Source organism: Lathamus discolor, chromosome 6, assembly GCF_037157495.1.
Source record: "Lathamus discolor isolate bLatDis1 chromosome 6, bLatDis1.hap1, whole genome shotgun sequence".
NCBI classification, from domain to species: Eukaryota; Metazoa; Chordata; class Aves; order Psittaciformes; family Psittacidae; genus Lathamus; species Lathamus discolor.
In genome coordinates, this window is record NC_088889.1 from 20,255,649 (window position 1) to 20,474,832 (window position 219,184).

The window sequence follows — 219,184 nt, forward strand, 5'->3', positions numbered from 1 at the left end:
GTTTGGATCTTGATCTTTGAAACTATTCCAGCTTTTGGTTCCTATGGAAGGTAAGGGATTGTCAAACTTCTCAAAATTGTCAAACAAGTGTTTCTGTTTGCAATGTAAAGTAATTTTTATGCTGTCCTCTTGAAGAAGTACAGCTAGCCCACATTTATAGCCCAATCTACTATACAACACATTTAGCTTGTATTACTTGGTTTGGGATGTAGAAATCTAAAAGCACGCATCCTTCCTTCCCCTTCTTCCCTTGTCCCAGGTATAAACATAATAATAGTACTGCAGCAATTGTGGGTGCTGCCTCACAGTTGTGGCTCCATACAGTATGTTACTGAAGAGCTCTGCAGAAAACTTCCTGGTGTATATACAGGCACTGAGACTTTGGGGTCTTTTAGCTTCTCCTAAAGCAAGAAGGAGCTGAGCTACTGAGGAGAGGTAAATTTGTCTCAGACAGTTGTTGAGATTAAATACATCGCTGCATCATCCTTGAAGGTTTTTGGGAAGGTTCCTCATCCTCCTCCTCCTCCCCTCATTCACTGAAGAAGTCCTCACAGAATGATCCACCATGGCTCCTTCTAGTGCTAGCCAAGAATGAGGGTCAAGGCAAAAAGAGTGATAGCTGATAACACACAATAAATAATAAATGAGATACCCGGAGTGGTTTTAGACAGTCCTTGAGTGCAAGGATTGAGTTTCTGCGGTCTTCAGTTGACTTCCACCAAATGAAGACTGCAGCTGGTCTATTGGTATTGATTTTGACAACCTTGCCAAGAAAAAACTTGTTACCTGGGTGAGACTGTATAATCTCCAAGCAAAACATTTCATAACTGAGAGAAAGTACCTAATATTTATAGCCACAGGGCTGGCTATTTTCTGTGATAAATGCCAGTGCTGAAAGGCAAACAAGAGCAGAATCTATACTGTTCTTCAAAATTTTGGATAATAGAGGTTCCAAACTATTTGAATTTGGAACCACCCAAATGCTAAAAAGACATGAAAAATGATATAAAATATTATATAAATATAGTTCAATGCAACTCATTCATATTGCTTTGATTAAAGTAAGAACAAATCTCTTGTGACATTTTAGAAACAAAATGGGACAATCTCAGGAAGTCATTTACTTTTTTCTATCTAATAATAATTTGAAAACACTATCCAGAGAAGCCTCAATGAAGCACTTCCAAAGAAACTGCAAGGAAAATCTCTCCTGGCTAAAATATTTCAGCCAGCTCTGGAACTGAAAATGCACTGGGTTAACATTTATTTTACAAACAGATCTATTTTACAGCAAGACCACCTGGCTGGTGAATACCAAGGGATAAAACAAACATATACAATTCTCAGGATAAAAGTTTCTGTCACAAATAAATCAATGTCCCAGCAGTACATAAATGGAAAGTGGGAGAGGAGAGACTGTAAGGCTGTGACAATATGAATTTATTAGAATTCAGGTCATGCTGATGCATGAAAAATGCTGTCAGGGAACAATAATTCACTTTACTTTGGACTGGATAGGTTAGGAAGTATGGCATCTTGCCTTAGTTTTCAGAGCTGGTATTTCATTTGCATGGGAAATGTGGAATTCACTGTCAGTAAGGAATGACATAGTAAGGGAGGGAAAACCTGAGGCTTAGCCAAAGCTTTCGAAGTGACTAGTGACACTGGATTGCTAATGGAATCTTACTTTTTGGAAGGGTAATCTAGAAACATCTGTATCTCTTTGATGTCTCTTCAAAACTGGGCACCCAAAAGTGAGGAACACATCCTAACTTAGTAAGTCTTACCCTAAGCGATTAATTCTAGACTCCTTCTGGAACAGAAAGCAGGTACCAATACTTCTCTGTACAACAGAGATTTTGTAGTTATAAGTAATTTAGCACTTGTCAACTCTGGTTTACAAGAACCGTAGACAAATCCATAACAAACATATATTACCTTCTTATAGTACTTTTATAGCATCTTGCTTTCTCATTTTCAGACACCTTATTCCAAGAACCTTTGTTTATTGCCCAGAAGTGGGCTTCATCAAGTTTATTAGCATGGTGTCAAGTGACATCAAGTGGTCATTTGAAGAAATCGTTCGTGTCTTTCCTTCAGAAGAGTGGCCTTGTATTGCTCTGCAGACCCCTAAAGGGTGAGATGCACAGAACCGTAGTAAGAGCTCAACACTGATCAATGCTACTGTATTAAAAACAAACATTCATAAATGTGTCCACTCTATGTAGGTACTTTGTGCAATCCATGAAGGACTACAGTCTTCCCATGATTCCCAAAGCCAAATATTTGGCAAACAAATTCTTGAAATTACCCAAGATTTCTCAACTTCATCAATCAGTTATAGCTTTCGGTATAAGCCAATATATTCCTAAATATATTGAAACAGAAGTTGTTTCATTAAACTTCATATTTTAACCTTAACAAATCCATGGTGCTGATAGTCAATGTTCATTTCACAAGCATCTGAGAACTTTTGTAACACACGTGGGCCATCTTCTAGGTAAAACAAAAGCCTTGTTGAATGACCAGGCTTGAGCAACCTGCTCGAGGAGACCCTGCTTGAGCATGAGTGTGGGATTAGATGATCTCCAGGGATCTCTTCCAGCCTCATCCATTCTTTGAACCTGTTTGATCACAACGATATTGAAATACGTGTTTTGAAAACACTCGTGACGCTTTGATGTTGTTTTTTTTCTTTTTCCCTTAGAATGTCCCTGCCTTCACAATATGGTTCCAGTCTGCTAAAATGTAATGTTGTAGTGTAAAAACACTTTCACAAAACTTTCAACTGCTGTAGTTCTCAGAGTTCCTGTGTGAAAAACTTCCAAATCCATAAAAATCTGCCCAGCTCTAGAAACAGATACTCCAGTCCTTATAACCTTGCTGCCTAGACCAGTTCTAGATTCCTACAGGTCTAAGGTATTGCTGACTATGTTCTGTGCATGTATTTCAGGAAGGCTGAAGACAGCATAAATGTTGTAAATTCAGCTCAGTTCTTCTTTATGCAGGTTGTTGCTGTCTCAAAGTCTCAGAGTTCTGGTGACAATTAATTGCATCAGTTTTAAAATTTACATCTCTACTTTTAACAAGTACTTTAGATTTAATAACTAGATTAATGTAATCTCATCCATTTCTCTGGCATCCCTTGCGATGCTCTGGTGGGATTATGCAGCTTCAATCTTTTTTCCGCTGTTACAGTTGTATTGATAAATATGCAATCGCACAGAAGTGAACAGCATTCTGAAAGTGCTATATTCTAAGAATTACTGCCCTTGGTTTCTAGATGCTTAGCCTGTCTTTGGAAGGACTGAGAAGTCCATTATTGGCCAGAGCTGGAGTTGGCCAGAAAAAGAAATGTCAGGAGATATCTGGAAGAGGTTGACAGCTCCGGGTTGCTGTTGAGCAGAACTTTTCTGACTTGTAAACTTGAACTTTGGGTCAATTTTGGATTTGTTTCCTTCTTTGTTCACCCTCTCTCATAGCAATGAAGCAACTTTAAGTGCTACTGGAAAATTAGAAAACTCACTTAAGAAAAGGGTCTCTTTTATACCATGCAAATTCAGACTGGGGAGCTTTGGGTCAGATGTTTTTCAGATATCAGTAATTTTATTGCAACTTATCCCACTTCAACCTTGGTAACAAGCTACTGCATCCAAACTTCACAAAGGTCCAGCAATGCTTCCTGTCACAGCATACTCACATCCACGTAAAATTATATTTGTATCAGTCATTGATGTGACTCAAAATCTCACTTTACCATTTTTACAGTAACCCTTCTGTGTACTTTTCCTTCCCGAATTTCTTCCAGATGTTTCAATCTCTTTAAAACCTTTTTTTTTCACAGGCGCAGTAGTGCTTTTCCCAACAGGTAAAACTATTTTCATTCCAGGTATTAGCTGAGCAGTTAATAACTATGTCCTATAAATCAAATGACCTAACGCTTTCTGAAAAGCAATGGAAACTTTTCTATCGGTGGGAATGTGGCAGTAGCTTAATTAAATGCAAAATAATAATTATTGCATCTAACAATGCAAGTAGAAAGCTTACGTTTTATCCAAACAAATGAGCAAACAGTCCAAATCCCAAGAGCAACAGAATGAAAAGAGTTAAGCTGCAATGTTTTCCCCCCTAAAATAATCATTCCTGGCCACTGCATCACAGGTGCTTCAGTTTTTCAATTTGCTTCTTAATTATATTTTCCTTTCGGAATTTTTTCTCTGACTTCAAGTGCCATAATTCATCTATTTCTACTCCTTCCTTCCTAAAAGTTACCTTAGTCTCAGACAGAAATGGAAATGGGAGAACAAGCTGGAGAACTGATTGAAATGGAAATTGGCATCACTCTATTAAGGTACAAAATAACACATGCAAAACTTTCCAAAAGGTAAAAAATAATTAAAAAAAAATAATCAGCCATGTGTACAAACTGTTGGCAAATTACCCTTTGGTTGAGTCAATTTTGTCCTGTACATTAAACCACTTCCACAGAAGAGTCACCAAAAGGGCTGGCATGTGCAGGGGCTCTAACATGCTTGCAAAGCTCAATGGGACACATGACAAAGCACTGCTGTGCAGGAATGATGAGGTGCCCAACAAAGGGGACCGAGGCTCAGATTCAGTGTGTGGACACCTATGGAATGCTGCAGACAGTGGAGTTCTCATCTACATGTGGAGTCTTGTAGCTGTTCTATAGTATGCCACCATGCTGGTGTAGGCTTTGTTCTTCAGCATCATAGGGTTGCTCTGTGTGTTTAGAGTAGGCCAGCCACACAGCAATATTTTAGCCTTTGCTGGGCTTCTAGGGAATATCTATGCTGCTAAATGAAAGACAGGGTGCCAACTTAAACACTGGACCTCTGTCCACCAGATTGCTTAGCAGATAGCTCAGTATCTAGCTCTGTTGTGGACCTCTTCAATTCATTTCTATACAAATTCAGAACAGAAAAACTAAGTTCTAAACAACGTAGATGTGAGCCAGCTGGCTTAAGCAGCTTTCTGGAGGAATTGCCCGGTTGGTATTGTATCCCAAAATAATACTTGCAGTTCTTCAGGGTGGAAAGTTACTGGTGGGGCCCTGAGTCTGAGATCTCTTTTCATTCACAGGCTTCACAAAGGGGCATGTGGAGTAGCATTTAGTATCAGAAAGGCCTGAACTCTTTGAAGTGAATGGGAGAATTTCTCCTGACTCCATTGTTGCAGAACAACTTGAGGGACTGCTGTGGTGACTAGAGGTGATCTGGCTGTGCATGGGCTTCTAGAAAAGTTCCCATAGAGATTCTCTACATCAGCAATAGCCTTCTGCACATTGCCTGGCTCTGTTCTGGACAGTTAGAGGAAAGCAGAGTTTTTGAGCAGTCCGTCATAATGTGTTAGTGCTTTTTCTGTCCTGTTCGTATCCCATAGGCACTGTGGTGTACTGAGATGTACTTTTGCTAACAAAATCTGAAAGCCTATTAGGAGTGACTTTTGTGTCTTTATCAGCAAAAATGCAGATTTAATCTGATACGAAAACTGCTAATCTGCTAGGACCTGGACATTTCATTAGCATGGAGAGAAGTTTTTATTGCCTGCTCAAACTCATAAACTTGTCTCCAACTGGAAGGAAATGGTATGTAGTTTGAAATCCTGGAGCTGGGTAGTACATGTGCTCAGGTCCCACATCAATCTCATTTGCCCCAGGGACTGCTTGTAGCACTGTACTAAGCCTGTGCTTAAAGGTCGCATGAGGAGAGACTGCTACTTGTCATGCTGCTCTGCAGGCAGCAGCTTTGCCTCTGCAGTCACTGTGCTGGGAGCTGAAACATTGCTTGGGAAAGTGCTTCTTGAGTAAGGAATAGATGAGAAGCTACTAGCCAGCTAAGCTGTCCCTGTGAGCATCTGACATCAAGGAAACAAAGAAATGAAAATATTTATTGAGAGTCTTAGTTAAGGACTTGGCTGGGCTTTCCACCCAACAGCATCAGTTCCTGCCTTAAAAGAACAAAATAGCAAGTGACTCATTGGAGGAAGTCTTGCGTCCTTTCTTCCCACTATCACTCTGTGCTGTCCCACCCATGCTTTGATCACAGTCCCTTTGGCTCTATATCACCCTAACCAGTGCTTTTCCTTCTTATCTTCTCCTTCTATATGGTTCAGTCAGGCTTGTCCTTCTCCCCTTTTCCAGCCTTAGGAAAGGTTTTTCTAGATCAGCTATTCTTCATGAACTGCAAAGGTCATAGATTTGAGCCTTGAATGAGGGCACTTCTTCAAAGTGCTCCTGGAGAGGACAGTGAGGTTTAGGGCTGGCTTTACTCCTGGAAATAAAAGTTGAGTCTACTGTTTTCCCCCTGTGAATCTTAAACTTTATCCAGTGTTAGAAAAGAGTATTCATAGGCAATTATTACTGTGACAAACATGGAATAGATTTGTTGCAGGAAGGTTTATGCACAATAGTAGTTGAAAACGGAGAGAGCTGGTACCTATTGTGTCTTTGGCCACTACTACTTGTGTGATGGAGCTGCATTTACAGGATTTCAGGGGAATTCTGACGAACACTGGTAAAATTCCCATCAAAATCTAACTACTGATGCTCTATTCTACCCCAAGGTTAGAATAAGTGGGGGACTTCTGCTGTCCTCAGCTTCCCAACTCCTTGCCTTTCAAGTTGTCCCTTTAATTTATCTCCTGGTCAATCTGATAGCAGAAGTGCATCAGTGTAGTAAAAAACAGTATCCTGATATGGCAAAAAATGGTCCTGACCCACAAATACATGATCTGTCAGCAGAAAGACAAAATCCTCAGTGTATTTATCTGACCACTTCAGCTGTTACACAATAGTTATTTGCAAAGCCAGGGTTATGTCTCGCAGCTGGCACAGCATGGCTTAGATAAATATAAAACTTGCTGTAAGGGAATAGCTCGTAATTGGGTTATGCACAGTGTTTTAATTAGATTTACGTAAATGCATACAATGCGTTGCAGAAATCAATAGCTGGGAGAGCTTATTTGGTTTTATTGTTTAATTCAGCAACATCAAGTGAGCTGAATTTAGCAGAATGCTTACATTCACTCCAACCCTCCAACAATGGCACTTTGAACATGACTGATTGTACGTTTGAAATGTGCTGTGGTTCATAGTGTGCTCTGCTCAGCAGGTCCATTGCACAATGCCCTCTTTTCATTAGTCTGGCCACTTGCAGTTTGGGTACTTGCAGACAATACCTGTCCAGTACAAAGGATGAAGGTAGGAAGTAAGTATTTTAATTCCAGGAAGAGTTTAAGGATTACACAAAAGCTTTATCATCCAACACAGTACAAGTAAGTAGTAATTCATAGAATCATGGAATCATAGAATAGTTAGGGATGGAAATGACCTTAAGATCATCCAGTTCCACCCCCCCTGCCATGTCCAGGGACACCTCCTACTAAACCATGTCACCCAAGGCTCTGTCCAACCTGGCCTTGAACAGCGCCAGGGATGGAGCATTCACAGCTTCTCTGGGAAACCCATTCCAGTGCCTCATCACCTTCGCAGTAAAGAACTTCTTCCTTATATCCAATCTAAACTTCCCCTGTCCCAACACTGATCCCTGAGGGACACCACTCGTTACTCATCTCCAGCTGGACATTGAACCATTGACCACAACTATTTGTGTGCGGCCATCCAGCCAGTTCTTTATCCACTGAGCGGTCCATCCATCAAATTGATGTCTCTCCAATTTAGAGACAAGGAGGTTGTGTGGGACAGTGTCGAACACTTTGCACAAGTCCAGGTAGATGACGTCAACTGCTCTACCCCTGTCCATCAGTTCCGTAGCCCCATCATAGAAGGCCGCCAGATTGGTCAGGCAGGATTTCCCCTTAGTGAAGCCATGCTGGCTGTCACCAAGCACCTTGTTGTTTTTCATGTGCCTTAGCATGCCTTCCAGGAGAATGTGCTCCAAGATTTTGCCAGGCATAGAGGTGAGACTGAGCGGTCTGTAGCTCCTGGGTCATCCATTTTCCCCTTCTTGAAAATGGGGTTTATATTTCCCTTTTTCTAGTCATCAGGGACTTCACCTGACTGCCATGATTTTTCAAATATGATGGACATCAGCTTAGCAACTTCATTTGCTACCGAGTGGTCCACCTATCAAATTGATGTCTCTCCAATTTAGAGACAAGGATGTTGTGTGGGACATCTGACTTGGTAGGTTGACCTGAGCTTATCAGTTACAAGAGTTACCACCTCTGCACATGGTAGCTGTGGTAGAGAATCAAGAAAGGTCTTTCTGTTATGACTAAAGGTAAAAACCTATGAGCTACATGTACCATGTTTCAGAAACAAGGTGGCTGATTTTCTGCAGAGATGGTAAAGAAAAAGTAATTGTATTATTATTTATTTCAACTGAGAAATTCAGATTTTTAAAAGTAATTACTTTATTTACTAATAAAGAATTCTTGGCTATATCCATCAACTGAGAGAAAAAAGGTAGAAAGAAAATTTTATTATCACCTATTTCTTAAAGGAGACAAGGTCCAGTACAGTGTGAGATGGATTTCAAATACTCTGAGGGTCCTTGCCCATGGCAGGGGGTTTGGAACTAGATGATCTTCAGGTCCTTTCCATCCCTAACCATGTTATGATTCCCTTTTAGCCTTGTTTTGATCCTCTAAATTTTGCTCTTAACTGGTTTCCCCCCACCCCCCCCCCCCCAAAAAAAAAAAAAAAAAAAGAGAATAAAAACTCATAATAACCAAAACCAAAGCAAAAAGGCTTAAGCTGCTTTATATGAATTCTCAGAGTGGAAAAACTTAGTGATAGTATGGAAAGCTATAGCAACACAAAACAGAATCTCTTAAAGGAAGTATTGCATTTATCAGGCCTTGCATGCATGAACACACAACCCCTGAAATGGCTCAGAAACCAGTTTGTTTTCAGTAAGTGGTGTTTACCTTCATTAAACAACAGAATCATAGAATCATAGATTAAACAACATATATTTGTGCTAATGAATGCATACTGTTAATTTAATTCAAAAAAGAAAAGCATGGGTATCCTCAACAATGTTCAGTGCTATCACTGATTTATCCCATCATAAAGATTAAATTTAAACCTGATGAAAGAATAGAAATTGTCGTTGTTGAGGGCTATAATGTTGAGGGCTTTCATTCTGTCTGGAGCACCACTAGAATTAGAAGTAGTGGTACATTTGTACTTGCACTGGCTAAGAAATGGGACCTCTGAGGACTGTGAAAATAAGCACTCAGATATAAAATCTTTGGACCAGCTAATCTGTGAGTCTCATGTTTGCCACTTAGTTCAGTTAATTTTTCCTTTTCTTACCTTCTTTACCTCTTGTCCTTCAGCTTGTGCTATTCACAGCAACACTATAGTTCCAAAAAAATTGGGTAATCTGGTAAGATCTGTGTTCATGAAAATCTTCTGCTAAGTGGCCCAACACCACAGACAAAAGTATTCAAGTAAACACTGTTTTCAATAAAAAAAAAAAAAAAAAAAAAAACCAGCCAATGCTAAAAATAACTAACACAGTTCTGTGCTTCAGCACCTTCATCAGACAGATCCTGAAAATTATCTTGGTTGTCTCGATGTATTGAGAACTGGTTACCAAAAGGTGGTTTTCATGAAGTAAGACCTAATGTGCAACTTGTATCAGTGCACACTCTTGTGCTAACCAAGAAAACTGAGAGGCCCTAGAGCTGTGCAGACCAGACTTCAAATGTATCATCTCACTGAGTCTTTAATCAGGAGTTGCATAACTAAAATACAAGGAATCCCTTCAGCTCTATAAGGAGGAATCAGATCATAACCTGTCCATAGATGCAAAATTTGCATATAGCAAGAAATCTGCAAATATGCCAATAAAACATTTCAAATGAAAGCAACCATTGTAATCAAATAAAAATTAAAAAAAAAAAAAATCTTTCTGTTCAGTCTTTGAAAAAGTATGAAAAAAAATTCCTTTGTAGAAATTTTAAAGTATGACCGGGGAAGATATATCATAGAATCATATATGAAAAGAAATCTGAATTTGAGGTGGGAACATGTATCTGTCTGATAAACGTGGTGGAGTTTGGGGTTTTTTTTGTAAAATAAGACTTTTTTGATGAATTTTCTAAGACTCAGTTTGTGTAGAAAAATGTTAATGTTGTTGTGTAAAGCAAGCTGTTGGGCCAACTCAAATCAAGTTTGGACTGTATCCTATAAAGTCTGTCTGGTTTATGCTTACAGGAATAAACATATGCATTTTCGGTGCTTGGATTTGAACAGTAGTCTCCAAAATCATTTGGTTCAATATTTGGCAGACAGGGAACTAGGAGGAAAAGCTGCATCTTCAATAAAATTGTCACTTGTATTCATGAGAGTAATATAGACCAGAGTAAGGTACATTGAAAGTGTGCAAGAAAACAATCAGGAAGATGGAGTAAGAGACAGTCAAAACCACAAGAAAAGATAAATAAGAGTCAATGTTGTGGTGGATTTGACAGATCCCCTGAATGGAAAAAGGAAATCAGTTCCACATGGCAGCTAGGAGCCAATAGCGAGTGAATGATAAGGGCAGGGGACAGCAGAAGAAAGACTGTCTTCGGCTAAGAACCTGAGGAAATGGCAAAAGGAAATGGACACAGGACAGTATTGTTTACCTATAGTTTTCTTTCCTTGCAGTAGATGGGGATCATATGTAGTGTATCCTGCCATCCTTAAAAATAAATTGGCTGGTGCCCTGGTACATCACTCTTTTTGCAATTAGTTTCATGGTGAGAAGAGTAACTATTGATAGTGTCTGTGAGGATACACTAGCCACTTCCTTTGAGCCCTCGCTGATGGATACACATGAAGTGTTCCTTCAGCTGATTAGTCCAGGAGAAGAGGGTAAAGTATTCCTCCATCAGCTGGCCAGAGTGCTGAGCTGTGGTGGCCCTAAACTGTAGTGGTGCTTAACAGACTGAGCACTCCAGAACTTTCAAAACCTACTATTATTGCTTTTATATTTCATCATTCTGCCCTGTCTCCTTCCAGCTGAAACTGTTCTGACTGCAGTAGGGCTAGATTTTTCCATTACATATTTTATGGAAATCCATAAAGCAGAATTTTCAGAAACAATGTTATTGGTTTTCAAATTGGACTGCTGAGACTGTAAATTAATGCAATGGCAATACTTTTCTTGTGAAATGTTGTGGAGAAAGGAGACCACATTTCACTGAATTCTCATTTTCTACTTTAAGAACTTATATAGAAGGAGTCAGGCTTTCTGCAGTGATCCACTTCTGATGGCTGTTCCTGACACTGGTCACATAACCTTGGAATGCTCTCAGAAGAGGACTTCTTCCAGGTCCTCGCAACACAATGAGAATAGAAACTGTTGGTATTGCTGTGGCTAGTGGCACTTCCCAGGAGATGGGTCTGGATTGTGCCTGGTCAGTGACTGCTAAGAATAAGAAGATCAAAAAAATTGTAGTTAAGGCATAAGATTAACGCACCCTTGGCCAGAAAGAGTCACCCGGATCAGCCAGTCTCACACCTTGCACAATGAAACCAGACTCAGGCAGCAATTTATGTATGAAGCTCATAGTTCTTCTTTGAGTTGCTTTAAATTCTTTTAAATGAGGTTCTGTCTGTTCTTAAATACACCAAGTGATGGGGAACCCATCACTTGCCAGCCATAAGTTTGGGAAGCCAGTGCTTGTCAGGGCAGCAGTGGTGCTCTCTCTTCCCTAATGTGAACTGGTCCATTGACCTGCATACTGGCTTTTTAACGTCTTTCACAAGCAATAAAGTCATCAGTGATTAACTGGGACATTTTCCCCACCGTGATCTTGACCATGGTCTTTACAACCTTCTCTTGGTTTTGCTGAATAGATGGCACCAACATCTCCCTGGTTATATTCATATCATGCAAATGCATGGGTTGCACATCAGAACCAACAATTATTGTTGATATGCAGGGGCAGAGTCCAAACAGGGCCATCTTCCCTCTCCTTATGCTGCCCTGATTGTTGTACTCACCCCCATGAATACTTACCTTAGCGGGATACTTGGTAGGCTGAAAGGGTAGCAAAAGACTGTAGATGTACAAATATCAAAGGCCCTTCTTTTATCTTGTCTAAAATAATTTGAAGGTCTCCCTGGACAGCAGAAGCAAACCAACCATGAGCTGGGTCACTGCATGTGCTGGCTCAAAAGCAATTCATAGACTGGTTTGGGTTGGAAGTAACCTTAAAGATCATCCAGTTCCAACCACCCTTCCATGGGCAAGAACACCTTCCACTAGACCAGGTTGTTCATAGCCCCATCTAACCTGCCCTTGAACACTGTCAGTGATGGGGCAGCCACAGCTTCTCTGGGCAATCTGTTCCAGTGTCTCACCACCCTCACAATAAAGAATTTCTTCCCAATATGAAATCTAAATCTCTGTCATCTTGAAGGCATTCCCCCTTGTCCTATCACTACATGCCCTTGTAAGAAGACCCTCACCAGCTTTATTGTAAGTCCCTTTAGGTACAGGAAGGCTGCTCTAAGGTCTCCAAGGAATTCTCTCCAGGCTGAACAACCCCAGCACTCTCAGTCTGTCTCCACAGCAGAGGTTATCCAGCCCTCTGATCACCTTTGTGGCCTCCTCTGTGCTCACTCCTGCAGATCCATGTCACTCATGTGTTGGGGGCTTCAGAGCTGAACACAGTACTACAGTTGGGGTCTCATAAGAGTGGAGTAGAGAGAGAGAATCACCTGCCTTGAGCTGCTGGTCACACTCCACTTTATGCAGCCCAGGATGGAGTTGGTGCACATTCCGAGGTCATGTTGAGATTCTCATCAGCCAACACCCCTAAGTCTTTCTTCTCAGGACTTTTCTCAATCCGTTCTCTGCCCACCTGTATTTGTGTTTAGGATTGCCCTGATCCAGGTGTAGGACCTTGCATTTGGTCTTGAACTCCATGAGGTTTGCACTGGCCCACCACTCAAGCTATGTGAGTTGGACATAAAGCCATTGACCAGCTTTCGTTAATTTCTCCTTTATATACCATGTAACCTTTTAAAGCAAGAATGGAATGTTTTACTTCCAAAATTCTTAAAATAGTGTGGTGTGACATTTTCTGCTTTTTCTTCACTTCTATTTCACGTCAAAGGTAAAATATTAGCATAATCATCATGATTTGTATTTCTGTTGAGCTATGACAAGTTGCCTGTGGTGTTTGCTATAGTTAGTTACATTCAGGCAGTCTTTCAGCTAAACTCAGACTTGCCTGGATTCATTCATGGACAAGGCTAACCGTACATTAGGGGATGGCAGATCCACTTAGTAAGGAAAGGAATCTGCTACCCTTTCTTCCAAGGTTTCTTGTTATACATTTCAGTTATTGCCAGTTATTTCAGTGAAAATGGCTGTGCAGTAAGGTACTTCTGAATGTTCAGAAAAGTGAAAGAATCCAGCTCTATCTCATTACCACGGCTATAGTGAAATGGTAAAGGCGGAATAAATTGCCTGGTATAATTATGTATATGCCAGATGTTCTTAATCATTCCACTTCAAGCCTCCTTTGCTAACTGCAATTTTGAGCTTCTTCCAAATCTAAAGGAATTGGTAAACATAAGTAATTAAAAAGAAATTAAATGGATTTTAGGAGTGAATTACTGTAGTTCCTGCAACACTATATAATATAATTAGCACCTCTACAATCAATCTGGGCTAGAGGATGTGCTTTATGTGCACAAAAGATGTTTCATTTGTGGTTTGCACTAAAAACAGTCGTTGTGTTAGTGTGGTTAAACATCTCAACAGAACTATACCAGGCAAGTAAGGAGAAATTTATTCTTATAGCTGATTTATAAAAATAGAAACAGAAAGCCATATCTCAGCTGGTGTACATCACAATATTTGCACTGACTGTTACATGCTGAACTTGCACCAGCTGAGCCTGTGCCCCATCTTCCGTTTGGATTCGTGTAAGCAAAGGTCTATTGGTAGCCCTATTCATAGTAAATGATTTCTGGCTCTGTAGCTAGAACTATTCTTTCAAATGAGATAAAGTTCCTGTAGCTGGAAGCAGAAGATCACCTACTAATAGTTAATTTATATTTTTTTATTGTATTGATATTTGGAATCTTCCTTTTCTTTGCTTTCAAATACTTTGAGGATATGAAAGAAAATGCAAAACTGCAATACAGATTGTCCCAAATAAAGCAGATTTCCAAACAAAGTTTTTCTTAGGGTACAAAGAGACCCGTGTTTTGTTGCAACTCTGTGACGTACCATAAAAACTCTATTCATCTGGGAGAATGTAGGTGTTGCCAACAGAGGAATGGGGATAAGCATGGGATATCTGTTACAGAAATCCCAGACATAGCAGTGTTGGTTGAAAAGGACCTCTGGAGGTCAATTGTTCAATTTACTGGTCTATGATTTTGCCTAGCAGTGTCTTAAAATCCTCCAACGATGGACATTATAGCACCTCCCTGTGCAGCTTCCGCCAGCACTGAAGCACCCTCCTGATGAAAAAAATTCTCCTGAACCCTGAAAATGGCAATTTAAGGGTGTTTTTCCTTCTTACATGTTCTACCCCTACTGGGTCTGCCTTTGTTATCTTTGTAATTACCTATCATATAGTTGAATTACCCTCCAAGGCACCGAATCATGCCTTAGCCTCCTCTCTGCTGGATTAAACAAGCCTAGCTCCCTCCCCATCTCACTGTAGGTCACATGAACTCTTAATTTATATTGAACCTGGCGTTCATCAAAATCCCCTGCTCTTCTTCAGCAGGTCTGCTGCTCTTTGAGGCAGTTCCCAGCCTGCATGAGGGAATGTGTTTAATTCCAGGTGCAGAACCTTGCACATCTCTTTGTTGAACAACATGAAGTTTCTGCTGTCCCAGTCAAGTTTCTCAAGATCCCTCTGGACTGAAAAGAAACGCTAAAAGAGAGAATTCTTTTTCTGTACTTTTTATGCTTGGCACCCCCTCGATTTGATCCTAGTAAACTCTTTACTTGCACCTAAATATCTGAACCCAAATGACAGTGTTTCCTACAGACTCAGAAGGAATTAACATTATTTGTGTTCTTATTTCTAGAGATTTATCATAAGTTATGGTGCACAGCTAATTTGCAAAGCCACTTAGATGCATATATACTCAGAGCACCTACTGTGTCTGCTGCCTGCCTCTTGACTGTCACTGTCAACAAATCGGTACTTTTCTCTTTTCAAACGCTTGCAAGTTGAAAAGCGGGAAGTTGCTTCAGCTATCTCTATGCTAAAGTATGTAGATAATGCAAAAGACAGCCTCTTGCATCAGAGCGATGAGATGCTCATCTGCTTCTTTTCAAACACAGTGGACCAGATCTTCTGCTGCTGCTAAATTGGCTTTCGCTACATTGAAGATAGGGAATTATGCCAACTGACAGCAGGGCCAGAGCAACAGCACTTTAATGGTTTTTGCCTTATTTAACTATTACGATTTGTTACAGGGTGGTTCATTAGATGCAGCATAAAGTACAAGTATTTTTCCTAGTTTTTCAGCTTTCCTGTTAGAGAAAGTTCCACTTGCAAATGAGTATTAGAAGTACATTAAAATCTTAGCTTTCCCTAATCTTCATGGTTTCATTTGAGTTCATAATACATCTTTTGGTTTATCCTGTGAGCTGGGGGCTATCTATTTGAGGGACTTAGTCCAAAGATACCGTATAAGCAGATAGTTTAGTTAAGCTGATTTTTGCAGTTTAAGTGGGTCTAAAGCACATCATACCCGCGATTATCCTTATACATGTGGTTAAATTTGACAGAATTTGGGCATTCTTTGTGTACTGCGGTGTATGGTTTGGAAAGTAAAAGGCAGCTAGGTTAGTGGTTTATATGTAAAGGAGTGTTTGAAGGAGCATGTAGATGATTTAAATTTTTATTCCTTTGTACATCATTCAGGGAGAAAGTAAATATTTTGGCAGCTTAGATCATGTGATAGCAAAACAAGAGACCTCATTAATTCAGATATTTCAGATTCAGTAACAACAGAAAGGAGGGATTATGACTGCCTATTTTGATCCAATTGGAAAAAAACCTAAATCTAGACCAAGGTCATATACATCACAAACGAAGGAACAATATAAAATACATTTAATTTCCTGAAAGCTGTGATAAAATTTAGATAGGAGCCCTGGGAAGAAAGTCTAATATACCACTCAGCCCTATCAAGTCTCACATATTTACTAGGTGTGTCATCGCTGATTTGAAAGGATAATCCCTAAAATAAAACCTGCAGAATTTTCTATTTTTATTCTTTAAAGAGTTCTTGTCTTTCTGAATAGGGCCATTCCTAGAGTCAAATGATACCAAGTTGTGCAATATTACTTAGTGAAAGCATTTGTGCTCTTTGTCAGTAACTAGGGACAAAACTACACTTTCATTTTTTTACCACACATTCATTTCTTCAGCCCAGAACTCTGTGATAAATTGTGTCTTCCCTGGGATTGCAAATCATAGCACTGCAATGGGCTGTGCCATCTTAGATTTAACATTTGCCCTTCACAGCATTGCCTTGCTCATAATAGAATAGACCCTTCCTCTCAAACAAAGCAGAAGCAGGACCCTGGAGGAGTCCTGTATTACTGCTGTTGTGAAGCATTTCTTTGAGCTTAATTCCTTTTGCAGAGGCCAGAAAAGAGGGAGCAGCAGTAGCTAGGGGAAGAAACAGAGGCAGTGGAAACACAACTGTTTTAAACTGCCATCTCCTTGCTGGTCATTCTAAAAACGGCTTTTGTTCCAGTGGGTGAAAACTTGTTGTCTTCTCCCTCTTTTTAACTTCTCTCTTTAGCCCACCTCTTCAATAACTTTATTTGAATGCACATGGGAAATATGGGAGTATGTGTGTACATGTGTGTATGTGCATGTGTATACCTATAAATTTTTATATAAGTATGTGTGTACTTTAAGACTTTAATTAAAAGTGTGTTAACACTATCTGTTACAGACTACTATCTTTACAGACTTAGAGCCTCTTAAGGTCTTTTTTCTAAATGGTAAATGCATTCACTCAAGCTTGAAAATAACACCCAGTATTTTCTTAGTTCTTATTAGATCAGATCTAGGTAACGCTGGGAAGGAATTTAAATTGCCCTCCAAATGAAGCCTGTTTTTCCTTCTGGATTTCACAAAGGTTAGCCACCCCTGTAAAAGCTGCTCTTTGTCTTCTGCCCACCCTTTTGCTTACTTCACCCAGTGAAGTTCCTGTCCCTGTCCAAAGACCAGGAAAATACAGCTGGCTCTTCAACAGTCAAGAGAAGAAGCATTTGCAACTGAAGGTAACCACTGATGAAAGGGGAAGATGGCAAAATACCTGCAGGCTGCTGAACATTCCCAGTGATTCAGCTATGGCCAGCTGTTGAGTGTTAATTAGAGACATTGTGTCATTGACCTGCTATTAAAAGGCAAGGGAAATGGGTCTGTTTACCTTTGTTGCATTTAGTTCTGCTTATAAAAAGTGTGACTGCTTCCCCTGGGTTTTGCAAAGCGCGTTGAACATCTGACGCTGTACCTAGAGCGCAGCTCTGGCAGCAAGCGAGAGGAAACAGCAGTGCTGGAGAGCATTGAGGTCTCAGAAGTGAAATTCAGCTGGACTCTGAGAGAGAAGACTGTATTGGTGTGAAACGTAGTCGTGCAGAGTCTCTCTCGCATGCACATACGTATCAAAGTCAGATTAAATTAATATTTAAAAAGTACAGAAATCCCAGGTGCTTTCAGAGCTCCAAGTTTAGTGTCACTCCTGAGCAGTCAGCACCGCAGCCTGTAGTAGTCTGTCTGTGAGCACTGCAGTCAGAAACCATGAGCGTGTTTTCCCCTGGAGGGCAGGGTGATGTAAAGGCAATGCTTGCAGCGGTTCGAGGTCATAACTTCACATGCAAGTTTGCATGGTATTCTCAAGGGTTGGTGAGCCCTGCATTTACTTTAAAAACAAGTAAGTGATGGCTCTGGTGAGTTTGTGTGGCTTTAGGGTCTAATATTTTTACAGCTTCCAGATGTCAGGAAATTTTACATAATAACAGTAATAATACTAGAAAATTATTAGTTTCTGTAACCCTCAGCCTAAGCAGGTCTTTGTGCTATATTAAACACTACCTCTGCTCTGTATTCCTTTGTGTCACATACTTGTTCCAAGGTATGAAAATTAAATTTAACATCTTCAGTTCTCTTCCTTAATTCTGTAACAGCAAGTACAGAAGGGGAGAAAGGTTTGTCGCCCCAGAGCCATCCCCTTCCTTTCCTGTCAGGCACCAGTATAAATGAGAGCATTCATTTCTCATCTCATCAGGAGAAGACACCTTGGGGGTGCAACTCTACAGGTACTAAGAAAGGGTTATTCTAGTTTCTTTCATAGGACGAGAAAAAATGGGATTTTGAGACAGGATTATATTTTCTCTTTCTATGTGTGATGCGTATATATTTTTTCCTATTGCCTTGGTCCTTCAGCTGTTCAAATGGGCAACACAAGTGTCAATAAGCGGTGCTGGGCATCAGGTGAGCATGTGCAGGTCAGTGTCAATGAGCCCTGGGTAGTCCTGGACATAGCCTAGGAGCACAGAAATGGGAACACAGAGGAGACTTTTGGGGTGAAGCTGCAGATCAGCAGGTCATCAGGATGCTAAACATGGGCAGCACATTGGGCTTGGGCACTGGCCCCTCTTTGTGACTCCAGTCCAAAGCTTGTCATAAGGTTTTAGAGTATCTGAAAGCAACTGAAAATTCTCTACACTTTGCTGCTAATGAGATTTCAATGTAAAATAGAAGGAATAGTGTGTAACCCAGATTAAACTTGCTCCTGAGCTATTTTTAGCTTACCTAAACTCTTTCAACCTTTTTGGTAAAACTCATCAAAATTCATCTCTACTAAAAGGGTGTAAGTTCAAAGAAGTCATATACATTAAATGTCAACATGCTTTACTCATTATAAATCACAATATCACTAAATCTGACATGAGTTAAAATGAGAAAGATTTAATTTCACTATCTTTAAAATTAAGGCTTTTTAGCAAGGGAATAAAATTTGCTTTTAAAATTATATTTAAAATAAAAGTTGGTATAGAAGCTTTATTTTAAATTGTATCATATTTGTATATAATAGAGGCAAAAATGTAGCACTCCATTGTTCTTAAGAAGATGTAGAAATAGTAGCTTACTTCTGCTTATTTTACAACCGTCTTTCTGGATACACTTCTTATTTAAACTGTGGAAACTGAAAATGTTCCTTTAAAACTGGTTGTCATGGTTATAAAATCCCCAAAGAAATTATGTGTGTCTGCATCTGCTGAGGGAAACATTTATGGCCTGATTTAGAGGGGGGGTGGGGGGAAGAAACCACCCACCACAACCCATTTTCAGACTTGATTATTACATTACTTGAATATAATTCATCACCCTCCCCCAAAAGCCACAGAAAGGATTCTCACACATTTTTCACTCCATGCAGTTCATTAGCAAATATCATATGGTGAGGGGTTACTTCTGTCAAGTTCTAACAGGTTGGGGTTTTTGTTTGTTTGTTTTCTTTAGCTGTCTTTGTTTCAAGCAAGCTTATCTGGAAATACAGTGTGCTAGACTACTAGCATACATTTGCTGTCACAATTCATGCCTCTGATTCTTCCCATTATTTTTCTTCCCTTGCTCTATTCATCTGGCCAGAATAAAAAGCCAACCTCAAAACTGCAGGTCAAATCATCCAGAACAAAAGTCTGCATTTCTTGATGGAGCTCAAAAAGGATGAAGGGAAAGGGGAAAAGAAGGAAAAAAAAAAACCAACAATATGTATCTAAACAGGAGAAAAGGGAAGGGAAAGAACATCAGCTTACCAAAGGAAAACTGTGAAACTGAGTCTTTTGTGCTACACATCATATGTTCCCAGGATGAGGTTTCCCAGTCTCTTGAAGCTATAGGTTTATTGGAAATGAGTCTGTGTTGGGCCAGGCCTTCTCTCTTACAGGGATGCAGAAATCTGCACACGTCTTAGAAACTTGTTTGTCACTTTTCATTTTCCACCAAGAAAAGCTTATTGCACAGACAATTAAATGGTTATGCTGTGAAAGACTGAGGTAACATTTTTTGATCTTTAGAAGGAAGGAGAAAGACAGAGGGTGGTTGATCTGTTGGCTGGAGGAAATCTCTGCAGCTCCTGGCCCTGCTTCACAAAGTAAATGGCAGATAAGGAAGATGAAGGCATGTTAGATAAATAATATGCTTTGTATTATCAGATTGTGAACCATCAATGGGATTCAAAGGGTTTGCTTATATACATTGATCCAGAGCTTGTCCTATTCAAAAAGTCCTCTTGAAAAAGGAAGTTTGGTGTCCTGAACATGAAGTAGAACCCTTCTGAGAAAGTTTGGAAAATAACAGCAGGCTGAGCTACTTCTGAAAGGCTGTGAATATTTCCAAACACTTTGACTTTCCCCAGCCCATGAAACCAAGGATGACATTTTTCACTGCTCCATTTCAATGCAAAAGTATTTCTAATGGATGTTTGCTACTCTGCCAGAAGAAGCCTGTAATTTATTCCATCTGAATGGAAGAATAGAAGAAACTGGGAAAGAGGTGGAGAGGGGGACAGAATTATGCTTCTCCAATCCTCTTGCCTCCTTTCCTTCTGTATCAACAAATACAAAACCTTGCCACCATTTTTGAATCCCTGAACGTGACTTCTGATTGTTCTTGTGCTGCACGAGCACAGATTTTTTTTCCCTTGTTGCCTGGTGAGTGAGAGACGTGCTTTCCCATTTCTGCACTGCCTAGTTCTCGCACAGGATCTGCTTAGCCCTAGAGGCTAGAACATATAGGAGAAAGACAGGCAGGCATTGGGGCTGCATCCATCCAGCTCCCCACAGCTGTTCCCACTTTTACCTTCTGCTTTCCTTATTTCCCGCTAATTATTAGTAAATAGATGTGGCAACCCATCAGAGTGTCACCTTCTGCCCCATGCTGGGGGGCAGTCATCTCACCTGCTGTCTGCTGAGACAAACTCTGCTCTCTCCAGGGGCTGATAACAACCTGCTTCACTGCAATCAGATTAATTTGGAAGTATGTCACTTTCCTAGAGAAAATGTCACAGAATTACAGAGGAGAGAGATGGAACAGGTTTATTAAATTGGCTAGTCCATCTTTCTGCCAATCAATGGCAGTTCCCGACAGTGGATACTCCCTGCTCTGCTGCAGTGATGTTTTCGAAATGCCTTGTGGTGTGCTGCCGGCCCCTGCCCTTGAGGGCTCTTTACAGCTGGCACCATCTCATGTCAGGAGCACTTAGCTGGCTGCACATCCTGCACCTGCATTCTGACCTCCTGGCCAATAGCCTTTCCTCCTCATTTATTTCCATTTGCTAATGGCAAAAGCATACTGGGAAAACCTTCCTCCTGTTTGTTAAAAGAGGTACTGAGTGGCACTAATCCTGGCAGCAGCACTTGTGAAGAAAGTACCTCTGAGATGGCATACTTTGCTGTTTATCCTTTTGCTACCATATTTAACCTTCCTAGACTTTTTATCTTCTAACCTGTTCAATGAGAACCTATTTTAAAAGAACACTTTAAGTTGCACTGACCTAATGATAAACAAAGCCTTCATACAGTCTGCATAAACTGTGAATTCCTGAAAATAGCTATGACATTTGAACATTTTTAAAACTTACTGAGCTAACACAGCACTGGGCTGACGTGGACAACTTCTCACCTGACCACACAAGTCATTTTGGCACAGGGGGTTGGTGGTGGGCTTGCATGACCTGCTGCAGAAATGGTTGGACTGTCCCAAATATCACATTAGAGCTCTCAGTTTGCTTTTGCACTCTGGGACCCTGAGACAAGCTTTCCAGAAGCAACAACCTGCCTCTTCTTATTTCAGTTACTCTCAACCTTGTTTCAGTATCTCTGAAAATCCAAAGGGGAGAAACCAGATTTGTTGAGAAAACTCAGGTCTGGGAATTCTTTAAATACTTATCTCTCCCAGCAGAACCACATGCCTTAAAATTATGCCCTGAGTAGCGAGTAAACAAGTGCTCAGCTCTCTGTTCTTTGTTTAGCTGCCACAGAAGCAACAGACATTGCAGACAGTGGTGGGACCTCTTGGGAGGTAGCAAAGCCTGCGAAAGCTGGATTGGAGCAAGACACTTGCAGGCACTCGGCAAAATGAAGAGACCACAGGCAGCAATGGGTGCAGACTTGAACCACAGAGCTCGTGGAGACAGAAGGTGTCACACAGGTTTGTGCTTTGCCACTGCTGTAATTCTTTGGCACTTCCAAGAAGAGAGACTTGTCATTTACATTTGCAAATAAAAGACAGACTAGGGACAATGTGGGCCCTCTGCAGAAGCTATCAGGAGAAATGGGTACCCTGGGTTTGGAGAAGGCTGCGGTTCTGAATGACTTCTTTGCCTCAGTTTTCGCAGGCAAATGCTCTGACGACACCACCCAAGTCTTGGAGGGCAGAAGCAGGGACAGTGAGAATGAAGACCTTGGGCCCACTGTAGGAGAGGATCAGGTTCGAGACCATCTTAAGAACCTGAACATGCACAAGTCTATGGGACCTGATGAAATCCATCCTCGGGTCCTGAAGGAGCTGGCGAATGAAGTTGCTAAGCCACTGGCCATCATATTTGAAGAATCATGGCAGTCAGGTGAAGTTCCTGATGACTGGAAAAAGGGAAATATAACCCCCATTTTCAAGAAGGGGAAAATGGATGACCCAGGAGCTACAGACCGCTCAGTCTCACCTCTGTGCCTGGCAAAATCTTGGAGCACATTCTCCTGGAAGGCATGCTAAGGCACACGGAAAACAACAAGGTGCTTGGTGACAGCCAGCATGGCTTCACTAAGGGGAAATCCTGCCTGACCAATCTGGTGGCCTTCTATGATGGAGCTATGGAACTGATGGACAGGGGTAGAGCAGTTGACGTCATCTACCTGGACTTGTGCAAAGTGTTCGACACTGTCCCACACGACATCCTTCTCTCTGAATTAGAGAGACATCATTTTGATAGGTGGACCACTCAGTGGATAAAAAACTGGCTGGATGGCTGCACGCAAAGAGTTGTGGTCAATGGCTCAATGTCCAGCTGGAGATGAGTAACGAGTGGTGTCCCTCAGGGATCGGTGTTGGGACTAGTCTTGTTCAACATCTTTGTCAGTGACGTGGACAGTGGGATTGAGTGTGCCCTCAGCAAGTTTGCCGATGACACCAAGCTGTGTGGTCCGGTTGATACGCTGGAGGGAAGGAATGCCATCCAGAGGGACCTTGACACGCTTGTGAGGTGAGCTGATGCCAGCCTTATGAAGTTCAACCATACCAAGTGCAAGGTCCTACACCTGGGTCTGAGCAATCCCAAGCACAGCTACAGGTTGGGCAAAGAAGAGATTCAGAGCAGCCCTGCGGAGAAGGACTTGGGGGTGCTGGTCAATGAGAAAATGAACATGAGCCGGCTTCAGTGTGCGCTCGCAGCCCAGAAAGCCAACCGTATCCTGGGCTGCATCAAAAAGAGCGTGACCAGCAGGTCAAAGGAGGTGATCCTGCCCCTCTACTCTGCTCTTGTGAGACCTCACCTGGAGTATTGTGTGCAGTTCTGGTGTCCTCAGCATACAAAGGACATGGAACTGTTGAAACAAGTCCAGAGGAGGGCCACGAAGATGATCCTGGGGGCTGGAGCACCTCTCGTATGAAGACAGGCTGAGGAAGTTGGGTCTGTTCAGCCTGGAGAAGAGAAGGCTGCATGGAGACCTCATAGCAGCTTTCCAATATCTGAAGGGGGCTATAGAGACACTGGGGAGCGACTCTTCATTTGGGACTGTAGTAATAGGACAATGGGTAACAGGTTAAAACTTAAACAGGAAAAGTTTAGGTTGGATAGAAGGAGAAAGTTCCTTACTGTGAGGGTGGTGAGGCACTGGAATGGGTTGCCCAGGGAAGCTGTGAATGCTCCACCCCTGGTGGTGTTCAAGGCCATGTTAGACAGAGCCTTGGGTGACATGGTTTAGTGTGAGGTGTCACTGCCCATGGAAGGGGGGTTGGAATTAGTTGATCTTAAGGTCCTTTCCAGCCCTAACTATTCTATGATTCTATTACAGGGAAAGACCAACCCACTGGCTTTCCTCTGCAGATACGTTTATAAAAAGCCTGGGCAGAAGCACACCTTTCTTCATAGGGTAGCTCCATTTATGGCTTCCTTTTCAGCAGTAAAATAATCCATGAATAGATTCTTGACAGATGCTTCCTTCACTCCTCCTGAGCCGTGATCTCCACATGCAGAGGTGTCATCCATACTAGTGAACCAGATTTTTCCTTCATCATCTGCCTTTTAATAATCATTTAGCCAGGCCTTTATAACAAGTTCACAGAAAGCTTTCGGAGCATCCTCTGAAATGAAATGTCTTCAAGTCTGTTGCAAATGGGCTCTTCAGTAAGAATGTTCTTGATGTTGCTCTTGAAGACTTGTGTGATGACTCTACATATTGCATTTCACCTGCAGGATGTGAATTTGCAAACATACAGGAGCCAATATCTCCATACCTGTATTTGTACAGCATAATGGCAATTTGTAGCCAGCAGACCTTGACACTAATGACATAAAAATCCTGTCACTTAACCTCCTCAACTGGGTAACTGGGACAGATAAACACATCCAGACGGTTTCAGTGAGCTGGAAGTGACCTCTGTCTTGCCCATCATGAGGGATCTTTAGCAGGATCAGGTTCCAGTTTGGCACCCTCAATTAGCTGCCTAAATTTTACATGAGATGAACATAGCCCAGAAGGAATAGAAGAGAAAAGTAATTGTTCAGTTACATCTCTTTAGTGGTGAACTCTTGAGGCTCTGCATGCCCATTTTTAATGGAAGAGAAATTATGGTGAGTGGTTTGCTAGTGTCTAATATTTCTTTGTACAGCACAATTTATTTATATTTAATTCTAGAAATTAATGATTTTTATTTTTTTTTCTATCCCTTGAAGAGAATTGCTTATGAACAGGAGAAGCCATTGACAAAGGGATTGCAAGGTAAGCTACTTCCCACATCTGAAGTAAGCAATCAGGATGTGTCTTTCTACCTTTCTTTTCACTCCTGCAGGCTGAAGAGTGGCACATCTGCACAAGGAACTCCAGAAGGCCTGCATGGATGAACATGGACCTCCTGAACTCCATCATAAAAAGGAGGCCTACAGAGGGTAGAAGCAAGTATAGGTAGTCTAGGAGGAATAAAGAGAAGTTAGCTGAGCAGCCAGGGATCAGGTTAGAAATGCTAAAGCTCTGACAGAATTAAATATGGCCAGGGACATTAAGGGCAACTAGAAAAGCTTCTATAGATACATCAAGGATAAAAGGAAGACAAGAGAAAATGGCCCTCTCCAGAAGGAAATGGTAGACTTGATTACCCCCACACATGAAGGCGGCCAAGGTACTCAGTGACATTTTTGCCTCAGTCTTCACCAGCAAGAGCTCCAGCTGCTCTGCCAAAGCTCAACATGACCCAGCAGTGAGTGCTTGCAGCCCAAAAAAACAACTGAGTCCTGGGCTGCATCAAAAGAATTGTGACCAGCAAGTCAAGGAAGGTGATTCTTTCCCTCTACTCCACTCTCATAAAACCCCACCTGCACTAGCGAGTTCAGCTCTGGGGCCCCCAATACAAAAGAGTCATGGAACTACTGGAGTGAGTCCAGAGGAGGCGACAAAGACAATCAGAAGGCTGGAGCACCTCTCCTTGGAGACTGGTTGAGAGACTTGGAGCTGTTCAGCCTGGAAAAGAGACAGCTGCATGTTGATCTCATAGCACCCTTTAAGTATCTGCGTGCAGGCTACAGGATTGCTGGAGAGAGACTCTTCATCAGGGACTGTACTGATAGGACAAGTGGTAATACGTTCAAACTAAAATACAGGAAGTTCAGGTTAGATATAAGGAAGAAATTTTTTACTGTGAGGGTGGTGAGACACTGGAACAGGTTGCCCAAAGAAGTGGTAAATGCCTCATCCCTGGCAATGTTCAAGGCCAGGTTGGACAGAGTCTTGAGTGACATAGTCTAGAGTGAGGTATCCCTGCCCATGGCAGGGGGGTTGGAACTAGATGGTCTTTAGGTCCTTTCTTACCCTAACCATTCTATGATTCTCTGCCAAATAAATAAGGATAAAAACTTTCATAAGAAGTGGCCTGTAAAGGGTGCACTGATACAGTTAAGGAGCCAGTCTGAACCAAGCCTCCATCTCTGCCCTGTGCTCCTGGCCTATGTTAGCTTATACACGTTGTTTATAGCTGGATCCTAAATCAGTGGGAGCATCAGCCCTGGAGAATGTATCTTCAGCCAGTGTGTTGGATGGTGTTCTTGTAAAGGGAATGAGATATGCATATATATTAACTTGTTTCCTCGGCTTCAGGGCTTGTTTAAGCAGACAGCAATGTGCAAAGGTAAAACTATCTACAATGTGAAAAACGGGCACTTTGTTTCCCACAGGGCCTCAGCAATTCTGGGGACTGATCCCACATAACCAGTCCCATGGATAATGACAGAAGCTGCCAGCTTGCTCAGGCACAGCTGCACTACCACACAAACCATTGCTTATCAGCTAGTAACAAATTAGCTTCTGCAAATGCATCCACTCTTGTTTCATCCTTCAGTTTCCTTCCATCATGCCTGGCAGCTCCCTTTCCAGCGTGATTCCCAGGACTGGGATGCACAGCCTTGACACTGTCACAAACAACAACTTGGAAAAAGCTGCAGCACTGATGCTGCCAGCTTCCTATCTGGCAAAAGCCAACCCTAATTACAAAAGACAAGCAGCAGGAGCAGTCTCTGCCACTGGGTTTTCAGCAACAGAAATTATGGCCTGTTTGCTCTACCAGTGCCTGCCACTTAAGTTGCCCTCCCTCCTGTGCTGAGCCTGGGGTCTCGTCACCATGTCTGAGGATGCTGAGAGTAAGTGCTCAGAAAGTCAAACACAGAAAAGGCCAGCAATGGGTATTTTCCACCAAAATAGAAAACATTTTCTCCACATAGAATCTGTCCCTACAGGTGGCAACACCTATCTGTGGACAGTTAGATTTGGATGCTTTACCCTTGGACTGAATTGGTTCTACTTTGTCTATTCCAGCTGTAATAACCCTTCCACACCCTGACAGCATCACTGGTTTGGGCAAAGCCTGTGGGGCCTGAGGTAAAGCTACTTCCAAGAAAACAGAAGAAACTCCACTGGTTTCCATGTGCTTTGGTTTCTGGGCTGAAGGAGTGTCAGAGCAATAGTCATTTCAACAACATGTCAGCAATGTTGTGTATATTTATGTCAGAGAAGTCACTTGCACATTGGCACAGGTCATTCTTTGAGAAAAGCTACTTGTGGCAAAGCTAATGATGAAAGAAGCAAAGTGAGGAAATACCTTCGAAATCATTTATATTTCCAAGTGAAACACTTCTGCCTCTACACCACCTGTCCAATCTTCATTTTTTTATTTGGAATGCAAATACAGAGTTTTTTTGAAACAAAGTTACACATTTGCACCAAATTAAATGGAACATTTTAAGAACAAAAGGTTATAAGCAAATACTTATTATCCACTTAGATAAAGTACTCCCTCTTCATCCTGATTTGCTTGGAAAAGGGAATTAGATGCTACAAAAATTTTATGGATGAGATACCTGTGCCCAGCTCAGCTTGATTTATTTCCTACTGTCTTTAGGCTAGTGAGAAAAGCCAAGCACTGTTCCTATTGTTCTGTATACAAGCCCTATTCTAATGATAGATTTATGTGTCTCCCTCATCTCCAAGCCTCCTAGAAATAAGATTATGTTTTGCTCATTAATCTCCACAGGCTGTATTCTGCTTTGAACAGGAAAACAAGAGTTATCGCTTTTATGGCGCCAGAGATCCAGAGAAGTAACAACACAAACACACAAGGTCAATAAAATGCACTTTTTATTCTGTATCAATGAAAATATAGCCACATGTAAATAAAGACGTGTGGAAAAAAAAATCAACATTGATCCTCCCTGAAGAAGTACAGTTCATTGTGCTAAAACCCATTATCCTTTGGGTTAGAAACAGTTGTCTGCCAATGCTTTAGTGACCCACATTTTCCTTGTTGTTGAATTCTAGCAAACAGAAAAGTGCAACAAGAAGCTTGCTACAGGTTAATCAATTTCAATGGACCACACATGGCAAAGTCCAAAAGCGACAGGGGAGTCACATTTAACCACAGCGTCCCCACACATTCGTCCTCGGCAGTCATGCTAGCGGTCAAGGGAGCATACACTCTCTATGAACTGATGTTTCATTTTTAGTAGAAAGTGGTCCTTCCTCCATGTAACTCATGACCGCTTTGCAGATTATGGATATGGCAGCAGAGGTGCATTCCTTTTACAGCTGTTCAATTCCAAATGCTTTATTTTTATTTTTCTCTAGGTTTTTATAAGCTTCCTGCTGTCAAAATACAGTTCTCAATTGCTTTTGTAGAAATAATTCTGAAAGGCAGAGGCATTTAAAATTCCCCCCAAATCCTCAGTATATTAACAACCACAAAAAAGATAGCTGGGCTGTTCAAAAATATCATCAGTAACATGAATGTCATTTGCATTGGCTAGTGTACAAAAAGCAGCAAGTCATAACAAAAGAAACATTACCCGAGCAATAACCCTTTCCCCCAATTTCTCCCTTGCAAAAAAGAATTTTCTCAAAATATTTTCCCTCCCCGCAGTCCGGTGCCTGTGCATCACATACATTCGAAAGCTGCAGTTACTCTGTAGATCAGTTTTCCAATGTGAGCTTTTAAAACCAGTTGTTTTGCCCAACCTCTCCATGAGGGTTGCACAAAAAAATTATACCAGCTGGTGCTTTTTCTGCTAATGGAACACCTAGAATTTGAGATCAAAGCTAAGAGCTAAGGACTTCAGGGTAAAAAGGAGGATTTAAAGCCCATGTCCTGCCAATGTTAGCAGAAGGATTACCACAAACCAGGGATGAGCATTGCAGGATTGTCCCTGTTCGGTGCTCAGGGGTGCAGGGTGAGACACCAACAGCACAAGCATGGGTCAGTGAGTGCTCAGTTGGTGATACAAAGCTGTCTGCTTCCAGGGAAAGCTAAAAAAGAAAGCATATTGGCCATGCAGCTGCATTTCAGCAGTTAAAGCGGGTATTATGCCTTGAGCGGGCGCCCAGCACAGACTGTGTGGGCACCTCACAAGGGCAGGCTGGGTGGTTTGTTTAGGTTCTGCCTCTCCCATGCAGGCTTGTATAGCAGCTCCCACTCAGTTTAGTTTTCAGTTGTCAATTGGGGTGAGACTAAGAAAGGAAGCTAGAAAAATTCTTCCATGCTTTGACTGTAATGGGGTCGTTTGTGATGACAATTTGTTTAGAAAAATCTCCCCCTGCCACTAATTGTGAGAATCCTGTGAGCATGCTGTTGTGAGGGTGTCTCACCAGACACCACTGGGGAGCTCGGCATGCAGAGAGATACATGCAAGATCATCCCCTTCCCTTATCTCTCTTTCCTCCCAGCATATATTCCCCAGATTTTTCTTCATTTAAGAGTTTAGGATGACTAGTTGCCTAAGCATAAGTGGGAACATATAAGCATTTCAAAGGGATAGGGTAGGCAGAGAGGAATCCTAAAGCCTATGTGAAAACTCCACGCTCTCATGGAGCCAAGACTTTATCCTTTGGAGCCTGATCTGGGGCGGGAGCTACACTTCATGAAGTCCTACGCAAGCTGCTCCTTCCCTTCCTGATGTTCTGCTCCACTCCAAGTTTGGACAGACATGAAAGAAAACAAACAGGACTCGACAGTTGAGCACATCAGCCTATGTCTGCATTAGCAATGCTTGGATACAGGGCTGCAGGACAGGATTCGGACTCTCACAGTACCTGGTGCACAACCTCCTGTCTTTGTCGTCATCTCTCAGTGGCAGCAGCAGTAACTTTAATAACTGTGCTTCTCCCTAAAGAGAGAGTTTGCACAGCTTATGTATATATCTAGCTTGTAGGAGGATATTCTAGACAGTCATGAATTTTGAGCAGTTACTTTGGATGGAAATTATTGACAGTTCAGACACTGAGAATAAGTCATTTGGATTTGAAGATGTGTTAATTAAAAAGTGCCCTTTCCCTGATCAATTCAGCTGATTTTTATGGCAAGTCACCTTGCTGTCCCAATCCTCAAACATGTCCTCTACATCTCTGCCTGCACTCAACATGCAGTATTTTGCAGGACATGAAATCCTGGACCCATTTGCATTAGAAAATGGTCTGAAATTGAAATTCTAGTACTGTCAAATCAGCCCACGCCAGAACTCACTGTCCTGGTCCTTTCACGAGAACTAGCTTAGAGGAATTAATGGAAAGATTCCCACTGACCTTAATAAGAACACTTACACAAGATGCTCAAAGGATGAAAATATTTACATTCAAAACAAAGAACATAATTTATAAGATCTGCTGAGACCACTTTACTGAACCACTTGGTCACTAGCTGGTATTTAAGTAGGACATTAAAATATCATCCCTAACTACAATTCCTATTAGCATATTATTTTTTCTGAACACAAACAACAAAACAGATCATTATCTCATTAAACCTGCTGATGCAACATTACTTAATTAATCTTCCTGTTTCTACAAGTTGCTAGCGTAATAATCAAGGTAAGAAGAAAAGAAGTCAAGGAAGGAAGGGAAAGAGAAAAGCCATAAAAAAGCACACAAGGAAGGGAAACACTGCTTTTCATTGTAGAAAATATTCTGCTTCATATTATGTAGCTTTCAAAGCACAAAGATATTAGATACATAGCTATACCTGCATGTAAAAGCCCCAGCCAACTGTTATACGCGTAACAACAGTAAACAGCTATGTAAAGTTTACGAAGCATATCATGTCCTAATTCATGTGATAATGGTTTGCTGTACTAATGGGACTTCATTACATAAAATGTGGTGGTACGTCACTGGAGCTTTAGACAGTTTGCAAGCATATTTTTACTACTGGGGTGTTTTCCAGAAAAAAAAAATACAGTGAACCTTTATCTTCACTGCATCCCTGCGAGCTGCAGGTTTATCATGTTGTCCCACATCTCTTGCAGGGCCCATAGCTCTCTTCAAGGGCAAATAATTGATAATCAGTGACAAGCAAGGAAAGGGACAAACTTGTGCTATGAAAAATAGGTACCAGCTGTAGTACCAGCTTTAGGAACATCATTGAATCACTGTGAAACTAGTGGCAGGGGAAACACATTTGAGTTAGTTGTGAAATTTGCCCATGCTACCAAATTAGTGCTAATTACTACATTTGAAGAAACATGTTGTATGTTTAAGTTTCCTGGAAGAGCTGATTTACCAGTTCTGCACTCTGCAGAAGCAAACCTTAGTTCCCCTTGTCTGAGTACAGTGATTTTATTGGGACAGTTGAAAGGTATGTTTACAGGCTTGCTTTGTACTTCAACGTTAGTGAGCTTTTTCACTGGTATCAATAATTCTCCTGCTCACCTGTTTCAGATGCCTTTGGTACACATTGCCAGATAAACCCATTATTGTCTTTCTGGTAGCTTGCCCAGTTCCCACAAGGCACATTTTTAAACCCAAATCCTGCCTTATTGCTAGCTAGTGCATCTCCCACTTGAAAAATAGGATTTACCACTTGATAGAATTATGTAGTTGGTGGCACCCAGCCCTTCTTTTAAGTAAAAAAAAAAAAAAACCGTGGCTGGGAATATACAAAGCATCAATGGGCAGTAGGAAGAGTTGGGAGGTGCCATTACCTACTTGCACCCACAGCCCTTTTCTAACAGCCATGTTGTGGGAGCACCCTGCAGAACAAAAACCCTTCTGTTTGTTAATTGATTTCAGGAGAAGGACATTCACACTAGTGAACTGATTATCCCAAAGCAACGAGCTCTGAACACGCAGTGAGTATTCAATAGCTATGCTTAAACTACTAGTTTAGGTGACATTTCAGCTCTGTAATTTTTAAGTAAGTATCACCTGACTGAGCTTGTTTGTAATGCCCAGGCTCCTAATTATAGCTAAATAAAAGAAAAAAAGAAAAGAAAAAAAAAAGCTGTTGCCAAACAGCATTTGATGATGCAAGTGAAGAAGGCAGTAATTAATCCTGCAGGGACAGCAGAGGACTAATTAGGAGAAGAGCAGAAAATTTGTTTTGCTTTAGAAAAAAAACTTTTCCATGAGAGCTCGAATAAGACACCCAATTTACGAACTGAACTGTGACCTCCAACTAATGGTCCTTGCAGCAACCCTGGATGCAACTGGATTCCCAAACAATCAGCCAGAAAATGCAGAGTATGGCGCTGTTCCTCACATGCTTGCAATGAGCCGTGCATGTCCTCTCCTGACCCACCAGCTGGAGGAGTTAGACACAAGCACAGAAAGGTTTTTTTTTCTAGGAAAACAAAGTGGTGACAGAGAAAATAGGTGCAAACAACTCAGGGAATTCTTCTGAAACCAAGCCCAGGACAGAAGAGTGCCTGAGTGCCCTGACATAGTACACATGGAAATGTTGAGCAAAGCCCTAGAGTCTGCCCAAGGCAATGAAGAGGACTTTTACTAGCACTACATGGCTTCAGTTCAAAGGCCCACCACATTCCTCAGTATGGTATTTACTCTGAATATTAGAAAATAATGGAGCATAACTGAGAACATTCATATTTTATCTCCTCTCTATCTGCACTAATAAAACCTACAGAATCACTGAATGATAAGACAACATAACTTGAAAGGGACCTTTTGGAAATCATTTGGTCAAACCCCCCTAGTCAAAGCAGGGCCAACTTCAAATACAGAGTCATACGCTGATGCTACACAGTTTGCATACTCTATGCCCCCTTCTGACAGGACTTTGGCAAGCAGGGAGAGCCTAGATTATCCTGAAGCCCACATTTTCCTCTAAGGACATCTATATTTGAGTATCCTCTAATGGCCCTTCCCTGTCCCACAGCTGTCACCCCAGAAAGAGCTGCCAGCCTCACCCTTAAATGCCACCTGAAGGAAAGAGGACTTCCAAATAAATTAATTATGAAGATGAAAACAGCCCATGTGCAAAGACTAGTAAGCATTGATTTCAGTGGAATATTGTCACCATTTTTGGACACCATTCTTTATATATTTTATTCTCCCTCTCTTCCCCCATTGAACAGCACAGAGCCAGTGCTCTGCTGTGGCTTGGGCAATCACTTGACAGTTGGTCACTCTCTGTTTACCTTGGAAGCTCTTTGCTACAAGTTTTTCCTTTGTTGGACATTTCCAAGCCTTGGCCTCTTTCCACTGCATTACACAGCTCATCAATAAAACTCCTAACATACTCAATACACCAGCCAAAGATCCCAAATAGGTGGCAGCCTTTCACTGTCCAAAAATTGACTGGTGGTTCTCCTCTGTGCCTTGGCATTGTGCACTGTGATGAAGAGAATCTCAGCCTGTGAAAATGGGGTACCTGGAGTATCCTGCCATAGTATTCGAGTAAAAACTTAAAAAACATGATCACCACAGGCCAAAAATTGAGCATCTGAGTGCCTTTATGGAGCCCTCCTCATTAGCAGATTGGAGGCTGAACACTTTGGTTTTGGTTGCATGCTGAGACATTTCAGTGTTCCCTGTACTGCTAGCCACACCTATATAAAAGTGCTTCTGTGCTGGCATTCTGTTTTAGGTAAGTGATCCCTTTTAGAGGCATCTTTTTACACAAACAAGATCCGGCTGGGAGCTTGAGTTATGGGTTGGATTCACTTCATTTACCCTCTAGCAGTCTACAAATCAAATGCCTAATCTTAAATCATTACGACATGATGAGAGACTGGCACTTCTGGAGAACAATTTATCCTACCTGTCCAAAACACCTGTCTTACTTAAATGGGCCAGATCTGAGCCCCCATTCCAAATGGGTAGGGGTATATGCATATGGTGTGTCTATATATCCTTGGCAGGCAGGCAGAAATATAGTTTGCCATTGCTTGGTCTGGACTGAACCTGCTCTGGACCAGATAACATACTTACTTGGTCGGGGGGGGAGCACTGAGCCCAACCTAATAAAAAATCCATTTTATAGGGCTTTTAATTAAACCTAATTGATGTATTCATGGCAGACAGCCAGAAACAGATTTGGTGCACACCAGTAGTCTCAGACTGTTGGCCAAGCAAGCTTACATCTCCAAGCAGAAAATAATGAAGAAAAGCACTGGTCTGCTTTATGGATAAATGGATAAAATGGTTTGTGAGAATACTGCCCCAGATGCCTGGTTCCACCTGCCTTGCATTAGGAGGCTGATTAGCATAACATAACACAAATTAATATAATTTATTTACTGTGGCTTGGTCAAGCCCTTTCTGAATGCTTCTATCATTTGAGTATTCAAAATCAATGTGTGCCTTCTTGTCCCACTGTACAATACAAGGTCAATTTTCTCTATGATTAAATGCACCCTCGGTAAGGATGATTTTATTTTGTTTGTCGTTTGTTAGATACCACAAGGCTGATCTTTGCACAATATTCTTTACGTCAGTAAGAAAATTTGGTGCTTTTGTGCAAGAATTCTTTATTTTAGCTTCATCAGCACTTTAAGAATGCATTTCATTTTGAAATGCACAATAACATATTAAAACCATCAAAACACATAGAGATCGTGTTATCGGTTTGTACCAAAAATATAAAGGGAAAGTTATAAAACTAGTCCCAGATGTAAAAACCTATCTAGATCAAACTTTTCCTCCCTGTTGGCTCCATGGGAAAGCACTGCTCTCCTGTCTCAGGATGGGAGAGTCACAGAGCCCAGGCTGCCGTAGAGAGATGCCTTTCCCCAAAGGAATCCTGCTTCTCATACCCTCTCTAACAAGCACGTTAGCAGCAAGACTATAGAGCATTATAGATCATATAGACCTAAAAATATGTCTTATCACAAGAGCTTCTTGTACAAAAAAAGAATGAAAAAAAAAGCCTTTAAATGCAGCCTTTTAAAAACAACAGCAGCAAAACCTATTAAATCCCTTCTCTGCAGGAAAACAGTATTTGAACACTTAAAAAAAAGAAAAAAACCAACAAACAGGTATCACTTTGATGCCACCTCACTTAGGAAAAGAAAATATTTATTTTAATGCACAATCTGTCCAACTCTGACATCCAGAAAGATAGGTCTGGTTTTTCTAAATGCTCAAAATCCAAGTAAAAAAGTGTCAACTCATTATAATATATTCCCCTACCTCCTCAGTCCCAAATTCCCTATTAAACCCTTGGCTTTTCATTTTCTCTTTCAGTTCAGGATGTTTTTTTCCCCCACAAAAGCCTCCAAGCTATTTAATGAAATACAGTATCTGTTTTCTAACCCATGCAAATGAAGACATCTGTGTAACTGTCTTGGTCACTTCCAGAGTGACTGTTCATGGCTTGCAAATAGTACAATGTTATTTCTGCAGCTGCCAGTTCTTGAAAGTTGTATTGGGTTCCAAAATACTCTTTAAGGTCCGATATGGTTACCAGATTCAACCTTCAGTTCACACCTGTGCTGCTTCCCATGTGGTGGTAAATGAAGACTGAATTTGAATCTAGCAATGAGCCCAAACTTTAGTGCCAGCCGTCAGCTGCATTGAGTCCCTATAGTTGTGCTACTTCTGCAGAATAGGGAAAAGAAACATGGGCAAAGCTTAAGTTTGTCACTTCCAGAGTCAGCTCTGCTCTAACCCCTGTCCCCTAGCAAAGACAGAAAGAGGGAAAAAAAAAAAGGTTTACAAATACATATTCAGAAGAACTGAATCTTCACTACAATTAATTTTTTTGCAGGTGTTATCCTGAAGTGCTGTTCTAGCTCATATATGTAACATTACACAAAAAACACTATTAAAGGTATTCTAGTACATTTGTTTTGGAAAGTGTTTACTTTTCTGTACACATTTTATTTCTATTCCAAAGTCTAGAAAGATAAAATCCACTTATGTGCAGGTAAAATGCTTTGAACACACAAAGCACAAGGTAAGTGCTAAGAATGCTGTTACCAGCATGTGGCAGGAAAACCCGTACAGGTATAGAGCTCTTAAAGGAAAGGAAAGCATGCAGCCAAGAGCTCCCTCCATGTGGTATATAGCTGCTTGATCACTGGCCTAAGTGAAAGAGACACATTAGCGTCCTTATTGCACTTAATGACTATAGGTGGTTGCTTTCAGTCAAGCCTGAGCAAGACTGGCTCATTTCTTCAAGAGAAAAGGAATGTCCCAGTTGACAGCACACTCAACATGCACAACCGCAAGGGTATGGGAAAGCTGAACCAGTGCCCTGGTAACAACTCCATGAAACAACATGTAATGCTTCAATCACAAAATTTTGGAGGCAAAATGATTCAGAATTACGGAAGCCAGATTTCCAGAGCAATAGCCACCAGAGTCAATCCCACAAATTTGGCCTCTGGCTGCACCCCAAAACACAGGGCTCTTCTGTAGGCTGCATGTATCACGTTTCCAAGACACCTATCATGCTACTGCCTCGTGCAAGGTACAAGCTCATTTGACTGAACTTGCAATGGACAATACTGGAATATGAGAGTCAAAGCAGCATTAGAAATGGAGCTGAAAACACCGTATTTGTTTCATGAACTTGGTATTTTACACTATTTATAGCTTTTAGCCACTACACATTTTAACCAGTCGAGTTTCACTTGAACTGTAATAGACATTCCAGGCTCAAATAATTTTCAAGGTCAGATTAATCTTGTTACATGTTCTCTCATCATAAAGTGGCACAAAGTTACACCTGACTTGCAAGATAAACCTAAATAGAGATCTGTTTGCATGCCATGCAGTTCTATCTAGAATTATTATCAGTTACAGAGAAAGAAAAGAAGTCCTTCACAAAGGCAGAGGAATGCCATTAAGGCTAAAGCTTTCTAACAGTCACCCCCATTACCCTGCTGGCTCTTTTACAGCATCACATCGCAGCAGATTCATGCATTCAAGGAACTTTACCAAAATCTGACCCCAAGACAGCCTGTGTGATTCAGCTATTCACTGGGCAGCTCTGGGCAGACACTGTCTGTCTTAACCAGCAATCCAAGTCAGGCAAAAACATTCAAATCTTCAAATCTTGGCACTTAAATTTGTACCCATAATGTCAGTGTATGCTCCAGCAGCCGGCAGCAACCCTGTATCTCCCTAACCCTATAAACCTCTGATTCTTTCAGAGTCCCAGGGTAGGATTTGAAGCAGGACCTTGAAGGTCCTGCTGCTTTGCTAGCAGAGTTTGTCCTTGCAGACCAAAGCATGGCTGCAGAGTTCCAGATCTGCACTTGTGACAGAAAAGCAGCAGCAAAATACAGTTGAAAGTTTTGACAATGGCAACTGCAACTGTGGAAAACTATAAAGAGCAGGCAGCCTAACCACTAGACTTGGGAAGAGTCATCCATTTTGGTGGCCTATTTATTCTTCCCTTGTTTTTGGTTATAATTTCCTAAAGAAAAGAATTGAAGGGGCAGAAACAAGACAGAAAGAAACAGCAAGTGAGAAAGATCATCATCTCCCCAAAAGCCTCCATGAATTGACACAACATAAGCAATGACTTCTTCAGCCTTCTTACGAACTTTTGGAGGTCTAGGGGTTTGGATTTCACAGCAGAAGTTATGTTCACCCTAAGATGTAGGTTCCTAATTTCCACTGCTGCAAATGATGGTTTGTTTTGTTTGTTGCTTTGGTGGGCTTGGGGGTTTGCTTTTTTATTATTATTTTTTTTTCCCAGGAAGCAATTTAGTTTAGTTTAATTTCCTAATGTTAAGCAATGGATCTGGTATTGGTGTCTGGTCAGGAAGCCTACTAATTCTAAGCATGTCTTTTATTTACCTGATTGATAGTGACACTATCTGGTACCTATATGTTTCAGACCAGGCACTTTTGAAAACGTGGGATCATGATACAAGAGGCTATTTAAATGTGCAGGGGAAGTCTTTCTTTCAAGGTGCCATTGCACTCTGCTGGGCTGGCCTCAAGCTGTACACTTTAACACTTCTGAAGCTGTGATGGCCATTTCTGCTTTACGTCACATGTATCTGGATTCAAAACCAGTGCATAGAGGCAAAAAAACCCCATCACAGTAGGGGCAGACCCAGCCAGAGCCCAAAATGTCAGCTCCAAACAGGAGAAGAAAGAGGATCCAGTGCAAGAGCCTGCCCTGCTGCAGCCCTGTGAAACCAGCAGAGCTGCGTAGAGGACAATGTTCCAGCCTGGGAGGTGGAGATAGGGTCTGAGCATAGTTCAAGACTGGGAGATGCTGATGAGAGCCAGCTAAGAGGACAGACCTAAGGGACTTAGTACGTGTGACAACTGGCTGTGTGGGCACTGCAGGCCTGCTTTTGAAGTGTCCTCCCCCCACCCATGCACTGAAACCTTCCACAAGTCCAAGCAAGAGCAGTGGGCAGCACCCTAGGGAGGACTTCATCTCCCAACACACCCACCACTCCCCCATCCAAATATTCTCACCCCGGTGCCTTGGACTAAAGTGAATTTCATCTTGACCAATTATTTTCTCTTGTCCTCAAGGGCAGTTTGCAGACTGACAAATGTCTTTAGTAAAGAGAGTGGAGGGGGATTAACAGCAGCCTTTCAACTTCAGACTTTCAAACCTGCTTGCGCAGCTGCTGAGGAGCTGAACTACAATTGTTCTGTCCCTTGTTCAGACCTTGTGCAAAATCTTTCTGCAGGGGCAATGGGGGGGGACAGCGGGAGAGCAAGCTCAACCCTACAAAAATGGGACATCCTAATGAAGATACTGACAGAACCCGACACCACTGCCGAGTGCTGCAAAGAGAATCTGCGTAATTTTACTCTAACAGTTCAGTAAAAATGGCATGAGTAAAGGGAGGCTTCCAAGAAAGTTACCTCCAAACACTCAAGGAGTGCAGCTGAGATAGTTTGTGTTAGTTTCATTTTGTTACATAAATCACCATTATTATTTCTTACTTACTTACGATGTTTAAAGAGCAGGCAGATACTTGAAATAAAAGGCTGTGCATGCACAATACCCACACAAATAAATTCCAGTGATCCCCCCAGCACCAGACATGGTGACCTTCCTTGGCCACTGAGCTAAGCCCTCCCTTTTAGGAGGAGTAGGGGAATTTATCACCAACTATACAGTATATTGCAACGGAATGATACAGAAAACAATACTAACTGGAGTCTGAACTAATTGGAGTTCCTCCACATCATGTTAATCTACTGTTTAACTCGGCAGAAAGTACAGTGAGGAAATAAAAGCTCAATTCACCCAGCCTGAGATCAAAACTGTCATGGCAATATTGGCAGGTTAGACCCTGATTCTTTAAATAGTACATTGCCTTTGTTACACAAAAATCATTCTTTTATTACATAATAGAGATTATAAATAAATGTAAAGTGTGCATGCAGTCAACTGCATATTATACAAGCAATATCTATGTTAATAATTGTTTCTTTGGCAGGCCAGAATCCAGCTGGACATGCAATATTTACATATCAAAATCCTTGGTGTGTTCAAGTCATATTGGATGCAAGTGAAAATATATATGTATATATATTTACTGTATACACACACATATATATGTATAAAGGTATATACACACCTCTGCATATATACTGTATACATATATACACATAGGTATATGCTAAAAGTGGATTTCATCTTTTTCTGATTCAGGTGAGGCAGGCCTTGAAACACTAAAAATATCCTGACGGGGTATCTGGAGGGGGTGCTGGGGTGATAAATGAGACGTGGGGGAAGAGATCTGGGGTACGTTCTTTTCAGACAATACTTTTAAAATCTCTGCCACCTGCTTCTCAAGGGCAGCCATCCTACTGCTTAGCAGCTGGATATCTTCTTTGAGTTCATGCTTGACTTCCTGCAATGTGGTTTGTAAGGCCTGCTCGGGAATAGGGTAGAAAGGACACCTAGCATCAGCCTGGATGGGGCTGTGCTCCAAGGGGCTGCGAGTCTCACCAGCTTTATCCAAGCGAAGGTCACTTTTTGTTATTCCACTGTCACAAGAGTCTGTTTTCCTCAGTGGGTTTTTATTTACACCATTCTCTGAGTCAGTGGACTTGGGGTCCTCGGACAGCAACCCCATGGACTCAGCCTTCGTGACATTGTTCCAGTCCTCCTTCTTCTCCTCATGGGTCCCCATTGTGTTCTTCAGTCGAAGCCACCCTTTCCCATTCCCATTTTTCATCCGCATGGGACTGTTTACTTTGAGACATTTTTGGTCTCCGTTTCCATTTGGCTTGAGCTCCATCGCATCCCTGTTGTTCTGCTTCACGGCCTCACTGGTTTTCACATAAGCCAGGGATGTCTGGATGGGGGTGATCTGAGACACAGTAACCACATTGGTGCCTGTGATGGAGGCCCCATTCTGCACACTCCGGCTTTCCACCTGAAGTTGATTCCTTTCTGGGTCGATGTGGGTTGAGCCTTGATTACGCATTTCCTTTTGTTGTTTGAATTTCTGGAAGAGTTTCCGCACGGGGTGATCCACAGGGATGCTCAGTGTCACCTCGTTCTTCTGGCGCAGGCGCTCCTCTTCTTCTTTCTTGACATCACTGATCTTCCGGAAGATGATCTATGGGGGATAAATCCATAACAGAGTCAGTACCCAAAGGACATTACATAGGGCAAACATTAGGACATAGGGAAACAGTACTGAGATAAGAGCCATTTCTCCTTCCTTTCTATCTTCAGTTCTTGCAGTGAATTCAAATGAGGCTGATCAAGACATAGTAACCTCAAATATATGCCACTGCATAGATAGGTTACATATGTATACACACATACTTTCTTAAAAGTGTAGACTAAAAGTAGGTTTCACCTTTATTTTTGATGCAGAAGATAGAGCCTTGAAGAACTAAAAATATTCTGACACCTAGAGAAGGAAAGAAACTGAATAAAGAGAAGAAAGCAAACAAGCAAGAACCTAAATAACATGATACCTACCTACCCATTACTCATTCATACCTGCTCCATCACTATCTTTAGTACAGATCAAAAGGAAACAGCAATTCAGTGGAAACTACACAGCTGTAAGTTTAATCAACATACATACCCTTCCAGAGACTGGAAAATTCAAATGTGCTCAATACTTTTTAGCTTTGCTTATAGCTAGTTTTCTAGGAGTGGCTGGAGGGTGCAATCAGGTTCCCCGTGTGCCATGCTGAGTGGCTTCATATGGCAACACAAGCATTTCCTGGAGTGTTTATATGTCTAATATGTGTGTGTGTACTGGAAGCACCATGAAGAAGAAACGTAGCAAGGGCATGTGATTTCGAAACCCAGCAATAACCACTGTTTTGGGACACTATGCCATTTAATACTGCTGTTATTTCACCTTGCAGCATCTCTCAGGCCTCTATAGAAAAAGGAATGTGAGCCTCAAGCTGTAGAAGGATCCAGAGAATAAAACCTTTTCTGATGATTTTATGCACATTACTTACATGATTTTTTGTTTTGTTTTGTTTTTGTTTATCCAGTTTTCTTGAGTGTGGGACAGAGGCAGGATAGGGAAACTCTTGGTCTCTGTGTGAGGAAACTAAAATGAAAAGTAGCACATGCAAATGCAAATATGGTCTGTGTAGGGACAGTGTTGGTAAGAAAGCCCCTGCAATACACAAAACTGTAACTGCCAGCTGTAGGTTCTGAAGTATCCACTTGAATATCCATATTTCAGTATCTATTTACTTCTTATAAAAAGGCCTCTCACACCTGTCCATATTTGCAAAGAAATAATTGCTTTCAAGTCTCAGATCTTCAGAAGTCGGCAAAGGAGTGCCATGATGGCTGCAGCTCCTTCTCTGCATGAATCTGGGATGAGCTGGACTTCAAAGCTTCGTTAGAGAGCTTTCAAATGCAGTAAATATATCCTTGTGTACTGCTTATAGATGCAGCTGCTTATAATAATTTGGAAAGTTAACATGCTTATTAGAAGCCCAGATTAAAAAAAAAAAACAAAACCAATGAGACAAAAACATGGAAGATACTTTCATCTGACTCCTCTGACCTAGATGCAGCATCACATACACTCATTTGAAAGCTCCCCTTCATTAGCACCTACCCTCATGGAGCAATTTTCTCCCTCAGACAAGCCACTGGGGACAGCAAATAAATGCAAGAGAAGTTGCCCTTGATGCAAAATTAAGTAATTGCATTTAATTGAAGCCAAGCTGTCTAAATGGAGATTTGGAAAGTGAGTTGTGTTGTTTGGTCTGTGCCTTTCTTTCCCCGGAGGGCAGTGTGGCACCTCTGGCAGATGATGCAAAACCAAAAGCAATCAGGTACATGGATATGTCCCAAAGCTGTGTCTCAGAGAAGACGGCTGGTTCCTCTGCTGCTCTCCCTGTCCGACTGTGCTGCTCTGCCCCGTGTTGTGCCAGGCCAGAATGACTAGGTCCCTGAAAATGTCTGGGGTGGGAGAAACATCCTTGACCCCATGTTTCCCTGCTCTCTGGTCATGACCCTGTTTCACAGCTTGAGCACCCTCCTCTCCACATCCAGCTTGTGCCTGGCAGGTGGTGGGGAGAAGCAGTTGGTGGTGCTGCAATGCTGGCAGCTGCCTGTAGCCTGGCAGGGACTTGCAGTGCTCCTGTGACCAATGCAGCACAGAATGTGTGGTCGGGAGAGGGACTTTGAGATCTTCTTGTCCTGCCAGCTGTTTATAAAGACCAGACTGACAAAAAAACATACAAAACAAAAACCAACCCCCAAAACCAAAATAGCACCAGTTTTTTATTCCTCCCCAAAAACTTGCACTTCACCAAAAACTACCCCTACCTCCCTTCCCCCCCCCCCCCCCCCCGCCCCCAGCCTATTCCTGTTCTTTCTTTTCTCCCTTGTCTCCTCTCAGTTCAAAACACCTCCAGCCAAAGGTTATCTCTCTGCATGGAATATAATTATCCATCGTGGCTGCTGCTGCCTTCTGTAGAAGAAAAGCCATGCCTTCACTAATTTGACACTGCCTGTGCTTCATACTCCTGAAGAGGGCTCGTCTGGAAGCTTGGAAATCACTGTAGGTTTTTTACCCCAGCACCACTTGGCCAGATGTGACTCAGATGAGCAAAGCCTAGTGGCACAGGGGTCTGAACTCAAGCGCTGCCATGCCTCAGCATGGTGCAAATGCTCTGGGGGAGGCTGAACATGCCCCTGCTGCAGGGACAGGCAGTCGAAATGACGAACGGCATCAGATCTACAGTGCAAATCTGCTCCCATGAGTGAGACCAAGGCCACAAGAACCTCTCAGTCACAGGCTTTCTCCCCTCTTCATACCCATGCAGTGGAGAAGACACACTCCCGAAGTCCTCCTGTCACCTCCACAGGAGAAGATATTCCTTCAGTCTCTTGTAGGATGCAGGCAGGAGCCTGGCAGAGCTCTTCAATCTATCCTTTCCTTGTTCTCTGCTTGAGTTAGAAGGTGCTACATCCTGGATTGACTGTGGGCAGCTCCCTTGAAGAAGCAAGCTTGCTACACCCAGAATTGGCATGGAAGATGCCCAGGGACTCAGAAATCCAGGGTTTAGCTGGGTGTCAAGAATTCAGGACTGATCTACACTGGTAGAGCTGTATTTCCAAGGGAGCAATTGTGGGCTGATGCACAGGCCTGTGCCTACACTCCCCTTGGCTTTCTCATGTAACATGAATGTGTTCACAGCTGTATATATCTTGGTTTTCAGTCTGAAATACGGACCCTGGTATCCCAGTTGACACTGTGAGATTATGGCACTTTGGAGACTGAGGTCTTTGTCCTCATTCACCCACTGAACTACTCTGTCACCACGAAGAAACCATTTCACCCCTGTGTCAACCCATGGAGATTGTCCCCTCTTCAGGACACCTACCTCAACCAAGGAAATATAGATAAAGAACTGGGGAAAAAAAAAGAAAAAGAAAAAAAAAATATGTGAATTGTAGCAGTAATAGTTGTTTTTCACTACCAAATTTTCCTTATTAGGATTTTTTTCATCTAGTTGGATTTAATCCACTTCCACAGTGGTTTAACCTAAACCAGAATAGGATTAAATGTGTTTACATGGAGACTTAATTCTATTAATCTCTAATAACTATTACTGGCTATTTTTTCTTTATAAATAAGAACAGAAATACACCTCATGCAATCTAACATTCCTCAGCAAATTAGGAGCAGTTTATTTTGGATGAGCTATTTCAGTTGTCCCTGACCCTTTTCAGAGAGGCTACACATAGGCCTGCCCAAACATATGTCCCAGAAATAGACAAACTCCAAAGGAGTTAATCAGAAGAAATTGAACTAACAGGACATCGCAAGGGGTAAAGAGCCATACCCTGGTCTCATGGCAAGTGCTAAACTCACTAATGTGATGGAGATTCTGTGATTTCCTTTACAGATGGGACTGTGAAAGACTACCTCATGTGACACAAATCCTGTCTCATGAGACCAGGTTCCTGTTTTTCTTGCTTTTAACACATTTATTTTGCGAAGGAAGAAGAATGCAGGTGATGTTACTTATTGAGCTGGTGAGGGTTAAGTGGAAGTTAACTCATGGCCAGCCCTGAGAACTGAAGTATTTGGGTTATCTACAAAGCAGGCACACAGGAGACAGCAGCAACTTGAGATTCTCTGTTTGATCTTAACCCCAACCTCTTTTCCCTCCCCTCTGTACCGTGAGGTAACTCGCCACAAGTGTGATCTCAGCCCACCACCACTTCCAAAGAGGGACCTTACCAGAAGTACAGACAATGGGTACATTACTGCTGTAACAGCTTCTGTGAGGTGTCAGCTTGTATAAGTGAAACCAAAGCCAAGTGCAGACGAGGGCAGCAGCAATGAGAGGTCAGGGAGCTACCTAAGGCTGAGACACACAGAAGTTCTCCCATCTCCTACTGAAGTAATCAGCAAAGCTGTGGCCTTTCCAGACACTTTGAAATGCATCCCTTGTCTGTTCTTTTTTATGTATCAGTATGTGAAAATCATCCCTCCCTGACCTTATTCCCTTCACAAAGTTCTTTTAATAAGAGACTCCAAGGAATGCATGTTAATGGATTAAAGAACTGGCAGAAGTCCTGAAGAATAACAGTAAGTTCATAAAAGTGGCAAATATTTGATTAGAGATCATCCTGTCCCATTTCCTAGAACAACCCATGCTGTTAATGGCGTTCAATACACGCCTGTCCCTCACCACAGACATTCACAGAAATGAATAACAAAACGTATACTGAAAGGGCACACAGTTGTCATGGTGATGAATAGAGCAGGTGTGCACTGAGCAAGAGAGAGGGAAAGCCACACAAGGCCATCAACATAAAGATTTTCACGGCAACTAATAAACTCTGGGTGCCCAAGCTGTGGCATCCTACAAATGTGGCTGATGGTCTGAGGGTGATGGAGCCCTGCAGAACTGACCTGTCCTGGCAGAACTAGCCTGGCTCAGCTTATTGGGTGTTTTTGCAGCACCAAAAACTGGAACAGAAAGCAAACACAACATTTTAGTCCCCACAGCTACAGACATCTATGTAGAGCACAAGGAGGGGCCCCATCAAAACGCTGGATTGGGGCCGCAATCAGCAACCAGCAGGTCACACTCACTGCACAGGATAGGCAGATGTGGTGGTGATCACCTCTCAAAAATTTGTTCCAGAGGTAACTATCTTGCCTGTATTAATGTCTTAGTAGAAGCTCCACCTCCCTTCTGGTTACTCTCAATCCAATATGTTTGCCCAGATCCCTGTATTTTTGTTCCCATTTAATACAGGAACATCCTAGAAAGCACCTTAATATATAGGTCCTTTTATATAGGTCTATATAAATGATTCAAGGCAAATCCTTCCCTCAAGCTTAGCTAAAGCTAGCAAATGGAATTCAAAGGTTGTGATGATATAAACAATATCAGACAATTAATGCAATCACATATACCTCATTCTCTTCAGAAACAGTGCTAAAGATCCCCCAACAAATATAACGGAAAATAATAAGGAAATCTTAATGCATGCTCAGGCTGTACAATATAGAGCAAACTTTTGTAAAGACATTTGCAAAAAATACTATTCATTCTCCCCTCTCAGAGTGCATTGTAAAAAAGTAATTGCCGGTTTTCTTATGCTAATGAGGGAGGCGAATTTGTGTCAGACCCAGGATTTAGACACAGGATACCGCAACCCATGCAGTGCTCAGGCAGGTGTGCTATTTTCCTGCGTTCAAGAACAATCTACAAAATACATCCAATTTTGAGAGCATAGACACCCAGAAGAGAGTTCACCTGCGAAGCCTGTGTCTGCATCTAAATTAATCCTCCAGGACACCTGCACAGTCAAGAGAGGTAAAGGCACTTGGAGGGTGTGAGTCATTTCACCTGCAGCTAGACATTAAAACAAGTTAGACAAGCTGATTCCTGAAATGCCTGTTTGTCTCCTCTGTCTACACAGGGAGCTTTGTACATGTTGCTTGGATGCAGACATCCTCCACATGATGGTGGGTAAGAAGCATCCAAACCCCTGATTACAGCAGTGCAAATGTCAGGGTTTGGTGCAGATAGTGTATGAAGCCTTCCTATAAAGCTTTTCTCCGTGTATGTATGTGTGTGTACTACACCCTTCAACTGATGCTATTTTTATCCCCCCCCCAACATGCTGGGGCATTGCCAGATCCCGGCTGGGATGCATTTCCCACCCAGCCTCAGAGACCAGCCAGTCCTTCCAGATAAACACTGTTATTTTAAAAGCTGCAGAGGGAGGACGAATGACAACTGCACAGAAGACCATGCCAGACTGGTGGGTCCAAGTGAGAGCTTTTGCCTGCACAAAGCAATCAGATCAACCACTAATAGGAAAGGCAAAGTCCCTCTGTTCCCACCATGCTTCTGGGGAAAAGCCTCCAGCAGCTGGTGGGGAACTGAGCTGGTCTCCCCATAGCTCCTAGGAAATTGGAGCCCACCTGGGATGGCTTTAGCTGCTCCTCTACAACCACCCTTTTGCACTGCAAATCTCAACCCAATCCCAGATATGGAAGACAGATCCCACTTCGATCTAACCCATCACTGGCACTGTGCATTGCTAAGGACTGTCATCACCAGCAAACCCTTCCTAGGCCATTGCTTTGATGTTCTCAGGTAAATCTAAGGTACTTCATCCCTCAGTACTTGAGGACTAGTCCTCTCTAGGAGCCTTCAGCTGTCAAAACAGGGCATATCTGGGACCCTCTTTTTTGATATTCTGAAAACTAGGCCAGTCAAGCCCAATTTCTCACGTGTAATCCTTGATAAACAGCCTTGATCCAAAGCCGAAGTGTTTTTTAACTCTAGGCAGGTCACAGAAAACCTGATTCACTATTAATACTTGACATTTTTAAATCTTCTTTTTTCAGCTGTATTTTTAATAACTAAGATGTTAACAAATCTTCCTTTTTATTTACACAAATTTTATTTACATGAATGTGCTCATATTTAAAATCATAAACTATTGGAAGACTGGACAGAAATTAATAAATGAAGAAATTGCCTCACACAAGCCTTTCTGTGTGCAATTAAGCAAAACTGAAGCCCTGGCACCTGGGCTTGAAAAGCTGTGAAATGCAGTTCAGTGAAGGGCCATGGGACATCTGTATTTGTCTTTCATCTGAAAGTCCAGCCTGTTAGTATCACGGTGAGCTAGAGAAACCCAAACAACTGGTGTTAATGCAAACCTTCTTTTGGGGTGGATGGATATAAGAAGGTGCTGCCACACACTGTGGATGTACTCACTGTGTCTGGACTTGTTTCCCTGGCTTGAAAACCCGTTTCATTTCAGGTTTATTGCCCTTCCAAACCAGAAAGGGTGATGGCAGCATCCCTCACAAGATGCAATTCCAGCTCTTAAACCCAAGGGAGTGTTTGAAGTAATGCCCCCTCCTAGGTCAGGGCACTGCAAGGAGGTAGGAGCAAACAGCTAGAATGGGAAGACCAAGCCAGCAAGACCAGCAAACACCGGCAAAGGGCCAGCAAGGAGCACTGGTTCTGGCCCAGCTTCTGTTAACAGCTTTTCGGTACAGCTTATGCACAACAGCACCCTCCGATCACAGTGTCCTGCACTGGCAGGAGTCTCTGCAACCGGGAACCATGGTCAGAAACCCTCTACCCAATGACAGTGACAAGAAACCTGGCAGAAATAGAAAGGAGCTGAAAGCACAAAGAAGACCAAAGCCAAGGTGCCTCTTTCCAAATGCAAACTGCATTTAGGCTGCTTCACCTAATATACTCTTGTAAATCTCCACATCCTCTTAGCTCACTTTATTAATCTGAACTAAGAATGCACAATTGATGACCTCAAACAATGTCTTTATTGTTCTTCTGCTCTGTACACTCCTCAGATAGAGTTCCTTTGATGTGAAATTCAGCCTCAAAAACAAATTGTTCTAACAACTGCTTTAATTGCTCTCCAGTAAATTCTCTTTAATCCTCCTGTCCCAGGAACCGTTTTGTGTTAAACCATTGCTCCATCTGTGTGTGAGAAAGGAATCGCTGTCCTTGGCTGCGCAGTGAAAATGACTGACTGCTGAGCAATTAGTTCATCTCTGGGATAGGAATGTTTCACTAAACAGTCTTTCATGCTGGATTTTGGAGGAAAAGAAGATTTTTGTAGGTTAGTCTGCTGACTGCTTGAAAGAAACAGTAAATAACAACCTTACTGCAAATTTCCATTGATCCTGACTTCACAGACACAGTAGCACGCGAAAGCAAAAGCTTGCTACCAAGCACATTTTAATTTTGCTTTGGAGAAACTGTATTCATGTAGTTTCCTCCTAAGCAATTACAGAAGAGACTTGTAAGCGATGTGAAGATTTCCAATCCAAGTAACAAAGTCATTTCAAGGAAAGGAGAATAAAGTTCATGATGTTGAAAAAGCCCTTTTAAGGGAGATTTAATGGCATTTTATTTGCAAGAAAGGAGTTAATCCTTTCATCATTACTTAATACAGATCTGTGTTCCCCAAATTGCCCATCTAAAGAAAAAGGGGAGCATGTAGGGAGGGAAAGACCCTTCAGAAGAACCCAACAACAATCAATAACTGATTTCACAGAGCCCAGAACTTCCATCACCTTGTTATGCTTGCTCTGTGTTTTAGAAATTGGTTACTGTAGGTCAAATTTTAATCTGGTTCCATTTTGTGTTTGCAATCAATTTGCACAGCACTCGACTACTTTTGCAGGGAGACATCTGTGCATGCTGACAGTCAATTAGGCTGATCTGCATTTGCGAACAAGCACGCATATAAAGAAGAGAGTGGTTGAAAGTTTGCCCCATCTACTTCATACTTGGTATGGATCTGAAAGCATTCTGGTTTAGTTTAAAACATGTCTGAAGAAGAAAGAGAAGGGAAGCAGGCAGAGATCCAAGTCACATTTATCACATCCCAAGAGCATCACGGCCCAACACAGCACCAGGCTGGGATTCAGGAGGATGAATTCTGCTGGCCTGACCTTTGGCCAAGTGCAAATCACACTGTCTTTATGTCTCCATCTCTCCCTGTGTAAGACAGAATAATAACACTGCCCTAATTTCTCCAATTAATAGGAAATCTCTCTATCATTGTTAACTATTTACAACCAAGGGACTAGGATCCATGGCTGATAGCAGAGAGAGGTCACTGGTTTGTTCTGTTGCCAGAATCAAGAAAGTTTATTAAAAAAGCAGCCATAAGGAAAATACACATAGGTGTTCTCAGGATTTCAGCTCAAGTTTAAAGGCCTAAGGCACTGCTGCACCTCTAGGGCAATGCACAAGGGATGTAAAATGCTACCCAAAGTCCTTTCCTGATGCTCTAATACATCAGTCAAACATTGATTAACGGTAGCATTGACACCTTCCTTTCAAGAACGGATCAGTCAAACAGCTCAGCTTGAGTGATAGGCACTGATTTCTCAAATGTTGTGATTATATGTTTAAGTAACCATGTGCTGAGCTAAGGAGTCAGGTTTCTCAAAGAAATGCCAAAGCATCTTACTCTATTTGAACAATTGCACACATTTACACCAATCACAAGAGCAGTTTTCAAGAGCAGTTCAGTCTCCTGACTCAGGAGCTCTTCTGTTCTTCCAGTTGCACAGACCTGAGCACCTCCTGCCCATACATTCAGCACTTACAGATGCCTCCTTCTTTTTGTACCTCAAGGGAAAACAATGCATGGATTTTCTGCTGCTGCCAGCTTAGCTGTTAGATGCCTGTTGAGCTCTGTGTTTCTTCTTGGAAAGGGATGCTGAAAGAGGACACTGTGCATCTTTGGAAGTGGGGAGATTTGCCATGATTTTTAAACGAGATTCTGGAATTGAAACTTGTCACTTCTTTTGCTGCTTTGCCCTCATTATTTTCTTTTTATTTTGCTTTAACAAAATAGCAGATGCTTTACTATGTGTCTCACCATGCAGAACGGCCAGATTCAGTATAGTATTTCTCTGATACTATCAAAGACAGCAAAACAGACTTTCCACATACAAAATCATTTAAAACTATAAACCAGAAAGGCTGCTTCATTTATGAATTTAAGGTATTTTTCAACCAGGGTCTATTGCTTGTCGGCCAAGTTTAGGGTCAGTCCATTGCAGAGAAGAGTATTAGTCTGTGTGGCCTCAGGAGGGACTGAAGTGTGACCATGATCCAAAGAGATACAGTCCCTCCCCTGTGGCTTCTGTCATAACTGGGGGCAATGAAACCTAGCTTTAGGGTTGATGGAAACAAAATCCTCTTCAGGACCCTAAATCCTACACTGGACTCAATACAAAGACTAAATTGGACCCAGGAGCTGAAATACTTTCTTGAATCAAGACCTTATTTGTTTTCTGTACACAATACAGAGATGACTAAGCAATGGGAAACTGAGCAGAGAGCAATGGGAACTGTTGCAGCCTATTACAGAGTAGTGTCTCATTGGGACCCTTTTTCCCTCCCACTGGTTGTTTATCCACCTTGGGATTTAAACTCACACATTCCTTCACTCCATAACAGCTCTTCCATGTAAACAAGTCTAGTCTGGGTGGGTCATTTGGTAGGTAAGCAAAAGAAAAGGTTCCTCCTGCTTACTGCCTCCTTCTACCAATCTCTCCTTCTTGCAGATGTACTCTTGATGAAGATCATCACGTATTCATCTACCCTTCGCCTTTTCTTCCTTACAGTTGAAGTTATTAGAGGGAGCAAAGGGCCGGCATATTTCTCATACTTATTTGCCTGGCACTAAGGCAGAGAGAAGAGCAGATTTCTAACAAACACTCTCACTGGACTTTCTTGATCTTACAGATGTTTCTTGCTCTGTATAGCACAGAGCTCTTGCAAGAAGGGAAGCTGAGGTACCTACAGAGATCATGGTAGATTTCCAGACCCTGGAAAAGAGAAGCCCTGCAGAGGGCTAAAAACCCAAGCTCAATAGACCCAGGATCTTTCATTGGATAGAATCATAGAATAGTTAGGGTTGGAAAGGACCTTAAGATCATCAAGTTCCAAACCCCCCACCATGGCCAGGGACACTTCCCACTAAATCATGTCACCCAAGGCTCTGTCCAACCTGGCCTTGAACACTGCCAGGGATGGAGCATTCACAGCTTCCCTGAGCAACCCATTCCAGTGCCTCAATGGACCAACACCCCCAAGTCCTTCTCCGCAGGGCTGCTCTGAATCTCTTCTCTGCCCAACCTGTAGCTGTGCCTGGGATTGCTCCAACCCAGGCGCAGGACCTTGCACTTGTCATGGTTAAACTTCATGAGGTTGGCATCTGCCCACCTCACAAGCATGTCAAGGTCCCGCTGGATGGCATCCCTTCCCTCCAGCGTGTCAACCGAACCACACAGCTTGGTGTCATCAGCGAACTTGCTGAGGGTGCACTCAATGCCACTGTCCATGTCACCGACAAAGATATTGAACAAGACCCATCCCAACACTGATCTCTGAGGGGATTTTGGCAGGCACAGAGGTGAGACTGACTGGTCTGTATGTGGAGGAGAATCCTAGCAAAGATGGCCTTCACCTACCTCAACAAAACCACCCCATTTTAGAACTCCACATTGATGTAAATAGCTGGTGACACATACCGAGTGGTACACTGAGACCATGTTGCCACCACCAATCCAGCCAGCACATCAACATGAGGTACCCTAGGGCTCAAGAGTTGAAGGGATCTTCCCATTGCCTCTTACCCCAGCTGTGGGGTGGTGTGCTCTCTGCAATACAATGCCTCTTCAGCAGGACAGTTTCCAACTAGATCATGCAGGCTTGGTCCTTGCAAACCTGTACTTGCCATTGGATCAATATCTGCTATTGGCACTGGCTTAATGAAATGTCAGTAAGCCACAGGGTCAATTGATTCCAGCTTTGCTGTGGTACAGATGAGTTTCAGTCTGTGCATTTTATTACAGATCATTAAAAAAATGAAACTCTTCAAAGAATGCAACCTTCGCTTTGCCCAGTGCAGTATGTGCTATGAGTGACATGCTTTTCAGCATAAATAAAGAAAGTTCAAAGCCTCCAGATGACAGCAGTGCGGTTTAAACTTGGGACAGACTGCAGAAATGATGCATTCTGGGATGGTGAAAAATGCCAAAAGACTTCTCAAGCAGATTTTCAGCCTGACTTAACTCGAAACAGAATCTATCATTCTTCTTTCCCTTTTCTTTATTAGTCTTCCAGGTGGGCAATGAGGAAATCTCTTCAAGAAGACTGAAGGGACTCAAGAAGGACTTCAGGGCCTTGGGGTTTGGGAGCCCAAGCAGTGTTCTTGTCCTTCCTGCCAGTTCACAATCAGTGACAATGGTTACATCAGAAAAATCTCACTAATTAATTCCTGGCTCTGTGGCTGCTCAGAATTTTGGGGCTTTGAGCATGGGTCAGTCTACATGGCACCAGGTCTGCTGGCAGCAGATGGGGTGCTCCTGTCCAAAAGGAGGAAAAGGATTCTAGCCCAAGAGCTAGCAGGGCCTATAGAGAGGGTTTTAAACTAGGTTTAAAAAGGGAAGGGACTTGCTGGAAATGAGTCATAGGATAACATGCTGCTGTTAGAGTACAGATCCACAAGGCAGCTTAAATGCCAATGTCCACAGCATGGGCAACAAACAGGAGAAGTGCACAAACCCATTGTGCAGCAGGAAAATCATGACATAATCACCATCACGGAAATGTAACGGAATGATTCACATGGTTGGAGTGGCAACGAATGGCTACAGGCTCTTCAGAAACGATAGGCAAGGAAAAAGAGGTGGCGGGGTTGTGTTGTATGGGAGTGCATCAACTACCCTGAACTCAATGATGTGAGTAAGAAGGCTGAATGTTTGTGGGTGAAAGTCAGGGGGAAGGCCAACCAAGCAAATATCCTGGTAGGAGTCTGTTCTAGACCATCTAGCCAGGATGAAGTTACAGATAAAGTGTTCTTCAGACAACTGGGAGACGTTTCATAATTACTTGCCCTTGTTCTCACAGGGGACTTCAACCTACCAGATGTCTGCTGAAAGTACAACACAGCAGAGAAGAAACAATCCAGGAGATTCTTGGAGTGTGTGGAAGATAGCTTCCTTACCCAGCTAGTGAGGGAGCTAACTAGGGGAGACGCCTGGCTAGATTTGCTGTTCACAAACAGAGAAGGACTGGTGGATGATGTGATGGTTTGAGCCTGTCTTGGGCAAAGCAACCACGAAATGATTGAATTTTCAATCTTTGAAGAAGTCAGGAAGAAGGTCAGCAAAGTCTTCACCTTAGACTTCTGAAGAGCTGACTTTGGCAAAATTCCTTGGGAGACATTACTGAAGGACAAAGGGGTCCAGGAAGGTTGGACACTCTTCAAGAATGAAATCCTTAAGGCACAGGAGCAGGTGGTCTCTATGTGCTGAAAATCAAACCGAAGGGGAAGAAGACCCTTCTTCAATAGATTGGATATTAGGAAATATTTCTTCACAGAGAAGGTGATCAGGTATTGGAACAGGCTTCCCAGGAAAGTGGTGGAATCACCGTCCTTGGAAGAGTTCAAAAACTGTGTAGATGAGGCCCTCAGTGATGTTTTATTGGTGGTCTTGCAGTTCCGGGGTAATGGTTGGACTTGATGAACTTAAAGGACTTTTACAACCTAGTTGATTCTATGATGCTATGTATTGGAGCAGGTAGGATTCATGTGTCTGCCTCTTTTGACAGATGCTACAACCAGGGCACAGGAAGGTCATATATCACTTGCCCAGGGTCACTGAGCTGCTCAGTGGATGAGCAAGAAGGATGGAACAAAGGTTTCTAGCCCAGAGCCCCCATAATAGGAAAAACTATATTAAAAAATAAGCACAAATATGAAAATAATTATTAAAATAAAATAAAATTATTAATAATGCACTTTATTTTTCACTAATGTGTTGTCTGGGAAATATAGTTCTGGATTTGAAATAGTTGGAAGGGTTCAACTGCAATTGCAGTTAATCCTGAAATTAAATCCAAACCAGGAAAACTTGTCTGTTCAGGTTTGTGTTGAAACGGGAGGGGAGGTGGGCAGCACTATTTCTATTTAGTGAAAATTTTCAGGTGGTCTTGTTTTTATTCCAATAAAAATAAATAAATAAATAAATAAAAAGGTCAAAATCTTCAATTTTGGCTTCTGGCCTGTCCTTCTTGTGACAGATACAGTACTCCTGCATATCCTTAGCACAAAGCCACATAGAATATGGGTACAGAGGATTTGCAGAATTCATGTTTTGCTCTCAGTGCTTTTGCCTCTTATATGTTTCTGCCTGAAGACCAAATGGTCTCAATAAATGCTTAAGAGAGACTCTGCATTTACAAAATAATACATCAGCAAAAGAATTGCAAATTGTTCCCAAATGAACTATTTTCTCATCTCCACTTTAAGTGGAAAATTAAATTAATTGGAATCATTATGTTCTGGGGTGTTTTTTTCCTTACATATTACTATATCACACTATAAAGTGCTTGAAATTTAACCTGAAGTCTTCAGACCTGAATAAATGTTTTGCAGCTGAAAGCTTGTTGATTTTTTTCCAGCTATATCCACTAATCTAACAAAAACCAACACCCCTTGCTATCAGTCTTGCTTCTTACATTGAGGGCATTCTACCTGGCTTGCAGAAACTTTGTTTTTATATGGAATGTGCTATCAGCTACTCTGTTCACTTCATCATTTTCAAGGTTTTGTTAATTTATTGAAAAGCTTTTAAAACAGGAGCTTCAATTAAAACAATGCATTTCCAGTGCCATGCAATGTAGACCGCCGTCAGTTTTGTTTGGAAGTGATGAATCAGAAATGACCAAATAATTCCAAAGGGCAGAACATGTGAACCACAGACACAAATGAAAGGGACAGTGGGCAACCTCTGTACCTCAAAGAGCAAAAACATCAAACCTGGCTGTGTTTTTCTGTATTACAAAATGGAGCAATAAAACATGCTGCACTGTCACTGTCAGACATTCCTCACCTGAACCAGGTCTAATAGTGGAAACTAGTCTGGTGGTGAGAGCCACTAACTCCAAATTCAAGCTAATTCAAAAACATGATAGTATTCCTGAGTTGAGTAGATTTAGGCTGGTGGCTGGGCAGTCATGTGCTTGTTTCCTATTTGCTTCTAGATCCCAGCCAAGGACCCAACCTTTTAAATGCTTGAGGAACTGAAGGTGAGGGCATGTGTACGCCACACACCACAGACAGGCACAAAGACCCCTGCTGTAGCATAGTGGTGTTCCCCCATGGAAAGGGAGGATTAATTAGGCTCATTTAAGAACTGCTCTGATCTGGCTCTGTTGTTTTCAAGGGCGAAGCTCACACTTTGCCATGGTTCTTTCAGCTGGCCAACCATGCCAAAATGACCTCAGAGTTACTTCTTTTTCTTCTTGACCCATAAATACAATCTATTGCCATATTAGAGAAGACTGAACACACCTGGACCAAATTAAGAGAAGTGCTGCCAGTGCTCACTCCCTTTCTACAGATCATTTGGATGAAAACCAGGCTCAGATGATGGTTGGACATACCCATGTGCTTACCTTCCCCACAGGATGCCCTGAAAATGAAGGCACAGGGATGCTGCAAGGGAGAATGGGCTGGGACAATTCAGCAACCCACATCTTTGCTTCTCAGCTCAGAGACACCAGCCCAAAATTTACTGGTGGTGTGACCTGGCAATTCTTTTAAGTTGAAATTGAGACTGAGAAAAGACTAACAGCTCTGGTAGGTCATTCACAGACTGAAAGACAGGGTCAGCCCACTACATAATAGATGTGAAATAACTCAGTTAAACCATTGGGAAATCCCAATTTAACAGGGAAAGACCAACAGGTCTATTCATTTAACTGTAGAAAGCTCTGTGAAATTACAAGTGTCCCTGGAATTCTTCAAGAGAAACATCTCACCCAGCAAGAGCTAAAATTTTCCCAGTTAAGCATTAGCACTTGACGATGTGTGAGTATGGAGTGCTGGCTGTTGAAATATACTGTAATTGTGTTTAATATGAACACAGACAGTGCTTCAGTGGGGACAAACCCTTTGAAGGGAAAAAAATAAAAAGACCCAAGATATGAGCATGCAAATTTTGAAGAGTATCCAGTCAAGAAAAAATATACTATGAAGAGGATGTGCTACTTTTAAATAAGCATCTCCCTGTAGACAAAAGTGGTAAAGCTACCACTGCGGGTGCTTTAGCTCAAGAGACTGAAGGAATTTCAGTTTTTCAGAGGCATCTTTAACTGTCAGCTCAGTGGGGGCCTTCTATTCATGGCATAATCAAATGAAAAATTTTTAGAGAGCAAAGACTCCATTTCAGTGATGCTGCTGATGTTTCCTTGTACGTGAACCTGCAGCAGTGAAGAGCTCTTTCTTTCTGGGACACAAAGTCAAGGAAAATCATCCACAGCCAGAAGAGCAGGGAAGAGAGCTATCCACTAACTAGTGAACTGCTTACAACAGCATGGAAATACTGCATCGGCCACATGAAACTTCACCACAATGAGGAGTGGGCTGTTCCCTGAAGGTTACTTGTGCAGAAATGAAGTTACTAACGACAGTTCTGTCAGAGACTCTTGCAGGCAAAACCAGCAGGTTGTCTACATGACGAACACCTAGGGAGGATGAAGTTCTCTGACTGTCCCCAATGGGACTATTAGATGTTTCTTTCTAGCCTCAGAGGATACGACTGAGGAACTCAGCAAGTGGTGACTCTGCAGAGCTTTGTATTTATTACTGAATAGTATCAGCAAGAGGAGAGACAGCACAAAAGAGTTAACCAGTGGGGTTATGGGCATGGGATAAACAGATGGTGTGGTGAAGAACCATTTCCTTCCCATTTACATGCTGACTGCATTAAATCAATCCCTGGGCTTTCATGGCAATAAGCCAAGGCTCTGCTGGGAAGTATTTAAGTGATCTGGCTATATCCTAGTTGTGGGTATCATTCTATTGTGTCCAGGCATTTAGTTTATTTTAAGGGGAAAAGTCCTTCAGTTGTTTTCATGTGATTTTTCGTGATCTTGTATCTATCAATACCTGTATCACAGCTATCACCTTTTTTCTAGATGTGGATCTCTGTAAAGCTCATCAGCACTGTTTTATGTTCCTATCCATGTGTGTAGGTACTGACACAGGATGCTCCTTAGGGGCTGAGCCTGCTGTTTTTGCAGCTTTAGCTTATCACATTGCTCCAGACCCAAACAAATTAGTTTGTAATCCTCAGTATTGTATACTTTGGCAAATCTGGCTTCAAAAGTGATCAGAAAAGACCTTATGTAAAAATGGAGGCAGTGTAGTTGATTTGTTCTCTCTTCCTGCCTGGGGCTAGTAAGAAAACCCTGTACCTGCACAAAAAAACAGGTCTTTGCAATCAATAACATTGATGATTCTGTATTTTTCCATTTGTGACTACACTACACCCTGTTTACACAGTGTTTGCGTGCTTTCTACCACTCCCTGTGCACCCACAATCAATAAAAAGCACCAACTGGTACAGGATAAACACTGCTGCAAGCATGCAGACAGGCACCAGGCAGAAGTAGTACAGATCTCTACTTCTGTCTCTGTTAGTTTTCACCTCAGACACTGAGTTTGCTTCCCAGAGGCCCTTTTGACCTCTGAGACTTTGGCTAAAGCATCCTCTCTGTTTCTCCATGGTTTGATTTTTTTTCCGGTGTCTGAAAAAAAGCCAGCTAACCCTAAGCCTCCCACATGAGACAACAGTTCTTCAGTTATCTCCTCACAGGAAAGCCTTGTCCAGGCACTTCTAGGAGGTCAACTCTTCTCAGCTGGGTCCAGTACCCACCTCGGATGCTAGGGGATGCATACAGATGTGCAGCTGTGCCAGATGTTTCACCCACTGGGAAGGGCTCAGGATCCACGGAGCAAGAGCATCTGCCCACTAGAAGGCTAGCAAGATTAAGAAGGCTTTTCGGGATTTTGCAAAGTCAATCTGTGTCCCAGCAGAGCCCTTATCTACCCTATTAGCAGCTATCTGACATGTTGGACTGAATTTGAGCACAGTTGGTCTGGGACAAGTTAGTGATGGACCACAGTGCCTTGGTTCAAACTTTCCGACAAATGTTTTAAGTTATGGCTGATGGTTCATGTGGATCAGTCATGTCTGGTTTATTAATGCATGGCTGCATTGAGCTTGTAAATTATTATTCATGTACTTTTGTAGAACATCTTGAAGGCATTGGCTAGGTCCTTTAATAAATGGAAACAGGGACAATTAATAACACATGAAAAACATCCATGATTCACTTAATCCATTTACATTTCTACTATAGCCTTTTCCAGCAGGAGGGCTAATAGAGCCTGGGAGGATGGGAGTTATTCATAATTGAGCTGCTCTGAACTACCAACAACTGTTCCTTTTAAAAATGGATTTGCCTTAGACACATGATGGACATAGAAGTTCATTACAATGGCAGACAGTCAAGGAAGGCAGAATTGGTGAAAATAGTGAGTCTAAGCACAGAAATCAATTGCTGGGCTGCCAGGATGCGCTGATAAAGTCAGGGACATGGAGAAGGAAAACGGGATGTCTGTGCACTGAGCGGCAAATGATAGGCAAAAATGGAAAAGCAAAGCTAATCTTAATAAAAATGCTACATTCCAGCCGACAAGGAGAAATATCCTGCTTAGAAATCACTGTTCTTTGCTGCTGTCATCTGCTTGTTGCTTAGGTCCCCATTTTCACATTTTTAAGGAGTGCAAAGCGTTTTAGGCTCTCAGAAAGAGCCAAAGCCTGTTCCTGTGGTAACAGGAATGCTATCAATAATAAAAAAGAGAGCACAAGGAATTGTCTCCAAAAGGGTTATGTACTCACAGAGCACAGAGTGTTAAGCCCCTCTGCTCTGGAAGTAGAGTGACTGATGGAAATATTTAGATAGGAAGCACTATAGAAAAAATCTTTTTTACAGATGAGATAGCTTTGTGAAGTAATAATAAAATAATCTAATATTCACCTAACAGTCTTTTAGCTGAGGGACTTTTAGCTGAAAAGATCAAAAGATCACTGGCAGTTTAAATAATGAAGTCAAGAGAATGAGAGACTTTTATAACCGCTTACACTATGCTCCTTTTTTAAACAGTACCTTACACCTGAAAACTATATTATGTTTTTGTTGTCTTTAGGAAGGGAAAGAAACTAAGTGCTGTGAAAACTGAGAAGTAAAAATATGAAGAAATAAACATGAATTAATAATACACATTCTTTCCTAAACACATGGAATAGTTTTGCCTTTATGCAAGTTGCTCAGAAGTGCAATAGGAGAGGACTCGGCTTATTTCAGGTGGTCTCCTGAATCTTCCTGAATTCAGCTCTGGCCACCTCTGGCATATATGTAAATCAGCTACTCTCAAAATTGCTTCTCCAGACTTCCTTTGCATGGGACTTAAACTGAGGCAGCTTGCTAATCACAGCAACTGGCTGACAATTAAAAAAGGCACAGTCAATCAGCCATCATTAAGTTGGAAGTGACAAGCTGGGTTTTATTTTTAAACTAAAACTAGTGGGATTGGTTCAAACTTCCCCACAAAGTTTCTCTTGCACATTTTGGGTGATTTAATACTTTCCTACATGCACTGTTTCTTTGCTGTAGAAAGCAGGCAAAAATAGAATTGAATGTAAGGTAAATCTAGGATTTGCAGGACTGCAATGATTATCACATGATGAACTAGCACATTTGGGTATTATTGCATCTGTGAAGTGTATGCTGCAAAACAGTAGATTGATGGACTTGTACAGAAAAGAAAGACCTTACACGGGGAGCTTTATTTAGCATTTTACGGGCTCATAGTATGTAACTGGTGAGAAGCCTTTTTGTACAGCCAAGGTGAAAACCTGTTCAGAGAGGGTAAGACAAGAACAAAATCAGTGCTCTCTACAGTGCAAAACAGCTGTGAAATTGTTCCTGATCACTTCTGCGTTGGTGAAAATGGATCCCGTTTTGGGCAGAGACAGAAATCTCTCACTTGGGCAAATGCCAAAGCTCTGTCTGCTCCTAGTGAAGCCTACGGGAATCCATTTATATTATTCCAATGAATAGGCAAGAAGTTTTCTTTCTCCAGCCATGGTTTTGGATGCATTGCAACTGGCATTCCATGTCTTGCAGAAATAAGGCTTGGGGAGTGAGAAGTCTGGTGCAGAAACTAATTTTCATACCTACAAGTCATGCTGTGCTGTTTTACTAAAACTTCAGGCATTCAGCTCCAGAAAGCAATGATGGAAGCAATCAGAGCACTTGGAATTAAACATCTGTTTTGCAACATCCCCCCTTTTTTTCTGTGGTTATCATGTTGAAAAGGTTGTAGATCTACATAGTAATTAGGCTCAGCAGCCCGTGCACGAAGAAATCCATTGCTCTGGGCTAATTGTTTGGAGGTGTGTGAGAACACAATAGACCTCTTTCCCCACTTTCTGTGTAAAGCCTATCTGCTAGGATGCTGGTCACCTCAGCATAAGGCACAGTCGTACATAATGGAGGTGGCCCACAAGCAGGGAGCCACTTGCAGAAGCAGCAGCAGCTCCCAAGCACATTAAGGGCATCACAAAATAAATTGGTGACTCTCAGCAGTAGCACAAATGCATTTGTAATACTCCCACAGTTTATTAGGTGCCAGAGGAGTCACACAAAGCTATGGGGAGATCTGCTTTCTTAGGACACCTGCTCAAAAGTGAGCTTGCCGAAGAGCTAAGCCTGGCAATGTAACAGCTAATGAGGGAAGCTCAGAGACAGTGATGGTGATCCACTTGGGTCTGCTGCTGGCTGAGTTGCCAGTGCCCATGTTCATCACAAAATCAAAAACACAGAGGAGGCTGATGATAAAAACCTCAAACTGGCAATCAACACGAAAATGTCAATGTTGCTTCCCACTGCACCATGCACATTCCCTCCCCATTCCTAGCAGCTAGAAGAAATTAAAAGCATCCATTTTAATCAATGAGGGGAGGTGAACACAAAGTGTTTATATTTTAATATTTACAAGATTAAAAATAGTAAACCTTTGATTTTTTAATCATCATTCAAGTTCTGTACAAGCAACACTGCCCAGAATCAATACTAGCAGACAGCCTGCAGAAAGCTGAGTCAGCTAAGGAAAATCTCTTAATTATGAGAACCTTCTAAAGAAGAAAATGGCATCAATTCACAAAAAGCACAATAGCAAATAATAGTTAATCTAGCTCTACACTCTAACATAGCCAGTTTACATTTTTGTTTTCCTATGGATGCTGCCCATCCCTGACATTTCCTGTTTGATGATCTTTCTACATACAAATAAATCACTCAGATGACTGAAGAAGGGATGCTCATGCCTTTCACTGGGATAAATCAGTACAGCGCCTTTTATAACAGCTGTTGAGCCTCTGTGTGAAAAAAGCAGCGCATCAGCACACATGATTTTCTTCTGCAGCCTACCATTGTGTTCAAAGATCCTTTAATGAAAAGTATGCTAAACTGCCCAGCATTTCTCAACAAAAACCAGCAGTATGATAAACAAGATCAAATGTCCTTCTGATTTAGATTTATACAGGGAAGCTTCACATCCAAAACCAACAGTAAGTCTACCCCTGGTTATCAGAACTGTGCTCAGTCCTACTTTTGACAGAGTTGGTATTGCTTTGCCTCTTGCTCCTACAGAAGCCGAGTCAGAATTTCTGAAGAAGGTACTTAATTTAGAAATTATATTCAGAATAGAATAAGGACTTGCTGGTATCCTGAGGGATTAATGTGGCTCTGAAACACTATTAAAGATGATAGTGCACTGGCTAACATCTGCACCACCTGCATTCTAAAGGCAAAATGTATTAATCCAGACTGTGCCATGAATCCATACCACTCCAGACCTCCCAAAGACGCAAGGGGATATACAGTGCCCTGTTTTTCAGTTAAGTATTTAAACACTTACTATGATACCCAAGCCTTTGAGGTGGCAAGGAGAGGAGGGGAGGGGAGACGACATTTCAGTTGGAAGGTACATACAATGATCACCTAGACCAACTGGCTGACCAGTTCAGGGCTGATAAAAAGTTGAAGCATGTTATTAAGGGCATTGTCCAAATGACTCTTAAACACTGACAGGCTTGGGAAGTCAACCACCTCTCTAGGAAGCCTTTCAGTGTTCGACCAGCCTTTTGGTAAAGAAATGCTTCCTAATGTCCAGTCTAAACTTCTGTTGGCACAGCTTTGAACAATTCCCATGTGTGCTATCACTGGATGCCAGGGAGATCAGCATCTCTGTCTCCACTTCCCCCGCTCAGGAAGCTGTAGAGAGCAATGAGGTCACCGCTGCTCCTCCTTTCCTTCAAACTAGAAAACCCCAAAGTCCGTAGCTGCTCCTCATAGAACATTCCACCCAGCCCTTTCACCAGCTTTGTTGCTGTCCTCTGGATGCATTCAAGAGATTTGAGGTTTAACACCATTTCTGCATTCATCCACAAACACGGTCACAGCCAAGCACGCTGTGCTTGTTGAAGGATAGAAATCCACTATGCTCCCTCTGTGCCCCAAGGGGGGAGTTCAGAGCTTCAATTCATCCTGTACCCCTGATTTCCTACAACCTGTATGACCTGGAAGATGCTCAGAAGAGACCACTGTAAGGGAGGTATGAAATGGCAAAAAGGGGAGGCAACGGAGTGAGGCATGCAAGAAAGAGTCAGGCTCACAGCTATGAAACAACCTTGAAAAAGCAAAGCTACTGACAGCTTTTACAGCAATCGCTCTGCTCAGACAGCTGTCCGATGCCGTCTGGAAGAGGCACAGAGAGGTGAAGCTGATGCTGCTGCAGCTTTCTCTGAATTTTTATGCTGCTCTTCTATCTAGCAAAGTCATGCACGGTCCTCCAAGGACTAACTTCTATACTTTGACTGCGTTAAACTCAAATCCCCATGTCCCTGAAGAACAGCAAAGACACAAGGAACTGCTTAGGGGAACAGAGAGGGGAGGGAAGAGCTGCAGAGATAAACTCTAGGCTCAGATCTGTAATCCTCACTCAGAAGGAATTGCATGGTTCTCTCAATGGCAGAAGGTGTAGCATGGACTCTGCTGGGCTGTCAAACCACATAGCTACAACTATACAAGGAATTGCTCCCTTCTCCATACTGATAAATTCCCCAACTATGTGTGGCCCAGACCCATTAGCAATTTCTTCAGAAATTCCTGGGCCCTGACCAGCCAGGTACCACTGCTGACTGGCAGTTTGGACAAGGTCACATTGTCTGAATGTTTGAAGCTGACTCTTCTGTCCTATGCACATTCAACACACAGGTCTAGACACCATCGGATATGGTACTAGATCTAAATCAGTGCAACAGTCCTTTAGGAAATACTGCAATGGAATATTAACATATCTGGAAATAGCTATGAATGCGATGAAGCTGAACAATAAAAGAAAAATGCAAAAAAAATTCTTGAGTGAAAGCTTCTTCAAGCATAATGGAGGCTGCAGAATTTGCTAAGATGTGAACAAAATAAAACCAAATTGATTTTTGAGGGTATAACTTGTTTGTTCTGTAATCACACTAAACTTGCTACTAAACTACAGCTGTAAGACTTCATTTTCTGGGACAACATGCTCATATAAAAGAAGAAAAAAAGACATACAACTAAAGACCAGAGAGGGACAGGAAGGGGCAGGAACACCCTGAAATAAGGTTAAAACAATCTTACCGGTCTCACATATAGGCATAGAAAAAAACTTGGTGAAATTAAAACCAAGGCTAGCCTCTGAGCTCTACAGACAGAGCATGAGGAGATAAATTCCCCTTTATGCCCAAACCAATCTGAACTTACTGCTTGAAAAAGAAAAAAAAAAAAAAGGAGGTTAAAGGTGCATTATATTTTTGTCGGAGTTACACGTAAGGGAGGACTGAGGAGGAAGTGGTGAGACCTCTGGCTTACACAACTGAGAATGGTGTCCTTTGCCACAGCCACAAGATAATTGCCTATTATTGTACTAATTAAGCAAGAGCTGTAAACATCCAAACATTACGTCATGGGCAGCACAGCTGTGGGCTGTGACTAACGTCACTCTGTGTTTGCCCTGGAGAAGTGAAGAGCTGTGTCAGCAGGCCTGGCTGGGGAATCCCTCTGTGTCCCCTTGCTTCAGCTAGGATCAGGAGGCAGCAGGATGTATGAGCCTGCAGATGCTTTGAGACCTTGAAAAGATACAGACAGGGAAAGGAAACATGCCATCTACATTGCCAACAAGAAGTTTAACAAATTAATTTCAATAGGCTTGAGCAAGCCATTGAGTTATAAACAAACTCTGGATTAAGTCATGCCAGAAGCCTGCTGGCCATATGAGCCATAATAGAAATTGATCTGTTGTATCTACCCTTCCAGGGGCTTGACCCTTGTCACTAGCTCAAAGCAGCAGAGGAATAAGCTGCACATGCAAAAGGAAAGTACCAGGAATGAGAGACGGATGAGGACCGAGTATCAGCCTGGGGGCAGGCACAATTCCTTATCACAGGACACAAGTCCAAGACCCCACTGAAGCCCTCACCAGCTGATCTACGTTATTAACACAGCGGCTCCCTAAGCATCATACTTTTCTCTCCTGCTTCTCTTCATTAATGATGGAAAAGTTTGTTTATCCCAGATAGCTTTTGCCATCATCGCTCTCCCACATGGAGAAAGTTCCCAACAATAGACTGAAAAATGTGAAAATGGATGATGGACCTGCCAGTGTAGATGGACCACCGGGCAGAGGAGGTGCTCAGCACATCCTGCTCCACAGTTACCCCACAGTTTTCTGTTTGCCCGAGTTACCCAAGGACAATGCTCTGATCCATTTCTATGTAAGCAAGTCACTCCCAACAACTGATGAGGACTGAGTGTGAGCACCAGCTGGCAAAGTGCAAACAGCTCTGAATTAAGCTGCTGTAATTGTGAATAGTTTTCAGAGCTCAAAACCTGCAAAAATCCACAGGTCCAATAGAACATGTGCAACCTTCAGGAGCAAGGGGCAATATGTAGAGCAATGCTTTCTGCCTCTGACACTGCTGCATCAGGACATTTGCTAATATAGCACACCATCTGGAGAGTCTTAAAAATGAAAAAAAGGGGGATCCTAAGTGAACCTTGGTACAACTTTAACTTTTGGGAGACATGAATGCAGAATTCAAATTAAAATAAAGCTTTTCTAAAAACTATGTGACATAGAAATGATCAGTGATTCAGTCAAGAAACCAAATGTGATTCCTCAAAACCTCAAGCAAAAACAGAAAGCCAATTTAAAAAGAAATTATTCTAATCTGAAATAGAAAGAAAAAAGGACGTGTTAAGACAGTCTGATGGACTCACCCACTAAAAAGCCTCAGAGATTCACAGTGTTCTGGAGATATTAGATAACATCAGTTGCTCACAGCGTTGGCCCTGGCTTTAAGAGCATCACGGGGAAAAAAACTGAGCCTCTCCAGATGGTATTTCACTGCCTTACTTGTTTCTCCTTGGCTCATTCCACAGCACACCTTCCAGGAGCAAGTGCACCAGAGGTCCTAGATGGACAATTGTCCTCTTCCCTGGCTGCTCCTAACTCATTTCTTTAACACAGCTCATTTTGTTCATGCTGGAAAACAGCAATATGTGACTGTGTACCTTAAAAGCTGTGGGGGATACTTTTGCTTTACTTAAAACCAGGAGAATTTTAGCTGTGATTTCAGGAGGGCCAAAATTGCATTTCAATTTTTTTCTGCACCCTAAACCACCTGTTTCCTGTGGGAATGTATTTGGTATCTTGATGTAGACCTTCCTTCTTGAATTTTGACCACCAATAAAACATGCATTTATTTATACAGTTTTGAGCTTCCTAGAGGTCTGCCTTGGCTCCCCTGCTCAGGCCAAGCTGCATGGCTCAAGCTTGCAGAGAGGCCCTTCTCCAGATGTTTGAAATCTTGAAAGGCACTTAATGAATGAGACATTATTAATATTCTCTTCCAACATCAGAAGACAGTAATTAACTCTTTGAAGACACACCCCGAACACTGCTTTATAACTTCCAGTCCTCAGAAGCAGCTTTGTAATCTCATTATGATTTTAAGGAATATCTTCCCAGATTAATTGTTTTCCCTGTTTGGAAAAAAGTAAAAGTTCAGAGTGCTGTTTCTGTTGAAGTATGTATTAGTGACACTAGATGTGCCATAAAGATTTCAGAGCACAGAACATGATATGCTGCAATAGTTTGCAATTACAGCATAAAAGTCACTTTACCACCCAGAGCAGGAGAGATGACTGCAGGCTGAAAAGCAGGCAGGCACGCTCACTTTATGGGCTCATAAATGCAGTGTGATGGCTGAGCTACCTAACACAAAAAAGACAACAAAAATCCAGAGCTGATAATAGCATGCTGCGCAGATGCCTTAAGTAGGTCATTCAACATGTCAGGCCTCTAAATATTATTTGGGAGTGAGAAAATATTATTTTCCCACTTCACTGAGGCTTTCTCTTCCCTGCCATGTGGAACTAACCTTTTGTACTAAGTACTATTATTAATTTATTAGCCTTCTCAACATCTAAATTGCTTTGCAGTCTGTGGACCACATTTAAGTGCTGGATGAGGGACAGTGTAGCAAAATCACATGTGTGTGTGCACCTGCGTATATGTACATGTATTTTGAAGAGCAGACCTGAGGAAGAACAATTCTGTCCATTATTTTTGACAGTGACAGCAGCCATTTTCTCAAATGCAGAACTGCAAGTAGGATATTCTTGTCTAATTAAATGTCAAACGTTATGAGGGATAACTACTCGGTGCTAAATATATTTCTGCTGAAATCAGTTAAAGGAGACAATAATTTTCTTTCCATTTAGATTACATGACTCTAGCACAAACTGCCGCAGTACAGTGCAGCTCTGTCAGCCCAGTCTCCCTGCCTTAGCAACTGCTTTCTGTTTGCTTGATGAAATTCTCCTGAAAAGCACTACTTTTCATAATAGATGGACTCAACACCAAACTCTTCTGTGCCCTGAAGGAAATCACATACTTTCAGCAGATACAAGTTTTGAAACAATACCCTGAATAATTTTATGTAACAGGATTTAGATTGTGTCCCTGGTGTCAAAAGTAGTATGAATCTATGAATATGTGAATCTGTTTAGGAATAACGCACAGAATTTCTGCAAAGCAGGCTCTGGCTCAATACCAGAGCTGCAATACTTCTTACTGTATCTTACTGCAATACTACAAGTAAGACTCCTCCCAAAATAGTTCTTGAGTAAAACTGTAGGAGACATCATAGATGGGTTCATCTAATGTACGCATGTTAGTGATCATGGAGTCTCTCAAAAGTCAACAGAAAAGGGATGGTTTTCCCATCCCAGACTGGACAGTGAAGAGGGGCCAGGTGAGCTTTCTGGAAAAAAACATTCCTCATGTGTTATACAGGTGACAGGTGACTACCGTGGACATCATCACCCAACTTTTTGTGAAATGAAATCCACAGTGCATGTACCACATTGGCATGACCTTTCTTTCACTCTCCATCCATTCTCATGTAACACCCACACATGCTCCTGATCAACATTTCCTTTCATTCCATAAAATCTAACATTTATTTAGAAGTGCTGTTCCTATTTGCTTTGAGTCACTACCCCCATGGCAAAGTCCATATACGTAACACTGAGCTAGACAGCAGGTATCTGTACTGAGGACCAGAACTCCATGACAGTTTCCACCTGGGTGGACTGCTTAAGCCAGGGCCGTGAAGAGGAAATAATTTTCCTTAAAAAAGGTCCATGAGAGAGAGGAAATTCCATAAAAATCCAGCCAGGAGGCTATTCCCCAGTATGCATCCACAGACTATAGAGCTGAACTCCAGCACATTGCCCTGTTTGGAGAAGATATGTACATGTTTTTGCTGTACACAACCTTGCCACAGCTAACAGGGGGAGGAGAGTGCCAGGAAGCTAGCTGAAGTGACAGGTTCTCTGTTTTAAGAAGCAAAGAATACATTTTGGCACAACACATGTGGCATTATCTTGTCCCATGAAATCACCATCAGCAATACCTGAGCAGAATTGTCATCTTGGGTCTGTGGTTTATGGCACATCACAGGTAGGTGAGATGGCAAAGTTGCAGACACTGAAGTCAGGGCTTGGAGGACATCTTCTTAACAAAGAAATGATAAGCTAGAAACCACAAACCAGCTTTCAAGCCCCAAAGCCCTTCTTCAGGTCTGAAACAGAATTAACCTTCAAGTCAGAGTTAAGATGACAAGCTGGAACCAAACCTTATTATAATTCAGCTCTTTCAGGCTCCGGCACAGAGAGAGGGGAATCCTAACCCCCTTACATGTGCATTTTGCCATGGTTATTTTGTGCCACACTTTATGCGTTAATGAGCACAAGGAATCCACTAAAAATTGAAAGGAGTATTTGTAAGATGTTCTCATGCCTAGAGAGAAACTCGACTCAGAAAAGTAAAATTCTAGTTGTCCTGAACTCCTCTTGCTGTAGAAGTTGAAATTGTCTTGTGAAACAATGAGGTAGCCTTACTACTGTACTGAGGTACATTATCAGGTGAGGTGCCCAAGGTACAGCTGCAGAAAAATGCCTTTCAGCGGCTAGAGGATCACAGTTAATGCTCAATAATCTATAAATCATTGTTATGAGTTTCTCTATGCAAATGAAATTTATATAACCCTCATCAATCTTGGAAAAAAAAATCATAAAGATCGAATTTTGCAGCTGCAATGTGAATTAAAGAATCCCTTAACCTGTTTTAAAGATATGTTCTTACAGCTAATTCATTTTTAGATGGAGTGTTCTTTGAAAGGATTAATGGATAGTGAGCATTGCTGATTGATTATAAAATGAGCAGGAGGGTTTAAGGAGTGAGCTTTGAATGTAAAATTGCTACCAAGCTTTATTAACCTCGCCATATTAAAATATTAAACTATGCAAGTGAGAGAAGCAGGTATTAATACAATATTTTGGCTGAATACATTTCATTTATTTAACTTAAATAAATTTCTCTTAGTTGGTCTATGCCATGAAGATCCATCAGACTGTCCTCTGGTCAGTATCGTAGCAGGTGAGAGACTAAACCCCACCTCTGAGGAATCCAGAATCTGTACTCTATCAGACTATAAAATAAAACTTTATACATCATGCAATGGGTAAAAAAAAATCAAAAAAACCCAGAACTGAGAAGAAAAGGAAATGTAATTCATGTGTTAGGCTGCTAGGACTGCTTCTCAGAGCTGCAAATCTACAGGTAACTTTTATAGAGCCATCATTAACAAACAGCGACATTTACTGAAAGGCCAGTTAATCTGCAACGACCTGAAAACATTGAGAGTAAATTAGGTGTTGTTAGACACTGCAAGCAGCCTGCAAAATCGTGCAATGACTTGGAGAGAGAAAGGGGAAAACAAGAACTGTTGCCTTACCCGTTTCCTCAAATTGCAGGTGAGAGTGAGATTCCTTGAGAATGAGTTTGCAAAAGCAGTATAAAAGTCCAACACTTTAAGCAAGGCTTCTCGTTTAATAATATGTAAATCGCAGTATGTCAGAGCCCGCACATTGGCACACGCATGGGCCAGACTGGTTTCTTTCCAGAAGATATCACCAAACACATCGCCTTTACCTGAAAATCAGCAGGACAAATTTGTTAAAAGGCAATGCTTATGCAGTGTTTGTCAGCACACAAATGATTTCTTCCCAAACTGTCTTACACTGCCAATCATTCTAAAATAAGCTCCCAACTGTGAAAAGTAATAACGGTAAATGTTTTAAAAGTATCCGAGGTACTTGGGTATCCTTACGGTAGCCCCAGGTTTTTATAGTATTTATAGATTGCTCTGTGAGGTGTCACAACACATAAAAGCCAGATTGTAAAGGTCTCCCTTGTAGCTGAAGATGCAGGTAATGGATTTTTCAAAGGCTCCTGAATACAGTAAGTACCTAACTGATGTTCAGGCGATACTTCTGAGGGTCTCCTCCTAAGTGACTTAGGAGCCCTGCTCTTTCCAAAAGCCGGTGACATCAAGGTTCCCGCAGCACCACAGCTTCGCAGTGTGGTGCAGGAGCCAGTTTCCAGAGCCCAAGAATCCTATTTTAAATTTTTTAATTAAACGTTTTTAATTCAGAGTGAGTTGCAACACTCCTGAAAAACCATCAAAAACCTCCCTGAGACTTTCAACGTCTAAATAATCAGATCTACATCCTAAATGTACCCAGACAGCTAGTTCTAAACCCAAACATACCCACTTAAGTAGAGGCTTATACTTTAGTCTGCATTTCAATGTTTGCTAAGACAGGGTTTGACACCTTAGACACCTGCACGTACAAATAACTTCAACCAGATGTGAAAATTACACCTGAAGGTTATTTCTGCATTGGTAGGCAGTGAAGCAGAACAGCTGATGCACATTTTGAGGACTTAAGACTAGCTGTAGTCCCATCCCACAGACAGAACTCCAAGGGATGGAAGTGCATGAAGTATGCTCAAACATACCCCCGTTTCCTTTCGTCTGCAAGGAATCCACATAGAGAGCCACACTAGACACTGATGCAGGACAAGTCGGGAAGATCAGGATATCAGGTTGAAAATCATACTCCTGAACTAACCATAACACCAGAATAGCTGCAGACTGGACTTATGCTTTTAGGTTGGGATGCTATGGTTGCTCTGAGGAGTAGTGGCAGCAACAGAAAGCACATCGAAGCATCCCAAAGCTGCCTTTTGCTCCCCAGTTGCTTATCAGCCATGGGCTGAGCAAGAGCCATACTGTGCCATTTGTGGCCAGCACCTCAAATCTGGAAGCAGAAGACGCGGTACAAAGGTTTTGGTTTGGTTTTTTGGGGGGTTTGGGTGGTTTTTTTCAGATGCCAATTTTATCCAAGCTCTTTATTTTAGCACTTATTAAAAAGAAACTAAAATCAGTCAGTCAGTGGTGGTATTGATACTGATTTCAGGTACCTCAAGCAGCCTCTTGGTGATTTGGGGATAAAAAGAAAGTTATATATTTTAGTATTTCCTCTTTTAAGAACATGCAACATTTCACTCAACTCTATTTTGGGAATACAGACCAGAGTAATAATTTACCCAACCTTCTTACTTTTGGGGGTCAGATATATTTCTCTATTTCCATTTCTGTTTAGGTATTGTATCCAGTAGAGCATATCTCATATTCCTCATGCAGAGTAAAATAAAAAGTGTAAGTCTATAACTTGATTTCCTTGATTTTATTTTCTAACAGAAGTCTATATAGCAGAATCATCTCTTAGAATGGTTATAACTGCATTCTCATTGAACGGCTTTAAATTCTGCATGTTTTGATATAATTAAAATTAACTACTATATGTAATACAGCTGGTATAATTTGTAAAGCAAGCTGCTTTGAAATACTCTCCTCATCACAGACCATTTCCTAGTAACATAACATTTATGCAATGTACTGTTTTGAAATTATCCATTGCAGATAATTGTCCTTGTCTATACCCACAGTTCAAAACCTGGTTTACAGACGTACTCAGCACAGTTACATAATTTATAGGAAATAGACTATTTCTGAAATCCACAAAATTGCTTAATGGATTTGCTCTCTGAGGTGGACACAGGACAGAACTGAGTCTCTCTTTCAGTGGCTGCAGAGTGCAGTTAAAAAGACACAATTCAATAGGCGAGACTATTATGATTTTCCCACTGAAATGTCAGCAAAATACTTGTTTTCTTCTGAAATTTATGGTAATACATAGTTAATCTAAGCCAAGACGTTAAAAGCAGTGTGTATTTGCTCTGAAACTCTGCATGATGGTGCTCTACAGTATGTGTATCTACACCAGAGAGAAATGAAATCACCATTCATACACTTGAGAAGATCTCATTGCCTTCAGTGAGGCAGACAACTGCACTGAGTCTCTCAGAAAGGCTGGGACATGATAAACTGAACCTATCCACTCCTCCATGAGCCATCAGTTGATGGATTTGAATGGTGAAACTATAAGCTCCTCATACATTGTGGTTTATTCTCCTCAGAAAGCAGAATATCTTGGAAGTGTTTAAGGGTTCTTGAATCAGACATTTCCCACACACACTTCCAAGTCTCATTTCCCTGTTATAAATATACCAAGAAATGTACTGAAAGAAAACAAAACCAATCAGATTCTCCAAAACACATCTTTTTTCTCATAAATACAGAGATTAATGTGCTATACTTTGTCCCTATTAACTGTAGCTCACTGAGTAGAGCATGGTAATTATTCATTCAAGTATAATTTTACACAGTGCAAAGAAATGAAAAGAAAAAAACCAACCAACTTTCAGAGTTGCAACTGAAAATTTAACTGGTAGGTCTGAAATACCAGCTGCTCAGAGGCATGTATACATCGTACGCTAGGACAACATATACACACCTCCAGGATAAGCCCAGTGTTGGGCTGGGAATACAGAGGTGCTTGGGGCTGATGTAGCCTTCAGACTTTTCAAAGCCTTTCTCCAGAGATTTCTTGAGGCCTCAGCGTATTACGTCTATTATGTGCTGTTCTGAGTTCTGAGCAGTCTCAATACTCCTCCTGAATGGAGGTGAAGCTATGGGAAGTCACCCTGCCCCTGCTCTTACCGTGACCAAAGCATCACTGCAAAAAAGAACACTGTGAATTGGAGTGGGAGCTGCTTGCATACCTTTTGCACTTGGTATGAGGAAAGGGAAGGGGAGGATTTGGATACTGCTAGATTAAAGCTGGCAGGAACATGGGTATCGGGATTTGGGAATGAAAGAACCACAGAAACCAGGAGGACATGTGCAAGGTGTTGGTGACAGGCACAATTTTTGCTAAAATAACTACACTGGTATCATCCTAGGTATGGACAAAAATTTGCTGGTGTATTATGTCCATATGACTGTACATAAAATATGTACTATAGTATGTACATATTATATGTAACTATATAACAGATATTTCTATACACTATTCTATCTTTTATAGTACGATAACTCTCCCATACAAAAGTGGGGGGAAGGATGTTCTCCACAGCTTTGCACCATACACTGACTTGCCAATTTGTGAGACAGCAGCTCATACACTGACCTTTCAGGCAGAAAAAATCTGAAGGGCCTTATGAAACTCCTCAGGACCTTGCAAAGGGAACGAAAAAGTCCTTGCATTTAGAAAGGAAAGACTCTTATTGAACAGTGTCTCAGAACTCTTGTATATCTATGTAAAAGAAAAATGAATCCTTCTCCAGATAAGAAATACCCTAGTAGGCATGAGAAGTTGATGGGGCCTTTGGAAGAAAATTTGGGCAGGCAATGAAAAAATAAATTCCTGGTGGAAAAGAAGCAACGAAGAAAAACATATACAAGGAACCAAGACTTCTTAAGGTGATAAGGTGCTTTTCTGTGCTGTGCAGTCACATGACAACAGAGGTACTTTGCATTATTTAACACAGTGCAACCTTCCCCATCTGTACCTAGAAACACAAAAGAAATGTACCTTTCTTCCAGCATTCAGGATCTCTGCAAGAAGACAAAATGGTCTATACAGATACTCTGCCTCATCTCCCTCAGTTTTAGTGCAAGTGTCCTAGTACTTCATCTTTTTCTGGAAGCCCAGGATATCTCCAATTTGATTTTATACAGAAATAAGTTTCTATTCTTCCTGACTGAGGAAATATACTTGAAAGCTTGACCAGTCCCACCATCTTCAAATCTTATACAGCAAATCAAACTGCCTCAAATTGTTAGTCTGATTTAAAAGAAATATATCACATGATTTTTAAATAATTTTCCTTTTCTGTCACTGCCAAGACTTCTGAGTCCCTGCATTTGGTAGTGAAGCGTGCAGGTCTAATTCAAAAACATTTCAGTTCAGTGAAAGGAGTCTTTCTGACATTGAAGGCTGCAGATCACATCTCTAACACACCAGCTGGCACTAAATTAAGACTGATGCTTCTTATTATAGTTAACTAGCATGCAGATAGAGATAAAAATATTTTAAATTTAGAAAATAATGTGAAAAATTGAACTTTCCCTTCAACTCTGTCAGTAAGAACTAGTACTGATTTTGAACAAGCATTTGTAGGGCTAAATGTTACGTGGTACTATGTATGCCAACTCAGACCTGCAAGATACTACTTATTGCAAGGCGCACGCTCAAGAAGAACTTCATAGCACAGAGCACCACATCCCATTGGTTCTCAAAACAGTAATTCTTCAAATATTTTGCAAAATACTTTGAGATTCAACACTCAAAAAAATGTGCGTCACATTAATTTTTGCAATGCTGATAGCTGAAAAAAAAACCCACAAACCCCAACCCTTTCCTTTATGAATCATTTCACTTTTAGTGATTTTAGAGCTTCAAATCATTGGAACAAAAGGGACTTTTTCCATAAATGAAATAGGACACAAGCTGTTCCATAAATTGCTACTGGGTGAGCATTATCAATCTGAGGAAACTCTCACAACTAGTCTGCTTGGTTTACATCACATGAAAAATAAAAAAAAGTTCAGTGTAAATATCAAGAGCTGCTGTGACACAGGGGCAAATTCTGCTGCCTTCATTCCACCTGAGAAGAAACCCAAGCTCCAACTAAACTAATTAAAGTCACAGAATTAATTACTAATACTAAGAGACGTAATTGCATTGACAGGCAGTTTTTTATGTCAGAGAGTGTATCACACTGGATCATGCTTGTCCTGCACAAAGCACATGTCTGGCTGTATAACACCAAGGAAAGTCAAAGTGTTGATGCCTGGATCCCAGACACCAAATTGCAACTATTGAGCACCTGCATATCCTGCTCACCTAAATGGACGCTCTTACTTGCTCAGCCTCTAAAGAACTTTCCTCTGTGTGATTTGCTAGGAGACTTAATCTTTTGACCTCTGAACACATATAAGATTAAGAGCAGAAAAAGACTCATCCCAGTTTTCAGCTGTCATACGAAATTCAAGACACGCCACTTGCAGTCTTGCTTTCCTTAACTCCTCTGATGCTGCATAATATCCCCTTCCCAGACCTTTAAGAAGTGAAACTCTGGCTTGCTAAAAGACAAAAAATCCAATAAACAGCAGGTTGCTCTGGAAGTATATACAGACCATGCTGAAAATTAACATGCATAAAGGCTAATACAACTCAATAGAATACATACAGGATCAGGACCCTAAGTGTGGCTGAAAATGAGCTATTAAATATACATTCATTCTGGCTTGACTATCAAAATTGAATTAATTCAGCCTCCACTAGGGTTTCACTGCTCAATATATTTTTATCGCTATGCAGTCTGAGCAATATTTTTGATCAATTCCTACAATCAACATTTGAATGTGGTGGGTCATTATTTTTCTGCTGGCAAAATGACTTCTTTAAACCTTCTTAATCAATCTGCCTGCTTTAAATTACAGTACAACTTACGCAGTCAGCTGTGCAAAATAATGGGAGCTGGAAAGTAGCTTCCAGAGACACTTGGTTGGCATTGCCACTTACACAAAACTCCTTGCCAGGAGCAAATTCAGGTTAATTGCAGCAGGGTGAACTGTTAGGTGCCCTCTGCTAGCAGATGCCTCATTTCGTTAGCCTGGGGGATGTAAAACCTCTGGTCCTTCCTGAGACTTCTCTGCTGGTAACACCTCCCCCAGGCAGAGCAGTGGCAGCTATATTGTTTACTCCTGCTTGAGATGGTGGAACATTACTGATGTGTCTTTTTAGCGTCACCTCACCTGCTAGGAAATTTTTGATAATTAGACACAAGGCTGTTTGCCCTTCTCCATTATCCTGGCAACTGCAGATGAGTTACGTTAAAATGACTGGGTCTTGTTTTCTCCAGCTAAGCAGCACCCCATCACACCACCTCTGCATGTGGTGCACTCTCTGCTACAGCAGCAGTCAGTACCTGCAAAAGGGAAACTGTCCTTGAGAGATGGAGATAACTAATGAGAGAAATGTAATGGAGCACCTGGGTATCTCCATTAATGAGACGTATAAACTGCAGAGCTCCAATTGGATTCATTCTCTCAAAGATTACTACAGCAGCTGGGCATTTAATTATGCCCCAGTGAGAACAAAAACAAACCAGGGGAGAATAAAACATCACAGTGCTGCAAGATGCCCTGTCAATCACTGGGTTTCACATGCTTTTGAAACTCCAAAGCTGGGGCCGTTGAGCAAGGAAAACTGCTGCTGAACAAAAGGATGGTTGTCTCCACAGCAGAGCTGCAGAAAGCACCTGGATGGGATGCCAAGTCTCCTGAGGACACTGTCTCAGCAGGCAGGGAGGCTGGATGCGCCAACTCACCATTGCTGTTATGGAACAGAATGTGATAAGGCAAGATGGACAAGGGGAGAAAGCAGCAGCACTATGGAATGTTTTATGCTGGGACCTGAGGGAAGACAAAACCCTGCACTCTGGACAGAAGCACGAATGTAAGTGATGGAAGATGCACATTCCTAACACATTTTGGTGTCCCTACCTGATTCATTTTTTGAGCATATTCCGCTTCTAAGAATATACCAAAACTTCCATTGGCAGGTGAGCAGGGTTAACAAGAAAAAAGAAAAATGGACACACCTTCTCCCCTTCTCCTTCTCTCTCTCTTTAAGCAAGGCAAATAATACTACCATATTAAACAACATTACACTATTATTTCCTCTGCAAGGAGCAGAGGCTGGCAGACAGCATGTCCTGCTGCATTCCAGGTCCCATATTGGAAATTGATGAGGACAAGTTTCCAAAGAATATTCATCACATTTACTCTCTGGGTTATTGCTGAAGGATGGAGAAGATAGACAGACTGGTAGTACAACCCCATAAGTTGTGTTTCCCTAGGAAACCCAGTGTGACAGCAGATGCTTGGAGTATTCAAAGCAAGCTACAGAGGTTTTCATAAATCTGATCTCCCCCTTAGGCAGATTCACTTTCCTTGTGCTTGAACTTCTCAAGGCAGAACAGACTGATAAAAATCGTGTTTATCACTGTTCTGCAGTCACTATTTCAGGTGCCACAGCTGTCGCTGTAGATATCTGTTGTGGTTTAAGCCCAAATGGTAACTCAGAACCACGCAGCCATTTGCTCACCCCTTCCATCCTCTCCGCCTCTGGATGGGATGGGGAGGAGAATCAAAATAATGTAAACCCCATGGGTTGAGATAAGAACAGTCCAGTAACTAGGGTACCATACAAGCCCACTACTGCTACTACTAATAAGGGAAATAACAAGGGGAGAGAACATAAAACAAAAAAACTGAAAAGAAAAAAAAATCCAAACAATTGTTCTGGGTTCCTGGCTTCTTATGCCCCTTCTCACTGACAGAGCATGAGAGACTGAGAAGTCCTTGATCAGGGTAAGCACTACAACTAAAACATCCTTGTGTTACCAGCATTGGTCTCAGACTAAAGCCAAAACACAGCACTGCACCAGCTATGAGGAGGGAGAAAAATAACTGTTACAGCTGAACCCGGGACAATATCATTGCAACTACATCTGGGAGAGATTTCTTTTCGTAAGTGAATTTTCAGCGTACAACATCTCATAATTACTCAGTTCACTATTCCGCTAAATAATTTCTCAGAGCATTAAAACACTCTTCAGTGTGCTCCAAGACTAGAGGAAGCAGATTATCTAAAGTTACATTTACACACTGTGCCAGTCCCTGTAGTACACATGAACATAGCTCTGAGTCATGGGACTGCTTGTCAGCAGCCATGGCAGAATTGAAGGCACTTCTGGTAATTAGGGTAATTCACTTTAACTAGAAAGGGTTAAAAGTCTCTCCAGGCAAATGGACAATAACCTAAATACTAGATTTACCATATCTACAAGGTAGAAAAAAAAGGTTTTACTATTATTCCAAACAAACAATATTCATTAGTAAAGGCGACAAAGTTTTGCATGTAATCCATTTAGTGATGGCTTCTAGTTCAGTAAATTCCATATTTATTGTTTGTAATACCCAAAAAAACGTTTATTTGTTTAAATGCTGTTACTTAGTCTTAAAGCTTTTGATTTTTAAAGAGCTGTAAGCAAATATATCATTACTGAAACTAATAATAAACATGAAACAGTCCAGTGATCTAAAATACAAGGAATCTTTTTTACTTTGGAAATCCCATATTTAGGAGCTTTCACCATAATAACTCTACAACTGAATAAGGAAACAGATTAATTCTTTCATTAAATGTCTCTTCTTAAAAAACTTAGTATATACTAGAATAAACAAAGCTGCAGCAGGTATTTCAAAAGAGTATGGATGTGCATTTTCCTGAGTTCATACTCTCCAGCTGGGAGAACCTGGGTTATGCCCTTGGGGAATACCCCCATGCAGTCTCATCTACACGTTTGCACACTGCCTACTCTCACCTGAGTGCAGGACACATACACAGGCTTGTACAGCAACACATCAGGAATCTTCCTTGGCTACACACTTGTCCATTTCTCCTCTTCTCCCCCTTGTTGCCAGCTGGGAAGGAGCTGAAGCCTTGATTCATGACCAGTAGTGTCTCCCCATGTCCACTCTCTTCCCATATGCCAGGGCAACTCCAAGTGTAACCTTCATCTCACAGCTGTCATCCCCATGAGATACAAGAGGGTCCCATGGAGCCCTCTAGAGCCACCCTCACGGGGAAGAAGCACAGAGCTTCGGTGGGGTGTGAGAAGTCCCCTAGGACAAAGTCACCGATTGGATTTGCCCTCAGGGAGCCACAGCTCCAGTTTAAGAAAAAGCAAATAGTTAATATTCAACTGGAGACAAGTTCTACAACAAGTAGGTCTACTTTAAACAGGCAAGTCAGACTCTGTGTGGTTTTTAGGCAGAGCTACCAGTTCTTCCTCTACACTGTTCTGCCTCTGAGGATGATTCCTGCCTCAGCACTAGTGCTGATCACTCAGTCACACCATCTGCTACACCTTTCCCAATTCCTTACAAGCTAAGGAGGAGTCTGCATGAGGCCTTTTGCCACCCACTGCTGGCAAACCAGACACCACATTGGGGTGACGGGGTGATCAACTTGGAGCTTCCCCATTATTGAGACTTCTCATGCCTGTTGCTGTGTAGACTATGCAAAGAGATGGGTACATCGCTATCTCTTTGCATAGTCAGATGAGGCTGATTTTCTCTAAAGCCAGTTCACTATAAGTGACAGTTTTGCTTCCTTATAAAGACTGTTTCCAGCTGTTATTCTGGGCTAGTATGTAGACAAATTAAAATGCCAGTGTGAAGGTTAAAGTGGAAATCCTCCCAAGAGACTAATATAAAACAATCTGCATTTTCTCTACCGGGCCACTTAAAAGATGTCAAGCACACAGATGCCATTCTCTTCTGCCCTGAGACACTTTGTGACCAGTGAGCCATGCTGGGCAGAAAGAGCATTCCCAATGGCATTAAAGATGAAGGGCTTTCTTCTACAGCAGTATCTCGGGAGACAAAACATCTCCATCTTATGACAGACACTAGCCTCCTAACAGTCTCAGTTTATGTTAGGCAAGACTAGTTAATATTCAAAGCTAAGCAGAAGGCAAATTTATCCAAGCCCCTAGAAATTCAATAGAGATCACAGTACCTAAAATAGCCACCACCTCGTCGTCCTGGATGACTTCTAGGGATCCTGAGACCACAAAGCAAAGAGCATCAACACTTTCTCCAGCATGATAGATGAGGTCCCCCGGGGCACAATGGATTGTCTGAAACTCCACAGCCAGGGCTCGCAGGCAGCCGTCGCTAGCCAGCCGGAAGGCAGGATGCTCGTTAAAAACTTTCCGGTTTAGGTGCACACATATATCTGCTCTCATGTCCTTTGGGCAAATTGAGAGAACCTGAATAAAAGAAAGATGAAAAATAATCAGCTGGGAATATGACACATGGCCAGTGTATGCTTTACGAAACAACTGAACGGATGGATCTTAAGATCCTCCCAAGCAATCTTAATATCCATCCATCCAATTATTTCATAAAGCTCCTGGCGCGAGCTTTATCTTGAACTGGGGCAGTCTTTTTCTACCATCTACTGCTTTCACTGCAGCTGAAAGAGTGATGTGGAAGAAGGGACTATCCTGTTAAACTGTTCTCATTCCTAACAGTTTTCACACTTGTTTTCCAGAATTGCAGGTGGAACAACTATGTCCTGTTTGGGATATCCCTCCAGGCTTGGTGCTCTGGCTATTTGCCTGCTGTTACGCTCAATCCCTGTAGGAGCACAGAATGGACACTCAGAGCTTAAGGAGCTTGAAGACATAGAAAGACAGACCATTCACAATAGAAAACATATTTTGCTCACATCCAGAAAACCTAGTCTTCAAAAGTCTTAGTGCAGGTGACCACTTACCGACATGTATCCAAACACACCTAGGGTTTAGTTTCAGTGCCATATAGACATATAATAAATAACCTGCCCTGGAGGGTTTACAGACTGGAAAATCCAAAGAGTTTGAGATTAGAGCAAACAGAAAGTATTATGAAACCTTATGATACATAAAGTAAAGGTGAATGAAAAACTGTCCTGTGAATATGAAGATAATCTTCATACCAGATCAATTTAATAAGACCTTCAATTAATTTCTTAGCTTAAATAGTTTTCCCTATTGAAATAGTACCACAAACGCACCTGAAGAAAAAAAGTGAAAATCTGTGGGCCTTCTTAGGTTTGTAAACCATATGTTAAAAATTTGCACATCCTCCTATACACACTAGCATCCTTATAACCCTAAAATGGCATAGTAGGTAATTACACTGAAAAATATATAAAACCCTTTAAAGTTTTCCTAGGATAAATAATAGAGAAGGGCATGAGATAAAGAGCACTTCGGAAGTCTCATATAAAGAAGACTGGAAGTCAATAGTATTGATTAATTTGTCTTTGTATGGAATTAAACTTGCAGCTAGCTCTACAGAGATTGCAAGAGAGGGACATTGGGTCAATATGTTGACTACCATTGAAAATTAGCAAACAGAGGGAGACTTTGGTAAACCTGACTAAGCCTTGAGGCAAATGGTCATGTTAATATAAAGCCACAATTTTAATTTCTGTTTAATTCAGAAGAGGTACATGATTGTAAAGTATTATTAAAGGTCCTAAAACATAGAATGGGAAAATAGTAAACAATTTCCAATTTACTAATAACATTTAGTCCCTTTCATATTTCAATAGGTCAAAGTTGCTCTGCAGACAAAGATATGAATGCAAAAAGGTGAAGGAGAAGTTATTGTAGCCTCTGTACTATGACAGTCCAAGGCTAGAAGGAGCTACTCCAACCATCTGCACTAGCCTCTTGCACTGACAATTTACATAACAATCCCAGACTACCTTTTAAAATTATAACCTAGAAAGCCTTGATTTAATGTTTTCAAAGGATATAGGATAGTTGTTCCAATGGAGAGCTACTCTCTCGTTTAAAATGTTCTGTTTCTGAACTAATTATTTTTTTCCTCATTTTTCAGCCAACAGCCAGGAGAACTCATCATGTCACTAAGATAAAATACTTGCAATCACTGGAAACATCTTCCATGTGTAGGTGTTTATGGAATATAACTAGGTCATCTCTTGGTCTCATTCTCAAATAAACAAGGTTCTTGTACCTAACACTATGAAGCACAGTATCTCTTTGGAAACTTCCCCATAGCATTAGGTTTCGTCACTTACAACCACCTTCCCAGATCTACCAGATAATTAGATTTTATTTGATTTAAGAGACAGTAGGTCAATTTGGCTTAACGCTATTTTTCCATAACAAAACATTGTACAGAACACATTCAAATACCCTCCATAAGTTAGTTTTATCATAAAAAAACTAATAAACATATTTGACAAGACATTCTCTAATAAACCATTTTTTGCATTAGTAATGTCTTGTCTGTGTCAATGTTGGCATATGCTGTATCAGCTTTCCATAGTTATATTAAGGGTAAATGTCAGCTTTGCAAACATATACTTACTCCAGTCATTCCATTTATCATTAGAAATATGGGCACACCTTATTTTTTCCAGTAAAAAAACAAAACAACAACAAAAAAAACCATAAAGAAAAACAAAACTAAAACCAAAACAAACAAACAAAAAAAAAACCCAAACAAAAAATACTTCTGACAATGATTGCTTCGCCTCAGTAATTTAATGAAAATTCTGCTTTTTAGGGTTTTTTTTGGTATCATGATTGATGATTTTTTAACGTTTTATCTGCTCTTGGGCCTAAATTATGGTTATAAGTTTTTTATGTCCCTTTAATACTTTCAGTAATGTAAATGCCTTTGACTTAAGGCCATGAGTTATAAATTCTCAAACACTACTCTTAAGAAAAATGTGTGTGCTCGTACATGACTGATTTCTAAATTTTATCTTTTAAGCTTTCAAACTGCAGGAAAAAATTATTAAATTATCGCATAGGTTGTTACTACAAGATTCTGAGATGTTTCGGCACCCTTTGTTTTTCAGAATGTAAATTAACTGTGTCCCTAAAGAATAAAAGCTGCTTGGAGGCAAAGCAGCATACTGTTTCTTCACAAATACAGAGTTAAATACAGAATATTAAAAGAGAGCACTCAAAACACTACTCTGTATAAACACAACAGACCTATCTATCATCACACACTTCATACACTCTAATATGAAGAGACAGAAGAAATTCCATTCCACAGAAAAAGCCAATCTTAGAAAGCATAATTTAGGAATATTCTGATGTCATGATAAAAGTGATTCTCCTAATGACGTATTTCTGTATGGAAATATCACTTATCAACTAATAGTACAGCAGCAAATGAGTAATGATGCAAGAGTTAGCTAGGAACAAACATTCTTTATTTCAGTTTTCTTGTCTGCTACACCGCAAATACTGAGAACAGGAAATGAAACAGATGACGACTAAAAGAAACACTTAATATTGAAAGATTTGGCAGAGAAACTTTGACTGCTAAAGATAAATGTAGATAGACATAAGGAAAAAAAAAGCAAAGATAAAAATATCTTAATATTCAGCTGTTTGTTTTCCATATGGCTCAAGCATGGGACATCATAAGCTACAACCTGACCTTGCAGCACTTCTTTTTGTATTTACAAATACCAATGTCATGAATTCAGGAGTCTCACAGATGCCACCAACTTTTCTATTAGTTGTATTGTAAAAAGGGATTGTTGGTGACACATTACAATATGTAGCAATTTTCCTGCTTCTAAAGAAGATGCATAATGTGATACAGGATCACACAGAAGCATTTGGAAGCTAATGATAAGTAGAAGAAAATGAGAAAATCAGTACATCAAATTTGTGTAAATATTTTTCTGAAAATGATCCCTTATTGATAATAGAAGATGCTGACATTGTAAATTCCACTGAGATCTCAGCATTTTTAAGGCAGAGCACAACTAAAAAGATACAAACTAGTGGCAACATAGTTGTACGTGAGTCCATTTGCACACACACCGGTGTAAAAGAGAAATTCAGGTAATCTATTGTTTCGGTGTTTGGGAAATTCCTCCAACTTCATGTTACTAGAACCAAAGTTCAGATGGGACTTTTTCTGTAGCCTGTATATTCTTTCAGCAGTGCATCAAACCCCACCAAGAAGAATTTCTGAAGAGTAAATTTCCTTAGAGATTTCAAGAAACGTATCCATTATAAGCAAAGCAGGATATTAAGATTGCTGACTGTGATGTTTTACTGACATGGTTTCGGAGCACATGACTTAAAGCAGACAGTCTGCAGGACCAGATGCTTGTGCTGCTAAAGAAGTTGCTCTGCAATAAATCTGTAGCCACAGACTTTGCAGTCAGCTTTTCCATATGTATCCAAGCAGCATGAAAGAACAGAACCTGTCATGTTTCAATGCAAAATCAGAGGAGAAAGTTAAATTCTACCTAGAGGAGAATCTTTGCTGGCTATATTAACTGTGTTTCTACCAGAAAAGGAGCCATGCCACGTGTATCCGGGAAGACCTGAACCACTACCAAACAGAGAGGAGACAGTAAAGCACAGAATAACATTTATCTCTTCCCTTCTCTGCAGAGAAAATTATGCCTCCTCAAAGTCAGTGTAAGACAATTGCTGAGCTCTGCCATCATCACCTGGAATCCAACTGATACAAACCCCAACACAACACCACCCAAGGCAGAGATTCAACACTGCTGCCATCTCTGGAGCACCTTATGGCATACACAAAATGCTGGTGGTGAGAACGAAAAGCTTGTAGCTGCTGCTAGAAACTCAGAAAGTCAATAACCGGCTCACAGGGAATTTGCACAAAACATCTCGCTATCTTTTCAGCTTGAGATCTGTAAGGGGGGAATAAAATTCTCAAGGAGGTTCAACCTGACTTTTTTCATCTTCCATCCATTTCCTCAGCATGCTCAGGCAGTTTAAGATAAGCCTCTTGAACAACTCAAAGAACCCTACGGGGAGCAGAGATTATAAAGAACTCAAAGAAAAGCAAATGAATCGAAACAAAAACTGTACAGATTAAGAGTGTGTCCAAACAATATCTTTTAGGAGGATTTTAAGTATTTTTAAAAAATCTTCCCCAGCTGGAAAACACTACAGGATCACTTAGGAAATGTTACAGAACCTGTTAAGACTTGTTAACAGAAAGGGCAGAGGCCAGTGAATCATGAATGCTATCTATTTGCAATTTTCTTTCTGCACACAGGATTCTCACTTTCTCAGGTTTTAGCTAGGGGATATATTGACTGATACTCACGCGAAGAGCTTAGACAGTCTTAGCAGTGGAATAACAAGTACTATTTCCTAAATGAATAACCGTAACAAATATTGAACATACTAAAAAATGTCAGCTTTAACAATAAATAAAATCAATTCCTCCAACTTCTCAACAGCTACAGGCCACAGATAGCTCTTTTTATTTTGTGGACAAAGGCCACTCTGGGTTTTCAAACATACTCAGCAGCCATAATCAAGGTCAGTTCTTTACAAAAACCCACAATACTCTCTAGGCACCTGACCAAGTCATTCAGATGTTTAGAAGGATTTGATTCATTTCAGTGTTGCATTCTTTTGCAGACTTGGCTAAAAGTGTTACATTCGGCACTGCCTGGTGGCCAAAGAGACAGAGGTGAGAAAACAGCTGATTGGCAAATCACAGAGCATTTTCCTGTAATAATCAGGTAATTTTGTAAGTAACTCAAAAGTGATGTATGGAACTAGGCTGTTATTAACCCTTCATGCATTAAGGCAATCTTCAACACATCACTGAATATCTTGGCGCTAAGAATTGAATTTCAGAAGCAATTGTGTTCTCTGCTCTAATTGCACTAAAACCCAAGGTCTCTCAGATTTCAGTGCTCAAAAATTGAGATCTGACAATCGAGTCTAATAAATTGAGTTTGCTGAAGCAGTGATGAAAATGCTTAGATTTACAAGTATAGTAGCAAAACTAACTATTGTTGTTAACTGAGTTGGTTTAACTGAGTAACAAGTGTTAGAGACATAAAAAATCCCTAGAAATCAGCTCTTGATTATATTAAATTCAGTATTGTCAACATTGATGTAATCTGGATATGGGTTTGAAATCAGGGGAAGATGAGAGGCATCACCATGTATTTTAAGGAATCAAGTGGTTCACCATCACAAGGCCTGCTCATTTGTCCAACACAATGAAGAGTGTAGTACATTAGTAACATTCACTGATGACTCAAAATAGCAGATTCCAGGATGCATAATGGTTGTAAAGTTGAAGGTTTTCAATTTTGCTATAATATGTATCCCAAGCACAGTCATTACATGACCTTCTAATGGGGTAAAGGACAGCAGACTACAGGGAATTATATCATTCAAAATCTACTTAAGATAAAAGAAAGAAAAATAAGCATCAGAAAGGATATGGCATACACCAAAGAATCTCTCAAGCCACAATATTTTGGGGGGTGACAACTTCTGGTACCAAGGTCACCCTTTCATTGGAAGAATGAAGTCGATCAATGGATTATTTTATTTTGTGCTTCTTCTGGAGGTGGCTTTATTTTCTAACATGCAGTGTTTCAGAAAGACATTCAAGGGTGAAAGCATTAAAAGAGATCTGCAGAAGACCTTAACATGTCTGTCAGCCCTTCTGTCAGATCCATCCCTTTGGTACCAGTGCTCAGGAAAACAGCTGACCCCATCCACTCAGGTACCTACTCCCCCAGGAAATAAGCTCATGAGCTGTTACATAGCCCTGGCATTTCCTCAAATATGGCGGGTTCATAGTTTAATTTGAATCAATCCCAGAATGAACACATCCAAGAGGCAGAGATAATAGTGTATCTTTCTTGGCTCTGCACAGTGCATACGGTGGTGAATAATCCATACCATCCAGACAGGTGAAAGAGAAAGCCCCACTGGTGCACAGGCCCCACTCTTGGACCTGTGTGAAGAACAGTGACACCCTGACCATCTCTCCTGCATCCCGCTCTCCAAACCGTGGATTGCAACTGTACCTGGTCCTAGCTCAGCTGTGCGAGGTGAAGGAAGACTTCTTGTTCACCTCATCCCGATCTGCAAGGAACGACCAACAACCCCGCTTCTACAACGAAACAAAAATACTTGTCCAAATGATTTTTACCTTCCCTCTTCAGCAGGGAATTGGTTGCAGCTGTCACACCTAATTTTGCAGAAGTTCTCTTCAGCCATGAAGCTTGGAAGCTTTCTAACCCCGTCATCCACAAGGAAATCCAGCCAGCACTTAACAGACACCTCTATGTGATGAGACACCTAGGAATAGCAGCCTGATTCCCCTATTCATCTCAGAGTATCACTAATTATTACTACAGCTCTTGAAGATCTTGTTAACAGCAAACATGACTAAAGTGCACTGTCCTTATGTAGATTAATGTTTAATATAGTTACACCCTCTCTCTTTTTACCATAAACCCATCTCTCATATAAAAGCTTAGTGAGCCAGTGGTGAATAGTTTTAATACTGCATTATTTTCCCATTATTTCCATTTCAGTCATTGCAATGTGGAATTGGCTCTCATTATTCAACTGCCATTGATGCTTAGGTTGAGGCTAAATAGATGCCTTTTTATTCTTTCAACCTATGACTTTTCTGAAAGAATTGGCTGTTAAAACATGATAGACATTTATTTAATTGCCTTCTGATCAAATCATAAGCCATAAAATAGCATAGAGGTCAAGAAGAGAAAATCTTTGGGGTTTACTGACATTTCAGAACTTTATCATTAGAAGAGACCTTGAGACATCTGCATCTGGTAATGGTTGTTCTACTTTTATGTATAATGACCTATTTATTATAGAATAGCTAATATCTATAAATTTTTCATTTGCTGCCTAGAGATTTCAATAAAAACTACGAGATTTGAATTCAGTGTATGTGTCATATATCAAATTATTACTGTAAAGGTTTTTTTCAGCTGCTTAAAAATGGTCATATACAGGGTATATACTGTCTCTTTTTACCTCTCTCAAAAAAAAAACCAGGTTCTGCTGCATCAGTGATAGTGTTTTGTATATAAAGGCCTCTTGATTTTGTAATCTATTTAGATCTGCTCATTATGAGATGAATAACCCCAAAACCTGTAGCATTAAACATTAAAAAAAAAAAAGTCCATCTTGTTTGAGCCACTGTTACACCAGGAGATAAGAGTTCATGTGCTTGTATTACATATATCATCCAGTTGTCAGAGGAGGGCTCTCATGTTTAAGTGATTTAAGATTATAGATCTGAGGCCACTTGCTTCCTCTTAAGTAATAACAATAAATAGGCTAATGCTTTTAGCGTCATTGTTAATTCCTTGTTTGTGAACACTCAGAGACAGGCTGAAGCACTGAGGTTTGAAGACAGGCTTTGAAGATGAGCTACTCCCACGAAGAACAGGGAAGCCAAAACAGCATGCTCTTAAGCGCAGTTACTTCAGCGTGGGAGAACAAGTCCTGTTCCACGTACAAGGACAACAGACAGGGGCTTTAAGGTAAAGCTCCGTTTGGCACAGCTTGCTCTCACAAACAGCAAGGACCAGATATTCATTTGTCTTCCTCCATGCTAACTTCCACTTTGCCTTCAGTTCCCATCTAAGGACTCAACCTTAACAGTTTTAGCCAAGATCTGTTTTGGGACTACACAGTGAATGTGTCATTCTAGCACAGATAGTTGAGATCTGATGCAACAAATCTACAGGTTAACTGGTAGTAATTCCAATCAAGTTATTAAATTATGTTTCAATTTCAAGCATATTAATTTAAAATCTATAGTTATCAAAGAAATACAGGCATGGGTTTATTTTTATTCCATCAGATTGCTAGGATTGTTTATTACCATAGGAACCTACCATAATGCTCATATAAGAAATTTCAGTCTCTGTTAGTACATTAGCCTTTTTGTTCTTTGAATTTGGATTTCAAAACATGCTGATTTCAACATGCTGAGTGACTGAATGAAATGTATTATAAATTCGAGGTAAATGATGTTGTAAAACACATTTCACTGTGACAATGCAGATATATTTGGAACAGTTTAGGATGTAATCCTGTATGTTAGCTTGAAAAACATCCTTGGATGATGGAAACTGAGCTGTCTGATGGAAACTGAAAAGTTGAGAAATTCCTCACTAATTATCAAGTGCCACAAGCACACGTGTTTTGCAAGGTAATAAGAAGATTCTTGAAAAGTTCATCAAAATTAAGGAGAATGGGAAATCACAAGATATCCAGACAACAGACTGGTCAGAATCCCATTACTGGAGCTTTGAAAACTAGATTAAAAGAAACCCCTAAGGTCATGTCCAGCCCATCAGACAAAGCAGAGCAGAGAAGCAATTCAAGACCTGGGGCAGTAATCATCTGTTCCAGCCTACACTGGAGCACTATCTGGATTTAGCAGCTCAGCCAAATCCAGTTTAGTCCCATTACCCCACAGTCCTTACATTAATAAATCTGACTTTGTGTACCTTGGAAGTTCCTACAGCATATTCCCATCCACTTCCTGCTCTAGGTTCAGTACAGATGGATTCCATTTAAATGCAGAGGGCTTTACAAGTGGGCTTGAAGGGGTAATGAAGGACCTAATGCAAGAGAAATGATGCACCCTACATGACTATTTTCTGGGAGTGTACCACTGTTTCTGTGATTTTTCAGCTGGAATTTACACCATTTTCTCTTTTTAGTTTTGGTGAAGCACATCACAAAACCTTCCTGAGTGGAGATAAAGGTAGGAAGGCTGCCTGCTTACAACACAGCGTTCCACCGTTTTGTTAAAACAAATCCTGACTTTGGCTAAGGTCCTGCAGCTCAAAGCAAATTGCCTGATCCTTACACTCGTATAGTCCCAGGGATGATCAGTGCAGGCACTACCAGCCACTGTTGCTATTGCTTTTACAGACTTGAAGGCTGTAAGGGATAGAAAACACCAAAATATTCAAACCGGTGCTCAAGTTCTTACGTTTATCTTGTCTCCTGATCTTCTGTAACATGGGGTTTTCTGGGAAGTTCGATTAGATGCAACTACTGGTGTCCAGATGCAGAGGTTCCTGAAATCATTCCACTGTTTTAAATAGGTTTTGGATCCAAGCCTAAGTTTAGGTAAGTCTTTACCAAGGGAAAATTGTTAAAAACCCAAGTTGCAGATGTTACAGCCATATTAATTATCTAGCTAAGCAGCCACTACTATCTTACAGATGAGAGAACACTGCTTACCAGGAGTCGAAGATTATGGCTCTAACTGCATTTTTATAATCTATAAAAGCGGACATGCGGAAACTATGGAAGGAAATTCCAGTAATTAAAGCATACGTTCTCCTAATTCACTGCAAAGCATCATTAAAATCTAATGAAACTGTAGTGGAATAATACAGGATTCTGGTTTAACTGCAAGGAGATAAATGCAAATGAAAGTTGAATTTTCATATGGTTTTGAGTTTACATGATAGGACTGAATGCATTTACAGTAATTTACACTATAAAAGCTCACTTTTAACACTGCATGAATCAGGGTTGGGAAGTTAGAGTATTAGTGTATAAGAAGTTAAATATATTACAGAATGTGGCATACTGAAGCACAAGAATCAAAGAAATCAAAATCCTTGTTACTGAAAATAATTGTATTTGTGATGGTATCCAAATTTTACAGCCCATGATTAATAAGATAACTGCTATTGCATCAGCATGATGAAAGACTAAATTTTTCAGTGTAGCAACTTCCTCTTGGCCTATCTGAGCAAGCTGCATCATCATCACTTATCTTGCAATAGATTCAACTCAAGCAAGAAGTTCAAACCTCTGCAAGCACTAGACATTTTAAGATATTAATCTGCCATGACACTTTCTTACCCTCCCTCAAACTTTGAAGTTCTTAGGAGTGAAATCTTCATGGAAACTGGAGATTGAATGCCTAATTTCAGCTGATGTGTGTCAGGTCCACAGAAGCCACAGGAGTGTCGCTGATCTCCACTAACCAAAAATCTAGACCTAAAACTGTTTTATCTTGCCTGCATTCAAGGTATTGCAGTTGGAAACCTTCACATCTGACTTCAGTTCTCTAAAATATCGAAGACTACTCATTGCACATATCATGGGGAAAGAGACGCCCTGAGGACAATTCACTTGGCCTGTCCTGGCACACAGTGAATCACTCTCCAAAGATGGCCTTCTACTTTAATCGGCTTTTGAAGAAACCTAAATGACCAGTCCTTTCTAAAGGCTAAAGTCCTGTAGGACTTCTACCCCACATGGCTGCCAGCAGTGCCACATTTTCTATATCTCTCTACCAAAGACCTTAAGTTCTAGCCATGATATTTTAGCTCAAGGAGATCAATCTCTATTGCCATTAAATCCTGTACTAATTATGCTGATGGATACATCGATGTCCTGGGTATCAGCAAAGGTCCAAGCCAATCAAACTCATTTCATTGCAACTCACAGATGCCAATAATTTTCAGAATAATACCAATGTAGGTTAGACATCAAATTACATTCACGGACTAATTTGAAGACCGACTTCCCATTGATTTCAATTGTTAAGTATATTAAAATTATTTAACATTTAGGCAAAGAAAGACTGGAAATCTGAAAACATTTACCATAACGGAAAATAAATGCATACTTCCAAAGCAGCAAAGCAGTCTTTTTTTAAAACATCTAGGTTTAGATCACGACAAACAGAATAACGGAGAAGCGTGCAGTTAAGGACTTGTTAGTGAGTTATATGCTGTTATACATTCCTGTTTCTAAGAATGTACACAATGGACACAAAACTCTTGCTGTCTAAATTGTTACCTCATGTACTCATACCTTCTCTGTGTCAATTCCTTTAGACATGGACCAGGTTGAGACAATATAATCCATGACTCTTTCACTAAGGCCTTTGGGGACTTGATATAATTTTAGGAAATCCCTCACATTGTTCAGCATCTCATGGTATCGGTTGGTGTTGGCATACATTTGCTGGAAAATGGTGGTGACGTTTCCAAAAATAGTTGCATAAAGAAGAGCTGAAAAAAAACAAAGGTGATTAATAATAAATATGCAAGCTCCAGCTATTGCTACTTACAATTCAAGGATAAGATCAAAGAATTTTATGTATGGTTACAGATTACTGCAAATACATAGATGTAAACTGAAAAATTCTACTTACGCATATACTCTCGCGGACATACATGTACAGAGTTATTTCTTGAATTTACCTATACTGCTCGTACAGCCACTCAGTGTGCATTGATTTACAAAATCAGTCATACAGACAATGTTAACACATGGAATTATTTAAAAACAGACAGCGCATTTTAACTCTACACTCTATCCTAATCCAAATTAATTTTCAAAATGTAGCTTCAGCCTACCAGTAAACCCTGAAGGCACTATCCAAAGAACCATGCTGAACTCTTGTAAGACCATCTTAGTTAGCATGTGCTATGAGTAAAGAATGGCCTCAGTCCCAAAGAAGAAATAAAATGGAGAAGAAAGGAACCTGGGAAGCCTGTCAAGGAGCTATCTATACAAGTAGGGTCCTGTGTCAAAAGCCAAGGTGTGCACAAGAAAGATTCAGAGTGGCATTTCACAGTCCATTTTCACACCCAGTCCCAGCAGACAACTTGGGTATGTCACATCAACTCTGGATGTCAGCTAATGATTTCAATGAGAGAAAAACTGATGAGGGAACAGCAGAAAGTCCCATTGCTGAAGGCATATGATTAGGACAGAAGGAGGACATGGTAGAATAGGAAGCACTACCTCAAACCCATTCCTGGAGTTACCTTCTCTTCTGGTTTGATTCTCCTCTTTCCACATGTGCCACCATTACTGTCAAGCTCAGCAAGCTGAGTTGTGCAATACCAAAGAATGGTATGCCATAATTGAGAAAATCACATGCTTTAAGTAAGCTTTTCCAACAGAAAAGGCATAAACCTCCTTGTATTATTAGAAGTGTGATACAGTGAACACTGATGGAAAATGAAAGCTAAATTTGGCAAAGCATTTAAGCAAAAACTTAAATGCACACCTTTACTGGTGCTGTCTTAAATAGTGGTGGATGGAAAGATTCTTCTAAAGTCAAGCAAGTGCAAGATGCCTTATTGAGTCACAATGTAATTACCTTTGCAAGCAAGCCCAAAATGACGTTCTTCCATTAGGCATTACAGATTTTGCAGAAAACAGAATTATACTGGTATCTCATAATACCAATATGTGGCACTACTTCTGCTCTTCACGTTATCAAATACACAGAAATGTGCCTGTCATTTTTAATAATCTTCATTCAGAGGTGCTTTATAGCAGAATGCTGCTATGCATTTCCATATGGCTTTTTTGAAAAATAACTGCAGCCTACAAATGGCAAGAAATAACCCACTGTGAAAGGAAATAATGTCTTCCATCTCTCAGTGCATAATGCCTTCCTTCTACACAACAAGATATTTCTACCTCATTCAAGAAAACTCACTTTCTTTCATACTAATTTACTATTGTCCATCACACCTATTTGAGAGGTCACATTAAAAAAAAAAAAAAAGAAAAAGAAAAAAAGCTGCTTTCCTAAAACTGTATAACAAAACAATTGTACTGCAGTTTCTCACAGCGCTTTTTACTACATCCATGTAAAAATTAGATGCTGAAGTTCATCAGAAATGTGATGCTGATTGTTTTACCAAAGCCTTGGGATTTTTTATCTTGACACACAAGAACATAACAAACAAGGTCATATAATGTGCAGCAAAGTCAAACATGAGGTTTCAGTTTTTAGAAAACAGCAGATTAATACTGTATGCGATAACCAGAAATAAAGCTTTTTGCAAGGGTAGGTTTTTACCTTGCTTTACTGATTGTTGCATCACACCTGCTAGCTACAGAAAGGTTTTCTCTCTATATATATGCATTCAGATATGTAACAACAGTCAAAGTAGAGTATGTGGATTATAAAAAAGTCTAGATTGGTGAATGCCACCTGACTATTCTCTTTTTTCATCTTTTTTCCATTCTTTTGGACTGTTGTAGAAGGGAAAACCTGATGAACTATCACTTCTTCTAAGTCAACATCCCTCGTCCTTCTGAAGAACAGTTGCTGATCTATCATGAACTCAGCCCATCAGATATGTGAGTGTACAATGCTTCTTGTCTCCCTTTCTGATGTTAAATGCACCTGCAAATTACTGTGACTACAAATGTAAAGAGAAGCTGAGACTGTCCCCAGAATGTAGTTACAGCTAGACTGCATATGCAGTTACAATGCATGAGACCCAAGTGACCATGCAAACCTACAGAAGACCCAGGCTAACTAAAAATGTGACACAGTTCCCTGCAAGGTCAGGAAAAGAGAGACTCAACTCTGATATCTCCTAGGTTGAAAAGAGCAAATAATATCACGGCGAAAACAGCTTGTCTGAAGCAACTGGCACACGTTACCTTCTCTGCAAAAAATATTACTTTTGGCAGAGACAATTTGTAGAAAATATACAGTCAGAAGAGAAATTCTAGTTCTGTATCACATCCTGGAAAGTTTTACTTAAACGAGTATGTATGTACAAGAAATAAAGGATAGGATAAATCACGGGATCAAGCCTGCAAAATCACCGAAAGCATTACCTAGAAGTATCTCTCTAAGCCAGAATTCAGGAGCTTACATCTTGTAGAGTCAGCACAGACAAAATCAGCATTACCTCTTTGTCGGAAACCTTTGTCTCCTATCAGAAATGGTAAAGACAAATGGTTGAGTTCATCTGAATATTCCTCTTCTCTTACAGGTTACTGCATGGGGGGCCTTTGTCAAATATTTAAGGGGAACCTACTCAGATCTTCCCAGCTTTGAAGCCGTGCCTCAAATACTCTCCTTGCCGGTGGTGCTTCCCTACGCCAACAGTGGTAGCTGATGAGACTCATTTGCAGGTTTTGAGCACATTTTTCGTAATCTGGCATAGACAATCCAGCTCTCTGTAAATCATCTCCCCATCCTTGGAGGTTTTACATTCTTCCAGTTCTCCTCCCTATCCCCCCCAGGAAGGGGAAAAGCGGGAGGGGGGGTGGTGAGCAAGCAGCTGTGCGGTACTTAGTTGCTGGCTTGGTTTAAAACATCACAATCTGATACTTAGAAAAGAAGGCAATTAAAAAAAAAAACTACTATTTATTGTTTTGCAGGTCTTGGTATGCAACAGAACAAGTCTGTGCTGATAAGGAAATAATACATAAATAATTTGCATTGCATTTGTGACACCTGTTGTGACACTTCTCTACAGGGAAAGGACCCTCTGCTTAGGAGAGTCTAATGAGAAGAGATCAGTCTGCCTTAAAAATACAGTTTATCTGTCTTTGCTCTTCATTACCCAACTTGCAGCTGGGGTAGTTGTGTGAGCTGCAAATGTGAGAGATGGGACAAGACGGAGAGGTGAGTTGGATTAGCTCCCCAGTTGGCCCCGCATGTCTCAGCTCAGGAACCTATAGAGCAGGTCGGATCCCCTGCTGGTGAGCTGCTGTTGCCTTTTTCAGCCTGTAAAGGTTTAACACTCTTCATCAATAATCCTTAATGCCTGTAGTTAAGCAAACAAAGATTTCTCAGAGCATCCCTATTTAATGAGCAGATGCTGAAGTGCCAAGTGTGAACCTTCCTCCTCACCTTTAAAAAAAGAAAGGCAGAGGACTGCTACCAAGGGCATTTCACTTTGTCTGGATTTTAATTATTTTTGGCAAGCAGAATTGGCAGTAAAGATCATTTGCAAAAGGTTCTGAAGGAAATAAAATACTGTGCCTCTCTTGCCAGTAAGAGGATTTAAATAATCTCTAAAAAGGTATACATACACTTCAAGAGTTTAAATTTAGTCTCCCTCATTACAAGAAAAGTGAAAGATGATGCTAACAGAGGTTGAAGGTGAAAATACCCAGTTTCTTGAAAGGTCTGGGTAGGTCAAATTGCATTTATTCACCTTCTCTTTTATTAATTGCATTTCTCCAGACATTTCATGTTACGTGCCTACAGTCGTGCAATGCTTATTTACTTAATTGTCCCATGTGTTTAAATCTGGAAAAGTACTAGATTTCATAGAGATTAATTTGATATAATGATACATAAATACTTTTTCTGAGTCCTAAAGGTGAGGTAGGTGATTCAAATGTTGGTTTTATTTCGATTTTTACTCTTCAGTGTTGAAAAATATCCTCTAATTAATATACAAGGAAGGGTCTCAGCACTATGCATTTTTATATATAAAAAGTGTTACTGTATTTGTACATACATAAACCATTTTTGAATGATTTATCAATACTGTTCTATAAATCTTTTGCGTGTTCAAAAACAAGGACCTTTCTAAAATAAAATTATTATATTGCATATAAATGATTATATTTAGCATAGAGTCAGATTATACTGACTGGATATTAAATATGTCCAGAAACAAGCATCTGTCTTTAGGAACTGAAGGCTTGCTTGAGAGATCCAATTTTCCTTACAGTCTGCCCTACGCTAGACTATTATTTATCTAAGCATATACAATATGACTCCAAACTCTAACTGTAAAGAAAATTAGTGAGGTGGGTGTCAGTCTCTTCTCCCAAGTATCAAGCATGCCAGTCTTCACTGGAAAAGGCTCTGACCGCACCACCCAAGTCTTGGAAGGCAGACGCAGGGACTGTGAGAATGAAGACCTTAGGCCCACCATAGGAGAGGATCTGGTTTGAGACCATCTTAAGGTTTGACAGTGTTTGGTTTAGAGTTGGATTTGGTGATCTTAAAGGTCTTTTCCAACATAAATGATTCTATGAGTCTATGAGGCCTTGGTGCTGGGAAAACATAGATACTCATTTTTTCATGCTGAGGCTGGCTGCAATTTCTTCAACGAATGTTTGGAATGAAGTATTCTTGCAAGATTATTATTTTGACATTGTTAAAGCAATATCATTGAGGAGAGATTCAGTACAAACTCCAATATAGAGATACTAGATATAACTAGGTATAAGCCCGGTACCCAAATACCTGATTTACTATTTTAAAAGCTGAGCAGTTTTCTGTTATTTCTTTCCACCTCACCTTAATACATCTGATTACATTGCAAAACTTTTGTAGATGCTATTCTGTGTGACAGCTGGCAGTACAGTGCAGTGTCCATCTCCAAAGTTCAACAGCCTCACTAAGATGCAGCAGCAGCAATAGGTTGCTACTGTCACAGTAAATGGCTTTCTTCAAATCCAACAACATTATTCAATGAAGCATATTATTCTGAATAAAATAATCTTTCTAAGCCCCCTTCCTTATCACGGTTTTATAGCACTTTTTTGATGCCAGCCTCATCCTCCCACCTCCATCCCACAGCCACACCTGCCTGCCAGCCATGCTAGTACAAGCACCACACAACCCCGTGGTTTTACATGTCTTCAAAGGCCAATTTCGATTTTGAACCCTCGGCCTCAATAAACATTGTGCTGTTAAAATACACTCCCCAATTCCAGCAATGCTGGCACCAGTTTTACACCAGTGTTCAATGAGTGTCCTAAATACAATTACTCCCCATTAACAGGGAGGAGATAACAACACCAGAGCATATTAGTTTTCAAAGTCTACTTCCAAAAGTACCAAAAGCAAAAGAAAAAATCTTTCCTCCAACTACCTCTGCAGTCTTATCACTGCACTATCCCATGCCACATAATCCAATATATTTACCCTCCCACAAGTCCAAACTATGCATTGTTACACTCACTTTGCAAAAGAGAAGCTAAAGGGTAAAGGTCTGGATTCAGCAGCTAACTTCAACCCTGAACTTACCACCAAAATCACCTGACTGCTGAAATCAAGGGGGAGTTGGATGCAATTTTGTCTAGGCGAATGCATACCATGGTCAGTCTGATTTCATCATCATCATGACCTATACACTCCTGCATCCAGAGGTCTACTCCATATCGCCAATGCATTCCTATATGCCATGCTGCAATCAGGTAAGATGTATGGGTCCAGCTGACATTCACCCCTGTTTTCCTGACTCAACACCTTCCTGATACTATAGTAATGCAAACTCTAATTTAAGAGGATAACAATAATAGAGGGGTGTAAAATCCTTGTCATCATTCATATTTGATGAGGACAAAGTAATTATGTAATTAAGATCATCAATACTATACTGTAGGAACTTACACTTTGTGTTCTTGCCTTTATACGGGACACTTTTTGCACAGCAGAGTGGAACAGCTGCTTTGGAGACAGTTAAGTATTTTGCATACTTTATTCATAAATTCTTATTTATTCAAAGTAAGGGCTTTCAACTGCACTTGTATAGTCACTAATTTTTAAATGGTTAAACTGTGAGCTGGGTTTGTTGGGGTTTTTTTCATGAGAGCACTTCTTAGCTAACAGAAAATATTTACATTAAAGCTCCAATGCCACTCCACCATGCAAATGTGATGATCTGACTAGCAATATTTTTGCACACAGTTGCAACTGGCTGAACTGGTATTGCAAAACACAGTCTTAAATTAAGGCTACTGTTGTCCACAGCTATCAGTATGTTTGGCTTCTAACCCTGAAGAAGTGACAGCCATGATCTAAGGTTGGCTAAGACTAGTCAGCAGCATATGCAATAAAACTATACATTGCCCTTCCTGAGCATCAGGGTCCACCAGGTGCCTGATGATCCAGATGTTAATCAGCTTGAAATGACAGGTCACACACATCTTCCCTGCTCAACAGCGCCTTCCACAGACAGCCTATGTTCATTCACCTGAGAAACGGTGCTAGTCATCAGAAGCACTGCTCAGCACAGGTTCGGTGGTCTCCTCTGGGCATTTGGATGCAATTTCCCACACTTTCTTGCAACTGGAAAGCTTTACATATCTTGGGTCTGCTAGGGTCTGCTTCCCCCTCCTCATATTAATCAGGAGTATTAAACATCATATGGGAATGCACATCCTGAAAATGGCTGCAATTACACCACAGCAGGCAGCAGGGCAAACAGCATTACCCTGTGTTAAATGAGAGGCAAAACGTCACTGTGCCTGAAAAATCCTTGTCTTGTAGTAAAGGGCCCTTAATTGTGGGTTTGTTTATTTTTTTTCCCTAAGAGCTCTGGAGTAAGAGGCTGAGTTAAGGCTTCTTCTACACATTTCATCAACTCTGGAAGCTGGGTCTAATGGATCACAGCTTTCGGCAGTGATAATTATGGGAGGAATATTTAGATTTCCATTTATAAGAACAAATAACATAAGCACAAATAATAATTAACTAGTGAGCTAAACCATTTCTTATACTCATGCTTCATAATTCCTGTTTCTTCAGAAATCCATCACTTCCTTCCCAAATGGCACATCTATCATTTCACGCATTGCATAAAGTCTTGTGCAATGGCAAATGCTAATTACAATGCAATCACTTCCCTAAAGGAATTACAGTGGGTGCAGAAGGAAAGCAGAGAGGCAGAAGATGACCAGAATTCATGAGATTTATGTTCACCATGAATGCCAGCAGCCCCATAGCTCTGCCACTTTGTTTCATCCTGTATTTATCATTTTCTCCATTTTGAGTACTATCTTTAACATTAACTCATTTCCATGTAAATCTCACAGTATTTCAAAAAAAGCTGACTCGTGTCTGTCAAACAATCATCTACCCATCACATACATCTCTCCCCCTCTCCATCAAAGAAATAAAGAAGCTGCTTTCCCAGAGAGCTGTCTTTACTGGCCTGTGCTGGCACCTATGGATCAAAACCATCCCACGTGCTTTCGTCACTGTGCCTCACCATGCCAAAACTGTCACCAGTAAGAAGCGCAGGACTCAAAGGGTCTCCAGAGCTATGGAATGGAACCACAAGAACCAAAGGGATCATCTCCAGAGAAAAGTTCTCTGAGCAAAGTCGGCAGCTGTCAGTATTACCATGTGAAACAACTTGACAGCTTGTTGCCAGATTTGAGCTGCGACGATTTTTAGTCTTGATGATACTTTTTTTTCTGTAATATTTTTAAGTGAATTTTTTTAGTGGGACACCAAGTTCTTGTCACATTAAGATGAACCCAGGATAGCAATGTTGGTAGAGGCAAGCTGCCAGAACATCACTTGCACTACAAGGAGCACTACAAGACACTGCCTGTCTTGTTAAAATATAATAGGAAATTTGTAAATATTCCTTCAAAGTGCTGGACTATACTAGAAGATGTTTCTATCTCTCTGCTCCAAGTTCTTTTTTCTGCATATGCCAATGTAAAAGTTTTTTCTGTATAAATCTACATGTTGGTATGTTTTAGATACTCACAAATATATATATATATGTGTGTACATATGCCCAGATATACCTTTGTGTAAGTATAAAGGTGAACATACACACAATATGAACAAGCTCAGAGTTTCTGCAGTTGCTAATTTTCCTTTCCCTCTCCTTATTTGATCATTCTTTCTATTCCTTACAAATCTAACTTAGCTTATTCATATAATTAAACATTCAACTTTATCTCAGCACAATTAGTAAGAATGGATTTGGGACAATTAGATGTACTATTCCAGCTACAATACACAGGCCACACATAGCCTTGAGAGGTGTGGTAACCACACCTGTTAGCATAACAGTGCATACTTCGTCAGCATCTGCCTGAAAACATTAATGAGATAGAACACAGGTAAAGGGCACTGTTTCAGTTCAGTAGCTCTTTCTTTGTGTACTTAAATTCATCAACCTGAACTCTGAGTGGATAGATTTTTGTGTGTAATTATAGGGTATTTTTAGAAAAAAAAAAAGGAAAAAATAAAGTACTTAACTGTTAATATTAAAGGCGACAAATTTGGAGATACTCTTTACATCCTATTATTTTGAGAATAATTTTGCTTTGTAAAATGATAACAAAACTGGCTTCATTGAACTGAATGATAATGTTTCTTACTCATCTCAGTCACCTACAGAAGCACCTTCCCTCTAATTCTCAGTCCTGCAAATTCAGCATCTCTGAATAGAGCTGAGCAGAATTTTCCATATAAAGTTTTCTATGTGGTGCTGACAGTCTGTCTCAACTTAAATTTGCCTTTCCTGAAGCGTTTACACTAAAACCAAGGGGAAAAGAAACAAAACACCAAAACACCACAAAACAAACACAAACCAAACAAAACATCCCCCCCCCAAAAAAAAACAGAAAAACCAAGCAACCAAAAAACCACAACAAAACCACAAAAAGCCGAAACATTTCACCTCCAGGTTTTCTAAAGCCAAAATAATTCTTAGCAAAATTTTTCTTCCAGTCTTCTGATTTTAAACCTCTAAAATCTGAACAATGGGAGAAAATCCTACTTGCATGGAAAAAAAAAAAGAAAAAAGTCTTAACAGCCAAAGAAAAACTGGCACATTCATTGTCTTCACACACCTCCCCCAATCTGTATTAGAATGGAATATTTGAATATTTTCCACAAAACCAAACCATGGGTTCCTGGCACACTGCTAACAATCTCAGCCAATGCAAACCCCTTTTTGCCCAATTTATTAGCACCAGATTTCCATTTTATCAGAGCATTTGTGCATGACTGGTATAAAGCCTGCTCCCCACTCCTGGTAAAGGCAATGCCTGGGTAGACTGCTTCTCAGGGCTGGACCTCAGCACCTCTCATATCTCGATGGAATGATGTTGGTTTTGTTTAAAAAAAAATTCACACTAACATTTTCAATCTTTCAAGGTGAATTAACTTTGCTCTACTTTTATTATCCACTTTGGGAACCTGTCCTTCATCACAGTATTGATTTAGCTGTGGCAGATGCTGAGCTGTCATTGAGCCTGACAGCTTCTTCAGAACTTCTTTGGTGATTGTCTTGTAAAATAGTCAATAGTCAAGTGAAACTTAACGGCAAAAATGAGCATGTTTCTCACTTTCATACTCTGTGAAATCATAAGTGCTATTCCATCCTGTATCCTAACAAGAGAATGGGAGAGGAAAAAAGTTGACCTCAAATTAGCATTCATCATTATCAATTAACTCTTTGTGTATCCAAAGTATATCCACCCCTACTGCCCTGACACATTGTTAGGACCATACTTCAGTCGTATGTCTGTGGCTTTGCTGTCACTCACTGCTGCCACAAAGTCAGTCCTCACCTGTGGAGGGGTTTGAGGGAAGATATCAGTATGAATGTGCTTAGTGAGAGGGCTTCATTTCCTACACACGTCAATTTGGATCTCAGGATATTCAGGTAGTATTCATGGCACTTGGGAGAAAATCTATGGTCCTAGGAAGATCTTCTCCACATTCATCTTTGCAAGTGCCACAACTGTTCTGCTGAAAAGCAATGGCACAGCAAAATGACAGGCACAGGCAGTACTTTAAATATATTTTTGCATTGTCTATCAGAGGATCAGACAGTAATATATGTATATATATATATATATACATGTGTGTGTGTGTGTAGAACTGGATATCAGCACTCCACAGGTTACAAACAGTTCTGTTTTCAGATGAATCATAGAATCATAGAATAGTTAGGGTTGGAAAGGACCTTAAGATCATCTAGTTCCAACCCTCCTGCCATGGGCAGGGATACCTCACACTAAACCATCCCACCCAAGGCTTCATCCAGCCTGGCCTTGAACACTGCCAGGGATGGAGCATTCACAACTTCTTAGGGCATCCTGTTCCAGTGCCTCACCACCCTCACACTAAAGAACTTCTTCCTTACAACTAACCTGAACTTCCCCTATTTAAGTTTTAACCTGTTACCCCTTGTCCTATCATTACAGTCCTTAGTGAAGAGTCCCTGTCCAGCATCCTTATAGGCTCCAACAAGAAACAATGAAACAAGAGCTATCTGAATACTCTATTAGAGCACATTACCTCTACCTCTTTCTCCAAGTCCCACAGCTCTCCACCTCTTCCTTCTATATAATACCAAGAATAAAAACATTGCTGGAAATAATACTAGCCACTGATGCTCTCCTGGTAGAAGGGGTTTGAGCATATTCAACAGAACAACAAAAGATAGCATAAATTGGTAAACTAAACCAAATAAAATCTGGCTTTTTATTTCAGCCTCTGTGCATGTATTGCAGAACTCTCCACGACTATGAGAGACTGGAGAAGTGTCTTTATTTCCTGGCAGCAGCTCCTGAAGCTCTCCTCCTCCCTGTCTAACTTCTTCTGATCAGCACTTGTTTCTGTGTGACTACCTCTCTGTATTCTTGTTCCCTGTTCCAGGAAGGAGATGCTGGAATTAGATTTACTGCGTTACCATTCCTACATTAACACTAATTTCACCGAAGTCAATGAAATTACACTGATGTCTGGAGAGTATCTGAGGAGAATAACTAACTGCATTTTATCACTTTAACATTTTTGTGGTTGTTTTGTAGCATTTTTAAATGTCCTGTGAAAGGCCTACACAGATATGTCACAGATAGTGACAGAGGTGATATGCAGCACCACACTAAATGGTCATCTAAGCCAAAATCCTTCCTCTGACTGCGGCCCTTTCTGGATACTTATGATCAGAGTACAAGACATGGGCCATCTCTGCTCTGGGCTACTCCTTCCAGATTTCCATGAACCTAGAGACCAAGGACTTTTTAAACTGCCCATTGCTTCCAGTCCATGGTCACTATTAGCCACCAACCAGACATCTCAACCAAGAATATCTCTTTCCACAGATTTGTTTCTGCTTTTTTCTCACCAAAACTTTATGTGACATTGTATTTTGTCATGCTGTTCTGCAATGACTGCAGGCTGCTCCAGCCTTTGCATTGGCAAATCCCAACTCTCCTTCTGCTAAAGTGAGTAATTGCTCATCTTCCTCTCCTGTGAAACACTATTTCTGTAAGCTGTCCTCCACTGTGTTTTTCTCCGTCATGAAAAGCCCTTGTCTACTGTATCTCTCCATCTGAGAAAGTCATTCCACGCTTCATTCTTGCCACCTTTTAGACACCCTTTTTAATCCTACAAAATCTTGTTTTAGTACAGTGCAGTGTGGTGCAACAATGTCCATTTCAATTACTTGTCTACAAATCCTATTTGCCTTTTGTTGATTGGTACTGAATATTACATGGATATTTTAAAGAAACTATCTGAAATAACAGTCAGATGTCTTTCATGAGTGGTAACTGCTTATTTAGAAACCATTATTTTATGGGTATAGCTACCTGTTTTTTGCCTGCGTGTATTCATTTGCATGCACTGACACTGAATTTCATTTTGTCCTTTTCACAATCACTTCTGTGATGGGATTGCTGTATCAAACTAGAAACTCTAATTTGAGGATTAAGCAGAAAAAAACACCAGAAGGGAGGAAAAAAATACACTTAGGTATAACTATGGGTAAAGAACAACAATCAAAAAAAAAACTGGGCAAAATTAAATTGTTTCAGAATTTTTTTTAGGTTTATATTAGCATCACGGATGAATTCCCAATAATTAGGAAGATTTTATCACCTTTCTACTATCAGCAAGGCTGACTATTTCCCAGAGCAGGGCAGATGCAGGCAAAGCTGTTCTTCCTTGGATTTTACCCAAGAGTGACTAAGCCAACCCTAAAAGTCCAGCGAAAATAAATGAGAGATTTGACAGAATAAAAATGTCCAAGATGTGATCCAACACTTACAACAGTTACAGGACGTCTCTTGAACATTAACTCTTGAGAAGCAAGTGTAAGCATTAATTTTCTAAGTACATGTTTAATCCTCAAGTTCAGCAGTCTCACTGTCACCCCAATGCATGTGACAATATAACAATGATGAACAGCTATGGTCCTTATTCAAGGAACAGTGAGATCAGCTAGGAATGCAAAAGATTAACTGGCTTTTGATGGTTTTGTTCATATGCTGACAGCTGAAGGAATTACTGCAGGGTCTCTCCCCCCACTTATTTTGTCAATACACGAAGCATCCCCAGGTGCTCCTCAGCCGAAGCTGGGCAAGTATGCTATAAATTTCCTTTGTTAGGGGCAATGACACCTGAAATTATAAACAGAATAGGGATTATATGGGGAATGGGGAGTTTGACAGCATTGTCAGGATTTTTGGTCCATCTGTATTAATAACCTAAACCAGCTAGTGCTACTAATACAGGAATTTAATCATCCACATTCAGTTGTTCCTACCACTGACAGCTACAGTGAGTAAGAGACAGTTGTAAACCTTGCAGGATGAAGTTTTCAGACCCAATGAAAATGAAATTCAACAATCCATTTATTAGCACATCTTTTTAGGCCTTCCAGCCTGCTTTCTCCCAAGCTCCTGCAGAACAGTACATTAGATTTATACTGAACTATTAATTGTAGTTGACTTTGCAAAGCTGTTGCCTTTACATTTTTAATTCAGTTTTGCAAACACAGTTGCAATGGAGTTCATTTTATTCCCCACAGTTTGTTTGATCAAATTGCAAATATTTCGTTTAATCTTTCAGGCATTCAGATTTAGTATCTGTGAAGCAAAGCCTCTTCATCTCCTCTGCTGATGGCTTGGGAGAAACAATCTTTCACATATTTCTCATTTTATGCAAGTGTTTATTCCTGCAAGTACATATTAGCAAGCATAACATTAACACACATTGACCTAACCTAAATAAAAACACTTTGAACCAAATTTGCAAGCTCACCTGCTTTGGTTCTTAATGATAGTAATCTGAACTCATTTTTCCCAGAGGTTGTGATTGGTAATTCACTGAGGTCAACGGAAAGTAGCTGCTGAGATAAGTGAGTTTTAGGGTTGGTAATAAACATTTATGTGTATCTTTTCCTTTGAGAATCTGTACAGGAAATTTCCCAAAGGAAAGAGGCTTTTGGGAAACTGTTTAAGTTTTCTTCATATCTATTAATTTTAAATGATAATAATAACAACTATCAATCACAATCACTTTATATTTGACATTTACACATACATTTTACAAAGAAAGATAATCAATTTTGCTACATATATGTCATTCACTTCAATTGTCCCTGTTTTATTTTTCATTGGAAAATTCAGAATGAAGTGTTTTATAAAATTGAATAATTTCCTGGTTTTAAAAATTATTATTCCCCATTTTATTATTTTGCCACTTTTTTCCTGGGGAAGTTTAGCAGAAAAATGAGAGAAAGTATCACCTGTGTGTTTTCTAATCGGAATTTGTTGTTTTAGAAGACCTTCCAAAGTGAAAGTAGAAACCCAATGTCTTAATTCTTTACTATATTCTACATTTTCCATCACCAAAGTGAAAAGTTTTTTAAAAACAAAGTAAGATTTTCTCTGATTTTTTTAAAACCTTTCCAGCAGAAGATAAAGGGAAGGATTTTAATTTTTTTTCCCCAGATTGTTTCTAGTGTAAAAAAATATGAAAAGCATAGTAAGAGAATGAGCGAGAGAGAACTTTTCTATGATCTGGAAAACAGGGACATGTTAGTTGGGACATACAAAAAAATTAACCATTTTCTTCAAAATATGTAATTTTCAATAAAAATGCATTTTTCAACAAAACTCAGGGTTTGACTAAATACTTTCTGTATTATGTGAATAAGTTTCTACCATGATTTTTTTTTCACTATCTCATTCATTCCTTCAATTTCTTCCTCCTCTCCACACTTCCTTTCAGCTTCTGCTGAAGTCTTCCAGAAGCGATATAGCATATTTTTTATTTTGTTTATAAGGCAGCTAAGCCTCCCACCTGACATCACTCTAAGCTGTTTTTCTTCATTTCATTCAATGTTGTTCCTAATTATTTAACCTAACTGATCAGATGCCTCCTCTGGGTAGAGTTGGTTGCCATGACACTGGAAGAAATTACTACACATTTCTCCATCCCTGGATCTTTCTTTAGGATTTATATAGAACATCTTGCTTTCATCAACTCCCCAGCTTAGCACACATCCATAAAAAAAAATAAAATAAAAAAAAAAAGTTGATGATGTAACCCTTACAGCCAGGTTTCATTGGAATAATAGGGCTAAAAATGTTGGGGTTTGGGGTTTTTTTCATAAATTTTCTCCTTCTGCTAATACTGGCCAAGATCACAGGGCTTTATAGAATCACAGAATAACTTAGGTTGGAAAAGACCTCTAAGATCATTGAGTCCAACACTTAAGGACATGATTTAATGGTGGACTGGGCAGTGCTGGCTTAAGCGCCACAACTATGTCTTTTAAATATCTCCAGGGATGGTGACTCCACCACTTCCCTGGGAAGACTATTCCAATGCTTGACAACTGTTTCAGTAAAGACACTTATCTTTATATCCAATCTAAACCTCCCCTGGCACAACTTGAGGCCATTTCTGCTTGTCCTACCCCTTCTAACTTCAGAGAAGAGACCAATCCCCACCTCACTACAACCTCCTTTCACATAGTCATAGGGAGTTATAAGGTTTCACCTGAACTTCCTTTTCTCCAGACTAAACACCCCCAGTTCCCTCAGCAGTTCCTCAGACTTGTGCTCCAGGTCCTTCACCAGCTTTGCTGCTCTTCTTCGGATACACTCCAGCACCTCAATGTCTTTCTCGTAGTGAGGGTCCCACAACCAAACACAGGATTCAAGGTGCAGCCCCGCCAATGCCGAGTACAGGGAGATGATCACTTCCTTAGTCCTGCTGGCCACACTATTTCTGATACAAGGATGCTACTGGCCTTCTTGTCTACCTGGACACACTGCTAGCTCATGTTCAGCTGGCTATTGACCAGCACCCCCATAATTAACAGACCTTCTGTCTTGTTAAGGCTCCTAATATGAGTTAGTAGAGATACCAAAGACTTGGCACTGCTTAAAGGATGAGGTTCTGCCTGGTTTCTATATCCTGGCCACCACATGATGCTCCCCATAACTTGGATTCAGTCTAAGACACAGGACACACGGCATCACTCAAAGAGTGTCCAGGGTGTTAGCCCAGCTGCTACACCAAAGCCATAGACAACTTGCACACTCTACCTGCACGTTTGCCCTCAAATTCAGTCAATATAGAGGCAGAGAATACACTGTCCTGCATCTGCCGTCACCTTCCATGTGCTACCATCATCACAGTTCAGTTGAGCAGGATGGGCTTCTACCACGACAAAACAGCTATGACTGCCCAAATGCTGGCCCTAACTCATGCCATATCTTTATCTACACCTGTGATAGAACATAGGATTTGAGGCATTGCAAAGCAGAGACACTCTTTACAAGTTTCCAGACAGCAAAGCACAGGTAATCAAGACAACAGCAACAATTAACCTTATAGACAACTTCCTCCTACTGTTTTGAAGGCACCCACGAAGAAAAGTTTCCAGTATCTTTGTGACCATGTATAAACCTCCTCCTCCTCAAAACGAGGAACATGGAAGGTGGCACTTACCTGAAGATGTAATGAGTGGCTGCTAAAGGTAGAAGACGTACAATGGGCTGCTCAGAGGTAGGACTATGACTTTGTTGGGACAAAGCTGGATTACAGCTGAGTGGCTTTGTAAAGCCCCCTCAGCATTTACATCAATAAAAAGTGGTGTGCTTTCAAAAACATGGAGGAAACAAGACGCAGTTTACAGTAAGGTGATATCTAAGAAGCTGGAGCCTAACCCTGAAGTTTCAGGCAACCTTCTAATAAGAGCACAACAATTTGAGACAGCAAATTTCAGAGAAGGTGTTAATGGCTTGAGATGTTTTAAGGGCCCTGTGGCTCTCCAAGAGCTTTACAGTTGTTGAGAAAGGAGCACATTGAGAGAACCTCCTGCAAAGAGCAGGGACACAGTAAGGAGCTGTGACCCCTTGCCAGAAGTCCCAACTGACTCTTGGCAACCCCAGCTCCTCCTGCCTGATGACTAAGTCAACCCAAACCTCCATCCCAATTGCTTCACAACCTCCCCTACCTCCCACACCTTTCCAACCAGGACATTCTCTTAAAAACATGAAATGAAGCCAAAGCATGTGAAGTATACACCAAGCAGCATTAACAGCTCATTGTCCACAGTCTGTTTTGGACTGGTTTTGGCCAGAGATCACACTGATTATATTGCAGTGTGCTGGACATTTGTGTACAATTTAAAGGACCACAGTTAGTAGCTGAGGCAGTTTGATATACACAGCATGGACAGTCCTCACGGGGTATTTTCCCTGTGAAAGTTGCTAGTGAAACAAAGCACAAGTTATACCTGTTTATTATTATTTACACACACCACTAGAGCTCTGGTTCTGCTCTTCAAATCTACCTACTTAATACTGCAGAACTGATACAAATTGGAAATAGCCAAGGTATTTATGGTAAGAAAACTCTAATTTATTTCAATTTTTCACATTATTAACAAACTAGCTGAGTAAAACCTGTTTTTATTTTTATTGATGATTCATCCGCAAGGCAAGGATGAGAATTGTGTAAGAAGCTAATGAAAAGTTAACTAACATGTCAGATAAATTGCTCCAAAGTCCTTGATGTTATCTCTGTTTAACACTTCAGAGGCATAAGGCTATTATTAAATTTCATTTTTTTATTATTTTGGGCAGATTAATGCCAGATTCAAGGACTGATTTATTTACCTCGGGTATTTATTTTCATTCATGAAAGACGTTTTCGAGTGCTCTAACCAAAGTAACAACAAACTAAAATTCTGAAATGCTACTGTTTACTGATTGTAAGTAGTAAGAGTTTGCCCATTTCTCATCTCATTTACACAAAATGAATGCACAGTCCATTTCCAGGCCCATCCTCTACAAGTAATCAGCAAACATAAGTACTTTAAAGAACACACACTGAGATGGACTGAGGATCTTATGATCCTTTCAACCCTGCATGGAACCCACCACCAACACACAGATAATTTAAGCAAGCCTACGCCCACCCCACAAATCTCCTCCTGCCTTATGCAGACATAGAGTCATTAATTGCTCTGTAAGTAGACAAGACCAAAGAAATGAATGTCACTGAGCAGAGTCAGTGTGTAGCATTCACGGCAGAACATGTCCTCTTATGGCCTCCCTAGTGAATGGGTACCAAGTGGATGTACATTAAGGACAATGGGCTGCAGAAAATCATGCTGCATGGCCACAAAGAGTCGCCTTGATGGAAAGGGAAGTTGCCAAAGACATATGAAAACATGCATTAGTCAGCACACCATACACTCACTGGGAAAACGAGCCAACAAATGCAGAACAACAAATATGTTTTATTTACCTACCAACTTTTTTTGACTCTCTCTAACTGCTAAAACTGTATGTTTGGTCCCATTCCTGAGCTGGTGGCCCAGGCTGGTTTACTCTGCCATTTCCAGCCATTACTGGAATGAGACATTTTGCCACTGTCTTTTCCAGGGACTGTTAGAAATTCAGAATTTGACCTTTCCTTTCCCTAGCCTCCCTCTCCCCCAGCAAAGTTTGATATTTACCTCCTTTGTCTTCAAAAATGTTTAGCGACTGGTTTACCTCAGATTTCTCCCTCCAAGGAAACTATAATTTTGAAATCAAACTGGAAAGAGGGAATAGTTTTTACATTTAAACGCTGGGAGGTAGATTACGGTGATAGGAATTACAATTAAATCATTTTTCCCTATTTTATAATGCACTAGGTAACACTAAAGAATAAAAAAAATCAAAGCAAAGGATGCTTAATGACAAAAATCATACATCATTTGTTTTATCAGCACATAATAGAAGGAAGAGGACACAGAGTGCTAACAAGTTTTTAAAAAATGCTTTGGCAAGAATGATGAAATGCTTCCTCTTTCACAAATTAGCTTCTTTACTGAAATAATGTTATTCCTCAAAAAATTTGACTAGCTTAATAATTTTCCAATCTACTTGCCAGTAAGAGATTTCTGCAATACTCCAATGGTATTTGCATGCAGGGTATTCAGACTTTTAAGGGCCACATTGAATATCTTTGCATTTAAACTCATAAGGATGTTCAGAAAAGTTACTGTTGTGGCACAGTCCAGTATCAAATTACTATGAGCAGCTAGAAAGTAACTGCTCACCTAGTATCCTGATTTTCCTTATTACTGGAGGAAGAAAACTCTCTCCTTTTTCATCTCATGATCCTCACATAGGCTGAGATGGCATCTGAGAAAGGCTATTGAACACATTTACCATGTACGATCTTCCACGTGATACCTTTCATCTTTCTTTAGTGAAAAATAAAGGATAGTATTTCTCAGTATCAGCTACTAAATGTATATATATATATCACAGTCTTTCAAAAGCAAATCTATTTCTCACTGTTTCACCTACTTTATTTCAAATAGAAATTGAATCATTCAAATTCCTTTTTGTTAAAACCATTCCAAGGGCAGCACACCCCATCCACGGAGAAGCAGTGACTTTGTCCTATGCTTAGATTTAAAGTACGACTGAATACTATACTGTTGCTGATGAACTAGAAGCTCTGTAGGCTGTTCACCATGTCTCTGTAACCAGCAGCTGGTCAGGGAAAAGAGCGTTACCCAGCACTTCATTTTCCTAAGTAAAGGCAATTTTTAACAGGTTCTATATCTGTGGGTAGTACAAAAAGAATATTAGGTGTAATGCTTTCTCTTCAGAGAAAAGTGACAAAAGAAGTTCTAGAGATATAAACATGGCAACGGAAGTATCAAGCTCCAATCATTGCAATAGTCTTTCCCTACAAGGTGACAGAAGTTCCTTTCAATAGTCCCCTGCTAAGAAAGAAAAGAAAAGGAAGGAAAGGTGGATAAAAGACAAGCAATAAGGACTGAGGTCCTTATTTCATTTGTACTAGTAATTTTTCAAGTTGTTGGTAAAAAAAGTTTTTCAAATCCTTTTACCTTCATTACATGCGCATTTCATGGTCCATTTGAAATCAATACAGAAAAGCTGCCATCTATTTTGAGAAACCAAAAACTGTCTAAATCCAGACTGTTCCACATTATCTGCATTATTGGAGGTGCTGAATTAACACTGTTCTGACAGTAAAACTGCAGAGCGATTCCTTTGCCTCAAGCAGCTTCAGAGACGTATCTGGGAGATGTGTATTGATTTTAGCACCAGCAGAAGCAAAGACAGAATGACAGGGAAAGGCAAAAGAATTTAAGCATTTAAGCACTGCTATGCTTTGTTACCCTAGGACTATTTTTAACTCAGAAAAGAAATGAAATAATGAGTGATAAAAGATCTCAAGAAGTCAGCTACACCAGGATGGTAAATGCAGGTGCAATCTTCTCCTCTCTGTCCATATGCCAAATAACCACCTGACTGTGACTGTTTTCAGCTGCCTGTTTTCAGCTTCTCTTCTCAAGAAAGGTACTATAGCTGCTGCTTTTCCCCAAAACAGCAGTAAACATACAGTGAAAGCCATTTGAGAATAAAAGGCTATTAGTTACACTAAAAAGTATATCTTTTCTCAATATGAAACATTCTTATTTTCTTTCTTCTTTATAAGTTTAAAATGGCTATAGCATTTTCAGATGTTTTACAACTGTGCATTAGTGTTCTCAGCAGTTTTTGCAAAAGTTGAAAGAAAACCCTCAAAAGTAGCAATCATTTGCACAAAAAAATACAATCTTGATAATTTGATTTTTCAAGAAGCAAGGTATCTTTTAAAATACCAGTTTTGGAAGCAACATTCAATTTAAACATTTACTTTTTCTCATAATGTGATTAGGTAATTGTATTAAAAGCTCATAGCCACTGAATTTTTTGAGAACAAAATGCAGGACAGGGTACTGCAGATGAAAGTTTTGCCATAATGCCAGAGTATTTCAGCATAAAGTTTCAGAATGGAAAATTTAACTTGGGTGAGTGCCTTTCAAAGTAAAAACAAGACCATTGTTAGGGTCTTCAGACATCATGAAACGCATCCGAACAAGCACAAGTAGAAAACAAAGGTTAAGCAAATTCAGATGCCTGCATCGTGTTGTAATAAGGACTAAGCCTGGAATTACTCACAATCATCAGCTGCTTCTCTTTTTAATCTAAATATTCCTAAGTCACCTTCAATGCTGCTTTTCTGCAGAGACAAACAGCCTTGGCAAGGATATGGCATGGACCAGGCAGAGGCATCTGAAAATAATGGAGTTACTGAAACAAGGATGATGTGAGAAAGAGATAAGAATAGCCAGGTTTGGTCATAGGAGATTAATTAATTCATCTGGGAGAGAAACAGGCAAGAGCCCAGGCAGGGTACAATAAGTGGGTATGTCAGAAAGGTAACCTGGGACCTCTAGAGGTGAAAGAAGTGGAATTCATATCCAAGACCAAGGACAGTTGCCCAGGTCTTGGGGAAACATTGTAATGACCACCTTCTCCTCAAATATGCGGGTGAGGGCAGTGACCCTGCCACAATGACCTCTTTTGATTCCTTTTGAAGAACAACTTCTAGCTCGGACAGCATTTGTGGTGGTGGATCTCAGATGGACAGCAGATCCTAGTAGCCACCCTGCCCTATAAGCTTCTGTTTATGGGATTCCCAACATTTCTATCCCCACCGTGTTCAACAAGAAACTTGCTAGACAACAGCCAACTCATTTGGCCATTTCCATATTCCCATCCCATGCTCCCATCCTGAAAGCAGGTAAACAGTACTTAGAATTTATAAGGAAGTTTGTAGCTTCAGCCACTGCTTTGAAGATTTGTTGTGGTGGATCAAACCTGCTTTTGGCTGGGATAGAGTTAATTTTCTTCCTAGTAGCTGGGACAGTACATTTTCCTATAGGCATTTTTGTAACCTCTAGTATTCACCATTCAGAGCAAATGCTTGGAGAAGACCCTCTGTATCCAGTTGAGCTATCTATGTTTACTCACACTTGTACCAGAAAAATGGGTGTTTATTTTCTGTCTTCAAATAACACTCCAATTTCAAAACTGCCAAACAAATTGAGCACCCACATGGTGCAACTTTGCCAAGCCTTGGTTATGGCCCAGCTGAGCAGGAATGAGCATGGGGCTTCATTCTGGAGCTCACACCACTTGCAGTACCATCAGAAACACATGGACAGTATTACCAGAAGACAAGACCTCTGACATCAGGTCTAGACTTCTGTTATCTTTGATACCATGACTGCTTTTGCATTTAACAAATTAAACACAGCTAATACTGACACTAAAATGAAGGGAGCACTGACATCCCTGGTTTTGGCTAGCTTTTCCAAGGTTTTTTTTTTTTTGCATTACAGCTGTTCCATGTTTGAAAGTCAATGTACTGTCACATATTTACTATTTAAATTGCTGAAGCGGTTGAGTGGATACATAGTTGAGATAGAATTTTTAAATAAAGGGAGGAAAATATAAAAAAAGAGAGGCAGAGGCATAGCGGAGAATCTTCTTTTTAATTAAACAGTGTTCTTTAAATAATAAAGGTGATGATAATTTCCACTGATGAATTTAACCCCAGGTCAGGTCAGTTAGCTTCTAGGGAACTGAGTCACTGGGATGGAAAGGAAGGAGGTGCTCAGGAACAATGATACTCTTGATGAATGTTTTGTAAGCATTTTTTACCATGTAGCCCTATAGAATTATAGAATCATAGAATAGTTAGGGTTGGAAAGGACCTCAAGATCATCTAGTTCCAACCCCCCTGCCATAGGCAGGGACACCTCACACTAAACCATCCCACACAAGGCTTCATCCAACCTGGCCTTGAACACTGCCAGGGATGGAGCACTCACAACCTCCCTGGGCAACCCATTCCAGTGCCTCACCACCCTAACAGGAAAGAATTTCCTCCTTATATCCAATCTAAACTTCCCCTGTTTAAGTTTTAACCCGTTACCCCTTGTCCTGTCACTACAGTCCCTGACGAAGAGACCCTCCCCAGCATCCCTATAGGCCCCCTTCAGGTACTGGAAGGCTGCTATTAGGTCTCCACGCAGCCTTCTCTTCTCCAAGCTGAATAGCCACAACTTCCTCAGCCTATCTATCTTCATACCTGATCAAAAGCCAGGATAAGCAAACAGAAAAGCTGTAAAGCAGTAATCTATGTATTTCCCAGTAGAGAGTAAAAAAGAAATCAGCACATGAAAAACGCCTTCCTTCCTGTCTGTAAGCAGTAGTTGAGTATCAAATCCCATATTTACTTAGAGTAGCCTTTTCCCACTACATCTTATCCAGAAGGTGAAACACCAACCAGACTGCTAAAGCGTCCAGAAAGCAAGTTACTGCAATGCCTGAGGTCAAGGCAATACTGAAAACCATCACTAAGCCACAGATGCACAAGAGTACATCCCTCAAAACTGCTAATTTGGGTGTTTGGTACCACTCCCAGCTGACTGCACTCCACTCTGCCCTTGGTAAATCAAGTCTTAATATCAAGTACACAAGAACATAGTAGTACCTACATGCCTTATACTGTGTGGCTGCCAGCAAAAGGGCTCACCACAGATGAAAACAAGCAACTTTCTAACGAACTTTCCAAATAACATGATTATTTCGGTAGTGTGACATACAGAAGGAAACAAGCATAAAGAAAGGGATTGGGCACTCAAAGTAACATAATGTAAACAGCAGATGGCTTTACATAGTGGGCAAAAAGGGAAAAGTAAAGAAAAAAAAGATCCTTTCACGGAAGGGGCTAAAATGTTGTAGATTAAAGTCTCAGTTTAAAAACTGATGCACTGTGGGAAACTGAGTAGCTTGAAAGTAGAAAAAATACAGGATGCAGAGTCTTTCATCTCCCCATACTTGGCCTTTTCTACGTACTGGTCACTAAATCTGTATTTTTCACTGGGTTCAAATACAGGCACAGCACACTCAAACCCAAACCTTCCTCTCACTTTCTGAGCGTGATCATCCAATTAATTTGCAAATCTTCCTAACTCAAATCTTCCCAGAGGACATCATTGCAATAATAAAATAATTAAGTTCGTAAGACTCATCTTAAGAGTAGCTGAATGTTTATCTATGCCAATGATACCCTTGCTAAAGTAACTTGTAACTGATTACCTGCATTTCCTGTCTCACAAGAACGTCTGGAACCAGAAATAGTTGGATCTCCCTTGGAATATATTTGAGTATGTGCATAAAAGCCTCTTCTAATTCTGTTCCCACCATTTCAGTCTTTAACCAGAAACAAGCTAAGGTGTCACAGTGCTACATTTAAAGATGTGTTTACGCAAAACCCTACTCAACACGGAGTAGAATTAGCAAAAGTATTAAAACATCAGGTCATGGAATAAAATTTGCAATGGAATTAGAACCACAAAAACAAGGAATAAACTTATCAGAAAGGAGAAAGTGCCTTGAAATTTCCCTCCTGTATGCCCCAAGCGTAGGATTCTGTTCCTCTTTCTTTTTTCCCCACTGTCATTTTTTTCTGGGCCAATAAAGGAACAGATGGAATAAAAGCTCCAGATGTAACATTTCAATCTGACTACATTGGTCCTTTCACTTACAGAAATTTTCCATTATCTAAAATGAAAGAGTGCATTGTTCTTTCCATGAAGATATTTCCACGGCAAACAAGCCCCTTGCACAGAACAACCATTCCGGTTTCACCCTAGGTTTTAACATGAATCCAGGTTACAACTGACGCTCCAAAATGTATGCCATTTTCCTCCATAAGGTCTGGATGATGAAAACAGCACTTGTCTGACATTCTTTCCTTTGGACCATCTCTCCCTATGGTTTTGCTCATCTTTTGCAGAGTTGAAGTCTCCAGGATCGACACAAATAATACAGAAATGAGCTCTGTGCATGAAACCACTGGAAGTAAGAAGCAAGCTGAATCCTCCACAGAGAATTCAGCACAGCTGTTGGGCATTTCTTATGTTTCCTAATCCTTAGAGATTTGTCAAGTGGGACACCTTGCTTTTTGAAGTAAGTTTGCTGCATTCTCTACTAAGTGCTGTGTATGCACTGATAATGAAAAGGTAGGAGTCTGTGCTTTTCGTAGGAAAAGTGTGCATCAAATCTTCAGGTGGAAAATGGGCAAGATTAAAGCTGAAACAAACAGAATGACTGCTATGAAACAGGCCCACGGTGCTTTATAAATACATTTTCAGTGTCTCAAATATTGTGCACTTAAAGACTTTGACAACATAGCTCTGGGAAAAAAAAAAAAAAATCTTATTTATCCTGCATAAAGAACACAGAGCACTAACCTCCCAAAGGAGAAATACTTATGCCCATTGCTGTGATAAATGTTTCAGATGACAGCAGAATATCTCTCCTCTAGTATAATGAAGAAACACAGGAAACAAACCTCACCACCAACTCTCACATCCCAGTTCATTTATATACTGAAGTTTGGAAAAGAGGAAGAAAAAATCCTGACCATAACAAATTTCAACCTTTTCTAATTTCACCATGATCCATGCTTGTAAGTATTTTCATTGACTACCCCATACAACACTCAGCTACATATTTAGCCTAATTAGATTACAGAAATGGTTTCGCTGACAAAAATTCAAAGGAAAAAAGAGGCTTATAAAAAATGGAAGCAAGGACAGGCGGCCGGGGTAGAGTACAGGGATGTTGTCCGGGAAGCTAGGGACCAGGTTAGGAAGGCTAAGGCCCAGTTAGAATTAAACCTAGCCAGGGATGTTAAGGATAACAGGAAGAGATTCTACAGGTACGTAGCAAACAAAAAACAGACTGGGGACAACACAGGCCCCCTGAGGAAGCTCTCAGGAGAACTGGCTACACAGGATTTGGAGAAGGCTGAGGTTCTGAACGACTTCTTTGCCTCAGTCTTCACTGGCAAAGGCTCTGACTGCACCACCCAGGTCTTAGAAGGTAGACACAGGGACTGTGAGAATGAAGACCTTGGGCCCACTGTAGGAGAGGATCAGGTTCGAGACCATCTTAAAAATCTGAACGCGCACAAGCCCGTGGGTCCTGATGGAATCCATCCGCGGGTGCTGAAGGAGCTGGCGAATGAAGTTGCTAAGCCACTGGCCATCGTATTTGAAAAATCATGGCAGTCAGGTGAAGTTCCCAATGACTGGAAAAAGGGAAATATAACCCCCATTTTCAAGAAGGGGAAAATGGAAGACCCAGGGAATTACAGACCAGTCAGTCTGACCTCTGTGCCTGGCAAAATCTTGGAGCACATTCTCCTGGACAGCATGCTAAGGCACATGAAAAACAACAAGGTGCTTGGTGAGAGCCAGCATGGCTTCACTAAGGGGAAATCCTGCCTGACCAATTTGGTGGCCTTCTATGATGGGGCTACAGAATCAATGGATAAGGGTAAAGCAGTTGATGTCATCTACCTGGACTTGTGCAAAGCGTTTCACACTGTCCCACACGACATCCTTCTCTCTAAATTGGAGAGATATCAATTTGATGGATGGACCACTCAGTGGATAAAGAACTGGCTGGATGGCCGAGCACAAAGAGTTGTGGTCAACGGCTCGATGTCTGGCTGGAGACCGGTAACGAGTGGTGTCCCTCAGGGACCGGTGTGGGGACCGGTCTTGTTTAACATCTTCATCGCTGACATGGACAGTGGGATTGAGTGTGCCCTCAGCAAGTTTGCCAATGACACCAAGCTGTGTAGTCCGGTTGATATGCTGGAGGGAAGGGATGCCATCCAGAGGGACCTTGACAAGCTTGTAAGGTGGGCTGATGCCAACCATATGAAGTTCAACCACGACAAGTGCAAGGTCCTACACCTGGGTTGGAGCAATCCCAGGCACAGCTACAGGTTGGGCAGAGAAGAGATTCAGAGCGGCCCTGCAGAGAAGGACTTGGGGGTGTTGGTCGATGAGAAAATGAACATGAGCCGGCTGCAGTGTGCGCTCACAGCCCAGAAAGCCAACCGAATCCTGGCCTGCATCAAAAGGAGCGTGACCAGCAGGTTGAAGGATGTGATCCTGCCCCTCTACTCTGCTCTTGTGAGACCTCACTGGGAGTATTGTGTGCAGTTCTGGTGTCCTCAACATAAAAAGGACATGGAACTGCTGGAACAAGTCCAGAGGAGGCCATGAGGATGATGAGGGGACTGGAGCACCTCCCGTATGAAGACAGGCTGATGCAGTTGGGGCTGTTCAGCCTGGAGAAGAGAAGGCTGCGTGGGGACCTAATAGCAGCCTTCCAGTATCTGAGGGGGCCTATAGGGATGCTGGGGAGGGACTCTTCATCAGGGACTGTAGTGACAAGACAAGGGGTAACGGGTTAAAACTTAAACAGGGGAAGTTTAGATTGGATTTAAGGAGGAAATTCTTTCCTGTTAGGGTGGTGAGGCACTGGAATCAGTTGCCCAGGGAAGTTGTGAGTGCTCCATCCCTGGCAGTGTTCAAGGCCAGGTTGGATGAAGCCTTGTGTGGGATGGTTTAGTGTGAGGTGTCCCTGCCTATGGCAGGGGGGTTGGAATTAGATGATCTTGAGGTCCTTTCCAACCCTAACTGTTCTATGATTCTATGAAATCAGGAAGGTTTAATTAGCAGCAATTATTTCACATGCTATTTCCGCTATGTTATGGGATGGCATGGATAATTTCATAACAAAACAAGAAAAAAAAACCTGTAAGGTTTTTTTTTTTACAGTTCCGTATTTTACTATGATGCACAGGACTGGCTTCACTTTCTGCTTATACAAATAGATGCTACTAACAGCTACAAAATACCATGCTGCATTGATAGGTACTTGCTTTCACATCTCAACATCATAAGTTCACTCTGACTAAAGCCAGCTTGTTTTCATTTAAAAAAAGGAAAAAGAGAAGAAATGTAAGAAAGATAGGAGCTGAAGATTCTCCCTGGTTTAATTAGAAGATGCCATGTAAATCAGCCCCCAAGATAACATACTCCACATTCTACCTTGTCACAAAAAGTGAGCTGAAATTCATACCAGCAAGACATATTGCTGCATAGTTCAGCCTATGGATCCTATAGATCAATATTGTTGATTGTCAAAACAACAAGGGTAGTATTATGGTTGGACAGAAATAAGCAGAAAAACTATGTCAGGATTTACCCTGGGACAACATAGATGGCCTTATTCCAATTATAGCTGTACATAGCTACCTAGCTGCAAACTGGATCGAGAGTTGTGCCATGTCAGCAACTTTGGAGGGAAAGACTAGGGGGAAAAAAGCCAACTTCACAGAAACCATTTCAAGAAAAAAACATCATATTAGGCTAGACTCCCTGAGGATAACAATGGGATAATTGTCAAAACGTCTCAATCTGATACATGAGTTATCCAAACTACCTAAAAAGAATTCAGTGAAGTCTGCTGTTTTATACTGGGTTCTAAAATCAAGTAACAGGATCAAAACATAACAAATGGATTTGTCAAAAATTAACTTTATCCTCTCTTATGACACTTTTCCAGCCAAATTATTGGATATTAGTAAAAATTAATATTTCCTGCACTCCTTGAATTTAACCCAAGGTCAGAACCGGGTATGTGGAGTCAACCACAGAAATTCAGATTAATTCACTGCAGTCAGACTCTATTTTTTGTGACTGCTGGATCATTTTCATCTGTTTTTGTTGGCTCACTCTAACTTGGACTGTGGTTTGGTAAGCACTGTACAAGAACATGTGGAGTTCCTGCCCATAAACACTGAACACTTAAATCAATAAATAATGCATAGGTTTGGAGAGGAAGAAAGAACCACAAAATTCACCAAACGTGAAAGTTTATGATTCTACCAAATGTCAGATGTGGAAATGAAACTAGATGAGCGCCTTAACCTTTAGACATCTCTACCCAAAAGCTCTTGTTCCTCTGTTAAATGCTACTGATTAAAAGAGACCACAACTGACTACTACTCCTTTTCATGTACACATGAAAACACATTAGTTAACAACCTGCCATTATATGTAAAGGTACTTTGTTGCTACAATTATAACCTGAAAGACAATAAACTATGAGAAAGCCTTGTTCATTCTGACATTCTTATTGTAGCAACATAAACCACATTAAAAATGTTATGCCACTGCACCAATGTCTGTGTCATGTTGACATGATGATGAGCCTTTATCCAAAGTATAAATTTGGTCAGAAATATTTGTACAGCATGCAAAGAAGAATGGAATAAATATCTGGTGCAGTGATAAAGAACAGAGGACTCTTCCCTTTGATTTATAATCACCAAGTGATATATTTCAGCAAACATCCTCTTCGTTGCTTTCTCAGCTGGCTGAAAATGGATTATAAGGTGAGGATGCGTAACTTCTCTACAGTCCATTGTTTATTATTATCATCCAGATGGAGCATGGCTATTAGAGCATCACTAAAAACTCTAATGAACTGCAATGTTTTAGATTACTAATTCTTCAGCAGCATGTTTGTATATCAATAATAGTCTGTAAAACCAACAACAATTTGAGTAATTAGGCTAGCTCAAATCTGCTCAGCTCGGCTTTCTTTCCCTCCTCTTCTGTGTATTCATGTGGGTGTTCAATACTGATGCAGTTTCCATTAAAATCCTTCCAAAGCCTCTAATCACCCCTTATAATATAGCAGACATTTAGAAGTATTTAATGGCTTGTGGTGATTATAGAAGCATTTAAACAAAAACACACCCATATTTAAACCATATGGATAATTTTCTCACTATTCTGTCTGTAATGCAGGGGAGTTTTAATCTCACTTGTTCCTAAGATAGCTAGAGAGTAGTTTACTTGTGAGGGCCAAAATATTTATCACTAAGTCTTCCATTTAGCAAAGCACTTTAGTATTTAATTCAGTAATATTTTCCGACATTCCTGGGTTGGTTTGTTCAGAGTTTTTTTAACAGGTTACACAGAATATCGATTTAAGCTAGTGCAGTCCTGGATTGCTCCTTTAGCAGTTGGTAGAATATGCATAACAAATGCAGCACTAGGTCCTACTCTGAAGCTTGGAGTAAAAAAATTGCCAAAGCAGGCTGAAGGATCTATGAAGTCACTAGCATCCCAAAATTGTACTCCTGCTCCAAAGCCCATCAATGCAACACAAAATAATGTGCATCTGTTATGATCCCTGAGAAATACTAATGAAGTTCTGGCAATGAAGATTTATTATTTTGAAATGAAAATTAATGCTTCAGATAAACCTCTCTTATTCTGCTATTCAAAATCCCGTTTCACAGCCAATGCTAACCATAAACTTCCCAAAAGGGTGCAACTATGAGCCCCTGCCTATTCCTACCCAAGGAATAAAAAAGTAGATCAACCACAGCAGCTCCCACAAGGTCCCACAAGACATCAGCATTCTCACCTGTATTTTGCTTCTCAGCAGGACCAGCCTTCAAGACTGTGCTGCAATAGAAACATATGCGACAGGACTCAACACATCGTCAATCACAGGCAAGCACATGCACACATGTCTTGCACATCACTAAACCGACCTCTCTGCTAAAATTACGTTGTGCATGGGGAAAGGGAAGGTTGCCCACGTACCTCCAAGGGCTGTGACCGTACCATGGGGGTTGTAGGCATCTCACAGTTGTTTTCCCCTTCTCCACTCCCTCACCTCATTCATCTTCAGACAAGAAGACGTGATTACAAGCTCAATCTTGCGTGACCAGTTTTTACCCCCATTTTATTATTTCAGCCAGCAGCATTTTTCTGAACTTCTTTTTTACCTTACTGACTTCCTTTTTTTCTTTTTTTTTTTTCAGTGCTAGTGTAAAAAGATTGTGTTTGGTTAACTAGAAAGTTACATTTCCTTTACATAGTTGTAGTGGAGTATCAATTTGAGCAGGAAATGCCTGCATTAATGAGGCACAGTAGTAACCTTCCTTATGCCTCAATTTCCTGTTCAAAAATAATGGATTAGAAGCATCCTTCAGATTCCATGCTTTAGAATGTTTCTGCTCTAGGAGGAGTAACGGCAAATGAAGTTACTCCTTTCACCGTATAAAGGAATGGCAGTTTGTTCCTATGTCTTTACTAAGCAGGTGATCACTCAAATCTATCATGTGAAAAAATGAAATAAAAGTCAATTTCCATACATGGGATTTCACTGAAATGGATGGTTAAGTTTTACAATATGCCTACCTAAATTTTAGGCATGAGTCCTAGCAACTGTCAAATGGGACTTAACCCTCCTAATTCTCTCCTGACTATATTTAGAAGATTCACCCATAAACCTTAAACATCAGAAATGTTCATTTCATTATGGCTTGTGGCCGGAAAAACACCTAGAAGGTAAGCTCTCATTAAGCAACAGTGAGGTCAGTGGGACTATTTGAGGGCTTAAAAAACACCACATATTTAAAGTCCTAGGTTCAGGAAGGACCTAAGGACCTGAATAAATGTTTTTAAAAAATAGCTGAGAATTTATCACACCTTGCTCTGCCATCCTAGACTTTAATCAAACGTCACTCGATCACATGTGAGGCAAGAGAGACGGGCTTTAGGATGCAACACCCCATCCAAAGGCAGGTAAGGTTTGCCTGTAGGACAACTGATGATGCTTTCAGCTGCTTAACCTTGCCAATGCATTTTTAGAATTATAATTTTTCCTGAGCTGCCACAATTACTGCAGCATGCGCAGGGACAAATAAAAACTTTGAAAGGACATGGATATCACTGCTACTTCCAGTGTCCCACCTTCAGGAAAGATCTCAGTTTAAGGGGCTTTTACCTCAAAACTAACCATCTTTCCCTGAGAAAAAGCTGACATCATGCCATTTCCATAGAGATGGGCTTTTTCCTGCAGAGGAGTTCCACCTCCAAGCCACCTAATTGTCATATTACCATGCAGAAATGACGGAGGTTTATAACCCCTTTTCCATCAACTTTTTCCCATTTCAATTCTGATTATGCTTCACAATAGAGCTTTGAAATATGCTTTAATTTTCATGACATAATTTGGAAGAAATTAAATGTTCTACTCTGTTAGAAAATCCCTCATGTTGTTATGCAACAAAACTATAGACAAAATAAGAGAAAAGCTTATTAATCTGTCAACATTTTTATCTGCTGGCCTTCATTCTCTTACCTGTTTGCTTAGTTTCCCCTGGAAAAAAGAGAAAAATTGTTGAAAATGAGAAAACTGCTCCCAAATCTCTTTCTCTTTTTTCTCACTCTCTAAGGAAGATTCTACTTCCGTCCTGCTACTATTTTTCCAGTGGGCAATACCAAAGGATTTGAAATTAAAAAATAAAAATAAAAAAAAAATTAAAGGAATAAACTCAGGAAAAAAAGAGAGGAAAATAAAATTTCCAAAATAAAATTAATATTTTATCCTTCTTTAGTGTATTTTTTTTCTTAATGAAAAGGTCCTGAAGAAAACACTGAGAGAAGAATATTTAGCTGAGAGCTGTAATTCAGCAAGAAAAACTTTTAAGGCAAAAAAAAAGTCAAACTCCTCTTCTGAAATTACTTCTTCTGTTTCCTGCAGATGGAGTTGATTCAGACCCACAGTGAGAACAGGTTCATCTTCCATAAATAACTGGATCAAGATTTTTTATCTCCAAACAATGCCTTCCAAATCTGTTAAACAATATGAATTCTACCGTGCAACCTTTGTACTTGAGAAAAAAATCCCACTGAAGCTTTGTCTTAGTGTTGGACACCCCCATCCATCTCTGAATGCCTTGTACAATTTGGATGACAACACCATTTCCACAAGGAGTAGAAATTCCCCATGATGAGTGCACCCCAGCATATGAATGCACATTTTACAATACAAACAGGGAAGCAATACAGGATGAATATGCAACGCAAACATATAGCGGCTACATCGTGGACCATTAAACATCACTAAATATTAAAGGATGGTCAACCGTCTAGAGAAAGTGAGCTTTGCTAGCTTTATCTTGCTTACCATGTAACAGAGGTTTTCAGCTGTACATTATTCTGTCGGCAACCAGGGAGAGACGTAAGGCTGGGAGGGACCTCAAGGGATTGCCTGGTCAATATGCTGAGGCATATTGACGCAGGAGCAAGGATACCTGGAGCAAGCCTGGCAGATACTCACTGATGAAACAGAGTCTACCGAATCTGCTGGTGGCTTTGCCCATAGTCTGAATCATACCACAGGTGAAAAGTTTTGGTGGAAACCCTTGTTTCTAACATTAGTCTTTCACCTCCTGCTAACTGACCTGGCAGCCCTTTGGGAAACATAGAGGACCAATGTTTTTTCCCCATTCAAACACTCTCTTTCCATGTTAGAAGTCAATCTTCATGTTCCCCTTCAGCTGCCATCAGCTTAAACCAAAATCAGTTCCTTCAACTGTTTCCCTGAGATCCTGTCTCATAACAGAATTTTATTGATCTCTCTCTACAGCTACCCTCCAGCTTTCTTAAAGCCCTCTATAAAAAATCCAAAAAGATGTCTCACCGGCACTGATCCCAGTGGAATAAATGCCTTCTTTGGATTGCCTATGATACTGCTCCTGATAATTTCCAGAGTGAGATTTATAGGGTTTAGTCCAGCGTTTTGTTACATTCAGTCTGCAGTTGCCTACCACTTCCCCAGTCTCTTTTCCAAGATCCTCTCCAGCCTCACAGCGGCTAGCCAGTTATTTCCTACACTGCTCTTATACATTTGATTTGCCCTCCTTACACATGCTTCATTGCACTTGTCTTTATTGCCATTCACCTTGTTGATTTTGGGCCACCTTTTCAATTTATCTGGATCAGTATGGATTCTGATGCTGTCCACTAAATCAACTGCAACCCTTCCCGTAACTCTTCTGATGTACTCTCTCTATTCTGTCACTCAGCTCTGCTAATGAAAGTGTTGAATAAAATCACACATGGCTAAAAGACTTCCCTGGCAACTCTCTCCATGTCGGACAGTGATGACCTAGATTACTTTTTGAGAGAGATTTTTTAAATCAGTTATCACCAACTTTATTATGACTGTGTTGAGATCATCTTTCACTTGCTTTCTATGAGACCACTATTAGATAAGTGTCAGACTTTCAAATACATTCAGTTATATCATATCTACTAAATTTCCCTTTTTCACTAGGCAGTTATTTCATCAAAGAAAGAAATCAGATGAATTTGCCATGAACTCATCTTGATAAATCCACCCTGGCTGCTGGCCAGTGGGAAAAAGTTAAGTTTTAATCATTCATGACTAAAACATTCCTACTGAAGCACAACTGGATTTGCTAGGGTTTTTTTCATTTGACTGGCTGGCATACACAGCGGATATCCAGGGAGTGATGCCATTTTGGATGCTATCTTGTCCTTTCTCCGAACTGAAAGGAAATGGGTAAAGCTCTTTAAGGAGGCACCTGCACTCATACTCTAACATAGGATACACTTTCATCAGCAGAACAAAAATCCCATTTCTGTTAAGGTTCTTGCAGGAAAAGCTGCAGGAAAGATGAATGAAGACAAGAGATGTGCAGGCTCAGACCTCAGCGCTCTCAGTATTTTCAAGATGAACATGAAAATTGTACTACTTCAGACCTACAAAAATGAAGCAACGACAAACCAAGAACTAGTATCTGCCATCTTTTACCCAATTACCTTGTATCTCTCAGTAGCACCAAATGTGTTACAGTACCACAGGCAGTAGTGCAATAATGAACCCCCCAGAGACTCCAGCTTTTTATTTCTTCTACAAAAACAATAAAAAACCCACCCAGCTCTATCAGCATCTCTGGATGTGCAACGATGTCACATAGCTTTTCAGTTCTGAAATTCAACCTAATAAAATTTAGGCAAAAAGAGCTCTTCAATGACCAAGGAAGAAAAAAAAAAGTAATATTTTAAGGCCTAGTATGATTCAGTTTTCTACGGTGGGGCACTTCGTAAAACAACTTGTCTCTTCACTCCACTGCCAATCCTAACAACTTTCATAGCACCTGTATGCAAGTAAATCTAGGCCAATATTAAAGAGATTTAACAGAAAGTACCTGTTTTACCCAAGGAAAAGTAGTGCCCACAGAGGAGCACAGCTCCACTGAAATCAGGCAGGAGCTCCCTGGGTAACTGGCCTGACTTACTTGGGTAACTCTCCCTTTTGAATGCCAACCACACACAGGTATTATCTCATGAGTATACAAAATTAAGCCCGGCAGATTTACCAGGATCTCTGTGCAGAAACAGGCCTAGATAACTCACTTGGCTTTTTGAAATGTCAGAACAGAAAAACACGAACAATATCCCTAGCCCCTTCCACGCAAGTGGTATAATATCTTGGGGGTTATCTTTTGTCTAAGATTTGTTTATCCCTCTAGCACAATATGCTATAAAGCTGTGCTGTGTTGTGAGCTAGTCGGATATATCTGCTGATCTAGTTGGATTAATTAAAACTTTTTGCTTCCTGAGAGATACAGATGTTATGAGTAATCTAGGACAACCTGATAATCCCACTGGGACCATCTCACGTGGTTGCTTGCAATATGTGTGAGCAAGAGCACTGTGTAAAGGTTGATTTTCCACATTTATGTATCATTTATTTAATAGCAATTTTCAGTTACTTTAAATAACATAGCTCAATAGCATGAAATAACATTTCTTTCTTCATTCTTACCTCTCCCACTCACTGCCCCATCTCTCTTGACACCATAAATTAATTTAAACATATCAAGCCAATGATAATAAAAGCTTATATAAATCGACATTAGCTGTAACCTTGCAAAAGACAAAAAAATCCCATAAAGCTTCCCAAGGAGGCTATTTTACCATTTTAAAGCTCATTATGTAAAGACACGTAAGCTAGAACCTGAATATCTAAAACTGCCATGTCAGAGTTAATGCAAAACAAAGAACATATGCCTCCCTGGTGCTTCTGCCTATTACCCTTGTTTTAGCCACCTCAATCTCATTCTTAGACAGAAGCTTCACGAAAAAGTGGATGATACTAGATCTTTTACTTCCTAAGAGTAACTTGTTTTTTACTACAGGTGACTGGTACATTTATAGTCTAAACCTCTTCCATGCAACTGTTCAGAGAACATTAAGATTGCCAAATTCAGCTGCTGCACTGAGACCAATACTTTGCCTGGAAACCTTTCATCTGTTCCAGCTGTGAAATGTGAGAGTGCTAACAATTAAAAGATATCACAGAAAAATCATTATATTGTTGCTTTTCAGAACTGATAGCACTTGGACTATGGTTCAGCAGCCCAGTAGTGTCAAAATACTTTCCAATGGCACTCACAGGTGGAAATTTCGACTTGCAATGCAACTTCATGCAACTTCCTGTGTCACTTCTTTCTGTCTGCACTGATGGGTAAATGTGAATGAATAGTTTTACTCTTTCTTGATGTGGATGATAAAGAATTCATCACCTTTCTCACTGCCTCATCTGAAGTATTAAACTAATAAATATATCCCATTTCACCTACAGCTGTTACCACTGACTTAGTCATACAGAAATCTTTACCCTAATTTTTGAGCAGTCTTGGCATCATTTAAGAACCTTTCTTCAAGCTCTGAAATAGGTGACGAGGCTGAATACCAGCAGGCCCAGCACAAGACAGCTAGAAATACAAGGAAATCAGCCCTTTTGGGAAAATCTCCGGCACCCTGTCTCAAAGTTTAAAATCACTATGGGTCAAGAAGTTCTTTACTGCAAGGCAGTCCCGACATCAACACCTCCTCCTCCATTAGCCCTACATCTCTTAGAAGTCCAACTGGAAACTAACAATCTCCTCTAGACAATCTCCACCATCTCTAAATAAAGCGCTCTGTCTTTGAGACATAGTCATTAATGTACAGCTGAGTTTCAGCCTTTCCAGATGGATGCATGCTTGTGCAGAGAAGCAGGAGGGAAGTAGCTGCACACAGAAGACAGCGTACTTTAGAAGCATCCTTGTGCCTTCGCCTTCCTCTCAGTAGGATTTATCAGGGCAGTTTTACTAAACTATGTGGTAGACCCACATTGTGCAATGTAGAAGACCATGAAGAAGTGAGAAGCTGCTTCATCCCTCCTTCAATGGGCCAAATTCAGTAGGACATTCAAAACTAGGTCCAATCTGTCAGTAACCTGCAAGTGATCCCTCCAAGGTGTGCAGGCTGTCACCCAGCAATTCAGCCACTTCACACCGATTGCTGTGGAAGCATCCTGCGCTCCACCTGCCTAATGCAGTTTGGGGGTTACATCTGTACCTGAAACAATTAAAACCTCACTAGCAGGGCCATGCTCTTGATCAGAGAGACATGTTTCCATTCACTGGCTCACATTATAAGAAACTATGAGGAACAGCACAAAATTGGTATAAGTCCTCTACTGCTGAAGAGGCAAAACCCATCTGCAGCTTCTGGACAGGGTGCAGAGCCATGTTTCTCCCATAACCCACATCTCTGCAGGAAAAGAAAATGCCCTTACATAGGACTAACTGCTGTAGGACACCCTTAGTGCAGAGTTGGATTTCAACCATAGCTAACCACTGAAGCCTATGAATTCCTATACATGTAAAGCCTTTTCACATCACTTTCTGTTGCTGTAGAAAATTATGATTTAATCTATGTTAACCACTTTTGCTAGAAGGTGCTATCTCACACATACATTTTCCTCGGGATCAAAAATTAAATCCTATGGACTCTTGGGATTGCTTGTCTGGAAGTCTGCCAGACAAGCATTCTCCTACAACTGTACACTGTTTTGTCAGTGTGTGGGCTTAGCCACTGCTTAACAAATTTACTAGATAAACCTCCATGATTCATGCAAACAGCACTCAAGTGGCTAACTACTATATATTGACAGGGAACTGATGAATGTTACTTGAACAATGAAAGAACTCACATGAATAATGAATTAGGTTTTGGCAATCAATGGAGAAATGACTGGCAGTCTGTGGCAGTCCATGTTACAACTCCAAAGCAAAAGCTGAGCAGCAGCAAGGGGGGATACAATGAACAACCAGCAGCCTTTCAGAATCATTCACTCAAAAGGGAGATTTTAGAACCAGAGGTGGCTCAGATGACAGCATCTCACCTAATCTCAATGGCAAAGAAGGTGTCCTATTCTCTCTGTGTAGTAAAACGTAAAGCAGAGCAGTCTATCAAGAGGAGCCCACCCATCCTCTCCTTCATCAGCTCTTCCCTGAACAGTAACAACATGGGGTCAAAGTGTCAGCACTGATGTCTCTTTTCTTTTCCAACCTGCAAATTGTCAACATGGGTATTTTTAAGATGAAAACGAGAAGTCAGCATTTTAACCTATGAAATTAGAAACTGAGTTTTTTAAAATGCTGCCTAGAAATTGCTCCAATAGTTGGCAGAAATGACCAGTTTTCCAGAGAAGGTATCCTGTAAAATAACCACAACAAATTCTTCTGCTCATACACAAAACAAATTTGAATTAACCAGCCTGCTTTCATCATAATTTAAAACCACTTATTGAAAAATATTATCTCTCCACAGCCACCTCCCCAGAAATCTGGAAGTAAACAGAAGCCAAAGCAACCTACGCATATGAGATACAAGTATCTCCGCAGAGAAAGAACAACGAAGCACCTTCTCTCAGCTCTTCAGGGAATTAATGGATGACTGAGGGATTCTTATGGGACATTCACATCCTGAGAAACAGCGAAGTATTCAATGTACATTGACACTCCTGCCTTTGCTATCTTGTTCTGACCTTCCCTTGCAACAAGGATCACTGGAGCATTTCAGTGACCAATTGAACATATTAAATTTCTGTTGTTGCTTAGATGAAGTGCACGCTTGGTAGGGCCCACTGAGCTGGACAAATAAACTCCTGTAAATGCCATATTTATGCGGCTAGACTGTGCTCTGTGTCATTCAGAGCAATTTCATCGCTGCACATGGACAGGGGCAAATCGATTGCTCCAGGTGACATAAGAAGCATGCAAAAGTGCATCAGAGACCTTTTGAGCTGCAAGCTGGGTGTTAGGGTTTAACCCGGCAGGCAGCTAAGCACCGTACAGCTGCTTGCTCACTCACCTCCCAGTGGGATGGGGGAGAGAATCACAAAAAAAGGTGAAATTCATGGGTTGAGATAAAGACAGTTTAATAGAACGGACAAGGAAGTGAAAAGAATAATAACAATGAGAAAACAATATACAGAACAAGTGATGCAGAATGCAATTGCTCACCACCCACTGACTGACGCCCAACTAGTCCCTGAGAAGCAGACCGACACCCTGCTAGCCAGATCCCTCCAGTTTTATTGTTCAGCATGACATCATATGGTATGGAATATTCATTTGGCCCGTTGAGGTCCTGGCTGTTTCCCCTCCCAAGAGCTTGTGCATCCCCAGCCTACTTGCTGGCAGGGCACGAGAATCTGAAAAGGCTATGACTTAGTGTAAGCACTGCTCAGTGACAACTAAAACATCAGTGTGTTATCAACATTATTTTCATCCTAAATGCAGAGCACAGCACTATACTAGCTACTAGGAAGAAAATTAACTCTGTCCCAGCCAAAACCAGGACGCTGAGAATCTGGCCGCTTTGTTTGCAGTGGAATCACAGAGGGGAAGAAAACACACAACAGTACACCAACTACTGTCATTCAATCATACTCATTTCTTCAGAAAGCCACATCTCTCTTGAATTCTGCAAGCCACGTTCCCCAAAATGCCTCTTCCCTTTTACAAGCTCTCTGAACACTGAAGTCCTGTCTATGCTGAGTTACAAAGTAGTAATGGTGGACGAAGCAGAAGTATCTTTCTGGCTTCTTTCTTAATACATTCCTTTTTAGTTTTACATCTACATCTACGGCTGCAGAAGCCTAAAGCCTGACTTTGGATTGAGCTAGAGCAACATGCAGCAACAGAGACAGATTCTTGCTGCAGGCTGTGAGCAGACAGAAGATAATGGAAGGTTTATAAGAAAGGTCCTTCCTGAGTGATAAATGATTCCTTGTCCTTTCAGAGGCTCTGATGGACATACCTATTTTTTCTGCTCTGCATAGAGAGGGGACAAAATGACCTATATCAACACAAAAGGAGCTATAGAAATCAGATCATCAATGCATATTCAGCAACTTTATGCAGCAAATGCACAATAAGTATTTAAGCAATAACCCTTGTAAAGCCTTGCTCCCTTGTCATAGGATGCTTTATGTTGCTATTTTTAGCTTTTGAAGTGTCAAAAAGCTACACAAAAAATGCTGCTGAACAGCACTGGACACCAACAAAAAGCAAGTGAGGCAAAAAGAAATCTGAAGTAAGCTGCACAAGATGAGGTTAAGTTATTCAGAGAGTGATTTCTTGCAACATAGGTGATGTACTTCGGTCTAAATATCCTTCTCGATCCTGTCCTTGGTGAAAAACCAAGTGACAATCTGCCAATCAAACTGAAAAGCCTCCCCATTCATCTAAGTTTCCCTCACCACTGCCCCGCAACAAGCAATGCTTCATCAGCAGCTACAGTTCTTAATGTGGTTATTTTTAACAAGTACACCATTTTGCAATCCTGCCCACCAGAAGGATTTGCAAATCTCTCCAAATACTCCTCCCCAGTCCTTATAACTTTGCCAGCATGAATAGGAAACTTGGGCTTGCAGAACAAGCTGCTGCTAGCTGACAACGCAATGAAGGTTTTCTTTTGTATCTGCAGTTTGCATGAGTAGGCAGCTGGGATTCTGATGAATTACTATCTCTGATCCCAGTGTTAAGTTTATGACATTTTTTTGGCACAGTCTGTTAGAAAAGGCATTGCCAATATCAACTATTGGTATTAGCAAACTTCTTCAGGAAAGGTACCAAAGACACTTCACAGTCTCTCTCTGCTTGCAACAGGACTCAGTTCAGGGACCACAGGTTTTATTCATCAAACTGTAATAGAGTCTTGCTGGCCACTTATGTCAAAACACTGTTTCAAATGAAAAACTGAAATACCTTGTTTTGAAAACTCAATTTTCATTTTTTAGTTATACCTTTTCTTGGGGCCAAATCCTTTTCCCAACCTCACTGGCAACTGTGCCTGGGAGATTGCATTTTCCATTGGTTATTTGTGCCTCCCTGTCTGATTTTGGTGTTCACATTGTTGTGTTTCCAGCAGCTGGCATTGAAAAGCATATTTTTACAATCTTGCATGTCTGATCTCTTTGCAGAAATATTGCAAGCACCCCTTTAGATTTCAGGAGCAGTCGTTGTACTGTTGTGTGTTAATTTAACATCTTCAGATCTTCATTGATATTTAATAGATAATCGATTCAACTAGTTGATCATAATTCAGAATTTTTACACTTGCAAATGATCAAAAAAAGGTTTCTTCTGTCTGTAGCCTTCCTGATGACACAATGCTCTTCACCTCATTCACAAGAGAAGCCACATTTATTCTGATGACATTGTTTTTATGCAATAAGCCACACAGGTGTCCTTTTGCCACGCTTCTTGAATTTTAGATTTTACTTTTGACTTTGCCCAAAAGCCTATAGACCTACTTACAGTTTCCCAACAACTAAGCTTACAGGTACCACTTACAAATTTGATATGCAAATTTACTAATTTTTTAGATAACACCCAAGAAAACTATTTAAATCAGACAATGGCACATACATAGATTGTTGTAAATGTCAACCTTAATACTGCTATGTGTATTCCTCATCTTTAACTTGTTTAAGAGATGAAAAAGCAAGAGAACAGTCCACCTAGACCAAATACAGGGCAGGTTATAATCTCCACTTCCTTTTCACTTACTGAGGCCATGTATCTATTTTGGTTTGTTATTATTATTCATTATGTCTTTATGGCAATAATAATGATGATAATAATAATAACAACAATAGTTAGGGCTCTCACCTTACCCTAAATCATTTACCACAGCTGCTTAGTTCCTTCTGTGGGGCTCTCCTCTGCAGGGCACAGAATTCCCCACAGAAGACAAGGGAAGTAAATATTAAATATTTAAAATGTGCTATATCCACTTTATTCTCCAAATCCCCAGCCTTCTGTAAATACCACAAAGCAGTTTCAACAAATGGCTAATCAGCACCTATAGGTTTTCTATGGCCTAACTGCAATAGCTCATTAATGCTGTAGCTTGGGGATTTGCTTTTATGGACTTTGAAATATTTTGCAACACATCAACCCATCGTGTAAAGATGCTGTTAAGCAGAAATTTCATTGCACCATGCTGCAAACAGAGTTCTTAAACTACAACCACTCTTTTAAAAAAGCATTTAAAAATCTAAACAAATAGCTTTAATCTTCTAAAGCTCTAGAAAGACTTCAGCAAGAAAACTTTTTATAGTTCAGTATTTCTCTGAGATGAGCTCTAAGTGTTAGCTGAGATAATTATCAGAGAGATTGTGTAGGTTTTATTTTCAAAAGGTTTTGGTTGCTCTCTTTTTACATAATTGCTTAGTGCTTGTATGTAGCTCAGAAAACAAAAAGCATAAGAAAAATGAGAATTATTTTTTTAGCAGAAAAATAATTCTCCCAAATGTTATGAACATTTTCAGCAGTCTTTACTACATTTTGAAGATTTCTGTTAATCTGGAGAGCTGCTCAGTGATCTGACCTTGGCAGCACATGAAATGAGAAATGTGCCTTACCACTATTGTTTCTAAACAATTTCAGCAGAGCTGCAAAATAGCAGGAAGCAGAGGAAAGGTGCAGCATAATGCCTAACTACTTCCTTCACTTCTAGGTTTGCTGGAGACAAAGGTCACCACACGCAGGATATAAAATCTGGCCTTGTAAGTCAAACCAGTGCCATAAAGTACACAATGACTGTATGGAATCACTAAATGTGTCAAGAATTGGCTAAAAAAACTTCAAACATTTCCAAATTCAAACATTTTGCAAATTTACAAGCAAAACTCAGTCAGGCTACCTGAATTTGAATACACATTGTAACTTCTAACCAAATTCCAGCCAAGACCTTTCAAAGACATCTTTGAAGCATAAAGAAGAGGCCCTGAACTCAATGTAAGATTGTCATCGAGCACACTTTTGAACATACTACCCTTGCTCTCATAAACAATTTAAAAGCTACAGCAACTACTTAATTTCATTTCCTGTTTTCAGTAATTCCAAGTTCATGTCATGATTATTTATATGTACTTCAGATATTTTAGGATGTCAAGAAAGCTTACATCAAGTGTGGTATACCACCACCTTTTGCTTAAACAGAATAAAAGGAAATTCTACTTACAGCCAACCATCATCATGGCCACTGAAAAAATCTTCTCTCCATCAGTGGTTGGTGCTATGTTTCCAAATCCTATTGTTGTAAGGCTTGTCATGGTAAAGTAGAGAGAGGATATGTACAAGGAGTCTTTACTGGGTCCTCCTTCCCACTGCCCTGAGCCAGTGGTGTTGTATCGATATGGTGTCCCGATACTCAGTGCCAACTGGTAGAGCCAGCTATCTGTTTTGATTGTATTAGTGACTTCATCAATAACTTCATAGTCCCCGATGCTGTACCATATGCAGGCTAGCCAGTGGGCCACCAGTCCAAATACACACACCAACAGCACCAGTACAGCAGCACCATATTCCAGATAATGGTCCAACTTCCTGGCCACTCGACCAAGTCGTAGCAGACGTACCACTTTCAAGGAGCTGAAGAGGCTACTGATCCCCTGGAAAAGAATAAAATTCATTATTTCATCTGAAATATCCTGCTGGTTAACACAGAAGGCTGTATAGCAATTCCCGTATCTACTTTAAATATTTCTATTCAATTTTTTCATGACCTAGATGATAGAATACAAGATCAAACCCTCCTTCCCCTCCAGTACTTTTGTCCTCATCAGGGTAAAACAAATTTAGCACTCATTAGGTGGATAAATTACTTCATTCAAGCTCAGTCTTTCCACGTAACAGAAGAGTTCTGTGTAATCCAAAGTGAGAAATGGCACGTTTCTTATTAAAAGGAGTTTATTGCAAAATGTTTGCCAGTTTGAAGTAATAAGATACTCTGTTTTGACCTCAAGGAGGAAGAGCAGTCACAGATGGAACTACACCATTCAAGCAGAGTCTTCTCAAACCTTCTCAGAGAACAGAATTCTATGAAATCCAAGCAGAGAATTGCTATTCTGGCCAGAACAAGGGTCCACCTAATTCAACAACCCTCAGCATTAACAGGTGCTCCAGAGAAATGTCAGGAAGTAATTGTAATGGGTAACTACATAAAAATCTGTTTATTGTTACCCTCATCTACCAGCTGAGTAACTTCCTCTAGTCCAACAGTTTTTACCTCGTACTATCTTTTGCCACAGCTAATATAACTCTGGATATTTCACTATTTATAAGAAGTCTCACTGAATATGGAACAAACATCTGTGGGCCCATCACCCTTCTGAGCGAGGGTTAATACAGACCACAAGGCACTTGCAAGAAAACCACATTCCTTTGCATATCAGGTTAATTTCCTTTCTGATCAACAGCCATTGCAGAATTTTCCTACATCAAGTATTTCTGGGGTGTTTTGGGTTTTTTTATTCACACATGGTAAATGAAGTCTATAATTCTAAGTACAAATAAATAGAAATACAAATATTTAGGGAAAAGAAGCAGACAAAACATCAGAAAGTTAATAGAAACAGTGTAGAGGGAATAAGAAATGTACATCCTCCTCAATGGTTTGCAGTGTGTTTTAATAGAGTTCATAGATGCAGAAAGAGATGAAAAAACATGTTCCTGATCTATTGCAATCCCATTATATACTTAAATTGTGCATTTAATTAATGGCTCAAAATAAAAGGTTCTTTACAAACCTTTTTTTGGAAAGAAAGGTTTCTAATATAAAACATTCAGAAGCTGAAGACGTTTAATTTAAAGGAAAAATTAAGACATAGAAAGCAATGAGGCAAACATTCCTACTTATTTTGCCAAGATTAAATTGCCCTTTTCTATGCATCATTATCACATCAGTCTAGTCAAAATACTGGCTAATAATATTATCAAACAGAAAAAGTCTGGAGTTTCTGGAGTTTTCCACACTAGAAAAACTTTCATGCCTTTTGCACCTCTGCTTTTTTTCACAACTTAAGTTTGAAGGGTAATATACATCTGATATTTCTAGAGGTAATCTGTTTGACAAAGTTCTTGTATGCTTTTCAAATCCTGTTGGAATTTGTTTCAGATCCCCAAATCCTTCATAAATTGAAGTTTCATATTTGCATTCAAGCTCGTATGATGCCCAATACCAATGGAGGAAAGTGGAATTTTCCCAATTTGATTTCTGTATTTTGCTTACACAAGACACAGATCTCGTTTATAATTCTTGTTTCCATCTAAACATATATCTATTTATTTGCTCTGGGATAGATGCTTGTGAGGCACTCTGAACAGCCAACTTGCCCAATAAACTAGGGAGTACCCTACAACGTTCATTACACAATGGACAGGGGTCAATGTACTCCTGAATGAAGGTTACACTCCACAGAAACCATATCTACATTACAAAAGAAAACTACAGAGTATTTTAATAGTGTGTTTCATGAAATTATTCTGCCATGTGTTTCAGTAAATTAACACTGATTCAGAAAGTTTACAACTTGCTGTGAAATCAGAGGGAGAAAACAGCGGGGTGTTTTTTTTTTTTGTAGGATCAGATCCTATTTCACTAGGATCTGATAGATCCCAATGAGAGATATCCGTTATTTCATATAATTTTACTCAAAAGAGTAACTAATCATTACCAAGATTAAGGCTAAGGAAGGAGTTAGAGACCTGGAATCTAAACTTGGGAGTCCCCTTTATTCACCCAGTAGTTCATGTTTGTCCCAGTGGCAAGGCTTACATTACACTGCTGCACAAACCCAAACTCAGCCCTGAAACAGGAGAGTTTACAGTCTGATGCTCTGTCCATCCATATTACATCTCTCTCTAAGTTACATGGGCAGTTTAGCAGCAAAGTCTGGGTGAAACTTTATGCTGTGATTATTTTATTTCTTTTTCCTAAACACAATCACATCAATTATGCATAAAACAAAGGGAAATGTTTCATTTTACATGACAGAGAAATGTCTTATTTCCAAAGATTAATTCATTTAAGTAAGCTTCACCGTAAATCTTAAAGGGAATTCAGTCTCACCCGCTACTTTAAGGCTGAAAAATCAGAGAGATATATATTGAATATTCACATTTCAAGTCTAATCTTGGAAAATATAAAGACAATATTTGAAGCTTTAAAAGCTTATTCCATAAAACACTAACTAGGAAAGAGCAATTAAGCACATTCTAAATGAACATGTGATGCATTGCACTTTTTAAGTGCTAGGTTGAGCCAAGCTAGTACCTTTATACTTAAAAAAATTGTTTGGTGATAAATGCATAGCTGGTAATGCACAGAGCACTTCCTAAGATTCAGCAACAATCTCTTTTGTGGAAATTATGTAAAAGATTAACTGCCTTGAATCATGTTTGGGCTATTAAAAATCCAGTATTCTAAGTGCAAAAGATTGCTGTCTGCCTTTAATTTCATTTTTCTTATATTTCTTCTAAAGGATGAGCATCTGCTTTAACTGAAGTAACCTCAGTACTCAAGGAACAGATAAATGATTAGAAAAGTTGAAAGGACCATGTAATCCCATTTGATACTAGCATTGTGTAAATAATGCAAATTTTGGACCTTATATGAAGTTCCAACCGCCTGGGAGAACCATTTGTCACTCCATTGAGTATTTAGTAAATTTGGCCAACTGACTGTAATATCTGCTTTTCTGTGTTCTCTGACTATTTCATTATGTTATGAACCATCTAATCCTGCCCCTTGAGGTTTTGGCTAATGTATTTGATCATGTCTTAATCAGATGAAGACATAGCACTTGCTTATCTTCAATCATCACAGCTGCAGAAATCTTTTAACTGAAAGCCCGCCTACTCCAGAATTGTATTTTTTGTGGCAAGTTTGAAACCAAATTCCTAATTGATACACGTCATCGACTTAAGTGTTATAGGTACAAGCTGCAGATGACTTTCCCAGTGACTTATCTGAAGGGGGCCTATAGGGATGCTGGGGAGGGACTCTTCGTCAGGGGCTGTAATGACAGGACAAGGGGTAACGGGTTAAAACTTAAATAGGGGAAGTTCAGGTTAGATGTAAGGAAGAAGTTCTTTCCTGTTAGGGTGGTGAGGCACCAGAATCGGTTGCACAGGGAGGTTGTGAGTGCTCCATCCCTGGCAGTGTTCAAGGCCAGGTTGGATGAAGCCTTGTGTGGGATGGTTTAGTGTGAGGTGTCCTTGCCTATGGCAGGGGGGTTGGAACTAGATGATCTTGAGGTCCTTTCCAACCCTAACTATTCTATGATTCTATGATTTTATGACTTCAAAGGCCTCTGGATCAGGAGAGGACACAAGCAGTAGCTCTGAACTAGCCCTTTTTATACAACTATTTCTATTTAGACAGCTGAAGCTAACATAAAGACAATGTGAAATTTATCCAGAAAGACATTTTTGACAAATGGATATTCAACTTGGGAATTTAATTAGCCATTTGTGATTAAACAAAGCCAGACTTTATTGACATAAGTGCCTTGCAACTTGTGTTCTCAGATTCCCTTGATATACTACAAAAGGACAGTCAGTTTTATAGCGGAGGCACAAGTGATGACAACAGCTAGTCTGAAATGCAGAGGGATCACTCCTTCCTATTAAAATTTCCCAAATCTTGCCATTTCAGATCCTAGATGTTATCATATTATCAAACTTTAGTCTTCCAGGATGAAAGAAGTGTGTAAGCTGTGTGTCTACACCTGGCTAAACTTTTCTGACCACAAGACTGAGAAAGACATTTCCTGCAATTGCAATACATGCCATGGGCACAGACCTCCACACCTCGAGCAAGAACAGGGAGCTAAATTCTCTTGCACTTAACAAATGTCTGATACTGCACGCAACAGGGAAGATGAAGCTGTCAAAGTCATGTTATACAGGGGTCAAGAGGCAAACATGCAAGAGGATAAAGGGAACATTGTCACCAAAGGAAAATGAAAGTTAACAAGTGCAGGAAATCATTGAAGTTAGTATGAGTGCCAGAGACGTTCTTGCAAACCAGAAAAGAGAGAGTGGAGTCTCTTCTGCACTAAAGCAGCAAAAGAATAGCAGAGCTGCATCTTTTTAAAAGCCATTAAAGATTTAATCAGCTGCTTACTTGCTAATCTAATAAGTCTTTTCTGCAGCAGGAACATACTGCATAAATGTTTTAAAAAGTAAAATAAAACCAAAAACATCCATTACTTTCTATCATCTAAGTACACTAAAATCTGCTTAGACCTCAAAATGAAATCCCAGTTTGCTGGAGTGGTAAATTTCATGCCTTTTTTTTTTTTTTTTTTTTTTTTAATTAAGGAAAAAAGAGGTTTTAACTCTAGGCACTTTTTCAATTAGATTTTACTCCACGATTTTGTATTTATTTGTTATTAGCTGTGGACACATAAGCAACAGTAACAAAGAAAAGAAACACACATTTTAAAAGTGCTCTAAAACTGAAATCCTCCTGGCTCTTAACATGGGGATCGGCACTGCATCATTTAACAGAAAACACTGTCTCAGAAAAGCTCAGAGGAAAAAAAAAAAAAGCAGGAAAATATTCACTGTGTTTTGATGCCCAGAACATTGTGGGGTTTAAGATTTTATGTAGTGGCCAAGAACCAAAGCTCGGAAACTTGCTATGAAATGCTGTAGGGCATGTTGCCACTGCAGTCAAAGGTGTGACTGCAGTATATACAGACTTTCTTAAACTAAATTTAAGCTAATATGCTTAGGGTTGCTAGACACAGCGATCACACTAATCTACATATAACAAAAGTAGCCAGTAAAGTGAATCAAATCCTCTGAGGAGTTTGTAGCCCAGGCTTAACTCTTTATTTCCATGCAAGAACAAAATGGTTTCATGTGAGCTGAGCTTGAGCACACCTGAACAAGACAGCCACTCCATGACTGAGCTCTACCTCCCCTCCTGGGGTGGGACTGATCTTACATAATGCTGCAACCTTACAGCCAACTATTTGGTCTATGTGAAGAGTCCAGCTTTACTCCGTGGTGAGTGAAGAAAGAGGCATGTCAGGAGAGTGATTCACCCAATCCATCTTAGACAGCTGGGGATGGGATGAATCACCTCCTGGAGCTCTCTCCCCTCCCCCTGAATACAAAGAAGCTAAAGCCTATCACTTACACAGCTTACGGGAGGAGAAATTAAACCCATCCTTAGAAATCTGGATAGCCTGGATCTGGGTAGCATCCAAACCTGTATTATGTTATTACTGAGATAGATATTACAGAGCACTGCCTCACAATGTGAGACTTATCTCTCTCGATATGAGCTTGGAGAATAACTGCTATTAATAACAGTAGACTGAGATTTTCTACAGATCTAATAGCATGCTTATTTCTTCATTGAATAGCCAATTACTCCACAGAAGGTGATGCTACACTACATTTAGTTTTGATACGATTTTGCAGAAGTCCTCATTGGCTTGAAGAAGGAATTGAATCAGTTAATAAGAAAAGGAACTATCACAAAGAAAACTGGATTGGGGTTCTTGATTGCAAAAAGGCTAGTGCTGGTAAATTATAAGTGATAGTATACTGAGCTATAGACAATCACAAGTGAAGACAACTGGACCATGAGATATATTCAAGTCATATACCTCGCAGCAGAGAACACCTGAGTGTCCTTACATCAAAACGTACAAAATATCCAGGGGCTGTATCTCAAAGAAGGAAAAAAAACTTGTAAAGCTGGGCATCAGTTATAACTGTGTAAGCAATCACCCAAAGGAAAACAAAACCAGAGAACCGAAAATATGTAAGAAATAAACAATTGATCAACCGAAAGGTACACCTTAGAGGGTAAAAAGAACAGAGATAAAGTGAGAATTGCCAAATGTCAAGTTGAACTTTTCCGTGTAAAGAACAAACACCCAAAGATTCTTCACATTCATAAATGAAAAAAAGAACAACAAAAGTAATCAAGCTGCAGTGAAGTAAAAATAATCCAGGCTTGGGCTAAAAAATCAATTAATTCTTAGCTTTAGTTTTCAAGGATTATGTTTATGTTTTCCAGAAAAGGTAATGCATCAAGAAGGAAATAAACAGATACACTACGTGAACAAATGTTAAGGGAAAAAGTAATTAGAAACTCTGAGATATATCAAAATGCAATCAGTGCAGCAATAGGTTTGCTAAGCTTAGGTTACCTGGGATCTAGCCAAGTTTTCCTGACAGCTTTATTTGATAAAACACACCATTTTCTAAACAAAATAAATGCAGTATTTCAGAAATGCAAGGGGTGAAATTATTAGGAAACACAAAAAACTGGGAACCACAACTAGGTGGTGACTGAGGGACACCAGGATAGCAAAATGGGAACCATTAAAAGGAAGTCTAGCAAGGGTTACAAGTAGCAACTCTCAGTTTCTTTGTGAAATACAGAGAAATGTTACAGGATCACAAAATATGCTGATGGCACACCCTTGGAACACACTTTAAGTGCAAAGAATAACCGTTTGGGAATAAAGGAAAGTGAGAAAAATCTTAATCATACAGTCTCAAGGCATCCATTACAGGGCAAATTAACAAAAACGTCTAGAACTAAAAAGATCTTTAGCTGAAGATTACTGAGAAAAAGAAATATTTGGGTCTATGGGTTAACCCCACAGTGACTCATAGTGATTACACTCACAGAAGAGGTAAATGTAGTTCCAGGACAGATCAGTTGAGTACTTCCACCATCAAGAGCTAAAAAACAAACCCCAATTACAAAGCCAAGATGAATTCCATGCTTGGAGTAATACATACTGCCCTGAAGAGATGGATTCAAACTTAACTCCATGCAGAGAGAGGCAGCTGGAATGGCCAAGAAAATTTTCTGCATTTCATAAATAGGGTTTCTGGACAAGATCAGTTTGCTTAGATTAAGGACAGGAAAATAGGTGTGCTGGAGGGAGAGGGGAGGAACACACACAGAAGACAGACGTAACATGACTGTTCTAAGAACATCAAGGAGATGAGATAAACATGAAGGCAAGACAAGAAACATTTAACCTAGAAGGCTGGCACAGGGACACATGCACCAATTGCAAATTAAGACAGATTTGTAGACAACATGAGTTAAGGTGGATTTTGACCAGTTTATTGGAAGGGTCATACGACGCATCTGCCCATCAAAGCCAGTGATTCGAGAGGTCCCCGTGAGTTTTACCCCAATTTTTTTTTTTTCTGATTTTGTTTTTATCCTCTGAAAAGTCGAAGTGAGGAAAATACAGTCTCAAGGGAAGGATGTATCATCTCAATCCAAAACGTATTGTGGAAGGATCTGCATGTGAACTAGTCACGCTAGCATGCCATTACAGTCAATGATGGGAAATAAGTATTTTAGGGCAGGGTGACTCCTCATACATATTTTGGAGACAAGGAGCCATTCCCTGAATGTGCCTGTATCTCCTGTGGACTACACGCGGCCCCGTGTTTCATCAGATTAATCCCATGCTAGTACATTTTGAAATACAGAGCAAACACTTTATTTAAAAGAGCATGGAGAGAACTTTCATTACATTTCTCTCATCAGAAGTAATTATAAAAACAAACAAACAAAATCATAAAAAAATCACCCAAATCACTTAGCTGATTCTGTAAAGTCAAGGTATAGCTCAGCATTTGCCATTGAAGCAGTGAAAAAGGCACCAGTTTTGTAAAACTTGGGCAGTCTTCTCCAAGCAGTTACTGCATGATGGTATACAACATAAAATGAAACAGTACCTACAGATTTGGGGAACTGAAACACTAAGTCTTGCCAACAACAAGCAGGTGAGCCTGCAGGCACATATCCAGAAGATACTATTCTTTGCAATGCAGGAGAACAATCCAGGAGGACGTACAGGCTGTTGGAAATTTAACCAGAAAATCATTTCCAAAAGAAATTTTTGAGCTTAGCTACGTAAATAGAGCTTAGCTCTAAAATCCCTGGATAGCTCCTTAATGCTTCTTTACTGGAGTTAATGTTAAAATAAATCTTCCACCATATCTCAGAAATCCTTCTTTTTAGGTAAACAATTAATGTAATAAAGTTGCATAGTAACAAATCAAAATGAGAATAGAATGAGAAAAATTTCTGATTTATTACCACAGTAAGAATTTAATTTAGGGTTGCATTCAATTTATGTAAGTCTACATTACATGGGAGTAAGGGACTTTGATTCTGCACAAGCTATCTAGATCCTGGGTCCAGACAGCAGCAGAGCCTATTTAATATTTGACCCTCCACCAGTGGTAGAAATGGGAGAAGACTGCAGTGAGCAATCGAGCCTTTATAGTAAAATGAAAGCAAGTAAGAAGACAGTTTTCTCATGCAGTTTCTGAAAGCACCTATAAATTTATTGCTTCAGGTTTATCTATTTTCATCCCCAGGGGGATGTGGGAGATCTTGTCCCCCCTCTTTCTTTTCTTCGCCCATCACCCCCAAAAAGGCAATAAGCCATAACATTAGAAATAAACTTCGACTGAATCGTTTATGGCACAACTATACAATGTAATACATTTCATGTAGTGAGTAACTGAGATTATAAAAAGAAGGGCGATTTCAAAATATTTCTTCTAGATTCAAGTTAAGTGGGATGTGGCATCTTGTACTATTAGTGCACCAGCATGCCCAAGTAGGGGAAAAAAGAGGACGATATCATAAAATCTGGTAATTGTCAGTTAAGGAAGCTGGATGGAAGATGAAATGGGAAGGGGAGGAAGATGTATCACACTGGTTAGGACAGCTGCTGAACAGGAACCTAAACTTAGCCAGTAGTTTAATGCCAGCAACTAACTACAAATTTCCTATGCCAATACAGGAATAAAAAGAAATATCTGGAGGAAGTAACCTAAGCTTCAGCGTTTCTGCAAGTACTTCTGGAAGGAACTACACATATCCTTGATGCAAGGGGCAGATTTTACACGAACTCAGTCTTCAACAAAATACTCACATCAAGCTGCATGGCTGTCTTGCTAGTAAAACATTGCTAATTCTGATATTAGCCATGCAGTTAGTTTCTCCAAGGCTGTACCTTGGCTCCATTTTGTGCAGAGCAATTGCCCATCCCTAAGCTCACGACCCTTTTCCTCCTATATGACTGTGTTTAGCAATGTCTGTAACCTTGATTTGTGCTATTTCCATCAGCATTATTTCAGTGAGTATATGACAGGATTATTTCATTTGCCTCATCTCCTTTGTAAGCCTTTCTCTCCTCTGCAAGAAAAGGGATCACACAGGACTCAAAGCTTCCCTTGAAAGTACTCTACACACAATTTGCCCGAATTAGACTCCATCACTTAATACGGCTCTGACTAAAGATCTGATTTAAATGGCTTGTACCCAGCATCTGCTTCCCAGTAACATATACAACACATTAAAAACAAAACCAAAATAACCCACTGAGACATGTAATTACAGTTCAGTATGCATAAGGCCCATGAGAGTGGTGTAACATCCCTGCATTGACTCTGGTTCAGCCCTTTCCTGTCACAAGTTGCCTCTCATATCAAGATGACATTCATGTGTCTCCACAGGGGAACCTGCAGAAATATCCCAGACCTTGCACAACATTGAAAAATCTGGTAATTAAAGAGCAGCAGAAATTGAATAAAAACTTAGCTTGAATAAAAGATGTACACGTGCAATTCTGCAACTAAGTGCAATAGGGGTGGCTGGAGTGAGTAAGTGACAGGAATGAATATGATTGACCATCCACATAATCATAGAATCACTGAATGGTTTGGGTTGGACAGGACCTTAAGGATCATATAGTTCCATCGCCCCTGCCATGGGCAGGGACACCTTCCACTAGACCAAGTTGCCCAAAGCCTCATTCAAGCTGGCCTTGGACAATGTGGGCCACCTTTGGGTACTGGAGGGCTGGTACAATATATGGCCAAGGTGGATACATTTATATTTGAACATCATAACCAAGACAATATATTATGTTATTTCAGTTTTCTGCACACTACAGCACGATGACAGTATTCTTCATATTTCACTGTCATCTGACTGAATAAGAAAGGGGAAAATGCCAGGTCCCAGGCTCAGTACCTCTATCATTATATTGCTAGGAATTTTCATCATAGTTTTAACACTGCTGTAGTAGGGATTTAGTTCAGGAATTCTTTTTCTCCATGTCAGCCTCCTATATTTAAGACAGGTAGTTAGCCATAGACTTCATTTCAGAGCCAAAGCCACATTCTAGGAAAACAGATTCATCTTCACCTTGCCTATGTCACTCAGGCTGGGGTCCATAAACCCATTTTCAAATATATCCTGAAAATAGAATGTTTGCAGTAAAGCACTGAAGATGTGAACATGGCTAAACTAGTTGTATCAGCTTTTACTTGCTTTCAGTTTATAGACGTTCCTATTTTAGTTGCTATTGAGTGATGCAAAGAAGTTTCTGCCACTGCTGAAATAGATCGATAATAGTAATCAAAAGTAGATTACAAATATTCCATGTCTTAATATGTCCTGCAGTGATCACTAAATTTTGAAGGCCAATTTTGAAGTCTTGCATTATCAAAAAATAGACATAGAACTCCAGAGTTTTAGGTCATTTTAATTTGTGTTCTTTCACTTCCAGCCACTAGCTCATGAAAACTAATTTTTGCAGAAAGGACAATCTTTTATACAACTCATTTGAAAACCATCTATTTGACTATCTCTATGTATGATCCTGACATCTGGTCCACTCATTGCAATATGTAATACTCTCTGCAGTATGTAATATTACTCATGCAATACGCACATGAGCCTGTGCCATGTCTGGCAGAGATGAGATCAAGTTTCTAGGTTTTGTTTCATTACAAACTCAGACACTCACGAATCTCAGTGAAAATTCCCACACAAGAAGAAGGGGAAAAAAAAAAGAAAAGCTTCCTTAGCCATAGCCTTCCTTATGAGAGACCTGCCTATAGGGAAGGAAAGAAAGGGCCTGCAATGGTGTACACCCCTACTCACCCAGTCCCTTAACAACTAACAAGAGTGCTTTATGGGGGAAAAGGGATGAAGGTAGGACACACAAGGAAAATTTGGAAAATCATCTTTCACTCAGCTGGCTTTTAGGGCTATTCGCTCTGATTTGGGTCCATCCTTCACCACCGGATCAATAACCCAAAGAGCACCGGGACCTGCCCCCGAGGTCTTTACCACTAAGCTCTGATTTTCTGTTAACTTTTGAAATGCCACAAACACCAATTTTAATGGTAAAGACAAATGCTCTTATCAAACACCCAGGGGCAAGATAAAGAGCTAAAACTTACCAGAATCAAGAGCTAAAAGAGCTCCTCTCACTTCTATTTGCATTAAGGGGGAAACACCTTCTAATGAGGAATACTCTCCTTTAAATCAGAATATTTCTTCAAATTAATATTATAGATATACTTATTCTTTACCTATGTGTAGTGTTTGAGCTGCTAATGGGGCAAAAGGTTAAATCCAGGAAAAGAAGTACCAGTTAAAATAAATGCTAAAAGCCATATGAAGAAAGAGCACTGATAACTACGACTGTCCAGAACACACCCATCAGCTCAAAAGACTTAAATGCCACAAATGAAGGCATAAAATATATATATATATATATATATCTACCTATCCCCTGGAAGACAGAAAAAAAGGAAAATGTAGACCCAAGAGGGAAAGACTGACTGTTTACACACCTTTTTTCAAAATCACTTCAATTCTTTTCAGGCACTAGGGAAAACTGGAGTTGGAGGGGTTTGAAATCGAGTACATAAGCAGTTATACTCCAGTGTTTGCTGCAGGCTCAAGGGCCATGACACACAGTTTCATGAGAAAGAAATGGTACTATGGGTTCTCTTAATAAAAAGGACTTCGTATTTCATTTGTCTGAAAGCAACTGATCACAGCTTTAGGATCCCTGCTATCTTGTTGTTGTTATTACATCTGGTTAAAGTTTGCCACTTTAAGCATACCTCAGTTATAATGCATCATGTGTGCAATTCTCTTCACTGTCACAAATATTGCAGATGGTTTATTTCCTCTCTATACGTTAGAGAAAGAAGTTAACTCATTGTTCAAATCTGTACTGTTTGGACACAAATTTTTTGTTTTACATACTAAAGAATGAAAATCTGCAGACAATGCTGCATTTTTATAAAAATCAGGTTCCTCTTAGTCTGAAATTGGTTATCTTAAATAGTTGTATTATATTTACAACCCTGATAATACCACCTCCTTACACAGCCTGACTGTACAACCCGCTTCCAGACGGGCGGCCCTCATATGATCTTGCATTTAAGCGGCAAGTATTATCACTTCTGTCATATTTGCTATAAATAAAATGGAACAATGTCAAAAGATAGTGCTCAGCACAGAGACAGGGATGGAATTTTAAAGGAGCTCTACAAAATCTGCTCAAAAATCTGCATTAAAAAACAAGAATGTAGATTTTATATAGTGAAGATAAAATAAAGACCTGCAGAATTGAGAATAAAAAAAATAAAATAAACCAACAAAACAAGAACCAAACAACCACTCAACAGTGTTCTTAAAAAAAAAATGGAAAAATGTTAAAAAATGAGCAAAGTTTTTTCATCTGTATAGCCCTAAAGATAAAAGGCTCTAGAGAAAAATTAAAACAAGTCCTAATGCCATTATAGTTGCCTATCAGTAATTAATTTTCTCTGCAGTGACTTGTGCGTGCATTATTTGTCATAGTTATTGCTTGTTTTCTCTATTATATTAGGCTGCAAGCTTGATTTCATAAATGTTAATACATTTAGCAGTTAAGCTTTAATTTGGTGTCTAAGATATTTACGTTTTCTCTCCTCAGTTTCTAAAATTTCAGCTATAGCTCAAGATCTATTTTTAAAAACTAGAGGTAAATCTCCCTCTCAATTAGACATTCAAAAAGATACCACAAACACAAAAAAAAAAAAATGTTACAGCATGTTTCAACAACTAATCCTAGGGCAGGATTTTAAAAATGCTCATTCAGAGGCATTCTCTACTTTTGTGTAAGTAAGTTAGTGGCAAGCCTGCCATCAGCTTCAGCCAGAGCAGATACAGAGTTTTGATTATTTATGTCACGTCATATTAGTCTGCCTTGCAATGGATTAGAATTGCATACAGGCAATCACTGGGTATGAAAAGGGAGGCTGTGGCAGGGGGACATATCAACTGGTCCAGCCCATTTTGATATGGACGTGCAACAATGTGGAAGACAAGCAAGTCATTCTAAAACCCAGATGCATTAATGTACACATCCACACATGGTACTGAAGTGATAAGACACCTCTTTGTCAATACAGAAATGCTGCATAGCTAAAGACCAGCTGTTTGTCTATCCCTGCACATTTGCACAGACCTTCACAGTTGCCTCTTATTGCTGCCAGATGCCAGGGACCATGCCCTTAAATGAATTCCGAATTGAAACTACAATCGCTTACCTCATCCACATTCTCAAAGGCATTGATGATGTCATACGGTAAACAGGACAGAAGATCAATCACAAACCATGTTTTCAGGTAGTTCATCCTTATGAGTTTGGGATCAGATATAACCTCTCCACCAGGGCCAACAAAGGTAGTATGAAAGTTCAAAACAATGTCAACCAAAAAAATAACATCCACGACACTGTCCAGCACAAGCCAGGCAATGTTGTTCTGTTTTGTTTTGAAGGAGACATTATATGGAACCATAATTGCTGTGTAGAAGGTTAGAATTAAAATGACCCAGTCCCAAGTGGTCTTAAAAGCACAATAGTGTAGTATAATGTGTGGTGGAGTCTTTGGAGCTTCTTGCTTGTACTGAGGAAGAATATCAGATCCCAGCTGGAGAACCTGTAAAGGACAGAAAAGCAAACGTTACTGATTTCAATTAATATACTCCAATAAGTGGTCTTACGGATTTCTGTAAGGAGCAGCACAAAGATGGGACTGTGTTCGCTGGACATTGCAAGTCAACCCACTGGTTCTAAATGATGTGATTTATTTAGAGTGTGTGGAGGCAGCTATCACTCAGTGCATGGGAGCAGCATAGCATCTAATGAAATTCTTGCAAAAAGGGAGGCTTTTGATATGGACTGACAGAATTGAAAACCATCCCAATAGCAAGGGCAGAGAGGTTCCATAAACAGGTTGTGGGTATTGACATCCCAGCAGTTATGAGTATGTGTATTCATCCATATTTGGAAGCGCTACAAGACTAATCCTTCATGACTGACCTCTTTTTCAAACCACTGTTGAGCCAGAACAATACCATATCAAAGGTAAACCAGACTTCAACTTTGCTGGCTGACCTCCTTCTAAAATGAAGCATTGCATGCACAATTTTGTCCAAACACCCTGGCAATATCATGTTTCCTTCTCATTTTCTTCAAAACATTGTTGCTCTTACAAGCTCAATATCACTAGTGACTTCTCTTTTATTTCTTGTAATTACTTTTCTTTTTTGCATGTCTATAATCTCCTACAAGCGCACTTTTGTAAAATGTGGAACTGGAAACGTTTCATAGAAACCAAACGAAATTCACTTAAGACATTCCTCCCAGCTAATCTAATTACCTCTTATCTCAGTTCAAGACAAGAAACAAAAGCACAAAGGAATAAACAACGTGGCCGTATATTGCACTGACAATTGAAAGATTCATGTGTATTGTGGAACTAATAACACCTTTTACTTTGGGGGATCTCAAGACTGTATGGGATAAAACAAACCATTCCAGCAGCTTTAACACTCATTTCAGTCCTGTACCTGTCCCATACTGGAGCTGATGCACCGTGTTTGCAGGGACAGTTAGATTGCAAAACACAGTCCTATATATGTAAAAATGATCAAACACAGGGTTCTTCCTCGATGAAGAAGACTAAATGGCTCTGAATAAACAGCACAACTAAGAATATGAAAATATCATACATAGGGATTCTCCCTTAATTCTTTGCAGTCTTATTTTTGAGATGAGAAAGCTGTCACTGAGATCAGACAGTAAAAGTCTGGCTCTATTGAAAATGTGCTCTTCAGAAATCACCAAGGGAGAACAGCATCCCCTCTCATTCTGTGTTGGAGGATGTGGCTTCCCACCATGCCTAATCTGGCCCAGTGACAAACTGTAACCTCATGTGATGCAAACCTGCTTCTGCCTACCTGATCCCACCATCCATAAAGTCAGTTTTAGCAATCAAGACCTGTAAAGCAAGTCAGTTAAAGTGACATGATGAAAAACTAACTTATCGTTACATCAGTTAGCAATTTGCTTTCTACAGAGTCAGCTGAATTGCAAAAATTATCCTGTGGCAAGAAAACCACTAGACCACCACAGAGGCAGCAGTGAGAGTGTGGCAGAGACCTCCAGGAGACCATGGCTGCTCCCTTTGCCAACAGCCTCATATCACACCAGCTTCGATGTAACACTAAGCAATGTGTTGAGCTCCAGATGAATAGCACTGCACACTGAGCAGCGTGGTCCTAATGGCACTTGCCAGAGACCCTCACAGATGCCAAACATCTGGTAATATAAAAATATCAACCTTCAGGTGCTCCTTCCCTAGTGACCAGGGCAAGGCTCACTAACAGTGTCCCTATAACCACCAACTAGAAAGGTTTAGCTGGCCACTGGAGTGCACTGAACTTGCTGGTGGATTGATGAGTCCTTCCCTGGAATAAAAGCAATGATCAATACAGGAGTTTTTTCACAGCAGCCTTTGTGCCAAAATAGTACCCTGCATTTAACACACTGTTTCAGCTTTGACTCATAATCTGGTCGTTATCTCCAATTATGTCTTTGGGCTCATCTGTGGTCAACAGTTTATCAGCATGATAAATCAGGACTGGGACTTATTTCCTCAGTTTCTCCAGACCGATTTGTTCCCTGCCTTGTTCACTGGGGCAAAAGCTGGAAACAGCCTCACTATAGCTGGAATAAAAAGCTACTTAGGGCTCAAGCCAAATATAATGAACATATGCTTGATAGTTCCCTATGCCTCCAGTGGTGGAGTGTTTAGGAGTACCCATGATACTGTAAAAGCATAATTAGTATTCTTAACATAATTTCATGCCGAGTTTGACATGGTGAGTGGGCAGCAAGTGGCTGTGGAGACCACTGAACTATAATGATTATTTCTTTTATGCTGCATGAATTTTTAATTTTAAACCACTAAAGAATACACAATATCGTGTTAATCAGCTGCATTCATCAGACTCTCTGCCTTATTCTTATCGACAACTAATGAAAATGGCTGATAATAGTTATGGCTGATGAAAGTGGGCAGTACTGCAAGGGATGAACTGTGACAATGCTTCTCCTCAGACACAGGAGTACAGACAGTGAGGCCTGTACCGTGATGGCGTACCTCCACTCGGTCTGCATTCCTCACAGCACTTTGCCTAGAAAGCAGTTTGCAGCTCTAAGCCATTTGTAAGAGAAGACTGCACACTCTTCAAGCAACTTTCTCCCTCCTGTTCCTGAGTACAACCTTCTCCCTTACCTGAGCTTTTCTTATTGCCTAATCTAAATCTTCTTTGCCATGACTTAATGCCATTACTTTAGCTATAGTGGTCTTGGTGAACAATTTCCTCCCTCATTCTATGTAACTGCTTTAGACTTATTTGAATAATGTTACCATATCTTTTCCAGTCTTCCCTTCTTTACATTAAACCAATAATGGATATAACTGGATTTATAGAACACTGAAATGTCATGAATTAGAAAAGCAAGATGTGAGAGTAGCTTCAGCAGTCATCCAAGTTATTGGTACAGGGTAATTCAAGGAAAAATACCACACTGCCGAACACCTGAAAACTATGGGTTTCCATTCTGATTTTAATTAGTGCCTTTATTATTGAAGCCCACTAAAGCCATAAAGGGAATGAAAAAAACCCCAAAGCATTTAAAGTTGCTACTAATTCTTAGCATCAAACCCAAAACGAACTCTCTGGCATGATGTGTCTAGGGCTGTCATTTTCAGTAAACCATATATTCTGATCATATATTTTGACCCATATATATTTCATTACCAGTGGACATGAAGATGAATGCAGTACCTCTGTTTCATGAGTTAACCTGAAGGCATTCACTTGTTGCACCATCTGCATTGTTAAGGAGATGTTTGCAACCTGCCAAAGAGTTCATTTCATCAGTTTTGAAGAAAAAAATGATGAGCAAAAATATTGCAGGAATGACTTTGCAAGAAAGTTGAGATTAAGGAATATATGTAGCCAGTGTGCCTTGCACAAGCCCATGGACCTAGACAGGGATACTTCCAAACAGGTTAATCAAACATTTCCCTGGGAGAGTAAGCAACCGCCCACAGGGCTCAAGGATGTCAAGTTCTGTTCCATGTTGCTGTGAAACAGCTTGTAGAGGAGCACACTGTGCACCCCAAGTTAAGCAACAAGCAGCAAACTGAGAACTGCATCCACAGAAATAGGGCCATGTAGGTAAAAATTACCTATGGAGACTGTTTTCATGACTGAAAGAGCATAACCTGTCCCAGAAACATGGGCTTGGCACATAGCGCTGTTTAGGATGAGCAGGAGGGCAGCTGAAAAACATCAGGGTTGGGAAATATTTTCCTTTAAAAATATTTCTTCTTAATGGGTATTAGGGCTTTTTTCCCCATCTCTTCCTGCGTTACAAAAGTAGCAAACTGGTATCTGTCCCACTTACTTCTGCTAACCGGGAGTGCTTGTGCACCACCTCAGCTTTGTTCATCGGCGTTAGCTGCTGCAGTACGCTCCGGCTGTTTGTCAGGGCCCGCGTCAACCGAGCAAATTTCGTCCAACCTGCAGGGAAGAAGGAAATCCTGTCAGAAGTACTCAGACCTCATTCATTGCTAGTAAATCTCCTTCATGTTCATGGATATTAAGTCTCAGATTTGAATAGTCACTCTAAATGGCTGCACAGAACAGCATCAGACTCCAGGCTTTAAGACTTGCAAAAGAGGAAAAATACTCCTGCTTCAAGGCAACTACAAGTAAATCTTAGTGAAATCAAAATGCTCTGGCTCGTTCCTTCTTCTGCCTTTTGGAGACATTGTGTTAGAGGGATCACATTGTGCTTTCAGCCTTCTGGGGACTTACTATGCTTCTGAAAGCTAATTCTAAGCCACTGAAGTTAATGCAAAGTATTCCCAAGTCTGTAAATCCTGCTGAAGTAAAATCCTCCCCAACTACAGAAAGGCTCTTGCTGATTCAGGGCCACTGGAGCAGCCCCATAAGTCTGATCCTAAAGTCTTTACTGTTTCTTACCCCAACTAGATTTCAGGGACAAAAAAAAACCAAAAAACAACAACCAAAATCAGCAAAATTCAGGACTGCATCAACAGCAACGCTTCAGAATTAAAAAAAATAATAAAATAAAATAAAAATCATCAAGACTTTAAAGACAGATTAAGTTCTAGATTTTAAATGGCATCAAGAAATAGATTTAGCTGTTAAACTAATGATAAACAGCTGCCTTAATGGTAGCTTGAGACCTACACACTGGGCAGGCCCTAGAGAATTTTTTGTGCAACATCTAGAAAGAGTTTGTTACTGATGGCAGCATCGACCTGGAAATGTGACATCACATCGTTCCTGCTGGGGAAACACTCAAACATGACATCTGGAGTGATGCATCAATGGATGATGTAGACCCACAGTAGCAAAGAAAACACCAGGGGTTTAAACAGTGTAGCACCTTGGTGTTAAGCAGGAAAACAGGAAGGAAATGGCTCCCCAGGAGCACCGAAGGATACGCTCAACACTCAGTTTCGGCAGGTATAACCTGGTATTTTAGTACACAGGTGTGTATAAAATGTCAACTTATAGACAGGAAATGGGTTCAGGAGAAGGCTTTACTTTTAACTTGAATGCTGAGTATGAAAACTGGGGGAAATGTCACATCTGAGAAATAGAAATGTTGTGTTTCCTGTTAGCTAGGTTTATTTTTAAATGCCTGTTGTCTGGTAGGAGTCATGGAGTTGGAAAGTTAAAGGAAGCCCTGCGGTAGAAAAAATTAAGAGCATAGAGCAGACAAGACAATAAAACTTCAAGAATACAATAGTTTACAATTTGGCTTTGCAATTTACCACATATATATCTTGGTGACACAAATGTAAATCCATTGTTCATCCTTTAATAATCAAAACAGATCTAAATATCATGACCCACGACCAGCTCAGCACAAAGCATTTGTGTCAGGCTATTTATATATGACCTCAAAAGTGCACATAAAAAGTGCACTGGGAAAAGGTAAAAAAAAAAAAAAAATCAAGTTTTTTATTAACTTTTCACATCTAAGCCTTAAATGTGAACTTTGGATATGCCTTCTGCTTCTTGAGCTAACAGGGATATCCAATTAGGAACATGTACTTTCTGTATTTAAACAAGGTCAAGAGAGACTATAGTGATCTGAGTATGAACTATTAATTTGTAGGATCAAAAAAATGTGGCTTTCTTTTTCCTAATTGTCTATGAAACTGTGGCAAAGAGACAGCTCTAAGACAAAAGTCAGAACTGTTCTTAGCCATTGATTTCAAAAAGTCAACTGAGCATGGTAACAGCACCGTGGCAGCTCTGCCTCGACATTTCTCGTAACTGCTGGAGGCCACCATGCATCCAGCTGATTGCTTTTGGCATGCTACAAGCACACTGCAAGAATGAGAGGAAAAGAGCAGCTCTCCTCTGGGAAGGTGGTCACCCAGCTCCAGGCTCCAGGCAGGCACTTACACACACGTGCACACACTCAGTATCCTCTTACCTTGGAAAGACACTTCCCTGTGGTCCATGGGGATGAATTCAGGCCATTCCCCAAGCTTTCCTTTTTCACCCTGCCCCACAGAGCTGAGACAAGACTGATTGAGTAGCACTCACCAAAGCTAAAACCACCACAGCCAAACTGCTGGATTCAGTCCCAAACACCTTCATTTGTCACATCCCAGCTTTGTCAGCTACTTCAACAGGAACCTCATGAAGTTCAACAAGAAGAAGTACAAAGTCCTGTTCCTAAGGAGGTGTAACCCCATGCACTGGGATGTGCTGAGGGCCACCCAGCTGGAAAGCAGCTTGGTAGAAAAGTACCTGAGAGTCCTAGTGGACCAGATTGAATACAAACCAGCAATATGCCCATTCTAGAAAGAAGGCAAATGGCATCCTTGGCTGCATTAGACAAAGTACTGCCAGCAGGTCAAGTGAGCTGATCCTTCCCATCTACTCAGCACTGGTGAGGCCAGCACTTGGAGTAGTGTGTTTAGTTCTGGGGTCCCCAGCACAAGAAAGAAATGAACATACTAAAGGAGTCACAGAGGCCCACAAAGATAACTAAGGGACTGGAGTATCTCTCTTATGTGGAAAGACTGGGAAAGCTGGGACTGTTCAGCCTGGAAAAGAAAAGACTCAGGGGTGGGGGACAGATATTAATGTATATAAATACCAGGAGGAAAGGTTCAAAGAGGACAGTGTCAGGCTTTTTGGTGCCCAGTGACAGGGCCAGAGGTCAATGGGAGCAACACAAAACACGAGGTTCTGTCTGAGCACCAGAAAACACTGTTTCACTGTGAGGGTGACTGAGCAGAACAGGTTGCCCAGAGATGATGTGGAGTCTCCATCCCCGAGATACTCAAAAGCTGTATGGACACTGTCCTGGGCAACTGGTCATAGGGGGTCCTGCTTGAGCAAGGGGACTGGACAAGAGGACCACAGAGGAACCTTCCAGTCTCAACAATTCTATGATTCTGTGACCTTTTTGATGGCTGATGGTTAATGATTCAATGTTTACTTTTTTTTCTGAGATTTAGGGCATGGATTTGTACAGTGATTAGATGAGGATCTGGAGAAGAGCGAGGGGCTGGCAATAATAGGAGATGGCTTCATGTAGTCTCTTGAAATCCTTTCCTATGGTGCTTCACAGACTGAGACCACTCACAAAAATATGGGTTTTAAAAATACCTCTCCTCTCGTAAAAGCAAAACTGGTGAGAAACCCCTTGTCATTGTCTTTGGTAAGAAAAATATTAACCACAAATACAGAAAGCCTGGGGAAGTTGGGAAGATGTACCACAAGGAGATGGAAAAGCAAGACTTATCAAACAATGACAATTCTTTTGCTGTAAAAATAAAAAGAAAGGAAGAACTATGACTTTTTCAAATACTCTCTTTCTACCTTGAGGAGATCATCAGTGTTATGTGAAAGAAAGACGTATTCAAGGTTACCACTCTGCTCATCTGGTCTGACCTCTTCTTTTCACAAGACAAACCATTTCATTGTGTTCTTTGTTCACCAGGACCAAAGCTTTGCTTTGTGCTAGAGCAGACCTTTTGCAAAAACCCTTCCAGCCTCATTTAGAGACTTCACATTTTCACATTTCTTTAAGCCCTGTGAATGCCATGATTCTGGACACTGGAAGAACAGAATACACTAGTATGTTTTTTTTCTAATTCAGCACAAAGTTGAGCATTATTCTACCTGCTCCAATCTATCCATCTACGATGGTGTGAAAAAGTACCACGTCCTTTTGTTTTCTATTTACAACTCAAGAGAATTAAAAACATAGCAACAGCAAGTTGCTGGGATATGAGTGGGAAGGTGAAAATGTATACAGGCTTCCTCGTGTCTGAAATAATCTGTATAGAGTACATTCCTCTGTTTCTTGACCTTGTTGTAGACTAGATAAGTTCAGAATTATATTTAAAACCAATGTGTATGTTTAAATAGACCAGGCAAAATTTGCATAGCTGCACACTGCTGTCAATGTTTTTTTTCAAACGATTCTTCCTTCTTTTCCTCTATAGAGAGAACTGAAAAGAATGACAATTTTATCCCATGTATTAGTGACTGCCTGTCCTCATAGATACTTTCTATCTGGAAGGAGTTAAGGAGGAGCACAAATAACAGGTGTAAGAGAGGGAGGAAAACATGAGGGAAAAGCAACACTGCTGATGCTCTCTTCAGCTTATCTGGACTGTGTTTTTCTTCCAAGGCATCACTTGAAAAATAATACCCTGAACTTGCACCATTGCACTCAAATTCTTAGGACAAGAGCAACATCGTCAGCTCACATGCCAAATCAGGACCAGCAGCGGCTTCTCCTTACAAGAAGCTCAACCGGGTATTTCAGAGAAAGACGTTAACTACCTTGAAGTAAAACTCTGGAATAACATACACATAAAATGATTGCTTCCCCTGGTCCTCTTTAATTACTTTCTGATCCATGGATGAAACTGGAAGTATTTGTGACCCTGTTTTAAAATAAAAACAAAAACCAAAACACCACCTTCATGATCTGCATTCATTCTCATGATTCAAAACAAAGGTCTGCTTTTGAACAAGAGCCTAGCAAAATATTTCCCTGGTTTGATCCCTTACTCAAATTAAAATTCCCACATTCTCAATAAATTGAAGATGAAGGTTTAACAGTTCCATACAGTTACGAAAATAGGATTTGAATATGGCAAGCATTCTGATAGATGTGAACTAGTCTCTGCCTTGGCCCAGCTGGAACAATACCCTTGCGAGCATACTTGTTTTTTTCTTCCTCCATACATTCTAGTCACAGTTAATTATTTTATATCTACAAGATATTCTGATGCTCTAATTTGGGCTACCAATTTGACAGCCCTCTGTGGGGCTGAGCTGGGAGTGACTTAGTGGAATACTTCACACAACAGCTGAGATAAAGGTTTCTCCAAAAAGACAAAAAAGGGAGTACTAAATTAATTTTGCTCCACTAGTGTTTAAGACACCTTCCCCGTACGAACATCAGCAGTCAACAGGCACACCCAATACCTTCAAAGATAACAGCAAATAGTTTCAAATATAAGTATCTTCAAGACACAAACCCCTTCAAATTCAATTAAGAGTTGAAAAGTTGCAATCTCTCTGATTGGATCTGTTTACAGGTCTGAATACAGACTTAGCCACCGAGCTAGCAGCCAGGCTGAAAAAAAAAAAAGTGTAAAAAAACCTCTAGTACATAAACTATGTTATGTTATTTTAAAGCTATGTTCATACATCAGAGTTTATGAAGAGTTTAAAATCTCAAGGCGAGATGTTAATGTTCTTTATAGTGCACTTGCTCTGAAATATCTAGACATGGCTAGTTCTCCCTAATAAAACATTAGTGTAGCTCTACTGGGTTGCAATTAACCTTTTTGTCAAGGTTTGTCTGGTCTTAAAAGGATCAGAAATAATGGTGTCTTTTAAATCAGTTTAACAGGGAACTATCCGATGTCTTAGACTGCAATGAAAACACTTGGGTTAAGAATTATATTGTGTATGAAAAACAACTGCAGAGGGCAATTACGGTGTTGCTCATGTGGATTCCTGCCTGCAGGAGTATAAAGAACACCTCCAGACCATGGAAAGGTGGTTGTTCTCCTCGCACAGTGGAGAACAAAATGGTTGACATAAAAAAGGTTTAAATAATATATATTCTATGATTAAGCCACAAAAGCAAAGAACTAGCAACACTCAGGTAGTATAGCATTCAACTGATAACATGGATCATCTTTTTGCATAAATAGTTAGCATCTACAAATCTCAACTATTTCTAGATGTTCAGACAGTAAAATCATTACAATAGCTGGCTGTTTGCTCTTTATTGCAGGTAAAGTATGGTTGAAAGAGCTCATTATCTCTTCAAAAAACTTAATCATCCTGGTTTTGCTTTACTGGAGAGAGAGGAATGAATGGGATTCCTGAATAAATAGAATAATAGTCAAACAAATCTCAATCACTCCCATGATGCAGTAAAACTATTTATGAACTGAAGAACCACAGAGTCTACTCAAATGTAATTCAAAATATTAGGATAAATTTCCTGATTTGAAATTCCATGTATTGCACTGTCTGATAACGCACTGCACTCTTGGGATAGTTTTCACATCTGACCTCCATTCTAGCTCCATGTTGTATTCCCAGTTACCATCCACCCACTGCAAATACTGGGGAGCTCAAAATGGATGAAGAATTAACAGGTACTCTTGGACATACTTTATCTCTCTGAGCTTCAGTTTGTCCTCCTTATAATGAAGCTAATGCTAATGACCTACTTTGCAAGCCATTTTGAGATCTACTGATGTAAAGTGCTAAGATTTATATACCACTAGGCTACATTAGGTATACGAAGCATTCTTAAATTCAATTCTGACATAGCCATAAATTTACAGTGATCAACTTCTTAAATTTCCCATTCTGCAACTACAGATAAACTTCACACACACTCATAGGGCCACCAAGGGCTTATTCCCACAAGCATATAAGAAAAAAAAAAAGTGCAAATTTGCCACCACACCAAACAAAAAAGACCAAGTTCTGCAAATGTCAGTCAACTGCCTTTTAGAAGTTTGTCAGCAAAATGGTACCATTCAATGGTTAAAGAAAAAGGACTACACCAGCCAAAGGCTCAGGGTCAAAAGGAAGGCAGCTGCTAGAAAATGAAAGCAAAAACAGCATGCAACAAAGCACTCAGGGATGGAAACGTAACAAATAAACAAGTGACTAAGAAATTATGGCTTATGAGAATGGACACGGAAAGCTAAAGACATATGGAAAAAGTCCTTCTCTGGCCAGATTTATTACCGTAACAATAAAGTTTTTAAAGAACTCCCAGAGTACAACCAAAAGGCTTTCTTCACTCATACGCAGAAAGGGCAAACAGGCTGACCCAAATAATTACAGGTTGCTCAGCTTGATCTCAGTCCCAGGCAAAGTGAGAGAAAAGTTGATCTGAGTTTCAATATGCTTAATAAAAAAGAAAAGGAAAGGAACATAATAATGGCTGTCAGCAAAGAATGATGTAAAATGCCCCACAATGTTAATTTCATTATTTTATAAGTGTATAAATTTGGTTCAGGAAGACAGCCAAACATCTTGACAGAAAAAGCTGAAAGCTAAATGCCACAGCCAGCCGGAGCTGCAGTGTATGTATGATGTATGCCAGAGAGACATGAGCCAGGGCTCCCTGTACTAGCGCTACCTTGCTGGGGCTGGGCTGGGCAACAGCGTGGACCACCAACCTGAAAACCTCAGAAGCTGCCCTGGGTTTGCTCTTGTTGTGGCTGAAACCAGGACAGCTCCCACCTGCAGCCAAGGACCCAACAGTTCCCAAATCAGAACAGCCACGATGCTTACCATATAATATCAGCTCATCCTGGCACTGCATTTGAACCACCTGAGAGCCACAGGCTGACCAAACACTCTTGTACAGTAATCTTCACTGAATTGACACAACAAAATATAGAGACTTCACAGTTCAGTGAATTACAAGTTAAATGTATGAAGAACTTGCTACCTGCCAGATACCTAACAAGGAGAAGTGGAAAATAGTAAAAAATTTTTACTGAGAGCCTTCTGGACCTTCAGCGGACAGGTTCCCTTCTATTCAGTGCTTTTCTCTATGGTTTGAAAGTCATTATAAAATGACCGATGAAATGTCAAGATGATAGGAAGAATAGAGGAATGTTAATCAGTAGTGAGGGCAGTCATGCAGGATGATGTGCTTGATAACTCGGCATGTGCCATTAAAACGAGCTTTAAATGGAAATCAGGTATCTAGGCAAAAGCAATGCAAATTGTATCTCCAGCATGGAAGGGGGAAATGCATTTTGCAAATACAAAATAGTTCTGAAAAGATTCCAGAGATCTTAGTAGATGAGCAATTCAGTATGTGGTTTGCTTTGGCAAAAAAAGCTGCCTACTTGGATATACAACACATAAGAGAGGCTATACAACAGCTTGGAGAGGCTGAGCAATCGGCAATATTGAGGAATTAGCTGTGAACACACCTGGCTACAGCACTGACCACAGAAACTGACTGGGAACCTGGAAGGCTGAAATCCATCACACCATGGCTTCATCCCTACTGCTGCCAATGAGCTAGATTAAAGTGCAGCTAAATTGTCTGCAGATCTGCCACCACCAGACCTCCAAATTCAGGCTAGGCAGAGGCTTAAGCAGCAAAATTCATTTACTTTATCAGAAGGTGGAGCAATGACTTGATTAGAAGTGCAAGTGCCTTAATGGGACTTTTTTAGTATAGTGGGGAAAAAAAAATGCATAAGATGCTACTGCAAGAAGCTGAAGCAAGGTTAATTTAAATATGACACTTTTTTAAAGGCAGAAGTGCAATGAAAAAGGAAGAAAAATAGTAAGGAATGTGGCGAGTCCTCAGTCTCTTCAGACTTGTAGGTCAACAGTGAATATTTGTCTGGAGGGCATGATTTAGTTACAAGTTCATGGGTTCAGCAGGGGAGTAATTTAGTGAAATGTAATGCCCTGTGATATAGAAATTAGACTCTAAAACTCTCCAGCTCTACTATATTTATGCTCATTTTATATATGGTTTATGAGTGTTCAGCTTTCTACACAGAAAGAATATCCATCTACAGTTACTGCCTTAAGGATCAGCTTCCCATTTAATTCAGTCTCTCACAGGGTTATATTTTATTTCAATGGAATTTCTTTTTTATCATTCCTCGGAGTCATCTACTCTTGACACTGGAAGACTCTTGACACATGTCCTGGCAAATGACCACTTCTCTTGTCATCCCCCACAAAGTCCTTTTTCAAGACCTACGTAGATGTTGCACTCTAGACCCAGGGGAGAATAGAAAGAGGAGGTGATCTCCTTGGTGCCTGAAGGCACTGGGGGTTGAAACTCTGCAGATCAGAGCAATAGGAAATAGAACCAGAACAAGTGAGCCTCTATAGCGCCAAGACCCTTGTTATTACAGTCATGGAAAAGTGCAATAAAAACATGGTAAAGACATCCAAATTGTGACCTGTTAAATTACTGTTATGGATTACTGTCAAGGTGATGTATTCAACAGGGTACACTGTGCTTCAGCTAAAGGTAGAAACTTCATTTTCATGCTCTAATCCTTCCACCTACCTTTTTCTATTATCACCAGGATTGATACCCCCTCAAGAAAAAAAGTTCCCATGTGCAACTAGTTATATATGCTTAATAACTTGCACTTATTAAAGATAAAAATGGATCAGAATTATAGGCTTAGCAAGGATTAGCAAGCATAAGTGCATATTTCTGCAACTACTACACTTTTTATAGCCCTGTCACACTCCGAGATAGAGTTGCATCATTACATAGAGTTATATAACCACAGAGAGTTATATCACTGGGAACATTACAGCATTGTCCCAGACAGTCTTGATTGTCAAAGTCTGGCTTGATCAAGTGAAAGAAAAAATAAAAAGCCACAAAAAAAAACAGAACAAACAAACAAAAGAAAAACAAACAAACATCAAGCAAACCAACAACCCCCCCCAACAATGAAAAAATAAAACAACCCACAAGTTCAGAATACTACTGTGCAATCTCCCGATCCCGTCTGTTAACAGCACATGGTTCTGAGTTGTAAAAGCCTCATTAACACATCTTTGCATCCTAATTTAGCATCCCATCAGTATTCACCAGTTCTTCCCAATCACTTCCAGCAGGTGACAAGCATGATATTTCACTCAAAAGAGACTCAAGATAACCAGTGAGAATCCTAGCTGAAAAAAAACTTGCAAGTTTACCTACAGGACACATTCTTTCTTTACTGATGACAACAAAAGGAATAAAACCACTGCACAACTACATGAAACTCCACTATTAGCCAAAAAATGATGGGGTTTTTTTCAATCCTTAAACTTTGAGTTCAATATCATCTACAGCATTCCTGGCTTCAAATGGTGTTAACATTTCAAGTAGCCCATTTGCTTTTCTAACAGTTAGGGCCCAGAAAAATGGCTTATTTTTTTTCTGACAAATAAGATTATTACCACTGTGTGTCTTTGTAGGGATTGAAAGTCTTCAGATGTTTTTAAAAGGCCACTGAATAAAGACGGAATAAAAGCACAGCAAGCTGATAAAAGCATCCAACTGTGACCCTACAGTGGTACAAACATTAAAAAAACAGATACTTTGGGATTTATTCTTTGAAAGAAAATACATAATGCACTCTTTCATACACTTGTAATGGTCTTCTATTGCTTGTGTAAAGCATTCAGCCAGGACACCTGGGGATCTGGACCTATGCCACTACAGGCATACCTATTCAGTACCTATTACTTGGTACTCAATCAAGATCAGGCAAATGTATTACCAAAGAGGAGCAGGGGAAGGAAAGAAAGAGAGACCAGACAAACAGCACAGCTCCTTCTCTGGAAAATAAGGCATCGTCTCAGTGACCACAAAGTGCAGCCATCATCTCCTGTCACGTCCTCTGCCTCATCACTAATTCTCACACCTTCCACGCTGCTACCATCTGCAGCTCATTCAGTCACCAACTCAAGAGCTGGAACATTACAAACCATAAACCAAGCCAATAGAGAGTGTTCTCCCTACCTCCAGACCTGCACAACTGCCAGTGGCATCTTTACCCACTTAGTAAAGTGGAGCAAATATGTCAAGCAGGTGGCTCGTGTTTCCTTCTGTTATCATCTTCACTGCTTCTATTGAGACGCTAGAGTATTTTTACACTTTTGAATTATTAGACACTTGCCAAGTAGTTTTCCATTACAAGGATACAACACTACTTTTTGGTCAGTGTTACACTGCTATTCATCATTGGTCTCCCACACATTGCCCAGCGATAATAGATGCCATATAGCAATCAAGAAAACAATACAGTCAAATCCTTTGTGCCAAACTGACTCTACCCTCTCAGAAAACAGGAGTTTTGATCTCTGCCACTATATTTTATTAGAGGCAGACAGGTTTTAAATATCCCTTTTCTCCAGTCTTCCTTTCAGTCCAGTAAGATTCAACAGCTTTCTGAACTGCAGCAAAACGAGTCTCCTGGGTGACCCAGGAAAATTTTTCATTACTTTTACTCCCTCCTGCAAGCAAAGCCCCCTCCTCCCTCGTGACAGCATTAACACAGCAAACGGCGAGCGCACAGGTAGGCAGAGACACACACCATCTGTCACTCACACAGGGCTCATCCCTGTGGTGTCAACTGTATTTTTTTGGTCCTGAGCCTCTAAATAAGCATATTTTTAAGCTCAGTTTAGGAAAAGAAATGCCAACTCTCCATTGCCATGAGCTTTGTAGTAAGATAATTATTTTATGTCCTGTTTCCACAAATACAAAGAGCTCCTCAACACTACTGAGCATCCTCAGCACCAGAGCAGTGTTCCCTGTTCCCCAAAACTGCTATTCCCTTGCAAGGTCTACATGAGATGCTGACCACTTTGCAGCTACTGCAAGCAGATCTGGCAACCCAACCATTTATCTCCAGGAGCCAGGACACACAGGCACCCTGCAGTGTAGGTACACCCATTGTTATGACTTAAATACCAAATCCTTGTGCCTTCTGGGAGCATGATATACTGAAGCTTCCCAACAAAGCAACATATCTTCGAACAGTGCAGAATATATTGGTACTGAGAGATTATTGCATAATGACATCAATATTTTATTTCTGTTGAATTTTTTATCTCAAATTTACTGCTCCCATAAGTAATAGACAGTAACTCATCTGCAGCATAGTTACTTATGTATTATGTATTGCATAGTCCTGGCAGAATTTCTGAAGAAAAATCCTTCATCTTTCTCTTAAAAATAAAATTAAAAAAAAACCAACAAAAAAGAAAACCAGCTCTTTCAATGACAAATCCCAGAACTCAACAACAATATTTTACTGGAATGCTTTTTATGAAAGTTTAAAAATTCTCCACTAAACTGTAATGTATATATTTACCAATCGCATAACTCAGAAAGTGGCCCAACAGCTTCTAAGCACATTGTAATGCTATCTACAGGGACAATGAATTATGCATCTCTCACAGCACTATGTCTGACAAAACAACACTGTGATCCCAGTGCCATGGGATCCCGTAGATCCACCCAGTTGAAATAGAAAGCATAATACAATAGTGCTGTTTTCCTAACCTTGTAGTAAAATGGGGCAAATATTCAAATACCATTATTTATATATATATATATATATATATATAAAATATAAAATACAAGCTCTAATTGATGCAAAAGCAGAAGAAAAATCTGCTTTTTTGTTTGTAATTATGGGGCCTGTTGGATATATAGATCAGTGTTAATCAACGCTCTAATCAAAACACACTTAAAACTCAAATCATATGCCTTAAAGAAATTTAAGAGATGTGGCTGTACTGTAAGCACTTTTCAACCACACAGTCAAAATTCTCTGGCTGCTGATGACAATATTTTGCAATGTCCATCATTAAGACCTGCCATTTTAACTAATAATGTCCTTCACTGGAGAACAGCAGTACACAAGTTATGCACTTCACAGCTATTGCTCTCTCCTGTAGGAATGTATATTGTTCCTATAATGGATGGCAGATGGATTCTGCTCCTCCTCAACTACAAGACAGTCCCCCAGCACATCCCTGACTCCCCAGGGAAGACAGCCAAGTACAAATCTCCCAGGCCAAGAATCCAAAGGAGGCAAAACTCATCATTTCTGCATTTGGGAACCACCTTCAGCCTGTTTTCCCTCTCCTGCTGCAAGCACACACTTAATGCAACTACATACTGCAAAAAGTGGGACAGAGCTGGTGAAAGAAGAGGGTCTAGGGGCTGGTTCCATGTGAGATACGTCTTGATCTCCCCAGTCAGCATCAAATAGGAAATCCTACAAAATGATCCTTGCAATGACTAGTTTTTTCCTTGATGAGCTCCAACTAAATATTATATATACTACAAGCAAGGAGATGGTTCCATGCTTTCAGACCTCTACAGTTAAAGCATTTCAATTAACTGGCATTTATCCTAAAATATCTAAATTATTTCCAGGCAGAAGAATTCTGTTTTGGAGCAGAAAGTGAATTAAAGGAACATTTGCAGGTTGCTAACTAAACTGTAGAGGCAGCAAAGCTTATGATGACTTACAATATCCTATATCAGGGTCTTCTAACTTTACAGGTGATACTCTCTAGACTAAAGAATCTCGTATTCGTTCTTAGCCCAAAGAGAGGCCTTTCATTTTATTTTAAGTCTGCCTTTATAAATCTACTTTTCACTTATCCAAACACATACAAGAAGTGTTATCTAGACCATAAGAAAATAGTTTAAATCCTGCTTGCATTCAAATGACACCAAGTTTATTCTAAGGAGGACGGTTTTGAGCACATACAGCTCTCGGTGAGAAATTAAGCCTTCTACAAGCACAAAGAGAAACATATAGCAAGGAATAAATTGCTAAAAGGCAGCTTACAAGAGAAGATGGGATGTAGATGCTGTAGCATAAATGCCCTTCTTTATGTGAATGTGTACTATTTTACCCAAAGTAATATATATGTGAACTTAACACAAGACACATCTTAAACCAAAGCAGAGGATGCTTCTATATCCCCTCCACCTTTCCCACCCAGTTCTCTCTTGTAGAAAGCTGTGGGTCTGGCCATGGTTTCTTCAGTGACGAGAGCAAGGCACATCACAACAAACACTATCACCAGCAGCTGCTAAGTAAATCTACAATGTCCACCACTACGTAGTCGTCATGGCTGACCAGTAATAAAGGACACAAACAGGCTGTTTCTTTCACAGCTGATCTCCAAGAGTGAGAAAGGAAGGAAATATCAACATCTCAACAAAAAGGAGCTGAATTTTATTTTTTATTTTTTTTCCTGAAAAGAATACCTTAGGAGAAAGGTCTCCCAAAACAACACAGCATCAAAATTACTCCAAACTATGAAATTTTTAGCAAATGCCAACTGTAGTGAAGAAGTAGCAAAATGACAAAGAGAGAGCTAAAAAGGCTTGTAACTCTGGCAAAATATTATTGGGAATTTCCACTCATGATGATTTGTTTTATTTTATTTTTAAGCAATAATTTAGGAGACTGGCTTTGAAACTCTGACAGGTCACAAAATATTTCCTGAATTCAAGACACAGATCACAAGCATGAAATGTCCCCATCACAGGACTAAGCTCAAGCATGTACTTTATCATTTACAAAAACAAATCATAGTGTATGGCATATTTACCTTTTGTTGAATCATCTTCAATGGGTTGTTTGAATAAAGTGATATCCTTAAAAGTGCACAAGAACAAAACCACTTTTTCATGCTCATTTCTTATGGGTGCAATTTGCATGTAGAACCAAACTGGGGTTCCTGAAGTAGAGAAAAAAAAAGACATTGGTTTGTGGTGCAGCAGATCTTTTAATTTTGGCCCCTCAGAGCATAACAACATACTCCCATTTTTACAGCTTCATTAATCTGATCAATGATAAGTAGAGACACGAGGCTTTATAAATCTCAATTATGAAATAAAATATATTATTCTTGCCTTCTTGCTCTAGCTTTTCCCCAGCATGCTTCACAAACTTAGTGTCTGCAAGGTATGAAGGCAAGAAAAAATGGATGGATGGCATCTTTGATTCTTTCCTCCCATAATATGGAGCTATCATATCTAAAACTGATGGAGTATACTGTCAAATGCTCCAAATTTGATGATACTCCATTATTTCAGAGGAATTGAGCTAATCCAGTCATAGACTATAAATGTGCTATCAGGACAAATCAGCAGATTCAATTTCCTTTTTGTGTTTCAGGTCATACCCTCTATTGTCCTGCCCAGTGCAGCACTCTCCCAGTGCAGTTATCTCTATGTAGCTTTTGAAATAAATACAGAATATTTTAAAATCCTACCACTCATCAAATAAACAGCCAAAAAATCCCTACTGTGTTGGAGTGGTTAGCAGGGCTTTTGGTAAATCCTCACTGTTCACACAGGGCTCCTGCAGGTGCTCAGGAGCTAAAAAGGGTCTTATTTCTTCCTAGACTGAAATGCACATGGCAGTCCCCTATGCATATGCAGGTCTGCTCTGTAAGGGGCAAAATCCTAAAAGACTTTAAGCATCCTGCTTAGAAACACCTTGTTCACCTGCAGGGGCATAAATGTCAGACAGGCTTTCCATCCAGCAAAGCTCCATGCCCACGGCTCTGTCCCCTCCCTCCCAAACTTGCACCTACACACACCTCACTATAAATGCCTTCACAGCTAGCTAATAACCTTTGGGATTTGATGTGCTTCCAGCCAGTTGACATAATGCCTTTTCTCATAAGCTGCCTCAATGCCAGTCTGAGAGCTGACACATTGAGACAAGCCACTTGCCCGCTGTTATCCCATGGACACCACTGACCCCCCCAAAATCTCCGCTAACACATCACGTCTGGGAACTGTGCCAGGAACTGCAGGATAGATGCCCAGGGAGCAATGAAACCCTTTTGGGCTAGGACTACTGTGGGAAAGGTTAAAATCCACAAGAGTTCATGAAAAAATTCAGCATTGATGAATTTCAATTAAACCAGTAGCTCACTAGCAGTAAACTGGAAAAGTGGGAGACATGGAGGACCGATTTTTGTGATAATTCCAAAGCCATTATGCTGATTACTTGATTATCTCAATTCCCAGTTGCTAACCTAAGATAAAAGACTCTTTTCATAACTTTTAAAACAGAGTGCTGCAGCTCTCTGGAGTAATAATGTACTTGCAGTTATACCTGGCAACTCATCAGCACCCTTTGAAAAGCTCTGAAAGTAAGTAGGCAAAATAACCTGTACGACAGCACTGATAAAATCAAAGATAGAGGCAAGGTGGCTATTGCTGTAGAAGCAGCAATCTAGTGAAAAAGCAGGCAAAAAGCTTTGCAGAGTTTTGCCCTATATATATGTATACATATAAATGCATGCCTAACACGGTTGTTGAATATTTGAGTGGGTAGAACTGAGGACTATGTAAGAAGGAAAGCAGTAAAGCAGAAGCAAGTTGTAGTAAACCTTCAGGTCTGAACCTGATCTGCTTACAGATCATCTCTGTGCCAAAGCAAAGAAGGATGGAAAAGCAACTTGAAAATCTCAAAATCTCCTCCTGCCGAAAGCATTAACCAATGGGTGAGGAAAAAAAAAGGTTATGCCACATCATCAAAAATAAACAAGCACCTCTCGTTTGGTGGGTGGGAGGGTACTCAGAGAGCACTGCAACCTCCAGCCAGGGTCTCTGCCAGTGATAAACACAAGCCCCTTCCACAGGGTAACTGTCTATGTTTTGCAGAAATATATTCATAGCAACAGATAACTATTCTTTATTTCTTTATCTGTTCCGATATTCAGCCTGGAGGATAAGAATGCAGTTTCTTGGAGGACCTTCCAGAAGGCTCCGAGTATGATAAATGGAAGCAAACCCTGGGCAAACCAGCTACAGAACTGGAGCCAAAAGGTGAGCCTATTAGCATTAGCAAGAGGTTGAAGTTCTGTGCTTCAGGTTATAGAGAAGAAAGCTGGCAACAGATGTTATGGATGGGAACTGGCTCAAGCCTGAAAAGATATATGAGTACTTTTCCATAAAGTCCTTCTGTAATCCTGCATAACTTAAGGTAAGTATAGGCTTGGAGAGCTGGGCAAAGGTGAAGATTTTATTAAGGCAACAGCAGCTTAATAAATCTCTGAAGCATCATCAAGCTCCAGCAGACAATTCACAACCCAAAGCAAAAAGTTTGTTACAGAAAAGTCACCAAGAGAAGGCTTTCCTCACTTTATACTTAAATGAAATAGGAAACTACTTCAGGACTGGCCCATGCTAGAGCAGGAGTTGCCAGCCCGGTTATAATAAGGGAAGACAGAGTCAGAGAGAGCACTGGATCTCTGGGATCCTCTTTGGAAATCACACAGACACAGGGCATGGCAGTGACGGGCACCACCACCGGCAAAGATACCCAGCATGAATCTGTCCTGGGAAATTCCCCAAATGTGAGGGGCCATCCAGGTGACCTGCACAGGAAACAGGCAGAGAAGCAGAAAACATAGAGACATGCACATCCATATACTGAGGAACCAAAAAGAGGTCATTTGGAAGGTTCTCCTGGGCACCCGCAGAAATAGCTGAATTCCAGAGCTGCTCTTGCTAAAATGCTTTGAAGCATGCAGAATTAGAGAAATCTAAAGGCATTTCCTACCGTTCAATGCAGAGACAGGAAGATTTAATCTGAAAGGGTTAAGTGGAAATAAAGCATAATGCATGCAATTTGTTTCAAGAAGATGAGGTATCCAGGATGCTCTCTTCAATGCCATGAAAGGTTTATTTGAGTTTGCAGTGAAATGGGGTAGTTGGACACAGTTAGATCTTTCCTGAGGCACACCATTAACTTCCCTCAGCCACAGCACGTGGCAGAAACCTCACCCAAGCCAGGTGCCCCATCCCAGCACCCAGTGGGGGGAACACAGCCTCAGCTATTGGCCTCCAGGCAGCTAAACCAGTGGCAAAGTTCCCCAGCCACACTGGACCTGCACCCTGTACTGGGCAATGAAAGCCACACTGACGAAAACACCTCCATCAAGATTGTGCTTGGCTTGTGTTTCACACAGCCAGTGACCCAGTCAGCTAGACTCAGTCTGCTCAGGGTAGAGGAACCAGCTTTTCTGGAGCGTGTTTCATGTGATAGTTTCAGGTTTTTTTCTTGAGGAGATGGCCTGTGCTAGTGGAGGAGGTGGAGGAGGCTGCTCATCTCCACTGACAACAGCAGGCATTTCAACCACCAGCCTGGGAGAGATATCAACACTGCACAAGCCCAGTGTGAGACTGCACAACAGTGTGGGTTTTGCTTAGTATGTGCTATAACATTGATAAAGCAGAAGTAGTACTACCCACATACATGGCAGGGCAGAAAATGTACTGCAGTGACTCCTGGTTAAGACAAAACAAAGAAAATGTTTTCTGGTGCTGGCAGCCTCCTGTAAACCCAGTGCCACCAAGAAGAAGGGACATAGGTCATACATCTCATTAAGTTACAAAATGCCTTGACTATTTAATTACTTCCTGCGTTATGCACCAAATTTAGTATTCTCACCAGAGCTCATAAATGTTGGTTTACACATCACAGAGGCATCTCAACAACGCTGGGAGCATCCACACATGTAATTGTGTTCTGGGTTAGCACTTGACGAGAGATGGGGGTGTTTCCTGAAGGATGTGGGGGAACCTCATTCAAGATTTCTTTTCACTTAACCCAGTCAGTTTCCCTTCAGTAAAACAATCCTCAAAACTAAATATATTTTGTAAAGAAGGAGTCAGACTAGAGACAGCAGGGAACCACCACTATTCTTGGCAACCTGAACACTTCTCAAAAAAAGCTCTCTTCTTGAGCTGTGGCAACCAAAATACCCATTTCTTCTCCAAATCTTGCCCGAAATTCACCCGTATGTCAAAATGAAGTTTAATTTAATATATTATATACTTTAAATATGCTTTATCACACCCAACAACATACATAAATATATACGTACTGTTTTTCTTGTAGAGGAGAATTTCAAAGCAGTTTGACTCATAGTTGTCAAAAGTCTGTCTGACTTTTTCAATGGTCTTCTTGTCTGTGAGTTCACCATACATAAAACTGAAAAAGAAAAAAGGTTTCTTTTTCTTCTAGACAAGCAACAGCTTTGTTACAGTCACCTTAAAACAGCAAAAGCATTAGAGATGTTATTAATTGTCATTTAGCAAATTTTATGATTTACAGTTCATTTAAATATTTAGCGTGTCACAAGGAAACCCACAATAGCGAGTAACCATGACCACCTTTTTACTGTAAATGACAACAAATAAATCAACTGCAATGTTTCATTAAATGCTTTTCTGCATGCCTTTAAGGATATATGGTTATAAAAAGAGCTGATAACCTATAATGCTACAGCTGCAGGCCATGAGAATATTGCTGTCAAAACAGAGAAAAATGGAACAAAACCTCTAAAACCTCCCAAATTTTGTTCAATCCTCTTGAAAAGGCTTCTGGAGGTGGAATGGAAGCTACTGCTGGTAAAGGCTGTTAGTTGAATCAATGACTACAAATCTAATCTTGTCAAGATGCATCTGGGACAGTAAGATAATCAGAAACCTTTTACTAAATACCAATTTCAGAGGTAGGATTTAACCAGTAAGACATAATGACTGTAATGCTCTGAAAATTCAGAACAGAAAGAAAGTGTATGATTTGTCTCAGTGTAGCTACATCTGCACTACTACTAAAGATAACCAATTCACTCTCATTTTCCTTATTGTATAATGCATTTCTTCAATATTTCAGTAAAAATATGGAAAACATTGAAATGCTTTTGGAGATTCATCCCCCTCCAGGCTGAGAATACAAAGATGTAATTTTAACTCTGCTATGTCTTGCCACTTGACCATCTCATCTTCACATTCTTTTCCAGGTCAGACTTTCAGCTGGTGTAAGCAAACCCAACCCCCTGACCTTACTTTTGAAAGCTCCTGCAAGGAAACAGCGAGGCTTTAATTGTTATTCTTCCCTAGATTAAAAATAATTGAAGATTGCTCTGTGCAAATTCCCAGTTACAGAACTGAAGGAAAGTGGAACGTGGGGTAAAAGCTTTCAGACACTTGGACACTTGGATGAATACACTTTTAATTGATCAGACTTTTTTTTTTTTTTTTTTTTTCTTTTTCTTCATTCCCAAACAGTTTGAGCTTCAACTGAACCTACAACAGACAACCCTGGAGTATGAAAGAGAAAAGAAAAGCTATCAGTGCCTCTGTGGTTTCAATGCAGCTTCTCTTTTATTGATCAACAGACCTCCAAAGGTTCAATAAACATTTATTTTATGTCTACTGTTCTGAAAGAAACAATAAAACAGCATAGTGGTTAGTGACTCGGCAGGCATTAAAACACTCAATGAAGGCCAGACCATGAATCTTTTCTTTACACAGCCAACCAAGGGAGGTGCTGGGGTTGCTCCCAGAATAAGGTGCTGCCCAGCATGGGTGATGAAGACAGTGACTCCAACATCCGAATGTCACTTCAGCTGCCCCTTTTCTGGTAACACAGGGAGAGCTATTGATAAATGACATGTCATAAATGTTACCTTTGGGACAGCACTATAATGGAGATGCCATTGATACAGCAACTGATGTCAGGAAATGGTTTTACCCAGAGCACAGGGTTTCATTAAGGTATTGCTTATCATCAATATATATGGCTGTCTTTAGGAAAAGCAAAACACAGCCTACTGCTCATTTCTTGAGACCTGTCTTTCTTTCCTGAGGTCAGCTGATCATCCCTTACACATTTATACATGAAGTGACAACAAAAAGAGTCTGTTTGGTCTTGGTTTTTTCAATCTATGCATTTTTTAATGCACCGATGAGGTAAAGAAGATTGTTGTTCTGTCCGCAAGGCGAAATAAGACCTGATAGTTTTCACACAGCCTGTTGTGCAATTGAATTCTCTTTTTTGTTTTGTTAAGGTTTAAAACAATGCCTCTCTTAGTCCTGAAGGAAAAAAATCACAAGAATTTGTTGAAGTGCTTGACTTTTACACGGCTTATAATACAGAAAGTCATCATTAATTAGTGCTAGGATGACACATGATACTTGGTGTTCTGAGTAGTGGAAAATACTAGTTAGCATTGCTGAATACGATCAACTTTATGTTTTAAAGGCTATATTCTCACATATAAAGAGACATTTTAAAGGCCTGTGGGATAATAAAAACATTTTTCAGAAGGCAATTTTTAATAGCACCAAAGAAACCTCAAAGCTACCCACTGTATAAGTTATGTAAGACCTTTGCTCATCACAGGTTTAACTTAATTTAGTCTGTCCTATTTTGTACACATGAAGGAACTCCTACTTCTTCAGTCAATCACTCTTTTTCTGCTTCATGTTTTTTTGTTATGTAGTGATTGTCAAGTGCCTTCAGTGCAAACTGTACAAGACGTAAATATCAAACCCACTCTGCTACTGGGAATCTTACTACCCAGAAAATAGACATATCAAAGAGAAACAAGACTTACTGAAATACTCAGAGAAAGGCACAATCTTAGATAACTTTGCCACCTCTGAAAGAGACCATTTGTCATTTAAGATGCATGGGATCCCACTTCCCTTTGAAAGCATCCCTTGGCACAGTAAAAACACATCTGAAGCTTTGCATTGTGCTCTTCCGCCCTTTGTCAAGATTCACAGCAATGGCATAAGAACAGCTCCAGGTCTACAGTGCATGCCAGGGTGGTATTTAAGAGCATTTGTGAGAAATTATCCAGGATATAGGACAGGTGAAGCACAAAAGTCTATATCCAATTTACAGCTCCATTCATCCAGAAGCACTGGATGAAAAGGCATCAGTTACACATACGGATACATGTCAACAACTTCAAAGCTCTGCAAGCTACAGAGCAAGCACCATTTCTAAGGAGAAATGGCGCAGCTCCCTGCGTCCCACCGGCACCCTCAGCAAGGTTTCTTTGTACAGCTCTGGCAGTGCAAGGAAGCCTTCTCTCACACACACAAGTCAGGTCAGGGAGTGATATCTGAGTATTAAACTGAACTTTTTTCAAGTCCATCACGCTGTACCCACCATACAAAATCCCATTTCTTGAATGCTGTGGGAATTTTGCCATTGGCTTCACTGGAGACAAAATTTTTCTCACAGACTTTTTTTAATCCCAGTTGTAATGGCAGTAAATCAAAACAAGGGAGAACAGAGATGCTGACTGGAGCACTGCAAGTGCTTCAGTGGAAATACTATCTGTAAACAACCACTTCAGAAGGGAGATCCAATTCCATACTCCTGTACAGCTGGAAGGCAACACATAAACAGGGCCTATAAGGAGGTTTCCTCTTTGAAAACAAAACCAGCAATCAGCTATCTCCAGCCCAGCACCAGGCTCTCAGGGGCAAGGAAGGGTAAGCAAAGCAAAGCCTGGAGCAAAAGCCAAGTGCAAAATGCCAGGGTAGGTTACTAACCAGCCACTCAAAGGGTGCCTGCTTTTCCAAAGGCTACATGAGAATAGAGCTTAACTGATAAGCAACAATATTTAGAAAACAACATTTAGAAAAACAATATTTAGAAAATATTTAGAAAATTAAACTGGATTTTAATGTTTTATAGCTGTTAATTCTTTCAAGGTATTTATCAAGACATACATTGTCATGAGTGTGGGCAACTGGGCATGAAACAAGTGGTTTTACTGCATGCTGGCTGATCTATTGGTGCACCTTCAGGCACGGAGGGGAGGGGAGAGGGGTTCAAGGTCAAATGAATGTTAGAGATGTCAGAACTGCAAATGCCCTGATCCTCCAGAACTGTCAGCTTATCTTCACCAGTAAACAAGTCCTTCCACCTAAAAATCCTGTGCATTTTAACACTCCCTTATACCAATTATTCTATGTAACAGCTCTAGCTACAGATGCAACTTTTGATACCACATGCACCCAGGAAGAACAACGCACAGCGATTCCCATCACACATTATTCGCGTGGCCTGACCGCTGAGTAGGCTGTGCCTTTTATATAGTGCCTGTGAAACTAGGAAGACTGGCATTTGTACCAAAATATTTCTAAGTGATTTTCCTGCCAGCGGGCACATTATTGCTGATTAAAATTCAGATCACAGAATGACAGAATCATTTGGTTTGGAAGGGACCTTAAAACTCCTCCAATTCTAACACCCCTGCCACAAACAGGGACATAGAATCATAGAATAGTTAGGGTTGGAAAGGACCTCAAGATAATCTAGTTCCAACCCTCCTGCCATGGGCAGGGACATCTCACACTAAACCATACTATCCAGGGCTTTATCCAACCTGGCCTTGAACACTGCCAGGGATGGAGCACTCACAACCTCCCTGGGCAACCCATTCCAGTGCCTCACCACCCTAACAGGAAAGAATTTCTTCCTTATATCCAATATAAACTTCCCCTGTTTAAGTTTTAACCCGTTACCCCTTGTCCAGTCACTACAGTCCCTGATGAAGAGTCCCTCCCCAGCATCCCTATAGGCCCCCTCAGATACTGGCAGGCTGCTATGAGGTCCCCACGCAGCCTTCTCTTCTCCAGGCTGAACAGCCCCAACTTCCTCAGCCTGTCTTCATACAGGAGGTGCTCCAGTCCCCTGATCATCCTCGTGGCCCTCTTCTGGACTTGTTCCAACAGTTCCATGTCCTTTTTATGTTGAGGACACCAGAACTGCACACAATACTCCCGGTGAGGTCTCACAAGAGCAGAGTAGAGGGGCAGGATCACCTCCTTCGACCTGCTGGTCACGCTCTTTTTGATGCAGCCCAGGATACGGTTGGTTTTCTGGGCTGCGAGCGCACACTGAAGCCGGCTCATGTTCATTTTCTCATTGACCAACACCCCCAAGTCCTTCTCTGCAGGGCCGCTCTGAATCTCTTCTCTGCCCAATCTGTAGCTGTGCCTGGGATTGCTCCGACCCAGGTGTAGGACCTTGCACTTGTCGTGGTTGAACTTCATAAGGTTGGCATCAGCCCACCTCACAAGCATGTCAAGGTCCCTCTGGATGGCATCCCTTCCCTCCAGCATATCAATCGGACCACACAGCTTGGTGTCATCGGCAAACTTGCTGAGGGCACACTCAATCCCACTGTCCATGTCACTGACAAAGATGTTGAACAAGACCCATCCCAACACCGATCCCTGAGGGACACTACTCGTTACCGGTCTCCAGCCGCACACTGAGCCTTTGACCACAATTCTTTGTGTGGTGCCATCCAGCCAGTTCTTTATCCACTGAGTGGTCCACCTATCAAATTGATGTCTCTCCAATTTAGAGACAAGGATGTCATGCGGGACAGTGTCAAACGCTTTGCACAAGTCCAGGTAGATGACATCAACTGCTCTACCCCTGTCCATCAGTTCCGTAGCCCCATCATAGAAGGCCACCAAATTGGTCAGGCAGGATTTCCCCTTAGTGAAGCCATGCTGGCTGTCACCAAGCACCTTGTTGTTTTCCATGTGCCTTAGCATGCCTTCCAGGAGAATGTGCTCCAAGATTTTGCCAGGCACAGAGGTCAGACTGAGCGGTCTGTAATTCCCTGGGTCTTCCATTTTCCCCTTCTTGACAATGGGGGTTATATTTCCCTTTTTCCAGTCATCAGGAACTTCACCTGACTGCCATGATTTTTCAAATATGATGGCCAGTGGCTTAGCAACTTCATTCATCAGAAATCTTCCACTAGACCAGGTTGCTCAAAGCCCTGTCCAACCTGTCCTTGAAGACTGCCAGGGATGGGGCAGCCACAGCTTCTCTGGGCAACCTGTGCCAGTGCCTCACCACCCTTACGGTAAAGAATTTCTTCCCACTATCTAATCTAAATCTACCTCTTTGAGGTTAAATCCATTCCCCCCCTTGTCCTGTCCCTACAGGACCTTGTCAGAAGTCCCTCTCCAGATTTCTTGTTGACCTCTTCAGGTACTGGAAGCTGCTCTAAGGTCTCCTCAGAGCCTTCTCTTCCCCAAGCTGCACAAGCCCAACTCTCTCAGCCTGTCTCCGTAGCAGAGGTGCTCCAGCCCTCTGATCATCTTCAGGGCCTCCTCTGAACTCACTCAGAATGGTCTTTGTACTTCTTATGTTGGGCATCCCAGAACTGAACCACACACCGTGGTGTCACCAGCAAACTTGCTGAGGGCGCACTCAATCCCACTGTCCATGTCAGCGATGAAGATGTTAAACAAGACCGGTCCCCACACCGGTCCCTGAGGGACACCACTCGTTACCGGTCTCCAGCCGGACATCGAGCCGTTGACCACAACTCTTTGTGCGCGGCCATCCAGCCAGTTCTTTATCCACCGAGTGGTCCATCCATCAAATTGATGTCTCTCCAATTTAGAGAGAAGGATGTCATGTGTGACAGTGTGAAACGCTTTGCACAAGTCCAGGTAGATGACATCAACTGCTTTACCCTTATCCATCAATTCTGTAGCCCCATCATAGAAGGCCACCAAATTGGTCAGGCAGGATTTCCCCTTAGTGAAGCCATGCTGGCTCTCACCAAGCACCTTGTTGTTTTTCATGTCTATGTTGCCAACAAAGATGTTAAACACCACCTGTCCTAATACTGATACGTGAGGAATGCCGCTCGGTGGTGATGAAAGTACTGCAAAATCAAAGGGATGATCAGCCCGTGACAGGACTAACTCATTGTCTGAGTTGAAACAAAAAATCACTCATACCTCAAGTGTCTTCTGTTTATCCACCTCTCCCTGTGATCAGTATCAGCCAAGACCACCTGAAGCTGAATATAATGATGACATATGAGTAGCCAATGTAGGGTATGGGGTGGGACAGACAGAAAAAAGATATGATACTCGCTGGACTACCCAAGAGAAAATATTGGATGAAACTGATTTGAAGGCACTGTATCTTATAGACAGGGGCAAACAGACCAAATATTGCAAAATTTATGAATTGTCCTTTATCACACTCATGATCAGTAACAATAGTAACTCGAATCAGGGGCTAGACAGACTTGCATTGCTTCTATGTAAAAAAAAAAAAAAAAAAACAAAATAAAACAAAAAAAGGAAAAAAAAAAAGGAAAAACCACCACAAATAAAAAACTCAAAAAAAAAAAAACCACCATCTCTGCTGTGAATTCTATTTTCCATAATAATTCCCACTTGGATTTGCATCTGTATGATTCACCTGTATGATTTACTTCACACAACATTAAAACAGGATCCTTACAAATGGTAACTAAAGTCCATCACATTCACAAAAAGCACTCAAATACAGTAAACCTTTTGATCCTCTCAGTGTTTGAGGCACGAGGCACAGGGGAATCATTATCAGAAAGGTATTGCTAAACCTTTACTTTCTCAGTATTTTCCTACATTTCTGTTCTACATTTTTAATTATCTGTAATGTGCACAGACTATAAAAGTGCTGGCTCACAGCAAACCTATATAGTTCAATATTTAAGACAGCAAAGAGCAAAGGGGAAAGCATGTATTTATATCCAGCACAGCTGTGATAAGGCTGTTTCCTACAGCCCCACTACGTATATCAACTCTATTGCTACTATGTGAATGAATATTTCATTTCAGTGGCATGTGCCCGTCTCTTCTCCATTACCCCTTAGAGGATACCTGGCTGCATAAAGCAATCCTGGACTCCCAAGGCTTCTTCCCCTTCCCAGCAGATGAGAAGAGTGACCACACATCGGCACTTGTTGCTTTTTGGAGTTAGCAATGACTGACATGCAAGGACAGGCTCACTGCCTGCCCTGCTCCTGCCAGCTGAAGCATCAGCCCATGATCAGTGTCTGGCAGCACCCATCTCCCAAAAGCCATCTCTGTAGGTAGGCAGCTTCCTCCTTCCAGTGCCCTGGAGCTGCTTGCCCCCTGAATAAAAGGAAAACCTAAACAAATGTGTATCTCAGCCATTCCTTATTGTCTCTGTCCCCGTTTACTTTGCTCATACACACGCATTAGGGATTTAGTCTTTCCCCAAACCGTCTCCTTTTAAAGGATACGGCAGACAAGGCACAGATGCATATCTAACTATAAATCATAGCTGTCCGCTCCTGAGAGACCACCAACAAAAGGAAAAAGCCATAAGGTTGAAATGCGTACAGTAGATATATCATCAGCTTAATCACTCTCTTGGGAATAAAGATGCAGTTTGTATATTCCTGTGCTCTCCGTGTGTGAAATAACAGGAACTAACATGGGCTACAGAATAGCCCAGTACCTCCTGGCATGACAGCAGGAGAATTAAAATAAATAAATAAATAAATAAAAACAAATAGTAAAAAAAGCCTTTGAAATATATTACCTAAACCCCCACTTTCTTTATTGGATCATTAGCTACAGCACATTTGTACTGATATTAGCCAGGATAAATGTCAAAAGTGCTTTACCATGTTGTGGATAAGTTTCTGGTTTCATTCCTTTAAAGCCTCTTTCAATACTTTCATTTCTACAAAACAACATTTTTCTTACATCAATACCTTTTGCAAAACCTCATTGTTCTTCTCAGCAGATCACAGTTTTTAAAGTGCATCGAGTGGCAACAGACAGCTGGCATACCTGCAAGTGCTGCTCTTCTGCATGACGTCAGCTCGATGATATCCGGAGAGTTTACAAAACCCGTCATTACTATAAACTACAGGCCAGTCCACAATCTGGGCATTTCCCAACAAAAAACTGGATTCTGCAAAGAGGAAAAGGAGACAAAGGGCAGATGTCAGTGGCAAAGTACAGCTAAATCCATGTGTTATACAGCAGATGCAGAGTTATTCATGACGGCAACCTATAGTGTGAAATTTCAGAGGGAACTGAAATTAAAATAGGCATCAGAAAAGAGAATGTGACGTAACAGGGTAACTTAGCAACAAAAGTAGCTTCATGCACACCAAAATACTGATAAAAGTAGCAACACTTTAACAATTTAGAAATTTAACAATTTATTCAAAGCATCTGGGCAAGGTGTCATGTTTGGTTTTCATTTTATATTTAATTATTTGTATATTTATATGGTATTCATATTTTATATGTATCGTGAAATCAACCTTAAATTAACTTGTAAAATGAGTTTAAAATTTTGAACTTTATTTGTGCCCAACACTGATGATAACTCTTGCTTCAAGTAAATTTTTCCTCCTGGTAGGTCCCAAGTCTGTTTTGCAGGACACCTGAGATGAGGGACAGAGAGCATCAGGAGCCACTGGGCAGAGGTCAGATGTTCCGATGTTCCCACTGCATCTTGTGGCACACCACGAGCCATATCATGCCTGTGAGTGCAAATATCAAGTGACCCACATGAAAATTTAGCATGATTGGGAAGTAACGAGTGCCGAAGGGACTTAAATGTTGAAATAGCACAAAACAGGTACTGAATTTCAGTGGTGGTCTACTAAAAATGCACATAGGTAGGTTTGGCTCATCCTAGTAAAATATATGCAGAGCTGTAATTACAAAATATGGGCAGGGATTATTTCTAGGAGGCTGAAATCAGGTTTAAATATCGTTTCAGTCATCTGTTCTCTCAGTCAGTGCCTACAGTTTATACGCACGGACTGGCACCAACACATTATGAGTTAGTCTTAAAATAGTTTTATTCACTAGTTTGGAAAGATTCTTCCATCCCTGCTTTTAGCAAGGCATTTTCAAAGAAGAAAATACCCATTTTGCTTAAACACAATGCTGTGGGATGTTATGTGCATTGAGACTGTAAACATCCCTAATTTTGTTTCAGAAATAATATTCTCACTTAAATAGAGGTTCTCAAATTGTAGTCTGTGATGATCTTCAGATTTTTCTTTATTTTTACCGTGAGTTTTGAATTTCATTTTGACTGCAGCTATGGAACTAACTAGTCCCATTCACTGATGCTAAGAAACTTTAAAAAATAACTATTAACAGTCACTGCTGTATAGAAATTATAGGAAACATTCCTTTCAGCAGTTCCGGGGCGGGGGGGGGGGAGGGGCGTGGGGGAGGAGGGAGGAGGAAATTAAGGAGATGTTTTACAAATTTTCCACATAATAGCCAAAGCATGGTTATGCCAATTACTTACAGATATATACTCAGGTGCATACATTCATTTTCACATGAAAGTGACATGGTTTTTGCATGAGCTACACATGCCCCTCTTGCACGTATTTATAACCATGGCTGGATTTTACATCATGCTAACATTATTCGTTGAACAAGGGAAGTGTACCAAAAAAAAAAAAAAAACAGTATGTCTTTCTTTTTTCTTTATAAGCATGAATTTGGAGAAAAAAAAATAATCTGGAGATTATTGGATTTTCTGTAGAAGAGCGGATCAAAAAATATTTAGAAACTGACTGATGTGAGAAACAGAAGTTGAGATTTTGTGAAATCTAACCCCTTTATGCTCAAAGAATTTATCTGAATCCATCACAAATATTCTTAAGCCTAAACGCCAACTTTAAAAATTCACTTTCCTACCCGAAGGGAGATGCCCTCACTACAAGCTGCAGCAGACACAGAGTAAAGCCTGAGCATTACGTTAAGATCTCCCTGGCTTTCCGCAGCCCTTTCTGCAGCAGGGACTCAGCCCAGCTTTCCTCAGCACAGGGGAGATAATAACACGGGGAACATCCCAAGCCCTGGAAACCAAAGGGTTCCGGTTGCATTGATGTTAACTCAACCTTGCATCTTCTCCAATTTGGGAGGCACCAGCAGCCCCCAAATCCACTGGGCTCCCCTCACGGTGGCCACCCTACCTCAACCGCACCCCAGCAGCTGGAGAGGATGGGAGCATAAACAATTCTTAATTTCCCACCCCAAAAGGAAACAACCAATATTACAAGTCCTCTGGTTAGATTTGAAAAGAGATTTCTTTGCAGGATTATTTCTTGCCAAAGTTTTGCTCGCATATTCCGATATAATTTGCACAACCAGGGCAAGGAGAGACTGTAATACCAAACTCACTCATGGATGCTGTGCACATCTGGGTGTTCCCCAGAGGACCACAGTCCAAAAGAAAATAACCCTGCTTTGAAGCCTCCCCAACCAACAGACATAATCTTGTTTGCGTATTCCCACCACATAACTGTTTCAGGACACAGAGTACAGAGAGGATGATCTGTTGCAGCCAGCAACCAACAAGATGACATACCACACTTAAAGGTTGTCTTCTATTCTTTACATCTGAGGGTCTCAAAATACTTGATAAGGCATGCATTCACTAAACTGATCAAATCCACCAGAAACTTGGGAGGGAACAAAATGTAAAGCCAAACTAAGGATTTTTAAAAAATGAAAAAAATAGACACTAGAAGTATCAATGGTATTTGTAAGGTTAGATCAGATATATATAGTACATGCACTAGAAATTTGATGAGATCTTAGAATATGTTTTCTTTTGTCCCCGTGAATTTTTCTTTGTTTCACTGACATCTTTTACCCCTGTCTCCTAAGCAAGTAAGGCTTATTCATCCCTACTCAGCTCGTGAATACGTATGTGTGTGTCCTATTCCAGCCGAAGAAAAATCTTGAATGAATGTTTGCATCTTGCTAGAGACAAATGAATCTAACTGTGGGCACAAAGCCATAGGAATCCATGTTTCATTAATGCCACTGCTCAGTGAGCAGCTTCATAAAATTTAAGGAAGAACAAGTCAGCATCTGAACCTTGAGTTTTATTGTGTACCAAAGTCCCAGCATTCACAGGACTCCATGCCTACCATACATTTTATCAAAAGTCGTGTTATTTTCTCCAACCAAAATACATCAATTCTTCCCTATTTCTACAGTTTATCCAGATCAAAACTCTAGGCAGATTTAACTCTACATTAGCGAGACCACAGCCAGCTGTAAACAACCAAACTATGTACTGGGTGACAGGACACTTTGAGAAAACCTCTTTTTTTTTTTTAGCCAAGTGCAAAGGAACATGGAAGAGTTTTTGCTTTGAATCCTCTGCTGTGACTCCTTGTATATTCTGCAACATGTCTCCATTTTGGGCCTAACCTTGACAAACAACAGAGCCTCTGTAGTAGAAAATACCACCATAGGGTTTCTAGGAGTTTTACTTCCTTGGAGAAGAGACTGTTTTATATTGTTTCATCACCACTAACTACTCATGAAAGTCCATTTCTGCAGTTGCTTCCCTTAAGGTTCAGCCCTGATAGACAGTCCTGGACTAAATCCATCTGCATGCCTGACTTCCACATTTCTACAACTCAGTTACATGGTTTCGTCACTAAGGCCAATCACAGTTGTATCTTAGGTTAAAACTTCCATCAGTCTGATTATATCAAATTCCACTCTGTTCAATTCACAGCTGGCTGCTTAAACCTCATGTAAGAGGCAAGAATTGGGAAAAAATACATTTTGTTTCCATTTCCAGTTGTCATAGGGCAGCTTAACACCAAAGAAGAGGAGCCCGTTCCCCTCCAAAAACAACTGGCTGCATGTTCTTCCTTGGCCAGCAGCTCCAAAGCAAGGACCCTCAGCCAAGGGCACACAGATGTCCCCCTGTGCACTGCTATGATGACTCTGTGGTGAAGTCCCATAGTAGCCTCTTAGTACAAGCCAAGACTTCATTCAAGCAGCCCAGGTATAGCGAAAGACAAGTGTGCTACAGACCTGCCTACGGGTTGCCAGCTGACTTGCTTCTTCCTGAGATACACTGAGATTCACTGAATGTAACAGGGAGGAAACACACCCACACCATGGCTATTCACCCAATGGCAGCCCAAGGACATGCCCCACAGACACTGCTGCAGGCAAGCACTTGGTGCACCTCCATCATCAAATCCCAGGTTCACTTCTCGTCCTCCCCTTCCCCTGATAGCCCACACCCCAAATCGGTTAGCTCATACCAAATAGCTTTGGAGTGAGCCAAAGGACCTTTACGCGGTCTTCTCTAAAGCATGGGCATGAGCCCCGCAATGCCACATGCCAAGGATGCTCCACCCAGAGCAGATGTCTTCTGCAAGACAGACCCAGGCTCAGACCCCCTTCCCGGGAGAGGAAAGCTCACCATGCCTGCCCTAGTCTTCAACAGATAGAACAGTGTTTTGTGCCTTCTTCAGGAGAAAGCCGAAAAAAGTATGGAAACTGCAGGGTGATAAGCATAGGAAGAACACTGGCACTGGGATGTCCACAGCTGTTTTCCAGCTGGATTTGATACACAAGAGCTATATTCCACAAACCACTTTTTTAAAAAGAATATATTATATTGGAGGTATTCTGAAGTTTAAGTATTTCTTACAAGAATTTAGCTACCAGTAACTGGAAAACATTGAATTCAGCCGCTATCATGTGGTAATATCTTATATTCTGAAAACATTAACATGCAGCTAGTTTCGAACTTGCATGATGATTAGCCTGAAATGTCTGGTAATGCATTCATCCTTGCTTAGATTTCCCTGATGCCCTGAAAATGCATTTCCACTTCCCGTTTCCTTAGAGATAAAAGTCAATTTTTATTATTTCTAAACTTGTCTTGATGTCATTACCTCCACCAACCATTTTCTCCACCTTTCTCCATTTCTGATATATTGTAGAGAGCCCAAATCACAAATCTGTATGTTGTCTAGAGCTCTTTGACTAAATGCATCTAAACACCAGGGTCTGCCTGTAAGAGCATGGGGAAGCAGGGTTCAGTCAGCAGGCTCACCTGACTCAGAGTTGCTAGATTCCTCTTAGGAAGTCAGCAGGCTTTTTATTAGTTAAAATTAGTTAAATTAGTTGAAATATTTGCAAGGTTTAATACTGATGACAAGGAATTATTAGAGGTATAGAGTTAGCAAAATTTCAGGTTGGAAAACACAGTTGAGGAAAACAATCGTTAAAGCCACTATATTTGCTGTTGCTGCACCTTTAGTTTGTAAAAAGGCTTTTTGTATAAGGGCAGCCTATGCTGTAGAACAGCAAGCCTTTAATCTTACTTTGTCTTGCAGTAGCTAATACTCAACACAGCACTGAGGCTTGTTTTGTTCAAAGACAAAAAAAAAAAAAACCCACAGTGTGCAAGCAATATTTTTAACCAACAAAATGCCCAAAGCAGTGTAAAATTCATGTTACATAATCACAGGAGAGCAAGAACAGCTAAATCAGTTCAGGATATATGCTTAGCCAAGTGAGAAACATTGTCTCTAATCATCTTTTCTCCAGAAAGCTTGGGTACCACTTGTAAGGAAAATTGTTTAAATCACTGTTTTGAGTTCCATCTCATCCCAAGAAGACAGGCAACTGATCTTTTCCAAAAAGTCACCATGGAAAAGATGTTTTTAAAAAAAGAAATGAAGCAGCAAAATACAAGTAATAATTATTACTATTATAATAACAAGAGCAGTGTTCCCATCTCGGAATAAACTCCTAACTCAAGCAACTTGACACAGAGCTGTCATTCAGAATTCCCACCCTTCCACTGCAGAACAAATGCAGCCCGGCTCTGACAGGGTCAGTGAAACATCTGGAATTTGCCTTTTTTGCTAATGCTGTTTTATTAAAGCCCCAAGCCACATAAATTGCTGTCAGTTTACTCTCCTTAGAACTGCACAGGGTCAGCATATTGCTGCAGTCTTGTTTAAACCATCCTGAAAAACTCATTCGGCTCTTCTATGTGTGTGTTTGGGAGGAAGGTCCTAAAAAATGTTCTCATTCTTTTTCTTTTAGCCCTCCTGAGCAAGTCTCAGCCCTGATAATACATGCTTTTACTGGTGTCATTCACCTTGACTCCAACTCAAGACATACTGCATCCCCACAGAATACAACAGAAAATCCTAAACCCTTTAGGAGGGCACTGCCCTCTGAAATCAGCCTCAGTGGGCAACAGCATCCCTCCAGCTCCAGGATGTTTGTCTGGCTGCAGACAAACTGCTGTGCTTAAAGGAGCAGCCTCCACCAGCACTTTGTACTCTTTACTATAAGGCCACACTACTGTTTTCTAACAAAGCTATTATTTCCCCAGTGTCTTTAAAGCATGCAAAACATCAGTGTCATCCAATTTATTCAGCACACTGTGCTGCTTGCCTGAAAAAAAAAAAATTCTCAAAGGACTAACTCTTTACGTCACCTTTCTGTACCAGTGTTGTTTTTATTTAATATTCATATCATGAAAATGCAAAGAAGACTAAACCCAGCACAAGATGCCACTGTACCAACTATGCTAAAATGATCTATTTCCTGCCCCAAATAAATGTACCTCAAATAAAACAAAAGATAAATAATCCAGCATTGGCTGAAGTATTAAATCCACGCGTAAATCACATAGCTGGGAACACAGCAGCTTTCAGCAATTTAGCAAGTGAGCTCAAGAGGAAAGATTAGAGTCTGCCTGAAATTTAGCTCCTAAAAACTTAAAAAATTAACTTTAATCATCCTGAATGTGAAAGACCACAGACAGTACAGTCCCCTGCCTTTATTGTGGTACAACATCATTGACCGCAGGAAGAGTTTTTGAGCCAATAAGGACAAGAGAGCATCCCTGTGAGATGCCTGCAAAATGACATTTCATACAATTCTGATCGCAGTTTCTCCCCCACACATTCATTTGTCCTAGAGTTAAACTAATCCTCACATATACCAGTTACCATCTAAAGTACACGTCTGAATCTGTTCCCTGTTAAAATTATGCAGAATATAACATGGATGTAGCAAGACTAAATTTAAACTGGAGAACTCTGTAGCTCTCACTCCAGGTGCATAGGCACCCTCAGGGAGCAAGCAAAAATCAGATTTCTAGCTTTATACAAATGACAGTGCTCGCTTCACATTCCCAAATGAGAAAATTGCAGTAATAGTAGTTGTTTGGACATTGGGGCTCCTCTTGCAAACACTCAGCACGAAGCTAGCACTGGCTGCAGTTTCACAGAGCCTGGCTGTACCTCACAAAAACCTGTTTTATCAGAGAATTGTCTGCCTCTCCCATGCTCCGCTCTCTGTGCAAGTGGCTGAAGCAAAACTATCAACAGTTCAGATTCCAGCCGGGTACCAAGGTGCTGTTTTGGGCCAGTCTCCAAAGGGCTGTTCACAACCCAGCAGTCAGACTCCCTTCCACCACCGCATGCAGGATTGGGCCCTGGCTATTTGGGTTACCCAGGGCTTGGCATTTAAAATAGCCAGTCATTGAGTGTGCTGATTAAACAAGAATCAGACTTATTTTTCCAGAAAAGCGGGTAATTAAAGTGCTAACTCCAAAATTTTATTCTATTTCTTCATTTTATCAAACCACGAAATCCTCTTCCCTTAGCTTTCCAGGAGAATAACTTAAAATCCCAGTCAACCACCAAACAGTACCCTGTTAAACATACTAATTAAATGTATTTCCACAGCTCACTTAACTTCCTGACATTATTCTTTGGCTGTATACTCCTTCCAACAGCAATAAAAAACCTCGATATTTACTTTAAAAAAAAATAAAAAATCAATAATTCCGTTTTTCTCTTCTCAGATTTCAGGATTAACCTGGGAATGCAGCAGCTCTTGCAGTGACCTCTTGTGGCAAGCGCTCAGCAGCGCTCAAGCGTCCCTCTGAACGCAAGGTTTCTCCCACGGCACGCAATACACACACACCAAGAAATACGAGGCAGAAAAGACCCACAATTTAACAAGCAGCTGGTCAGACCTCAAAGAAATCCAGCTACTCCTTTAGCTAACGGTATCTCATTATTTGGGTTTATAAATTAATACACTGGTACAGAGCTGCCATAACCATTAAAAACATACTGATCAAAAACACATAAAAAATTCAGGCCATGTAGAAGTCCCCCAATTTCAGAAGCAGTCAGACGTGCTTAATCTTTCTGCATTCAGCAAGCCAACTTGAGAAGTAAGGAAAGCGGGGTGCCTGCAATTGAAAACTCCTCACAAATGTCATCTAGTAATGCTTCTTGTAAAAATCCACTTTGCATTGATTTATGTATCAGCAGGCCCCCTGCAGTCCTAGAAACTGCAAAAGGAACCCTGCGCCTTCAAATGCCAAACACCCTAATGACATAAGTTTCTTGGACACCCCTTCAGTAAGTTCTCTGCAGTCAGCTGAGCCAGAGGATGGAAACTTTCACCCCACAGTTTATAGTGTCCTTCTGTAGAGATTTAGGGAACTGCTGAGGTCTGCATTTTTTCAGAAGATCCACAGCAACAGACATGGTGTAAATTTGAAGTAACTTGCCTTAAAGAACTCTTTCTGCAGCATTTGTAGTTTCATTTGGATCAGATGAAAAGGCAGTTTTGTTTTAATTTAGGGGAGCAAAGCCTACATGTATCATGTCCCATAACAACATTTTGTCACCCTGCCTGTTAGACATCAGGTACACTACATGGGCTAGTAAGAAGGGCAGGAGAGACAATAGACACTTATTTTATCTATAACACTAGTATAATAAAAATGAAAAAGTGTCTTAGCACTACAGATGTGACTCTCATTTCCCTCCCCTTTCCTGGCTAACCTCCCTTTACAACCCAGTCACCTGCACCGAGGGCTGATCCTTTTGCCCTTCAAAGTCACAGGGACCCAGCAGAGCAGAAAGCTCTGTCTGAAGGAACTGCTTTGTAGAAACATGGCACAAAGCTGAAAAAGGCCAGGAATTAAATGATAGCTTCAGCAAAGCTCATGGTAAAATTCCCATGTAAGCCTTGCGGAGCCAAGATTTCAGCCCAAGTGTCAAAATATATTTGTGAAGGACCTGAAAGACTCAGTTTCCTGAGGAAGCTTCAAAGAGTTATTGCAACAGAAACAATAACCAATAATTACAATTCTTACCATATAGGTAAGATTGTATATAATCTTCCACTAAATTAAGCCCCTCTTCCAGGCTGTTAGCACTCTTTATTGCATATTGCCGCAGAGCCCCAGAGTTAATCTTTCCCAAACTCACCCTCTACCATAAAAGCAAATTATGCCATTAACATAGGCTTAATGCTTTTGTTGCTAGAATATGTGAAGGGTGAAGATGGACAAGCAAGACAAACACATTCTCTTGCCCCTGTGTGCAAGGCTCAACTCACTGAATTGCTCTGTATGCCTGCCAGGTCCACGAATCCCAGCCCGGCTCTGGAGACTTGCCCAATTCTGTACCTGTGGCACCTCCACGATGCTGAGCCAAGGTCAGTATCAGCAAGCTCTGAATGCACTAAAGGATCAACCAATAATATTAGCAATAACAGGCACAGACAGCTGAGAACATTTTAGGAGAGAACACTGCCTTAAGGAAGGCCCTTATTACATGTACAAAATACTAATGGCAGTAAAGGCAGTCACCTTAATGTGATTTAACCCAATGCTTTCACAAAACACTTTTTTCAGCTCAGCAAAAGACCTGGTGTTCTTAAGATCCAGGGCACAGTAAAGACTGTAGTAAGATCGTATCAATCTTTGTGAGCCTCAGATAAGATCTTTACTGGATGTATTTTCACTGTGCTTTAAAAGAAGAAAGATTGGAGATTGCACTGAGATTAGCCAGAAGATAGGTGTGTGTATCCTGAGGGCTTGGCCCTTTTTACCAACTGCAACAGTTGGTCTAATGACAGATCCCCCTGCTTCTTCCGAAGACTTTGTCTCTACTCAAATGGAGCTCAGCTGAGGTGTGGGCAAAGAACCCACTAAGCAGCTCAGAGGTTACTGTCCCCCACCAAAGGCTTTGGGAAACACCTGCACTCTGCTGCTGCCCTAAAAACAAAGTACACTCCTGCTCTAAAACACTTCACAAGCTCCAAGGTGTAAATTTGCCTCCAAAAGAGAGGTTCCCTGGGCAAAGGGACACTGTGGGACCTCTCCCTGACCCATCCCATAGCTTTGGCAGTCGCTCCATCCTTCCCAAACACATTGGAACAACTTGGCAGGGTAGCTCAGAAATCCCACCTCTCCATACAGAGGGCAGAAGAGCCATGGCCACCCCACTCTTTCTGCTCAGATCTTTTATGCTTTGCTTATGACTGACTTGCCATGATAGTTTCTCGCACAGTTTTAACCTCGCTTGCAGCCAAAGCTGGGGCAAAAAGGAAAGGTTCACAAAATTAAACAGAAAATAAGTAAATAATGCTGAAAACTGATTATATGACTGCTTTAAACACCAAGGTGGCCACCACCCTGCACACCATGTTCCCACTATGTTCTAACACATGTTCTAACTCTCCGTATTTTAAAATTATTGGAATTTTTTCTATAAATTTTATTACTTAAAACCATCTCTGGCAACTTTGATTAACTAGACTCCAGCTACATTTCATTTTGAACCCATTGCTTCCATGCTGTTACAGAAGAGCCTGTACCTCTTTCCTAATAGAAGATATTACCTCTACCTACTAACATTCTCCTCGTTGTTAAGAAAAGATTTATTGTCAGGAATGAAACGGTATTGCGTAATTGTGAGAAATCTGAAAAGAGCATGTCCTTTAACCAATAAAGGTGACAAAAGAGCTCTTTTTGAGGATGCTGAAAATGTATTTTAAAAAACAATCATCAGTCTTTCCTTCATCCCATTCCTCAACTTGTCAATGAAAAATCTCTTGGAAACTGGTGAATCCAAGTATAAAAACAAACGCCTGCACACAGTCAGCAGGTCAAATCCCTGCCTTCTACCGAGCACTGGCAGGAGACACTGGAATCAGATTTGCTCTACTGGATGCCATTAAGTTTGGATTAAACAGCACTGAATCCAATGAAAATTACTATTTCTGTAAAGGACAAATAAGGTTGTGTCCTGGATGACAAAGATAAGAACTGAATCATGTTTCAGGACACAATACTGACCACTTAAATGAGTTAAATTCCCAATCCACTTTTCACCTCGTCCAACGGGGCAGATTTACCTCTGTAGCATCATGTATAGGTATCATCAGTGGCAGAGAAAAAGCACAATGAATGACCAGACCAGCATGATTTAATGCTCCTAAATTAGACTAGGTTAAATCTGGAGGGGAATACATGCTTTTAAAGTATAATGTTCAAAAATCTTCTGAGCTTTTACAGTTTTTGACATCTCAAATCTTTCACCAGGGAGGACATGTGATTTAATTAAAGCATGATGCAAAAGCATAGCAATCCCAAACCATGTTCCCAGCTCCGCCATGGACTCGCCCCATGACCTTGGGAAAACAACTGTGGTGCTCTGAGCCCCCATTTACGCCACAATTCAAAGAACAGGTTAGGAATGCCTCTGTGTGTCCCCTTCCACACGGAGCTGTGAAGTGTAATTAAAATCCACAAGCACTTTGAAATTGTCAGAGGGAAAGTGCTATATAAACCCCTATTAATTAAGCTTGCATTTAATATTCTGCTAAATAAATACACTATTGCGGGAAACTAGCTCTTGGTAATCATGCTGCTACAGAGCTTGACGGGGAGTCAGCTACCGACCACACAACAGAGGCAACACCAAAGGGATGGAGCCCCCCTGAAAAACAGTTGATGGCTTAATACAAGGCTGCTATTTTAATATAAAATATTTTAAAACAAATTCTAAGTCCTTATCCCACTCCTGCTCCCATGGAAGTCAACAAATCACCAATTCACCACCAGCCATCTAATCAACACACCAGACCATGTTAGGTCCAGACCATGAATGCAAGGTAAATCCAGAGTCATGCAATAGAAAGGTGGAAGGGAACACTTTGCAGCACGATTTCACATCACATTAACGTCTTAATTAACAGTACATGTGGCACCTTTGCTCAATACTCTGCTCTGCCCACTTTTCCCATTCACATCGACAGATGCAAACTGTCACAGCAGTGTTTGGTATGGCAGGGTCACCCTAAATTTGAGCTGTCCAACAAGATGTCTTTTAGCATATGCAAAGTCAAGGTTTCTTATCGCACTTCATTTGTGCAAACACTCATATATTTCAGTAGTTAGCTGCCAGTACAAAAATGACATAAATAAAGGAATGTAACTAGCACAAGACTTGCCTAAAGCAGCATCTACATTAATACATCTAGAGAGATGGCAGTCTGCAGCCACACTGTAACTTTAATGGAGCTGTACACAGTACTCTTGATCGGTGCTTTGCACTGGATCAAAGGATAAAATTAACTCCAACAGCAAGGAATAATTTGACAGCCATGCAGTCCTGAACCAGTTCTGTAAATATCCACCTAACAAGGAGCTGTAGATGAGCAAGTGCAGGCAGTTCTTCACACACTGCTCAGCCCCAGGACTACCATCATCTTAATCACAGTCACTCCCTCATCCTCTTTCCCAGCACCTTTACCACAGACTTAAGTGCCACGGAATTACATAGACTCTGAAACCCTGAATGAAAACAGATGCAAGCCCAATTACTAGAGAGCTAAAGAACAAGAAGAGCACAAGGAACAAGAGAAGTTATAGGTGCCCCGTCCCTGGCAGCGCTTTTAAGGCCAAGTTGGATGGTGCTTTGAGCAACCTTATCAAGTGGGAGATGTCCCTGCCCATTGCAATAGGGTTGGAACTATATGATCTTTAAAGGTCTCTTCCAACCCAAACCATTCTATGATTCTACGAAGAAGGAAAAAAAAAAAAAAAAGACACGATGAGCAGAGAGAGTATTAGAAATGTAAATGATGACCACTTATTCTCAGAAGCAGCAGTACCGATAACGAGGTAAAAAGCGACGGAGGGGGACAGGGACAGGCTGGTGAAGGGCTGGCTCCAGCGGAGCCTGGCGGGGCACAGCAGAGACCCCGTTCCTTGAAGGCAAAGCTTTGGCACAGACCGCAGCGGGGCAGCGGGCGCGGCGGCTCCGTGCCCCGAGGAGCAGCCGCGGGGACGGAGGGATGGATGAACGGGCGGAGGGATGGATGAAGGGACGGACGGATGGATGGAGGGACGGACGGATGGATGGATGGATGGCGGGAATTTCTCACCGCTTGAGCGCCGGACGATGTTCTCCAGGAAGGTGTTCTGCGGTGCCACCAGCCCTCTCTTGCCCCCCGGCATCCTGCAGCGCCGGGCTCGGGGGCCGGGGGTGCGCGGCAGCGGCGGCAGCGAGGGGGGGCCGGAGGCGGCTGGTGCGCCCGGTGCCCGTGAGTAGCGCAGGGGCGGCCGCGGCCGCTCATGGTAGTGGCGCCCCCGCGGCGGCTGCAGCGCGGACTGGGGCCGCGCAGCGCACGGAACCGCCGAGCGCCGCCGCCCGCCCCCCCCCGCGCCTGCGCGCCCGCCCTGCCGCCGAGCAGGGCCGCCCCGGGACAGGGGCGGGGGGGGGGGGAGCGGAGCCCCGCGGGTCGCGCCCGGTGCCTTGCCCCGGGAAGCATCATCGCCTGGCTGGCCCCGAGGTGGCTCTCCGGGAAACCCGTCGAAGTTTCGCCTGTTCCCCTGGGTGAACCAAACCCCCAAAGCCTCCGACCCCTGCGTTTTCGTCTATACAATTTATTAGTATTACTATCTTTTGAGAGAGCATCCCCATGCTCTTAGCGGGTGGGTTTTGGGGAAAGCAGACTACGAAATGCTGTCTGACACAGTGGAAGGTGGCTGCGTTTTCCCCATAAATGATGACCAAAAGGTGCAAGGTAACACGTCAAATGCCAGCCTTGCTTGAAGTCATCAACCTTTTTCTTTTTCTCTTTTTTTTTTTTTTTTTTTGAGGATTCCTCCCTCTCCCGATAAGAGCAGCCGTGAGAAGGACGCAACAGGAGGCAGATTTGGGGCTGGAGTCCTCTTTTCCATCGTTTTATTCAGGGACACAGATCTACCGTGTTACTCCAGTGCTGGAGCCCCAGAGTCCGTGATGAGTCAGTGCATCGAAACGCCGCACGCCTATTTCTGTGTAAGCTCCCCCCTACTCTTGACCCAGCCGCCTTTCTCCCTCCAGCGTTTTCGTTACTCAGTGTCTTTTTAAGCTGAGGACAGCAAAATCCTGGAAGGAATTTCTCCACCTATTGCTTCTGCCTCTGCTAATTTTGAACACTGCTGCAGCCTGGAAAATATCTTAGCAGGAAACAAGAGATGGCAAACCGCTGTTTGTCTGGGGCAGGAGCATACCCTGCAGAGCATATCCCGATGTGCTGCGCGCTCCTGCAGCAGTTGGCGCAAGCAGCGGTGCTTCTCCCAGAGGAAATTATTCCACTGTGGAAAAAATAATTACTAATTTTGTTGTTTTTTTTGTTTAGGTGTTCGACCCCCCCCCCGCTCCCCCCCCCCCCCCCCCCCCCCAGCACCTCCTCCTTCCCACGCCTGGGTCTTGGTCCAACAAGTAACACTGAGGTCACCTGAACAACTCTGCTTAAAGTTAAGCACGTTTAAAATCTCTACCACATTAGGAGCTGCTGCAGGAGCAGCTCCTTCAAGGCGGGTGTGCAGCTGCTGTCACGCCCGCGGGTCCTCCGGCAGCTTCCGAAAGCGAGAAAGTCTGGGCAAATGCAAATCGGGAGCAGCTCCACTGCAAGCAGTGTGGGGATGCTGAAATAAAACTTGCTTGAGAGGTGAAACAGACCCTATTTGTCAAACACTTCTCGTTTCCCACCGCAGCTCTGAAATCTTCAGGGCTCTCATTAAGGTGTTGTGGTTTAAAACGTACTCCTGCTGAGCTCAGCCCCAGATACAGCGAAATTTCTCTCCTGGTAATTGACGGCTGGACAGCAACACCTTCATTTCTTTCAAGTGAGCAGTAGCCATATAAAAACATCTCTACACAGGCAAATACTGTGTGACTGATCTGTCTGGACAGTAATGCCAGGACCTCTGCTCCCCAGTTCCACCCAATTTGAACCCAATTTGAATTCTTCACTCATTTCCTATCCTTGTTTTGAAACACAGGTTTGCCTTCCTGCCCTCCCCCCCCCCCCCCCCCCAATGTTTTGATTAATGCTTCAGATGCCTTCTTTTTCACTCTTTCTACTAAACTTCTCCATTGCGGTGTGGCAGTCACTTCATCCTCCCTGTTTCATGTCCTCAACTTCAGATCCCACTATTAAGTTTTCCTGCTATATTCCCTGTGGTACTAATTAAACAATAGGTTATGGAGAGGGACAAGCTCCAAAGTCACGTATTTAAATGTCACAGACATCTGATGGAATAGAAAGGGCAGGACATGTGGTGGGATGCTTGCTTCTGCACCAAGGTAGCAATAAACTCCAAAGGACACCTCTTTTTTTTTTTTTTTTTTTTCCTGAAATGCTCGACGAGGCTAAAGATAATCTTGAAAAGTCTGATAAAGAAAGCAAACTGGAAACTGGAAAGTGACTCTGGGGGATCTTCAAATTGTGCTTGGAAACAGCATCAAGCCACCACACAGAAACCTGTCAGAAAGGTTTGAGGTCAGTGTAGGTAGAAAAAAGGCAGCTAAGCAGTTTCTTTCCAAATAAAAAATACCCCAGTCTTAACCAGCTGCTCTTAAATATGGCAGAAAATCCACTGTGGTTCAAAATGCAATTTTTATTTTTTGTTTTTAATCCCAGAACAGGTAAATCAATAGCTAAGTGTAACAACATTCCTGATGGAAGATCAGAGCATACCTAGTCCTTCTTTCTTCCCAGCTTTCAAGCTGTATCTCTTTAAGCAAGTAAACTAGGTTTCCTTTCCTGAAAGGAAAATGGCTAAAAGGGAACAAGCACATTCCCATACCAGGGCAAAAGAGAAATGATGATTCGTTCCTCTTCTATTTCACCATTTCTTTTCTTCTGAAATTTTAAGCAAATGCTCAGGGCGATTTACCTCTTTACTGGCATTTCAGCAAAAGGCACTATACATGCTGTGGGCAAGCATTGACTCCCACAGCAAGTGGAGACAGAGCATGCTATGAAGTTCAGCTGCATCTGGTGAAGAGCTGACCATCTGAATCTAAGCCTACAGGAGTGCATTATATAGTCTGCTTCAGGGACTATTAAACATTTCAGAACTGGTTCTCATCCACAGCACAGAGCTTTAAAAATATCTTCCATGTATTTATGAATTGAAGAATCGTGACCTGGGACTCAGGGGGCTCCTAGAAAAGGAGGGAGGCATAAGCCAGCATAAATGGGTCAGGAACCGATCCACCTCAACGGCCTTAGTCATTAAAACATAGGTACTGCTGAACTGATTTCCAACATTGTCTCTGCTTTCAGTGTTTGTACATAGTAACGTGAGTCAGGTTTCCTAGGACCCCTTTGGGCACTCAATAACCCCCACCCATATAGATCTAAAAATACTGTGAGCAGAATTGAGTGATGGCATACCCTTGGCAAGGCTTAGAGCTGCTTTCTAACCCAGGTGCACACAGAAGACTTCCCATTCTAAAAAATCATAATCAAGATGGCCACAAGCTTTAATTTTAAAACACACAATTCATGCAAATCAGTCCCTGAATTCCAAAACTAGCAGTGTTTGATTTCCAATGGATTTGTGTCTCATGACTTACAGGTATATTGCTGAAACAAGGGCTAAAATGGGAAACAGATGCCAGAGCGAGATGCTAGAAGCATGATAACCATAGGAAAAGGAGGTAAAGCTTGCTCCTTAAAGTCCAAAGAACCTGCACAGAAGAATGCAACAAAAGAAACATTTCTGGTATCTATGAGGCATGAGCTCCTTAATAAATCTTTCTTTACAGTTAAAGCATACCTCTTGTCACAAACTAGAGTGAGGCAACAGGTGAGCTCCGACTACAACTTTCTTCACCTCAGGAGGGGGGACTATAAGGTCAATTCTGTTCTAAAATCTCCAAAATACTACCCAAGAAGTATTCATGGGACTCATCAGAAATTTGCAGGAAGCAAGCATCTCTGGCCCCACCATCCCTTTCACCACACAGGTAAAATCTGAGTTCGACAGTTACTGAAGTGATGCATCAGATCTGCTATGCATGTGAAACAATTTCTTCATTTTGCTTGGACAGTAGCCTTCAGAAAGGAGGAAATACTTCTGTTCATGGCAACAGCTGATAATACCAAGAAAGAATACTTAGGAGTGAAAAAAATTGTGGGAAGAGGATATAAATTACAGTTTCTTTCTTATTTTTTGTCTTTTGCTTCATCACCCACTAGGAACTTGAAAATGCAGTTTGACAGACAGGAAATCAATAAAAACTTTACAAAAGTTGTTGCCTTTGGTATAATAGTTGATGGAAAATATCAATGAAGCCTCAGAGCCAAAGTACTTGCTGGTATCTGGTTTGGCAATAAGGAGAATTCTTCATCTCTGTTGTGTTGTGCAAGTCAGTCTGGACAACTAAACCTGGAGGCTATGGATTTCCTGTCCCTTAGCCCCATTCGCAGTCCAAAGCAAAGAGATGCAAAACTTATGTAAGGCAGCAGCATTCAGAGAGGGTTGTATGGCTGAGTCAAGCACACAGGAATTAAAAACAGTTAAGGCTTCCTGTGTATCTTGTGCCTAGGATATGCTCACAATGGTGCTCAGTGAATGGTTTTCGAGGATGGTGTGATGCACTACATTCATAACAGAGAAGTAGCAATATCTTTATTGATACAAAATGGCAATTTAATAAAGTTAGATGGTAAATGCAACAGTGTTTTAACAAGATTTGGTGACAAGGTACACTTGGTTATTTACTGCAGAAAGGACAGGGTCAGACAAAACTCCCACTGAGTCATGAGTATCAAAGAACACTGCTTTGCTTTATAAACTTCTCAGAGAGGTGTCTAGGTGCAGCTGGATCCAGACTCAGTCTCAGACTTGGTCAAAGATTTATGTTTAAAGAATCATATACGTGCAATCAATCATTTATATCAGTTAGCTAAGATTTCAAAGTTTAGCATGCTCTTAATCACTTACCAAGAATTTGTCGTGATAGGGAATCTGTGCGCCTCGAGGAGTAACCTTGAGTCTATACTCAAAGGGAGATCCTGTTGCACAGCCTGCTACCATGCAGGAGAGCTCAGCAGGCCCTGGGTTGTCCACTCTCTATGGAGTAAGATCATTGACTCATAGTCACGTTTGCATATCGCTACAGAAATTTGGCTTGAGCTGGGACATGACTAGGATTACAGTTGGGGGTGGTGGTGCACACTGTTCAGATTAGCCTTTTGCTGTCGTGTTATTTGTCTCTCTCAAATTGAGCTGAAGAGCCATCAGGCCCCATATGAAGCCGTTACCACCACCACTGATGGTTATAATTTCAGCAGTGTTGGGAAATAAAGATCAGGGGGATGGGGAGCACACCAGTACAATAGGTAACGGTTTAAGTCTTTTCCCTTTGTATTTCTCAGTCAACATGGCTCTGTGCCATGTTCCTGGGACACCAGCCAACCTCTGCTCAAGATAGCATGATTAATTTCTCTGTGATATTCATCGCTAATCTGCTGGTGCTTCGTAGGCATCAGTGACCATCTTCTGCATTTTACCTTGTCATAGAGGGATCAGACAGGAAACTGGAGCACAGTGAGATTAAGGTCAAATTCCTCTGGTAAGTCACAGTGTCCAATCTGAGGCATCCAGGATCCAATAGCAGATGAGTTCCACTTTAGAAGATTACATGTTTAGTGTCCAGTGACTTCAATTACAGTTGTGAGAACAAAGCATTTCTCCAGATCACAACCTGTGCAGTTCCCATGATCATACGAAAAAAACCTAGGAAGAATGGGCACTGGAAGACTAGGTTCGAGTGACTTGCACAGCTTCATGGAAGAGCCCTGCAATAGATTTAACAATTCCAGGTCTTGTTTGCTTTTAACATGAGACTTCTTACAGACCTTGCCTTATTGCTTTATGCTTTATACTTTCCATTTTCTCTAATGAGCACACCAAAGCTGAATTTGCACAGAACTTGGAAGCCAGGAGAGGAAGATGTATATACACACACATATATGAAAACCTGTGGGAAATGTAACTGAAGACCACGTTACAGTGACTAGACACAAGGACAAAAGTGCTTAGAAACTCCAACTTTACTTTTCCACAGGCTTTTCCTCAGCCAGAATCTGAAACTTTGGGGGGAAAAAGTATTAAAATATTATCAATTTATTAACATTGTTTTTCATATTCCTTCACCTGCTAAGGCTGTGTTTCAGCTGTCACCAGTCCAGCTGTGCAGCCACAAGGAGCCATTAAAGCTTCTGAAATAACCTAAAATAACACCTCAAATTTAACAGCATCAAAACTTTTGAAGTCCACTATCACAGCATCAGACAGGTACTGCAAGGTCCAAACCAAAACTCCTGTGGACTTTCTCCCTGGAAAGAAGGGAAATTTCTTCTTTTCAAGGGTGTAGGGTTCATATTTCTAACCCTGCAAAGAAACCATTACAAATTACATTTACAGCTAGAAAACAGTGTGGTAAGAGTGAAAGTTTTCATGTCTTTGAGACTTTTAGGAGAGAATAGGTGACAATCTCAAACTTCAGCTTGTAAAGGAGAAGAGGAAAGAGTCCTCCAAGTTAACCTAAAAACCCAGCAAGACCAGTAACACAGGATGGCAGTTTACAGATGCCTGAGAAGCCAGACTTGGGACAAGGATAGAAGGGGCACAGTCACAGCAGTCAGTGGTGAAAATAGTTGGTGTTCAGAAGGTCAAAAGGGTGGAACAAGGGGGGGAAACATTATTTCAGTATAAGGACAACAAATGTCAGCACTGAGGTTAATCACTGGGGGCTCTAATGAGCCTGAAGCAACTTCCACCTCTAGGGTTTCCTCCTGAGAAATAAGGTGAGGGGTACCAATAACTTACCGACATATTTCACAGCAAAATCACTGGATTATTTACAGAAAGCAAAGAAAACAGAATAATATCATTTTATTGCCCTTTTCTTTAAAGGGGAAAACATTTCTACCTTCAAACAAGTAATGCCTGAAATAACAATCATGTGAAGATGGAATTACAGAGATGCCCATGTTTCAAAAAATCATACTCTTCAGGTTATTTTTGCCAATAGCTGAATCACATAAAAGATTTAGAACAGGAAACAGTTCAGTTATACCATAGAAGTGTTGTGCATTTAAAGGAATGTACAGCAAAAAACACCTCACAAAAATATCTTCTGTTTCTCCTGTTTTTGGTTGTTTTTTTTTTTTTTTTGACTACTTCTAAAGTTTTTGTAGCCCAAAATAATCCATGCAAGCATGTTCTGCGGAAATCTGTAACAGAGGAAAGGAATTCATGGTCTCACAGGTTCTTCCTGGGCCCATTTTACAATACACAAAAAACTGCTTTTCCCTCCAAGGAGCAGTGCTCATGGGGATCTTCGGCATACTTGAACAAGCAATAAATCCTTGACATGGTAAGGGCAGGGAACTCAGAAATAAATGGTGTCCTAATAGCAAAAATGCACATTTTTTTTTTAGGCAGCAGTGAATAATAGTCTGGATTAAGTCTAACAAAGGCCCCAGACAGCAAGCATGATATCCCCCTTACATCCCCAGACCTCCCAATCCCACCAGCAGGGCGCTGGGGTAGCATGAAATGAATAGGCGCAAATACTCACCACTCTCCTTCTCCACCCATGGTCGCACACTGGGGACAGGAGGAAAGAAAGCACCCTGATGGAGGATGGAGCCATTTTCTACATCAGAGCTGTTTTGCAGGCATCCCGCACACTCAGAGACATGGATTAGCTTCATGGGCTCTGATCTGAGCATGTCTCAAGGCTTTTTGGGGGACTCCCAGGGGAAGAAACTTTGTTAAACAAGTGAAAGCTGAGAGTCTTTAACTCTATGGCTCGAGGAGCAAAGTCTCTAGGTACGATTTTGGCTTCTTTTGTTGTGAATCCTTTTTCCTTCCACATTTGGTAGCATGCACATGTGGAAAGCAGTCCGAAAACTGTATTAGCAGGAGGGAGGACAGACCAACCAGTCATCAGTGGTGCTTGTGGCGCTTGTGGCAAAAGGTGTGGACCATCTGAAACAGTCTGTCACTTCATTTTCCTTCCCAGAGGTGTTACAGGTTACCTGACATCTCTTCTGGACTCTTTTCTATGTGAGAACTGTATCAGGTTCTGGAGCTGCTTCTGAATTGAGCAGTAGCTACAGAAAAAAATCCTTCTCCAGAACTAGAAATCCACTGCATTCATCACAATTTACTGTTACAGGAATGCCTCTGAGAGCCTGAGGCATTGTGCATCAAGTACACTAGAAAAATCTCAAGACTTTTTAACAGCTGAAGCATCAACATAAATGGATGACATTAAATTGCCCTGAAATTTATATACTTTACAAAAACAAAGCAACCGCAAAAAAATGCTTTAAACACTTTCAATGCTTTTTATTTGCTTCTAATGTAGGATGTTCAAGTTAAATATTCTATTTATTGGTTTTGTTGGGTTGTTTGGGTTTTTTTCAGTTTTAACCCTATTTGTGTACACTTGTTTATTAAAAAAAGGTATCTGAGAAGAAAATGACACCAGGGCTTAGCTCAAATGATTTATTTTATTTTTATTTCTTCTTCAGAAATTGTCAGTAGAACTCAGCAGGGGATTAAACTCTGAGTTTAAACGTGCTTCTTAAAACTTGTATTACTGGAAAGCCAGTAAAAAAAGTAAATTTCTGTAGACAGCAAACTAAGACAGAACATTTGGGCTATCAAAAAAAAAAAAAAAAAAAAAAATCAGGGTACAGCCCACAATCAGACTTCGATATTCTTACTGCCAGCCTGATGCTTCATGCCTCAAACTCCTTTTCAGACACAGAGAAGGATGACACCAGATACATATCTGCACCAAGCCTTGTTCACATACTTCCTCTTCAAGAGATAGCTTTGACACAGAAACCTTAATTTCAATGTATAGAGCAGCAAAAACAATTACCAATGGATGCATCACACAGCAGCATGTGATCTGATGATGAGTTGATCATTCATGCCATCGTGGAAAACAGAGGGTCATCAGCCCTTCCATACATCTTATCTTTCAAGTTATCTCTAACTGCAATAGGAAAAAAGAAAATTAGTTATGAGTCCTTTATCCTAACTACTAAGGCAAAAATATCTGGGTTAACAACATATATTGCCTTCTAAACATCTAATTCAGATAAATATTTTTGCACCAATGAAGTTTTCCACTGAGTCCAGTGCTAACATGGACAATGCAGTTTAGCTGTCCAGCCTTAGGATGAGTGATAACTGGCTGTCCACATTTTCTTCAGATTAACTCTGTGCAAGTTTTCATTGATTTTCACAGAAGCAGAAGGAAGTCCTTAAATTGGTATGTTTATTATAGTGACTCTTCAGAGAAGTTAAAAAACTTAGCATGGAATTGTGTTTTTTTAGTGCAGTTAATCTCAACCTATAATTTCACTGGCAGTGTTCTCTCACATTATGTTTTATTAGGATTTGCTGCTGGCACTGCAGAAGACATGACATAGACACAGAATTTGCTGACACACAAAACTTTTATAACACTAACACCGTTGCTACTCCAGCACTTATTTGGAAAGCAGTAGTGTCTTATATGACTAATTGATGAGCATGGAAAAGGTGTCCCTAATTTGCTGTTCTATTGGATACACAGAATAAAACAACTCTTCACTAACACAGGCAGGTCCAATAAATAAGGTGCTGTTTAAAATGCAGTTCAGACTGAATGAAGTATTGAAAGACACCAAATTCTGCTTTACGAGAAGGAAAGATGTGCCAGAGCATCAACCAAGCAACTTTAAAAAAAAATCTTTCTAAATTACCATGGTCTGGTTGCTTGCCTTAAGACTATGAATATGCCAGGTAAGCAATGCAAGATAAAACTCACTTGTGTTTTTATAACGAGTGGCCAGTCCTGAGCTTACAGACCTTGTACTGCCTGCAGCATCTTTGGACTATGGAAGAAGTCTTAATATGCAGTGTCCCTTGGAGTCAAATCATTGCAGTAGGAACAACAACATAGTCCCTCCTGGACCAGGACACTTATCCCAGCACTCAGGAGACCAGAGCTGTCACAAAATGAGAAAGCAAGACCAACGCATACATATAAGCACAGGGAACTGCTCCAGAACTTGGGCCATAGTAACCTAAGGCTGGTTTTGGAAAAGGTCTATAAGCATCAAAGTGGAATTTAATTTTATTACCTGGCCTTGGGCTAAAGTCAGGCCCATATATGAAAAGAAATCACTGTTAACATTAAGAAGGTAGTCAGATACATGCAGAAATAGGAGCATATTTCAAGAGGAAGCTATTGTAGCAATTATCTTTTAGTAATTTAAACTTTGACATCTTTAAGAGGTTCATTTTCTCATGCAGGCAAACCTATAACCTAAAAGAAACAATTAAAACTAAGCTGCTTCTTAGACTGCATTGAAGGGAGTCTAGGCTGTCCTCATGCAGATATGGCACTTAAAGGAGTTGTCTGTGAGCCCGTGCTCTGGGATGTCTCCCACAATCTGTTTAATAATGCAGAACTGTCTGTTAAGATCCCACAAACTGGACAACTGGCAGAGGTCAGAAATGCCAGACAGCAGCAAATTGGACATGCAAGTACTTGTACCCTTCTTGTTATTTCCCCCAGCCAACAAGGCTGAGAAATGCTCCATAATATACCCATACTCACATGCCTTTACCATTAGGACAAATGCTTGGGAAGCATCCATCACTCATTGCTTCAGGCACCATCTAAAGACACCTGCCAAAAACTATACCTTCCCTTATTGTCTGCAAGTTTGAAAAGCTATATCCATTTTTCTTGTGCAGACATTCTGCTTTACTTTAGAAACTCTCTTACCTCTGCAGCACCCTGCTACAGGACTGGATGGCTGCAGTTGTATCCCCTTCACCTTCACCTTTGCTCTTGCTAGACAAAAATGAATCAGATTCCTCCTGCCTTCTTTTTCTTATGACAAAGGTAGGAAGAGGGCTCAGGGGAAGGAAGATACCATGTGCCACTGACCCAGTTTGAATTTCTTTTTTCTGACTGTGGGGGACCAAGTACTGCTCACAGCATCCCAGATGCACTGGCAGGCAAAAGCTCTGCAGCTGCTAGAGATTGCACGTTTGTTTACTTCAAAATCATAACTGTTACTTTATTTTGGAAGAAATTAAAGTTATTAGGTTATGTAAAACCCATTTTATCATGAGGCAGGTAATTAAATCAAGTTCTTGAAACTTGGAGCATCTGTACATTTTAGCCAACAATTTGTTCTGACATTGCTTTATGCAAGTAGTTCTCCTCAGCTGTATTGCCTAATTATTTAGCATCAACTTCCTTACCGTATTTCCATATTTCCAAATGTAACTCAAATTAACTGTAGCCTGTAAAAAACACTTCACCTAAAACGGTTATCCAGCTGCTTGTGTGTGACAGGAGTCTAGAGCAGGCTACAGTTTTCCAACTTTGTGTGCGAAAAGAAGAATTGCTTCTGCAGTCAGTGCTATAAATATAGAAAACCACGTCTCCCTCAGAATGTGTATGTGAATAGTCCCACATACAGAAATACAAGTGATTGTAGCATAATAAGTATCTCCATAATAAATATTATTTTTATTTGCGAAGACCACAATTTGTCCTTGCACTGTAGCTCTTCACTGAAGTCTTTTGCATTCAGTAATCAAATAACTTAGGGCATGGTTTCCTCCATAATGAAGAGCAGCATTTGACTCTGTACTGCTGAATCTAATTTCCATCAGAAAGATATAATTAATTTCTGGTTAGAAAGCTGGAAATCACCAATACAAACCAATTTGCACCATTTTTCAAGTGCCTTTTGAGCTACAGATCATACAAAAATAATCTGGTTCTTAACTGTATCAATTTTGTTTATCTTCATCTTGAAATAAACACAAGAGAGACCTAAATAAAACATAACAGACTTACACAGTCACTAAATCTTGTGGACAAGAAGAATCCTGTATATTTTGTAGGATACAGGATTCCAATCCTGCTGTTTCCAATCAAACAGCTTTTGAGAATTTTCTCTGCTAGAAGTAGAAATACACATTTAATAAGTATAAACCTAATGCCCCCTGTTGGTTATATATAGCTAAAAACCTAGCCTATGCACATATGAATTACACCATCTCCTGCTGCTAACAAAAGCACTGTGCACATCAAAGATCTTACACAGGGACACGGATTATGAACAGAACACAAAGACTATTCCCTTGTCTTGACCTGGAAATAACATTGGAATCGGAGACATGCAGCAGAGAATTGCCATCTTCTCACATTGTGGTACAAATGCTGCCACTAAAATAGCTACATTGCAAGGAGTGTTGTGCTGGCCCCTGTTCTTTGAGTCTGTGATGCTACAGACTGCACATTCATCAGAAAAGAAGCCCAGAGCTAGATACCAGCAAATGCCAGCCTCCTCCTGGAAACACATTTGGTCTCTACCACACAGATACCTAAATTGCCCACAGCCAAAGTGACTTTTAGTACTGATCTCCAGCCAGGAGCAGGAGGCATAAATACAATTTCACTCCCTTACCTTAGCTCCCAGAGCAGGTGGCTCTTATGGAGGGATAGCCTCACCTTTGTCTTCAAGCTAAAAGTGTATCAGGATTCAGGCTCAGAGGGACAAATTAAACTGCCTAGGAAATGACAGAATGTTGAGATGAGGGAAACACCAGCAGGCATTTTGCAACTACAGGTAGCCCAGCGTATGCCTATCACTGCGTAAATATGGCAGGGCCTTTTCAAAAATATAGAACACAATCTCATACCCAAACAAACCTCATCTCCCTCAGCCACAACACACAGACAAAACCGGTACCTTTGGCTTGTCCTGCTTAGAGGACAAGAGAGCTATTTCTTGCTGCTTGCCTTAACCCTCCACAGCTGGTGGCAGAGTTACTCCTTGCCCATGCTGGGTACAGCCTTTCTCAAGGCACCCAGCTCTTCTCCTGCCAGGCCCCTGGGCACTAGAGAGCCTGTGAGCCCCGTAAGGGCCACCCAGTCCCTCGCAGACTACCAAGTGTTAACCAGAGGCACCACAGCTCTTCCTGACTGTGAAGAGCAGTCAGGAGACTGTGCCTCTCTATGAGTCCATAGCAGCCAAGAGCAGTGCCTCTCTATGTGTCCATAGCAGCCATCATCAGAGTGACATGGGGACACCCACCCTGGGCATAAATTCTTCCAGGAGCTCTGCAGGCTGCAGAACCAGACAGGCTGCAATGGAACATGCAGCTGCTGCAACACTGTCAAAAAATGGGCCCTATTTATCCAGCTTTTATTATTTACAGGGGAAGGTGGGTTGGTGCTCATTTAATCACGTGGATCGCATCCTACCTAGATCAGATGAGCAGCTGGTACAGGTTTTGATACTGAACCCTGGGAGCCAATGCCTGTGAGCAAAGTCTTGGAGTACCCACCCTTGAGCAGTCTCAGTCCTCTGCTGGATTTGGCCAAAGCCAAGTCTCCCAAATTCCGCACCTATGCCATAGCTAAGCTGAGCCAAAACCGTAAAATGTAGAACCAACCTTTCAGCATTTATCTGAATCAAATCCAGCAAAGCCTCCTCACTGAAATAATTTTGCATCCAGTTGTTCCTTGAAGAAAAGCAAATGCAATTTCTTCTCTGCCGTTAATTTGAAAGCATCCTACATTAGACGATTTCTTGGTCATTCATTAAGGAGATATAAACCCCATTATTAATTAACCTACAATATTCCTTTGCTGGTTTTTACATAAAAATATCTCTACTGAGCCACTCTTGAACCACCATTATTTTTATAGAATTAAAATGCTATCTCAAGTTCTATGATAGAGGTTTAGGATCTTCTGCTCTTTCTAGAACTCCACCCTCCCGTCACTTTAAACTAAATTCAAGAAACCCCTTCAGTAATAGGGAAGAGGGGAGACACTGAGAAGAATATTTGGATTTATCTGCTTAAGTGTTTTGTGCAATCCAGTCTGACTTCATTCCATGCTGGGGAAGCTGATGTTTATCCTCAAAGGTAGTTCTTTGTGACCCATAAGGCCACAAAATAAGAAAAGCAAAGCTTTTAAAATAATTCAGAGTCATATCCCTGAAAGATTCCTGTAGATCTGCCTTGGAGGCTTGAGGGAGGGAAGGAGAATCCAATTGAACAAAAGTTTTAAAAAATACATGAGATATGCTACAAAACTATGTAACCGCCCAATGAAGCTGAAAGAAAAAGAGCAAAGAAACACCTGCAAAGCAGCACTGCTAATAGTGTGTGATGCAAGCAAACAATAAAGAAACTCTTGCAGCATTTAAGGACGTCAAGTGAAATGCAGAATGCTCAAGGTTGGCTGGGCTTGCTCTTTTTTTATTTGATTTTTCAAGTTCTGATGTACAAAAAGCTTTGTCTCAATGCAAAGATTTGAAGTCCTGCAGGACTGATTGCCTGGATGGTTTTGTTTTGAAGTTGTCTAAAGCTTCCCCTGTCACCACTGCTTCACATTAAAATATATATTCTCCATTGCAGGGCTTAACAAATACATTTCCAGCTGTTCTATTTCCCCTCCCCAAGTCAGATTGTTTTCTTCAGGCTCCAAATATATGCAGATTTAATAGAGAGATCTTTAAAAAATAATGTTTTCCTTAGAGAAAACAGCAAGTTAAAAGCCATTTGCTGTCTCCTGCTAGCAAATTTTTGCCAACAAAACCAGAAAACATCGTATAATTGGAATTATCCGTGCTGTAAAGCCAAATCGTCTTCCTCTTCTAAACCATTATTTTGTCTTGGTTGCCTCAGTTCCTAACACTGAAGTATCACCATGATTTCAGCTGCCTTCCAGTTGACACCCAAACCTAGTCCCATGAACTGAGCCGAAGACAGTTATGCACATGATGGTTAACAACAAAGGTGCTGCTGCTTCCCTACGCACTGCATTTCAGCTTCAGTGCTTGGTCCCGGCCCTTACCCAAGACCAGTTTTCCCTCTGCCAAGCTCCAACTGCTCCTGTGTCCTCCCAGCTCACAGTGAGTATGTTTACCTTTCTCTACTTCTGCAGCATTTCTTTCTCCCTCCACCTCATACTTTGGTTCATCCCACCCTGTGCAGTCTGAATAGAGACTCAGTGTGGAAAGTATTAGCTCCAATTCCTCTTACTCAGATCTTCTTCTGTGTTTTCCTTTACTCCACCTTCTAATTTATTTCTCAAATCCTGCAGTTCCAAGTCACCTTTATGTTCTAAACCTCTGTTCACAGTAATAACCCCAGAAACCCAGATCCTGTGTGATATCTCTTTGAGATAACAGTAAATAACCACACTGTAACAACCCCATATCTGAAAAGGCTCCCAGTTCTTAAGGAGTTTCTCACAGCAGCTTCACTATATGGTTCTCAGCCACCCACTTTGCATACTCATCTGCCATTCCTCCCCTCTTTCCCTCCCATAGTCTTGAAAATGCTTCTTTGTGGATGGCAGGCTGTGCTAAGGTTTTGGATGTTATGCTCCCTTACTCTCCTTCTCCAGCTGCCGAGATAGGAGTAAGGTCTGCTGATGTTATTTGCTGTTGAAGAAGAACTGGCTGCAAAATATGTTCTCTGTTTCCTTAATCTCCAAAATCCAACCATAGGATTATTTCAAGGGCTTATCTTCATACCTGCCTCTGCTAGCTCACCCCATGCCTCCAGAAACTTCTCTTCTTGTTGTTCTTCTTACTGCCTAAGAAGACATCCCTACAACTCCTCTTCCCAAATCCCATTTGAGACCAAAATCTCCCCATTTGACTTAATCCCTCTCCATTCCATTCCCTGTCCTGCATACAGGAGCAGTTCATACACATAACCAGAGCATAACCCCTTGTTTCCCTTTGGTGCTGCAAGTCAACTGCCACTTCTACTCGCAGGCACTTGTGTATAATCTGCCTCCCTTTAGAGGTGATAAAACCCAACTACCTGCAGTGTTTACATCTCTCCAGCAGCTTTTGGTAGAAAACATGTATGCATCACTGGTATATATACTTCTGAGGTTTCTTGAACTGCTGCCCAACTTTAATTAATTTGTCAAGCCCCTAGATTTTCTGTATTATTCCAAATTCCCTTGTTAACACAGCTTACTTACTGTTAGCTTTTCACAGCTGCTTTGCGTTGTGGTGACATTTTCACTAGGTTTACAGAGATACCTAAAGCTGTTCTCTTCAGTTAGGCAGCCCCAAATAACTCAGACCCTGTGAGCAAAGGTGACATGGGTCTATTCAATTTCAATTTCCTCCTGTTTTCCTAGCTCAGAGAATCTCAAATGACAGATTTTGATGAATTAGTATTAATCTGGAGCATAAGTAAATTTTGCTAGAAATTCACCAAGCTCCAAGACACATATGTCTTCCACATTTCTGCAGGACTTCTCATATATTTCACTACTTTCAGAGGCTCAGAAGGATCAATGTGTCAAAGACAGCATATGATTCTGCCTGGGCCGTCGGAAGCAGAGGCTGAGTACTGTTTCCTGCTGAGTGGATCATAGAATCTTTATAAAAGAATGCAGAAGACCTTAATAAAGAATAGAAAAATTTGTAAACTTGCTTGGAGAGGGCCGATGAAAAATAGGTGTAGCCTTATTTAATGTCCTTCCGGGATTCTCAAGTAGCCGTCTGGTTCAAATTAACTTCAGACAGTTGTTAAGGCATGAAGTATTTTCAAGTTATAGTTTCCTTTTTTGAAAGGTATTTTGATTAAATGTCTTTTCACTTATCAAACTTGAAACTTGGACTATAAAATTTAGGGGGGGAAACCTCAACAAAACATACAAAAACAAAACCAAAAAAACCCAGAATTACTTATGGACTTATCTCTACCTCTGAGATATTTTCCAGGCAGGCTAACACAAGACAATGTGCAAATGAACCACTCCAGTTCCATTGCTGTGAACAAAGCTAATCCAAATAGCATCAGGGAAGGGTAAGAGCTTCTCAGTACAGTTAAACTGGATTATTTAGCCAGCTGCAGAGAGGTCTTTCTTTCCTAACAAAGAGTTGGGAACATCTTTAACTAAACTGAACCCTCATTGAAGCCCTACCAGTGGAGGAGATGTTTGTCCTGACAGTGACTGTACCAAGGAGCTGGAGAAGTATTGACATGTCTCCTTAGTTGGGAGCCGCAACCTCTTGGGACTCCACTGGGTATTTCTAATATGAAGTTTCCTGAGACTTATATACCCAGATAGCCCCATTTAAATGCTGTAGTGGTCTGAACCATTTATTTAAACTTTTCACTGGACTGCTGCTACCGTACATTTCTTCATGCTCAACTGGTCTAAACACCGAGGATGCAGAACGATATCTGAGACTGAGGAGAAGGATACAGGGATGCTTCTGATTCCCTGGCAGCAGTGAAAATGAGAATTTTGGTGATCTGATTAAATCAGATATATAAAACTAACTCATTGGCTTTTTCTGCCTTCAAGAACAGCTCTCATCAAGAGAAGTCAAGCCACAAATGAGCTCATATGACTAGAACCAACCACAAATGGTTTACTGCTCTGGTTGTTATTTAATGAAATATGTGAACCACTTTTAAATATGTGAACCAGCTTTTAAAGGTATTTTCAAGAGATTTTATGACATTTCTTTGCAATTTTTAATGGTTACTTTCAAAATGTGACAAATTTTCGATTTACATGGAGGTGGGTGATACCTAACTGCACCACCTTGCTGTTTCAATACATCCTATTCTTTTTGTGTTTCACGTGCAACCTTTAGCATGCAGATTACTGTATCAACAAGCTGTTTTATTTTCTTTCATGATGCAGACCCAGAGTAGCTCAAAAACTCGGGTGTGTTGATGCTGAGAAACATGCTAAAAGCTGTTGTGTTTTTATGTCATGAAATAAAAACATGAGGACAAGATACTGAGATACTACCTCAGGTGAAAGACCCATTGTCCTATTTCCAGCATTAGCCAAGAACAAGTGTATGGAAAGAAATAGAAGGACATAGCAGGCATATGAACATATAGTCCCAGGTTATTCTCCAAAGCTGTGATATTCTGCATATCAGGAGCTTCCTAAGCCAGAAGTGGCTTCTCTGGATCTAATATCTACAGGCAGGATCTTATTCCATGAGTTCGCCTAGCTGCCTTTTGAACACTGAGCCAAATAACTGAACCAAAAGATTTCTTTGTTTGTAACAGTAATCTGGGGGAAGCAGCTGCCTAATAAATCTTTTATAAAAGGTATAATAAACCTCCTGATGTTCCACAATGCCAAATGCAAAGTCCTGCACCTGGTTAGGGGCAACCACAAGCACAGATACAGGCTGGGGAAAGACTGGATTGAGAACAGCCCTGAGGAGAAGGGCTTGGGGCTTTTGGTTGACAAGAAGCTCAACAGGCTGCAGCAATGTGCACCTGCAGCCCAGAAAGCCCCATTCACAAGGGGGAATGGCTTTAAGCTCAAAGAGGGTAGATTTAGGTTAGATACCCAGAAGAAATTCTTTACTGTGAGAGTGGTGAGGCACTGGCACACGTTGCCCAGAGAAGCTGTGGCTGCCCCATTCCTGGCAGTGTTCAAGGCCAGGCTGAATGGGGCTATGAGCAGCCTGGTCTAGTGGAAGGCGTCCCTGCTCATGGCAGGGGGGTTGGAACTATATGATCTTTAAGGTCCCTTCCAAGCCAAATCTGTGATTCTGTGATTCTATGATTCATTATTGATGCACTTGGATTCCTGGAAAAAAAAACATGAAAATAAACTGTGCCAAACAATAAGCATTTTTGCAAAGAGCTAACTCTTACACATATAAATAACAAGGTGTAAATAACAAGACCATTTTCTACAGCTCCTACAGGCAAATTCCAATAAGAGTCCTGAACTTAATAGAAAAAAAATGTAATTGCAGGCAGTTTATTTATTTAATTTTTTTTCAGTTAAAAAAAAAAAAAAGCATCCCATATCAAACAGCACTGCCAAGCTCTCTCAGAAGATGAAAGAGGTATCATGTTTCTTGATCTTTTTCCACTCTTTGCAAAATACATTTTCCCAAAATGAACTAATTTTGCATGGATTCCCAAAACCCAGGTAACCCACAACTGCTGACTCCTCCCAGGCCAGCCATAGGACCACTGAAATACAAGCCAAGGAGAGCTGAGGATCTGGCATGGTTGTGATCTACATTTCTTATTTCACAAATGCTGCCCAGCCCACACAAAGTTAATTTATGCCTGAAAATACCTCCTTCTGATTGTTTTCCCCTGCCAGAAACTATCTGATCAAGAAACCTGTACAGGGTATATTTTCTCTTGGTCTGTATTTAACCACAGTAGCATATTTCTACACAAACATCACTATGTTTTATAGGTGTGCTGGTGCTGCCACAAGCTTTTCTTATTATTGCCTCTAAAAGCTCATGGTCAGAGCCAACCACAGCTTTTCCTGTATGAGTACTCACAGCTAGACAGAGACAGATGCCATTGTATGGTATGGGATACATCCTTTCCAATCTGTGCATTGTTTACTTTTGCAAATTCATGACTTCTGAAGGATAAACAACTGATTTCCCACTTTTGCAGCTGTATAACTTCAAGCCTTTGCACAGATGCATCCTTTATGTCTTGTTTCAAATGAATTGGCAAACCTTGAAGGGAAACTATGTTTTTGGCATCTCTGAATCATAATGAAATACTTCTTTTATAGATATGCGACTTTCCGATGACTTTAAAGATAGTTGTGGCTTACTCTTTGATCACACACACAATGCAGATGTAAACTTGAGGTAAGAGTTTTCGTATCAAATCCATGTAAGGATCAAGACCACCCAGAAGCGCCAGCTGAGCCTGGGACCCTGGTTTTGGAGAATAGAAGTAAGGCTTTTCCTATGATATGATATGAAATTATATGAATCATAATACAGGAAAATTATAGACTCAACTTTTACCCTCAGCTCCCTGGAACCACCGTTAAAGGATCAAGTCAGTACGTAACATTTCAATGAGACTATTTTTCTTCATATTATAATAATGTTCCATTCTCAGTCAATGTTTTCATTAAAATGTCATTGTCTTAGATGAGCTGTTATTGTTTAGTTATTGGTTCTGCTTTTTAAGCAAGACACATTGAGGAATTATTTTCTTTTATTATGCTATAACCTGTGTACTCCCAACTAACTGTTGCTACCTTTGCTGCAGAACCCCTTCTGCAGGACCTGTGCCACATGGTTTTGGCAAGCAGGAATTGCTGTCGGGCTTCCATTGCCTTAAAATTCATTTCCTTTTTTGGTTTTCATCTTCTCTTTTGTCTTGCTTTTGAACCCTTTTGGTTTCTGAAAAAGGCCTGCAGAGTGAGACACAATCCAATGTAGAGGACCCTCTGAAATACTCATCAGACCATTTCTGCAAATGACTACTTGAAGCAGGACTGAACGACTTAGGCTTTCCAATGGATTAAATGCTGATTTTTGTATAAGATCCCATCACTACTTCTCAGCATGATCCTGAACCCCATAAAGGCCACCTGTGACAAGGCAGAAAGCTGATTGCTAAGCTCCTTTCCTTCAGTGGAGATCTCACTGGTGGAAACATTTCAGCCTCTCTACTTGAAAACAGGAGTTAGCACACAGCATGGAGGCACAAGAAGCTCTACTTGTGGGGATGGCAAGATGGCTCTCCTCCCCACCAGCTCCCTTTATTTGTTCAGCACTAAAATCTTTAAATCCTTTAGGAAGCAAGTCTTGATTAGCTGAAATGACTGTCACACAGACTGGGGTGGGGACAGCCCAAAACTGTTATGGTTCATATGTACAGTTTCCTTGGAAATTTTCCTATCACATGCAGGGGTGTTTTTTCCACTCAGAAGTCCTCACTCCATGTCTATGGCAGGCGACCTTCCTGCATGACCCTCTACAGCCTTCAATCCACCCTAGAAGGGTGAGGAGGCAGCAGGACATCTGGTACTTCACAGGTTCAGTGAATAATACTCGACCTTAGGACCCCCCCAGGGCTCACAGATGAGGAAGACATTGGTGAACGTGGCCAATGTCCCATTAAAGCATTTTCTAAGGTCAGGGAGGCCAGAGTGACATAGCTGTTGACTGGCACTATGCTCCAGACTTCAGCAGAAGGGTAAACAAGACAACCAGAAAAGGTGGATCTTGGTGAATTTTCAGCCAATTTGGTACTATTTTCCAAAATTATCTTCTTGTGATTTTTGTCTGTGAAATGTTTCTACCTCAGATCCTCACCTAAGCACCTGAATTAGGGATTGCTTAATTAACACATGTGAACCCAACTGCAAGACAGAGCATACTCATTACTGTGACTGAAGAGATTAGTTCTGAAAATTTTACCCACACTGTGTTTCAGGGTATGTGAAACAAGCCATGGGAAAAAGGTCAGCAAGCATCTGTCAAAGGATGTGAAAAAAACCCCAAACATTTCATCCAAGCTCTCTGTTGGGTACAGAGTATTGCACCTCATCACCTTCAGAAAGGTACACTTTTTTCAAGTTTTCCCACACAACCACAATGGAGCTGTCTGTGCAGTTTTACACAGATCCCCCGCTGGTGTAAGACAGTGTGATCTCCACTAACTCTGTTTATGTTCTTGGAGGATTTGGCCCAAGGTGTTAAAATATTTACTGCAGAGAGACTCACAGATCTGTTATAATTACATTTTATCTACTGATCAAACCTCTGACTGTTCCTAGTGCCTTAATTACCAAACTTGGATTCCTTCCAGAATGAGATAAACACCACCAGACAGATGGGCAGAAAAAGGAATAATTTAACATTTCCTTGGAGAAATGACAGAGAAGAAAACATTTAACAATAAACAGAATTAAGCAAAGATTAAGATGTTCAGTAGGCATTGTTCGTAAACAAAATCAGATGCACTAGAAAGGGGCACAAACTATGTTATATCCCCATGTACCTAGCTAGTCCCTGGTGCCTGCTCACTGAGGCTCCTCTCACCCAGGATCAAATAACTCTTTTTATTGGACTTTTGACACTCCTTACATGGGTTACCCACAGGCCTGGAACAACACACCATTGGGAAATTTTTCTTGTTATTCCACCTAAGGTTTTACCTTCTTTCGGTTATCACAACTTCAGCTTTAAAAGCTCTGTGACCCGGTGATTACAGTTCTACTACACTTGTCTTGTACTAGTTTTGCAATAATTTGTTCCGTTATTCAACTGAAGATGGAAATTAAGGTAACACACTGTTAACTCATATTAATCAACACAACTTCCTAATTCTAAAAAAGGCCACAACAAGCTTTCCTGAAACATCAGAAAAGCAAAAAGGTATTCAGAAATTTTGCAACGAAGAGTACCCACCAAACCCTTCTTTCAGTGGCTAGGGTGCCTGCAGTCCACAAGCAAGAACACCGGGAAATCTGTTGCAAGTCCTTTCCTGGATGTATATTATACACACATGCTGTTTGCTGTCAAAGAGCTTTTCATACAGACCTCCCATGCATATACTCAAAAAATCACAGTCTGTACATAGGTGATAGCTGGTTTATTTGCTGTACTGCTGCAACGTGCTCAGAGACGGGAAGGATGTGCCAAGCTTGCAGACACCATGTTGGCTGCTTCAAGCAGTGTGATATGGTATATACTCCAGCTGGTGGCTTTTAGTTTGCTGCCCAGGACCCGCTGATTAATTTTTAAGGATCTCAAATGGTTGAAAGAAAATGAGACTAACATCCAAGCATTTAAATGCACTTCCACAGAAAAACCATAGGAATCTGTATATGTTGTACTTTGATTAAGTAAAAACTTTCTGGTATTAGCTTATTAAATCTTAAACTTATCAAATCCATGCATAGACATGGTGCTTAGGGACATGGCTTAGGTGTGGATTTGGCACTGATGTATGGTTGGACTCGATGATCTTAAAGCTCTTTTCCAACCTAAATGATTCTATGATTCTATGAAAAAAGTTGGAAAAAAAAACCTGTTCTCAAAAGGCAATGTGGGAGTGTTCCCTATCTCTACACCAAATCCATGAAAAAAGCCTGAAGGAAGATGAGCGTGTGTTGCTCTGCAGTCTCATCTTTTCTGCTCACCTGCCTTCCACTTCCTATGGGAACTATCTGTCCAAACTCAGTAAGCAGAAAGGAAGTTCAGCCTGAATCTTACCAAGACCCCAAGCAATAGCCAAGAACATAATGTGCGTGTAGAAAACAGGGACTGAGAGGGAAAAAATCCCACTGTACAGTCATCAGTGGACAGGCAGTGTCAAGAGTTCAGTTCATTTCTATGAGCTGATTCTTAGGAGACTTGCCAAATAACACACAAGGCAATGATTTCACTGCTGAAGTGGTCATTCCTTCAGTGTAAAGTAATTAACCAGATCTGGGCCCTGTCCCTGCACAGCACCCAAGCTTGCCTCTTCCTGACATAATTTGGTCTTTCATTTTGCTATTCCTGGTACATAGTATAAAATATTAAATCATATTTCCTAGAAGAATAAAGGAAGCGACATACCTTGCTCATCAGAGGTGACAAGGCAGACATAATTTAAATACAGATGTTTTGAAGATACTGCATCTGAGGCTTTTTTTTTTTGATTCCTTAAATCAGACTTCACTCTAAAGTTATTTGGAATTTTAAAATGAGCACAGATTTCCCAGTTACATTATTACAGTTTTAAAAATAGTCCCCTACATCAGATGCAAAACAATTTATCTGCAGTATTAGTCTTCATTAGTTATATTACTAAACCACTCAGGAGCCTTAGCTGTGAACAGCAATCACCATGAGAAAGTCTCTGTACAAGTAACGTAGACAATCATCTTTTGACCTGGTTTTGACATTTACAGAATTTGAGCCAGATTCATCCAAGGAGCAACACAAAAGAAACCAGTGAAATGACACCCTGGGTCAGTTTAGTCCTCTCCCTCAAATCTTCAGTCAATACTCATCTATTTTCTTAGATACATTTCCCATTTTCCCTTTTAAAACACATTCTGTGTCATATGTCATACACCACCCCTTAAAATTTGGATATAGCCAAAAATCTCCTTTTACATTTCCTAACCATCCAGCACTCCTTCTTGGTCTTCACAGTGATACCAACTTTTTCCAAAGTAGCAAAAATGAAGCAAGGCTTTAGTCCCAGAAAAGTTCGCTGTTAGGATTTCCACCCCTCTGGCAAAGGAGAAGGCGTCAGTTTTCATGTCCTTTTTTATTGTTGGTTTGTGCTGTGATTTCTATACCCCCACAAAGCCAAAGAGAAATGTCCTTTCAGTGTCCGCAGTAGACTGACAATTGTAAACCATATGTACCTTCCTGAGTCAGCCTCAGAGGGCCAGCAACCTGCCACCCTGGGTTATAGATGGCCTAACTGCTCAACTACCAAAATTCCTTAACTAGGCTTTATTTTAAAAAATAACTCAGTCTTTATTATTTCTGGGTGGTCGGTATCAATTTATCATCTTCAAATAACACACCATGGCAGCTTCTGTTATTCATTTGATGTTTCATGTTATCAGGAGGCTTTCTCGCATCTGAAGCGTTAGGTGTGTTTTTGGAAGTGGTGCGTCACTAAATTAGTGAAGTCAGGTACCAAAACAGAGGAATTTCTGCATCAAAGGCTATCCAGCACCTCTAAACTGTTACTAAGTTCCCAGTCATGCCAGTATCACGTTGGCAACATTGCTGTTATTGCTCACTTTAACTCTTTATTTAGACTTAGGATGCAAGACGTTTCTTCTGTCAGGACAATTTTATCAGCCACAAAAGAAAGAAAAACGTGACTGTGTACATGTTGTGAGATGTCTTCACAACCACTGTTTGTTAAAGCTGAAATAGATTGTGCTTGTATCACAGTCCTTCCAAACCACGAGGACTTGGTGAGACACTGGAATCGGTTGCCCAGGGAGGTTGTGAGTGCTCCATCCCTGGCAGTGTTCAAGGCCAGGTTGGATGAAGCCTTGTGTTGGATGGTTTAGTGAGAGGTGTCCCTGTCCATGGCAGGGGGGTTGGAACTAGATGATCTTGAGGTCCTTTCCAACCCTAACCATTCTATGATTCTATGATTCTATGACTTCCACCATTTCTTCATTATCAGGAACAACAGGACAGAAGAGTACTGAAGCCAGTAACCCTGCTCCCCTTAAAGCATAGGATTAATTTTTCTGGGTTTAACTTTAGGTAGCTTACCCAGGAACCAAGATCTGTGCATTTTGCAGCTAACCTCCAACTATTTATTGCATACTGGTATACTAATGGGTTTTCCAAAGGACTTTCTTTTCACAATATTTCCAGTGACCCTACAATTAAATCTTCTACTTCCAAGTACTTTTTGAGGGAGAAAATGGGTATACCTACACAACTGAGCTGCAGTCTCTCCTGTGAACCTCCCTTATATTGCCTCCAATACTCTATGAGCTTGGCTGCAGTTCCTGTTAATTAAGTCTCCAGACACTTGACGGAGAGCTCTCGGAAATGGGAATATTTGGCAACTGGGCTTTGTGACCATCACATTTTTTCTGCTGATTTAATTTCTGCTGACAAAGTACTGAAGGCACAAAGAGAGCCGTTTTAAATAATCTGGATATTTGACTTGGGAACATAATGCAGCTGCTTTAGTAATAAGAAAAAATAACTACTTTAAAATGCATGGAAAAGGCTTGGAGAAAGGTAGTGGGAAAAGAAAGCTACTTGCCACCAGCAAAGGTTACTTAAAACTCATGGTGTGAAGGAAAGAAGGTGATGGCAGAATTAAAAGAGGGATTTGATTTGGCAACCTTGATTATTGCTCTGTTGTCACTTCAACACTCTCTGTTGTCAGTTCAACACCAGCAATGATATATGCAGGCGAGCTGAACCAACAAACTCTGAGATGCTCCTGCTGGAAGCTCTCAGGAGAGGAGCTCTTCTTAGAGCAGCTAATGTCTGCTTATGCCTTACTAAGTGCAAAGCACAGACAGCCCAAAGTGGACTGGTGGATGTGGCTAGTGCTGGGGAGGGGGCACAGAGCAAGAGGTGCCAGAGAATAGGGGGAGATGGACACAGGGAGTGTGGCTGAGGGGAGACGGCCCAAGTGTGAGCC

The 219,184-nt window shown here is 40.8% G+C and overlaps 1 protein-coding gene across 1 annotated transcript; it reads right to left on the reverse strand.

The window, feature by feature from the left end:
- Positions 1-39,580: 39,580 nt before the first annotated feature.
- Positions 39,581-193,440, reverse strand: KCNH5 (potassium voltage-gated channel subfamily H member 5). Its single transcript, XM_065684377.1, has 11 exons — positions 193,300-193,440; positions 180,061-180,184; positions 171,504-171,610; positions 167,205-167,333; positions 152,923-153,038; positions 148,706-149,098; positions 134,472-134,901; positions 91,543-91,742; positions 79,881-80,133; positions 69,770-69,966; positions 39,581-40,528 (listed from the first exon to the last, which is right to left on the reverse strand). Exons 1-11 carry the CDS (start codon positions 193,370-193,372, stop codon positions 39,581-39,583), a joined length of 2,970 nt encoding a protein of 989 aa, XP_065540449.1. The 5' UTR covers positions 193,373-193,440.
- Positions 193,441-219,184: the final 25,744 nt, after the last annotated feature.

Coding starts and splice junctions, on each gene's coding strand:
- KCNH5 (XM_065684377.1), bottom strand. CDS start 193,372: ATGCCGGGGGGCAAGAGAGGGCTGGTGGCACCGCAGAACACCTTCCTG. Junction 91,743..134,471: donor GGCCATGATGATGGTTGGCT/GTAAGTAGAATT, acceptor GTTTTTTTTCAG/CTCTTCTTTATGCAACTATT. Junction 69,967..79,880: donor CGAGGTGGTGGCTATTTTAG/GTACTGTGATCT, acceptor GCTGATTTTCAG/GTAAAGGCGATGTGTTTGGT.